This window comes from Coregonus lavaretus, assembly GCF_964263955.1.
Source record: "Coregonus lavaretus genome assembly, chromosome: 15".
NCBI classification, from domain to species: domain Eukaryota; kingdom Metazoa; phylum Chordata; class Actinopteri; order Salmoniformes; family Salmonidae; genus Coregonus; species Coregonus lavaretus.
In genome coordinates, this window is record NC_140002.1 from 45,127,207 (window position 1) to 45,377,498 (window position 250,292).

The 250,292-nt window shown below is 43.9% G+C and overlaps 6 protein-coding genes across 8 annotated transcripts; 3 read left to right on the forward strand and 3 right to left on the reverse strand.

Moving 5' to 3' along the window:
• Nucleotides 1-13,644: 13,644 nt before the first annotated feature.
• LOC311142160 (calcium-binding protein 8-like) lies at nt 13,645-103,457 on the forward strand (the record flags this gene model as incomplete). The annotated part of the gene is made up of 6 exons (XM_084177751.1): nt 13,645-13,826; nt 24,239-24,363; nt 60,630-60,773; nt 66,954-67,066; nt 81,128-81,278; nt 103,330-103,457. The coding sequence occupies 6 exons, from the start codon at nt 13,645-13,647 to the stop codon at nt 103,455-103,457; spliced, it is 843 nt and encodes a 280-aa protein (XP_084033877.1).
• Nucleotides 103,458-121,063: 17,606 nt separating this feature from the next.
• LOC311142546 (stromal cell-derived factor 2-like) lies at nt 121,064-126,589 on the reverse strand. Its single transcript, XM_084178220.1, has 3 exons — nt 126,384-126,589; nt 125,901-126,097; nt 121,064-121,462 (listed from the first exon to the last, which is right to left on the reverse strand). Exons 1-3 carry the CDS (start codon nt 126,556-126,558, stop codon nt 121,160-121,162), a joined length of 675 nt encoding a protein of 224 aa, XP_084034346.1. The 5' UTR covers nt 126,559-126,589; the 3' UTR covers nt 121,064-121,159.
• A 345-nt stretch (nt 126,590-126,934) lies between these two features.
• LOC311143067 (transcription elongation factor SPT6) lies at nt 126,935-187,261 on the forward strand. The gene is made up of 38 exons (XM_084178878.1): nt 126,935-127,036; nt 127,783-127,890; nt 128,083-128,250; nt 129,545-129,618; nt 129,913-130,111; nt 131,470-131,551; nt 131,865-132,123; nt 132,273-132,374; nt 133,751-133,864; nt 134,136-134,225; nt 134,471-134,613; nt 138,046-138,197; nt 138,474-138,581; nt 141,053-141,182; nt 141,304-141,454; nt 150,367-150,521; nt 150,798-150,993; nt 152,360-152,502; nt 152,616-152,733; nt 153,067-153,143; nt 153,302-153,437; nt 153,577-153,714; nt 154,009-154,176; nt 154,434-154,561; nt 154,728-154,935; nt 158,845-158,992; nt 159,127-159,269; nt 159,492-159,632; nt 159,867-160,062; nt 160,654-160,799; nt 160,948-161,040; nt 163,682-163,795; nt 164,071-164,195; nt 173,111-173,223; nt 173,980-174,057; nt 174,206-174,393; nt 174,708-174,982; nt 185,111-187,261. The coding sequence occupies exons 2-38, from the start codon at nt 127,794-127,796 to the stop codon at nt 185,298-185,300; spliced, it is 5,286 nt and encodes a 1,761-aa protein (XP_084035004.1). The 5' UTR covers nt 126,935-127,036; nt 127,783-127,793; the 3' UTR covers nt 185,301-187,261.
• A 27,618-nt stretch (nt 187,262-214,879) lies between these two features.
• LOC311142306 (uncharacterized protein) lies at nt 214,880-219,659 on the reverse strand. The gene is made up of 9 exons (XM_084177933.1): nt 219,428-219,659; nt 219,167-219,327; nt 218,746-218,847; nt 218,394-218,471; nt 217,588-217,704; nt 217,376-217,474; nt 217,058-217,203; nt 216,675-216,878; nt 214,880-215,038 (listed from the first exon to the last, which is right to left on the reverse strand). Exons 1-9 carry the CDS (start codon nt 219,545-219,547, stop codon nt 214,998-215,000), a joined length of 1,068 nt encoding a protein of 355 aa, XP_084034059.1. The 5' UTR covers nt 219,548-219,659; the 3' UTR covers nt 214,880-214,997.
• A 531-nt stretch (nt 219,660-220,190) lies between these two features.
• On the forward strand, nt 220,191-224,890 carry rangrf (RAN guanine nucleotide release factor). 3 transcript variants are annotated; one of them, XM_084178477.1, is made up of 7 exons: nt 220,191-220,271; nt 222,033-222,105; nt 222,648-222,737; nt 222,847-222,963; nt 223,367-223,529; nt 223,952-224,046; nt 224,466-224,890. In XM_084178477.1, the coding sequence occupies exons 3-7, from the start codon at nt 222,658-222,660 to the stop codon at nt 224,590-224,592; spliced, it is 582 nt and encodes a 193-aa protein (XP_084034603.1). In that variant the 5' UTR covers nt 220,191-220,271; nt 222,033-222,105; nt 222,648-222,657; the 3' UTR covers nt 224,593-224,890. The 3 variants fall into 3 exon arrangements, with proteins under 3 accessions (XP_084034603.1, XP_084034602.1, XP_084034604.1); XM_084178478.1 differs by having other exon boundaries at nt 220,198-220,271; nt 222,033-222,350; XM_084178476.1 differs by lacking the exon at nt 222,033-222,105 and having other exon boundaries at nt 220,193-220,271.
• Nucleotides 224,891-226,528: 1,638 nt separating this feature from the next.
• Nucleotides 226,529-237,203, reverse strand: slc25a35 (solute carrier family 25 member 35). Its single transcript, XM_084178475.1, has 5 exons — nt 234,486-237,203; nt 233,862-233,927; nt 233,515-233,667; nt 230,362-230,496; nt 226,529-230,026 (listed from the first exon to the last, which is right to left on the reverse strand). The coding sequence occupies exons 1-5, from the start codon at nt 234,855-234,857 to the stop codon at nt 229,856-229,858; spliced, it is 897 nt and encodes a 298-aa protein (XP_084034601.1). The 5' UTR covers nt 234,858-237,203; the 3' UTR covers nt 226,529-229,855.
• Between the last annotated feature and the right edge of the window lie 13,089 nt (nt 237,204-250,292).

A 250,292-nucleotide genomic window follows, 5' to 3' on the forward strand; every position in this document is an offset into this window, starting at 1 on the left:
CCAGAGGCTGCCTGAGACCTGGAACTCCAGGTGTGGGGTGCGTGCAGGGACCACCAGGTTAGAGAGGCAGCAGCCACGCGGTGTGGGGCGTTTGTGTAGCCTGTGCAGAGAGGAGAGAACAGGGATAGGCAGAGGCATAGTTGACAGGCTGTAGCAAATGGCTACAATAATGCAGAGGAGATCGGAATGAAATGAACTAAACATCTGGGACAGTAGAGAGCAGGGCCTCCCTCACCAAAAACTTCTACTTCTAACAACTATAATTGTTTCACTGAACCACCCGAACAAAAACTCTACCAACTTCCACCTTTAGAAATCAGAATTGTTGTGAACCACAGCGGTTCAATGTTTAAAGGAATAGACTCAACCCACTTTATTCAGCTAGCTAACTATGACACCATAGCTAACTAGCATGCTAGCATGCTAGCATCCAAAAACACGCAGGATTTTATCTGGAGAGAGAGGGGAGAAAGAAGTCAAAGCATAGGGTAGGGCAGTGTGAGTAGGACCAGCAGTGTCATTAGACTTAACAAACGAGGATCGGATGTCGTCATATATAATTCACAAGTGATAGGCTGATATTGTCACCCATCAGACTATTCTTGATTTAATCTTGTCTTTACATATACTAATATGTGTGACATTTGTTTTGATTTATAATGGACCATTATCATGCATCTGTCATACTTGTCATCTATGCACTTAAATAGCGAATGGAGGACACTTTTTCTGTGGTTCATTTTCTTGCCAGCCAGGTAGGCTATAGGCTGTAAAGAGAAGCAATGTGCTTAATATTAGGAAAGTTGAGAAATAAATATAGTAGGCCTAGCCTATAGAAAGCTGATGGGATCCTCCTCTTTTTAATAGAGGCCCATCACTCTGTTTTCTCACGCAATTTCATAGCCTATAGAAATGTTGTGCAACATGAGCTCATGGGCTTTCATGAAGTGTTTGATTAGATTCTCGATACATTTGAATTGATGTCAGAGTGATTAGAGGGACAATAGAGTGCTGAGTACCAGGCAGTTAGCAAGTTTGGTAGGCTACTAATGACCATCAGCAGCATCAGAGCTTGCAACATTAATTAACCCTAATTACTTGGACTAAACGGTCACGTGGAATTTGACTGCCTTTATGACTCGTGACCACCGGTGTGGCGGTAATACAGTCACCACAACAGCCCTAGCTCTACCCTTAGATTTGGCGGTGACATAGTGTCCCCATGAGTGACAGAACACTGAGCCAATCACGTCGCAACTAGTGAACATTACCAACCCCTACGCTCCGTATTTTCCGCTGGCTGCCCCACCAGCACAGAAAGCACTGAGCTAGGCTGAAACACCTGCATTTTGGAGCTGCCTTACTCAAGAAAGCAAAAAAGAGACCATTTTTGTATGCCGCTTTATTAACTCAATTTTTTTTTTTACATTGTTTGCTAACTGATATGTGACACGTATTAATGCCAAAATAACATGCAACATTTTTTATTTTTTTCTAGCTAAACAGGTGGGGCTCTACTTTCTCACTCATCATTATTCACGATTCATTCAGGACTATCCATAATCATGGTAGCATCCACATTAATTTGGAAGTGTTTAGAAACATATTCTATTATTATTTACAATAAAAGGACTCCAAAATGACACAATATACACTGCTCAAAAAAATAAAGGGAACACTTAAACAACACATCCTAGATCTGAATGAATGAAATAATCTTATTAAATACTTTTTTCTATACGTAGTTGAATGTGCTGACAACAAAATCACACAAAAATGATCAATGGAAATCAAATTTATCAACCCATTGAGGTCTGGATTTGGAGTCACCCTCAAAATTAAAGTGGAAAACCACACTACAGGCTGATCCAACTTTGATGTAATGTCCTTAAAACAAGTCAAAATGAGGCTCAGTAGTGTGTGTGGCCTCCACGTGCCTGTATGACCTCCCTACAGCGCCTGGGCATGCTCCTGATGAGGTGGCGGATGGTCTCCTGAGGGATCTCCTCCCAGACCTGGACTAAAGCATCCGCCAACTCCTGGACAGTCTGTGGTGCAACGTGGCGTTGCAGGATGGAGCGAGACATGATGTCCCAGATGTGCTCAATTGGATTCAGGTCTGGGGAACGGGCGGGCCAGTCCATAGCATCAATGCCTTCCTCTTGCAGGAACTGCTGACACACTCCAGCCACATGAGGTCTAGCATTGTCTTGCATTAGGAGGAACCCAGGGCCAACCGCACCAGCATATGGTCTCACAAGGGGTCTGAGGATCTCATCTCGGTACCTAATGGCAGTCAGGCTACCTCTGGCGAGCACATGGAGGGCTGTGCGGCCCCCCAAAGAAATGCCACCCCACACCATGACTGACCCACCGCCAAACCGGTCATGCTGGAGGATGTTGCAGGCAGCAGAACGTTCTCCACGGCGTCTCCAGTCTCTGTCACGTCTGTCACGTGCTCAGTGTGAACCTGCTTTCATCTGTGAAGAGCACAGGGGGCCAGTGGCGAATTTGCCAATCTTGGTGTTCTCTGGCAAATGCCAAACGTCCTGCACGGTGTTGGGCTGTAAGCACAACCCCCACCTGTGGATGTTGGGCCCTCATACCACCCTCGTGGAGTCTGTTTCTGACCGTTTGAGCAGACACATGCACATTTGTGGCCTGCTGGAGGTCATTTTGCAGGGCTCTGGCAGTGCTCCTCCTGCTCCTCCTTGCACAAAGGCGGAGGTAGCGGTCCTGCTGCTGGGTTGTTGCCCTCCTATGGCCTCCTCCACGTCTCCTGATGTACTGGCCTGTCTCCTGGTAGCGCCTCCATGCTCTGGACACTACGCTGACAGGAAACCTTCTTGCCACAGCTCGCATTGATGTGCCATCCTGGATGAGCTGCACTACCTGAGCCACTTGTGTGGGTTGTAGACTCCGTCTCATGCTACCACTAGAGTGAAAGCACCGCCAGCATTCAAAAGTGACCAAAACCTCAGCCAGGAAGCATAGGAACTGAGAAGTGGTCTGTGGTCACCACCTGCAGAACCACTTCTTTATTGGGGGTGTCTTGCTAATTGCCTATAATTTCCACCTGTTGTCTATTCCATTTGCAAAACAGCATGTGAAATGTATTGTCAATCAGTGTTGCTTCCTAAGTGGACAGTTTTGATTTCACAGAAGTGTGATTGACTTGGAGTTACATTGTGTTGTTTAAGTGTTCCCTTTATTTTTTTGAGCAGTGTATTATTTACCATTCATTTCAATTGGCCACAAAATAATCTGAAACACAACCAAAACAAACAGCCCATGCATCCAACAAGTTTGTAGAGTCACAAGCTTGATGTACCGTAATCTTTGCGTGCTAGGAATATGGGACCAAATACTAAGCTTTTGACTACTTTATTACACATATACAGTGAGGGAAAAAAAGTATTTGATCCCCTGCTGATTTTGTACATTTGCCTACTGACAAAGACATGATCAGTCTATCATTTTAATGGTAGGTTTATTTTAACAGTGAGAGACAGAATTTTTAAAAAAATCCAGAAAAAGTAATGTAAAAAATGTAATAAATTGATTTGCATTTTAATGAGGGAAATAAGTATTTGACCCCTCCGCAAAACATGACTTAGTACTTGGTGGCAAAATCCTTGTTGGCAATCACAGAGGTCAGACGTTTCTTGTAGTTGGCCACCAGGTTTGCACACATCTCAGGAGGGATTTTGTTCCACTCCTCTTTGCAGATCTTCTCCAAGTCATTAAGGTTTCGAGGCTGACTTTTGGCAACTCGAACCTTCAGCTCCCTCCACAGATTTTCTACGGGATTAAGGTCTGGAGACTGGCTAGGCCACTCCAGGACCTTAATGTGCTTCTTCTTGAGCCACTCCTTTGTTGCCTTGGCCGTGTGTTTTGGGTCATTGTCATGCTGGAATACCCATCCACGACCCATTTTCAATGCCCTAGCTGAGGGAAGGAGGTTCTCATCCAAGATTTGACGGTACATGGCCCCGTCCATCGTCCCTTTGATGCGGTGAAGTTGTCCGGTCCCCTTAGCAGAAAAACACCCCCAAAGCATAATGTTTCCACCTCCATGTTTGACGGTGGGGATGGTGTTCTTGGGGTCATAGGCAGCATTCCTCCTCCTCCAAACACGGCGAGTTGAGTTGATGCCAAAGAGCTCCATTTTGGTCTCATCTGACCACAACACTTTCACCCAGTTCTCCTCTGAATCGTTCAGATGTTCATTGGCAAACTTCAGACGGGCCTGTATATGTGCTTTCTTGAGCAGGGGGACCTTGCGGGCGCTGCAGGATTTCAGTCCTTCACGGCGTAGTGTGTTACCAATTGTTTTCTTGGTGACTATGGTCCCAGCTGCCTTGAGATCATTGACAAGATCCTCCCGTGTAGTTCTGGGCTGATTCCTCACCGTTCTCATGATCATTGCAACTCCACGAGGTGAGATCTTGCATGGAGCCCCAGGCCGAGGGAGATTGACAGTTCTTTTGTGTTTCTAACTGTTGTCACCTTCTTACCAAGCTGCTTGGCGATGGTCTTGTAGCCCATTACAGCCTTGTGTAGGTCTACAATCTTGTCCCTGACATCCTTGGAAAGCTCTTTGGTCTTGGCCATGGTGGAGAGTTTGGAATCTGATTGATTGATTGCTTCTGTGGACAGGTGTCTTTTATACAGGTAACAAACTGAGATTAGGAGCACTCCCTTTAAGAGTGTGCTCCTAATCTCAGCTTGTTACCTGTATAAAAGACACCTGGGAGCCAGAAATCTTTCTGATCTTTATTTCCCTCATGAAAATGCAAATCAATTTATAACATTTTTGACATGCGTTTTTCTGGATTTTTTTGTTGTTATTCTGTCTCTCACTGTTCAAATAGACCTACCATTAAAATTAATGACTGATCATTTCTTTGTCAGTGGGCAAATGTACAAAATCAGCAGGGGATCAAATACTTTTTTCCCTCACTGTAAGTGAATTTGTCCCAATACTTTTAGTCCCCTAAAATGAGTGGACTATGTACAAAAAGTGCTGTAATTTCTAAACGGTTCACCCGATATGGCGAAATACCCTCAAATGAATGCTAATAGTCTGCACTTTAACATCATAGTCATTGTATCATTTCAAATCCAAAGTGCTGGAGTACAGAGCCAAAACAACAAAAGATGTGTCACTGTGCCAATACTTTTGGAGCTCACTGTATATGAATTATGATCACATGTGAGCGTTTTGGACTGTGTATTGGGTTTAGCCCCTGTTAAGTTGCATGCTTTCAGTGTTATATATTCAGTTTCCCTTGTAACCATGTTTCACCTTTATGTGCCTTGTGTCACATTCCAGAGAGTTTTCTCCTTCCTGCTCGTGCTCCATTTGAGTGACATAGCTTGCCTAAACTATGTAGGGCGCTTATCTTGTGTCCACGTTGTCCTATGAAATTCTATGTCTCTAATAAAGATAATTGTTTGCTATATCTGTGTTGAGTTCTGGTATGTCCAAGCCTCTGATGCCGGACCATACCGGTTAAAACAAAGGTGGTGGCAGCTACATATGTAACAAAGTGTAAATTGACTGGTCTGGCTAGGTTCACCAAGTAGAGAGCGCAGCTAATCCAGGAATCCACTGACGTGAAGCCTAGTCTCCTCCTGGCTTCACAATTTATGAAGCCAATGCAGTGAAAGACACTAAATCTGGTCGTGATTTCCTGTCAATTCTGTAACACATGCTATTGACTGACTGGCCTGGCCTATATAAACATTCAGATCAACAATAGAACAATCTTCATTGTCATGGACGTGTTATTAGCTTGGCTAGCGTATATCAACATCTTTTTTGGACACGATAGCTTAATGTCGGTTTAACTACAGGATCAATGTCCCGAAATCAGGACAGTTGCTCCTCAATATGCGGTATGTGACTAGAATAACTTTCCGAGACATAGACACGTCTTGTATCGCCAGAAAGCTTAAATGATTGTTAATCTAACTGCAGTGTTCAATTTACAGTAGCTATTACAGCGGAAAAAATACCATGCTATTGTTTGAGGATAGTGCACAACAGCAAAACACTTTTATCAAGGCAACTTGTTTGATACATTCACTTCTGACAGTAAATAATCTACTTACATTCAGTAATCTTGCTCTGATTTGCCATCCTAAGGGTCCCAGAGATAAAATGTAGCATCGTTTTGTTTGATAAAATCAATTTTTTTATCCTAACACGATTTATGTTGTATACAGCGTTTTGCATGACTTCCGACTCTTTCAATTTGCAACAAAACAATTTATGAAATGTATTTGGAAAAACTTTGTTTAACCCGGTCAAGTTCAGTTTCTGTGTAATCCTCAGACACTCTAGAAGGCAAACAAACTTGTTTCATCATTCTACATTACGTATTGGCTACACAACATGTCAATTAGCCCATGAAGGTCAGCCATCATTACGCCTTGATGACAGCTTTGCACACCCTTGGCATTCTCTCAACCAGCTTCACGTGGAACGCTTTTCCAACAGTCTTGAAGGAGTTCCCACATATGCTGAGAACTTATTGGCTGCTTTTCCTTCACTCTGCGGTCCAACTCATCCCAAACCATCTCAATTGGGTTGAGGTCAGGGGATTGTGGATGCCAGGTCATCTGATGCAGCACTCCATCACTCTCCTTCTTGGTCAAATAGCCCTTACACAGCCTGGAGGTGTGTTGGGTTATTGTCCTGTTGAAAAACAAATGATTGTCCCACTAAGCGCAAACCAGATGGGATGGTGTATCGCTGCAGAATGCTGTGGTAGCCATAATGGTTAAGTGTGCCTTGAATTCTAAATAAATCACAGCGTCACCAGCAAAGCACCCCCACAACTTCACACCTCCTCCTCCATGCTTCACGGTGGGAACCACACATGCGGTGATCATCTGTCCACCTACTCTGCTTCTCACAAAGACAAGGCGGTTGGAACCGAAAATCTCAAATTTGGACTCATCAGACCAACGGACAGATTTCCACCGGTCTAATGTCCATTGCTCGTGTTTCTTGGCCCAAGCAAGTCTGTTCTTCTTATTGATGTCCTTTAGTAGTGGTTTCTTTGCAGCAATTCGACCATGAAGGCCTGATTCACGCAGTCTTCTCTGAACAGTTGATGTTGAGATGTGTCTGTTAGCATTTATTTGGGCTGCAATTTCTGAGGCTGGTAACTCTAATGAATTTGTCCTCTGCATCAGAGGTAACTCTGGGTCTTCCTTTCCTGTGGCGGTCCTCATGAGAGCCAGTTTCATCATAGTGCTTCGTGGTTTTTTGTGACTGCACTTGAAGAAACTAGAAATGTTCCGTATTGACAGACCTTCATGTCTTAAAGTAATGATGGACTGTGGTTTCTCTTTGTTATTTGAGCTGTTCTTGCCATAATATGGACTTGGTATTTTACCAAATAGGGCTATCTTCTATATACACCAACCCTACCTTGTCACAACATAACTGATTGGCTCAAAGAAGGAAAGACATTCCACAAATTAACGTTTAACAAGGCACACCTGTTAATTGAAAAGCATTCCAGGTGACTACCTCATGAGAGAATGCCAAGAGTGTGCAAAGCTGTCATCAAGACAAAGGGTGGTGTCACGTTCGTTCAATGACGGGTCAGACCAAGGCGCAGCGTGATATGCGTACATGTTTATTCAACTTAATAAACACACGACAAAACAATGAACGAAACGAAACGTGAAGTCCTAAGATAGACACACAACAAACCTTAACCGGAACAAGATCCCACAACACACTAGTGCCAATAGGTTGCCTAAGTATGATCCCCAATCAGAGACAACGAGCGACAGCTGCCTCCGATTGGGAACCACACCGGCCAACATAGATATACACATACTAGAATAACACCATATAGAATATACACACCAAAGAATATACACACCCTGACTCAACATATACGAGTCCCCTGAGTCAGGGCGTGACAGTAACCCCCACCCCCAAAGGTGCGGACTCCGACCGCACAACCTTCACTTAACAGGGTAGGGGCCGGGTGGGCATTCCGCCTCGGAGGCGGATCCGGCTCCAGGCGTAACGACCACTTACTCTCCGACTCCCTGTTGCGCCCCTGGTCTGGTCTGGACCTCGGTGAAGCGGACTGCTCTGGCTCCGGAGTGGAGCAGCTGACCGGATCTGGATCAGGCACCAGTGGAACGGGCACGGCCCGTGCCAGACTGGACAAACGCACCACTGGTCTGGTGCGAGGCGCAGGCACGGGCCGGACCGGACTAGGAACACGCACCACTGGCTTGGTGCGAGGGGCAGGAACGGGCCGGGCCGGACTGGCGACGCGCACCACTGGCTTGGTGCGAGGAGCGGGAACAGGCCGGGCCGGACTGGCGACGCGCACCACTGGCTTGGTGCGAGGAGCGGGAACAGGCCGGACTGGCGACGCGCACCACTGGCTTGGTGCGAGGAGCGGGAACAGGCCGTGCCAGACTGGCGACGCGCACCACTGGCTTGGTGCGGGGAGCGGGAACAGGCCGGGCCGGACTGGCGATGTGCACCACTGGCTTGGTGCGTGGAGCGGATCAGGCCGGGCCGGACTGGCGACGCGCACCACTGGCTTGGTGCGAGGAGCGGGAACAGGCCGGGCCGGACTGGCGACGCGCACCACTGGCTTGGTGCGAGGAGCGGGAACAGGCCGGGCCGGACTGGCGACACGCACCACTGGCTTGGTGCGAGGAGCGGGAACAGGCCGTGCCGGACTGGCGACGCGCACCACTGGCTTGGTGCGAGGAGCAGGAACAGGTCGGGCCGGACTGTGGACACGCACCACTGGCTTGGTGCGAGGAGCAGGAACAGGCCGGGCCGGACTGGCGACGCGCACCACTGGCTTGGTGCGAGGAGTGGGAACAGGCCGGGCCGGACTGGCGACGCGCACCACTGGCTTGGTGCGAGGAGCGGGAACAGGCCGGGCCGGACTGGCGACGCGCACCACTGGCTTGGTGCGAGGAGCGGGAACAGGCCGGACTGGCGACGCGCACCACTGGCTTGGTGCGAGGAGCAGGAACAGGCCGTGCCGGACTGGCGACGCGCACCACTGGCTTGGTGCGAGGAGCGGGAACAGGCCAGGCCGGACTGGCGATGCGCACCACTGGCTTGGTGCGTGGAGCGGATCAGGCCGGGCCGGACTGGCGACGCGCACCACTGGCTTGGTGCGAGGAGCGGGAACAGGCCGGGCCGGACTGGCGACGCGCACCACTGGCTTGGTGCGAGGAGCGGGAACAGGCCGGGCCGGACTGGCGACGCGCACCACTGGCTTGGTGCGAGGAGCGGGAACAGGCCGTGCCGGACTGGCGACGCGCACCACTGGCTTGGTGCGAGGAGCAGGAACAGGCCGGGCCGGACTGTGGACACGCACCACTGGCTTGGTGCGAGGAACAGGCCGGGCCGGACTGGCGACGCGCACCACTGGCTTGGTGCGAGGAGCAGGAACAGGCCGGACTGGCAACACGCACCACTGGCGTGGTGCGAGGAGCAGGACTGGGTTCCTTTATTAACCCCCGCTCCTTCTGCTGCCTAACCAGCTTCTCTCGCCGTGCCTCTACTTTTTCCTTCTCCCTTTTAGCCTCCTGTAGGGCCTCCCTCTGACCGAATACCTCCTGCTCCCTCTGATCCAACAGCCCCCGTAACATGGTGGCCTCCTCTCCTAACCTGCAGATCCGCCCTTTCACGGCCTCCTGCTGCCTCGTCGTCCACACCGTGTGCCCCCCCAAAAAAAATTATCTCGGGTCTCCGTTGTCGGCACTGTTGGTGCCGTTTCTCCTCTCCTACCCGGGCATCCTCCTTCATCGCCTTCCGATAACGGACGGCCTCCTCCTCTGTTATTCTCCCCCAACCGAGGAGGACATCTATTAATGTTACCTGCTGTTGAGTCCCAGGCGTTTGCTCCTTCTCGCCACGCTGCTTGGTCCTTGTTTGGTGGGATCTTCTGTCACGTTCGTTTAATGACGGGTCAGACCAAGGCGCAGCGTGATATGCGTACATGTTTATTCAACTTAATAAACACACGACAAAACAATAAACGAAACGAAACGTGAAGTCCTAAGGTAGACACACAACAAACCTTAACCGGAACAAGATCCCACAACACACTAGTGCCAATAGGTTGCCTAAGTATGATCCCCAATCAGAGACAACGAGCGACAGCTGCCTCTGATTGGGAACCACACCGGCCAACATAGATATACACATACTAGAATAACACCATATAGAATATACACACCAAAGAATATACACACCCTGACTCAACATATACGAGTCCCCTGAGTCAGGGCGTGACAGGGGGCTACTTTGAAGAATCGCAAATATAAAATATATTTAGATTTGTTTAACACTTTTTTGGTTACTAAATGATTCCATATGTGTTATTTCATAGTTTTGATGTCTTCACTATTATTCTACAATGTAGAAAATAGTTAAAAATAAAGAAAAATCCTTGAATGAGTAGGTGTTCTAAAACTTTTGACTGGTAGTGTAAGGAAATCAGTTAATTGAAATAAATTCATTAGCCCCCAATCTATGAATTTCACAGATACCTTAAAAAGAAAGGTAGGGGTGTGGATCAGAAAACCAGTCATTATCTGGTGTGACCACCATTTGCTCATGCAGTGTGACACATCTCCAGCTCATAGAGTTGATCAGGCTGTTAATTGTGGCCTGTGGAATGTTGTCCCACTCCTCTTCAGTAGCTGAGCGAAGTTGCTGGATATTGGCGGGAACTGGAACACACTGTTGTACACGTCAATCCAGAGCATCCCAAACATGTCTGGTGAGTATGCAGGCCATGGAAGAACTGAGACATTGTCAGCTTCCAGGAATTGTGCACAGATCCTTGTGACATGGGGCCATGCATTATCATGCTGAAACCTGAGGGGATGGTGGCGGATGAATGGCACGACAATGAGCCTCAGGATCTCATCACAGTATCTCTGTGCATTCATATTGCCATCGATAAAATGCATCTGGCACCATGGAATGATCATTGTCCATAGCTTATGCCTGCCCATATACATAACCCCACTGCCACCCTGGGGCACTCTGTTCACAACGTTGACATCAACGGTTGTGAGGCCGGTTGGACGTGCTGCCAATTTCTCTAAAACGACGTTGGAGGCAGTTTATGGTAGAGAAATTAACAATAAATTATCTGGCAACAGCTCTGGTGGACATTCCTGCAGTCAGCATGCCAATTGCACGCTCCCTCAAAACTTGAGACATCTGTGGCATTGTGTTGTGTGACAAAACTGCATGTTTTAGAGTGGCCTGTTATTATCCTCAGCACAAGGTGCACCTGTGTAATGATCATGCTGTTTAATCAGCTTCTTGATATGCCACACATTACATTTACATTTTAGTGATTTAGCAGACGCTCTTATCCAGAGCAACTTACAGTTAGTGAATACATTTTTTTGTTTGTATTTTTTTTTTTTCATACTGGTCCCCCGTGGGAATCGAACCCACAACCCTGGCGTTGCAAACGCCATGCTCTATCAACTGAGCTACATCCCTGCCGGCCATTCCCTCCCCTACCCTGGACAACGCTAGGCCAATTGTGCGCTGCCCATGAGTCTCCAGGTCGCGGCCGGCTGCGACAGAGCCTGGATTCGAACCAGGATCTCTAGTGGCACAGCTAGCACTGCAATACAGTGCCTTAGACCACTTACCACTGTCAGGTGGATGCTCACAAACATGGATGTAAACAAATTAGTGCACAAAATTAGAGAGAAATTAGCTTTTTGTTTTGAATGGAAAATTTCTGGGATCTTTTATTTCAGCTCATGAAACATGGGACTAACACTTTACATGTTGCGTTTATACAGAGTACCGGACTGGTATCACTGGCACTCCAGACCCGTGGGCTGATGGGCAGGGAGGGGTCTGTCCGTCTGCCGCGGGAGTGAATCTTTGGGTGGGGGCTCGGAAGACCCCTCTTATCACCACTCCAACTCCCTGAGATCTCTGATGGTATTTGAAGATAGAGACGGATAAGTGAGCCATTTCAAATAAGCTACAGTTGTGCTGATGGAAGAATAACGTCTGTGCACCTGTCGAGTAGCCTGCCCTATAGGATTTGAAATGGGTTTTTAAAAAAGGCATTAAACTCTCACGGGAAATTGGGATCAGTGATGTTTGCCATGGCTGGGGATCTTGAAAAGTGAAAAGAACATCCTTTTTGGCCAATCACTTTTGCCTGCCCCCTGTTTTTGTAATGATCTTTTGTTACTTCGACACTGTCTTCATCTGGGTCTTCTCCTGAAATCTGATATGAGTGTGTACACAGATTCTTCATTGTGTCAGTGTGATAGCCCCCCTCCAAGCCCAATAAGGACCGATTTGAATCTTAATTGACTGGATCCCCATTTAAACAGGTAGGCACTTAACCAACCATTCAATTTGGTTGTGTGTTTGTTCCGTGATATGGGCTCTGGACAGCAGCCCCCTTTAAACATGTTTGGGTTATGGGTGTGAATGTGTGCTGCAGTTGGGTGAGTGAATGCTGTCATCATGTTCCCCATGGCCGGGGACCAGCCGCCAGCCCGCTACATGTAATTGGTGCAAGTGGCATAGGGATCGGATGTGTGGCTTTCACCTGCAGGGGACATACCTATCCAAATGATAGACTGTGTGTGTTTCATTGGTAGGCTACAATATGGACTGCATACCTCTGTTATCCCATTTTTCAATGGAACTTTTTTTGAAATTCCATTCCGAATAAGTCTTCTTCATTAAGATTGTATTTAGCTGTGGGGGGAATTTAATTGTGCATGTATAATTCAATTTCATTTGTTTTAAGCCTGCAGCAACATTTCACAGAATGATTCCAATTAATTCAAGTGTGTGTGTGACCATTGCTTTGATTTATAGCAGTATGTGTTGAGTGGTATTCAGTAGGGAGCACCTGAATTGTTCAGGTAAACACAAGCTACAACTCTTTATTTGTTGTTTAAGGTTCTCTTCTCACCACTCTTCAGTCCATGTTTCTGTCTGTCTCTCTCTAAGAAATGGCACGTAATCTTGTGTACTCCTATTTGGCAGACAGACAGGGGCCTATTGAAGTCTCTGGTCATAAACCATCATGGCCAACTCTGTCACCTGTCACGCACACATTCATCATCACTCCCCGGGGATGCACCGGCTGGGGCCGGGTCGAGGGCGCTGGGACAAATTAAATGCTGACCGCGTGTGAGTATGATCATTGATGGAGAGCATGTATGTGTGTGACAGAACGATTGTGACGGATAGAGCGAGTTCCTTATTTTACTGTCACACTTCCGTCCCCTGGGGCGTCTTGGCGGGATGGTGCACCGTAGCGAAGCAAAGCGCGAGGAGGATATTCGCGCGCCTACTTTCTCCCTCCTACAGTTGGTGTGTTTGGTTGCTTGGACAATACTGTATTAATGTAGTGTAGGACAAACACACATCTCTGTCTCTCTCTGTCACTGACTGTCCTTAGAGTTTCAGGGCCCTCTGCGCGTGTCTTTTCAAACCACACTGTCAGAAGACCAACGACACTCACACCTGCCCATGCTTGAAGCCTGCTGTGTGTAACGGAGACTGTAACGGACATTTTTCCCGCACGGTCGCATGCCCGCCCGGTGGCACACATCAGGCTGATGATGATAGGACCAGAGAGATTTGGGCTCGTGGAGTTACCGCTGCGCCCAGTGGACGTCGACGGTTCACCACTCCTGGAGTTGGCGGGAGAGGAGCCGTGCGCAACGAGTGATCATCACGAGATTGAGAGCCTGGTGATAGCGTCGGTTGAGGTGCCGGTGACTGTAGAATGCAGTCCGTTGGGGTAAGCGACATTAACAAGCAGACGATACTGACGGGTGGTGTGTGAAGCTAGACTACTCTACCAGTACTGTCACTGCAATGTGGTCTCAGAGCATTTCCTATGATTCTGTACATAAATCCGAGAAACACGATTTAGGATGATACAGTATGTTACCTTTCATATGGTATGTATTAATTTGTGGATGTCCATCATCCCTTTCGTATGATATGTTGCGAATTGGAATTCGTACAACATTTAAATAATTTTCTAAATGTACAATATGTTATGAATTTTCAAAACATATGATATGTTACGAATTCCAATTTGTTGTGGCTAACGTTAGTTAAGTGTCTAAAACTAATGTTAGCTACAGCAAGCTCCAAACGTATTGGGATAGTGACACATGATTACGGAAAATCCTGAATGAATTTTGAATAATGATAAGTGAGAAAGTTACAGAGGCATAAATATCATACCCCCCAAAAATACTAACCTCCCCTGTTATTGTGATGGTGAGAGGTTAGCATGTCTTGGGGGTATGATATTCGTACGTCTGTTTCTAACTCATCATTAGTCACGATTCATTCAGGATTATCCGTAATCATGGTAGCATCCACATTAATGTAGAAGTGTTTAGAAACATATTCTATTCTTATTTACAACAAAAGTGACTCCAAAATGACACAATACATTATTTACCATTCATTTCTATCGGGCACAAACTAATCTGAAACTCAACCAAAACAAACAGCAAATCCATCCAACCAATGTGTAGACTGACAAGCTTGATGTAGTCATTGCGTGCTATGAATGTGGAACGAAATACTAACTTTGTACTACTTTAATACACATATAAGTGAATTTGTCCCAATAATTATGGTCCCCTAAAATGAGGGGACTATGTACAAAAAGTGCTGTAATTTCACCTGATATGTTTAACGCGGACAGTCTGCCCTTTAACCTCATAGTCATTTTATCATTTCAAGTCCAAAGTGCTGGAGTACAGAGCCAAAACAACAACAAATGTGTCATTGTCCCAATACCTTTGGAGCTCACTGTAGCTCAAGGGGTTAGGGTTAGGGGTTAAGGTTAGGAGTTAGGTTAAAGGGTTAATGTTAGGGTTACAGGAAGGGTTAGCTAAGTAGTTTGAAAATAGTAAGTAGTTGCTAATTAAGTGTTAGCTTCAGTTGTCCGTGATGAGATTCAAACACTCAACCTTTGGGTTGCTAGACATTCGCGTTATACCCTGACCATACCACCCTCCTTTTTGTTTTTGCATTAAGTAATCTTCTATCTTATGTATCCATACCAAACGTAACGTGTCATACTAATTTGAGTGTCCCGAATGTATGTTTAATACATTATGTCTAGTCTATGGGACCAGTCTGGTCACTGCCGCAAGGTGACTTTGGTCTTTGGCTACTTGGCTTCATCATGACAGCTGGTTTGGTGTAATGTGAAAGCCTACAGTGGATGTCAGGATAGTGACAATATAGAGGGATATCACAATTTGCAATAGCCTATTATTCTTAATAAAGTTTTTTTCAGAAGAATAAAATTGCTGGCTTTGCCCCTGTTTTTATTTCAGGTGAAAGTCCCTGTTCAGTATGTGCTGATGTGTTCTTTATTGAAAACTCATCCAGGTCTTCTGCATCTTTACCTTACTGTAGCTGACAGGTTCTTACTGTATGGGTCAGGTCTAGATGGTTGCTGGCTGTATTCACCACTGTTATGTCTGAGGAGAACATGAATGTTGTCTAAAGCCTAGAGATCTATATGGCTCCGGTTGAGCCTTACGGAGTCCATGTCCACAGGCTGATTTGTGTTGGGTCATAAAAACATAGGCTACATGGTATTTTGGAACTTTGTTGGAAAACAGGGGTATCCTGATAAAGGAAATAGAAGGTTATTTGTCAGTCCAGCTGTAGCCCTCCCTGTCCAGGTGACCTGTTCAGGTAGAGTGACCAGGGAAATATTGCAATATATTTGTAAGTATTTTTCCAGTGATATAAAGAAGGGAGACAGACAGAAGACCAGCGAGGTTGGGATTTGATCCCACACAGGTAAGGGACTGCATGTGCCGAGGGTGGCAGTCTTAACCACTTAACTAATATCAGGCACAGGAAAATACATCGGTATGATCATATTTACAGGAAATGTTTGGATATGGATTATAGTCAAATTGTGTTAGATGTCAAGCAAGAGACTTGACCAACCTGCAGGTTGCGTGTCTGGTTATGTCACAGTGTGTAGGATCAAAGAGACGTGAACAACCTGCAGGTTGCGTGTCTGGTTATGTCACAGTGTGTAGGATCAAAGAGACGTGAACAACCTGCAGGTTGCGTGTCTGGTTATGTCACAGTGTGTAGGATCAAAGAGACGTGAACAACCTGCAGGTTGCGTGTCTGGTTATGTCACAGTGTGTAGGATCAAAGAGACTTGACCAACCTGCAGGTTGCGTGTCTGGTTATGTCACAGTGTGTAGGATCAAAGAGACGTGAACAACCTGCAGGTTGCGTGTCTGGTTATGTCACAGTGTGTAGGATCGAAGACGTGTATGTAATAGATATTGTGCTGACCCTGACCTCTCCCCCACCACTAATGCATCTTTGTCCACGGGGAACGACTGAGGTGTGAGCAACACATCTCTCCCTCACGTTCTCTCCCTCTCCCCTCACTTCTCTCTGCTCCTCCCTCTCTTCTCTATCCAACTTATCCACTCTTTCTTTTTCTCCATCCTGTTGGAACTCTCTCTTTCTCACACACACACACACACACACACACACACACACACACACACACACACACACACACACACACACACACACACACACACACACACACACACACACACTCACACACACACAGAGGGAGAGACACTCACCCTGGCTGTCATTCTCTGCCCCTGTTCTAAATCCGTGTTGACAGTTTGTACCCTGACAGACAACAATCCTATAATACATGACACAGAGGTTTCCTGCCACAGTCTCAACTTGTCACCTCACAGCTATGAGTCTGTGCATGGTAATCCCAAGCAACAGGTTTTGTGTTTCCTTATTTTCTTCCCCCAGCCAGACTCATTCCAATCCAGATCTGCCAGTATTTTTATTTAGAGATTCCAGTAAATTCTTTGATGTTTCCTTTCATGTGTCCTACCAATTATTATTATTAGATTATTCACCATGGCAACCAGTTCTTAGTATAAAAACGAAACTTATATCTCAGTTTGTTTGGCTTTCATGGAGATCGGACCGTTTTCATTTGCAGGGATATTTGTGCTTTTTTAACCAAATGTAAGTCAGAACAAATACTTATTTCACTTGTATAAGAACAAATACTTATTTCACTTGTATAATATTCCTGTTGCTATTGTTCTATGTAAATACAATACATTTGTATGTAGAGGGGTAACTTCCTTCACCAGTTCTCTTACCATTTTGTATAATTATGTGATTAGCCTACCAGTTGGTGTAACTGCAATGTTAATTCTCTTGAGAGGAATTATTTTTCTCTTATTGTAAATTGTGTATAGAGATTGCTGACATTACTGTTTAATGTAATATTGTTTATTGGATTTACATTGTAGTAATTTTCTATTTCTTTTATCCTGTTTCCCTCTGTACACAGAACACATGTATACACTGTTTCATCATTCAACTCCTAGACTGGGCTCTTTGACCAGAGTGCAGTCCGTTATCCGTTTACTCCTAGTGGCCTATCCACACATTAGAGTACCAGACTCCGTTTTATGGTCCTTCGAACTGGGATGATGGACATCGAGACTGAGGACAACCAGATCTCCCAAGGGTCCAAGCCCAGAGGAGATGACCGTCCACAACGGCAGATACACCAGCCTAAACGAATGGAAGACTACATAGTCAACCACCCACGCACTCTAACAACCGTTCCAAGTGGGCATGCCCACCGACGTGAGGGTATTCTAACTGGTGAGCCCTCCCCGACATGTCAGCTCCAGGCAAGCAACGCTGCTGAAGAAGAAGACCTTGAGGAGGATTCTGATGCAGATGAAGAGGATCAACACCATCCTCAACAAAGCGAACTGTTGAGCCCAGGCCAGCCACAACAAAAGGCGTTAAAAGCCCCTCTAAGGAAGGGAGTCATCAGCCCGCAGTCAACAAAGCAGTAATGCGACAACAGTGATGACTCATATATTCAAGTTCATCTGAAGAAGATAGAACATGAATAACTGGGACACCAGTTAGCTGAAGCGAGAGAGGCAGCACGGTTCAATTCCGAAATAGAGATGGAGAGACTCCAACTCACCATGGAGAGAAGATACCAGGAGATGCAGCTGGAGAGTAGAGAAAGACAAAGGAGAGAGCAGCAATGCCTTCACCAGGCCCAGAACGAGCTGACGAAGGCACAGCGGTGCCACTCCCTCCTAGAAAAGGGTGAAGGTTACTCTACCCCTCTATGCACCCCCAGCCGTAGCTTGCCCAGTCAGCCGACAAAGCATAGCACCAAGCAGGAGCCAACAACTCAAGACTTAATCAACCACCAGGCAGGATCATGTGAAGGGCACTCCGGCTGGCCCCAGACCAGCCACCCGCCCATTCTAGAGCAACCTCCAGCAGCTTCCCATGTCTCCTGGCATGACACCAACCAAGGACTTACCTCAGGTCCAGGTGTTCACAACCATGGTCTAGTCAACCAGAGTCATGCCTCCTCCTTGCTGCTAGTCCCACGCCGTTGGACTGATCCACCTCCATTGTTAAATCAGTCAGCCCAGCTCTCAGCATCAACTGCTGGGCCACCTTTGAGCATGCCAGCATCACGCCCGCTCTTATCCTACAAAGGTCACAGGGCGGCGTCACCACACCGGCCCAATCCACGCCAGCAACAACACCTGGGGTGCCTCTAGCACCTGTGACTCCAGGCCCAAACCCAATGGACCTAGTTGTAGCCCCCTCCTTTGGGATTCCAAAGCCAAAACTCCCACACTTCAGCAGGGGTCGCGAGAGTGACTTCGCCCTACTGAGGAGGGCCCTGGATAGCCTGCTTGGCCCCCATCCTCATCTGACAGAGCATTACAAGTACCAAGTTCTGCTAGAGAACCTCAAGCTTGCAAGTGCTTACAAACTGGCCCAGTCATGTATGCATGATCCAAATCCCTACTCCACTGCCCTGCACGCACTCCAAGAAAAGTATGGACAGCCAAGGCAGTTGGTGCAGAGCGAGCTTGGAGCCATCCTGAATGTGGCACCTATCAAGATGGGAGATGCTGCAACATTCGACGAGTTCGCTCTTTCAGTCCATTCTCTCGTAAGTATGCAACGGACACGTGGATCACCTTCTCAGCAAGCTGCCAGGAGCCTACAGAGACGGTTTTGTGGAGTATTGGCTTACCAAAGGCATTCTACAAACAGGGGTCAATAGAACCTCTACACCCTACCTGACCTGACTGCATTGTTACAAGTCAAGTCTCGGGCCAAGCGGATTGCCAGTCGGGCCGTCGAGTTGTACCAGAAAGAGGACAAGGGAGCTAAACAAGAACAAGTCTGCCACCATCCTCTACGACACAGACCAGACTACTTAGCATTCAGAGTCTTCACCAAAGTCCAAGAAGACGTCCTCAGCTCCACAGGAAGGGAAGGCATCCAAGGGCAAAGAGAAGCCTAAACCGTACTGCCCTTTCTGCAAGAATCAAGAACACTACCTCAGTTCTTGTGAGGAGTTTACGAAGCTCTCCATAGACCAAATAGCTCAGTGGGTCAAGGTTAAAGACCGGTGCTGGCGGTGTGGGTGAGGACACCAGCCAGATTCCTGCACTCTAAAGAAGTGGTGCAACATCTGCAAAGGGCAACACCTGACTGTCCTTCATGACCTCGCTGGATAAGAGTGTCCTGATGGTCAGCACACCTCCGACTACAGTCTACCTGGACCGACCAAATCACTCTGGCTGTGTGATGCTAAAGTTGGTGAAAGTCCAGCTCCACAATGGTAACCGTTCACTCGAAACGTATGAAGTCCTAGGTGACGGCTCAGAGCGTACCATTGTCCTTCCCTCTGCTGTTCAGCAGCTGGCATTGCCGAAGAAAGCAGAGTCCCTGATGCTTAGGACCGTACATCAAGAGGTGGTGCAGTTAAAAGGCCACTCAGTCACTTTTAAGCTCTCACCAGTGTGCAACCCATCCAATTATTTTTATTTCGAGATTCCAGTTTATTCTTTGATGTTTCCTTTCATGTGTCCTACCTATTATTATTATTATTATTGGATTATTCACCATGGCAACCACTTCTTAGTATAAAAATGAAACTTATCTCTCAGTTCGGTTGGCTTTCGTGGAGATCAGACCGTTTTCATTTGCAGGGATATTTGTGCTTTTATGACCAAATGTAAATCCGAACAAATCCTTATTTCACTTGTATAATATTCCTGTTGCTGTTGTTATATGTAAATACAATACTGTCACGATCGTTGAACAGAGTGGACCAAGGCGCAGCGTGATATACGTACATCTTATTTTATTAAGTGCACAACACAACAACAAAACAACAAACGATAACGTGACGTCCTTAGACAAACACAACCTACTTGGAACAAACCAAAAGGAACAAGATCCCACAACTACTGTGGGAAAACAGCCTGTTTAAATGTGGTTCCCAATCAGAGACAACCAGCCACAGCTGACACTCGTTGCCTCTGATTGAGAACCACTCTGGCTAACATAGAAACAGAACAACTAGAATATTAACATAGAACACAAACACATAGAATATACACACCCTGGCTCAACATATAGAGTCCCCAGAGCCAGGGTGTGACAGTACCCCCCCCCCCCAAAGGCGCGGACCGTGACCGCGCCTAAACATAAACAAACCAGGGGAGGGCTGGGTGGTCATTCCTCCTCGGAGGCGGTTCCGGCTCCGGGCTTGACCACCACCCTTCAACCATTCCCCCGTGGCGCCCCTGGTCCGGTCTGGCCCCGCTGGCTGGAGCTGGACTGGACATCGTAGAAGCGGATTGCTTAGGCTCCGGTGTGGAGCAGCTGACCGGTACCTGACCAGGCACCGGTGACCCAGGCACGGGTTGTGCCGGACTGACGACGCGCACCCCTGGCTTGGTGCGTGGAGCAGGAACGGGCCGGACCGGGCTGACGATGCGCACCCCTGGCTTGGTGCGTGGAGCAGGAACGGGCCGGACCGGGCTGACGATGCGCACCCCTGGCTTGGTGCGTGGAGCAGGAAAGGGCCGGACCGGGCTGACGACGCGCACCGTAGGCTTGGTGCGAGGGGCAGGAATGGGCCGGACCGGGCTGACGATGCGCACCCCTGGCTTGGTGCGTGGAGCTGGAACGGGCCGTACCGGGCTGACGACTCGCACCCCTGGCTTAGTGCGAGTGGCAGGAACAGGCCGGACCGGGCTGGCGACGCGCACCATTAGCTTGGTGCGGGGAGCAGGAACAGGCCGGGCCGGGCTGGCGACGCGCACCGTAGGCTTGGTGCGAGTGGCAGGAACAGGCCGGGCCGGGCTGGCGACGCGCACCGTAGGCTTGGTGCGAGTGGCAGGAACAGGCCGGGCCAGGCTGGCGACGCGCACCATTAGCTTGGTGCGGGGAGCAGGAACAGGCCGGGCCGGGCTGGCGACGCGCACCGTAGGCTTGGTGCGAGTGGCAGGAACAGGCCGGGCCGGGCTGGCGACGCACACCGTAGGCTTGGTGCGAGTGGCAGGAACAGGCCGGGCCGGCGACGCGCACCATTAGCTTGGTGCGGGGAGCAGGAACAGGCCGGGCCGGGCTGGCGACGCGCACCATTAGCTTGGTGCGGGGAGCAGGAACAGGCCGGGCCGGGCTAGCGACGCGCACTATTAGCTTGGTGCGGGGAGCAGGAACAGGCCGGGCCGGGCTGGCGACGCGCACCATTAGCTTGGTGCGGGGAGCAGGAACAGGCCGGGCCGGGCTGGCGACGCGCACCATTAGCTTGGTGCGGGGAGCAGGAACAGGCCGGGCCGGGCTGGCGACGCGCACCATTAGCTTGGTGCGAGGGGCAGGAACAGGCACTGGGCTGGCGAAGCGCACCGTCAACTTAGTGCGGGGAGCAGGAACGGGCCGGACCGGACTGGTGACGCACACCACTTGCTTGGTGTGAGGAGCGGGACTGGGTTTCTTCATAACCCTTCATAACTCCGCTCCCTCAGCTGCCTACACAGTTCCTCTCGCCGTGCCTCTACTCTCACCTTCTCCCTTATCGCCTCCAGTAGCTCCACCCTCTGAACCACTAACTCCTGCTCCCTCTGGACCAATAGCCCCCTTAACCTGGTGGCTTCCTCACCCAACCTCCCAATACGCCCTGTAGCTGCCTCCTGCTGCCCCGTCGCCCATGCCGTGTGCCCCCCCCTAAAACATTTTTGGGGTTGCCTCTCGTCCGTCCGACGACGACACTGTTGACGCCGTTGCTCCTCTCTCCGTCGCGCCTCCACCGTCTCCTTCCACGGACGGCGATCCATCCCGGCCTGGATTTCCTCCCAGGTCCAGGATCCCTGCCCGTCCAATATCTGCTCCCACGTCCAGGCTGCCTGCTCCTGGACACGCTGCTTGGTCCTGGTATGGTGGGATCTTCTGTCGCGATCGTTGAACGGAGTGGACCAAGGCGCAGCGTGATATACGTACATCTTATTTTATTAAGTGCACAACACAACAACAAAACAACAAACGATAACGTGACGTCCTTAGACAAACACAACCTACTTGGAACAAACCAAAAGGAACAAGATCCCACAACTACTGTGGGAAAACAGCCTGTTTAAATGTGGATCCCAATCAGAGACAACCAGCCACAGCTGACACTCGTTGCCTCTGATTGAGAACCACTCTGGCTAACATAGAAACAGAACAACTAGAATATTAACATAGAACACAAACACATAGAATATACACACCCTGGCTCAACATATAGAGTCCCCAGAGCCAGGGTGTGACAAATACATTTGTATGTAGAGGGGTAACTTTCTTCACCTGTACTTTTTTTAGGGGGTATATCAGCTTTAATATTGCAGATAGATTGTAACTTCCATCAATGTAATTGTCTGCATCACTTCCAATCCCCCATATGTTTTTTTTTCTCGCAAACATATATGTGTATATACATACATTGAGGGAAAAAAGTATTTGATCCCCTGCTGATTTTGTACGTTTGCCCACTGACAAAGAAATTATCAAGCTATAATTTTAATTGTAGGTTTATTTGAACAGTGAGAGACAGAATAACAACAACAAAAAATTACTTTTTTCCCTCACTATATATATATATATATATATATATATATATATATATATATATATATATATATATATCCTTTTTTAAAATAAATTTCCCTTTATTACCCTCTAACCCCTCCACCCCCTTCCCCAATTGGTCAATTTCCATTTCCTTACTGAACTTTGCATCTGCACTGTTCTTCAAGTAAATGTGTTTTTGTAAAATGTTCAATGGACATTGTTAAAAGTAGTCCTTGTGCATAAAGTTGTATGGTTTGTTTAACATTGCAATCATTGTTTTTGTTTGACATACATTTTAAAGTTTAAAACGGAGTCTCAGCATCACTCATGGAATCATCATTCACGTTACCATGGAATCATCATTCACGTTACCATGGAATCATCATTCACGTTACCATGGAATCATCATTCACGTTACCATGGAATCATCATTCATGTTACCATGGAATTGCCCAACACTAATAGCGGCACTTATAGAAACACTGTCTTTTATCTCTTATAGCGCCTTCTCTACCTCTTAGAGCTCTTTGTTGACTCTGGTGGTCTCTCTCTCTACACTGTAGATATGTCTCTTTCTACAGTCAGGGAGGAGGCGGGGGGGGGGGGGGGGGGGGGGTGGGGGTGGGGGGGGGTGATGGGGAGCAAGGTCGAAGGCAAGGAGAGAGAAAGAAGGAGGGAGTGACATCAGAGTTAGATGAAGTGATGAAGAGTGACAGGGCTTTAGTCAGGTTTTTATCTCTCTGGGCCAGGTGCCGGGGCTACATGGGAACGAGGAGGAGATGGGTGCTTATATTTGTCCTATTTCACAAGTGTGTATAAATTCACATGTGAATTGGAAATGTGTTTTTTTGCATATCCAACTCTCCCTGAAACTCAGAGAGTGAGGTCACAGCCAAGGTCTGCCATTGTTAACAGCAACCCTGGAGCAATTAGCATTAAGTCCCTTGCTCAAGGGTATATAATCAGATTTTTCACCTTGTCAATTTGGGGATTCGAACTAGCAACCTTTCCGGTATTGGCCCAATGCTCTAACTGCTAGGCTACCTGCCACCCTTAAGGGAGAGGGAGAGGAGGGAGGAGAAGGGGAGTAGTAGAGGGAAAGAGAGGAGGAAGATGGAGGGGTTCACTCTCTTTCACACACCTATATGGGCACACAGACCCTCAGCATTCAAACTGTATATGTGTGTTCTGCAGAGAGAAGATGCCGTTCCACCACGTCAGGTCTACACTGCTCTACACTGGAGGTCTCCTGAGCCGGACTCTGTCTGAGGGGAGCGAAGCCTTCCAACTCAACAGTATATCCACTGAAGAGCTAGGAGGTCAGTGTGTGTGTGTGTAAGCGTGCGCACGTGTGCAACATTTTGGGATAAAGGTATAAAGTGGTCTGTCCTCCAAAATCTCTTAATTCTTCGCCCCGATGTAAACAACCATTTATCGGTTCAATAAAGAAGAAACACCGACTTGCAAAGCTACACTGGCTCAATAACAAAGCGTTTGATTGGCTGTAGCAGACAGATACAACCTTTTCCTGCACTGAGCAATCTGATTGGTCAAAGCATGTCTTGTGGACGGTCAAAGGCCAAGTGTTTAGAAACAAATTAGTGGAATTCTGACCTCTTAGTGTTGGGTTATCACCACGTCCTGTCAATCACACATGTAAACCAATGGGAGCCTTTGATGTGGAGAACAAAGCGATCCTGTTGGGTGTTGGAGATTAATGGATGCTGATAATACCGCCCATCAAGAGATTCAGAAGGCTATTTTACCATCGCCTACCTGGGAAGGGTAGTACAAAGGTTCCCACACTAGGGGTCGGTTTTGCCTGATTTGAAAATGGGGTTGCGGGACAATTTCCAAAATACAGAGAAAAAAATATATACAAAAAATATATATATATTATAATATTGTATTTTTATGTCAAAATCATTGTAATGTGGTTAACCTTAAAAATCTAAATGAAAATTATTAAAATCTAAAAGACAAAATTCAACCAGAGAGCACCTTTAGATCATGGAAAAAGGCAGCACTATTTTACATTTACATTTAAGTCATTTAGCAGACGCTCTTATCCAGAGCGACTTACAAATTGGTGCATTCAACTTAGGATAGCCAGTGGGATAACCACATCTTGATCACAGTAAGTACACTTCTTCAAACAAGCAGCTGTGAGCAAAGTCAGTGCAATCAGGGACAACTACATCTCGATCACAATAAGTACATTTCTTTAAACAAGTCAGTGCAAGCAGGTGAAATAAGTCAGGTGTTAGTTTAGACAAAAGACAGTGGTAGTAGAGGTAGGGTTTCAAGTGTATCCGGAAGGTGGTCAGTGACTCCGCTGTCCTGGCGTCGTGGGGGAGCTTGTTCCACAATTGGGGTGCCAGAGCAGCGAATAGCTTTGACTGGGCTGAGCGGGAACTGTGCTTCCGTAGAGGTAGGGGGTCTAGCAGGCCAGAGGTGGATGAACGTAGTGCCCTCATTTGGGTGTAGGGTCTGATCAGAGCCTGAAGGTAAGGAGGTGCCGTTCCCCTCACAGCTCCGTAGGCAAGCAACATGGTCTTGTAGCAGATGCGAGCCTCAACTGGAAGGCAGTGGAGTGTGCGGAGGAGCAGGGTGACGTGAAAGAACTTGGGAAGGTTGAACACCAGACGGGCTGCAGCATTCTGGATAAGTTGCAGGGGTTTAATGGCACAGGCAGGGAGCCCAGCCAACAGCGAGTTGCAGTAATCCAGACAGGAGATGACAAGTGCCTGGATTAGGACCTGTGCCGCTTTCTGTGTAAGGTAGGGTCGTACTCTGAGAATGTTGTAGAGCATGAACCTGCAGGATCGGGTCACCGCTTTGATGTTAGCAGAGAACGACAGGGTGCGAGATCATGGAGCGGGCAGTCCTTCCCCGGGAGGAAGAGCAGCTCCGTCTTGCCGAGGTTCAGCTTGAGGTGGTGATCCAACATCCACACTGATATGTCTGCCAGACATGCAGAGATGCGATTCTCCAGCTGGTTATCAGAAGGGGGAAAGGAGAAATTAATTGTGTGTCGTCTGCGTAGCAATGACAGGAGAGACCATGTGAGGATACGACAGAGCCAAGTGACTTGGTGTATAGAGAGAATAGGAGAGGGCCTAGAACTGAGCCCTGGGGGACACCAGTGGTGAGAGCACGTGGTGCGGAGACAGATTCTCGCCATGCCTCCTGGTAGGAGCGACCTGTCAGGTAGGACGCAATCCAAGAGTGAGCAGCGCCGGAGATGCCCAACTCGGATAGAGTGGAGAGGAGGATCTGATGGTTCACAGTATCAAAGGCAGCAGGTAGGTCTAGAAGGATAAGAGCAGAGGAGAGAGAGTTAGCTCTGGCAGTGCGGAGAGCCTCCGTGACACAGAGAAGAGCAGTCTCAGTTGAATGACCAGTCTTGAAACCTGACTGGTTAGGATCAAGAAGGTAATTCTGAGAGAGATAGCAGGAGAGTTGGCTGGAGACGGCACGCTCAAGAGTTTTGGAGAGAAAAGAAAGAAGGGATACTGGTCTGTAGTTGTTGACATCGGAGGGATCGAGTGTAGGTTTTTTGAGGAGGGGTGCAACTCTCGCCCACTTGAAGACGGAAGGGACATAGCCAGCGGTCAAGGATGAGTTGATGAGCGAGGTGAAGTAAGGGAGAAGGTCTCCGGAAATGGTCTGGAGAAGAGAGGAGGGGATAGGGTCAAGCGGGCAGGTTGTTGGGCGGCCGGCCATCACAAGTCGCAAGATTTCATCTGGAGAGAGAGGGGAGAAAGAAGTCAAAGCATAGGGTAGGGCAGTGTGAGCAGGACCAGCGGTGTCATTTGACTTAATAAATGAGGATCGGATGTCGTCAACCTTCTTTTCAAAATGGTTGACGAAGTCATCCACAGAGAGGGAGGAGGGAGGGGGAGGAGGAGGAGGATTCAGCAGGGAGGAGAAGGTGGCAAAGAGCTTCCTAGGGTTAGAGGCAGAGGCTTGAAATTTAGAGTGGTAGAAAGTGGCTTTAGCAGCAGAAACAGAGGAAGAAAAAGTAGAGAGGAGGGAGTGAAAAGATGACAGGTCCGCAGGGAGTCTAGTTTTCCTCCATTTCCGCTCAGCTGCCCGGAGCCCTGTTCTGTGAGCTCGCAATGAGTTGTCAAGCCACGGAGCAGGAGGGGAGGACCGAGCCGGCCGGGAGGATGGGGACATAGAGAGTTAAAAGATGCAGAAAGGGAGGAGAGGAGGGTCGAGGAGGCAGAATCAGTAGACCGAAAGGAGAAGGATTTAGCAGAGGGAAGAGATGATAGGATGGAAGAGGAGAGAGTAGCGGGAGAGAGAGAGCGAAGGTTGCGACGGTGCATTACCATCTGAGTAGGGGCAGAGTGAGTAGTGTTGGAGGAGAGCGAGAGAGAAAATGATACAAAGTAGTGGTCGGAGACATGGAGGGGAGTTGCAGTGAGATTAGTAGAAGAACAGCATCTAGTAAAGATGAGGTCAAGCGTATTGCCTGCCTTGTGAGTAGGGGGGGATGGTGAGAGGGTGAGGTCAAAAGAGGAAAGGAGTGGAAAGAAGGAGGCAGAGAGAAATGAGTCGAAGGCAGACGTCGGCAGACGTCGGCAGGTTAAAGTCACCCAGAATTGTGAGGGGTGAGCCATCCTCAGGAAAGGAACTTATCAAGGTGTCAAGCTCATTGATGAACTCTCCAAGGGAACATGGAGGGTGATAAATGACAAGGATGTTAAGCTTGAATGGGCTAGTGACTGTGACAGCATGGAATTCAAATGAGGAGATAGACAGATGGGTCAGGGGGAAAAGAGAGAATGTCCACTTGGGAGAGATGAGGATTCCTGTGCCACCGCCGTGCTGACCAGATGCTCTCGGGGTATGCGAGAACACATGATCAGACGAGGAAAGAGCAGTAGGAGTAGCAGTGTTTTCTGTGGTAATCCATGTTTCCGTCAGCGCCAAGAAGTCGAGAGATTGGAGGGTAGCATATGCTGAGATGAACTCTGCCAGTTCCAGAGGCTGCCGGAGACCTGGAACTCCACGTGGGTCGTGCGCGCAGGGACCACCAGATTAGAGTGGTAGCAGCCACGCAGTGTGAAGCTTTTGTATGGCCTGTGCAGAGAGGAGAGAACAGGGATAGACAGACACATAGTTGACAGGCTACAGAAAAGGCTACAATAATGCAAAAGAGATCGGAATGAAATTAACTAAACATCTGGGGAAGCGAGAGAGCGGGGCCTCCCTCGACTAACTCCCGCAGACCGTTGCACTTGAATCATTCCCACTGTGAATGGCTAGGCCCGCTACGCTATGAAACCACACACTATTGCACAGACTTTGATATTAAGGCCGCAATTGATATGGTGAAAACAATATGTCCCCACACAGGCAGAGGCACAGAAACTCACATCAATAGGCCTACCTTTGTTAGATAACACTGTTAAACAAATAATTTATGCTGCTAGCAGTCAAGAGAGAACTCTGACTGAACAACTCAAAATCTCCCCAGCTTATGCTCTCCAAATGGACGTTAGCTGTGAGGGCCGAAATGCCCATGGATTGACTTTGTTTGCTATACATGTCGGGGGATGCTATTCAGGATGACTTATTGTTCTGTCTCATGATTCCCTGAGCATGAAACGGCAGAGGGGATGTTCCATGGGATCGAATGGTGGGCTTTGCACAATATGGGTTGCCATCTATGGTGGGACGGCAGGCAGGCGTCTGCACTCTAGTTATGAATGTGTCTCCCTCTGCAATATGGACGCATTTTATGATACACTGAAAGCAACTGGCGGCAAAAGAGCTGAGCACAGAACTCGGAGATATGCTGCAGCAGTTAATTTTGATTGTAAACTTCATTAAAACACATACACTGTGTATATATATATATATATATGCCATTTAGCAGACGCTTTTATCCAAAGCGACTTACAGTCATGCGTGCATACATTTTTTTTGTGTATGGGTGGTCCCGGGGATCGAACCCACTACCTTGGCGTTACAAGCGCCGTGCTCTACCAGCTGAGCTACAGAGGACCACTGTGCACATGCCTGTTAGCAAAACTATGTGGAGATATGGGATCAGAGCATGACAATGTTCTATTTCACACTGAGGCTTGGTGGTTATCGAGGGGGAGTGTTGGAAAGATTTTTCGCATTGAGAGAGGAACTATAGTCATTCACAATGCATGTAAAAAAAAAACGGACTTGGTTGACTTTCTGTGTAATGAAAATAAAATGTGTCTCCTTGCCTATGTAACAGACATATTTGTGAAGCTGAATGAACTGAGTACAAGAATGCAGGGGAAATACAAAAACATTCTACAGATGAGTGACTGAATCAGTGGATTCATGATTTTTTTCACATAGTTGGGGTCGCAAGAATTTTCAGATATCAAAATGGGGTTGTGGGACAAAAAAGTTTGGGAACCCCTACTTCATCACTTTAAGGCCAGATTCAATATGTAGCGCTGAAGATCCGCATTGTAGCGTGGTTAAAATGTAAAAGTAATTTCCGATTGTGCAACATTTACCGTGAATACAGTCTCCGCGAACGCGGGAACATTGCCTTTAAAGCTGCTATATTAAATTCACATAGAAATCTGAGTTATGGATCCGTCATTCTCATTGAAAGCAAGTCTAAGAAGCAGTAGATCTGTTCAATATGCGCTATTTCTATGCTTCCCGTTCTTAAGTTTTGTTTTTGTGTCTTTAAATTTCGGTTTTGTACACCATCTTCAAACTGCTGAAAATACAATATTATTGGTTATTGAAAATATATTTCACAGCGGTTTAGATTGTACATTGATTCTCTACACTCTACAGTACATTGCTTGTTTTGTCACAAACTGAAATTAGGTGAACTATTAGAATTATAGCAAACAGGATATGGCAGAGAAATTTCTGCATATTGCACCTTTAAATGTAAATCGTGCTACAACGCAGCTACGGATTGAATCGAGCCCTTAGTGTTGAAAGTATATCAGTTATAATACAGTGGATGTACTTTAGTCTGGATTTGTTGTTTCTCAGTGAGGGATGATGGCTGTCCAGATTGAAGGGTGTATCACAGCGCGAGACGCACAACACAGTCACACACACTCATGCACTTGCGTGCATACATGTACAGTGCATTCAGAAAGTATTCAGACCCTTTGACTTTTTCCACATTTTGTTACGTTACAGTCTTATTCTGAAATTGATTAAATACATAAAATCCTCATCAATCTACAGACAATACCCCATAATGACAAAGCGAAAACAGGTTTTTAGAAAACAGAAATACCTTATTTACATACAGTGAGGGAAAAAAGTATTTGATCCCCTGCTGATTTTGTAAGTTTGCCCACTGACAAAGAAATTATCAGTCTATAATTTTAATGGTAGGTTTATTTGAACAGTGAGAGACAGAATAACAACAAAAAAATCCAGAAAACGCATGTTAAAAATGTTATAAATTCATTTGCATTTTAAAGAGGGAAATAAGTATTTGACCCCTCTGCAAAACATGACTTAGTACTTGATGGCAAAACCCTTGTTGACAATCACAAAGGTCAGACGTTTCTTGTAGTTGGCCACCAGGTTTGCACACATCTCAGGAGGGATTTTGTCCCACTCCTCTTTGCAGATCTTCTCCAAGTCATTAAGGTTTTGAGGCTGACGTTTGGCATCTTGAACCTTCAGCTCCCTCCACAGATTTTCTATGGGATTAAGGTCTGGAGACTGGCTAGGCCACTCCAGGACCTTAATGTGCTTCTTCTTGAGCCACTCCTTTGTTGCCTTGGCCGTGTGTTTTGGGTCATTGTCATGCTGGAATACCCATCCACGACCCATTTTCAATGCCCTGGCTGATGGAAGGAGGTTCTCACCCAAGATTTGACAGTACATGGCCCCGTCCATCGTCCCTTTGATGCGGTGAAGTTGTCCTGTCCCCTTATCAGAAAAACACCCCCAAAGTATAATGTTTCCACCTCCATGTTTGACGGTGGGGATGGTGTTCTTGGGGTCATAGGCAGCATTCCTCCTCCTCCAAACACGGCGAGTTGAGTTGATGCCAAAGAGCTCGATTTTGGTCTCATCTGACCACAACACTTTCACCCAGTTCTCCTCTGAATCATTCAGATGTTCATTGGCAAACTTCAGATGGGCCTGTATATGTGCTTTCTTGAGCAGGGGGACCTTGCGGGCACTGCAGGATTTCAGTCCTTCACGGCGTAGTGTGTTACCAATTGTTTTCTTGGTGATTATGGTCCCAGCTGCCTTGAGATCATTGACAAGATCCTCCCATGTAGTTCTGGGCTGATTCCTCACCGTTCTCATGATCATTGCAAATCCACGAGGTGAGATCTTGCATGGAGCCCCAGGCCGAGGGAGATTGACAAGTCTTTTGTGTTTCTTCCATTTGCGAATAATCGCACCAACTGTTGTAACCTTCTCACCAAGCTGCTTGGCGATGGTCTTGTAGGCCATTCCAGCCTTGTGTAGGTCTACAATCTTGTCCCTGACATCCTTGGAGAGCTCTTTGGTCTTGGCCATGGTGGAGAGTTTGGAATCTGATTGATTGATTGCTTCTGTGGACAGGTGTCTTTTATACAGGTAACAAGCTGAGATTAGGAGCACTCCCTTTAAGAGTGTGCTCTAATCTCAGCTCATTACCTGTATAAAAGACACCTGGGAGCCAGAAATCTTTCTGATTGAGAGGGGGTCAAATACTTATTTCCCTCATTAAAATGCAAATCAATTTATAACATTTTTGACATGCGTTTTTCTGGATTTATTTGTTGTTATTCTGTCTCTCACTGTTCAAATAAACCTACCATTAAAATTATAGACTGATCATTTCTTTGTCAGTGGGCAAACGTACAAAATCAGCAGGGGATCAAATACTTTTTTCCCTCACTGTAAGTATTCAAACCCTTTCCTATGAGACTCAGTTGAGCTCAGGTGCATCCTGTTTCCATTGATCATCCTTGAAATGTTTCTACAACTTGATTGGAGTCCACCTGTGGTACATTCAATTGATTGGACATGATTTGGAAAGGCACACACCTGTCTATATAAGGCCCCACAGTTGACAGTGCATGTCAGAGCAAAAACCAAGCCATTAGGTCGAAGGAATTGTCCGTAGAGCTCCGAGACAGGATTGTGTCGAGGCACAGATCTGGGGAAGGGTACCAAAAAATGTCTGCAGCATTGAAGGTCCCCAAGAAGACAGTGGCCTCGATCATTCTTAAATGGAAGATGTTTGGAACCACCAAGACTCTTCCTAGAGCTGGCCGCCAGGCCAAACTGAGCAATCGGGGGAGAAGGGCCTTGGTCAGGGAGGTGACCAAGAAGCCGATGGTCACTCTGACAGAGCTCCAGAGTTCCTCTGTGGAGATCGGAGAACCTTCCAGAAGGACAACCATCTCTGCAGCAGTCCACCAATCAGGCCTTTATGGTAGAGTGGCCAGACGGAAGCCGCTCCTCAGTAAAAGGCAAATGACAGCTCGCTTGCAGTTTGCCAAAAGGCACCTAAAGGACTCTCAGACCATGAGAAACAAGATTCTCTGGTCTGATGAAACCAATATTGAACTCTTTGGCCTGAATGCCAAGCATCACATCTGGAGGAAACTTGGCACCATCCCTACGGTGAAGCATGGTGGGGGCAGCATCATGATGTGGGGATGTTTTTCAGCAGCAGGAAGACTAGTCAGGTTCGAGGGAAAGATGAACGGAACAAAGTACTGAGAGATCCTTGATGAAAACCTGTTCCACAGCACTTGTGACCTCAGACTGGGGCAAAGGTTCACCTTCCAACAGGACAACGACCCTAAGCACGCAGCCAAGACAACGCAGGAGTTGCTTCGGGACAAGTCTCTGAATGTCCTCGAGTGGCCCAGCCAGAGCCCGGATTTGAACCCGATCTAACATCTCTGGAGAGACCTGAAAAAAACTGTGCAGCGACACTCCCCATCGAACCTGACAGAGCTTGAGATGATCTGCAGAGAAGAATGGGAGAAACTCCCCAAATACAGGTGGGCCAAGCTTGTAGAGTCATACCCAAGAAGACTCGAGGCTGTAATCGCTGCCAAAGGTGCTTCAACAAAGTACTGAGTAAAGGGTCTGGAAACTTATGTAAATGTGATATTTCCGTTCTTTATTTTTACAAATTTGCAAAAATATCTAAAAAGGTGTTTTTTGCTTTGTCATTATGGGGTATTGTGTGTAGATTGATGAGAGGGAAAAAACAATTTAATCCACAAAATGTGGAAAAAGTAAAGGGGTCTGAATACTTTCCGAATGCACTGTGTACACACACTCAGGCAGCAGCAGTAATTCAATCGTGTACATGCTTAACTGAATGGCAGAAGCGTAATACCATATGGAATGTTATTGAATAGGTCGGGGTAGGCCTAGTCTCAGAGGAATGCTCCTCAGAGCCAGATGCTGATGACAGGTTGCCCTATGCTGGGCAGCTGGCATCTAAACCCCCCCCAGCCGAGAGAACAGGGATCCGATGGCGGGCCTTCAAGTTATGTGCTGGTGGGGAGGTGGACGGTCGTTGGAAGACTGTTTCTGCAAAACATCAAGTGAGAGACAAGGGGTGAGTTGACATAAATACTCCCCTAGATATATACCCATTGGTTGACAGAAAGGGAAGTGATTATTGCACAAGTGAGCCCATAGGTTAATCAGCATGCGTGGTGGAAATTCGTTAATCTGCCATGGTCATTGGCTGGAGTTAATGATAAAGAGGAGGAGAGACGTGATGCTATCCTGACATGGTAACATTATTAACACTACTATATATTTTTTTATTTTATTTATTTCACTTTTATTTAACCAGGTAAGCCAGTTGAGAACAAGTTCTCATTTACAACTGCGACCTGGCCAAGATAAAGCAAAGCAGTGCGATAAAAACAACAACACAGAGTTACATATGGGGTAAAACAAAACAAAGTCAAAAATACAACATAAATAAGTATATATACAGTGTGTGCAAATGTAGCAAGTTATGGAGGTAAGGCAATAAATAGGCTATAGTGCAAAATAATTACAATTAGTATTAACACTGGAATGATAGATGTGCAAGAGATGATGTGCAAATAGAGATACTGGGGTACAAATGAGCAAAATAAATAACAATATAGGGATGAGGTAGTTGGGAGGGCTAATTTCAGATGGGCTGTGTACAGGTGCAGTGATCGGTAAGGTGCTCTGACAACTGATGCTTAAAGTTAGTGAGGGAGATAAGTGTCTCCAGCTTCAGAGATTTTTGCAATTTGTTCCAGTCATTGGCAGCAGAGAACTGGAAGGAATGGCGGCCAAAGGAGGTGTTGGCTTTGGGGATGACCAGTGAGATATACCTGCTGGAGCGCATACTACGGGTGGGTGTTGCTATGGTGACCAATGAGCTAAGATAAGGCGGGGATTTGCCTAGCAGTGATTTATAGATGGCCTGGAGCCAGTGGGTTTGGCGACGAATATGTAGTGAGGACCAGCCAACAAGAGCGTACAGGTCACAGTGGTGGGTAGTATATGGGGCTTTGGAGACAAAACGGATGGCACTGTGATAGACTATATCCAATTTGCTGAGTAGAGTGTTGGAGGCTATTTTGTAAATGACATCGCCGAAGTCAAGGATCGGTAGGATAGTCAGTTTTACGAGGGCATGTTTGGCAGCATGAGTGAAGGAGGCTTTGTTGCGAAATAGGAAACCGATTCTAGATTTAACTTTGGATTGGAGATTCTTAATGTGAGTCTGGAAGGAGAGTTTACAGTCTAACCAGACACCTAGGTATTTGTAGTTGTCCACATACTCTAGGTCAGACCCGTCGAGAGTAGTGATTCTAGTCGGGTGGGCGGGTGCAAGCAGCGTTCGGTTGAAGAGCATGCATTTAGTTTTACTAGTGTTTAAGAGCAGTTGGAGGCTACTGAAGGAGTGTTGTATGGCATTGAAGCTCGTTTGGAGGTTTGTTAACACAGTGTCCAATGAAGGGCCAGATGTATACAAAATGGTGTCGTCTGCGTAGAGGTGGATCTGAGAGTCACCAGCAGCAAGAGCGACGTCATTGATATACACAGAGAAAAGAGTCGGCCCAAGAATTGAACCCTGTGGCACCCCCATAGAGACTGCCATAGGTCCAGACAACAGGCCCTCCGATTTGACACATTGAACTCTATCAGAGAAGTAGTTGGTGAACCAGGCGAGGCAGTCATTTGAGAAACCAAGGCTATTTAGTCTGCCAAAAAGAATGCGGTGGTTGACAGAGTCGAAAGCCTTGGCCAGGTCAATGAAAACGGCTGCACAGTACTGTCTATTATCGATCCCGGTTATTTTACATTTACATTTTACATTTTAGTCATTTAGCAGACGCTCTTATCCAGAGCGACTTACAGTTAGTGAGTGCATACATTTTTTTTATTTTTCATACTGGCCCCCCGTGGGAATCAAACCCACAACCCTGGCGTTGCAAACGCCATGCTCTACCAACTGAGCTACATCCCTGCTGGCCATTCCCTCCCCTACCCTGGACGACGCTGGGCCAATTGTGCGCCGCCCTATGGGTCTCCCGGTCACGGCCAGCTACGACAGAGCCTGGATTCGAACCAGGATCTCTAGTGGCACAGCTAGCACTGCGATGCAGTGCCTTAGACCACTGCGCCACTCGGGAGTAGGCGTTTAGGACCTTGAGCGTTATAATATCGTTTAGGACCTTGAGCGTGGCTGAAGTGCACCCATGACCAGCTCGGAAACCGGATTGCATAGCGGAGAAGGTACGGTGGGATTCGAAATGGTCGGTGATCTGTTTGTTAACTTGGCTTTCAAAAACTTTTGAAAGGCAGGGCAGGATGGATATGGGTCTGTAACAGTTTGGATCTAGAGTGTCACCCCCTTTGAAGATAAATACCTGCTTTGCTGATGGGGTAACATGGACACTTCCATATCAGTACCTGCTATGCTTATGAGGTACCATTATAAACACTACTATTAATACCTGCTACACTGATGCTGTAGCATACATACTACCCTATAAATACTAGCTAAACTGATGAGATGACATTATAGACACTACCTTATAAATACCTGCTATGCTGATGAGTGAGATAGTAAGCGATGTGAATTTGTCACGTCCAATCCCGCTCCCCCTCTCCAGCGATCGACGTCGCCGGTCTACTAACTACCGGTCCTGGAAACCCATCCTTACGCACACCTGGCAACCTTCATTACACACACCTGGACTTCATCACCTCCCTGATTACTTCCCCTTTATATAGCACTCCATTGTTATCACCCACCAGGCAATATTGTTTGTTTCCATGTTTAGACGCTTTTCTTGTTTTGTATCGTTCAATGTTCTTCGTCATTACACTCACTAACTGCACTTGCTTCCTGACTCCCTGGGTCTACGTTACATAATTGTAGAGTCTACTAGATTAATGAAATGACGATCCATTCAGACCAGCCTTACTGATTGAACTTTCATAACTACATTACATGTGGGGCAACTCATTCAGAACCAGCAGATAATGTCACTTCTCTCTTGTGCGGCATACGGATAAATCCCTTTGCTACGAGAAGAGAAAGCCGCTCTGTCAATCCCACTCATTTTGTTTGGAGAGAGAGAGAGAGAGAGTGAAGGAGAAGGAGGGAGAGGGAGAGAGAGAGAGGATGGAGAGAGGGGGGAGAAGAGAGACAAGGAAAAAGAGAGAACGAGAGAGAGATACAGAGAGAGAAGGAGAGGGGAGCTCTGCGGTTATCTGTTGAAATGGGGAGGTTTACAGGCTTAGATGGGTGTTGTGACTTAACTCAAACATTCAGAAAACTGACAGAGCAAAGACAGGCGGAAGAGACATCTGAGACTGGATTAGTACACACAGAGGAGAGAGAGGAAGGAGGGAGAAGGGAGGGGAGAGAGAGGAGATAATGGAGAGAGAGAGTGAATAAAGGGTTTGTCAGTCAGAGAATATCAAACAGAGAAAAATAAACAGAAGTGGGACTCTGTGAGTCTAAACCATGGCTCTGAAGATTAATTGATACAGATGGGAAATATGCTGGGGAGAGATAAAGAGGGAGTCTTTAAGCTTACCATAATGAAAACCCAGAACAGTTTCCAGCACTCAACAATCAGACAGTGGCATGTTTTCATGGATGCCAAGGGAAGCCAGGCTTCCCCAAAATATTGACTAATATTTTTATTAAAAAATGTATATTTTGTCTCTCTCTGTTTCATAATTTTCCTTCAATTCGCAAGAGGCTGAATGTGTCTCACAGGAGAAAGCATCCGAACGAGCGAAACAGCGTCCCTCTGTCTCTCTACTTGTAGGCCATCTATTTGATGCTGTCTTGTCCAAACGAGTATGACATTGTTGCCACACGTAGCATTGAAGGCAAGGGAAGCCAGCAAGCATCTGGCCTCCCTTGACAAAAAAAGTATAAAAAATGTGCCAATTGAGCTCAACTGTGAATGGTCCTGGCGCACCAAAAAAAAGTGTCAAGGAAAGCCAACTAAGATTTGGCATCACTCCTATCAAATCCAATTGAGAGCATACGTAATTAACAGAAAAACTTGAATTGTTGTATCTCATTGTGTTGTTCTCTAGCTAAAATTGGCCCTTTCCTAAATTAGCCATGGATGGAGATAGGAATTTGGACTTGTGGTTTTACTTAATTTTCCATACTAGCCAATGATTATAACGGTGATTCTGATCCAACCATTAATTAATATGTTGTTGTGCCCCTGACCTGAGAGGATGGATGTTCAATATGTAGCTAGATGTAGAAGGCTAATGTTAACTAGCTAACGTTGCCCATGAAGGAAGTTAGGCTAGCGAGCAAGCATTTTAGCCAGGTAGCCTAGAACAATAAAAAATAAGTGTGTACTGTATGACAGAGTCATAGTCTGTTTCATCAACATGAAATAGAAGAGGATGGCATTGGTGTTTCTCTACTAGTAGGGTGAGTCAACATGTTTTTCTACTTGCACGAACACACGCGCACACACGCACACACACACAGAAATCAGAACCATGGACAGCCACATCATATTTAGCTTACGTTGATTGGACTAAATTGTGTATCTAAATGTTGGTATCTTTTAGTTGTCACTGTATTAGCCTAAGCAGAGGATTTGATGATGTTGAAATGTTGAAGTTGAAATGGTGCTGGAATAGTGGAGGCAGCTCCTGTTTTCTTTGCGACTTGCAGTAACTCTCTCTGGTTCTAAATCAATAGTTGTTTAGTGGTCCGAAAATGTCGGAAACATTAACTTGCTTGACCATGCTGTAGGTAATGTAACTGTCTGTTACTGTACATGCAATATGCTTTGTGGACTTCACTGGACAGAGGTTGCTATCCAGTTTTGTGATAAAACAAAGGTGTGGTTTAATTTATTCTTCCACTGTGTCTTGTTATTGTCTTGGCCCTTAGGCCTATATATCACGGTCGCAAGGCATATGAACTAACAGGTTATAGAGCAAACAACGCAAGTATCACAACACATAGGTTGTAATATGGCTTTTGGGGGGGGGGGGGCTTCCACAGTGAAATTACCCACTCACCACTACTGCAATCAGATCATATTCAGTACAATCACAGGCTGCTTGTAGGTCAACTTTAGCTGGACAGATATCACTGTGAATATTCCATTGTGATATAACACTGGCCGTTGTCCTTTATTTAAGTGAAAATGCCAGAGAAGCCGGGGTTTGGAGGATATATTGGCACGGGTGTTGTTAGGCCCAAGCCGGCTGGTCGTTCGTTCTATCGGTTCGGTTGGCAGCAACGCGACCCAGTCGTTAAGTATTTTTGTTCTGTACGCGACCCAGTCGTTTGTTCAAAACGTTCCATTGCCATACTGGCTGGCAACGTTCTTATCCCTTGTTTGCTAGCTAGTCAACTACAGCTAACTTACAGTCAGGGGCTGCAGGTAGCTTAGTGGGTAAGAGCGTTGTGCCAGTAACTGAAAGGTCGCTGGTTCTAATCCCCGAGCCGACTAGGTGAAGAATCTGTCGATGTGCCCTTAAGCAAGGCACTTAACCCTAATTGCGCCTGTAAGTCGCTCTGGATAAGAGCGTCTGCTAAATGACTAAAATGTAAATGTCAAACAGCCAGAATAACAGCAAAGTAGCTGCATTTGCGATTGTTTAAGCTGTTTTCTAGTGACATTTATTTGGATACATCCATAATAATGAGCTAATGATGCACGATTTCGCCTGGAATAGAATATTTGCTCTCTTGTCAGGACACTGTTGTTCAGAGGAGCTAGCCAACAACACAGCTGACACAATCACTTCAAACTAAAGCTGGAAAGACAGTGGATTGTGCAGTGAGATGGAACAGAGTAAATAACAAAGGAGGCATGGTGCAGGTGGCATTAGATCCTGGGTAACCTAACAGCTTTGGCTCAAGATGTTGATGAGATCCCACTAACCACGGACCGACGGCGACGTCTTTTGGATGTCTTTTTTTTGTCTTTTTTTGGTGCGGTCTGGACCGGCATTGATTTCAACGTCCACGGATATCTACATTTAGATTTTGGTCGTTCAGCAGACGCTATTATCCAAAGTCACTTACAGTCAGTGCATTCGACAAAGGTAGATACAGTGCCTTGCAAAATTATTCATCCCCCTTGCCGTTTTTCCTATTTTGTTGCATTACAACCTGTAATTTAAATTGATTTTCATTTGGATTTCATGTAATGGACACACACACACAAACACACACACACACACACAAACACACACACACACACACACACACACAGGAGATGGCACAGAATGGCGCCGGAGGGGAAGGCTGCCGTTTTACGGGCTCCTAACCAACTGTGCTATTTTGTGTGTTTTTTCGTATTGTTTGTAACTTATTTTGTACATAATGTTGCTGCTACCATCTCTTATGACCGAAAAGAGCTTCTGGATATCAGAACAGCGACTACTCACCTCAAACTGGACGAAGATTATTTATTTAATGAGTCAGACGCGAAGGATATACTGCTTCTCCAAGACCAGGCCCAAATCCCCGTCATTCGAGTGAAGAAAAGACGGAAATACAGGGGGCGCCTTCTGAGACCACCACAAATCGAAGCTGGCACTAAGACCACACTCAACGAGCTGTATAAGGCCATAAGCAAACAAGAAAATGCTCATCCCGAAGATGCGCTCCTAGTGGCCGGGGACTTTAATACAGGCAAACTTAAATCAGTTTTACCTCATTTCCACCAGCCACATGTGCAACCAGAGGGGATAAAAACTCTAGACCACCTTTACTCCACACACAGAAATGCATACAAAGCTCTCCCTCGCCCTCCAAATCTGACCATAATTCTATCCTCCTGATTCCTGCTTAAAAGCAAAAACTAAAGCAGAAAGTACCAGTGACTCGCTCAACACGGAAGTGGTCAGATGAAGCGAATGCTACACTATAGAACTGTTTTGCTAGCACAGACTGGAATATGTTCCGGGATTCATCCAATGGCATTGAAGAGTATACCACATCAGTCACCGGCTTCATCAATAAGTGCATCGACGACGTCGTACCCACAGTGACCGTACATACATATCCCAACCAGAAGCCATGGATTACAGGCAACATCCGCACCGAGATAAAGGCTAGAGCTGCCGCTTTCAAGGAGTGGGAAAATAATCTGGACACTTATAAGAAATCCTGCTATGCCACCAGATGAACCATCAAACAGGCAAAGCGACAATACAGGACTAAGATTGAATCCTACTACACCGGCTCTGACGCTCGTCGGATGTGGCAGGGCTTGCAAACTATTACGGACTACAAAGGGAAACCCATCCGCGAGCTGCCCAGTGACATGAGCCTACCAGATGAGCTAAATGCCTTTTATGCTCGCTTCAAGGCAAGCAACACTGAAGCATGCATGGGAGCACCAGCTGTTCCGGATGACTGTGTGATCACGCTCTCCGTAGCCGATGTGAGCAAGACCTTTAAACAGGTCAACACAACATGCCTACCACTTTGAAGATGCAAAATATGTTTTATTGTGAAACAAACAAGAAATAAGACTAAAAAAACAGAAAACTTGAGCGTGCATAACTATTCACCCCCCCCCAAAGTCAATACTTTGTAGAGCCACCTTTTGCAGCAATTACAGCTGCAAGTCTCTTGGGGTATGTCTTTATAAGCTTGGCACATCTAGCCACTGGGATTTTTGCCCATTCTTCAAGGCAAAACTGCTCCAGCTCCTTCAAGTTGGATGGGTTCCGCGCAATCTTTAAGTCATACAACAGATTCTCAATTGGATTGATGTCTGGGCTTTGACTAAGCCATTCCAAGACATTTACAGTTGAAGTCGGAAGTTTACATACACCTTAGCCAAATACATTTAAACTCAGTTTTTCACAATTCCTGACATTTAATCCTAGTAAGAATTCCCTGTTTTAGGTCAGTTAGGATCACCACTTTATTTTAAGAATGTGAAATGTCAGAATAATAGTAGAGAGAATGATTTATTTCAGCTTTTATTTCTTTCATCACATTCAGTATTCGGTAGCATTGCCTTTTAATTGTTTAACTTGGGTCACGCTTTTTCAGTTCTGCCCACAAATGTTCTATAGGATTGAGGTCAGGGCTTTGTGATGGCCACTCCAATACCTTGACTTTGTTGTCCTTAAGCCATTTTGCCACAACTTTGGAAGTATGCTTGGGGTCATTGTCCATTTGGAAGACCCATTTGCGACCAAGCTTTACTTCCTGACTGATGTCTTGAGATGTTGCTTCAATATATCCACATAATTTTCCTTCTTCATGATGCCATCTATTTTGTGAAGTGCACCAGTCCCTCCTGCAGCAAAGCATCCCCACAGCATGATGCTGCCACCCCCGTGCTTCACGGTTGGGATGGTGTTCTTCGGCTTGCAAGCAACCTCATTTTTCCTCCAAACATAACGATGGTCATTATGGCCAAACAGTTCTATTTTTGTTTCATCAGACCAGAGGACATTTCTCCAAAAAGTACGATCTTTGTCCCCATGTGCAGTTGCAAACCGTAGTCTGGCTTTTTTATGGCGGTTTTGGAGCAGTGGCTTCTTCCTTGCTGAGCGGCCATTCAGGTTATTTCGATATATGACTCATTTTACTGTGGATATAGATACTTTTGTACCTGTTTCCTCCAGCATCTTCACAAGGTCCTTTGCTGTTGTTCTGGGATTGATTTGCACTTTTCACACCAAAGTACGTTCATCTCTAGGAGACAGAACGCGTCTCCTTCCTGAGCGGTATGACGGCTGCGTGGTCCCATGGTGTTTATACTTGCGTACTATTGTTTGTACAGATGAACGTGGTACCTTCAGGCATTTGGAAATTGCTCCCAAGGATGAACCAGACTTGTGGAGGTCTACAATGTTTTTTCTGAGGTCTTGGCTGATTTCTTTTGATTTACCCATGTTGTCAAGCAAAGACGCACTGAGTTTGAAGGTAAGCCTGTCCTAACCGACTTGCCAAAACTATAGTTTGTTAACAAGAAATTTGTGGAGTGGTTGAAAAACGAGTGTATGTAAACTACCGACTTCAACTGTAAATTTTCCCCCTTAAACCACTCAAGTGTTGCTTTAGCAGTATGCTTAGGGTCATTGTCCTGCTTGAAGGTGAACCTCCATCCCAGTCTCAAATCTCTGGAAGACTGAAACAGGTTTCCCTCAAGAATTTCCCTGTATTTAGTGCCATCCATCATTCCTTCAATTCCCAGTCCCCGCCGATGAAAAACATCCCCACAGCATGATGCTGCCACCACCATGCTTCACTGTGGGGATTGTGTTCTCGGGGTGATGAGAGGTGTTGGGTTTGCGCCAGACTTAGCATTTTCCCATCTGACCAGAGTACCTTCTTCCACATGTTTGGGGAGTCTCCCACATGCCATTTGGCGAACACCAAACGTGTTTGCTTATTTTTTTCTTTAAGCAATGGCTATTTTCTGGCACTCTTCCGTAAAGCCCAGCTCTGTGGCGTGTTCAGCTTAAAGTGGTCCTATGGACAGATACTCCAATTTCTGCTGTGGAGCTTTGCAGGTCCTTCAGGGTTATCTTTGGTCTCTTTGTTGCCTCTCTGATTAATGCCCTCCTTGCCTGGTCCGTGAGTTTTGGTGGGCGGCCCTCTCTTGGCAGGTTTGTTGTGGTGCCATATTCTTTCAATCTTTTAATAATGGATTTAATGGTGCTCCATGGGTTGTTCAAAGTTTCTGATATTTTTTTATAATCCAACCCTGATCTGTACTTCTCCACAACTTTGTCCCTGACTTGTTTGGAGAGGTCCTTGGTCTTCATGGTGCCGCTTGCTTGGTGGTGCCCCTTGCTTAGTGGTGTTGCAGACTCTGGGGACTTTCAGAACAGGTGTATATATACTGAGATCATGTGACAGATCAAGTGACACTTAGATTGCACACATGTGACTTCTGAAGGTAATTTGTTGCACCAGATCTTATTTAGGGGCTTGATAGAAAGGGGGGTGAATACATTTGCACGCACCACTTCTCCGTTATTTATGTTTTAGAATTTTTTGAAACAAGTTAATTTTTTTCATTTCACTTCACCCAATGTCCATTACATGAAATCCAAATAAAAATCCATTTAAATTACAGGTTGTAATGCATCAAAATAGGAAAAACACCAAGGGGGATGAATACTTTTGCAATTCACTTTAGTCCCTGTGCCCAAGAAAGGTAACCTGCCTAAATGACTACCGTCCCGTAGCACTCACGTTGGTAGCCATGAAGTGCTTTGAAAGGCTGGTCATGGCTCACATCACCACATTATCCCGGAAACCCTAGAGCCACTCCAATTAGCATACCGCCGCAACAGATACACAGATGACGCAGTCTCAATTGCACTCCACACTGCCCTTTCCCACATGGACAAAAGGAACACGTGAGAATATTGTTAATTGACTACAGTTCAGCATTCAACACTATAGTGCACACAAAGGTCATCACTAAGCTAAGGATCCTGGGACTAAACACTTCCCTCTGCAACTGGATCCTGGACTTCCTAATGGGCTGCCCCCAGGTGGTAAGGGTAGGCAACAACACATCTACCACGCTGATCCTCAACACGGAGGCCCCTCAGGGGTGCGTGCTTAGTCCCCTCCTGTACACCCTGTTCACCAATGACTGCGTGGCAAAGCGCGACTCCAACACCATCATTAAGTTTGCTGACAACACAACAGTGGTAGGCCTGATCACCGACAATGATTAGACAGCCTATAGGGAGGAGGTCATAGACCTGGCAGTGTGGTGCCAGGACAACAACCTCTCCCTCAATGTGAGCTGATCGTGGACTACAGGAAAGGGAGGGCCGAACATGCCCCCATTCACATCGACGGGGCTGTAGTGGAGCGGGTCGAGAGTTTCAAGTTCCTTGGTGTCCACATCACCAACAAACTATCATGGTCCAAACACACCAAGACAGTCGTGAAGAGGGCACGACAACACCTTTTCCCCCTCAGGAGACTGAAACAATTTGGCATGGGTCCCCAGATCCTCAAAAAGTTATACAGCTGCACCATCGAGAGCATCCTGACCGGTTGCATCACCGCCTGGTATGGCAACTGCTCGGCATACGACTGTAAGGCGCTACAGAGGGTAGTGCATACGTCCCAGTACATCACTGGGGCTAAGCTTCCTGCCATCCAGGACCTATACACTAGGCGGTGTCAGAGGAAGGCCATAAAAAATTGTCACACTCCAGTCACCCAAGTCTTAGACTGTTCTCTCTGCTACCGCACGGCAAGCGGTACCGGAGCGCCAAGTCTAGGTCCAAAAGTCTCCTTAACAGCTTCTATCCCCCAAGCCATAAGACTGCTGAACAATTAATCAAATGGCCACCTGGACTATTAATCTATGCATAGTCACTTTACCCCTACCTACATGTACAAATTACCTTGACTAACCTGTACCTCCGCGCATTGACTCGGTACCGGTACCCCCTGTATACAGCCTTGGTATTGTTATTTTATTGTGTTACTTTTTATTTTATTTTTTACTTTAGTTTATTTAGTAAATATTTTCTTAACTCTATTTCTTGAACTGCATTGTTGGTTAAGGGCTTGTAAGTAAGCATTTCGGCGCATGTGACAAATAACATTTGATTTGATTTGAAATAGGCATTTCAACGTCATAGCTTTAGCCGGTGGTAACTTGTGGAATAGACACCGGCTGGAATGCGGTTTTAAGCAATCAGCCTCCAGGATTAGACCCAGCCGTTGTATAAGAAATGTATAGTGCATTCGTAAAGTATTCAGACCCCTTGACTTTTTCCACATTTTGTTACGTTAAGGTCTTTTTCTAAAATTGATTACATATTTTTTCCCCTCATCAATCTACACACAATACTCCATAATGACAAAGCGAAAACAGGGTTTTAAATTTTTTTGCAAATGTATTAAAAATGAAATTCAGAAATACCTTATTTACATACACTGTAGGTATTCACACCCTTTACTATGACACTTGAAAAAGAGCTCAGGTGCATCTTGTTTCCAGGGATCATCCTTGAGATGTTTCTACAACTTGATTGGAGTCCACCTGTGGTAAATTCAATTGATTTGACATCATTTGGAAAGGCACACACCTGTCTATATAAGGTACCACATTTGACAGTGCATGTCAGAGTAAATAACAAACCATGAGGTCGAAGGAGTTATCTGTTGAGCTCTGAGACAGGATTGTGTCGAGGCACAGATCTGGGGAAGGGTACCAACACATTTCTACAGCTTTGAAGGTCCCCAAAAACACAGTGGCCTCTTAAATGGAAGAAGTTTGGAACCATCAAAACTCTTCCTAGAGCTGACCGCCCGGCCAAACTGAGCAATCGGGGGAGAAAGGCCTTTGTCAGGGAGGTGACCAAGAACCCGATGGTCACTCTGACAGAGCTCCAGAGGTCCTCTGTGGAGATGGGAGAACCTTCCAGAAGGACAACCATCTCTGCAGCACTCCACCAATCAGGCCTTTATAGTAGGGTGGCCAACTTATTCCAGTTGTACGGAATGATTGTCAAATAGATAAATCACCCTTAGTTTGCTCAAGAAGCAAGATTAAAATGTTCCGATAATACCCACCAGAGGGCAAAATCGCCTTGATGGTTTAAAACCTCTTAGATGTAAAGTCCCCTATTTAGGGGATGAGCGGTTCTTTACCAGTTCCGATCAATATTTTTGTGTACAGGTGCTCTGTGAATGGCGCAACATCAATTTGCTGTGACTCTGTGAAAGCTCTGGTTGTCCAGCTTCACATGCCGCTCTCCGTTATCAAATGAGATGCAGTATGGGAAATCTGACACCTCATTTGCATAGGGAGCTACACATCACCTTTTCTGGCCTATCCAGACAAAGGATTGACTTCCTCTGGCTGTGAACCTTGCAGCTCTGCTTGCAATACTGCATATGAAATGGGAGATCCAAGCTATCTAGAGATTGCAGCATAAGTGGTCTCATCTCACTGTGATGTTCTCAGGTGGATTCATAGCTCTCAACATGAGAAAATACCAAATAATTTATTCGAATTGAAAAAATACCACTTTCTCTTGGTCAGAGAGGGACGAAGTCACTCTGTGCTTAAAGCTGAAGTTGTAACGAGTCAGCAGGCGTTTGAATGGCGTCGCTCAGAGGATGCTGGGCAGAAAATACTCTGTTATCAGTTATATGAAATGGTGCCAATTTTGTACTGTCACTAAGTATGATCATATTTATTTTACAGTTATAAAAAAGGTGAAATCATATATTAAGTTGTTTATAAATAGATTGATACTATATTTAGATTATATTATTATATATATTTACATTTTAATCATTTCAAACCCTATTCCCCCACTTTTCTTGAATAGGAAAAAAATCATACAGTATATGATCTATGGATTTCACATGACTGGGCAGGGGTGCAGCCATGGGTGGGCCAGGCCCATCCACTGGGGAGCCAGGCCCAGCCAATAAGAAATAGTTTTTCCCCACAAAATGGCTTTATTACAGACAGAAATACTCCTCAGTTTCATCAGCTGTCCGGGTGGCTGGTTTCTGACGATCCCGCAGGTGAAGAAGCCTGATGTGGAGGTCCTGGGCTGGCATGGTTACACGTGGTCTGCGGTTGTGAGGCCGGTTGGACATACTGCCAAATTCTCTGAAACGACGTTGGAGGCAGCTTATGGTAGAGAAATTAACATTAAATTATCTGGTAACAGCTCTGGTGGACATTCCTGCAGTCAGCATGCCAATTCCAAGCTCCCTCAAAACTTCAGACATTTGTTGCATTGTGCTGTGTGACAAATCTGCACATTTTAGAGTGGCCTTTAATTGTCCCCGGCACAAGGTGCACCTGTGTAATGATCATGCTGTTTAATCAGCTTTTTGATATGCCACACCTGTCAGGTGGATGGATTATCTTGGCAAAGGAGAAATGCTCACTAACAGGGATGTAAACAAATTTGTGGACAACATTTGAGAGAAATACGTTTTTTTTGCGGATGGAACATTTCTGGGATCTTTTATTTCAGCTCATGAAACATGGGACCAACACTTTACATGTTGCGTTTATATTTTTGTTCAGTATACATATTTGACACACTTTGACATACATGATTGCATTGTGCATGTTCATGTACTGTAACTCACAACCTCTTGGTTCAAGGCATTCTGATCTTCCTGCTATGCCACCACAACCGTGTCTGTGTCAATGCCTGATTTCAACCGCATTGCTACACTTTGCACTTTGAATGACATTTCAGATCTGTTAAAAAAATACTCAAGAATAACTATTTTACTTTTTTTTTATAGTGATTCAGGATTACTCCTGAATATAAAAACCACACTAGACAACAACCAAAAAAGCCTCAAATTGCTGAAATAAGTCAACCAAATCAATGAAGAGAGAATATTCATATGAACTGATAACTGAAATAGCAGTTTTCAAAATGTTTACATTAATTCTGATTATTTCCAGGGATACACAACATCCTGAAATATATGCAGATATATTTGTTAGAAAAACTATATTTCCCTTAATGTAGTGGTGCTGAATGTAAAAACAGCTCAACTTACCCCACTCTCTCTGTCACGATCGTTATAAGATGAAGCGGACCAAGGCACAGCGTGATATGCGTACATTCTTTTATTTCAGTACACAACACGAACCAAAACAACAAAACAAACGATACGTGAAGTCCTGGGTTGAACACAAACCTTCCGGAACAAGATCCCACAAAACATACAAGCCAAAAGGCTGCCTAAGTATGGTCCCCAATCAGAGACAACGAGCTACAGCTGTCTCTGATTGGGAACCACCCTGGCCAACATAGAAATAAACGATCTAGAATGAAACACATAGAAAACTAAACAATAAACCTACACACCCTGGCTCAACATTAAAGAGTCCCCAGAGCCAGGGCGTGACAGTACCCCCCCCCCCCCCCCCCCCCCAAAGGCGCGGACTGCGACCGCGCCAACCAAACACAACAGGGGAGGGGCCGGGTGGGCATTCCGCCTCGGCGGCGGATCCGGCTCCGGGCGTGACCACCACTCTCTTTCTACCCCCCCGTAGCGCCCCTGGTCTGGTCTGGCCCCGCTGGCCGGAGCTGGACTGGACACCGGTGGAGCGGAATGCTCTGGCTCCGGAGTGGAGCAGCTGACCGGTGCCGGAGGTGACCAAGAACCCGATGGTCACTCGGGCCGGACCGGGCTGACGACGCGCACCATTGGCTTGGTGCGGGGAGCAGGAACAGGCCGGGCTGGACTGGGAACACGCACCATTGGCTTGGTGCGGGGAGCAGGAACGGGTCAGGCCGTACTGGGAACACGCACCACTAACTTAGTGCGGGGAGCAGGAACGGGCCGGACCGTACTGGGAACACACACCACTGGCCTTGGGCGGGAAGCAGGAATGGGTCGGGCCGGACTGGGAACACGCACCACTGGCTTAGTGCGAGGAGCAGGAACGGGTCGGGCCGTACTGGGAACACGCACCACTAACTTAGTGCGGGGAGCAGGAACGGGCCGGACCGTACTGGGAACACACACCACTGGCCTTGTGCGGGAAGCAGGAATGGGTCGAGCCGTACTGGGAACACGCACCACTGGCTTAGTGCGGGGATCAGGAACGGGCCGTACCGGACTGGTGACACACACCACTTGCTTGGTGCGAGGAGCGGGACTGGGTTTCCTCATAAACCTCCGCTCCCTCTGCTGCCTAACCAGTTCCTCTCGCCGTGCCTCTACACTCTCCTTCTCCCTTAATGCCTCCTGTAGCTCCTCCCTCTGACCAATTAACGCCTACTCCCTCTGTACCAATAGCCCCCGTAACCTGGTGGCCTCCTCTCCTAGTCTGCAGATACGCCCTGTCGCTGCCTCCTGCTGCCCCGTCGTCCACGCCGTGTGCCCCCCCAAAAAAATGTCTTGGGGTTGCCTCTCGGGTGTCCGTCGTCGGCACGGTTGCCGCCGTTTCTCCTCTCCTGCCTGGGCATTTTCATTCATCGCCCTCTGGTAACGGACGGCCTCCTCCTCCGTGATTCTCCCCCAACCGAGGAGGACATCTACTAACGTAACCTCCGGCGTTTGCTCCTGGACACACTGCTTGGTCCTCTTTTGGTGGGATCTTCTGTCACGATCGTTGTAAGATGAAGCGGACCAAGGCGCAGCGTGATATGTGTACATTCTTTTATTTCAGTACACAACACAAACCAAAACAACAAAACAAACGATACCTGAAGTCCTGGGTTGAACACAAACCTTCCGGAACAAGATCCCACAAAACATACAAGCCAAAAGGCTGCCTAAGTATGGTCCCCAATCAGAGACAACGAGCTACAGCTGTCTCTGATTGGGAACCACCCTGGCCAACATAGAAATAAACGATCTAGAATGAAACACATAGAAAACTAAACAATAAACCTACACACCCTGGCTCAACATTAAAGAGTCCCCAGAGCCAGGGCGTGACACTCTCCTACTGTGGAAATTGTTAAAACATTCATCAAAAGAACATGACTGTCTGCAAAAATAATTTTTTTAAACATACATTTCTCTTCAGAATAAGCTGACAAACCAGAAAGTTAGTCTGTCCTTAAAAAAATTCCAGTAGATCAATAGATTGTCTTTGCAGTTAATAAATGGTTTTTGCGACTGAACTTGAAGAAACTTTCAAAGTTCTTGAAATGTTCCATATTGACTGACCTTCATGTCTTAAAGTAATGGTGGACTGTTGTTTCTCTGCTTATTTGAGCTGTTCTTGCCATAATATGGACTTGGTCTTTTACCAAAGGGCTATCTTCTGTATACCGCAGACAACAACAGATGATCAACATTAATTCACTAGATATTAGATCCAAGGTGGATCCAGGCACAACTGTCTTTACCAGCATAATGAATGAGACACCAAAATATTCTGGACATTCCTCATGAACACCTTTCTTTCCAACTCTGGGCTGTTGTTGAGTCACATGTGCTATCACAACAGCTGTTAGTCACTTGACTGTCATTCAGAAAATTCCTTCCTGGATCAGATGATGATGTGTGAAAATATAATGGCGTAATTAAACAGCTCAACACCATATGCACATCCAACAAGTATTATGCATAATTATTGAAGAACCACATTAATGACAGTATCGATTTAAGTTTTAAGTATCAAGGTAAGGTGACTCTTTCGGTAAGAAGCATTTGATTTTACAATTGCATACATTTTGGGGGATTTGTGTGCCCATGAAAACTGTTTTCACCCCGTAACATAAGGAGACACGAAATGTTATGTTGTTACATTGCATTTCTGAACTCTCTAAACAAAAACCTGTCCGACAGCTAGATCCAGGATTCTTACAGGGTTCAAGTTCAATGTCTAATTTAACTGATTACTGTAAATATATGATACACTACATAGCCAAAAGTATGTGGACACCCCTTCAAATTAGTGGATTCGGCTATTTCAGCCACACCCGTTGTTGACAGGTGTATACAATCACAGGATGATACTCCCAAGAACAGGAGATGATAATCGGATAGTTTCACACGGTTTCACAAGGTTAGTCACATACTCCGTTATGTGGACACATACAATTAAAATTCCCCATTACACGCCTCCCTTTTGTTAATCCCTTAACAATTATTTAATCAATTTGAAATGTAGCAAGCTTCTAAAGGCATCATATCCTGTAGTCCACCAATTCTTCCTTGTAAGTGTAATCCGTTGTGAGAATGAGTTTAAAACCTTCAACTCTTTACACATCATATACAGTTCTAACTTGCCAGTTTCTGCTGATGATTAGGTACAATGTTAATATAAACATTCAAAGAATAGGTTATTCTTCAAGAGCTGAAGGGTGATGGGTTGGAGCCCAATTGGGCACTGGGTAAAGGTCAGGCCAGACATCACTGTCTTCAGCAGTAAAGGGTAGCTCAGCTAATCCTTCACAACCTGCATTCTGGCCCTGGTCATGGCAACAGTTAACATTACATATGGCCTTGAATTTGTTACCAGTTTAAACACATATTACAGCAAAACCTCAACATGAGGATGAGCAGAAAAATCAATGCAATGGCTAAGACAACTGCTACAGACACAGTTGCATTATCCATCCTCCAAACCCAGTGTACAGTTGCATTATCCATCCTCCAAACCCAGTGTACAGTTGCATTATCCATCCTCCAAACCCAGTGTACAGTTGCATTATCCATCCTCCAAACCCAGTGTACAGTTGCATTATCCATCCTCCAAACCCAGTGTACAGTTGCAGGCTGTCTCTCCCACATTATTACTACCTTTCCCTTTAATACACCAGGGGGCCACCAGAGAACCCACAATAGGGATAGGGGGGTTATTACTATTATCAGGACGTGCATAAGCATCACAGAGTTTGGGGCTTTATACATCTGGTAAAAGGTAATGTCATCTGGTCTCTTTGGGGGATAGGTGTTAATAAAGGGCAGGAATGACATCACACTTAGTGTGTAATTCACTCCCAGGGGGACCCCCATATATGGTAGTCCCTTGTTTCGCCCTTGAGGAGCAAGCCCACAGACCCAACATGACCTCTCACCAACTGTTGCTTAAGCCACCAACTCATCTCTACTCAGAAATACATTTGGCTGTTCTTCGACAGGGGGGGTTCCTTCAATGCCCTCCCCTGTCTGCTGCTTCTAACTTCTGAGCGTATACTCCGGGTCGGCGTCAGTCCCTTTGGCTCGGGACCTTCTTCCAACACTAGGGTCTCTGGCCCAGGCAGAGTCTTTCTCAAAGGTGCAGCTCGCACCTGTGTATAGATATACTTCAGAGTTTTGCTTAGTTCATATACAGTTGAAGTCGGAAGTTTACATACACCTTAGCCAAATACATTTAAACTCAGTTTTTCACAATTCCTGACATTTAATCCTAGTAAAAATTCCCTGTCTTAGGTCAGTTAGGATCACCACTTTATTTTAAGAATGTGAAATGTCAGAATAATAGTAGAGAGAATGATTTATTTCAGCTTTTATTTCTTTCATCACATTCCCAGTGGGTCAGAAGTGTACATACACTCAATTAGTATTTGGTAGCATTGCCTTTAAATTGTTTAACTTGGGTCAAACGTTTCGGGTAGCCTTCCACAAGCTTCCCGCAATAAGTTGGGTGAATTTTGGCCCATTCCTCCTGACAGAGCTGGTGTAACTGAGTCAGGTTTGTAGGCCTCCTTGCTCGCACACGCTTTTTCAGTTCAAATTTTCTATAGGATTGAGGTCAGGGCTTTGTGATGGCCACTCCAATAGCCAACGACTTTGTTATCGTTAAGCCATTTTGCCACAACTTTGGAAGTATGCTTGGGGTCATTGTCCATTTGGAAGACCCCATTTGCGACCAAGCTTTAACTTCCTGACTGATGTCTTGAGATGTTGCTTCAATATATCCACGTAATTTTCCTTCCTCATGATGCCATCTATTTTGTGAAGTGCACCAGTCCCTCCTGCAGCAAAGCACCCCCACAGCATGATGCTGGGATGGTGTTCTTCGGCTTGCAAGCGTCCCCCTTTTTCCTCCAAACATAACGATGGTCATTGTTTCATCAGACCAGAGGACATTTCTCCAAAAAGTATGATCTTTGTCCCCATGTGCAGTTGCAAACCGTAGTCTGGCTTTTTTATGGTGGTTTTGGAGCAGTGGCTTCTTCCTTGCTGAGCGGCCTTTCAGGTTACGTCGATATAGGACTCGTTTTACTGTGGATATAGATACTTTTGTACCTGTTTCCTCCAGCATCTTCACAAGGTCCTTTGCTGTTGTTCTGGGATTGATTTGCACTTTTCACACCAAAGTATGTTCATCTCTAGGAGACAGAACGCGTCTCCTTCCTGAGCGGTATGACGGCTGCGTGGTCCCATGGTGTTTATACTTGCGTACTATTGTTTGTACAGATGAACGTGGTACCTTCAGGCGTTTGGAAATTGCTCCCAAGGATGATCCAGACTTGTGGAGGTCTACAATTATTCATTTCTGAGGTCTTGGCTGTTTTCCTTTGATTTTCCCATGATGTCAAGCAAAGAGGCACTGAGTTTGAAGGTAGGCCTTGAAATACATCCACAGGTACACCTCCAATTGACTCAAATTATGTCAATTAGCCTATCAGAAGCTTCTAAAGCCATGACATCATTTTCTGGAATTTTCCAAGGCGTTTAAAGGCACAGTCAACTTAGTGTATGTAAACTTCTGACCCACTGGAATTTTGATACAGTGAATTATAAGTGAAATAATCTGTCTGTAAACAATTGTTGGAAAACTTACTTGTGTCATGCACAAAATAGATGTCCAAACCGACTTGCCAAAACTATAGTTTGTTAATAAGTCATTTGTGGAGTGGTTGAAAAACGAGTTTTAATGACTCCAACCTAAGTGTATGTAAACTTCCGACTTCAACTGTACTTTACCATCTGGTCGTCCACACCCGTCAAGGTAAACTGGGCCTGTTTCACCACCACGTTGTCCATCTTCATCGGCCTTCCTGTAAGTATTTCATGGGGCGACAAACCAGTAGAGCAATGGGCTCTACCTCTCATATACATCAAAACCAGTGGGAAGACGGTAACCCATGGGAGAGAAGTCTCCTCCACTATTTTCCTCAGCCATTGCTCAGCCATAACTTTGCATAGCTTTATTTTCACGGTCTGATTGGCACGTTCTACCGCACCCCCACTGACCGGATGATATGAACAATGAGTTTGTAGGTCAATGCCTAGACACTCAGATAAACTATTTTATTATATTATTTACAAAATGTGAGCCATTGTCGCTTGAGAGTTTTGTCGGAATCCCCCAGCTGGGAACAATTTCTCTCATTAGTGCTTTAGCTACTGCAAATGATGATGCATGCCTGCATGAAAAGCACTCTATCCATTTAGAAAACATGTCCACTATCACTAGACAGTACTTGACAAGGAAAGAGTTCGACAAAATCCTATCATCAAGTGACTGAAAGGCATCTCAGGTGTGGGGTGAGCTGAAACAGGCATGGGTACAGGTCTTCCAACATTATGGGCTGCACAAATAGAACATAGTTTACAAAAAAAGCAGAAAAAGTAGTAAACCCAAATGTGTTCCCCCTTTTGACACATGGTCCAAACCATGTGACAATTTGCCCTTCCAGACACCATCAGAGGGGTCACGCGTGCATGTTTGCTGCCAATCTTTATTTTTCACTGCATCCACCCCCTGTTGTAGCAGAGAGACATAATTCAAGGAAAGAGAGAGACAGGGTCAATGCATGCCATCACAAGGAGAGGGGAGGTAGGGGAATCGGCAGCCGCTTTTGCTGCACAGTCTGCAGCAGCATTTCCTAGGGAAACATGGTCAGTGTGTTTAGTATGAGCTGCACATTTACAAATTGCAAGTGTGGAGGGCAGGAGTACTGCCTCAAGCAGTTCTTTAACCATGTTATGGTGTGCTATCGGTTTACCAGCTGAGGTGAGGAAACCACAATGTTGCCACAGGGTTCCAAAATTGTGACAGACACCAAAGCATACTGAGAGTCAGAATACACTGTGAGGGACTTTCCCTTTCCAAACACACAGGCACGTGTGAGAGCAAACAGTTCAGCTGCCTGTACAGACTAGTGGGAGGGCAGTCTGGCTGCCTCCTCAGTACTGTGGGGTGTACACACAGCATAAGATGCAACTGGATCACCTGAAGAAGAACGTTTAGCAAAACCATCAATGAAATAGATTAAATCACTGTTAGGAATTGGCACATCTTGGAGATCAGGGCGTGGTTTACACGAGGTCAACAACCTCACTGCAGTCATGTGCATCACCGTCAGACTGTGTGGGGAGTAAGGTTGCAGGGTTTAAGACAGTGCAGCGTTTCAGAGTAACATGAGACATGGTTAATAACACATTCTGCCAATGTAACAGTTTTGCGGGGGTGAGATGTGCTGTCCTTGTCTGTGAGATAAGGGAGAAGACAGAATGAGGCACATGAACAGTCAAGGGCCGCATAGCTACAATGTCAGCACAGGCCAACACTGCCTCCGTTGCTGCCGCCACAGCGCGGAGGCAAGGGAGCAGTCCACGCGCAACCGTAGAGGCGTTAAGAGTAGAAACCAACAGGTCTCATCTTACCACCCACATGAATAATACCAATCGTGGCCTAGCACTTCGGGGCGGTATAAATACTGATGCTTGGAGCAGTTACTTCCAGGCCCTCCTGTCACGCTCTGGCTCCGGGACTTTGTATTTTGAGCCAGGGTGTGTTCGTTTTGGTTGTGTTTTGTTTGGTTGGGTTGTCATTGGTTGTGTTTTCCTTGTTTGGTCAAATGACTCCCAATCGGAGGTAACGAGTGTCAGCTGTCGGCTCGTTATCTCTGATTGGGAGCCATATTTAAACTGTCTGTGTTCACCTTGTGTTTGTGGGTTTTTGTTCCATGTTCTGTCAGTGTTACAGAGGACTTCACGTATCGTTCTTTATTTGTTGTTTTGTTCCAGGCTTTAATTAAATAAAGTCATGTTCGCTCAACGCGCTGCGCTTTGGTCTACTCATTCGTCAGACGATCGTGACAGAAAAACCCACCATACAACGACCAAGCAGCGTGTCCAGACGGAGGCAGACTGGACATGGGAGGAAGCGCCGGGAAAGGAGATAGAGAGGCTGGCGATGGCCCAGGTGGGCAAAGTGTGGTCCTGGGAGGACATGCTCGGGGGCAAGGGACCTTGGGGTAGGATCAAGGCCCTGGCGAGAGAGGAGCAGCGGCGTCAGCAGTGCCATCGTCGGACGGAGGAGAGGCACCCCCAATAATTTTTTAGGGGGGGGCACACGGCATGGGCGACTGGGCAGCAGGAGGCTGCCACAGCGCGAAATAGGAGAAGAGGAGAGAAGGCCACCGGGTTACGGGAGCCATTGGCGAGAGGAGGGAAGGAAGTCTTAGAGGCACGGCGAGAGGGACTGAGGTGGATTGCCAGTCCGGTCCGGCCCGTTCCTGATCCCCGTTTAAAGCCAGTGGTGTGTGTTCCCAGTACGGTCCGGCCTGTCCCTGCTCCACGCACCAAACCTACGGTGTGCGTCGCCAGCCCAGCCCGGCCTGTCCCTGCTCCACGCATCAAACCTACGGTGTGCGTCGACAGCCCTGCCCGGCCCGTTCCTGCTCCTCGCACCAAGTCTACGGTGTGCGTCGACAGCCCTGCCCGGCCTGTTCCTGCTCCACGCATCAAACCTACGGTGTGCGTCGACAGCCCTGCCCGGCCCGTTCCTGCTCCTCGCACCAAGTCTACGGTGTGCGTCGACAGCCCTGCCCGGCCTGTTCCTGCTCCACGCACCAAGTCTACGGTGTGCGTCGCCAGCCCAGCCCGGCCTGTTCCTGCTCCACGCACAAAGCCTACGGTGTGCGTCGCCAGCCCAGCCCGGCCTGTTCCTGCTCCGCGCACAAAGCCTACGGTGTGCGTCGCCAGCCCAGCCCGGCCTGTTCCTGCTCCACGCACAAAGCCTACGGGGTGCGTCGCCAGCCCGACCCGGCCTGTTCCTGCCACTCGCACCAAACCAGGGGTGCGAGTCGCCAGCCTGGTCCAACCCGTTCCTGCTACTCGCACCAAGCCAGGGGTGCGAGTCGTCAGCCTGGTCCAGCCCGTTCCTGCTACTCGCACCAAACCAGGGATGCGAGTCGTCGGCCTGGTCCAGCCCGTTCCTGCTACTCGCACCAAGCCAAGGGTGCGAGTCGTCAGCCTGGTCCAGCCTGTTCCTGCTACTCGCACCAAGCCAAGGGTGCGAGTCGTCAGCCTGGTCCAGCCCATTCCTGCTACTCGCACCAAGCCAGGGATGCGAGTCGTCAGCCTGGTGAGGTCCGTTCCGGCTCCACGCACCAAGCCTAGGGTGCGTATCGTCAGCCAGGTCCGGTCCGTTCCTGCCTCACGCGCTAAGCCAGGGGTGCGCGTCGTCAGTCCTGATCCAGCCAGCTGGGTCAGATCGGATCGGGGCCATTACGGGGGGATTGAAGTAGGGTGGTGGTCAAGCCCGGAGCCGGAGCCGCCTCCGAGAAGCAACACCCACCCAGCCCTCCCCTATTTGGGGTTTTGAGGCGCGGTCGCAGTCCGCGCCTTTAGGGGGGGGTACTGTCACGCTCTGGCTCCGGGACTTTGTATTTTGAGCCAGGGTGTGTTCGTTTTGGTTGTGTTTTGTTTGGTTGGGTTGTCATTGGTTGTGTTTTCCTTGTTTGGTCAAATGACTCCCAATCGGAGGTAACGAGTGTCAGCTGTCGGCTCGTTATCTCTGATTGGGAGCCATATTTAAACTGTCTGTGTTCACCTTGTGTTTGTGGGTTTTTGTTCCATGTTCTGTCAGTGTTACAGAGGACTTCACGTATCGTTCTTTATTTGTTGTTTTGTTCCAGGCTTTAATTAAATAAAGTCATGTTCGCTCAACGCGCTGCGCTTTGGTCTACTCATTCGTCAGACGATCGTGACACCTCCTCACTGCAAGAAATGTTAACTCCTAATTTACACAATAGGTCTCTTCCCATTACATTTACAGGGCAGTTAGGAGAATAAATAAAATGATGATTCAAAGTTTTATCACCAAGTTTGACCAACAGAGGTTTAGTAAGGTTCTCTACCATTGGAATGCCAGAAGCCCCAACGGTCTTTATTACATCTTTTGACAACGGAACTTTTAAAAATTGTTACATTTAGATAAAATAGAAATGGTTGCCCCTGAATCGACCAAGAAGGAAATATTCACACCGCCCACACACACATTCATATTAGGTGAATCTGCACTGTTAGAAGATACGATTGGGTACTCACCAAAGTGGCATTGTTGGCTGTTTTTTCCTTCTACCTCCTCCTCATCCTATCTTGAGTTTCCTCCCCTACCCTGCAGGTTAGATGCTGTCACATGTGGTGGTGGTGGATAGTAGGTATCACTGTCCTCAGCTTAATCATAGCCACCCACAGCACCCCTGTTCTGCGGGCAATTTGATCTATCACTTAGCGCAAAGTTATCTAGGAATGCCCAATTCCTCTTATTTTAATGATCATTTTCTCTGTCACTTAGCGCAAAGTGATTTAATTCATAAAGAATCTTCGAATGATAACTCACCAGCTTAGTAAAACATCGACTGAGTGATCGCTGACCCTCAACTCCCGTGGACGTCAGGCGGGGGTCTCCGTTCCCTCGTTTGATGAGGAGGAACTTACCCTATACTCACAGCGCAGTGAGCCTCTGCCGGCAGTTTACCCTCAGAGCCGCTGGTCAACGATACGTCAGTCCCGTCTGGGGTGCCAAATTGTGGTGGATATTATAAAGTAAGGATCTGCTGGAGTCCAAGTCAAACCAAGATTCTTTACTTCTGAGCTCAGAGAGAATAATGGAGTTACACAGCGCAGTGTAGACAGTCTGAATTCCATAGCATTGGGTGATAAGCACATATCTTTATAGTTTCCCGTTCTTGGGCGGGAATTTATCTATACAAGGACGCAGGTGCTAGCTGGTTTGCAACACACAAAATCTTAGAGAAGATGAGTTCATCCTCCATGTGGATTTCGGCGAGAACTACCTATGCAAGTATGCCTCTGAAATACAGGCAGTGCATTTTGGTGACGTTCACCAGCAGACAACAATTCACACTGGGGTTGCATACACTAAAGAAGGTGTTGTGTCAGTGTGCTCAGTCAGCTCATCAATGCATGATGACCCCTCAGCAATCTCTCCAAAGTCCTCTCCCACCTCCATGAGTTGAATCCATCTGCCACTGTCCTCCATGTTGTTTGTGATGGACCAACCACACAGTACAGATTCAATAATAATTTATTCTACCTGAGCACAATTCCATTTCAACTGGGGTTTCAGAAGATCACCTGGAATTTTTGGGAGGCTGGACATGGGAAAGGTCCTGCGGATGTAATCGGTGCAGCTGTGAAGAGAAAAGCTGATTCCATGGTGGCAAAAGGAAAGTACCTTCAGAACGGAAAAGTGTTCTACGAGGAACTTTCAAAAGAGCAGTCAAATGTGTAGCTCTTTTACGTCACAGAGCAAGAGATTGAGAAAATGGATCATCAGTTGTTTTATATGAAATGTCATTTCCACCACACTCTGTCATTACCACCACGGTACATATTTTTTAGAAAAAGGTGTATTCAATTACAATTGACATTGATGATTTTTTCCATATGTGAATCTTATATGCTTGTTCTTAAGATTTTAATGTGGTAAATACATGTTTCTGAGTATCATCAAGGCATATATGGACATTTAGACATGACAATGATGAATACATATAATCAAGAAAACTTCAAAATAGTAAAAAAAAGCATGGTATTTGTTTTTATCATGTGAAATGTTATGTAAAATACCTTAGGCACAATTTCTGTAATTTCATTTTAAACTAAAATAGCACATTTTATGCCGTGGTGGTAATCTCCCCTCTGGTATTTGGGGAAACCGATATTTTTTTTTATATGTTCTTAAATAGTATGGTCTCAGCCTCTATTAGATTTGTTTCCAGACAGTGAAGAAAATATTCTGATAGATAAAAAGCAGTTTCAAGTGTATTTGCAAAATCAACCACATACTGTACGTGCATGTGTGTGTGCCTGTGTCTGTGTTCATGCCTGTGTACACTGATTGTACAAAACATTAAGGACACCTTCCTAATATTGAGTTGCACCCCACCCCTTTTGCCCTCAGAACAGCCTCAATTCGTCAGGGCATGGATTCTACAAGGTGTTGAAAGTGTTCCACAGGGATTCTGGCCCATGTTGACTCCAATGCTTCCCACAGTTGTGTCAAGTTGGCTGGATGTCCTTTGGGTGGTGGACCATTCTTGATACACACGGGAAACTGTTGAGCGTGAAAAACCCGGCAGCGTTGCAGTTCTTGACACAAACCGGTGCGCCTGGCTCCTACTGCCATACCCTGTTCAAAGGCACTGAAATATTTTGTCTTGCCCATTCACCCTCGGAATGGCACACATACACAATCCATGTCTGAATTGTCTCAAGGGTTAAAAATCTTTTTTTTTAACCTGTCTCCTCACCTTCACACTGATTGAAGTGGATTTAACAAGTGACATCAATAAGGGATCATAGCTTTCACCTGGATTCACCTGGTCAGTCTATGTCATGGAAATGACCGGTGTCCTTAATGTTTTGTACACTCAGTGTATGTGTGTCCCTGTGCAGAGATCCGGGAGGCGTTCCGGGTGCTGGACCGGGATGGGAACGGGTTCATCTCTAAGCAGGAGCTGGGCATGGCTATGAGGTCTCTGGGATACATGCCCAGTGAGGTGGAGCTGGCCATCATCATGCAGAGACTGGACATGGACGGTGAGGCACACACAGAGACACACAGAATGAAAGACATACACATGGGCATGTACTGTACGTAGGCACACACACTGAAAGTCTTAGTATGTGATTTCCTAAACTGATTTTTCCAAGGTTAATGAATCAATTACACATCCAGGTCTCAGCAGTGTGGGAGAGTGGGTTCATGCTGGATGTACGCTGTGCCTGTGTTTGTATTCACCCTATATACCAGGTTCTCTGTGTAAACCACTCAGCATTAAACAGCTTTGACAAAATGCTTTGTGGGTGACCGTGCACACACACACACACACACTCACACACACACACAGGAAGGCTCCAGGCATAAGCGCTTATGGCCCCCGGCTGCTAGGGGGAGTTTAGGAACACAGTCGGGGTCTCAACTTACTGTTGAGAGTTATAATATTAGAATACACAAGGTGCCATTTAGAAATGTGGTTGTGCATCTGCAGTTTTTCTCTTGTTATGTCAGTCACTGACAGTCATTCAATTAGCATGTCAGCTTACAATTTTTCGATTGGTAAGTTAGTCTAGCCAGCTATCTAAACTTGTAGTAATCATAGCCGAATAGCGACCGGGCATTTTGTTAATCCCTCTCACTCAGATATCATTAACATGGAATAAGTATTGTCAAAATGTGTAGAATTGCAGGAAATTAGCTGTAAAACTGTAAATTATTCTCTCTGCTCTATGGTAAAATGCATGAAATGCAACTAAATCTCACTTACGGACCCCAAAAACCTAAGGCCGGCCCTGAACACACACAAACACATACACACACAGGTTGCTCTCTGTGTGTGTCAAATCAAATTTTATTTTTCACATGCACCGAATACAACCTTACCAATGCAGTTTTATGAAAAATAAGAGTTAAGAAGAATTTACTAAATAAACTGAAGTTAAAAAAACGTTACACAATAAAATAACAATAACGAGGATATATACAGGTGGTACCATTACCGAGTCAATATGCGGGGGTACAGGTTAGTCGAGGAAATTGAGGTAATATGTACATGTACGTAGGTGTAAAGTGACTATGCATAGATAATAAACAGCGAGTAGCAGTAGCGTAAAAAAACGGGGGGTCAATGCAAATAGTTTGGGTAGCCATTTAATTAACTGTTTAGCAGTCTTATGGCTTGGGGGTAGAGGCTGTTAAGGAGACTTTTGGACCCAGAAGTGCTCCGGTAACACTTGCCGTGCGGTAGCAGAGAGAACAGTCTATCACTAGGGTGGCTGGAGTCTTTGAAAAAAATGTGGGCCTTCCTCTGACACCGCCTGTTATAGAGGTCCTGGATGGTAGGACGCTTGGCCCCATTGATGTACTGGGCCGTACGCACTACACTCTGTAGCGCCTTGCGGCAGTTGCCATACCAGGTGTTGATGCAACCAGTCAGGATGCTCTCGATGGTGCAGCTGTATACAGTGGGGGAAAAAAGTATTTAGTCAGCCACCAATTGTGCAAGTTCTCCCACTTAAAAAGATGAGAGAGGCCTGTAATTTTCGTCATAGGTACACGTCAACTATGACAGACAAAATGAGAAAACATTCCAGAAAATCACATTGTAGGATTTTTTATGAATTTATTTGCAAATTATGGTGGAAAATAAGTATTTGGTCAATAACAAAAGTTTCTCAATACTTTGTTATATACCCTTTGTTGGCAATGACACTGGTCAAACGTTTTCTGTAAGTCTTCACAAGGTTTTCACACACTGTTGCTGGTATTTTGGCCCATTCCTCCATGCAGATCTCCTCTAGAGCAGTGATGTTTTGGGGCTGTCGCTGGGCAACACGGACTTTCAACTCCCTCCAAAGATTTTCTATGGGGTTGAGATCTGGAGACTGGCTAGGCCACTCCAGGACCTTGAAATGCTTCTTACGAAGTCACTCCTTCGTTGCCCGGGTGGTGTGTTTGGGATCATTGTCATGCTGAAAGACCCAGCCACGTTTCATCTTCAATGCCCTTGCTGATGGAAGGAGGTTTTCACTCAAAATCTCACGATACATGGCCCCATTCATTCTTTCCTTTACACGGATCAATCGTCCTGGTCCCTTTGCAGAAAAACAGCCCCAAAGCATGATGTTTCCACCCCCATGCTTCACAGTAGGTATGGTGTTCTTTGGATGCAACTCAGCATTCTTTGTCCTCCAAACACGACGAGTTGAGTTTTTACCAAAAAGTTCTATTTTGGTTTCATCTGACCATATGACATTCTCCCAATCCTCTTCTGGATCATCCAAATGCACTCTAGCAAACTTCAGACGGGTCTGGACATGTGCTGGCTTAAGCAGGGGGACACGTCTGGCACTGCAGGACTTGAGTCCCTGGCGGCGTAGTGTGTTACTGATGGTAGGCTTTGTTACTTTGGTCCCAGCTCTCTGCAGGTCATTCACTAGGTCCCCCCGTGTGGTTCTGGGATTTTTGCTCACCGTTCTTGTGATCAGTTTGACCCCACGGGGTGAGATCTTGCGTGGAGCCCCAGATCGAGGGAGACTATCAGTGGTCTTGTATGTCTTCCATTTCCTAATAATTGCTCCCACAGTTGATTTCTTCAAACCAAGCTGCTTACCTATTGCATATTCAGTCTTCCCAGCCTGGTGCAGGTCTACAATTTTGTTTCTGGTGTCCTTTGACAGCTCTTTGGTCTTGGCCATAGTGGAGTTTGGAGTGTGACTGTTTGAGGTTGTGGACAGGTGTCTTTTATACTGATATCAAGTTCAAACAGGTGCCATTAATACAGGTAACGAGTGGAGGACAGAGGAGCCTCTTAAAGAAGAAGTTACAGGTCTGTGAGAGCCAGAAATCTTGCTTGTTTGTAGGTGACCAAATACTTATTTTCCACCATAATTTGCAAATAAATTCATTAAAAATCCTACAACGTGATTTTTTGGAGAAAAAAAATCTCAATTTGTCTGTCATAGTTGACGTGTACCTATGATGAAAATTACAGGCCTCTCTCATCTTTTTAAGTGGGAGAACTTGCACAATTGGTGGCTGACTAAATACTTTTTTCCCCACTGTAACTTTTTGAGGATCTGTGGACCCATGCCAAATCTTTTCAGTCTCCTGAGGGGGAATAGGCATTGTCGTGCCCTCTTCACGAATGTCTTGGTGTGTTTGTACCATGATAGTTTGTTGGTGACGTGGACACCAAGGAACTTGAAGTTCTCGACCTGCTCCACTACAGCCCCGTCGATGAGAATGGGGGTGTGCTCGGCCCTCCTTTTCCTGTAGTCCACGATCATCTCCTTTGTCTTGATCACGTTGAGGAAGAGGTTGATGTCCCGGCACCACACTGCCAGGTCTCTGACCACCTCCCTATAGGCTGTCTCATCATTGTCGGTGATCAGGCCTACCACCGTTGTGTCGTCGGCAAACTTAATGATGGTGTTGGAGTTGTGCACGCATCCCTGAGGGGCCCCGTGTTGAGGATCAGCGTGCAGCGTGTTGCCTCCCCTTACCACCTGTAGGCGGCTCGTCAGGAAGTCCAGGATCCAGTTGCAGAGGGAGGTGTTTAGTCCCAGGGTTCTTAGCTTAGTGATGAGCTTTGAGGGTACTATGGTGTTGGACGCTGAGCTGTAGTCAATTAACAGCATTCTCACATACGTGTTCCTTTTGTCCAGGTGGGAAAGGGCATTGTGGAGTGCAAAAGAGATTGAGTCATCTGTGGATCTGTTGTGGTGGTATGCGAATTGGAGTGGGTCTAGGTTTTCTGGGATGATAGTGTTAATGTGAGCCATGACCAGCCTTTCAAAGCACTTCATGGCTACAGACGTGAGTGCTATGGGTCGGTAGTCATTTAGGCAGGTTACCTTGGTGTTCTTGGGCACAGGGACTATATTGGTCTTCTTGAAACATGTAGGTATTACAGACTCCGTCAGGGACAGGTTGAAAATGTCAGTGAAGACACTTGACAGTTGTTCAGCGCATGCTCTGAGTACACGTCCTGGTAATCTGTCTGGCCCTGCGGCCTTGTGAATGTTGACCTGTTTAAAGGTGTTACTCACATCGGCTACAGAGAGCATGATCATAAAGTCGTCTGGAACAGCTGGTGCTCTCTTGAATGCTTCAGTGTTGCTTGCCTTGAATCGCGCATAGAAGTAATTTAGCTAGTCTGGTAGGCTCATGTCACTGGGAAGCTCACGGCTGGGCTTCCATTTGTAGTCCGTAATAGTTTGCGAGCCCTGCCACATCCGACGAGCTTCAGGGCCAGTGTAGTAGGATTCAATCTTAGTCCTGTATTGACGTTTTGCCTGTTTGATGGTTCGTCAGAGGGCATAGTGGGATTTCCTATAAGCGTCCAGGTTAGAGTCCCGTTCCTTGAAAGCGGCAGCTCTACCCTTTAGCTCAGTGCGGATGTTGCCTGTAATCCATGGCTTCTGGTTGGGGTATGTACGTACGGTCACTGTGGGTACGACGTCATCGATGCACTTATTGATGAAGCCGGTGACTGATGTGGTATACTCTTCAATGCCATTAGATGAATCCCAGAACATATTCCAGTCTGTTCTAGCTAAAAAGTCCTGTAGCTTAGCATCTGCATCATCTGACCACTTCCGTATTGAGCGAGTGACTGGTACTTCCTGATATAGTTTTTGCTTGTAAGCAGGAATCAGGAAGATTGAATTATGGTCAGATTTGCCAAATGGAGGGTGAGGGAAAGCTTTTTCCGTGTCTCTGTGTGTGGAGTAAAGGTCGTCTAGTGTTTTTTTTTTCTCCTCTGGTTGCACATGTTACATGCTGGTAGAAATTAGGTAAAACAGATAAAAAATGTCCTGCATTAAAGTCCCCGGCCACTAGGAGCGCCGCCTCTGGATGAGCGTTTTCCTGTTTGATTATGCCTTATACAGCTCGTTGAGTGCGGTCTTAGTACCAACATTGGTTTGTGCTGTTAAATAGACAGCTACGTAAAATATAGATGAAAACTCTCTTGGAAAATAGTGTGGTCTACAACTTATCATGAGGAACTCTACCTCAGGCTAGCAAAACCTTGAGACTTCTTTAATATTAGATTTTGTGCACCAGCTGTTATATGACAAATAGACACAGACCACCACCTCTCGTCTTACCCGAGGTAGCTGTTCTGTCTTGCCTATGCACGGAAAACCCAGCCAATTGTATATTATCCATGTCGTCGTTCAGCCACGACTCTGTGAAACATAAGATATTACAGTTTTTAATGTCCCGTTTTTAGGATAGTCTCGAACGGAGCTCATCCAATTTATTCTCCAATGATTGCACTTTGACCAATAGGACGGATTGTAGAGGCGGGTTACCCACTCGCCGACAAATTCTCACAAAGCACCCGGATCTGCGTCCACTGTATTGGCGTCTCCTCTTCATGCGAATGACGGGGATTTGAGCCTGGCCTGCTAGTAGCAGTAAATCCTTCGAGTCCAACTCATTAAAGAAAAAATCCTTGTCCAATTCGAGATTATTGACAAATTGCTGTTCTGATATCCAGAAGCTCTTATTGGTCATAAGAGACGGTGGCAGAAACATAATGTACAAAATAAGTTACAAACAATACGAAAAAACACACAAAATAGCACAGTTGGTTAGGAGCCCGTAAAACGGCAGCCATCCCCTCCGGCGCCATTCTGTGCCATCTCCTGTGTGTGTGTGTGTGTGTGTGTGTGGAAAACTGCCATTGATTTTGGCATCTGTCTGGAGCTCAATCCAGACAATTATTTGTTTAACACACAAACCCTTCAACAATACAACAATAAACTCCTCACAATCTAAAACCAGAAAATGTGAAAAGCGACAGTCTAAAAGAGAAAAATAAGATTTCACTTTTTTGTCAAGTTTGAATTTTCTTTGGCTGTGGGGTCATGTGGTACAAGCACACTGAATGTTGTAATGCTGTGTGTGTGTGTGTCTGTGTGCGCGTGTGGACATGTTTAACTATACTTGTGGGGACCAGAGGTCCCCTCAACAATAGTAAACTAACAGAAATTTGACCAACTGGGGACATTTTGTTAGTCCCCACAAGGTCAAATTATATTTCTAGGGGGTTTAGGGTTAGGGTTAGAATTAGTGTTAGGGTTAGAATTAATTTAGGGTTAGGCGCTAGGGTTAGTGTTAGTGTTGTCCCCATAAGGTTAGTTATACAGGTGTGTGTGTGTGTGTGTGTGTGTGTGTGTGCGTGTGTGTGTGTGTGTGTGTGTGTGTAGGTGATGGCCAGGTGGACTTTGAAGAGTTTGTGACAATACTGGGACCCAAACTTCTGTCGTCTGAGACCAGAGAAGGTTTCCTAGGAAGCACCATCGATAACATCTTCTGGCAGGTAGGAACACATACTCCTCTCTTCTCTTCACTTCACTTCTCTTCTCTTTTCTTCTCTCCTCTTCTCTTCTGTTCTGGTCCCTTGGGCAACAACTGGTTGAATCAACATTGTTTCCACGCAATTTCAACCCAAAAAAGTATCTCCTCTATTCTCTTCTCTTTTCTCCTATCTCCTTTCATCCTCTTCTCTTCCTTTCACTTTTCTTCTCTAATCTATTTTCCTGTCCTCTCCTCTCTTCCTTCTTCTCCATCATCTCTACCCCTTTTCTCGCTTTTTGTATTTCTGTTTCTTCTCTTTTTGATCTCTCCTTTATCTCATTTCCCCAAATCCCCATATCATCCTCTTCTGTCCCCCTCTCCTCCTTCTTCCTCTACTCTCCTCTTCTCCCTCCCTCTGTGGAGGCTTCTGCAGTCAGGGCACGTGGAGATGCTTGCTCAAAAGCCTGTTTTTAGCTAGATATTGACACACACACACACACACACACACAGATAGAGATCCCCTACCTTTGCCTTTCGTCCCATGATGATGGGGAAAGGGATGTTTGGGCCCATGGCGCCAAAGAAAAATGTGTGTGTGCGTGTGTGTGTGCGTGCATCTGTGCGTGCATTTGTACGGGCTTCAAAGTAAGTCTAGGAGTCTAGGGGGGTCTATGCTTCAGAGGAAGGAGAGCTTTCACGAGAGAGCTCTGTTTAGGAGTAGAAAGTAGTGTGTTTTTTTTATGTACTTCTGTTCAGAGAAATATGTGTTTTTTTGCTGCATTTTAAAAAGGATGGAGCTAGAGAGAGAAAACAAGGCAAAAGGGAAGACAGAACAAGGAACTGAGTGACGGGCAGAGAGTTAGACACACAGAGAGAAGGGCGTAGAGAGAAAAAAATTGAATAAAAGAGAGAAAGGGAATTAGACAGAAACAGAATAAGAGACAGAAAGGGTAAAAGAAACAGAAAGGGAATGAGATACAGAAAGGGATTTGAGACAGAAAGGGAATGAGAGACAAAGGGAATAAGCGACAGAAAGGGAATAAGAGAGAAAGGTAATGAAGCATGAAATACACCGAGAATCTTACTGCCGATAGACTGCTGATAGGTACAGTGCCTTGCAGAAGTATTCATCCCCCTTGGCGTTTTTCCTATTTTGTTGCATTACAACCTGTAATTTAAATGGATTTTTATTTGGATTTCATGTAATGGACATACACAAAATAGTCCAAATTGGTGAAGTGAAATGAAAAAAATAACCCCCTTTGCTCTGAAGCCCCTAAATAAGATCTGGTGCAACCAATTTCCTTCAGAAGTCACATAATTAGTTAAATAAAGTCCACCTGTGTGCAATCTAAGTGTCACATGATCTCAGTATATATACACCTGTTCTGAAAGGCCCCAGAGTCTGCAACACCACTAAGCAAGGGGCACCACCAAGCAAGCGGCACCATGAAGACCAAGGAGCTCTCCAAACAGGTCAGGGACAAAGTTGTGGAGAAGTACAGATCAGGGTTGGGTTATAAAAAATATCAGAAACTTTGAACATCCCACGGAGCACCATTAAATCCATTATTAAAAAATGGAAAGAATATGGCACTACAACAAACCTGCCAAGAGAGGGCCGCCCACCAAAACTCACGGACCAGGCAAGGAGGGCATTAATCAGAGAGGCAACAAAGAGACCAAAGATAACCCTGAAGGAGCTGCAAAGCTCCACAGCAGAGATTGGAGTATCTGTCCATAGGACCACTTTAATCTGTACACTCCACAGAGCTGGGCTTTATGGAAGAGTGTCCAGAAAAAAGCAATTTGCTTAAAGAAAGAAATAAGCAAACACGTTTGGTGTTCGCCAAAAGCCATGTGGGAGACTCCCCAAACATATGGAAGAAGGTACTCTGGTCAGATGAGACTAAAATTGAGCTTTTTGGCCATCAAAGAAAACGCTATGTCTGGCGCAAACCTAACACCTCTCATCACCCCGAGAACACCATCCCCACAGTGAAGCATGATGGTGGCAGCATCATGCTGTGGGGATGTTTTTCCATCGGCAGGGACTGGGAAACTGGTCAGAATTGAAGGAATGATGGATGACGCTAAATACAGGGGAATTCTTGAGGGAAACCTGTTTCAGTCTTCCAGAGATTTGAGACTGGGACAGAGGTTCACCTTCCAGTAGGACAATGACCCTAAGCATACTGCTAAAGCAGGGGAAACATTTAAATGTCTTGGAATGGCCTAGTCAAAGTGCAGACCTCAATCCAATTGAGAATCTGTGGTATGACTTAAAGATTGCTGTACACCAGTAGAACCCATCCAGCTTGAAGGAGCTGGAGCAGTTTTGCCTTGAAGAATGGGCAAAAATCCCAGTGTCTAGATGTGCCAAGCTTATAGAGATACCCCAAGAGACTTACATTTACATTTTAGTCATTTAGCAGATGCTCTTATCCAGAGCGACTTACAGTTTTTTAGTGAGTGCATACATTTTCATACTTGGAGCTGTCATTGCTGCAAAAGGTGGCTCTACAAAGTATATAGTTATGCACGCTCAAGTTTTCTGTTTTTTTTTTCTTATTTCTTGTTTGTTTCACAAAATTTTTTATTTTGCATCTTCAAAGTGGTAGGCATGTTGTGTAAATCAAATGATACCAACCCCCCCAAAATCTATTTTAATTCCAGGTTGTAAAGCAACAAAATAGGAAAAATGCCAAGGGGGTGAATACTTTCGCAAGCCACTGTTCTTATCACAGTGGGAGACCGTTCCTTCTCTTGCTAGAACAAAAGCGGTACCTGCTGCGTGCCGACCCGGTAGTGACAAACCTACCGATTGTATTTGCAGAATCGCAATGCTGGTCAGTGGCCAACAACTTGACTTTGAGCAAATCAGTGCCCACGAACCCCCAGGTGAGGAGCCAACAAAATAAATGTGGGAAAAATAAGCAATTTTCTCCGTACATCCACGGATGGGCCCGTCACACAGTAGCTAGCTAAGCGCACAGACGCAATGCACACAACACTAAATACCTCCTCCAAGCTAGCTAACCACTTTAGCTAGTATTGACATAATTAAAGCACAATGGATTAGCTAGTTTCCATGAAACAGCTGCCTGTGTTAGCTGCTGAGTTAGGTAGCTAGGTAGCTATGTTGTGCTAGCTAGCGAAACATTTGGCTATGGGGCTGGCACTGGCAGTATGGTGTTATGGAGAGTAAATTAAATGGTTTCTTCATCATCTTGCTAGGTAGTTATCTAGCTGTGGCCATCTGGCTAGTATCAACAAGGGCTTTCTACAACATATCAACATTAGCGTAGATAGCTTGGAATCGAGACCATAAGCAATACACACGGATATGCATTGCCAAACAACGCTACTGCCACCTTCTCTTTTGGAGTATTTTAACAAGTAGTATTTACTAAAGTGTTTTTGTTTGACTTAGAAGTGTGTGTGCGTGTGGGGGGTGGGGGTTTCTCCTTGAGAAAACCTACTGGAGAAATACTAAAATAGCTAAATGTTCATAACCTGCAGGTAGCTAGGACTGGGTTCTGAACGGAGAGTTCAGCTGCTCTTTTTTATAACCTGTAAGGAACACAATATATGGTCTATAATTGGCATGTCGGTTTCTCACTTACGAGTGGTACAAATGTGGATATGGGGGATGGGAATGGGTCGGGTATATGCACATTTAATATTGTAGTATTTACTATAGTTATTATTTTTTATTTTTTTGCGACTGTAGTGTTTTTGTGGACATTTCTGCAGTATTTACTACACTGTTTTTGTGTGGATAATACTGTAATATTTACTATAGTATTCTACAGTATACTTCAAATTTCTATACTAAGTACTACACATGATCGAGGGATACTAGTGTGTAATACAGTAGTCTATAGTATACTACAGTTTACTACATAATTCTATAGTAAACTGTAGTATTTTGTTTTCATGTGAAAATACAAGGTGGGACCAAGTCACTATCATTGGACCTGGAATCGACCAAGTCACTATCATTGGACCTGGAATCCGAGGAAAGGGAACCTGGAAAAGAAAGACTTGGCGGACTGAAGATGGCGGTGCAGAATACCTAATGAGAAATTGCAATCTTCAATATCTCTAAAACTGACTAAATAGTAGCACTATACTGATCTATTTACTTATGGGCATTAACAGTTACGCTGAATATTGACCCCCAAAGAATTATAAGGCTAGAGAAGTTTATTAATAAATATTATGAACACAGTCAAGGCCAACACATATCAGAGAGGAACCAGGTAAAAAATGGAGAACCGAACTCCAAGAGAAAACTACGAGATTCCTCAACAGACACTGATGATTTATATTTTTCACCACCTGGAATGGTAAGAGCGGAAACCGAACTGCTAAAATCAATAAATTATAAATTGGGTGTACTTTAACTTGTCAGTAAAGAAATAAAGGACATGAAGGTGTCGTGACGTAACTTACTTTAATGTATTGACTGTTATTTATAAAATCATCTAACTGTTTAATTGTCACTCAATTAAATGAATAATGTAACATTTAACTCATTAGGAATTTGGGGCACCACGGAAGAAGTTGTTTAACGAGTTACCATCTCCCGAATTAAACTCTTAGACGATATATATGTTATATATCGATAACAGTCACTTATTCAATAATTACCTCTTATCAGTCTCATTCTGAACGTCGCATAATCCTTGAACCTGCAAGAACCCTAACCTTATTGATGAATCAGCAATACACAAATTTGCTTAATTATTTATTTACTAACTAACTAAACAATAACACAGAATACAAACAAACACACATAGGATATTGATTACTGATGTAATACAATGAAAACAGGTCCCTAGTGGACTGGACTAACAATAGCATGAATGCTTGGTTAGAAGGAGGGGTCAGAGTGGAAGGGAGAGACAGAGATTCAAACTATCATTGTTACTTTGGAAACTACGATCACAGAAATACAAATGCTTAGAACCTTAATAACCGCTAATTCGGATTAGAAATGCAACATGTACAGTGGGGAAAAAAAGTATTTAGTCAGCCACCAATTGTGCAAGTTCTCCCACTTAAAAAGATGAGACAAGCCTGTAATTTTCATCATAGGTACATGTCAACTATGACAGACAAATTGAGAAAAAAAAATCTAGAAAATCACATTGTAGGATTTTTAATGAATTTATTTGCAAATTATGGTGGAAAATAAGTATTTGGTCACCTACAAAGAAGCAAGATTTCTGGCTCTCACAGACCTGTAACTTCTTTAAGAGGCTCCTCTGTCCTCCACTCGTTACCTGTATTAATGGCACCTGTTTGAACTTGTTATCAGTATAAAAGACACCTGTCCACAACCTCAAACAGTCACACTCCAAACTCCACTATGGCCAAGACCAAAGAGCTGTCAAAGGACACCAGAAACAAAATTGTAGACCTGCACCAGGCTGGGAAGACTGAATCTGCAATAGGTAAGCAGCTTGGTTTGAAGAAATCAACTGTGGGAGCAATTATTAGGAAATGGAAGACATACAAGACCACTGATAATCTCCCTCGATCTGGGGCTCCATGCAAGATCTCACCCCGTGGGGTCAAAATGATCACAAGAACGGTGAGCAAAAATCCCAGAACCACACGGGGGGACCTAGTGAATGACCTGCAGAGAGCTGGGACCAAAGTAACAAAGCCTACCATCAGTAACACACTACGCCGCCAGGGACTCAAATCCTGCAGTGCTAGACGTGTCCCCCTGCTTAAGCCAGTACATGTCCAGGCCCGTCTGAAGTTTGCTAGAGTGCATCCAGAAGAGGATTGGGAAAATGTCATATGGTCAGATGAAACCAAAATATAACTTTTTGGTAAAAACTCAACTCGTCGTGTTTGGAGGACAAAAAATGCTGAGTTGCATCCAAAGAACACCAAACCTACTGTGAAGCATGGGGGTGAAAACATCATGCTTTGGGGCTGTTTTTCTGCAAAGGGACCAGGACGACTGATCCGTGTAAAGGAAAGAATGAATGGGGCCATGTATCGTGAGATTTTGAGTGAAAACCTCCTTCCATCAGCAAGGGCATAGAAGATGAAACGTGGCTGGGTCTTTCAGCATGACAATGATCCCAAACACGCCGCCCGGGCAACGAAGGAGTGGCTTCGTAAGAAGCATTTCAAGGTCCTGGAGTGGCCTAGCCAGTCATAGTTGACGTGTACCTATGATGGAAATTACAGGCCTCTCTCATCTTTTTAAGTGGGAGAACTTGCACAATTGGTGGCTGACTAAATACTTTTTTTCCCCACTGTATTTACGTGTAGCTGGCCTCGATAGTTGAGTTGATGATGTAGGACTCTGGTTTGCCCACCAGAGATCCCAATGTCCTTGGTAGAGTTTCTGGTCTTAGCGGTGGTTGGATGGATACTTCAGCGTACCCTATAGTTCGTAGAGTTGATCTGTTAGAATAGCTCTTCAGCTGTACCAACGGTTGTCTGAGAGGGATTGTCCTTCCCAACTCGTGTCTTTAGTGAAAGTTCTCTAGACGACTATACATGCCAGCTGCAGACTGAGATGATAAGGTCTAGTGCATTGTCTTCTTCTTCACCTCGTGTAGCGGTTGAGAGATTCAGAATTTCTCCATTTCAAATGTATGGACTACCGTCTCACGTTTTCTGGTCTTTCTGGTCAAACCATTTGGTAATGTTTAGCTCACGCTTCACGTCTGCTGGTCTAATGTTAATTTGTTTTTCAAGGCTTTTTATGCCTTCGGGATATAAGGGGTGTTCCATCATGTTTGTGCTCATCTGGGCGTGGCCACTGACTGAGAACAAATCAATATGGAAAACAATTATCTCATCTAGAATGCTAAAATCACATTGTTATCTTCACAAAAGTATTATTATACTTAATCATTCATTTATATACAACAATTAGATGCAAACCTTTTAACTGGGAAGTGTACACCCCCAGAGATACAGTTATGTTGTTCCACCGTCTTTAACGACATCACAACATAATAATGAATTTGACATGATTGTTCATTAAGTCCCCACCGACCATTTCCCAAATTCTTTGAAGTAGGAATATTGTTTCATTATCCACTTTTGGATGTTGGAGTCTTGGCGGGAAGACTTCCTTTGTTCCACAGGGAAATTCCCTCTCCCAATACTGCATGGCACGGAAAATACATAATTACTTCTTAAAGCGCTACAGATCCCAGGCGATACTGTTAACAAAATCAAACTCGAACATGTACACTGTTTCGGACACAGGACAGCAATACGAATGCCCACTCGTTGCCAAATTTGCATTCTTTAAAGATAAAATAATGTTTAAAAACCTGGGCAAAAGACTCGCTGGCACGAAAATAAGAATGAATTATCAGTTCCTGAAGAAAATTGCAGAACGGCGCAAAGTTCTGTACCCACTCTTCAAGGTGAATAGACTTAAAGGGAAACGTGCAGCTCTCGTAGTCGATAACAGTTCATAACCAAATGTTCCGAGACACCAAGACTACTCCATGGCTATTCTAAATAATACAAAGTTCCCATAGAGGAGTCGAATAATGGAACACCCAATACTATCCATGGTAGGGATTTTAATTTTAAAAAACAGGAAAACAATAAAATAAAACAATTGATAAAGAAATAAACTACAAATACACTATACCATTCAAGATAGGTAATGTTGTAAAATAATTAGTATTCAACTTTCTATTCATTGTATTTATAAATAGATAAAAGACAGCATTAGAAGAAAGGATAATTATTGAAATAATACATCTTCAAATATAAGGAACTGGAACACAAAAGTACTTAAAATTCCAAAATTACGTAGGAATCAACATGGTAGGGATAAAAACACAGCAAACAGAGGACATAGAAGGCACAGTATGTGGGTATGTGTGGGTGTATTGTGATGGAAGGTGGGGTGTGTGTTTTTGTGTTTGGAAAAGTGTGGAGTTAAGTGAGTGAAAAAGGAAAATGGTTGCAAATGCCAGAGCCCATGTGTGTCTGCGAGCAGGAGTTGTGACAGAGAGAGCTTTCCGTTTTGTGCAGATATGGGATATACATTTTAAAATAAATTATAACTATAGTTCATTTATTTATTGTCCTATCACGATGAAACGGTCCCCAATCCTATACCCTAGACACCCACCTGAGCAGCCCACACACTAAAGAGAAGTCTGTTTTATAGGCTTACTAAACAGCACTGCCCCCTCAGGAGTCTGAGCCTGCCTGGCAGGGTTGGTCCAACAAAGCCAAAGCCCCCGGATTTGGTGAGCATAATATACAAGGAATTTGTCAATGCTGCTAATGAGAACCTTGATGACCTTGTACCTAGCCGGTGGGAATTCCGGTGGGGTACCCCCACCTAGGTAGTGGCAGTGCTGGCAACACTAGCTGCAGTAACCCATAGGGAGGGGGTCACACTCTGACAATAATAGAGGGGGCAAATTATTGTGGTCCTAGTGCCAAAAAATATTCAAAAAGTTTGACTGCACAGAGAGGCTTGGTAAAATGGTCACAACGGCGGACCAGCATGTGTGTGTTTCAGGGGAAAGGGGTGTATCTGAGCTCCATCAGTTAGGACTTGACATTGGTTAATCAACTCTCTCCATTCTTGCTGAATTTAGAATGCCTTCTCAAACAGCTACAACTGTAAATGCATTCGCACATCAAGTCTTCTCTTGAGTTGGGCTCAGGGATGGAACAACTGTTGAACATCTGAGCTTGTGGTTGTTTGTGGGGGAAGGGTAGGGAGTGTGTCTGAGTGTGTGTGTGTGTGTGTGTGTGTGTGTGTGTGTGTGTGTGTGTGTGTGTGTGTGTGTGTGTGTGTGTGTGTGTGTGTATCCCACATCTGTTGCTTTGGGGTAATGATGTTAGGAACAATACAGGATGAATCACAATATTTTTTTAATGCCAATCTTGGTTATAGGTAACAATCCTTCGTATGAACTGCCTACGTTATTACGCATATTATTAGTTAATTGTGGAAATAAATTAATATACCATTTTTTATGTATAAAGTGCATTCAGAAAGTATTCAGACCCCTTCACTTTTTCCACATTTTGTTACGTTACAGCCTTATTCCTCATCAATCTACACACAATATCCCATAATGACAAAGCGAAAACAGGTTTTTAGAAATGTTTGCAAAAACTGAAATATGACATTTACATAGGTATTCAGACCCTTTGCTATGAGACTCGAAATTGAGCTCAGGTGCATCCTGTTTCCATTGATCCATCCTTGAGATGTTTATACAAATTGATTGGAGTCCACCTGTGGTAAATTCAATTGATTGGACATGATTTGGAAAGGCACACACCTGTCTATATAATGTCCCACAGTTGAAAGTGCATGTCAGAGCAAAAGCCAAGCCATGAGGTTGAAGGAATTGTCCGTAGAGCTCCGAGACAGGATTGTGTCGAGGCACAGTGTCACACCCTGGCTCTGGGACTCTATATGTTGAGCCAGGGTGTGTATATTCTATGTGTTGTGTTTCTATGTCGGGAGTTCTAGTTGTTGTATTTCTATGTTGGCCAGAGTGGCTCCCAATCAGAGGCAACGAGTGTCAGCTGTTGCTGGTTGTCTCTGATTGGGAGCCATATTTAAACAGTCTGTTTCCCTTAGTGTTTGTGGGATCTTGTTTCCGTTTGGTTTGTTTCCGTGTTAACCGTAGGACTGCACGTTTCGTTTATTGTTTTGTTGTTATATTATCACTAAAGATAATAAAGTTAAGTATGTTTGCAACTAACGCTGCGCATTGGTCTACTCTCTACGACGAACGTGACAGAAGATCCCACCATACCAGGACCAAGCAGCGTGTCCAGGAGCAGGCAGCCTGGACGTGGGAGCAAATATTGGACGGGCAGGGGTCCTGGACCTGGGAGGAAATCCAGGCCGGGATGGATCGCCGTCCATGGAGTGAGACGGTAGAGGCGCGATGGAGAGAGGAGCAACGGCGTCAACAGTGTCGTCGTCGGACGGACGAGAGGCAACCCCCAAAAAAATGTAGGGGGGGGCATACGGCATGGGCGACGGGGCAGCAGGAGGCAGCTACAGGGCGTAGTAGGAGGTTAGGTGAGGAGGCCACCAGGTTAAGGGGGCTATTGGCGCAGAGGGAGCAGGAGTTAGTGGTGCAGAGGGTGGAGCTATTGGAGGCGATAAGGGAGAAGGTGAGAATTGAGGCACGGCGAGAGGAACTCGGTAGGCAGCTGAGGGAGAGGAGGGTTATGACGAAACCCAGTCCCGCTCCTCACTTCAAGCAAGTGGTGTGCGTCACCAGTCCGGTCCGGCCCGTTCCTGCTCCCCGCACTAAGTGGATGGTGCGCGTCGCCAGCCCGGCCCGGCCTGTTCCTGCTCCTCGCACCAAGCCTACGGTGTGCGTCGCCAGCCCGGCCCGGCCTGTTCCTGCCCCTCGCACCAAGCCTACGGTGCGCGTCGCCAGCCCGGCCTGTTCCTGCTCCCCGCACCAAGCCTACGGTGTGCGTCGCCAGCCCGGCCCGGCCTGTTCCTGCTCCTCGCACCAAGCCTACGGTGCGCGTCGCCAGCCCGGCCCGGCCTGTTCCTGCTCCTCGCACCAAGCCTACGGTGCGTGTCGCCAGCCCGGCCCGGCCTGTTCCTGCCACTCGCACCAAGCCTACGGTGCGAGTCGCCAGCCCGGCCCGTTCCTGCCCCTCGCACCAAGCCTACGGTGCGCGTCGCCAGCCCGGCCCGGCCTGTTCCTGCTCCTCGCACCAAGCCTACGGTGCGCGTCGCCAGCCCGGCCCGGCCTGTTCCTGCTCCTCGCACCAAGCCTACGGTGCGCGTCGCCAGCCCGGCCCGGCCTGTTCCTGCCACTCGCACCAAGCCTACGGTGCGCGTCGCCAGCCCGGTCCGGCCTGTTCCTGCTCCCCGCACCAAGCTAACGGTGCGCGTCGCCAGCCCGGCCCGGCCTGTTCCTGCCACTCGCACCAAGCCAGGGGTGCGAGTCGTCAGCCCGGTCCAGCCCGTTCCTGCTCCACGCACCAAGCCAGGGGTGCGCATCGTCAGCCCGGTCCGGCCCGTTCCTGCTCCACGCACCAAGCCAGGGGTGCGCACCGTCAGCCCGGTCCGGCCCGTTCCTGCTCCACGCACCAAGCCAGGGGTGCGCATCGTCAGCCCGGTCCGGCCCGTTGCTGCTCCACACACCAAGCCAGGGGTGCGCATCGTCAGCCCGGTCCGGCCCGTTCCTGCTCCACGCACCAAGCCAGGGGTGCGCATCGTCAGCCCGGTCCGGCCCGTTGCTGCTCCACGCACCAAGCCAGGGGTGCGCATCGTCAGTCCGGTCTGGCCCGTTCCTGCTCCACGCACCAAGCCAGGGGTGTGCGTCGTCAGTCCGGCACAACCCGTGCCTGGGTCACCGGTGCCTGGTCAGGTACCGGTCAGCTGCTCCACACCGGAGCTGAAGCAATCCGCTCCTACGATGTCCAGTCCAGCTCCAGCCAGCGGGGCCAGACCGGACCAGGGGCGATACAGGGGGATTATTGGAGGGTGGTGGTCAAGCCCGGAGCCGGAACCGCCTCCGAGGAGGAATGCCCACCCAGCCCTCCCCTGGTTTGTCTATGTTGAGGCGCGGTCGCAGTCCGCGCCTTTAGGGGGGGGTACTGTCACACCCTGGCTCTGGGACTCTATATGTTGAGCCAGGGTGTGTATATTCTATGTGTTGTGTTTCTATGTCGGGAGTTCTAGTTGTTGTATTTCTATGTTGGCCAGAGTGGCTCCCAATCAGAGGCAACGAGTGTCAGCTGTTGCTGGTTGTCTCTGATTGGGAGCCATATTTAAACAGTCTGTTTCCCTTAGTGTTTGTGGGATCTTGTTTCCGTTTGGTTTGTTTCCGTGTTAACCGTAGGACTGCACGTGTCGTTTATTGTTTTGTTGTTATATTATCACTAAAGATAATAAAGTTAAGTATGTTTGCAACTAACGCTTCGCATTGGTCTACTCTCTACGACGAATGTGACACTCAGATTTGGGGAAGGGTACCAAAACAGCATTGAAGATTGGGGCGAAGGTTCACCTTCCAACAGGACAACGACCCTAAGCACACAGCCAAAACAACGCAGGAGTGGCTACAGGACAAGTCTCTGAATGTCCTTGAGTGGCCCAGCCAGAGCCCGGACTTGAACCTGATCGAACATCTTTGGAGAGACCTAAAAATAGCTGTGCAGCGACGCTCCCCATACAACCTGACAGAGCTTGAGAGGATCTGCCGAGAAGAATGGGATAAACTCCATAGTTGCTTCAACAAAGTACTGAGTATAGGGTCTGAATACTTACACTACCGATCATCAAGGCAAAGGGTGGCTATTTGAAAATATATTTTGATTTGTTTAACACTTCTTTGGTTACTACATGATTCCATATGTGTTATTTCATAGTTTTGATGTCCTCACTATTATTCTACAATGTAGAAAATAGTAAAAAAGAAAGAAAGACCCTTGAATGAGTAGGTGTTCAAAAACCTTTGACCGGTAGTGTATGTTCACTATGACGTGACAACGATGTCGGCTGTGTGTAGCGGTTAATGGTCATGATATGAAGGTTTGGCTTGGAAATGTTTTTTTCGCCTGGTCACAGACAGCTCATGTGTTGTGCACTGAAGTCCACAAGCGAAGGGAAAAGGTGAGAGGAGGAGAGCGCGTAGATAGATGTGAGAACAAATTATATATACAATGAGCTGTTTGTATATGGCTCTTATGAAAGTGAACTGTGTTTGCGTGTGATCAGGGGTGTTTTCATTGTGCCGATTCGGTTGAAAAACGTTTCTTAAACGGAAGCAACCAGAATGAAACGGGGATAAGCATACCTCAATTTATCCACTAGAAACTCTCGTTTGCAACTGTTGGACTAATGATTACACCCTAGATCAGTGGTGTAAAGTACTTAAGTAAAAATACTTTAAAGTACTACTTAAGTAGTTTTTTTTGGTATCTATACTTTACTATTTTTATTTTTGACAACTTTTACTTTTACTTCACTACATTCCTAAAGAAAATCATGTACTTTTTACTCCATACATTTTCCCTGACAATATAAGGAATTAGAAATGATTTATACTTTTACTTTTGATACTTAAGTACATTTTATCAATTACATTTACTTTTGCTACTTAAGTATATTTAAAACCAAATACTTTTAAACTTTTACTCAAGTAGTATCTTACTGGGTGACTTGAGTCATTTTCTATTACCGTATTTTTACTTTTACTCAAGTATGACAATTGGGTACTTTTTCCACCACTGCCCTAGATCAACTAGATGCAGGCAAGAGTATGCAACGCGGTATTGAATGTGTAACTGTCTGTCACCTTGATTACAAAAAAGTATCTCTACCTGTGCACCTACGTAAACTTTAATTCATAGGCTAGGTTGTAGCAACCTCATGATGGGTACAGGGAGTATCATGTATCATGTAGTAGCCTAAACTTATCGATGTTACATTGAGCTGTGGGAATGGAAAATGACACTCATCCAATACGCTGTAATAGAAATAAGGCCATGTTCATCAAAAAAAGTATTATCCTCCCTCATCTTAAACGGCAGCGACCGCCACGGCAGTACAGGTAAACCTCTAGGCCATCCGTCACTCCACCGGTATATCTGCTCCTCTCCTCTCTTTTCCTTCATGTCATTCTGACCACAGTGGCAGGGGAACAAAATAGTTATCCCTCTCCCTCTTAGTCTCTTTCTCACTCCCTCTTTCTTTCTTTTTTTCTCTCACTATCTCCTTTTTCTCTCTCTGTATTTGCTGTGTCAAACTTAGTGAATAGATTGTGTTTCACAAGGTAAACAGGCATGAGATTGTGAATTGGGGAGAGGGAGGCAAGGACAGCAGTGAAGTTTAATGCTCACAAAAGTTAAATGAATGAAAGAATGAAAACGTCTGAGACTCAGACTCTCTATTGATTGGAATAAGACTTCACTCATGCACACAAACACACACAAATTAAAGTTAACAGTTCTATGATATGACCTTGGAATGTATCTGCATAGTACTGCCATTTTGTGTGCATCTATGTACAACTCTTACAGTAAATGTGTGTGTTCCTGTGTGCGTGCGTGTGTCTTGCCCCTGCAGTTTGACATGCAGCAGATGTCTCTGGACGAGCTGAAGCAGGTTCTGTTCCATGCGTTCCAAGACCACCTGACGATGAAAGACATCGAGAACATCATCATCAACGAAGAGGAGAGCCTCAATGAGACAGGGAACTGCCTCGAGTACGAGGGAGGTGAGGAGGGGGGGGGGGGGGGGGGGGGGGGGGGGGGCAGAGAGAGAGAGATAGAGACAGATACTTCCCCTACCACATAGAAGAATGATTTCAGAATATCCAGTCTCTGAGCTCAGTGCTTCTATGAGGTGATCTCAACGCCAGAACTGAGATGAAGTGGACTAAATAGAAACAGAGGGAAACACCTATCTATTTGGAAAGGCATCTCTCTACAATTCAAAAATCCCCATTCACAGAAAGAGTTATGATAGTGTGGTTAACAAAAGTAGGAGAGAGGTACTTCAGCTCTGCAAAGGTCTCAGTATATTGTTAATGGCAGGACAAGGGGTGACTCATTGGGCAGATTCACTTACAGCTCTGTGCTAGGAGACAGTGTGGTGGACTACTCCATAAACGATATTCCACCTCAACATAATAATGCATTTACAGTCATGCCACAACTTGCCCTGTCAGATCACTTCCCAATCACATTTTACCTTAAAGATCTATGGAGTCAACCAACATCCCAAATCAGAAACCGTATCTATTCAATCTCCCTTCCATTTACAAATGGAAAAAGACCAGTGACACAGCGTATGAGACAGCATTAAACAGCAATGAAATTGTTAACTTGCTAAACCGCTTTCAGCACATCAAATGTAGTTGTAGTAAAGAAGACATTAATTTGGTAACATATGAATAAAACAAAATATTTGACAAACTTAAAAACACAATTATGTCAACAAAAAAAAAGACTAATGTGGGGAAAACATACACATGACGTCACTACTTCACAGAAGAGGCATTTGAACGTAAAAAAAACATTTTTTTCATCGAAATGCATTTGTTTACAGAAATGCCATTTTGAACATGTGAACTTTTATGTGCCGTAATAACAAACTTGTATGTAATCTGTAAATATAAATAAAATGTGAAACCACGAAGCTGTTTAGACACTGAGAAAATACAGAATCGTGCCTAGCCATTATTGTTTGAGATAATGAGGGGCCGGGACATTCACGAGAAAGAGAATCCATTCTGTCATGCAAGGCTTCGCTTTCAAATGGCACATCCTGCTCTCTGCTACCACAAATATTTGAAAGAGCCATTGGATTTACTAATATTTTCATCATGGACAACATGCAAAGTGTAGCTACAGCTTTCAATAACAGTGTTGTCCTGAATACAACTGCTGGTATCGACACAGCTCTGTCTTCTGTGGCAAAAGCAGTCTGGACTGGTTGAAGCCGAGTGGGAAGGATTATTTTGAAAGTGTTTCAGTCAGCTGTGAATCATCATAATCCATACACAGGTAAGCGTTTATAGTTAAAATGCCAAGATAGCTACATTTTGTCTCAACTGTATCAAAAAGTCATTTTCATTGCTGGCTATTGTTAGCTATATAGCTAGCTTTCTATCGAGACAGTTGCATACTGCTCTTAATGTTGATTGCGGATGTTCTAAGCCATGCCATGAAAATAGCTACCGATTAGCAAGCTAATCAAACTCCATGTTAAGATATAGGGATACATGCTAAATTGGCTAGCTAGCTAGCCACGATGAAGTGATAGCTAGCTAAATAGCTAGATATTGGATTATAGATGTTGAGGTTGATTTTTTGCATGTTCAACTAGCTGGATAGCTAGATAAATACCATTTACATATAGCCAGCTGGTAAATATGAAGTTAAATGTTTGCTAAATCTAGCTAGTTATCTTCAATCTTGTGGTTTGGCTGGAAGCAGGTTGAGTGTTTACAGGGCATTTTAGTACAGCTGCAGCAGTCAACAGGCAATAACAACCTACTCATAGGTTGCACCTCCGTCACTCGGTCGAGTCATGCCATTGTTATGAACGTTCTCAAGCCGCCCTCTATCGGTGGCGCCATAGTGGTGCCCTAAAGTGGTGATACAGTGGGGAAAAAAGTATTTAGTCAGCCACCAATTGTGCAAGTTCTCCCACTTAAAAAGATGAGAGAGGCCTGTAATTTTCATCATAGGTACACGTCAACTATGACAGACAAAATGAGGAAAAAAAATCCAGAAAATCACATTGTAGGATTTTTAATGAATTTATTTGCAAATTATGGTGGAAAATAAGTATTTGGTCAATAACAAAAGTTTCTCAATACTTTGTTATATACCCTTTGTTGGCAATGACACAGGTCAAACGTTTTCTGTAAGTCTTCACAAGGTTTCCACACACTGTTGCTGGTATTTTGGCCCATTCCTCCATGCAGATCTCCTCTAGAGCAGTGATGTTTTGGGGCTGTCGCTGGGCAACACGGACTTTCAACTCCCTCCAAAGATTTTCTATGGGGTTGAGATCTGGAGACTCAAGGACCTTGAAATGCTTCTTACGAAGCCACCCCTTCGTTGCCCGGGCGGTGTGTTTGGGATCATTGTCATGCTGAAAGACCCAGCCACGTTTCATCTTCAATGCCCTTGCTGACGGAAGGAGGTTTTCACTCAAAATCTCACGATACATGGCCCCATTCATTCTTTCCTTTACACGGATCAGTCGTCCTGGTCCCTTTGCAGAAAAACAGCCCCAAAGTATGATGTTTTCACTCCCATGCTTCACAGTAGGTATGGTGTTCTTTGGATGCAACTCAGCATTCTTTGTCCTCCAAACACGACGAGTTGAGTTTTTACCAAAAAGTTATATTTTAGTTTCATCTGACCATATGACATTCTCCCAATCCTCTTCTGGATGCACTCTAGCAAACTTCAGACGGGCCTGGACATGTACTGGCTTAAGCAGGGGGACACGTCTAGCACTGCAGGATTTGAGTCCCTGGCGGAGTAGTGTGTTACTGATGGTAGGCTTTGTTACTTTGGTCCCAGCTCTCTGCAGGTCATTCACTAGGTCCCCCCGTGTGGTTCTGGGATTTTTGCTCACCGTTCTTGTGATCATTTTGACCCCACGGGGTGAGATCTTGCGTGGAGCCCCAGATCGAGGGAGATTATCAGTGGACTTGTATGTCTTCCATTTCCTAATAATTGCTCCCACAGTTGATTTCTTTAAACCAAGCTGCTTACCTATTGCAGATTCAGTCTTCCCAGCCTGGTGCAGGTCTACAATTTTGTTTCTGGTGTCCTTTGACAGCTCTTTGGTCTTGGCCATAGTGGAGTTTGGAGTGTGACTGTTTGAGGTTGTGGACAGGTGTCTTTTATACTGATAACAAGTTCAAACAGGTGCCATTAATACAGGTAACGAGTGGAGGACAGAGGAGCCTCTTAAAGAAGAAGTTACAGGTCTGTGAGAGCCAGAAATCTTGCTTGTTTGTAGGTGACCAAATACTTATTTTCCACCATAATTTGCAAATAAATTCATTAAAAATCCTACAATGTGATTTTCTGGATTTTTTTTCCTCATTTTGTCTGTCATAGTTGACGTGTACCTATGATGAAAATTACAGGCCTCTCTCATCTTTTTAAGTGGGAGAACTTGCACAATTGGTGGCTGACTAAATACCTTTTTTCCCCACTGTAAGTCATTCTGGACGGAGGCTAACTACTGTTTTGTCTAAATTACACTATAGTGCCTGGAGATACGATGACATTGTTAAAGTAGTCAAATCTTTAGTAGGAAACAACTTTGCCAGCATTATCATGTCGTCAAATTTACTTTAGACAGATGGCAATGTTGTCATTAACTATCAAAGTTCGTCAAAAATAGCTAGCAATGCTAACATTAGCTAGCTAAAATCTGGTGGACTCCCCTCAGCTAGCTAGATAACGTTATACTGCATCTAAAGTCAATCTGGTGACATCAAAATGATGACAAAACGTTTTCTTACTAATTATTTGCCTCCTTTTGAATGTCATTGTATTTGCAAGCCACTGTAATGCAATGAGTAGAATGCTCAGTTGGGGATCAGTTCAAAACGAACGTTCGAAACATGCAACCCATGAATATGATATTAATTAATTCATGTTTTAACCTATTTTTCTGGAATTTGTCTTTCAGCATAAACCTGCCCTCCGCCACCAGTACAAGGAGATGATGTGGTGAACAAGCAATACTTCAGGTATTTTGCCTTGTACTTTTTTCAATAAATGTTATTGCTGGTATGCAAGGTTTTATGTCTTGTCTATTTTTGTCTACTTTCCTATTGTCTGGAGCCTGGTGTTGTTGTGCCAAGGAGCTTTCACTCAGATGGAACCAGGTTTCAGCTGCTGTGCAACATCCCAGAGATGTGAAAGCATCCCCAAGGACTGGACACAACCCAGCAAACATATATTTTGGAGAAAATCAGGACTTTTGCAATGAGAAGGCCATGGACATTACATGTCCTGCTCCAACGGGCAGGACAGAAATATGCTCTCAGGCTAGATTCCTTTGTTCAAATCATATCACTGAAAGGATCTTATGATATAGGCCTAGGTCTAGATAGTGTTTTTCCTAATTGTAGGCTACTGCCTTTAGCACTTGAAGTTAATAAAGTACTTTAATGTTGAAATCTTGTTTGTTTTTTAGGAACTACCTCACTGCTTTAGCACATGGCCACAGTCACGTTTCAATGTGAATCCTTTAAGAGATGGGTGGGTCTAAAAAATGTATGAAAAAATGTATACACTCACTAACTGTAAGTCGCTCTGGATAAGAGCGTCTGCTAAATGACTAAAATGTAAATGTTAAAAATGTCTAAGGCTTTAGAGGGTGTGAACGATGCTAAAAGGGCAGAAACAAAGAGCAGCATTGTAGCTGTTCAATGTGAAAGGTTAGCTTTATTATACAACAGGCTATTTAATACTGTAAATGGTTTGCTTAATGGGGAACTTGGTGATATAATGTTCTGAGAATCCATTTAGGCAATTTGGTGAAAGTATTCATTTTCTAAATATATGTTTCCCAAGGATTATTGTAGAGCAAGTCTGAAAATCGCAGCAAAATGTTTGAATGCCTTTTTCACCTAAATGGGATTATACTTTTATCAACTTTTGAAGCAGCACTACTTCCCCATGTTTCCTGCAACTACAGTGTATAATATGCCATTTTGAAGCTCTGGGTCTGTACTTTTATCCAATGTAAAAAACACAATTTTACATTTTGGAACATACTGTAAGACTGAAAAGAGGTGGTGGGCCACAAGTGTGTGTACAGGGAATATAACACTGCCAGGAAAAACCTGAGGTAACTGTTCAACCAAAAACACAGAAACCCCACAGACCAGAGGGCTATTCCAGAAAGATGGTTTAACAAATTCAGGATTTCCTGAACATATCCGGCTTGTCTTAACCAGTCGAGGGAGTCCAGGATTTCTTGTTTCCAGAACAGCTTCTTCTCGTTTAAGTGCAACTGGCGCATGCACACAACATTCAAAAAGGTCCTCATGTCGATGACAGAAAAAAACAATAGATATGGAGTCAAAAGACAGAGCCCAATATTTCACAAGTCTACACACAAGAAACAATTGTAACAATATAAAACGAATATGTTCACATATTTACCCCCAAAAATACATATATCCGCCGCCGCAAAAGCCAGAGAGGGAGCCTGGCAGAAAATTGAGTAAATCCTCAAGTGAAGTGGCACGATTCCAATATCTAATAGGCCTGGCTTACATATATGGGTGATTAGTAATAATGCTTTCGCTTTATAGAGAGAGCAATTTTATTGCAACGCTGGTGATATTAAGTGTCAAGGTTATGGCCTAATATGTAAGTTGTAGTAGCCTATGTCACAATTGCAATGGTAGGCCCATTCCATAGCCTATGTAGGATGAATAATAATTTATTGAATTAATAGAGTGCTTTTCATGACAACACAGGCAACAATGTGTTCTATGTTTAGTTGTAACCCCATGGGAGTCACAGATCATCTGACAAAAGAAGTAAGGAAGATCATTGAATTTAATGACTTCCTGAAAATGATTTGGTTTGTTGAAAGTGTAGCCTACAGTATTCAATAGCTGCCTGTTCGTTAATGCTGTGAAAATATTTTCAATTCACGTAGTCTCCTTCATTTGGTCCAGAGGGTCTTTGAATGGGGGATACAGTGGGAGAAAAAAGTATTTAGTCTGCCACCAATTGTGCAAGTTCTCCCACATAAAAAGATGAGAGAGGCCTGTAATTTTCATCATAGGTACACGTCAACTATGACAGACAAAATGAGGGAAAAAAATCCATAAAATCACATTGTAGGATTTTTAATGAATTTATTTGCAAATTATGGTGGAAAATAAGTATTTGGTCAATAACAAAACTTTCTCAAGACTTTGTTGTATACCCTTTGTTGGCAATGACACAGGTCAAACGTTTTCTGTAAGTCTTCACAAGGTTTTCACACACTGTTGCTGGTATTTTGGCCCATTCCTCCATACAGATCTCCTCTAGAGCAGTGATGTTTTGGGGCTGTCGCTGGGCAACACAGACTTTCAACTCCCTCCAAAGATTTTCTACGGGGTTGAGATCTGGAGACTGGCTAGGCCACTCCAGGACCTTGAAATGCTTCTTACGAAGCCACTCCTTCGTTGCCCGGGCGGTGTGTTTGGGATCATTGTCATGCTGAAAGACCCAGCCACGTTTCATCTTCAATGCCCTTGCTGATGGAAGGAGGTTTTCACTCAAAATCTCACGATACATGGCCCCATTCATTCTTTCCTTTACACGGATCAGTCGTCCTGGTCCCTTTGCAGAAAAACAGCCCCAAAGCATGATGTTTCCACCCCTATGCTTCACAGTAGGTATGGTGTCTTCTTGATCCAAACCAGTCAGGTTTCAGGACTGGTCATTCAACTGAGACTGCTCTTCTCTGTGTCACGGAGGCTCTCCGCACTGCTAAAGCTAACTCTCTCTCCTCTGCTCTTGTCCTTCTAGACCTGTCTGCTGCCTTTGATACTGTGAACCATCAGATCCTCCTCTCCACCCTCTCCGAGCTGGGCATCTCCGGCGCGGCTCACTCCTGGATTGCGTCCTACCTGACCGGTCGCTCCTACCAAGTGGCGTGGCGAGAAGCTGTCTCCGCACCACGTGCTCTCACCACTGGTGTCCCCCAGGGCTCAGTTCTAGGCCCTCTCCTTTTCTCCCTATACACCAAGTCACTTGGCTCTGTCATATCCTCACATGGCCTCTCCTATCATTGCTACGCTGACGATACACAACTAATCTTATCCTTTCCCCCTTCTGATAACCAGGTGGTGAATCGCATCTCTGCATGTCTGGCAGACATATCAGTATGGATGACGGATCACCACCTCAAGCTGAACCCTGGCAAGACGGAGCTGCTCTTCCTCCCAGGGGAAGGACTGCCCGTTCCATGATCTCGCCATCACGGTTGACAACTCCGTTGTGTCCTCCTCCCAGAGTGCGAAGAGCCTTGGCGTGACCCTGGACAACACCCTGTCGTTCTCCGCTAACATCAAGGCGGTGACCCGATTCTGCAGGTTCATGCTCTACAACATTCGGAGAGTACGACCCTGCCTTACACAGGAAGCGGCACAGGTCCTAATCCAGGCACTTGTCATCTCCTGTCTGGATTACTGCAACTCGCTGTTGGCTGGGCTTCCTGCCTGTGCCATTAAACCCCTACAACTCATCCAGAATGCCGCAGCCCGTCTGGTGTTCAACCTTCCCAAGTTCTCTCACGTCACCCCCCTCCTCCGCACACTCCACTGGCTTCCAGTTGAAGCTCGCATCCGTTACAAGACCATGGTGCTTGCCTATGGAGCAGTGAGGGGAACGGCACCTCCGTACCTTCAGGCTCTGATCAGTCCCTACACCCAAACGAGGGCATTGCGTTCATCCACCTCTGGCCTGCTGGCTCCCCTTCCTCTGCGGAAGCATAGTTCCCGCTCAGCCCAGTCAAAACTGTTCGCTGCTCTGGCACCCCAATGGTGGAACAAGCTCCCTCACGACGCCAGGACAGCGGAGTCACTCACCACCTTCCGGAGACATTTGAAACCCCACCTCTTTAAGGAATACCTGGGATAGGATAAAGTAATCCTTCTACCCCCCCCCCTCCCCCCCCAAAAAATAATTAAAAAATTAAATAAATAAAAAATATATAAAAACAAAATTAAAAAAAATAAAGTGGTTATCCCACTGGCTATAGGGTGAATGCACCAATTTGTAAGTCGCTCTGGATAAGAGCGTCTGCTAAATGACGTAAATGTGCCCTTGAGCAAGGCACTTAACCCTAATTGCTCCTGTAAGTCGCTCTGGATAAGAGCGTCTGCTAAATGACTAAAATGTAAATGTGTTCTTTGGATGCAACTCAGCATTCTTTGTCCTCCAAACACGACGAGTTGAGTTTTTACCAAAAAGTTATATTTTGGTTTCATCTGACATTCTCGCAATCGTCTTCTGGATCATCCAAATGCACTCTAGCAAACTTCAGACGGGCCTGGACATGTACTGGCTTAAGCAGGGGGACACGTCTGGCACTGCAGGATTTGAGTCCCTGGCGGCGTAGTGTGTTACTGATGGTAGGCTTTGTTACTTTGGTCCCAGCTCTCTGCAGGTCATTCACTAGGTCCCCCCGTGTGGTTCTGGGATTTTTGCTCACCGTTCTTGTGATCATTTTGCCCCCACGGGGTGTGATCTTGCGTGGAGCCCCAGATCGAGGGAGATTATCAGTGGTCTTGTATGTCTTCCATTTCCTAATAATTGCGCCCACTGTTGATTTCTTCAAACCAAGCTGCTTACCTATTGCAGATTCAGTCTTCCCAGCCTGGTGCAGGTCTACAATGTTGTTTCTGGTGTCCTTTGACAGCTCTTTGGTCTTGCCCATAGTGGAGTTTGGAGTGTGACTGTTTGAGATTGTGGACAGGTGTCTTTTATACTGATAACAAGTTCAAACAGGTGCCATTAATACAGGTAACGAGTGGAGGACAGAGGAGCCTCTTAAAGAAGAAGTTACAGGTCTGTGAGAGCCAGAAATCTTGCTTGTTTGTAGGTGACCAAATACTTATTTTCCACCATAATTTGCAAATACATTCATAAAAAATCCTACAATGTGATTTTCTGGATTTTTTTTCTCTCAATTTGTCTGTCATAGTTGACGTGTACCTATGATGAAAATTACAGGCCTCTCTCATCTTTTTAAGTGGGAGAACTTGCACAATTGGTGGCTGACTAAATACTTTTTTCCCCCACTGTATGTGTCCCATCTATAACACCAATGACGATTGGAAATTCTATGGGATGAATTAGGCTATTTATCATTTTTATCATGTTGCCTTGGCTTATTCATTTGAGATTAGAAAAGCATCACTGGCAGTCAGCTGACCGCAGCCTGCTGTACCTGCCATTCTGTAAAAGTCCTCCTTGATGGCCTGAGAATGCAACAAAGACATTAAAAAATATATTAAATGCAAGGCAGACTCTTCTTACGGCTCTACACACAGTTGCCTTGCCAAATAGTTCAGCATTGCCCACGTTGTAAAGGAAACTTCCAGTGACAAAACATCGGAAAGCCATACAGAGTTTGTATAGCAGTCAAAGCGAAAACGCGTTGGGTTACATTTGATATACAGTACCAGTCAAAAGTTTGGACACACCTACTCATTCAAGGGTTTTTCTTTATTTTTACTATTTTCTACATTGTAGAATAATAGTGAAGACATGGAAACTATGAAATAACACATATGGAATCATGTAGTAATTAAAAAAGTGTTAAACAAATCAAAATATATTATATTTGAGATTCTTCAAATAGGCACCCTTTGCCTTGATGACAGCTTTGCACACTCTTGGCATTCTCTCAACCAGCTTCACCTGGAATGCTTTTCCAACAGACTTGAAGGATTTCCCACATATGCTGAGCACTTGTTGGCTACTTTTCCTTCACTCTGCCGTCCGACTCATCTCAAACCATCTCAATTGGGTTGAGGTCGAGGGATTATGGAGGCCAGGTCATCTGATGCAGCACTCCATCACTCTCCTTCTTGGTGAAATAGCCCGTACACATCCTGGAGGTGTGTTGGGTCATTGTCCTTTTGAAAAACAAATGATAGTCCCACTAAGCCCAAACCAGATGGGATGGCGTATCGCTGCAGAATGCTGTGGTAGCCATGCTGGTTAAGTGTGCCTTGAATTCTAAATAAATCACAGACAGTGTCACCAGCAAAGCACCCCCACACCATAACACCTCCCCCTCCATGCTTTACGGTGGGAACTACACATGCGGAGATCATCTGTTCACCCACACGTTTGAACCAAAAATGTCCCATTTGGACTCCAGACCAAAGCACAAATTTCCACCGGTCTAATGTCCATTGCTCGTGTTTCTTGGCCCAAGCAGGTCTCTTCTTCTTATTGGTGTCCTTTAGTAGTGGTTTCTTTGCAGCAATTCGATCATGAAGGCCTGATTCACACAGTCCCCTCTGAACAGTTGGTGTTGAGATGTGTCTGTTACTTGAACTCTGTGAAGCATTTATTTGGCCTGCAATTTCTGAGGCTGATAACTCTAATAAATGTATCCTCTGCAGCAGACGTAACTCTGGGTCTTCCATTCCTGTGGCGGTCCTCATTAGAGCCAGTTTCATCATAGCGCTTGATGGTTTTTGCGACTTGAAGAAACTTTAAAAGTTCTTGAAATGTTCCGTATTGACTGACCTTCCTGTCTTAAAGTAATGATGGACTGTCATTTCCCTTTGCTTATTTGAGCTGTTCTTACCATAATATGGACTTGGTGTTTTACCAAATAGGGCTATATTCTGTATACCCCACCCCCCACCCCCCACCTTGTCACAACACAACTGATTGGCTCAAACACATTAAGACGGAAATACATTCCACAAATTAACTTTTAAGAAGGCACACCTGTTAATTTAAATGCATTCCAGGTGACTACCTCATGAAGCTGGTTGAGAGAATGCCAAGAGTGTGCGAAGCTGTCATCAAGGCAAAGGGTGGCTACTACTTTGAAGAATCTCAAATATAAAATATATTTTGATTTGTTTAACACTTTTTTGGCTACTACATAATTCCATATGTATTATTTCATAGTTTTGATGTCTTCACTATTATTCTACAATGTAGAAAATAGTTTTAAAAAATAAAGAAAAACCCTTGAATGAGTAGGTGTGTCCAAACTTTTGACTGGTAGTGTATATGGGTTGAGTAAATTGACCATATGAGTGATATTTGAGTGAATGTGCAGAAAAACAATAATGTTCAAAAATAAATTATTCTCAATGATCTAAAGGATGTATTCAAGGTCCAATAATTAGTTCGCTTTGTAAAGCATGGCGAACAATGCAGGCTCCGATGTCAAGTGGATTTTCCAAGAAGGATTACTTTTATACTATCCCAGGTATTCCTTAAAGAGGTAGTGTTTCAAGTGTCTCCGGAAGGTGGTCAGTGACTCCTCTGTCCTGGCGTCGTGAGGGAGCTTGTTCCACCATTGGCGAACAGTTTTGACTGGGCTGAGCGGGAACTGTGCTTCCGCAGAGGTAGGGGACCAATCTACTTTGAAAAACTGTATGAAAATCCAGAATACCAGAAATGAACTGAGACTCAGCGTAAATGAGTTTATAAATTACAAAACTTAGAAACAACAATTACAGACCAACAAAAAGCCTGTGGGCCAGACAGTATCTGCACTGAGATGCTGAATATATGCAGTCCTAAGCTGCAGGAAGCCATACTCAATCTCTTCAACCTAGCACTGAATGTTGGAAAGCTGAAAGTTTCTTTCCAGAAATATGGAATAAAGGCATAATAACACCCATATTCAAAAGTGGAGACAAATTCGACCCTAATAATTATTGTGGGATCTGCGTGACCAGTAATCTAGGGAAGGTTTTCTGTAGAATAATTAATACGAGGGATACACATCTTCCTTAACAAAAAGTGTTTTAAGTCCATGTCAAATTGGCTTTCTACCAAAACAAAGAACCTCTGATCGCATCTACACCCTCCACACCCTTATCAAAAAACATGTTTATCAATCCACAAAGGGTAAAATATTTGCCTGCTTTATTGACTTCGAAAAGGCATTCGATTTTATCTGGCATAAAGGACTCTTCCTCAAACTCGTCCAAAGTGCAATTGGAGGAAGAACCTACAACATTATTAAATCAATGTACAATAAAAATAAATAAAAATAACAGATTTATTCACACAGGTGTGTGGTGTCACCCAAGGCAGCAATTTGAGCCCAACATTTTTTAATATCTATATATATATGAGTTTGCGAAAAAGTTGGAAGAATCTACAGCTCCTGGGTTCCTCCTAGACAACAAAGAAATTAAGCTCCTTCTCTATTCAGATGACCTGGTCTTGTTGTCTCCAACAGAATATGGGTTACAGCATAGCCTGTGTTAGATGCCTACTGCCAAAACTGGGCACTGACAAAGAACATGAGCAAAACAAAAGAAAGCCATATCACATCTAGGTGAGGTCAAAATTGATACCTAACTCGGTCTTAATATCAGCGCATCAAGGCAGTTCGACATCACCATCAAAACACTAGTAGAGAAAGCAAGGAGAGCACACTACTCAATAAAGAAAACAATAAGCAAATTTAACATCCCTATTCAAATCTGTCTTAAAATATTTGACTCCATTATCCAACCAATCCTTGTGTATGGCAGTGAAATATGGGGCCCACTATTACAGTCAAAATATACATCATGGGACAGAACACCCACAGAAAAACACCCAGAATTTGGCAAAAACATCCTAAATGTACACAGAAATTCCACAAACCATGCATGCAGGGCAGAACTTGGAAGGCTTCCTCTTCTACCACCCCACTGAAAAAAGGGCATGGAAATTCTGGGTGCACCTAGCCCAATCACATGAAGGGTCATACAAGCACAGAGCATTTATGGTCAACAGTCTCTGCCCAGAGAGTGACCCCTTAACAAAACTGGCCCAAAAACACAAGATTGACATTAGCAACTCAAACAAAGAAAACCATTAACCAAATACAGAATTAGTGATCATAGCCTGGCAATTGAAACAGGACGCCATCAAAATGGCATCCTGGCTGGCCAGAGAGGACAGACTATGTCATAACTGTAGGTCAGGAGAGAGAAAGTAAAGAACAAATATAGATTACTTAGAGAGTCCTTCTTCCCCAAATTCACAATGAAAATGCCTAACATTTTTACAGAACAATCAAACTGAATTTGAATTTGAGAGAGAGAGAGAGAAGAGGAAATAAGAAGATGGGAGAGATGAGAGAATGGAGGACAGCAGGGAATGCAGGGAGGAGAGGAGAACTGTTAGTCATGTTCAGAGAGAGAGAGAGAGAGAGAGAGAGAGAGAGAGATAGAGAGAGAAGATTTTAAAGGGAAGAGGAATAGAGGAGGGTAGAGGAGACGAGGATGTGAGAAACATGGAAAGAGTGAAGAGGATAAGGGAGGGAGAGAAGAAACAAAAACTTGAATTGGAAGCTTAACCAGAGGTTACCATCTTCCTGCTCTCTCCCTCAACCCTTCCTCTCCTCCTGCTCTCTCCCTCAACCCTTCCTCTCCTCCTGCTCTCTCCCTCAACCCTTCCTATCATATCTCTCTCCTCCCTGCCCTCTCCCTCCCTAGCATTTAAATGACCAAATCATCACCCATAATATTTTGAAGAATTGAACTATCAGGAAGCCTGAAAGAACAGGCTGAGTGGACGGGGAGCTTATATTCTTGAGCTCACCTTGACTGACAGCTCTTTGAAACACCCTTGTCATCGTTGCCAAGTAACAAGGTAAACAATGGGCCACATGTCATTGATGACAAGGTAAACCAGCCTTTCTTTTTTAACAGGTCGCGGACCTGTTAATGGTGGGTCGCGAAGTGTCAGAGTAAATGTATAATTATTTCATTGATTACTGGAATTGATTTGGCCAAGTGCAACTGCGCTCACTGTTCAGTGTGCTCTCTGCTTAACAGCGGTCTCTGCTCACTTTAGCAGCTGCGTGAGTGGGAGAGGGAGATGCCACTGTGCTTCGAGGTTAACCTGATCATTTTCCAGAAGATCACTCCGCGACCCACACGCTGCAGCGCTGTCGTTCAGCAGCAGATGATGCGCTGTCAGCCACTGATTGTCATTCCCACAAGCCATCACTCACCACCAGTGGCGACCAGTCATTCATGGCAGGGGTTGCCTGTTTTTTTTTTTTTTTGTCATTTAGCAGACGCTCTTATCCAGAGCGACTTACAGGAGCAATTAGGGTTAAGTGCCTTGCTCAAGGGCACATCGACAGATTTTTTCACCTAGTCGGCTCGGGGATTAGAACCAGCAACCTTTCGGTTACTGTCACAACGCTCTTAACCACTAAGCTACCTGCCGCCCATTTTGGCATTAATACGTGTCACATATCAGTTTGCAAACAATGTAAAATTTTTTAATAAAAAATCATTGAGTTAATAAAGCCGCATACAAACATGGTCTCTTTTTTGCTTTCTTGAGTAAGGCAAAAATGCAGGCGTTTCAGCCTAGCTAAGTGCTTTCTGTGGTGGTGGTTGGGCAGCCAGCAGAAAATACGGTTCTGATGTTCTCGAGTTGCGCCGTGATTGGCTCAGTGTTCTGTCACTCATGGGGACACTACGTCACGGCCAAATCTAAGGGTAGAGCTTGGAAATTCAAGCCCCTTGGGTGCTGCCATAGAGTTACATTAGAAGTGCCCATCCAATAAGGATCAAGGTCATTGGCCACAGATAAAATGATGTCAAATCACATTATATCTACAGTAGCTTTGATTGGACTGATCATGTCAACATCATACTTTCAAAATCTTAGCTAGCAGTCATCATGAATTAAGTCGACAATCTACTGGCAAATCCTTTTTAATCCTTGTCATATGAAGATAAATAATGAAGAGAAATTATAGATAAAACGTATCGGTGCTCATCGGCTATTGGACATAAACATTACACAACAAGTTGGAAATCGCAAATTCAACAATGAGTTGTTTGGAAGGTATCAGTGGCTAACTGCAAGCATTGCAAAGCTGTCACTAGCCTGCTATTCAGTGGAGTGACTGTGTGGTCCCAAATCTGGGTTTAAGGGTCTCTTTTCCAAGCTTAAAATGATAAACATTCATTCATCCATGCTGTCAATCCAGCAAGATTTATGCCGCGCTCAAAACAACTTAACTCAGAACTGGGAAATCTGACTTCAGTGAGTTTAAAACAAGTAGGAACTCGGGGAAAAAATGAGCTCCGACTTGGAAAATATCCAACTCGAAATTGTAAGTCGGGAACTCGGGCCTCTTTCTAGAGCTACGACCTGAAGATCACTGTCGTCATCATGATTCGACCTTGTTTTTGCTGAGTTCCCAGTTGTCTTGAAAGCACCATAAATCCAGAGAATGACAGACATTGATGACAAAGTGCTGAATAAATAGTTATATTGCCTACTTCCGTCCTAGCTCGCTCATGTCTTAATAGAAATTACGTATTGCCTCTTATCCGCTTGTCTTCCCCTTATGCCTAGTTTGTACATCTCAATTTTCAGTCGAAACCACATTTGTTTAAGCAAGTCAGCCATATCAGCTATGTTTTTCTTAAAGGCAGTAAATTAGGCTGAATGAACTGTTTCGCTGCCAGACAAGGCTCCGCTGATAGCCAGGTGTAGCAGTGGTAAGGTGTTGGGACTGCTGTTGGGACTCTGCTGTTGGGACAGCTTTATGTAGGCCCTAACAGTTTGTGGGCACCGTTTGTCACTGTTATAGTGCAATTAATGTATTGTTTAGTGTTGTGTAGTGGCTTTGCTGGCATGCATCCCCCCCAACAACAACACAAATGTGTTTGCCCCACCATGATTTACATGCTAAAATCGCCACTGCTCACCACTGTCATCAAATGGACTCAAGCTAGCCACAAGTTCTGACTGAGCTCAATCGTCATGAAACGCAAATACAGCGATGAGTTTCTCTCTCTTGGTTTCATACAAATAACGAGGAGCGTCCACAATGTGTTTTGTGCGGGGAAGTGCTTAGTAATGAGTCTCTCAAAATGAACAAATTAATAAACGACATCTCCTGACCAAACATCCACAGCATGACGGTAAACCCATAGAGTTGTTTCAGAACAGGGCAGAATGCTTCAGGAAACAGTGCTTCAACAGTGGAAAAGGCATTGTTGTCATTTTATAACAGGTGATGATAGCTCTTACAATATTCAATGATTACATTTCTCTAAAACAGGTTATTGGCTACATGTGCACTACCAAGTGTATTTACAGATGGCATACAAGTTTGTTATTAAGGCACATTAAAGTTCACATGTTCCAGAAGGCATTTCTGCCCCAAAAGGTATTTTGATTTAAAAAATACAAAAAACATTAAAATGCCTCTTCTGTGAAGTAGTGACGTGCGACATACACCTAGTTTCTGTAAACGGGTCACATACAATAAAACAATTAATCTAAAAAAACAGATTTTCCCTCATTAAAAATACATCTACCCCCTACAAATAAGTACATTTATTGTAATCCACATAAGAATTCACACAAGAAGTGCTGTAGCCTGCACGTAGCCTACATAGGCTACTTGAACTTATGCCCATTGGACCTGCAGTCTAAGTTATTGTATAGCCTACAAACACGCTTCCAGCTGTCCCCGGGCGGTGATTCTAATATTCTATATTTATTCAAATCCTCTTGCTGCAGGATTGTTTTCCTCCTGTGATGAAATGGGTCATTATAAGATCCGACATCTGCACCCTCACCACCTGGGGACGGCCTGTCAGGAAGTCCAAGATCCAATTGCAGCGGGAGGTGTTCAGTCCCAGGGTCCTGAGCTTGGTGATGAGCTTGGAGGGGACTGTGGCGTTGAATAATGAGCTGTAGTCAATGAACAGCATTCTTACATAGGTATTCCCTTTGTCCAGGTGGGTGAGGGAAGTGTGGAATGCAATAGAGATTGTGTAATCTGTGGATCTGTTGGGTCAGTATGTGAATTGGAGTGGGTCCATGGTGTCTGGGATGATGGTGTTGATGTGAACCATTACCAGCCTTTCAAATAATTTCATGGCTATAGATGTGAGGGCTACGGGGTGATAGTCATTTAGGCAGGTTACCTTGGCGTTCTTGGGTACGGGGACTATGGTGGTCTGCTTGAAACCATGGTTGGTACTTCAGACCAGGTCAGGGATAGGTTGAAAATGTCAGTGAAGACACTTGCCAGCTGGTCAATGCATGCTCTGAGTATGCGTCCTGGTATTCCGTCTGTTAACCTGTTTAAAGGTCTTACTTACATTGGCTACAGAGAGCGAGATCACACAGCCGTCCGGAACAGCTGGTGCTCTCATGCATCGTTCAGTGTTGCTTGCCTCGAAGCGTGCATAGAAGGCATTTAGCTCATCTGGGGTTTCCCTTTGTAATCCGTGATACAGTGGGGGGGAAAAGTATTTAGTCAGCCACCAATTGTGCAAGTTCTCCCACTTAAAAAGATGAGAGAGGCCTGTAATTTTCATCATAGGTACACGTCAACTATGACAGACAAAATGAGAAAAAAAAATCCAGAAAATCACATTGTAGGATTTTTAATGAATTTATTTTCAAATTATGGTGGAAAATAAGTATTTGATCACCTACAAACAAGCAAGATTTCTGGCTCTCACAGATCTGTAACTTCTTCTTTAAGAGGCTCCTCTGTCCTCCACTCGTTACCTGTATTAATGGCACCTGTTTGAACTTGTTATCAGTATAAAAGACACCTGTCCACAACCTCAAACAGTCACACTCCAAACTCCACTATGGCCAAGACCAAAGAGCTGTCAAAGGACACCAGAAACAAAATTGTAGACCTGCACCAGGCTGGGAAGACTGAATCTGCAATAGGTAAGCAGCTTGGTTTGAAGAAATCAACTCTGGGAGCAATTATTAGGAAAAAATCCCAGAACCACACGCAAAATTATTAGCAAAAAATTATTAGCAAAAATCCCAGAACCACACGGGGGGACCTAGTGAATGACCTGCAGAGAGCTGGGACCAAAGTAACAAAGCCTACCATCAGTAACACACTACGCCGCCAGGGACTCAAATCCTGCAGTGCTAGACGTGTCCCCCTGCTTAAGCCAGTACATGTCCAGGCCCGTCTGACGTTTGCTAGAGTGCATTTGGATAATCCAGAAGAGGATTGGGAGAATGTCATATGGTCAGATGAAACCAAAATAGAACTTTTTGGTACAAACTCAACTCGTCGTGTTTGGAGGACAAAGAATGCTGAGTTGCATCCAAAGAACACCATACCTACTGTGAAGCATGGGGGTGGAAACATCATGCTTTGGGGCTGTTTTTCTGCAAAGGGACCAGGACGACTGATCCGTGTAAAGGAAAGAATGAATGGGGCCATGTATCGTGAGATTTTGAGTGAAAACCTCCTTCCATCAGCAAGGGCATTGAAGATGAAACGTGGCTGGGTCTTTCAGCATGACAATGATCCCAAACACACCGCCCGGGCAACGAAGGAGTGGCTTCGTAAGAAGCATTTCAAGGTCCTGGAGTGGCCTAGCCAGTCTCCAGATCTCAACCCCATAGAAAATATTTGGAGGGAGTTGAAAGTCCGTGTTGCCCAGCGACAGCCCCAAAACATCACTGCTCTAGAGCATGGAGGAATGGGCCAAAATACCAGCAACAGTGTGTGAAAACGTTGTGAAGACTTACAGAAAACGTTTGACCTGTGTCATTGCCAACAAAGGGTATATAACAAAGTATTGAGAAACTTTTGTTATTGACCAAATACTTATTTTCCACCATAATTTGCATCTAAATTCATTAAAAATCCTACAATGTGATTTTCTGGATTTTTTTTCCTCATTTTGTCTGTCATAGTTGACGTGTACCTATGATGAAAATTACAGGCCTCTCTCATCTTTTTAAGTGGGAGAACTTGCACAATTGGTGGCTGACTAAATACTTTTTTGCCCCACTGTAGTTTGGTAAACTCCTCAATGTTATCGGATGAATTCCAGAACATATTCCAGTCTGTGCTAGCGAAACAGTCCTGTAGCTTAGCATCTGCTTCATCGGACCACTTCTGTATTGAGCGTCTCACTGGTACTTCCTGTTTGAGTTTTTGCTTGTAAGCAGGAAGCAGGAGGATAAAATTATGGTCTGATTTGCCGAAGGGAGGGCGAGGGAGGTGTCACAATCGTTTATGGAAGATACGGACCAAGGCGCAGCGTGATAAGCATACATTTTATTAAGTACTTAACTCACGACAAAACAACAAACAAACGAAACGTGAAGTCCTAGGTTACACAAAACAAACCTTAATGGAACAAGATCCCACCCCGACTAGTGCCAAACAGGCTGCCTAAGTATGGTCCCCAATCAGAGACAACGAGAAACAGCTGCCTCTGATTGGGAACCACCCTGGCCAACATAGATCAACACGATCTAGAAACTCAACATAGAAAACTTAACATAGAAACTACACACCCTGGCTCAACATTTAAGAGTCCCCAAAGCCAGGGCGTGACAGTACCCCCCTCCCAAAGGCGCGGACTGCGACCGCGCCACACAAACACAACAGGGTAGGGGCCGGGTGGGCATTCCGCCTCGGAGGCGGATCCGGCTCCGGGCGTTACCACCACTTTCTCTCCACCTCCCCGTTGCACCCCTGATCTGGTCTGGCACTGCTGACTGGAGCTGGACCCGACGACGGTGGATCAAACCGTACAGGCTCCGGACTGGAGCCGCTGGCCGGAGCTGGACTGGACACCGGTGGAGCAGATTGCTCTGGCTCCGGAGTGGATCCGCTGACTGGAGTTGGACCGGACCCCGGTGGAGCGGATTGCTCTGGCTCCGGAGTGGAGCAGAACGGGCCATGCCGGACTGGACACAGGCACCACTGGCTTGATGCGGGGAGCAGGAACGGGCCGGACCGGGCTGAGGACGCGCACCACTGGCTTGGTGCGGGGAGCAGGAACAGGCCGGACCGGGCTGGCGACGCGCACCACTGGCTTGGTGCGAGGGGCAGGAACAGGCCGGACCGGGCTGGCGACACGCACCACTGTCTTGGTGCGAGGGGCAGGAACAGGCCGGACCGGGCTGGCGATGCGCACCACTGGCTTGGTGCGAGGGGCAGGAACAGGCCGGACCGGGCTGGCGACGCGCACCACTGGCTTGGTGCGAGGGGCAGGAACAGGCCGGACCGGGCTGGCGACGTGCACCACTGGCTTGGCGCGAGGGACAGGAACAGGCCGGACCGGGCTGGCGACGCGCACCACTGGCTTGGCGCGAGGGACAGGAACAGGCCGGACCGGACTGGGAACACGCACCACTGGCTTGGTGCGGGGAGCAGGAACAGGCCGGGCTGGACTGGGAACACGCACCACTGGCTTGGTGCGGGGAGCCGGAACGGGCCGGGCCGGACTGTGGAGGCGGACTGGAGGTCTGGAGCGGAGAGCTGACACAACCCGTCCTGGCTGAATGCCTACTTTCACACAATACGTGTGAGGCATCAGCACAGGACGTACGGGGCTGTGCGCTCGTACTGGCGCTACAGCACGTGGCACTGGCGCAGGATATACGGGACCGAGGAGGCGTACTGGAGACCACGAGCGTTGAGCCAGCACACCCCGTCCTGGCTGAATGCCCATCTTTGCACGACACGTGCGTGGTGCTAGCACAGGACGTACAGGACTGTGCCGGAACACTCGCGGCACAGTACGTGGCTCCGCATAACACGGAGCCTGCCCAGTCACACGCTTCCTAGCCTGAGTACGGGGAGTTGGCTCTGCTCTAACCCTAGGCTCCGCCAACCACCCTTTTAGCCCCCCCCAAAAAAAGTATTGGGGCTGTCTCTCGGGCTTCCTCCTCGGCCGGTACCCTCTGCGTTGCCGCTGCTCCTCTCTGTAGCGCGCCTCCACAGTCTCCTCCCAAGGACGGCGATCCATTCCGGCCTGAATCTCCTCCCAAGTCCAGGATCCCTTCCCGTCCAGGATCTCCTCCCAGGTCCAGGCTGTCTGTACCTGGACACGCTGCTTGGTCCTCTTTTGGTGGGATCTTCTGTCACGATCGTTTATGGAAGATACGGACCAAGGCGCAGCGTGATAAGCGTACATTTTATTAAGTACTTAACTCACGACAAAACAACAAACAAACGAAACGTGAAGTCCTAGGTTACACAAAACAAACCTTAACGGAACAAGATCCCACCCCGACTAGTGCCAAACAGGCTGCCTAAGTATGGTCCCCAATCAGAGACAACGAGAAACAGCTGCCTCTGATTGGGAACCACCCTGGCCAACATAGATCAACACGATCTAGAAACTCAACATAGAAAACTTAACATAGAAACTACACACCCTGGCTCAACATTTAAGAGTCCCCAGAGCCAGGGCGTGACAGGAGGGCCTTGTATACGTCTCTGTGCGTGGAGTAAAGGTGATCTAGAGTTTTGTTGCCTGTAGTTGCACAGGTGTCATGCTGGTAAAATTGAGGTAAAATGGATTTCCGTTTCCCTACATTTAAATCACCGGCCACGAGAAACACTGCCTCTGGTTGTACATTTTCGAAATATGGTAGTGCATCAGCAGTTTCCCTATTGTTATGTCAGTCACTGACAGTCACTCAATTAGCCAATGTCAGCTAATATTTTATAGATTGCTAGGTAAATTAGTTTAGCCAGCTATCTAAACCTTGTAGCAGTCATGGCCGAATTACTGGGCAAGGCACGTGCCCAGGGGCCCTGACCTCCAGGGGGCCCCCATTGATTTTGTTAGTCACTCTCACTCAGATATCATATGAACATGGCATAAGTCATGGCAAAATGTGTAGAACTGCAGGAATGTAGCTTGAAAACTGCAATCTTCTCTCCATCCCATGGTAAAATAGCAGAACAATTGCTTTAAACTGCAACATTTTATCTACGCCCCATGGAAACATATGTAGAATTGCAGGACATTAACTTGAATTAAAGCTGCACACTTTTCTCTCCACCGCCAAGAGATGGGCCACTAACATGTTTTGTCCATGAGGTGGGCAACCAAATCTTGCTTAGGGCCCCAAAAATGCTAGAAACTTTATTTGACGAGATTGTGATGTTAACATGATGGGGAAAGGGAGGGGAGGAAAATTATCCTCCGATGTAGTAAGTGACTTCTCTTATACTTATTTATTCTCTTTTCCTCTCCTCTTCTGTCCTCTCCTCCCCTCTTTTCTTCTCTCGTTCAGTCCATCCTAAGAAGAAGAACAGACAGACATGCGTGAGGAAGAGTCTGATCTGTGCCTTCGCCATGGCTTTCATTATCAGCGTCATGCTCATCGCGGCCAATCAGATGCTGCGGAACGGCATGGAGTAGCCAATCACACTGTGAACCTGGGGAGTGGGTGGAACAGTTATATAACCTCACTTCCTCTCTTTGCAGTATTTACAGGAAGGTAGGCCAGTCAAAACCCAAACACCTCTGTGAAGGACAACTATCTGTTCTTTTAAATAAAGTTTGTTTTGATTTATATCGTAAACCGTAAACAGACATGAGGGTGCAAGGACTGAAGGACAACGAAGGAAAACGAAAAGCCATTTTTTTCAGTAAAAATAAAATAAATCCAAACAAAGACAAAGCAAAGTCACTAGGAGGACTTGATTAACATAGATAGACTGGAAGGGATGCAAAGCAATCTTTTTATATTTTGTGGGGATTATTCCTTTCATTTCTGTATCAGAGAAGGCCAACCCTTTAAGATTGCTTTTCTAATCAACACCAATCTATTCAATATGCAGCAGGTGCTTTGAGCCATTCCTGAATTTTTGGTTCTGCAGTTGATATTACTTCAGGAAGGCAATATCCCTTGACTGAGGATACTGAACTACTGTTTAATGTTTTAAACTGTATCTAAACATGTTAATCTGTTTATTTATTTTATTCTTGTCTATCTTATATTTAGAGTGTATATTTACTCAGTCACTCACCTGTGGACGTTCTACCAATGTATGTTTACACTGTAACAGAGGTGGTTTGCAACTTAAGGACAGACTTGTGTTAGCTCCCAGAGCGAACACCTAGGCTTTAGCTCAGCTGACTAACATAGTCTTGAGTCACATAGTCAACCTTCTACACCTGACATTCACTCCCTCACAATGTTCTTACAGTATAGTCGACTGTCTGTCTGTCTGTCTGCACTGCATGTGACTCAGTGGAAATTTAAAGGCACTGTATGTATGTACAATATTTACCATATGTCGTATCACTCTACGTGTCCATAAGGTGGTGTGCTGTGTATGTGTGTGCTAGACTGTCTATGCTTGGACAAGGTTGCTGTCTGGTGACTAAGGAAAGAACTTCACCCAAATGCTTGGAACTTGAACCACGGATAATACAGTTGTGGTCTAAAATGTCGTTGACCAGGCCAATTAAGATTGCTTTTCATTTTTGTGTTTTTCCCTTTTGCCCTCGTTCACTCCCCTTCACAAATCTGATAGGACTAGATGGATGAAAGCATATGGTGGAAACTCCAACACCTATCCAACCTGAAGGCTTTGTGGAGCTTTTTCTTTACACCTACTGTACCTATCCAGGGCCCATATTCATGAAGCATCTCAGATTAGGAGTGCTGATCTCGGATCAGTTTTTTCTTTTAGATCACAATGAAAAAGAAGATTACATGGACAGGATGGCGCTAATCCTAGATCAGTACTCATACACTGAGACACTTGATACATACAGCCTCTGAAATCCACATACTGTACACACTGTAACGTATTCAAGAGTCAGAGTAGTTTACAGAGGTTGTTCATCAAATATTTTCACTTTCAATATCTCATGTGCAGGCTACTATAAAATATTTATGTTCTTGGCCATGCAGTGTAGTACATCACACACAGAAATCACCTCGCTCTCTCAAATATCTTAATATATTTATAAGTGATTGCAAAGGGCCATTGGTCCATTAGTTTATTATGAATCCATTATGGTCGCTGACACCCGCATCTAATCGTAATGTGTAGATTAGTCATAGTTTTACTATTGTAAATGTTTCTGTCATATCTTTTCCAACCTGGTAAAGTGGATGTAAGGAAAGTGGTCTATTGTTTGAGGAGATTTCTATCACCGAGTTTCTCTATCTAGATTCTATAGTTTCATGTCATCCATGTCCCTACTGGGACTGAGGGCAAGTTTATAACCAGCACTGGTGGTTTGGAGAGCTGTGGTTTTGAGATTATATAAATGTCTAAAAACATGTTTATAGACTGTACAGAAATCTAAACACAAATACATATATAACCTTGGCATGCTGCTTGGATGAAGAGAGGAAGAAAGAAAAATAGCAATATTATTGATGGTAACATGTAAATAAAGATATGTAGTCTGTAAAAACCTAATCAACCTGTGTTTATGCAATCAAATCCTTTGTTTATAGAAACAAAAATCAGTTCTGTTTTTCTAATGAACAACTTGGCCACTGTGTGGCAGCAGTGAGCTCTATAGGACATAGTCTAAAGATCTGATGCGAAAAGATCTGATTGGCCAAAGACCAATTAGTGGGAAAAAAAGATCAGAATTGGCCTGCCTGTGTAGACGCAGCCATACTGCATAAAACAGGTTTGGTCTCATTTGTTAACTACTGTACCTGTTTTATATCATCTTTACCTTGTCTATGTGTGTACGCTCCAGCAGCACAGGTGAGTCATGGAGCCCAGAGACTACACTAGGGGCTCAGACGTCCAGGTGACCATTCTGCAGAGACAAACTCAATCAGCAGCAAGCCCTGAGGAGAGGGAGGAGCTAAAGGTACTGGACTCCCATGACATTGAAACTAATCCCTGCCATCCAAGACCTCTATATCAGGTGGTGTGAAAGATATGCCCGGAAAATTGTTCAAGACCACAGCCACCCAAGCCATAGACTGTTCTCTCTGCTTCTGCATGGCAAGCGGTAACTGAGGAAGACTGACACCAACAGGCTCCTGAACAGCTTCTAACCCCAAGCGATAAGACTGCTAAATAGCTAATAAAACTGCTACACTGACTATTTGCATTTACCCTTTTATTTTAAAAAATTGCACTCACTCACAGACTTAATTTGCTCTCACACAGCTACTGTACCAGCAAGTTAGCTAGCTGAATAAACTAAGTTAGAGTCTATTCCTAGAAAACATTGAACCGCTGTAGTTTACAACAATTATAATTTGTAAAGTGGAAGTTGGGAGAGTTATATTTGAGTGTTTCAGTGAAACGTAAGTGAGGGAGGCCCCGCTCTCTCGCTTTCCCAGATCTTTAGTTCATTTCATTCCAATCTCCTTTGCATTATTGTAGCCTTTTTCTGTAGCCTGTCAACTATGTGTCTGTCTATCCCTGTTCTCTCCTCTCTGCACATGCTATACAAACGCTTCACACCGAGTGGCTGCTGCCACTCTAACCTGGTGGTCCCTGCGCGCACGACCCACGTGGAGTTCCAGGTCTCCAGCAGCCTCTGGAACTGCCGTTCTGCGGCCAACAAGGCAGAGTTCATCTCAGCCTATGCTACCCTCCAGTCCCTCGACTGCTTGGCGCTGATGGAAACATGGATTACCACAGAAAACACTGCTACTCCTACTGCTCTTTCCTCGTCTGACCCATCTGTCTATCTCCTCATTTGAATTCCATGCTGTCACAGTCACTAGCCCATTCAAGCTTAACATCCTTGTCATTTATCGCCCTCCAGGTTCCCTTGGAGAGTTCATCAATGAGCTTGACAAGTTCCTTTCCTGAGGATGGCTCACCCCTCACAGTTCTGGGTGACTTTAACCTCCCTACGTCTGCCTTTGACTCATTTCTCTCTGCCTCCTTCTTTCCACTCCTTTCCTCTTTTGACCTCACCCTCTCACCGTCCCCCCCTACTCACAAGGCAGGCAATACGCTTGACCTCATCTTTACTAGATGCTGTTCTTCTACTAATCTCACTGCAACTCCCCTCCAAGTCTCCGACCACTACTTTGTATCCTTTTCTCTCTCGCTCTCCTCCAACACTACTCACTCTGCCCCTACTCAGATGGTAATGTGCCGTCCCAACCTTCGCTCTCTCTCTCCCGCTACTCCCTCTTCCATCCTATCATCTCTTCCCTCTGCTAAATCCTTCTCCCTCCGATCTCCTGATTCTGCTTCCTCAACCCTCCTCTCCTCCCTTTCTGCATCTTTTGACTCTCTATGTCCCCTATCCTCCCGGCCGGCTCGGTCCTCCCCTCCTGCTCCGTGGCTTGACGACTCATTGCGAGCTCACAGAAGAGGGCTCCGGGAAGCCGAGCGGAAATGGAGGAAAACTAGACTCCTCCTCCTCCCCCTCCCTCCTCCCTCTCTGTGGATGACTTTGTCAACCATTTTGAAAAGAAGGTTGACGACATCCGATCCTCATTTATTAAGTCAAATGACACCGCTGGTCCTGCTCACACTGCCCTGGACCATGATAGTTTGTCGGTGATGTGGACACCAAGGAACTTGAAGCTCTCAACCTGTTCCACTACAGCCCCGGCGATGAAAATGGGGAAGTGCTCAGTCCTCTTTTTTTTCCTGTAGTCCACAATCATCTCCTTTGTCTTGATCACGTTGAGGTAGAGGTTGTTATCCTGGCACCACATGGCCAGGTCTCTGACCTCCTCCCTATAGGCTGTCTCATCGTTGTCGGTGATCAGGCCTACCACTGTTGTGTCATCGGAAAATGTAATGATCGTGCTGGAGGCGTGCCTGGCCATGCAGTCATGGGTGAACAGGGAGTACAGGAGGGGACTTAGCACGCACCCTGAGGGGCCCCGTGTTGAGGATCAGCGTGGCAGATGTGTTGTTACCTACCCTTACCACCTGGGGGCGGCCCGTCAGGAAGTCCAGGATCCAGTTGCAGAGGGAGGTGTTTAGTCCCAGGGTCATTAGCTTAGTGATCAGCTTCGAAGGCACTATGGTGTTGAACGCTGAGCTGTAGTCAATGAAAAGCATTCTCACGTAGGTGTTCCTCTTGTCCAGGTGGGAAAGGGCAGTGTGTGGTGCAATAGGTATTGCATCATATGTGGATCTGTTGGGGCGGTATGCAAATTGGAGTGGGTCTAGGGTTTCTGGGATAATGGTGTTGATGTGAGCCATGACCAGCCTTTCAAATCACTTCATGGCTACAGACATGAGTGCTACGGGTCGGTGGTCATTTAGGCAGGGACTATGGTGGTCTGCTTGAAACATTTTGGTATTACAGACTCAGTCAGGGACATGTTGAAAATGTCAGTGAAGACACTTGCCAGTTAGGCAGCGCATGCTTGGAGTACACGTCCTGGTAATTCGTCTGGCCCTGCGGCCTTGTGAATGTTGACCTGCTTAAAAGTCTTACTCACAACGGCTACGGAGAGCGTGATCACATAGTCTTCCGGAACAGCTGATGCTCTCGCATGCTTCAGTGTTGCTTGCCTCGAAGTGAGCATAGAAGTGATTTAGCTCGTCTGGTAGGCTGCCACATCCTACAAGCGTCAGAGCCGGTGTAGTACGATTCAATCTTAGTCATGTATTGACTCTGCCTGTTTGATGGTTTGTCGGAGGGCATAGCGGGATTTCTTATAAGCGTCCGGGTTAGAGTCCAACTCCTTGAAAGCGGAAGCTTTACTCTTTAGCTCAGTGCGTATGTTGCCTGTAATCCATGGTTTCTGGTTGGGGTATGTATGTACAGTCACTGTGGGGATGACGTCATCGATTAACTTATTGATGAAGCCAGTGACTGATGTGGTGTTCTCCGCAATGCTATCAGAAGAATCCCGGAACATATTCCAGTCTGTGCTAGCAAAACACTCCTGTAGCTTAGCATCTGCGTCATCTGACCACTTCCTTATTAACAAAGTCACTGGTGCTTCCTGCTTTAGTTTTTGCTTATAAGCAGGAATCAGGAGGATAGAGTTATGGTCAGATTTGCCAAAAGGGAGGGCGAAGGAATTGTCCGTAGAGCTCCGAGACAGGATTTTGTTGAGGCACAGATCAGGGTATCCCAGATCTTGGAAAGGGTACCAAAACATTTCTGCAGCATTGAAGGTCCCCAAGAACAGTGGCCTCCATCATTCTTAAATGGAATAAGTTTGGAAACACCAAGACTCTTCTTAGAGCTGGCGGTCTGGCCAAACTGAGCAATCAGGGGAGAAGGGCCTTGGTCAGGGAGGTGACCAAGAACCTGATGGTCACTCTGACAGAGCTCCAGAGTTCCTCTGTGGAGATGGGAAAACCTTCCAGAAGGACAACCATCTCTGCAGGAGTCCACCAATCAGGCCTTTATGGTAGAGTGGCCAGACGGAAGCCACTCCTCAGTAAATGACAGCCCGCTTGGAGTTTGCCAAAAGGCACCTAAAGGACACTCAGATAATGAGAAACAAGATTGTCTGGTCTGATGAAACCAAGATTGAACTCCTTGCCTGAATGCCAAGCGTCATGTCTGGAGGAAACCTGGCACCATCCCTACGGTGAAGCATGGAGGTGGCAGCATCATGCTGTGGGGAGGTTTTTCAGTGGCAGGGACTGGGAGAGTAGTCAGGATCGAGGGAAAGATGAACAGAGCAAAGTACAGAGAGATCCTTGATGAAAACCTGCTCCAGAGCGCTCAGGACCTCAGACTGGGACGAAGGGTCACCTTCCAACAGGACAACGACCCTAAGCCCACAGCCAAGACAACGCAGGAGTGGCTTCTGGACAAGTCTCCGAATGTCCTTGAGTGGCCCAGCCAGAGTCCGGACTTGAACCCGATCGCACATCTCTGGAGAGGCCTGAAAATAGTTGTGCAGCGACACTCCCCATCCAACCTGACAGAGCTTGAGAGGATCTGCAGAGAAGAATGGGAGAAACTCCCCAAATACAGGTGTGCCAAGCTTGTAGCGTCATACCCAAGAAGACTCTAGGCTCTAATCGCTGCCAAAGGTGCTTCAACAAAGTACTGAGTAAAGGGTCTGAATACTTATGTAAATGTGATATTTCAGTTTTATGTTTAATAAACTTACAAAAATGTCTAAAAACCAGTTTTTGCTTTGTCATTATGGGGTATTGTTTGTAGATTGATGAGTGAAAAAAAATGTGTTAATCAGTTTTAGAATAAGGCTGTAACGTAACAAAATGTGGAAAAAGTAAAGGGGTCTGAATACTTTCCGAGTGCAACTTCTGCCCCTACCACTGCACATTGTAACTATGGTATTGACCCTGATCCTGGAACTGACCGTGCATATCAACTCAGCAAAAAAAGTATGTCCTGTCACTGTCAACTGCTTTGATTTTCAGCAAACTTAACATGTGTAAATATTTGTATGAACATAACAAGATTAAACAACTGAGACATAAACTGAACAAGTTCCACAGACATGTGACTAACAGAAATGGAGTAATGTGTCCCTGAACAAAGGGGGGGGTCAAAATCTAACGTAAAAGTCAGTATCTGGTGTGGCCACCAGCTGCATTAAGTACTGCAGTGCATCTCCTCCTCATGGACTGCATCAGATTTGCCAGTTCTTGCTGTGAGATGTTACCCCACTCTTCCACCAAGTTCCCAGACATTTATGGGGGGAATGGCACTAGCCCTCACCCTCCGATCCAACAGGTCCCAGACGTGCTCAATGGGATTGAGGTCCGGGCTCTTCGCTGGCCATGGCAGAACACTGACATTTTTGTCTTGCAGGAAATCATGCACAGAACGAGCAGTATGGCTGGTGGCATTGTCATGCTGGAAGGGTACCACATAAGGGAGGAGGATGACTTCCCTGAAATGCACTACGTTGAGATTGCCTGCAATGACAACAAGCTCAGTCTGATGATGCTGTGACACACCGCCCCAGACCATGACGGACCCTCCACCTCCAAATCGATCTAGCTCCAGAGTACAGGCCTCGGTGTAACACTCATTCCTTCAACGATAAACGCGAATCCGACCATCACCCCTGGTGAGACAAAAACTGTGACTCGTCAGTGAAGAGCACTTTTTGCCAGTCCTGTCTGGTCCTGCGATGGTGGGTTTGTGCCCATAAGCGACGTTGTTGCCGGTGATGTCTGATGAGGATCTGCCTTACAACAGGCCTACAAGCTCTCAGTCCAGCCTCTCTCAGCCTATTGCGGACAGTCTGAGCACTGGTGGAGGGATTGTGCGTTCCTGGTGTAACTCGGGCAGTTGTTGTTGCCATCCTGTACCTGTCCCGCAGGTGTGATGTTCGGATGTACAGGTGTTGTTACACATGGTCTGCCACTGCGAGGACGATCAGCTGTCCGTCCTGTCTCCCTGTAGCGCTGTCTTAGGCGTCTCACAGTACGGACATTGCAATTTATTGCCCTGGCCACATCTGCAGTCCTCATGACTCCTTGCAGCATGCTTAAGGCACATTCACGCAGATGAGCAGGGACCCTGGGCATCTTTCTTTTGGTGTTTTTCAGAGTCAGTAGAAAGGCCTCTTTCGTATCCTACGTTTTCATAACTTTGACCTTAATTGCCTACCATCTGTAAGCTGTTAGTGTCTTAACGACCATTCCACAGGTGCATGTTCATTAATTGTTTATGGTTCATTGAACAAGCATGGGAAACAGTGTTTAAACCCTTTACAATGAAGATCTGTGAAGTTTTTAGATTTTTACGAATTATCTTTGAAAGACAGGGTCCTGAAAAAGGGAAGTTTCTTTTTTTAGCTGAGTTTACAGAAGCTTACTTACTTTCTTGTGTTCTTCTTATTTCTATTTCTCATGTGTTTTTGTTCTACTTTACTTTATAGTACTACTGATATTGATTACTGCACTGTTGGGAAAGCGCTTGCAAGTAAGGGATTTCACTGTACTTGTGCACATGACAAAACTATTTTTTTATTTTTTATTTTACCTTTATTTAACTAGGCAAGTCAGTTACAATGACGGCCTACACCGGCCAAACCCGGGGCCAATTGTGCGCCGCCCTATGGGACTCCCAATCACGGCCGGTTGTGATACAGCCTGGAATCGAACCAGGGGGTCTGTAGTGATGCCTCAAGCACTGAGATGCAGTGCCTTAGACCGCTGCGCCACTCGGGAGCCTATAAACTTTTTATAAAGGCTACTTAAAGACACATTTCTAAAATGTCATCTTCATCATCTCCAGCACCACCCCAACATCAACATATGCGAAAATGCCATGTTTCTATGTTTTGTAGTAAAAAAGAAAGATGGAGATACGTTTTTCCAATGACATCAACCAATTTGTAGGCAATGAATAGGCAATTAGTAAGCAATGCCTACTCATAATTGGTTAAAATTACATGATGCACACCGATGATGTCATTGGAAAAACGTATCTTCCTCTATCTTTTTTACTACAAAACATAGAAACACGCCATTTTCACATATGTTGATGTTGGGGTGGAGCTGGAGATGATGAATATAAGGTTGAAAAATGTAGACATTTCCCTTTAAGACTGTCATATGCATGATATAACACAATACCTTAGTTACAAGAGGGATTTATTGAACAATGCAATACAAATATAAAACTGTTAAAAATATTCAAGTCGGCCCATGTCATTCTTGAATGGAGTTTGGCTGTCTGTCTAATTTAGAAACACCTCGAGGTTAACCACCTTTAGGTATAAAAAACCCTGCATTGAAAACACATTAATAAATGGCAAAAAAGACAGTAAAAAAATAAAATGAATAAGGAATTAGGTTTTGCAGTGCGTGTCCCATATATTTGTCGATATAATAAAGCTCAGGATATATATATATATATTTTTAAACATATTAAACCCCTTATTTTTGTTGTCACAAAACTACCTCCATACTTCCATTCATTTGTATGGGTTACATTTAGACGAGTCCCGTGACTCTTGTGGAGGTCGTAGAGCAAAACGGAGAACACCATTGTGTTCGTGAGAGTCTCATCTTTCCATAGTGGTCATGTTCGTTTGTGGGCCGTTCAGACGTTCTAGTGAGAAGACCGATTTTCGGGATTTCTCATGGTCTGACAAACACCGCTGTAGCTCGGCCACCTACCACCGCAGTTGCGGAAGGCCAATATAGGTGTATGCCCATGCAAAAAACCATATCTCTAGCTTTTTTTACCCCTTTTTCTCCCCAATTGGTAGTTGCAGTCTTGTCCCATCGCTGCAACTCCCCTATGGACTTGGGAGAAGTGAAGGCCGATAGCCATGTGTCCTCCGAAACACAACTCTGCCAAGCCGCACTGCTTCTTGACACACTGCTCGCTTAACCCGGAAGCCAGCCGCACAAATGTGTCGGAGGAAACACCGTCCAGCTGGCAATCGAAGTCAGCTTGCAGGCGCCCGGCCCAACACAAGGAATCGCTAGAGCGCGATGGGACAAAGAAATCCTGGCCGACCAAACCCTCCCCTAACCCGGACGGCGCTGGGCCTATTGTGCGCCGCCTCATGGGTTTCCCGGTCACGGCCAGCTGTGACACAGCCTGGGATCGAACCCGGGTCCGCTGCGCCACTCGGGAGGCCTAAACTGACATATTTTGATGGGTATGTTTTCATTATGTTACTCTTAAGGATTAATGTGTCTAAAACAATGTAAAACATATTATTGTTGGACCTTCCCACCATTCCCAAGGCAATCCCAATAATTCATATTTAAGTTGAACCCTGCCAGTGTTTCTCTGGCCTGCCAGGTGCAAGAGCATATCCTACATTTACATTTACATTTTAGTCATTTAGCAGACGCTCTTATCCAGAGCGACTTACATGAGCAATTAGGGTTAAGTGCCTTGCTCAAGGGCACATCGACAGATTTTTCACCTAGTCGGCTCGGGGATTAGAACCAGCGACCTTTCGGTTACTGGCACAACGCTCTTAACCACTAAGCTACCTGCCGCCCATAAGCTACCTGCCGCCTAGCATCTGTGGTGGAGGTTATAGAGAGGAACTGAGTCTGAGGAACAGTGTCTACGGGTTCAGTCAGCCCACTGCTCACACATCTCCTCCTTCACCCTTGACACACAGGTCCTAGAACATTACAGACACACCTGCTACGACTGGACACACCCAAAGGTGGGGAACACACACAAAAAGACGAGATCATGTTCTTGAGTTCTGTTCTTGAACTGTATGTCATGTTCTTGAATCCTTTATGTTATTGAGTTCTACATTACATGACAAAAAGTATGTGGACACCTGCTCGTCGAACGTCTCATCCCAAAATCATGGACATTAATATGGAGTTGGTCCCCCCTTTGCTGCTATAACAGCCTCCACTCTACTGGGAAGGCTTTCCACTAGATGTTGGAACATTGCTGCGGGGACTTGCTTCCATTCAGCAACAAGAGCATTAGTGAAGTTGGGCACTTACAGTGGCTTGCGAAAGTATTCACCCCCCTTGGCATTTATCCTATTTTGTTGCCTTACAACCTGGAATTAAAATGGATTTTTGAGGGGTTTGTATCATTTGATTTACACAACATGCCTACCACTTTGAAGATGCAAAATATGTTTTATTGTGAAACAAACAAGAAATAAGACAAAAAAACGGAAGACTTGAGCGTGCATAACTATTCATCACCCCAAAGTCAATACTTTGTAGAGCCACCTTTTGCAGCAATTACAGCTAGAAGTCTCTTGGTGTATGTCTATGAGCTTGGCACATCTAGCCACTGGAATTTTTGCCCATTCTTCAACGCAAAACTGCTCCAGCTCCTTCAAGTTGGATGGGTTCTGATGGTGTACAGCAATCTTTAAGGTCATACCACAGATTCTCAATTGGATTGAGGTCTGGGCTTTGACTAGGCCATTCCAAGACATTTAAATGTTTCCCCTTAAACCACTCAAGTGTTGCTTTAGCAGTATGCTTAGGGTCATTGTCCTGCTAGAAGGTGAACCTCCGTCCCAGTCTCAAATCTCTGGAAGACTGAAACAGGTTTCCCTCAAGAATTTCCCTGTATTTAGCACCATCCATCATTCCTTCAATTCTGACCAGTTTCCCAGTCCCTGCCGATGAAAAACATCCCCACAGCATGATGCTGCCACCACCATGCTTCACTGTGGGGATGGTGTTGTCGGGATGATGAGAGGTGTTGGGTTTGCGCCAGACATTTTCCTTGATGGCCAAAAAGCTCAATTTTAGTCTCATCTAACCAGAGCACTTTCTTCCATATGTTTGGGGAGTCTCCCACATGCGAACACACTTTTGGCGAACACCAAACGTGTTTGCTTAATTTCTTCTTTAAGCAATGGCTTTTTTTTCTGGCCACTCTTCCGTAAAGCCCAGGTCTGTGGAGAATACGGCCTAAAGTGGTCCTATGGACAGATACTCCAATCTCCACTGTGGAGCTTTGCAGCTCCTTCGGGGTTATCTTTGGTCTCTTTGTTGCCTCCCTGATTAATGCCCTCCTTGCCTGGTCTGTGAGTTTTGGTGGGCGGCCCTCTCTTGGCAGGTTTGTTGTGGTGCCATATTCTTTAAATTTTTTAATAATGGATTTAATGGTGCTCCGTGGGATGTTCAAAGTTTCTGATATTTTTTTATAACCCAACCCTGATCTGTACTTCTCCACAACTTTGTCCCTGACCTGTTTGGAGAGCTCCTTGGTCTTCATGGTGCCGCTTGCTTGGTGGTGCCTCTTGCTTAGTGGTGTTGCAGACTCTGGAGCCTTTCAGAACAGGTGTATATATACTGAGATCATGTGACACTTAAATAAAGTCCACCTGTGTGCAATCTAAGTAATTATGTGACTTCTGAAGGTAATTGGTTGCACCAGATCTTATTTAGGGGCTTCAGAGCAAAGGGGGTGAATACATATGCACACACCATTTTTCCGTTATTTATTTTTTGGAATTTTTGGAAACAAGTAATTTTTTTCATTTCACTTCACCAATTTGGACTATTTTGTGTCTGTCCATTACATGAAATCCAAATAAAAATCCATTTAAATTACAGGTTGTAATGCGACAAAATAGGAAAAACGCCAAGGGGGATGAATACTTTTGCAAGGCACTGCATGTTGGGCGATTAGGCCTGGCTCGCAGTCGGCGTTGCAATTAATCTCAAAGGTGTTCAGGTCAGGGCTCTGTGCAGGCCAGTCAAGTTCTTCCACACCAATCTTCGACAAACCATTTCTGTATGGACCTCGCTTTGTGCATGGGGGCATTGTCATGCTGAAACAGTAAAGGGCCTTCCCCAAACTGTTGCTGCAAAGTTGGAAGCACAGAATCGTCTAAAATGTAATTGTATGCTGTAGCGTTAAGATTTCCCTTCACTGGAACTAAGGGACCTAGCTCGAACCATGAAATACAGCCCCAGACCATTATTCCTACTCCACCAAACTTTACAGTTGTCACTATGCATTCGGGCAGATAGCGTTCTCTTGGCATCCGCTAAACCCAGTTTCGGCCATCGGACTGCCAGATGGTGAAGCGTGATTCATCACTCCAGAGAACACGTTTCCACTGCAGAGTCCAATGGCGCTCGGCATTCCACATGCTGATCTTAGGCTTGTGTGCGGCTGCTCATCCATGGAAACCCATTTCATGAAGCTCCTGACGAACAATTATTGTGCCAACATTGCTTACAGAGGCAGTTTGGAACTCTGTATTGAGTGTTGCAACCGAGGACAGACAATTTTTATATATACACACAAAAGTATGTGGACAAAATGGGGGAGGGAGGCACGGGGAGGTTTGTCAATAACACTGGCACAGAATTGGCAATTGCGGTGGTGGAAAGGGGTGTGCACTCGGCGGTCCCATTCTGTGAGCTTGTGTGGCCTACCACTTCGCGGCTGAGCCGTTGTTGCTCCTAGACGTTTCCACTTCACAGTAACAGCACTTACAGTTGACCGGGGAAGCTCTAGCGGGGCAGAAATTTTACAAACTGACTTGTTGGTAAGGTGGCATCCTATGACGGTGCCATGTTGAAAGTCACTGAGTTCTTCAGTAAGGCCATTCTACTGCCAATGTTTGTCTATGGAGATTGCATGGCTGTGTGCTCAATTTTATACACCTGTCAGCAATGGGTGTGGCTGAAATAACCAAATCCACTAATTTGAAGGGGTGTCCACATACACTATATATACAAAAGTATTTCAAATTCGAGTTCTATGTGCCCTCTGTGCAGTATTAGTGGGCTAAGGAGCACCTCTACCCGTTAGCCAGCCTGTGTGAAGAGAAGATTCCACTGGAACGATGAGGACTAGTAGCACTGTCAGTCTGGGGCAATCAGTTCTATAGTATTTCACTCAAACTTGTATGCATATTGAATAGTCAGTCACTCTTTATGTCAAGTTGCTCCAATACTGTGATGTTAAACAGTTGAGTAATTATCTGTAGCTACACAGTTACAACTCTCACAATCTCAATGGAATAGTAGTGTTGTTTATTTTCCATGTCTCTATGCAGAGCCATTGATAAAGTGGGTAGAAATCTGAACAGAGACCTTTAAGACCTTTCCTGACTTTACAAACGAGTCAGATCATCAACCAGAGGCAAGACAGAGGACATAAATGGTTTGCACAAAACATCCATTTAAATCTGAGGTATCTATTGTTTCATCATGTACAAATCTCCTGAAAACAAAGCTGTTGGGATGCACACTCACAGACAGACAGCTGATGGTTCCTACAAAGTTATCTATGTCAGACAAGACAGGATGTTGCTGTCAACTCCTTGGACACAGGCTGGGGTCAATTCCAATACAATTCTGTTAGTTCTAGAATTGAGAAATTAGCTGAATTGAGAAATTCCATTCTAGAATAGAAAAGTGCCTTTCGTTTTCAATGGGGATATTCCAATTCTTTAATTCAGAATTCCAGTTCACATACTGAACTGACACAATGCAATTGACCCCTATGGCGGACTGTGAGAGAATGTGTGTAGTGGACACAGAAAGCTGATACACTTTATGTTTCAGCTTAGTCAATGGAAGAGATATGTAATACTGTACTGAATTAAACTGGAATCGAAAGTCAAACAAAACACTGCTTGTTTGTCGTAAAGAAGAGAAGGGGTGTTGTAACCGTGGGGATAGGCAGTCTGCTATTAAAATGTTTATTTAAAACAGAAACTTCCCTCTTTAATGATACTTATATGAATAGTAGAGGAGAAACTATTTCATGTAATAAAGGCACTGTAACAATCCTGTTTTTCATCTACAATCAGACTAAAAACAAGGTGTGTTTCTTGAAATAAACGTGGGCTTTACTTAGAACTCTTCCATTGCCCTCAATTTTGTACACAAATAGTTTGACTTGTGATCAACACAAACCTGCAAATTTGATATGGACCGCATTGTCTGTACAGTGTCCATTGTTGATCATATGATATTCATTTATGTCAGATGACCAATAAAGTAATATTTCTACTCTATTCCTTTCTATTCTTTAACACATCATGGGCAGCACACTGTCTTCGAGACAGTAGGGTGCTTCCACGCGTGAAATATTTTAAATGCTTTTAACATTTGTTTCACAAACCATTTTTTAGAAAATCATGATGAAAGGGGCCATTTTATGCCCTTTTAAAAGACCCCTCCTGTAAGACCCTATGACCGTGAACCGTACGGACAACATCTTGGTGTCATACTCCTTATAGTGTACTCTAAAATATGGAGTAGGTCTCTATTCTGAACAATAAAAGCACTCGTTTTTGTTCTGGTGGCTTTAGGCAGTAGTTCTGAAGTCTGACATTAATTCTGCAGTCTATGTTGAAGTGACATGTTGGGAGGTGTGGGAAGAGGGCCTTCACTACATACTGTAGCAGCCTTTTGGTTGGTTTAGTGCACATGTCAAACTCATTCCACGGAGGGCCAAGTGTCTGCAGGTTTTTGCTCCTCCCTTGTACTTGTACTACCTCCCGAGTGGCGCAGTGCTAGCTGTGCCACTAGAGATCCTGGTTCGAATCCAGGCGCTGTCGTAGCCGGCCGCGACCGGGAGACCCATGGGGCAGCGCACAATTGGCGCACAGTTGTGGGTTCGATTCCCATGGGGGGCCAGTATGAAAAAAATATATATATAAAAAACATTTATGCACTCACTAACTGTAAGTCGCTCTGGATAAGAGCATCTGCTAAATGACAAAAATTTAAAAAAATGTTGATTGATGAATTAAGGTCACTAATTTGTAAATAACTCCCCTCCCCTGGTTGTCGGGGTCTTAATTGAAAGGAAAAAACAAAAACCCGCAGACACTAGGCCCTCCATAGAATGAGTTTGACACCCCTGGTTTAGTGTATCAAAATAGTCTGTTTCCAGCTGTTGGATCTGTGACCGGCAGGTCAAAGAGCAGGTGAAGTCATGTGACTGAGAGATTGGTTTTGATTGACAGGAACAGTTCTGATGTTGTCCTGGCAACCTCTAAATCAGATAACATCCACTATGGCACTTATGCATGACTGTATCCTCAAAACAGAGGGAGGTAGGCAGACAAGAATAGAGGTGGGTAAAATAGATGCTGGGTGAAGTAGACACTGGTCCTGGGTCAGTTTAGCATTTCCTCAACTAATGGTGAAGGTCATGATTTAAGGAGGGCAAGCTGATCTTAGATCTACACCTAGGGGCAACTTCACCCCAGAGCGGGAAAATAGAGAGGGGGGAAAGAAGGCAGGTAGTGAAAAAATTCAAGTGGCCAGAGTAGTGTAGATCAGAACTCTTGGTGGGAAGGAGGGGGAGGGGGCGTGAGAGAGAGAGAAGGAAGAAAACGGTATAGAACAGTGTTTCTTAATCCTGGTCCTGGGGACTCTAAGGGGTGCACATTTTTGTTTTGCCCTAGCACTACCAGCACTCTAGACTAACTTTTTCAGTTGATGGCACCAGCACATGATTTGGTCGAACCAATTTTTCAAAAAATAATTGGTAGTGACCTGACCTGTTTTCCATAATGTACCTGCATTCCATACAGAACCAGGCTAATAACGACTAGTCATCTTTTAAATTAGCATTCCCTTGCATGGCTTGACATTCAGATAAATTTGACAGTGGCACACCAGGCCAGTGCCAACTGAAAGCTACTGACCTGAATGGAAAAGCAATAGCATATTTCCATTGATTGTTTGGAGAGAGAAAAAATCTAACCTTTGCGCAATCTCAGAAAATGTGTTATTGTTAACTATTTTAAACAGTCACACTACAGTTGTAGGCCCTATTAAATCAGTTTTATGTTTTGGTAAATTCTGTTTTCCCAATTTCATTTTCCAGGTTTCGAGTTCACACTTTTTTATAGAAATACTACACAATGGGATGTTCCAAGTCCACAACAGTGCTTAAACCACATCAGGAGACCACTTTTGGTGGTCTGGGTGTAGTTGCCATTAAATGAAATTGCATGCCTAGCAAGAGACCCTTGTGTTTGGCTAGCAGTGTTTTTGTACTGTACAATGTACAGTGTAGGCTACATGTGATGGCAGAGTATTAAAATTTACATTTTAGTCATTTAGCAGACGCTCTTATCCAGAGCAACTTACAGGAGCAATTAGGGTTAAGTGCCTTGCTCAAGGGCACATCGACAGATTTTTCACCTAGTCGGCTCAGGGATTAGAACCAGCGACCTTTCGGTTACTGCCACAACGCTCTTAACCACTAAGCTACCTGCCGCCCATTAGCAAAACAAATGCCCCGTGATTGATACAAATCATAATGATATCATTCTGCCAGGTAGGCTTAATTTGCAGTAATTTAATTGGGAAAGTTATTTGGGAATGTTAATTCAAACTGCGCATGATGACTGAATTGCGCATCCCAAAGATTCAATCAAGACTTCGGACTAAACTTTTTGAATACCTGGTCTGCCTACCCATTGTTGTATACCCATTGCGGTTTGAATAAATCTTCATAATAATAAAAAAGCTAAATGTGAACCAAAACCTACAGTGACCAGAAAAAAAAGAAAATTTACTGGCACCCTAACGACCAATTAAAATTGGTGTCGCAAACGCGAGTGTCACGTTTGGAGCCCTGACTACATAGCTGACTCAAATGATCAAGTCATCATCAAGCTTTGATTTTAAAATCAGGTGTGTAGTGCTAAGGCAAAAACTAAAACATACAGCCTTTGGGTCCCCAGAACCAGGATTAAGAAACACTGAGTAGTTAGTTAACTAAGCGCTAGCTGGGTCAGGTAACAGGTTGATTTAGAATTAGAACTCTGTGTGTAGAGGATGGCTGTAGTCCATGTTCCCTAGTGGGCTTTCACTGGGCTTCATATACACCCCCTCCATGGCCCTCCACAGGCTGTGCTGGCTGGAGCCCGTCATAGCGTGAACCTCCCTCTGCCCGTGGATGGGCCGGCCGTACTGCTCCCCCGTAACAGATAGCAATGTATCAGTGGAGGCATGCTGGAAGCGGACGGCCTCCTCACGCTCCCACACTGACCCTCCGCACTGCACAGTCCACTCATCCAGGTGGTCCCCCTCTCCCTCCTCACCAAACGCACTCACCTCCTGAGGAGGGGGGGGGAGAGAAAGAGAGGGTCAGAGAAAGCATTATCAACAACAATCATACAATGTTATCTTCTTGGTAGTTAGTGAATGAGGGGGGGAAGACAGAGCAGGGGCTCGAACCAGGCACCTTCTTAACTGAAGTGATGAATCAACTGATGGGGTTGCCATGTTTATGAACGTTGAAAATGTACGCTATTCCATGGATTTTCCCCTTCACTTCAAAGAGGAAGGCATCCGATCAGCCAACATCAGCGCAGCAGAAAAGAGGACAAGCTAAGGTAAGGTAGCTAACGTTACCTAGCTAACTACATTTGTTTATCCAAACCAAAAACTAGCTAGCTAGCTTTCTTAATACGCTGGCTAGACATTCCAAAACATATAAATGTAATTAGCTAGCTACTATCTATCTAACTCTGGCGATGTGATTTGTAACTTTGCAAGCTAACATTAGCTAGCTAGCTAACGTAACCTAAAGAAGCTAACTGTTAGATAGCTAACTAACTACTGCAGAGGCTAACATGACAAAGTGTTCTCTTTAGAGTCCTATCCCATCAACATCTGCAGAGGCATCATCAAACTCAGCACCAGGCACTAGTGTAAGTCACCTTCTAAAATCTACAAAATCTTTCTATGACGAGCAAATAAATATACTGGAGCTAGGCATGTATTTTTATTTTACCTTTATTTAACCAGGTAAGCCAGTTGAGAACAATTTCTCATTTATAACTGCGACCTGGCCAAGATAAAGCAAAGCAGTGCGCTAAAAACAACAGAGTTACACATGGGATAAACAAAACAAACAGTCAATATACAGTGTGTGCAAATGTAGTAAGTTATGGAGGTAAGGCAATAAATAGGCCATAGTGCAAAATAATGACAATTTTGTATTAAACAGAAGATGTGCAAATAGAGATACTGGGGTGCAAATGAGCAAAATAAATAACAATATGGGGATGAGGTATTTGGGTGGGCTAATTACAGAATGGGCTGTACAGGTGCAGTGATCAGTAAGCTGCTCTGACAACTGATGCATAAGTTAGTGAGGGAGATAAGAGTCTCCAGCTTCAGAGATTTTTGCAGTTCGTTCCAGTCATTAGCAGCAGAGAACTGGAAGGAATGGCGGCCAAAGGAGGTGTTGGCTTTGGGGATGACCAGTGAGATATACCTGCTGGAGCGCAGACTACGGGTGGGTGTTGCTATGGTGACCAGTGAGCTAAGATAAGGCGGGGATTTGCCTAGCAGAGATTTATAGATGACCTGGAGCCAGTGGGATTGGCGACAAATATGTAGTGAGGGCCAGCCAACGAGAGCGTACAGGTCATAATGGTGGGTAGTATATGGGGCTTTGGTGACAAAAAGGATGGCACTGTGATAGACTACATCCAATTTGCTGAGTAGAGTGTTGGAGGCTATTTTGTAAATGACATTGCCGAAGTTAAGGATCGGTAGGATAGTCAGTTTTACGAGGGCATGTTTGGCAGCATGAGTGAGGGAGGCTTTGTTGCAAAATAGGAAGCTCTAGGTAGTCTTGGTGGTTCCAAACGGCCTCCATTTAAGAATGATGGAGGCAACTGTGTTTTTGGGGACCTTCAATGCTGCAGAAATTCTTTGGTACCCTTCCCCAGATCTGTGCCTTGACAATCCTGTTTCTGAGCTCTACAGACAATTCCTTCGACCTCATGGCTTGGTTTTTGCTCTGACATGCACTGTCAACTGTGGAACCTTATATAGACAGGTGTGTGCCTTTCCAAATCATGTCCAATCAATTGAATTTACCACAGGTGGACTCCAATCAAGTTGTAGAAATAGCAAGGATGATCAATGGAAACAGGATGCACCGTAGCTCAATTTCGAGTCTCATAGCGAACTCCCTGTTCACCCACGACTGCGTGGCCACGCACAACTCTAACACCATCAAGTTTGCTGACGACACAACGGTGGTTGGCCTGATCACCGGCGACAATGATTGCCAGGCTTTTTTGCGCTATACTCGACTTGAGTGGGTTGAGTCACTGACGTGATCTTCTTGTCCGGTCTTGCCTGACCCTGTATATAGTATGCTTGCTTACTTATTGTGTTCTTCATATTCTTCTTATTTCTCTAGTATTACATTGTTGGGTTTTGAGTTTGCAATAAAGGTTCAAACTTGAACTGAACACTGTAGCCTCAATTAGACTAGCTAGCTAACGTTAGCTAGCTTAACTAGTTTGATGCAGTCAAGACAGGTACTACGTAATCATATTTGATGATAAATAACCTAGCAATGGCAGCTATTAGTCTACTATAGCGTGGGTCGGCTTGGTTGTTTGCGGTCTCTCCCTCCCTGTATCACTCGGTCACAGTACGGCCCCTCCCTCGCCTGCTAGAGCGGCACCTCTCTCTCCCTCCTCTCACGCTTTATCAGCTCTGGTTAATAAAGTAGCTTACAAAATTACTTTTCTGCTGCTTTCCTCACTCGGATCAGAACGAGTCTGGATCCGACAAGGTCTATACGGAACGGGTCAAGTTGGCCTCGGGTCCGTTCGGAACTGGTCTCTATATTTTGAAAATAAATGTATGCATATCGGGTGGGAAAGCCCCAGGTCCATTTCAGAACGGGTCCAACTTCGCGGACCCGTGAAGACCTCTAATCTGGACCACGGCAGTGAGCAAGAGGATGTCAGTGTTGTCATCCAGCTCAAACTCATGACTGTAGTTCTTCACTGGCAGGACACACACTCACCTCGCGAGCAAGCGAGACAGACACAGACACCTCAACCAATGCCCGAGCACCTGTCCTTTTACCTCTGGACTCACCATTACCAGCTGGAGTAAACCTAGAGCACTGGTCACCAACCGGTCGATCTTCAAGGGATTCCTAGTCGATCACCAAACAGTTCTGAAAAGCCAATGATAAAGGCTTGCGCTCCTTTTGTTATTTATTCATGTGGCGCTGTTGGCAGTAGGTGCACTTGATTCAGAAGCCCTGTGTACCGGGTAGGCAATTTTTTCCCATTTTGAAGCATTTAAATTTGTCTGAAAAGACCGGGAGATCTGTGGCTAAATCGAGTGCCCCTACTGCGCTGGCCAATCGGATAGCTCAAATCACCGTGGCTACAGCTTCCACGACCCCGGCCACTACAAAGTTTGATACTAGCCTACGTGAGATTTCATAACTTGTAAAACCATGACCTGAGAGAGACTGTCAAAGAATACAGCAAAGAGCTGCTGTTTGAGTGAGTTCATGTCTAAGTTTTTATTCACCACTTCCAACACTGTTTTATTCAACACTATTACAAAACATAAAACACGCTTCTCCCTACTTCCACTCGCGCTGCAATGAATGAGTAGCCAAGTGTATAGATAGCCCTGCGTTTGTATTATTATTAGCAGCTCGTCGTGTCTATTTTAATATGGAGGAATATTTCACTTATTCTGGTCATAGGAACAACATTAATTCGTGCATGATGCAGATGCGGTGCGACTCGTGTTTTGCCATTAGGTGAAAGACACTGTCCCCTCTCTCTGGTCAGTCTCAAACCCTCCCTCCGCAGAGACTAATGCCGTGTTCAAAACATCTGGAATTCTAACTCGGACCTGAAGATCACTGACATCATGATTTGACCTAGTTTCTTTTCAGAGTTCCCCGTTGTCTTGAAAGTGCCATGACCATCAGATGCAGGTACCATCAGTCCAGTAAAATAAAAAAACAAATGATTTGCAAATTATGATCAGCTGTGCCTCGCAAGTGCTACACCAACTGATCTATTTTGTTATCAAAGCTTTTGAAATATAATATGGTCTGCTGTGATAATGTATTAGGCAAATATGCTGTGATAATGTATTACGCCTACTGCACAAACCTCATTCCTTCAGAACAGTTTATTAGGTTAATAAGACATTTTTTAAATCATGACTACAAAAGTGATCTTGACTCAGCAAAGGTTGGTGACCACTGACCTATAGACAACACACATATGCACAAATACACCCACGTCTCTGTGCGAGCTTAACGCTAGTAGCAATGAACCCCCCACTCCAGGAGAAACACTGGTGATCAATTTTGCAATTTATTTTAGAAACTGTCATGGTCCAGTTCCAATATCTCCAGGCGAGGTTATAATGCTCATTCACGAGCATACAAATACAGTGTAGGATGGCGCTGATTTATCAATGAAAATATGCCAATATGTTGCATGGGACAGTTTGATAAATCCCAATACTTTGTTGCGCAAGCAAATCCTATAATCTCCACGTACGCCAGAATTTAGTGAGAACGTTTGAACGGTTGATAAATGAGGCCCCTGACAGGGAACCAGGGTACAGTGTGTTTCAGAACAAAATAAACATGTATTGACATAGGTTTTGTCCCAAATGACAACCTATTCCCTGGGCCCTGGTAAAAGTAGTGCACTAAATCGGGAGCCATTTGGGACGCAACCATGATGTTTCCCCTGACCTGGTTGGAGGACAGCGGAGAGGTGAAATAGTGGCTGTGCAGGTTGCGTCCGGTGTTGAGGTGGGTGAGGCGGATGGTCTGACCACACTTAACAGGAGTCCCCCTATGACATAGGGCCCCGCTGGTGCCCCGTACATTCCAGTAACTGTTACTGTCCTCCACTGTAGTCACCCCTGTCACTGACTGCTGTCCGCTACCTGCAAGGGGTCACACATATACAGAGATGAATACACACATAGACTGCTGCCCGCTACCAGGCAGGCGACACACAGAGATCAATAGACAGACAGAAATCAATACAGTCAGGTAAACAGACACATCATTACATTTAAGAACACCAGTCAATAACGTTAAGTGAACACACTGGAAAAGCGAGGAGGGACGGAGAGAGAGAGAGACAGAATCTAATCAAGCCATCCTGATGTTTCCATTTCCTCTGGTCAAGCTAGCTAGCAGTTAGCTAGCTAGAATGTATTGACTCACCAGAGCCGTAGCGCACGTCGTGAGAGTGCAGTCTGACATTGTGCTTTACATTTAACAGCTTCACAACCGAGCCGCAAGTCACAAAGCTCAGTTCCGTTCCGAGCGATAGCCCAAATAAACATGATAATAAGAAAGAGCTCAATAAAAAGTGTGCGGTCCCAGTACATTTATCCATTACCGCTCTCCGCTGCCAATAAAATCAGCGATTTAAATTAGTTTATGCTACGTCATCGAAATGGCACAGTGGGAAAGGAGAGAGAATCTGCCTTTGCGCCGGCTGGTGGCGCGGAGTAGTTATTGCAGATTCGAAACATTACAGAGAAGTGATGGGACTTTTCAAGGTTTTGTTAGAATTTAGTATTTCTGAGTCTTTTTCGTTTCTTAACGTTGGAAACAATACTTATTAGTTCGTTATTTTACTTCAATCGCTGCAGAACGTAGTCGTAGGACTTGACGTTCCACCATTGTCCACCAGAGGGAGTTGGTGAGATCCACAAGCAAAAACCGCTTCCGTGACACAGCAGCGGGGCGTCGGAAGTTTCCTCAACACCGGAACTCATCAGCCATTTGTATAGAAGCTGCATGAAAGTATAGCATACCAACACATCCTTCTACATTTCAAGGATTTAAGTTAAATCTCGTCGCAGGGAGAAGTAAGTTATTTTAAGAATAGCCGTGACTCGACTGATTCTTCTTGTCCCCCTGGCTAGCTAGCTAACTGCGAAGTGCAGCTAGCCTAGGAGCCTTGTTGTTGTCTCCCAGTACCGTGATTTAGCAACAAAACAGATTGCTAACTGAAGTCAAGGGTACATAATTCACAATTCATTATCAACGTGCACTCACTAACTAAGTCGCTCTGGATAAGAGCGTCTGCTAAATGACTAAAATGTAAATGTAAGTGTGCTGTTTGTCTTTTGTGCGCGAAACGTCAATCATCTCTAGGTGAACATTATGTTCCAGAATCGCCCAACTCATTCTGTTCAGCAATCCATCCACGATGCTCTCTTCTGAACGTTGTTGCGTGGGATTCAGTGCCATGCTAGTGACGTCTTTGCATCCCCATCAACCCTGTATTCTCGAGTTTTCCTGGTTTGGTGCATCTTTGCAATTAGTGACAGCAAGACTGTTAAAAGCAACTCCGAGACCAATATTCTCTGATACAAATTCTCTCTAGCGCAGTGGCTCCCACCCTGGGATGTTAGGATCCCTGGGGCTACTTGGCCTATCCACAGGGAGGTACTTGAGAAGACTCATGAGACCATAGGCCTACTGGTAAAATGCACAGGAGGGGGTACTCCTGGCAGAGCAAAATTCAGTTGGTGGTACAGCAACCAAAAAAGGTTGGGAACCACTGCACTGCCGCATGTCTTGTGTTAACCTGTAGTGTGTGTCTGTCCAGGCCTTGCAGACATGTCTGACTTCATCGACAGCGAGGCTGAGGAGTCAGAGGAGGAGTTTGAGGAGAAAGACCTGAAGCCCAAAAAGACCCAGGCGTTTATGGATGATGGTGAGCTTGAGCAGATTTTTACAATTTACTGATTTCTTATGTAATCATCAGATGAGTATGATGAATTAATGTCTGTCCGCCCGTGCAATTCTTCTGTCAAGTCTTCATCAGTCCGTGAGTGTGTGTGTGTGTGTGTTTATAAGCAAATGTGTTTGCCTGTGTGTTTAACGTTTCCTCCTCCTCCCCAAACAGAGGAAGAGGAGGAAGAGTTAAACACAGAGGACCAGGATGAGCACGGGAACCTGAGGGGGCTCATCGATGATGATGTGGATGATGATGATGAGGAAGAAAAGAAGAGTGGAGGAGCGGGCAGCGGCAGCGACTCAGAGGATGAAGTCAGACACAGACGCAAGAAACGCAGTGAGTTTGGGCTTCAGGGACCTCATTTATAACCAATGTGTACATTTCACACTAAATATCTGCGTGCGCCATTTCTGAAAAGACTGCGCACGTACAAAAAGTTTGAGATTTATAAACTTCTGCAATGGTTATGAAAATAAAATTAATAGGGAAAAGATTCCTACGTCTATTTTAGATTCAAAAAATAAAACACATAGATTTTCGCTCCTCACCAAAGGCAAATGGCTGCATTCTTGTTAATGTTTTTTTGTTTTGTGTGTTTTTATGAGTAATCTTTTCATCATATCCCTCATTTGCACAACATACTTACATGCCAGTTTACAATACAATATTTCAATCACTAGCAGATGTGCGTACGCATGGTCTAAAGTTTACGGAGTGGTAAGCACATTCTCACGTCAAGGATTTTTTTTATAAATGCCAACTTTTGTGTGAAAACTGGCGCAAGCACAGTTTGGGGTATATTTTGTACGTACACACAGCTTATAAATAAGGCCACTGGGCTGTTTAAGAGGTTCATTCGAAAAGGTTATTCACTCCCTTCCACTTTGTGGATCTGATAGTCTTGTCTAGTAGATAAATTCAAGCAATTTTATGGAAACTAATTTCCGCTTTCTTGCCTTCCCTCTATCTGTCTCATTCTCTCCTTTTTTCCCTTTCTTTCCCTCCCCAACCTTTTTCTACCCCCCCCCCCCTCTCTCCTCCCTCCCTCCCTCTCCCTCCCCCCTCTCTCCTCCCTCCCTCCCTCCTCCCTCCCCCCTCTCTCCTCCCTCTCCCTCCCCCCTCTCTCCTCCCTCCCTCCCTCTCCCTCCCCCCTCTCTCCTCCCTCCCTCCCTCCTCCCTCCCCCCTCTCTCCTCCCTCTCCCTCCCCCCTCTCTCCTCCCTCCCTCCCTCTCCCTCCCCCCTCTCTCCTCCCTCCCTCCCTCCCTCTCCCTCCCCCCCTCTCTCCTCCCTCCCTCCCTCTCCCTCCCCCCCTCTCTCCTCCCTCCCTCCCTCTCCCTCCCCCCTCTCTCCTCCCTCCCTCCCTCCCTCTCCCTCCCCCCTCTCTCCTCCCTCCCTCCCTCCTCCCTCCCCCCTCTCTCCTAACCCTCTCTCCTCCCTCCCTCCCTCTCCCTCCCCCCTCTCTCCTCCCTCCCTCCCTCTCCCTCCCCCCCTCTCTCCTCCCTCCCTCCCTCTCCCTCCCCCCCTCTCTCCTCCCTCCCTCCCTCTCCCTCCCCCCTCTCTCCTCCCTCCCTCCCTCCCTCTCCCTCCCCCCCTCTCTCCTCCCTCCCTCCCTCTCCCTCCCTCCCTCCAGACTATGATGACTACCTGGATGATGATGATCTGGACCTCATTGAGGAGAACTTGGGCGTCAAAGTCAAGAGGAGGGTAAGCAGACACATCCTCTCTGGGGTGCTTTCAATCGGGAATCTAAGCCTATATTAATAAAGTTGCTGAGTAGACGTGCTGATCTAGGATCATATCCACCCTGTCTATATAATCATATCATTAGATCATATTCATTATTATCTAGAAGGTCAAACTGATCCTTTAGCAGCACTCCTACTCTGAGATGCTTTGTTATTAAAATGACTCACGACGACACATTAGTAACACATTCAATTGTCATATGACCGCATGGACCCCAGTTAAAAGCTCTCTCTCCCTCTGTGGCCCTGACAGAAGAAGAAGTATGACCGCGTGAAGACGATGGACGATGATGAAGATGAGGAAAAGGACCAGATCGCAGACGAGATCTTCCACAGAGGAGACGACGACGGAGAGGGGGAGCTGGAGGAGGGAGAGACCATCGACCCGCCCCTCCATCGCCATGGTGAACGCCACGACGAAGAAGAGGAAGAGGAAGGAGAGGAGGAGTCAGGTACTTCTGATAATGATAATAATGTTACAGATGTAAGTCTTTTTGAGACACTAAAAGCTCTATATACAGCACACACCTGTCTATGTAAGGTCCCACAGTTGACAGTGCACGTCAGAGCAAAAACCAAGCCGTGAGGTCGAAGGAATTGTCCGTAGAGCTCCGAGACAGGATTGTTCCGAGGCACAGATCTGGGGAAGGGTACCAAAACATTTCTGCAGCATTGAAGGTCCCCAAGAACACAGCGGCCTCCATCATTCTTAAATGGAAGAAGTTTGGAACCACCAAGACTCTTCCTAGAGCTGGCCGCCCGGCCAAACTGATCAATCGGAGGAGAAGGGCCTTGGTCAGGGAGGTGACCAAGAACCCGATGGTCACTCAGACAGAGCTCCAGAGTTCCTCTGTGGAGATGGGAGAACCTTCCAGAAGGACAACCATCTCTGCAGCACTCCACCAAATCAGGCCTTTATGGTACAGTGGCCAGACGGAAGCCACTCCTCAGTAAAAGGCACATGGCAACCCGATTGGAGTTAAAGCACCTAAAGGACTCTCATACCATGAGAAACAAGATTCTCTGGTCTGATGAAACCAAGATTGAACTCTTTGGCCTGAATGCCAATCGTCACATCTGGAGGCAGCATCATGCTGTGGGGATGTTTTTCAGCGGCAGGGACTGGGAGACTAGTCAGGATCGATGGAAAGTTGAACGGAGCAAAGTACAGAGAGATCCTTGATGAAAACCTGCTCCAGAGCGCTCAGGACCTCAGACAGGACAATGACCCAAAGCACACAGCCAAGACAACGCAGGAGTGGCTTCGGGACAAGTCTCTGAATGTCTTTGAGTGGCCCAGAAAGAGCCCGGACTTGAACCTGATCTAACATTTCTGGACAGACCTGAAAATAGCTGTGCAGCAATGCTCCCCATCCAATCTGACAGAGCTTGAGAGGATCTGCAGAGAAGAATGGGAGAAACTCCCCAAATACAGGTGTGCCAAGCTTGTAGCGTCATACCCAAGAAGACTCGAGGCTGTAATCACTGACAAAGTTCCATCAACAAAGTACTGAGTAAAGGGTCTGAATACTTATGTAAATGTGATATTTCAGTTTTTTTATTTTTAATACATTTCCAAAAAAATACTTGTTTTTGCTTTGTCGTTATGGGGTATTGTGTGTAGATTGATCAGGGATAAAAACAATGTTATCCATTTTAGAATACGGCTGTAACGTAACAAATTGTGGGAAAAGTCATGAGGTCTGAATACTTTCTGAATGCAGTGTATTACAGGAAAGGGCATTAAACATCATTTTGGCTGAATACTTCCTGGTTCTGTAACTCATACTGATTTTACAAATGTCCTCAGATATTGACGACTTTATCGTGGACGACGATGGCCAGCCCATCACAAAGAAGAGAGGCAAAAAGTTCTCAGGATACACGGACGCGTGAGTCACACACATCTCCTCAGTCAACTAGACAGAACGGTATGATGCCTTTAGTCCTAGTTCTTTCCTTCCTACGTACATAGAAAGTGCAGAACGAACATCGACAGCAGAATCTATTGAATACTTACCCGTTGAAAGCAGCTATGATCTATTTATTTGTAATGGTGTACATTGGTTTAAGAAACAGCTCTTCAACGTATGTACCTAATGTATGAACTTAGTTATGAAGGGATCAAGTAAAACAATTATATAAACATTACATCTCTCCCTCTCTCCTCCACACCCCATCCCTCTCTCTTCTCCCCGTCTACAGAGCCCTCCAGGAGGCCCAGGAGATCTTCGGCGGTGACTTTGACTTTGCAGAGTTCGATGCTGACGGTGCGTATGAACAGGGTGAGGAAGAGGAGGAGGACCAGGATGAAGGGGGCTGGGACCGGCCCAAGAAGCAGACGAAGAGGAGAGTGGGGAGGAAGAGCATCTTCGAGATCTATGAGCCCAGCGAGCTGGAGAGTAGTCACATGACAGACCAGGACAACGAGATCCGCTCCACAGACATGCCAGAGAGGTTCCAGGTAGGGGGGTGTGTGTGAGTGAGGGTAAGTGTGTGAGTATGTGCTTTATTTGTCTGTTTCACCCTCCTGTGTCCTTGAACATAGTTGTGTGCCATCTCAATGAAGCCCTGTGTGTGTGTCTCACCCTCTCTCTGTGCTCTGTCCTGTAGCTGCGCTCCATCCCAGTGAAGCCTGCTGAGGATAATGAGTTGGAGGAAGAGGCAGAGTGGATCTACAGAAACGCCTTCTCAACCCCCACCATCTCCATGCAGGTAGGAGCCTCTGACCATACCACACATTCACTTCATACACACTGACTACATACTCACACACTACCTTAGCCCCACCCCCACCGTCTCCATACCGGTAGGAACCTCTGACCTATTGTATAGCCCTAACATACAATATGATATATCCAGGGCTCCAGAATAACATTTAGTCTTGGTGGCACTGGTGCCACTAAGTTTTTCAGTTGGTGGCACCAGCCCATGATTTGGTCGCGCCAATTTCTTTCTGCGGTGTCACGCAAAAGATACAATTTGTAATCTTTCTAAAGTATTTCACAATGCTTTATTAAGTGTAAGTGATAGACTACTGAGATGGCATTCAATAAAAAAGTTGTTTCATATAATATGTTATGATTCAAAATATTTTCATGTGCAACATAATCCATTGATTGTCATGAATTTTGGGTTGACAGTTAGGCTATTGTTGTATTTTACTATTAAAATAGGGTTCTAGAATTATATATTTTTTGGTTCAATAGAGATGAATTGGCCTGCATCTTTATGTGCACTAATATCGTAGGCTAATTTATTTGGGACTAATTCACCACCTGAGTAACTCAAAACACATTAGCTAGATCTAAATATAAAATTATACTCTAAATATAATACCCACTGCTAGTAGCCATGTATTAATTTAGCAGTAAATGTAATGTCCAAAAGAACGTGCGCTCCGCTCCTTATCTCAAAGCCATATCAAATATCTCAGTTGTAGGCTATAATAGTTGCTATTGAGCTCAAAGTTGAGAAATTATACATAAAGAAAGCTGAGAACCTCTTCAACTGTGACAACAGGATAGTAGTGTTTTCCCCGCAATTGGATTTGAAAGTGTTATACAATCAGAATGCATGTTTTCTCCTGGAGCTTTTTTTTTGGGACACAGCAGCAGGCCCCAGTGAAACAGGTACAGAGGACGGCAGACACTTTCATCACAGGAATCGTGAGGATAATGTACTTGACTGTTTGACCAAATCATGGGTTTAGCCTCCTAAAAAAGAGGACATTTTGAGTGAGGTGACCATGTAGAATGTGCAGCTCGCACCGATGCAACTAATCAAAAATGTAACTCGCGCAGCCAAGTTAAAGGGTCGCAAAATGCGACCAAATGGTCGCAGTCTGGAGCCCTGCATATATCCATATCCACCATCCTCAATGCTGGTATTACTTACAACCACCACATACCTTACAGACAACACACAGACAACCAACAGCCCAATACCTCCCTAAATATCCCACTTCATACTCCTCACCCAACCTCACTATCTTCATACACGTGAACAGCCCATACATTACTGTCTCGGCCGACTCTATACTCTTCTTTTTTTGTTTAAAAAAAACAATCAACTGTTTTCTGGGTGTTCAGGAGAGTACAGACTACCTGGACAGAGGGACCACCACAAACTTCAGCAGGAAGGGCCCCAGCACGATCGCTAAGATCAAGGAGGCCCTCAACTTCATGAGGAACCAGCACTTTGAGGTACACCTCCCGGTGACGAGTGTGTAATGACCATGGCATCCGCATACAAAGGTTCGCTTTGCTCCTAGCAGAACTCGACTTGGCGACGCGAACGTCTGTGCTCGCATACTCCCTTAAGACCTTCGCTTGAAAAACAAGCAATATTACTGTTTGTCCCTCTTGAGACGCCGTAGCAACAACATAGCCAATAGTCCAAATTAATCTGTAAATCAAGCTTTACAGTGTGTCTGTCTCATGTTCTCACCCACTCTACATTCTTTGTTTCCTCCAGGTTCCGTTCATCGCGTTCTACAGGAAGGAGTACGTGGAACCGGAGCTCAACATCAACGACCTGTGGAAGGTCTGGCAATGGGACGAGAAGGTAAAGGATGACCTCATCACAACCTTTGACATCTGACATAACTTTCAGGTCCACCCCCCAGCCCCACACACTTCTGCATATACCAGCAGTTGGTCACCTTAGCTTAGATTATGTTACAACTGTAATCCAATAGAAAGAATGTTGTTGCTAGCCTAGGTCCATTGTTGTTTCTCCTCCTGGCTCTTATTGACCCACTTCCTGTCTCTTGACCCCTGACCTGTAACCCCTGTCCTCTGGGACCCCAGTGGTGCCAGCTGAAGAGTAGGAAGCAGAACCTGACGCGTCTATTCCGGAGGATGCAGGGGTACCAGTATGAACAGATCTCTGCCGACCCTGACAAACCCCTGGCTGACGGCGTCAGACCCCTGGACACGGCTGATATGGAGAGGTACGTACAGCCAACCATAGGGTCAGAGGAGGTATGGACTGCGTCCGAAATGGCATCCTATTACCTGTATCAGGGGTTGGCAACAGGTGGGCCGCAGGCCATTACCCCCGCCCCCCCCCCCACAAAGTATTTATAAAACAAAATAAAAAAACTTTGGGGGGGGGGGGGGGTGTTTAGTTTTCGGTCAAAAAGATTAGAAAATCACCAGGAATTCAGCAAAAATGTGTTTAATTCAGGAAGTCTCCAGAAGTGCCCCCCTCAAAAAAAGATGTGTGATTAATATGGGATTTTTCTATCCAATTCCTATTTTAGAGTGGAAATATTCACTGATAACCGATATATGTGCCGATCTTTGTATTATTATTATATCTCGAATGAAAAATTAACATTTTTCTGTATGGATTGTGCGTTAGAACAGCCCTACAAAGATACTCAGAAAGCTGATTTCTTAAATTTTAGGAAAGAAAATGCATTTATGATAAATGTTTATTATTAACTTACATTTTTTACAAACGAGGGCATTGCTGTTTGCTTATGGTCATTCAGTGTATCCCAAAAGTAGATAAAAAATATATCTGCACATTATGAATGAAAACGTATGATTTATGGAAGTCGATAATTAAATAATAACAGTAGGCAAAAACAACATACATTTACATTTACGTCATTTAGCAGACGCTCTTATCCAGAAAGACTTACAAACTGATTTACAGCCAGTGGGACAACCACTTTACAATTTATTTATTTATATATATTTTTTAATTTGTAGAGCATATTTTTTATTTTCATTTGTTTTATATATATATATATATATATATATATATATATATATATATATATATATATATATATATATAAAATATATATATTTTTTTATTTTTGTAGGGGGGGGGGGGTGTAACATAAATACAAATAGATTGCAGAATAATTCAAAACTATTAGGCAAGCTTTGAATTTGTGTCCTGTTCCTGGAGTGAAAGGAGGATAATTCCAGACAAAAAAATTGCCTATGCTTGAGCTGCTTCATGCCAGCTAGCTGGACAACAACGATACATTTTCAATGTATTGGTATTTAGTTATGTTTTCATCGATTGTAGGGCTGTATATAGCAACTGCATTCTGGTAGTTGTCATTTGAAAGGAAAAACAAGCGTTGCCTCAAAGAACGGTCCATGCTATCCGGGATTCCTTGGGACGTCCCTACCCCCATTGAAGTTGAAATGTTAAATGGTTACGTTAAGGTTCGGGTTAGGTAAGGGTTATGGTAGAGGTTAGGGTTTAGGGACGTCCCAAGGGTCCCGGATAGTACTAACCCTCAAGTACTCCCACACAGCTAGTTAGTTGAGTACTCGTAATGGAAATGGGGGTGGTGAAACATGATTTTGGACCAGTCCTTGACAAGTGACAACCCGTACATCAAAACGTAACTACGAAGCGCTACTTTTTTTTTTTTTTTGTGCGTTTTCTCAGTCTTTTATTTCGGCCCATTTCGGTGGATTAAACGCTGATACAAATACATCTGTAAAAGGCCAATATCGTCCGATTTTAATATCGGTCAACCGATAAATCAGTCGGGCTCTATTCTCAACGTAATCAAGGTATGATATTATTGTTATTTTCAAATGAAATCAACCTTTGGGCATAGTTGCGGTCAATTTGCAGTGTAGAAATTATGAGACTGTTTTTCCGGACCCCCGACCATTCACTCGGACCCGCAGCTGAATCTAGTTGCCTACCCCTGCCTTATATTGTGCACTAGCTTTGACTAGAATAAGTAGCCATGGAGAGGTACGTTTGTTTTAACACATGGCCATAGGAGAACACTGTGGTATGAAGGGGTCAGTGTGACCTGTGTCAATAACACAAGCTCTGTCCTGCACATTGTGTAAACTTGAAGCGACAGGTGTAAAAGGACAGATAAGGGATATTGTAGAAATAGAAGTTCAGGAATCAATGCATTTTTTTATGAGGTGGTGTTCTCTAGTGTTGTAATGCACTAGGGGCCAGTTTCCCAGACACAGATAAAGCCTAGAGAATCCCGCCAAGACTGTCTGTGCCTGATATTCAGACTTTACATATTAATAACCAGATATTGAAACGGTTTATGAAAATGCACAATCATTTATTGAATATGTTATGTGGATAATGCCATGTCCTTTGGTGCTGCCGATGTAGCCTGTAAAGCGAGAAAGATGCATGTTAGAGTTTGGTTGGCTGTTATTTACTCTTTCCATTCATGTATTTTTGTGCATTCAATTTGCCTTACAAAGTACACATTGTAATGGTATTGAGAGAACTATTTCTACAGGAATGTAAGTTACAAACCTCCCTATTAGTCCTGGTTATTGAAGAGGTGAAATGTTTCTTCCTGCTGCGTCAGGAGGTTTGGCAAACCAGGTCTGCAGTCTGATGCTCGATATATCCTGTGTGGTGGGTAGTGCCAAGCTGGCCAAATCCCAGGGGGAGATAAATGTTACCCCAATCTATAATATGCTTTTGGCATAGGCTACGCTCTTATTGGAGGTGTGTATATTTATGATGATGTATTATTTATTACCTAAATATGTTATGGTGCATTTAATGCCTGTATTTCAACCTGTTAATTGTTGATACAGTCCGAGGTGAGGCCTATGGAATTATATTGAAGCCAAGTCATTCCTTTCTTGACCAGGCTGGGGACAGGTATTATTAAGGCCTGGTGTTTATTGGGTTCAACCTTTTTATTTGATTTATTTTCAGTTTACCCCAAGTTTGTTTAGTGTTCTGGCCATCGTCATGTTTATTTTGTTTTCACATAGCTGTACATAGTATACAATAGTTTTGGTGCCTCTTCTCCACTAATAAAAAGCGCCCCTGGTCACTGCACTGGGTCTATCTTCCGAGTGGCGCAGTTGTCTAAGGCACTGCATCGCAGTGCTAGCTGTGCCACTAGAGATCCTGGTTCGAATCCAGGCTCTGTCGTTGCCGGCCGCAACCGGGAGACCCATGGGGCGGCGCACAATTGGCCAAGCGTCGTCCAGGGTAGGGGAGGGAATGGCTGGCAGGGATGTAGCTCAGTTGGTAGAGCATGGCGTTTGCAACGCCAGGGTTGTGGGTTCAATTCCCACGGGGGGGCAGTATGAAAACTAAAAATAATGTGTGCACTCACTAACTGTAAGTCTCTCTGGATAAGAGCGTCTGCTAAATGACTAAAATGTAAATGTAAATGTCTACTTGTCTGCCTCCTCACTGAAACCTCCACAACTAGGGCAGCCTCCCATACACGTAGTTTGTGTCCAGGAAGCTGGACCCAGATTTCCCATTACATGATTGTCAAAGTTCAGAAGTCTCATATACCCATGTCTTCATAAAAGACATAGGAGCAATTTAGTAAAGTCCAGCTAGTGTAACTGTTTCCCTTTCTCCTCTCTTCACCTCTCCTCCCCTCCTGCAGACTGAAAGACGTCCAGTCCATAGACGAGCTGAGTGATGTGTACAGCCACTTCCTGCTGTACTATGGCCGAGACATCCCCAAGATGCAGAACACAGCCAAGGCCGCCAGTAAGAAGAAGAAGCTGAAGAAGATCAAGGAGGTTAACGAGGACGGTAGGACAACGTACATTTTGGGGCTAAATGGCATATTATTATTATTATTATTATTATTATTATAATTGTTAAAATGTTTAACTGAAAACTGTTATGGTAAATAACTATATTGTTACCCAGAAATTATTTGATAAGGAGATCAAAACGGGTGGCATTGTGGGTGGCATTATTGCATACAAAGTAAAATAACGGCACCCTTCGAACAACCATGCTTTGTCCTTTTTTAAATGTGATTTCCACACTGTGTGACGACATGTCACTTCCCTGTCCTTTCAGGTGAGGAGGAAGAGGTGGAGGTGGAAGTGGAGGAAGAGCAGAAGGGGCCAGACCTGAAGCTGGCATCTCGTAGAGACATGTACAGCATCTGTCAGAGCGCAGGGCTCGGTAAGTCACCTTTGACCTCTAACATGGTGTCTATTTATCCCTACTTTATTGGACATAAGCTTGACTTCGTTGTGCGTGTGATGGACGTGATGGATGTGATGGATGTGAAATGTAAAGCAGGTAGGTGCACATGCAGTACCCTGCTCTGCCTCAAGAAATTACTTCTGGCAATATGTCCTTTTCATATTCAGCAGAGACTGATGTTTTAAAATTAGGGCTGTCAAAGTTAACGTGTAAAACGCGTTAATGCGTTACATTTCTTATGCCGTTAATTTTTTGGACGCCATTAAATCATTTTCTTAGTTTGACCCCCTGAACCATCCATAGTTAAAATGCAAGCCCCGGCAGTCAATGCACTAGTTTGACAACCACATCACTAGCTAGCTACTTGTATGACTGTATGATGGAGAATGCTAGTAAGGGGCTTTTAAATGGCAAATTCAATTTTACATCTCTCCCAGATGGATATCTAGATAAAACTAAAGTAATTTGCGTCTACCGCAAGGCTGAATTTGTTTATCACCAAAGTACATTGAGTCTTCGTTATCATTTCCTAGCGAAACACGCCGTTGACGCCGGCAATACAAGTAACGTTACTAGTAGCAGTGGAGGACATCTTCGGCAGGCTAAGCTAGAAGAGTGTGCGCGCGGGAGGCCTATGGACAAGTGGACGAGCAGCAAGCTAACACAAGCAATAGCCAAGGGGATAGCTACAGCTTGCAGGCCAGTCCACATTGTGGAGGACGAAGGCTTGAGGGATATCATTCGGATCGCATCGAACGACTCAATGTATGAGTTACACTCGAGAGCCACCGTCGTTACAAGAATACACGAGCTGTATGAAAGCGAGAGGGCTACGAATGCGGAGGAGTTGAAACATGCAACGGCTGTTGCTCTCACGGGAGACCCCTGGACTTTGGTGAGTAACCACAACTACTGTACTTTGGGGTTACTGTGCACCAGAACATGATTGCAGCTGTGAGACATCTGCCTTTTGAACACCTGCCCTGCACAGCACACAGTCTCCAAAGGTCAATCACAGTGTCCCTACAGAACAGCGGGTTCGACAATGACTAGCCAAATGCCGGAAAATAGTTAAGCCTTTCACAAACAGCCCACCGAAACAACAACCACTGAGAGATGCTCTGGCCCAGCAGAAAACGAACATTACCATAACATCCGCAGCTGAACTGGAGAAACTGCAGAAGCTGAAGGCACTACTGGAGCCCTCACGATTAGTGAGTGAGAGGGTGTGAGATAGTACACCCCCCCCCCCCCCCCCCCACTGCAGGTACTTGACTGAGCTTCTGGGAGGAGAGAAGTACATTTCCTGCTCAGTGGTGTTGCCTGCTTTGTGTCATCTCCTTCGGGGGATGGAGAGCTCTGATGATGACCCTGCCTATGTGGTAAGATTCAAGCTGATATTCACAACAGACCTGGAGAAATGCAAGGAAAACACCAACCTCACATGGCTGAAGATCGCCACAGCACTCGACCCAAGGTTTAAGGACCTGAAGTGCCTTCCCAGACCTGAGAGGGGTGAGGTGTGGGCTTTGGTCAGCAACTTGCTAAAGGAAGAGAGGCCTGCACATCAACCTGATAAAGCAACAGCCACCAAAGAAGAAAGCTGCCCTCTTGTTTAGTTCTTCTGAGTCTGTGCCTGATGAAGAGGAGGAGTCCATTGAGAAATGTGTGGAGCGTTACAAAGCAGAGCCCTGCATCAACATGGAGGACTACAGTGGTGGTCACATCATGCAGGGGCACACACCGGGCTGGCGTGCATTGCACGAAGGTACCTGGCAACGCCTGCCACATCAGTACCTTGTGAGAGGTTGTTTTCACTCTCTGGCCATATCGTACAGAAGAAGAGAGCAGCTTTATCGTCTGAAAATGTCAACAGGCTTGTTTGTCTTAGCAACTGACTCATTGAAAATAAATGTGAGGATGACTGAAGTGTAGGGTCACAGGTTTATGTTCTGTGGAATTCATGACATTGTTGGACAGGTTTATGCTATTTGTTAATTGTATACATAGAGCCAGTTATTTTTTCTAATAGCCAACCCTCCAATCAGTAACTGGGAGAACGCTCATTTGGATGGCTGTGTGTGAACTTCAAGAACATTTGTGAGGGAGTAGGCCTACTGGGAGCATTAGTAAATTACAGGACTTTTGTATTGCTTAACTTGTTTATGGTGAATATGGCATTTAAAAACATTCTGATGCATAATATTTTTTGTGTTTCAGTCCCTACATTCCTATAACTCAATACGCTGCTTTTTATTTATTTATGGCAAATATTTATTTAGCACCAAATGTGAGCAAATAGAACATTTGCGATGAACTACAGAATTTAATGCGATTAATCGTGATTAATTATTTTAATAATTTGACAGCCCTAGTTAAAATATGAGTGCACTGGGACATGTATAAAGATGGAAGATCCTGTCTTCCTTCCCCTCTCTCTGTCTCAGACGGCCTGGCAAAGAAGTTTGGTCTGACTCCAGAGCAGTTTGGGGAGAATCTGAGAGACAGCTACCAGCGCCACGAGACAGAGCAGTTCCCTGCCGAGCCTGTAGAGCTGGCCAAAGACTATGTGTGCAGGTAACCACACCACACACACAGCAGGTAATAACAAGTAACTCTATAGAGCTTGCCAAAGACTATATCTGCACATAACAACACACACACTGACCCCCTACCTCTTTTTGCTCTCTCTCTGTAGCCAGTTTAACAGTCCTGAGGCGGTGTTGGAGGGGACTCGTTACATGGTGGCCATGCAGATTTCCAGGGAGCCTCTGGTCAGACACGTCCTCAGACAGACCTTCCAGGAGAGAGCCAAGATCAACATCAATCCCACCAAGAAAGGAAAGAAGGTAGGGGAACCAAGACAATGCACTAACGCTAATGATGTAGAGTTATTTAGGTTCTCTGGACTAAATGCCATGATAACTTCCTTAGGTATCACCACTCTGCTTTACTATTGTTTAACAAACTGAGAAGGTACAAACCTGTGCTACAGTGCTGTGCCAACATATACCAAAGTATGAGTGAGACCTGTCTCCAGACGACAGCAAACATGCAGACAATAAAACTAGGGCTGACCCCAATTAGTCGTCTGGTCGATTGTTTGGTTGTTAGGCTGTTGGTCGACCAAGATTGTTTTAATCAAGCAGTAACAAATATACACTACTGTTCAAAAGTTTGGGGTCACTTAGAAATGTCCTTGTTTTCGAAAGAAAAGCGTTTTTTTTGTCCATTAAAATAACATCAAATTGATCAGAAATACAGTGTAGACATTGTTAATGTTGTAAATGGCTATTGTAGCTGAAAACGGCTGATTTTTAATGGAATATCTACATAGGCGTACAGAGGCCCATTATCAGCAACCATCAGTCCTGTGTTCCAATGGCACGTTGTGTTTGCTAATCCAAGTTTATCATTTTAAAAGGCTAATTGATCATTAGAAAACCCTTTTGCAATTATGTTAGCACAGCTGAAAACTGTTTAAAGAAGCAATAAAACCTGGCCTTCTTGAGACTAGTTGAGTATCTGTTGAGGGAGAGGTTGTTTACCTGGCACCACGCTATCAGAGGGCCTACCTCCTCCCTGTAGGCTGTCTCATCGTTGTTGGTAATCAGGCCTACTACTGTCGTGTAACCAGCGAAGTTGATGATGGAGTTGGAACTGTGTAAGGACATGCAGTCGTGGGTATACAGGGAATACAGGAGGGGACTGAGGACGCAACCTTGTGGACCCCCGTGTTGAGAATCAGTGTCGATGAGGTAATGTTGCCTATCTTGACCACTTGGGGGCGGCCCGTCAGGAAGTCCAGGACCAAGTTGCAATGGGAGGAGTTCAGACCCAGGGCCGTGCTTTGTAATGAGCTTATAGGGCACTATGGTATTGAAGGCTGAGCTGTAGTCGATGAACAGCATCTTCACACATGCATTCCTTTTGTCCAGGTTGGTAAAGCCTTGATCACATCGACAGCGTCATTGCATTTTGGTACACCAGAAGTACATTCATTTACAAAGGAAAGCTGTGTGACTTGCAGCATTGCGTTGCAGAGGCAGGTGCAGTGTGTTCTGTGTGGTGCGTACGTTGGATTTATCGAACGTATGCGTCAAACTATGTGTAATCAGCTTGACAGAAATGGTTAGCAGAAGGTTGAACTTTTGTTGCTCACATACTGTATCCAGATGATGCTGCGTACCATTTTGCGCAATGACGCTATCGGTGTAATCGAGGCGTAAGGGCAGTGTGCAGTGCAATGGCGATTGCGTCGTCCATAGATCTGTCAGGGTGGTAGGTGAATTGGAGAGGGTTGAGTGTGTCGGGGAAGGAGGAGGTGATATGGTCTTTGACTAGCCTCTCGAAGCACTTCATGATGACGGAAGTGAGTGCCACTGGTCGGTTAGTCACTCAGTTCAGTTACTTTCCTTTTCTTGGGCACAGGGATGATAGTGGACATCTTGAAGCGGCCAAAATGTTTTAGATTATTGTCCTGCTGAAAGGGGAATTCATTTTATTTGTATTACCTTTATTTAACTAGGCAAGTCAGTTAAGAACAAATTCTTATTTACAATGACGGCCTACACCGGCCAAACCCGGACGACGCTGGGCCAATTGTGCGCCGCCCTATGGGACTCCCAATCACGGCCAGTTGTGATACAGCCTTGAATCGAACCAGGGAGTCTGTAGTGACGCCTCAAGCACTGAGATGCAGTGCCTTAGACCGCAGCGCCACTCGGGAGGCCACGTCTGGTGGAAAGCGGAATGAACCAGGTTTTCCTCTAGGATTTTGCCTGTGCTTAGCTATATTCCATTAATTTTTTTATCCTGAAAAATTCCCTAGTCCTTAACGATTACACGCACACCAATAACATAATGCAGCCACCACTATGCTTGAAAATATGGAGAGTGGTACTCAGTAATGTCTTGTATTGGATTTGCCCCAAACATAACACTTTGTATTCAGGACAAAAAGTGAATTGCTTTGCAAGTTTTTTTCGCAGTATTACTTTAGCGCCTTGTTGCAAACAGGATGCATGTTTTGGAATATTTGTATTCTTTACAGACATCCTTCTTTTCACTCTGTCAATTACGTTGGTATTGTGGAGTACCGTAACTACAATATTGTTGATCCATCCTCAGTTTTCTCATATCACTGCCATTAAAGGGATACTTTGGGATTGTTGGCAATGATTTTAGCGTTAGTTATCATTGGCTCGCGAAACGACCTCTAACTTCCTTCATACTGGACACAGAGACATAGAAATGGTATCCACAAGTATCCCTTTAAACTATGTAACTGTTTTAAAGTCACCATTGACCTCATGGTGAAATCCCTGAGTGGTTTCCTTCTCCGGCAACTGAGTTAGGAAGGAAGCCTGTATCTTTGTAGTGACTGGGTGTATTAATACACCATCCAAAGTGTAATTAATAACTTCACTATGCTCACAGGGAATATTAAATGTCAGCTTTTTTGTTTGTTTTTACCCATCTACCAATAGGTGCCCTTCTTTGCGAGGCATTGGAAAACCTCCCTCGTCTTTGTGGTTGAATTTGTGTTAGAAATTCACTGCTCGACTGAGGGACCTTACAATTATCTGTGTGTGCGGTACAGAGATGAGGTAGTCATTCAAAAATCATGTTAAACACTATTATTGCACACAGCGAGTCCATGCAACTTATGTGACTTGTTAAGCACATTTTTACTCCTGAACTTATTTAGGCTTACCATAACAAAGGGGTTGAAAACTTATTGACTCAAGACATTTCAGCTTTTCATTGTTCATTTGTAAAAGTTTCGAAATACATAATTCCACTTTGACATTATGGGGTATTGTGTGTAGGCCAGTGACCAACAAATATCAGTGTAATCCATTTTAAATTCAGGCTGTAACACAACAAAATGTGGGAAAGTCAAGGGGTGTGAATACTTTTTGAAGGCACCGTAAAATCAACAGTTGTAATGTTTGGATTCAGTCTTGTGTCAGGTGAACTGTTGTCCTTCACCTTTAGTCTAATAATTTTCCTATAATCTCCAAACGGTTCCCTTTTAATTGCTACCATGGTTATTAGGGATGTGCACTTTCCCTTTCAATAAGATTCGATACATATCTAGATACAAGGGCTCCGATATGATACAGGAACGCAACATTTTCGTTTTAAACGATTCGGTGCGATTCGGTTTGATTAGAGAACAAATTGATATGATTCGATGCACTTCATTTTCCATTCTAAATGAATGAGCTGGGCCTGTCTGAGCTGAAGTGGTTGTGTGTGTGTGTGTGTGTGTGTGTATGGTGTATGTACTATAAAGGCACCTTGCCTAGTCTCATAGATGGCTCAGTTATCTACCACCCCACTCATATTGGGAGGTGGGGGGGCAATGTAGCCTATTTCTTTGATTCTAAAATCACCATCACCCACTAATTAACTTATTTTTGCAGATTAAGTGTTTGAGCAAGGAATGTATCAATATTTATTGTTTACAAATTAGTTATGACATAGGCAATGAATATACACTGAGTGTACAAAACATTAGGAACACCTTCCTAATATTGAGTTGCACCCCTTTTTGCCCTCAGAATAGTCTCAATTTGTCGGGGCATGGACTCTACAAGTTGTCGAAAGCGTTCCACAGGGATGCTGGCCCATGTTAACTCCAATGCTTCCAACAGTTGTGTCAAATTGGCTGGATGTCCTTTGGGGGGTGGACCATTCTTGGTACACACAGGAAACTGTTGAGCGTGAAAAATCCAGCATGTTGTAGTTCTTGACACAAACCGGTGCGCCTGGCACCTACTACCATACCCCATTCAAAGGCACTTAAATATTTTGTCTTAACCCATTCACCCTCTGAATGGCACACATACACAATCCATGTCTCTAGGCATAAAAATCCTTCTTTAACCTGTCTCCTCCCCTTCATCTACACTGATTTAAGTGGATTTAACAAGTGACATCAATAAGGAATCATAGCTTTCACCTGGATTCACCTGGTCAGTCTATGCCATGGAAAGAGCATGTTTTGTACACTCAGTGTATTTCTCATGCGATTTACTATCTAAATGACTGGCAATTAGTCATAACCTAAGGGAAGTTGCTTTGCATGGGTATCAACTAACTAACAGTATTTCCCTAGCTTTCACCTGGATTCACCTGGTCAGTCTATGTCATGGAAAGAGCAGGTGTTCTTTATGTTTTGTACACTCAGTGTATAACACAACTTTGAATTACACCCCATCTCAAAATGTAATGGTTTTGTCCATTAAGTTTTTACGGAGTTATCTTCTCTTCTACTCTCACTTCAGCCACGCAGTGCGCCTCGCAAAAGTGATTGCTGTTCTCGTTATAAAATTATCAGAAATGATCAAAAATGTATATCTGAAAATGATCATATACGCTGGATGTTTAAAGCAAAACTACCAAAACTATTGCTGATGGTGAACCTGAACCATCTACACTGAACAAAAATATAAACGCAACATGTAAAGTGTTGGTTCTATGTTTAATGAGCTGAAATAAAATATCCCAGAAATGTAACATACGAAGAAAAAGCTTATTTCTCTCAATTTTGTGCACAAATTTGTTTAAATCCCTGTTAGTGAGCATTTCTCCTTTCCAAAGATAATCCATCCACCTGACAGGTGTTGCATATCAAGAAACTAATTAAACAGCATGATCATTACACAGGTGCACTTTGTGCTGGGGACAATAAAAGGCCACTCTAAAATGTGCAATTTTGTCACACAACACAATGCCACAGATGTCTAAAGTTTTGAGGGAGCGTGCAATTGGTATGCTGATTGCAGGAATTTCCACCAGAGCTGTTGCCAGATAATTAAATGTTCCATTTCTCTACCATAAGCCACCTCCAATGTCGTTTTCGGGAATTTGGAAGCAGGTCCAACCTGCCTCGCAACTGCAGAGACCACGAGTATGGCGTTGTGTGGGCGAGCGGTTTGCTGATGCCAACGTTGTGAACAGAGTGCCCCATCGTGGCGTTGGGGTTATGGTATGGGCAGGCATAAGCTATGGACAACGAACACAATTGCATTTTATCATTGTTAATTTGAATGAACAGATACTGTGACGAGATCCTGTGGCACATTGTCGTACCATTCATCTGCCGCCATCACCTCATGTTTCAGCATGATAATGCATGTTGTAGTTCTTGACACAAACCGGTGCGCCTGGCACCTACTACCATACCCCATTCAAAGGCACTTAAATATTTTGTCTTAACCCATTCACCCTCTGAATGGCACACATACACAATCCATGTCTCTAGGCATAAAAATCCTTCTTTAACCTGTCTCCTCCCCTTCATCTACACTGATTTAAGTGGATTTAACAAGTGACATCAATAAGGAATCATAGCTTTCACCTGGATTCACCTGGTCAGTCTATGCCATGGAAAGAGCATGTTTTGTACACTCAGTGTATTTCTCATGCGATTTACTATCTAAATGACTGGCAATTAGTCATAACCTAAGGGAAGTTGCTTTGCATGGGTATCAACTAACTAACAGTATTTCCCTAGCTTTCACCTGGATTCACCTGGTCAGTCTATGTCATGGAAAGAGCAGGTGTTCTTTATGTTTTGTACACTCAGTGTATAACACAACTTTGAATTACACCCCATCTCAAAATGTAATGGTTTTGTCCATTAAGTTTTTACGGAGTTATCTTCTCTTCTACTCTCACTTCAGCCACGCAGTGCGCCTCGCAAAAGTGATTGCTGTTCTCGTTATAAAATTATCAGAAATGATCAAAAATGTATATCTGAAAATGATCATATACGCTGGATGTTTAAAGCAAAACTACCAAAACTATTGCTGATGGTGAACCTGAACCATCTACACTGAACAAAAATATAAACGCAACATGTAAAGTGTTGGTTCTATGTTTAATGAGCTGAAATAAAATATCCCAGAAATGTAACATACGAACAAAAAGCTTATTTCTCTCAATTTTGTGCACAAATTTGTTTAAATCCCTGTTAGTGAGCATTTCTCCTTTCCAAAGATAATCCATCCACCTGACAGGTGTTGCATATCAAGAAACTAATTAAACAGCATGATCATTACACAGGTGCACTTTGTGCTGGGGACAATAAAAGGCCACTCTAAAATGTGCAATTTTGTCACACAACACAATGCCACAGATGTCTAAAGTTTTGAGGGAGCGTGCAATTGGTATGCTGATTGCAGGAATTTCCACCAGAGCTGTTGCCAGATAATTTAATGTTCCATTTCTCTACCATAAGCCACCTCCAATGTCGTTTTCGGGAATTTGGAAGCAGGTCCAACCTGCCTCGCAACTGCAGACCACGAGTATGGCGTCGTGTGGGCGAGCGGTTTGCTGATGCCAACGTTGTGAACAGAGTGCCCCATCGTGGCGGTGGGGTTATGGTATGGGCAGGCATAAGCTATGGACAACGAACACAATTGCATTTTATCATTGTTAATTTGAATGAACAGATACTGTGACGAGATCCTGTGGCACATTGTCGTACCATTCATCTGCCGCCATCACCTCATGTTTCAGCATGATAATGCACGGCCCCATGTCGCAAGGATCTGTACACAATTCCTTGAAGCTGAAAATGTCTCAGTTCTTCCATGGCCTGCATACTCACCAGACATGTCACCCATTGAGCATGTTTGGGATGCTCTGGATCGACATGTACGACAGCGTGTTCCAGTTATCACCAATATCCAGCAACTTCGCACAGCCATTGAAGAGGAGTCGGACAACATTCCACAGGCCACAATCAACAGCCTGATCAACTCTATGCGAAGGAGATGTCGCGCTGCATGAGGCAAATGGTAGTCACTCTAGATACTGACTGGTTTCCTGATCCACGCCCCTAACTTTTTATAAAGGTGTCTGTGACCAACAGATGCATATCTGTATTCCCAGTTGTGAAATCCATAGATTAGGGCCTACTTTATTTATTTTAATTGACTGATTTCCTTATATGAGCTGTAACTCAGTAAAACCGTTGAAATTGTTGCATGTTGCGTGTATATTTTTGTATAATAAAATCTATTGTAAGCCCCGTTCAGCAGGTATAGCCAGATGAGTTGTCTCGGGTAGCTTACTTTTATTCCAGTAAATTTTCAACAGCGCATAGATAACAACTGAGCAAGTTGCATTGGTTGTCACTCAACTAATAAAGCCTAATATCACGCAAGCCATTTTAGCATTTGAATGCTGAAGGTACCGCCCAGATGTGCAAGATCAGGAACAGGGCGGCTACCTCTCTTTGGAATAACTGTGTGTTACTCTAGTGAAAGGATGATAAACTGCATTGATTCCAGCAGAAACTTAGCCTCTGAAGACAGAGCTGCCTCATGCTGGCCAGCTGGAAAATAACAACAGGACACATTTTCAATGTATTTGTATTTAGCTATGTTTTCATCGATTGTAGGGCTGTAGCCATTGAATCCTGGTAGTTGTCACCTTGAAGGAAAAACATCAATCACAAAATTGGCCGCTGGCAGAGCGCGGCCTCTCGCCCCAAGCGTTGCCTCAGTGAACGGTTCTTGCTATCCGGAATCTTTGGGACGTCCCTACCCCATTGAAGTTTAAAATTGTAAATGGTAAGGGTTACGGTACAGGTTAGGTAAGGGTTATGGTTAGGGTGTAGTTTAGGGATGTTCCAAGGATCCCAGATAGAACTAACCCTCCATGAAAGGCGTCAAGTACTCCCACACAGCTAGTTAGTTGAGTACTCGTAATGGAAATGGGGGTGGTGAAACATGATTTTGGACCAGTCCTTGACAAGTGACAACCCGTACATCAAAACGTACAGGGCATTCGGAAAGTATTCAGATCCCTTGACTTTTTCCACATTTTGTTACGTTACAGCCTTTTCCCCTCATCAATCTACACACAATACTCCATAATGACTAAGCAAAAACAGGTTTTTAGAAATGTGCACATTTATTAAAAATAGAAAACTGATATGACATTTACGTAAGTATTCAGACCCTTTACTCTGTACTTTGTTGAAGCACCTTTGTCAGCGATTACAGCGTCGAGTCTTGGGTATGACGCTACAAGCTTGGCACACCTGTATTTGGGGAGTTTCTCCTATTCTTCTCTACAGATCCTCTCAAGCTCTGTCAGGTTGGATGGGGAGCGTCGCTGCACAGCTATTTTCAGGTCTCTCCAGAGATGTTCAAATCGGGTTCAAGTCCGGGATCTGGCTGGGCCACTCAAAGACATTCAGAGACTTGTCCCGAAGCCACTCCCGCGAGGATGGAATTATGGTCAGATTTGTCAAATGGAGCGCGAGGGAGAGCTTTGTATGCATCTCTGTGTGTGGAGTAAAGTGGTCTATAGTATGTATGTAGATCAATGACTGTCAACACAGTTACATGCGGTTCGACACTGAAAGAGAGGACGCATCAGTTATCACAAAATAGGTATTTTCGGAAGGTAGAAAGAATTTAATATAAGGAAAATAAACATTTAAACCGGCGATTTGTAACATTTCAATTGATATTCTAACAGATGCCTGCTACATTTGGATCGGTTTGGGGTCCGCGTACCGATGCACTTGTATCTTAAACATTTGAATCGGGGACCGATGCGTATTGGTGAATCGTTACATCCCTAATGGTTATGCATATGCTTTTCATATTTCTTCTTTAAGAAACATTTAAATGTAGCCCTATCTATCTAGGCCAATTCCCACGAGTGTAAAGGGTTAAGACATTATCCTCGTTGTACCATGCCATGTTAATTGGACTCCTGTTTGTTATAGGACATGGATGAGGCCCATTTTGGCTACTCCTTCAAGTACCTGAAGAACAAGCCAGTGAAGGAGCTGAACGGAGATCAGTTTTTAAAGATGTGCCAGGCCGAGGAGGAGGGACTTCTCACCATTGACATTTGCATCGACCTCATAGGGGTCAAAGGGTAAGCGGATGGGTTTCTCATTATAGACATTTGCATTGACATCATAAGAGTCAAAGGGTAAGGTGAGGGCATCAACCTCATAGGGGTCAAAGGGTATTGGGAAAACAACCTTTGAGTTAACCTTTGTCTCCTAGAATGTTTCTTTGGTTTGTTCAGGACAAAGCTAAAGGCTTCGGCTCAACTATATCCTTCTGCTCAAACCTTCTCCAGGGATTCTTTATTTTTGGTTCAGATTTTGGTTCATAATAATGTTTCTCTCTTCCTATCCCCCCCCAGGTTTGCAGGTGACCAGATGTACTTTGATGAGATCAAGCAGTTCTATTACAGAGATGAGTTCAGCCACCAGGTGCAGGAGTGGAACCGACAGAGGACCCTGGCCATCGAACGCTCCCTCACACAGTTCCTCTACCCTCAGATGGCCAAGGAACTCAAGAACAAACTCATCGCAGAGTCCAAGGACAACATCATCAAGGTATATATACTTGATAGCATTACAGCACACCTAGCTACAATCCAGGACTCCATATCATGTGTTCCATATAATGGTGAATACCTCAAGAGTTGGCATAACTTGATCATTGGAGATTTTTTGACTTTTCATGTAATTGTGAATTTCAATTTAGAAGAGCCGATGATACAGCGCGTGTTGTGAATAAACATCCATTTCAAGCTTTAGTGTACATTTGGTCACAGTGGTGTATAATTCCTCTTCCGGTTCACCTTTGACCCTAGTCATGTTGCAGGAGGCTGTATAACTGGCTGAAGGTGTAGTGTAGGTTGGTTGACCCTGTGATATTGTGTGTCCGTCCAGTCGTGTTGCAGGAGGCTGTATAACTGGCTGAAGGTGTAGTGTAGGTTGGTTGACACTGTGATATTGTGTGTCTGTCCAGTCGTGTTGCAGGAGGCTGTATAACTTGCTGAAGGTGTAGTGTAGGTTGGTTGACACTGTGATATTGTGTGTCTGTCCAGTCGTGCTGCAGGAGGCTGTATAACTGGCTGAAGGTGTAGTGTAGGTTGGTTGACCCTGTGATATTGTGTGTCCGTCCAGTCGTGTTGCAGGAGGCTGTATAACTGGCTGAAGGTGTAGTGTAGGTTGGTTGACCCTGTGATATTGTGTGTCCGTCCAGTCGTGTTGCAGGAGGCTGTATAACTGGCTTAAGGTGTAGTGTAGGTTGGTTGACACTGTGATATTGTGTGTCCGTCCAGTCGTGTTGCAGGAGGCTGTATAACTGGCTGAAGGTGTAGTGTAGGTTGGTTGACACTGTGATATTGTGTGTCTGTCCAGTCGTGTTGCAGGAGGCTGTATAACTGGCTGAAGGTGTAGTGTAGGTTGGTTGACACTGTGATATTGTGTGTCTGTCCAGTCGTGTTGCAGGAGGCTGTATAACTGGCTGAAGGTGTAGTGTAGGTTGGTTGACCCTGTGATATTGTGTGTCTGTCCAGTCGTGTTGCAGGAGGCTGTATAACTGGCTGAAGGTGTAGTGTAGGTTGGTTGACACTGTGATATTGTGTGTCCGTCCAGTCGTGTTGCAGGAGGCTGTATAACTGGCTGAAGGTGTAGTGTAGGTTGGTTGACCCTGTGATATTGTGTGTCTGTCCAGTCGTGTTGCAGGAGGCTGTATAACTGGCTGAAGGTGTAGTGTAGGTTGGTTGACCCTGTGATATTGTGTGTCTGTCCAGTCATGTTGCAGGAGGCTGTATAACTGGCTGAAGGTGTAGTGTAGGTTGGTTGACACTGTGATATTGTGTGTCTGTCCAGTCGTGTTGCAGGAGGCTGTATAACTGGCTGAAGGTGTAGTGTAGGTTGGTTGACACTGTGATATTGTGTGTCCGTCCAGTCGTGTTGCAGGAGGCTGTATAACTGGCTGAAGGTGGCTCCCTACAGACCAGACCAGCAGGCGGAGGAGGAGGAGGATGATCTGATGGACGAGAGTCAAGGAAAAGGCATCAGAGTCCTGGGAGTGGCCTTCGCAGACAGCAGGTGTGTGTGTGCGCGAAGGGGAAGGTGGTGTGTGGTCGTGTTATGTTTTTGTCAAACTTATTGTATACCATATATATTAATAATAACTGAAAGTTGTAATTCTGTTACCATAGAGACACGCCAGTGTTCTGTTCTCTGATCAACGGAGAGGGAGAGGTGGTAGACTTTCTCCGTCTGCCTTACTTCCTGAAGAGGAGGAACGCATGGAGGGAGGACGAGAGGGACAAAAAGGTACTGGACGGACGGACGGCAACATTCAACAACCTCTCCTCTGCCCTCCTCTCATGCCAGCTTATCATTTAGCCATACATTCATCGGAAACATCACTTTGTCAGTGTAGTTGTATCAAAAGCTATACAAGTCTTCTCACTTTGGAAGTATCATGTATTCCAGGAGATATTGCAGGCTACACTTTGGGTTTGTTTATTCAGCTGCTGTCACCAACCTGTTAATCCTTAGATGTTGTCTCGTTTTATTTTGTTCATCTCATAGTCTTGTATTTCATACTTCCATTCGTATGATTATTATGATGGAGCCTATTATTGTAATGTTTTGTCTCCTCAGCTCCAGGACATTGAGAACCTAAAGAAGTTCCTGATCAGTAAGAAACCTCACGTGGTGGCTGTTGCCGGGGAGAATAGGTGAGCCTTCTCCAACTACTGACCACATTTGAGAAACAAAGCCTTTCTCTGTATGTGCAGAGAGCGCTTAAGAGTTGGTTCTCGTTGGTTTATTTTTGGATACCTACGGTAAAGGGCTTTTTTGCGTGTGCGTGTGTGTTACATGTGCGTGTGTGTAGGGACGCCCACATGATAATGGAGGACATTAAGAGGACAGTGAGTGAGTTGGAGCAGGAGTCTTCTCTGCCTGCTGTGGGAGTGGAGCTGGTGGACAACGAACTGGCCATGCTTTACATGAACAGCATAAAGTCTCAGGTACACACACACACACACATATACACGCGCAGTCCACATGAACTGCAAGAATGCATAGCTACGTACACACACACATCTGATGACACATATCTAACCATACTCCTGACATTCTTCCCTCTCTCCTCCTCCCTCACTCCAGACTGACTTCAGAGACTACCCTCCCCTGCTGCGCCAGGCCGTGTCCGTAGCCAGGAAGATCCAGGATCCCTTGGTGGAGTACTCTCAGGTCTGCAGCACAGACGAAGACATCCTCTGCCTCAAACTACACCCTCTTCAGGTGAGACACTGAGTGTGTGATGTGTCATCAGGACCCATATTCATAAAGCCTCAGAGTGGAAGTGCTGAAATAGCAATCATGTATATTGTTTAATTTAGATCATAATGAATACGATTATATGGACATGGGGGACCTGATCCTAGATCAGCACTCCTACTATGAGATGCTTTTTGAATACGAGCACTGCTTGAAAATTGTCAGATACTGAGTGGCCTTCGCAGTAAATTGACTTTCTGGTCCCCTTTCTCTCTCCTCCCTCCCCACCTCTCCCTCTCTCCCACCTTACCCTCTCAGGAGCATGTAGTAAAGGAGGACCTGCTGAATGCTCTGTACTGTGAGTTTATAAACCGGGTCAACGAGGTGGGGGTGGATGTGAACAGGGCCATATCTCACCCCTACACACAGAGCCTGGTCCAGTTCGTCTGTGGCCTCGGACAAAGGAAGGGATCGCACCTGCTCAAGGTCTGTGTTTTGTCTCTTTGTCTCTGAGTGTGTCTGTCTCTCGCTCTCTTTGTCTGTCTGTCTGCAGGTTTTGAGTCAGAGCCGTGTTCAGTATGTCTGTGCTCGTTCCATGTCTGTACACGGTCTGTATTGTGTCTCGTCCTCTCCACGGCAGTCCTGTGTCATGCAAATGTGTATGTAGACCTTTGTCCTTTGTAAAGGAGCAACGTTAGACATTTGTACAGTATTAGTATACCAATGATGTCTCTCCTTCCCAGATCCTGAAGCAAAACAACACTCGTCTGGAGAACAGGACTCAGCTGGTCACCATGTGTCACATGGGCCCCAAGGTCTTCATCAACTGTGCCGGCTTCATCAGGATAGACACGGCCTCGCTCGGAGACAGGTACGTGTGTCTCTCTCTCTGTGTGTGTGAAGGGCAAATAATTATATTGGCTACCTAGAATGTTCTTCCCACACTGCGTATTCCTATGAAAAAAAATATAAAATTTTTGTTTTGTATTCTCTTGGTATTATGTTGGTTCTAACTCAGCCCCTTCCCCCCTCTGCAGTACGGACTCATACATCGAGGTTCTGGACGGGTCCAGAGTGCACCCGGAGACGTATGAGTGGGCCAGAAAGATGGCGGTGGACGCTCTGGAATACGATGAGTCAGCGGAGGACGCCAACCCGGCCGGTGCGCTGGAGGAAATCCTGGAAAACCCGGAGCGCCTCAAAGACCTGGATCTGGACGCCTTCGCTGAGGAGCTGGAGAGACAGGTACGGGGGGGGGGGGGGTGTTGGGGGGGGGGGTGCTCCTGTCTGTTATGTTGTTCTTACATCCCCTAAGAACCATGCTCTCTCCACATATACCTTTTGAATGACCTCTCACATGTCCTATCCTTGCATGATTACTTTAATAAGAACAATATGCCATACTCACCTTGTCCTCTCCCCTGTCCCTGTAGGGTTACAAACATATGTATGATATATTCACCTTGTTATCTCTCTTACTTCTGTTCTTTCCTGTAGGGTAATGGTAACAAGGACATCACTCTGTATGATATACACTCGCCTACATATTTACTTGGACAGTGAAGTTAAAACGTTTCATTTGGCTCTATACTCCAGCATTCTGGATTTGAGATGAAATGTTTCATATGAGGCGACAGTACAGAATGTCACTTTTTATTTGAGGGCATACATATCTGTTTTACCGTTTAGAAATGAAAGCGCTTGAGGTATCTAGTCCCCCCATTTGAAGGTGTCATAACTATTTGCACAAATTCACTTATGTGTATTAAAGTAGTCTAAAGTTTAGTATTTGGTCCCATATTCCTAGCCCGAAATGACTACTACATCAAGCTTGTGGCTAGAAACTTGTTGGATGCATTTGCAGTTTGTTTTGTTTGTGTTTCAAATGATGTTGTGCCCAATAGAAATGAATGGTAAATAATGCATTGTGTCATTTTGGAGTCATTTTTATTGTAGTTAAGAATAGAATATGTTTCTGAACACTTCTACATTCATGTGAATGCTACCATGATTACGGATAATCATGAATGAATGGTGAATCATGATGAGTGAGAAAGTTACTGAGGGTCAAAGATCATACCCCCAAGACATGCTCACCTCTCAACATTACCAATAACAGGGAGGAGGTTAGCATTTTGGGGGTATGATATTTATGCCTCTAACTTTCTCACTCATCATTATTCACGATTCATTCATGATTATCTGTAATCAATGTAGCATCCACATGAATGTAGAAGTGTTCAGAAACATATTATATTCTTAACTGCAATAAAAATGACTCCAAAATGACACAATGCATTATTTACCATTCATTTCTATTGGGCACAACATCATCTGAAACACAAACAAAACAAACTGCAAATGCATCCAACAAGTTTGTAGAGTCACACAAGCTTGATGTGGGGTGGTCATTGCGTACTAGGAATATGGGACCAAATTAGGGATGTGACAAATACACACATTTTCTTCATGTTTAAAAGGCCATTTATTTAACTTTTAAACGTTAATAAAAAACAAACATAAAATGACATGTGAATTCACAATGCAGATATGGTCCTGTGTATGAGCATGGCTACCAGACAGCACTCACCTTACTGTTGTTCCCCACCCCCACCCCCACCCAGCAGACCGAGGAGAAGAGAAAATAGTGTGCCTTCATTTTGCAAAATTTGAACGGTTATAGCGGTGATCGTTGACATTTGCTTGACAAATAACCTTAACCCAAAATTCCATGACCGTCACAGCCTTAGGTAGATGTGCAACTGCGGGAGTTAGAACTAAAGGCAAAATTGGAGCAACAGAAATTAGAGTTGGAGTACAGGAAAAGGGAACTCAAGTTAGAGCAGATAGAAAAATAAAAAGAACGTTCAGCCAGACTAGAACAAGAAGAACGTGTAGCCAAACAACAAGAACAGAAATGTGAGCATGCCATTCGATTTAAAAGCTATAGATCTGGAAGCACGCCGAAGAGAGATAGATCTGGAAGCACGCCGAAGAGAGATAGATCTGGAAGTACTCCGAAGAGAGATAGATCTGGAAGCACGCCGAAGAGAGATAGATCTGGAAGCACGCCGAAGAGAGATAGATCTGGAAGCACGCCGAAGAGAGATAGATCTGGAAGCACGCCGAAGAGAGATAGATCTGGAAGCACGCCGAAGAGAGATAGATCTGGAAGCACGCCGAAGAGAGATAGATCTGGAAGCACGCCGAAGAGAGATAGATCTGGAAGCACGCCGAAGAGAGATAGATCTGGAAGTACTCCGAATCCAGTCAGGCCATCCTGTACCCTCAACAGAGTTTGATCTTGGTCGGAACAGCCGGCTTGTACCGCCTTTCAACGAAAAGGTGGAAGTATGTTTTACTCTGTTTGAGTGGATTGCCACGTCCCCGAAATGGGCGTGAGAAATCTGGTCACTGTCGGAGTGACTTTGTTAGTTCCCTTTTCTGTGAGCGGCGACATTTTGAGTTTGTCTTTTGGAAACGTAACACTGTCCAAATTAATACATAGGGTAGTGTATGTTATTCTCTTCTGTAGTGTTATGGTAACAAGCTCTATATCACTGTATGAGATATATGTATTGGCTAGGAATTGCCAGGGACCTCACGATACAATATTATCACGATACTTAAGTGCCGATACGATATGTATTGTAGGGTGTCCATCCACTCTGCCCAGAGTGGGTGAAAACGCGCTTTGGTGATGACATTTCACTTCCTTATGTTATAAAATACATTTTACAAAGACAAATATGATTATTCATGTTCTGAATCGTTCAGTGGGGTCTTTCTCTAACATATCATTAGCTTTATATCCAAAACGTCGGATTTCGTAACCTAATACATCCGATAATAAGCACCGAGCTCTGTTGACATAGCGATGCAGGTTTCTTGTAACAACTCCTTTTACATTTTGTGGTGTCTTGAAAATTGTTTCCGCGAGTCGCAAAAAGCTAAATTGGCATGACAGGAGCTGAATTAAATGTAAAAGGTTTTGAAAATAAAAAGCTTGCGGTACGCTCAGTGCGCCGTTGACATTTCATAGATACGCTTGTTTTTGTGTGTAATCTTTGAAAAATAACAGTAATTTCAAATGAATATGAAAAGTCCAAACTCCTGAGTGGCGCAGTGGTCTAAGGCACTGCATCGCAGTGCTAACTGTGCCACTAGAGATCCTGGTTCAAATCCAGGCTCTGTCGCAGCCGGCCGCGACCGGGAGACTCATGGGCGGCGCACAATTGGCCCAGCGTCGTCCAGGGTAGAGGAGGGAATGGCCGGCAGGGATGTAGCTCAGTTGATAGAGCATGGCGTTTGCAACGCCAGGGTTGTGGGTTCGATTCCCACGGGGGGCCAGTATAAAAAAAAAAAAATGTATTCACTAACTGTAAGTCGCTCTGGATAAGAGCATCTGCTAAATGACTAAAATGTAAATGTAAAAGCGTATACTAAAATATAAAATACTACGTCATGTCTCAAAATCGATATTCATCTTACCTCTATATTTTTTTTATGTCCTGCAGATTTGAGAAGAAAGATGACGAGTTCAACGGGAAAGTGAGCCTGTCAGGTAGCCAGTAGCCTTAATTTTTGCACAGAATCCAGCCTAGCTGGCGCGATGCAATTTTCCTGTTTTTTTACCACTTTTCTTCTCTGGCCTCCATTAAGTTAGTCACCCTAATTCTGGCCATCCTAGTGTTTATGTACGTAAGAACTCCAATAAGTTTTGAACAGATTATGATAGAGACATGAGGTTTGGACCATTGGTTTTCTTAAAGGATTATCTAGACAATAAACATATTGGTCGAAATATTTGTTTTTGATTGGACACCCTATGTAGTATTGCGATTCGATACTGCGATTTTGTGATTCGATGTTCCAAACATATTGCTCACCAAATTTCTGCTGCAGAGGGACTAGAGCCATGAGAAAAGTTTTCATCAGTCATGGAAATAAAATAACTGGAAAAAATTGAGTTTGGTGCAGGTACAGCCGACTAGCGCAAAAATAATAGTGATATTATAAAAAATAATGTAATCAATTTTAGAATAAGGCTGTAACGTAACAAAATGTGGTAAAAGTCAAGGGTTCTGAATGCTTTCCGAATGCCCTGTATCTCGGTTTGATATATATTCACCTTTAGTCTCCCTGTCCCTGTAGGGTTATGGTAACAAGGGCATCACGCTGTATGATATCCGTGCTGAGTTGAGCTGCAGGTATAAGGACCTGAGAGTTCCTTACAGAGCTCCTAACACTGAGGAGGTGTTTAACCTGCTCACCAAGGAGACACCTGAGACCTTCTATATAGGTAACACACACACACACCTTCTACATAGGTAACACACACACACATACACCTTTACATTCTATGTAACTAACACAAATACTGCTCACATACTCACGACCTTGTCTCTCCTCCTCTCCCTCCCTGTTCGTCTCTAGGGAAGCTGATCACCAGTGTAGTGACAGGCATTGCTCACCGGCGCCCCCAAGGGGAGAGTTATGACCAGGCCATCAGGAACGACTCTACAGGACTGTGGCAGTGCCCTTTCTGTCAACAGGACAACTTCCCTGAACTCAGCGAGGTGAGATACCCTGACCTCTAACCCCTCAGCCCACGGCTTCTGACCTTTAGCCACTCACTCATTTCACTCATTACCCATTTATGACTTTAAATGGTGGTTTTGGAGAGTGTAAATAAAATACACTTTAGAGGAAAGCTGTTAAATATTTTGGTTGGTCTCCCTCTTCTTATCCTTCTTCCTTTCTCTCCCTTCCTCCCTCCTCTCCCCCTCTCTCTCTGCTAGGTGTGGAACCATTTTGACAGTGGATCGTGTCCGGGCCAGGCCATCGGTGTGAGGTCTCGAATGGACAACGGTGTCCAGGGCTTCATCCCCACCAAGTTCCTCAGTGACAAGGTGGTCAAGCACCCTGAGGAGAGGGTCAAGGTGAGACACAGACACACACTGTCACACAAACACACATTCACATGCTTTCTCTCTCTCTCTCACACACACACACACACCGTCCAGCACTAACACATCTGAATCAAGTAATCATGCAGGTCTTGTAGCTCTCCAGGACCAGGGTTAGAGAAATCTTCTGCAGTTGTTGCCTGGAGTTAGTTGAGTTCCTGTACAAGCGTTCACCCGTCTCCTCGTCTCCCCTCCTCCCTCTCCCAGGTGGGTATGACAGTACACTGTCGCATCATGAAGATTGACATTGAGAAGTTCAACGTGGACCTGACGTGTCGTACGTCTGACCTGATGGATAAGAACAATGAGTGGAAGCTTCCTAAAGACACCTACTACGACTTTGACGCAGAGACAGAAGACACTAAGACAGAGGAGGAACTCAAGAAGAAACAACAGAGAACCAGTCAGTATACACATCTAGTAAACAATAGTATAGTATACAGAGAATAAGCTGTCAGAGCCAGTTAGGGCTGGCATAATTACTGGATAACTGTGTAATTGACGGTTATGGATGAAGACTGTCATGAAAATAACATAATCAAATAACAAACTTTTTGTGGAAAGAACAGCTGACTGGTGCGGTTGAATCCGTTTCTGGTGTAACATGGACTCTACAGTAACATGGACATGAGACTTTGTTGCGCCGTGCTGAAACAAGCAAGGTTTTGTAGCAAACAAGTCTTTGGTTGCCTAGGCAATGACCCCCTCCTTGTAGCAGCAGCACATGCAGTCAGGAATGGAGAAGAGGAGAAAATGTGCATCTTTAAAAAAAACTTTACAAACAATTTTTTTTTGCTATTATGCCAGTTAATATACTGGGGCAGGCTTAGGGCTGAAACCAGCCAGCTTATGAATGTATTTTGTTCTTTGAACTTAGTAAACAAAAAAGACCACAATGTTCTTAACCTTACTCTTCCCTTTCCTACTTTCCTCTCCTTCCTCGGTCTATCTTTCCTCCCTCTATCCACCCTCTTTCCCTCTCTCTTCTCTCCAGCCTATATAAAGCGTGTGATCGCCCACCCGTCCTTTCACAACATCAACTTCAAGCAGGCTGAGAAGATGATGGAGTCCATGGACCAGGGAGATGTTGTAATCAGGCCCAGCAGCAAGGGAGAAAACCACCTCACTGTCACATGGAAGGTATGGAGGGAGGGGGGAATAAGGAAATGGAGAAGTGCTTTCAATGAATGGATTGACACGGGCTTGTAATGTATGTAATGTTATTTCATGGACAAACAGGTTGGTTGGTTGATTGATTATTGATTTGGGATGCTAATTCTTGTTGTAGGTGGCTGATGGTATCTACCAGCATGTGGATGTGAGAGAGGAGGGCAAGGAGAACGCCTTCAGCCTGGGACACACCCTCTGGATCAACACAGAGGTAGGGACTCTGTTTGTCGTTACCTCAGTGGCACACGCACAGAGTGTGTACGTGTGTGCATTATTCACACGCTTAAAGAGAGCTGACCAAATTCACATAGAAAAGTCAGTTAGAGATCTGTCATTGAAAGCAAGTTTGGTAAGCAGTAGATCCGTTCTATGTGCGGTATTTCTATGCTTCCTGTCCATAAGTTTTGTTTTTGGGTCTTTCGGTTTTGTACATCAGCTTCAAACTGCTGAAAATATGATATTTCTAGTTATTTAAAATATATTTCACATTGGATTATAGTAAGATGATTCTCTACTACACTATACATTGCTTTTTGTCACATAAACTGAAATTAGGTGAACATTTTAAAAGTTTAGCAACCAGGCAATAGAGGGGTAAGGAGGAGGAGTCTACCGTGTCCGGAAGCGAATTCACCATACATTTTCTGTATTCAGGGTTCACACAAACATCGTTTTAAGCTTTCTTTTACTATTGACAGTTACAGCTGATTTCGGGATTGTATATCAGTTTGCTCTCCTTAAATATAAGTCATCTGATTTATTCGTTTCAGTTTCTGAATTGTTTAATCAAACTTTTCGCTGCCAGCTCCTGATATCAGGGCATAAAAACTACAATCTGTCTCCTGAATTAGCCTAGTGGCAGGTGTGCTCAATTGGCGTACATAGACACTAGGCCCGAGCTGGCTTACCCCGGTTTTCCCAGGCTAAACTAGCTGAACTATGCCAGTTTTCGTCCTCATTGCCAGACTTCATATATACTGCACTTCAAAACTCCTTTGTTAGTTATACAATCATGTAACTACGGGCAGCCTCTCCCCGCTTGGCGCGATGGGATACAGTACCTTCAGAAAGTATTCATATCCCTTTACTTATTCCACATGTTGTGTTACAGCCTGAATTCAAAATGCATTAAATAAAACAACATCTCACTGATCTACACACAATACCCCATAATGACAAAGTAAAAACATGTTTTTTGACATTTTAGATTTTTCTTTGAAAATGAAATACAGAAATATCTAATTTATTTAAGTATTCACACTCCTAAGTCAATACTTTGTAGAAGCACCGTTGGCAGCGATTACAGCTGTGAGTCTTTCTGGGTAAGTCTCTAAGAGATTTCCACACCTGGATTGTGCAACATTTGCCCATTATTCTTTTCAAAATTCTTCAAGCTCTGTCAAATTGGTTGTTGATCATTACTAGACAGCCATTTTCAGGTTTTGCCTTAGATTTTCTAAACTGTAAATCGGCCACTCAGGAACATTCACTGTCTTCTTGGTAAGCAATTGTCCTGCTGAAAGGTGAACTAATCTCCCAGTGTCTGGTGGAATGCAGACTGAACCAGGTTTTCCTCTAGGATTTTGCCTGTGCTTAGCGCCATTCCGTTTCTTTTTTATCCTGAAAAACTCCACAGTCCTTAACGATTACAAGCATACCGATAAAATGATGCAGCCACCACTATGCTTGAAATTATGGAGAGTGGTATTTAGTAATGTATTGGATTTGCCCCAAACATAACACTTTCTACTCAGGACAAAAAGTGAATTGCTTTGCCACTTTTTTTGCAGTATTACTTTAGTGCCTTGTTTTGGAATATTGCATGTTTTGGAATATTTTTATTCTGTACAGGCTTCCTTCTTTTCACTTCGTCAATTAGGTTAGTATTGTGGAGTAACTACAATGTTGTTGATCCATCCTCAGTTTTCTCCTATCACAGCCAAAGGGGGTACCTAGTGAATTGCACAACTGAATTCATTCAACCGAAATGAATGCATTTCAAACTAAATGAATGCATCTCAAACTAAATGAATGCATCTCAAACTAAATGAATGCATTCAAAATAAATGTTCAACCGAAATGAATCAGAGAGGTGTGGGGGGCTGCCTTAATCGACATCCACAGACGTACGGGTAGCAGTTGTTTTTGGGGGTTAACTGCCTTGCTCTATCTTATTTGTTGATAAAATCTGACTTTATTAATATAATGAGTAATCCAGGAATTTCACGGGTTAATTGACTGGAGAAAACTAGTGAAAATAGCAACTCTACAGATCGCAATGGCTACAATTAATGGCTAAATTAATTCCAGACACTAAGAGTCCGCAGAGCTCCTCCTCACCACTCTATGGCGCAACGTTTTCTATATATTGCGCCTTTAAAGAGAGAGTTCACCCAAAATACAATATGACATATTGGTTTCCTTACCCTGTAAGCAGTCTATGGACAAGATATGACAGTAATCCATCAATGTTTCCACATGCTAACTTTAGCATTTGTGGCACAAATCACATTCAAGTCATGGGACCAATATTAGCATTTGTAGCGTATCATGTTCAAATAAGTGACTTTGCTTCACAATCAATTTTAGGCCATACAAAGTTGATTTACTGTTTAACGGATTAAAAAAAAAATGTAAGTGTGGTGATCGACCAAAGAAATACAAAAAATGTTATGAAAAAATGCAAAACTATTTTGACCTCTTGTAAAAATACTAAACAACCTTAGTACAACACCTAGTGACCTTAGCCTTTAGATATAATGGTGTTGGAATGACAGTCACAGGACCATTTGGGTGAGCTGTCAGTTTAATTCATCAGTCTCGCTCTTTCTTCTCTTTCTCTCTCTCTGTAGGAGTTTGAGGATCTTGATGAGATCACAGCTCGTTATATTCAGCCAATGGCAGCGTTTGCTCGTGACCTCCTGGGACATAAGTACTTCCAGGACTGTAACGGAGGGAACAGGAAGGTATGGGGGGGGGGTAAATATTGTCATAACCACAGGAAGTGGCACAGAGTATTAGTGTTTATTTTGATCAACCTCAAGTATCTCACAGAGTATTTGTTTTACAAACACTTACAAAGAAACTAACCTCCTTCCTGTCTATAAAACATGTTTGATCGCTCTAGTGACAATTGTTTATTTCTATTATTCTCTATTTATAGCGCTACATATCTCATTTTTATTCATCTACTCATCTTTTGTGACCCTCTTTCTGTCTCTCCCTCTGTCGGTCTGTGTAGAAAATGGAGGAATTGTTGATTAAGTCTAAAAAGGAGAAGCCTGCGTTCATCCCCTACTTTGTCTCAGCCTGTAAAGACCTGCCTGGGAAGTTCATTTTGGGGTACCAACCTCGCGGAAAACCACGGTGAGTTACCATGACTACAGCTAACTAACCCTAACCACGGTGAGTTACCATGACTACAGCTAACTAACCCAAACCATGGTGAGTAACCATGACTACAGCTAACCTAACCCAAACCACTGTGAGTAAACATGACTACAGCTAACTAACCCAAACCACAGTGAGTTACCATGACTATAGCTAACTAACCCTAACCATGGTGAGTTACCATGACTACAGCTAACCCTTTACCCAAACCACGATGAGTTGCCCTAACTACTGAACTTAGGTACAGTTAATTTACTGGGCTGGTCCAACTCAAGGTGTCATTAAAAGAAAAATGCGCCCCCCTCCCCAACATGACAATTATTTTCACATGACCCTCCCCTTGTATTGTAAAAAAAAAAAGCCCACCCTTCCCCCTCATATAATTAACTCAAAATAATGTTTACGACCACAAATAACAATACCAGCGACCCTGTGTTTATAAACATGGCTATCAACTTTGCCACTTCAGCATGCTTTTGTGGCAGAGTCGATGCCACGCAGGGCTACGGGCCAGAAGGTTAAGGGTCCGCCGACCACCACAGAAGAGCTCACTCTCACTGCCTGTTTCATTAGGCCTATACTAGAATCAGAGCTGGCTGCAGACCAATGATCAGCAAGGTGGAAATTAGATTTTCAACATTTTGATGCCATATTTATAATTATATAACATATATGCAACACATTTTTGACCAACAGGTTTCTGTGCCAATGCACCACACAACCAATAAACAAAGCATACCGACTTCTGGCGCTTCATGGTTTGATTTTTCAACACCACAATAAATAGTCTGTCAATGTCGACAAACAGTGAATGCATCCCTCCCTACCTTGTAGGCCGACCCAGTATCGAAGGCTTGACAATCTCTGAATGTCATTAAACTTTTTGGTGTTTTGTAACAGATGTCTCTTTCCATTCATCAAATGGCCACTGCACAGTCTGGATTGATTGATTGTATTTGTCAGTAAAAAAAAGTACATATACACACAGTATAAAGTGACTGTGACTGCACAATAAAGTCAGACTTATTTCCATTGTGGTCCCTATTTTTGACATAAATAAATATACAATTACATAGACACATTACAGCGATACAGACAAAAATAGGTTCTGCTGTTCACACATTAGCCAGCTTTTGATATTCTTTTAAAAAGTGGGTATGGCTTTGAGTTGCTGTGGTAGTTTGTTCCACTCAACAGCGCCGGTATATAAAAATGTGTTCTTACCAGATATATTCACTGTAAATATAAGAGTCTTAGAGTCACTTGCTCTGGTATTATGCTGGTGGACATCTGTAACAAATAAAAAATGGTTGGATAGGTACCTGGGGGCTAATTCTGTGGACCAGACCAAGTTGAATTAGTACTACTCTTTTTTCCTCCACAGATAGCCAGCCTAACTGCTTAAAATGCAGTACAATTCAAATAAGTACAATTCTTATAAGCTTGTTTTGGCTGGTCTGCAGCTTTTTCTTTAGATGTCTGGGGCTTCTGGTGAACCATGATGTGCAGGCACAATCAAAGTGACACTGGACAAGCGCACTTGCCAGTATTCAAAAATGTGCATGAAAACAGAGTTGTTTCCATCAAATTGACTTGTTGCGGATAAAAGTGCGTAAATATGTAGTCCACATAAAAATAACTTCTGCAGTTAAATTCCCATGTACCGGATAAAAATGGGTTTCCAAGTTATATGGGTTTTCATCACATTTTCAACTCTAGGCCTACTGATGGTTTTGTCACAAAAAGTGGTGCTTATGTATAGCAAATGTACCCACTCTGGTATTGGCACGTGCACTCTAGCCAACAGCTGGCAGAGACAGTGCGGGTATATCCTACATGATGAGATTATTATGGAGAAAAGTGTGAGATTATTTTATTTGTCAAACGGCAGCCAAGCATCAATCATGTCACCAGCATAAGACCCTCGACATGTACTCACATAAAAAGGTTGGGTGGAAACCTGGTTAATGTCAAGCCATTTTGAGGATGCTGGAATTATATTTTGGATGAACGCGCTTTTGAAGTAGCTTAATCAGATTAAAACATTGTGACTTGTTGGGTTTATAAAAGGTAATACTTTTTCAAAGTTAAATGACAAATATTTAGGCTATATTGAAGTGTTAGGTTCTAGGTACACGAGGAATAGCCGCTTGGATTGGAGAAGAGGCAGAGCGAGCGTTAAGCTTTCCTGAATAACTGGGCCTTCCAGGAGCATATGTGGTCACATTATTATAGGACGACTTTGGAGAATGATGATCTACAACAGACAGCGCATCTCAGTATCAGAAATAAAAATACAGCCAGACTGGCATGCCACTGTGCCTTTCTAGGCCTTATAAACTGTTGAGAGTAGACTCACAACTGATCCAAATGGAATGAAACATTCAAATCACAGGGCTTTTGCACCGTTATTCAAATTTCATTTTCACTGCAACCTAGAGTCGAATGTTGTACTCACTTGAAAACAATAATGCACTTATTCATTGCATTGTGGTGTTGTAGGCTTATTTAAGTAGGATGTAAAAAAAAAATAAAAAAAAACAGGGGGCTTTTTGAGCTGCATGTTTACATTTACATTTTAGTCATTTAGCAGACGCTCTTATCCAGAGCGACTTACAGGAGCAATTAGGGTTAAGTGCCTTGCTCAAGGGCACATCGACAGATTTTTCACCTAGTCGGCTTGGGGATTAGAACCAGCGACCTTTCGGTTACTGGCACAACGCTCTTACCCACTAAGCCACCTGCCGCCCCGGATGTCCCGCATGTCTCATGTCTTCACTGTTTTTTCATGCACAATGATGCACCTGGCCTCTCCACTGCCTACCAGCTATTCCTATTTGTTCTTGTGGATTAATATTGAAAATTTACGCATCTTTGAATGCTTTTATGTGTGGTATGATTGCTAGTGAGCCTATTTCAGATCTGGACAAACGATCCACCTACCACTATTGTCACTATGAATGGTGGATAGAGGGCAGAATATATAGTTGGACTGGAAGACTATACCCACTGGGCACAGACATCAATTAAACATCTATTCCACGTTCAACGTAATTTCATTAAAATGACGTGGAAACAACGTTGATTCATACTCTGTGCAACCCTGGGTTCATGATGGACAATCTTGATTCCCCCTAGATATTAGAGTTCCAGAGCTTAAGTCCCTAGGCTATCAGCTCAGTGAGAGATCTGCATAAAAACGACAGAGATATAGCTCTGGATAAGAGCGTCTGCTAAATGACAAAAAAAAAAAAAAAAAATCAGTGTGTGCCCAGTGGGTGCTGACCTGTGGTATAGTAAAGGTTAGCGCGCGGAAAAGCATAGTGCATAAGGGAAGTACCAAAACACCTTGATATAAGGGAGGAAGGGCCGCAACTTTCACTGGGGACGGGGAACATTCTAAAATTGCATTTTTGTCCCCCCCAGTTTTATCATTGCACTGTGATACTAAAAGTGGCATTCACTGTATTTTTATTAGTCATTTAGGCCTACAGTGGACATGTGTTTTGCAGAACTCACAACCTATGCTACACTTGTGAGAAACAAGTTTTTGTTTATTTCATTCCATTTGAGTTTTGTCAATCTATTTGTCTTTTGTTTAAAACGCTGCTGTCAATGTTGAGTAAGGACGCGCAACTGATTATGCATATAAGTAGGACTAGTCTACATCTGCGCGCAAATGTAGGCCTATAAATGTGCCCATTTGGGGATGTCTGATACTATTTCTGATTGTCTTAACTCGCCACCACTAATGAGCAGTGGAGCTTCTCAAAGTAATTTTTCTTCACCTCAATCAGCAAGTAAACTAAGTCTGTTTTTAGAATCAATTGAGAATGACAATAGTTCCTCAAAGTATTTGAACAATATTTCCAACTCTCACTTTCGATAACCACTCGATATGAAAGGGAAAAATGTAATGGTCTGATCCAGAGGAAACGTCATAAAATATGTGATTACTTCTTATCTCTTGTACAAATAGCCTACAGCTGTGTCTGGCCCGAGCTCATTGGCCCGGGAAACTCTGAGGGCCCAGAATGTTTTATACAATGTTTCAAGTTTGATAGCGCGAGTTTTGGGCGACACAGTTGATAGTTGATACAATATATCAAATTTGTTGCAGGCAGGCCATACGTAGCCAATGTGATTTATAGGATATTTATATTTATCAGGATATTTTCTACCTGCAGGCTGCAATGCTTTAATGTGTTGGCTTTATGTAGGATATTTTTACATAGTTCGCAATGGCATTAAGTTACTTTTAGATTTGTATAATTTTCATTTAGATTTAGATCGAATGTAGATTAACCACAGACAATGATGTTGAGATACAAAGACTATTAAAATGAAATTAAACTGTTCCACGAAAATGTGCATATGAAAATCCTAGCTGTCACTCAGATTGGTAGAAATGGTAAGATAAATTGGCACTCCAAATGGAAAAGGTTGCAGACCGCTGGTGTAGCCTATTACCGGCAACTTCAGGAGCATAATGGCAGAATCTGTGAAGGCCAGCAGCAGCAAGAGGAGGGTCGGGAACAGGTTTGTCTTCTTCTGGTTAGTCTATCTCGATCTCTGGCTCCCTCTTGAGTCATTTGTGTGTCTTAATTATTTTATCAAACAGCCTGCTTAAAGCGTCAGACAAGTTCAGTACATATAGCCTACCTAGTTGATTTTATTTAAACACAGTGAGAGACAGAATAACAACAAAAAAATCAAGAAAAACGCATGTCAAAAATGTTATAAATTGATTTGCATTTTAATTAGGGAAATAAGTATTTGACCCCCTCTCAATCAGAAAGATTTCTGGCTCCCAGGTGTCTTTTATACAGTTAACGAGCTGAAATTAGGAGCACACTCTTAAAGGGAATGCTCCTAATCTCAGTTTGTTACCTGTATAAAAGACACCTGTCCACAGAAGCGATCAATCAGATTCCAAACTCTCCACCATGGCCAAGACCAAAGAGCTCTCCAAGGATGTCAGGGACGAGATTGTAGACCTACACAAGGCTGGAATGGGCTACAAGACCATTGCCAAGCAGCTTGGTGAGAAGGTGACAACAGTTGGTGCGATTATTCGCAAATGGAAGAAACACAAAAGAACTGTCAATCTCCCTCGGCCTGGTGCTCCATGCATGATCTCACCTCGTGGAGTTGCAATGATCATGAGAACGGTGAGGAATCAGCCCAGAACTACACGGGAGGATCTTATCAATGATCTCAAGGCAGCTGGGACCATAGTCACCAAGAAAACAATTGGTAACACACTACACCGTGAAGGACTGAAATCCTGCAGTGCCCGCAAGGTCCCCCTGCTCAAGAAATCACATATACAGTGGGGGAAAAAAGTATTTAGTCAGCCACCAATTGTGCAAGTTCTCCCACTTAAAAAGATGAGAGAGGCCTGTAATTTTCATCATAGGTACACGTCAACTATGACAGACAAATTTAGATTTTTTTTTCCAGAAAATCACATTGTAGGATTTTTAATGAATTTATTTGCAAATTATGGTGGAAAATAAGTATTTGGTCACCTACAAACAAGCAAGATTTCTGGCTCTCACAGACCTGTAACTTCTTCTTTAAGAGGCTCCTCTGTCCTCCACTCGTTACCTGTATTAATGGCACCTGTTTGAACTTGTTATCAGTATAAAAGACACCTGTCCACAACTTCAAACAGTCACACTCCAAACTCCACTATGGCCAAGACCAAAGAGCTGTCGAAGGACACCAGAAACAAAATTGTAGACCTGCACCAGGCTGGGAAGACTGAATCTGCAATAGGTAAGCAGCTTGGTTTGAAGAAATCAACTGTGGGAGCAGTTATTAGGAAATGGAAGACATACAAGACCACTGATAATCTCCCTCGATCTGGGGCTCCACGCAATATCTCACCCCGTGGGGTCAAAATGATCACAAGAACGGTGAGCAAAAATCCCAGAACCACACGGGGGGACCTAGTGAATGACCTGCAGAGAGCTGGGACCAAAGTAACAAAGCCTACCATCAGTAACACACTACGCCGCCAGGGACTCAAATCCTGCAGTGCCAGACGTGTCCCCCTGCTTAAGCCAGTACATGTCCAGGCCCGTCTGAAGTTTGCTAGAGTGCATTTGGATGATCCAGAAGAGGATTGGGAGAATGTCATATGGTCAGATGAAACCAAAATAGAACTTTTTGGTAAAAACTCAACTCGTCGTGTTTGGAGGACAAAGAATGCTGAGTTGCATCCAAAGAACACCATACCTACTGTGAAGCATGGGGGTGGAAACATCATGCTTTGGGGCTGTTTTTCTGCAAAGGGACCAGGACGACTGATCTGTGTAAAGGAAAGAATGAATGGGGCCATGTATCGTGAGATTTTGAGTGAAAACCTCCTTCCATCAGCAAGGGCATTGAAGATGAAACGTGGCTGGGTCTTTCAGCATGACAATGATCCCAAACACACCGCCCGGGCAACGAAGGAGTGGCTTCGTAAGAAGCATTTCAAGGTCCTGGAGTGGCCTAGCCAGTCTCCAGATCTCAACCCCATAGAAAATCTTTGGAGGGAGTTGAAAGTCCGTGTTGCCCAGCGACAGCCCCAAAACATCACTGCTCTAGAGGAGATCTGCATGGAGGAATGGGCCAAAATACCAGCAACAGTGTGTGAAAACCTTGTGAAGACTTACAGAAAACGTTTGACCTGTGTCATTGCCAACAAAGGGTATATAACAAAGTATTGAGAAACTTTTGTTATTGACCAAATACTTATTTTCCACCATAATTTGCAAATAAATTCATTAAAAATCCTACAATGTGATTTTCTGGAATTTTTTTCTCATTTTGCCTGTCATAGTTGACGTGTACCTATGATGAAAATTACAGGCCTCTCTCATCTTTTTAAGTGGGAGAACTTGCACAATTGGTGGCTGACTAAATACATTTTTTCCCCACTGTACATGGCCGTCTGAAGTTTGCCAATGAACATCTGAATGATTCAGAGGAGAACTGGGTGAAAGTGTTGTGGTCAGATGAGACTAAAATGGAGCTCTTTGGCATCAACTCAACTCGCCGTGTTTGGAGGAGGAGGAATGCTGTCTATGACCCCAAGAACACCATCCCCACCGTCAAACATGGAGGTGGAAACATTATGCTTTGGGGGTGTTTTTCTGCTAAGGGGACAGGACAACTTCACCGCATCAAAGGGACGATGGACGGGCCAAGTTCCCTCAGCCAGGGCATTGAAAATGGGTCGTGGATGGGTATTCCAGCATGACAATGACCCAAAACACACGGCCAAGGCAACAAAGGAGTGGCTCAAGAAGAGGCACATTAAGGTCCTGGAGTGGCCTAGCCAGTCTCCAGACCTTAATCCCATAGAAAATCTGTGGAGGGAGCTGAAGGTTTGAGTTGCCAAACGTCAGCCTCGAAACCTTAAAGACTTGGAGAAGATCTGCAAAGAGGAGTGGGACAAAATCCCTCCTGAGATGTGTGCAAACCTGGTGGCCAACTACAAGAAATGTCTGACCTCTGTGATTGCCAACAAGGGTTTTGCCACCAAGTACTAAGTCATGTTTTGCAGAGGGGTCAAATACTTATTTCCCTCATTAAAATGCAAATCAATTTATAACATTTTTGACATGTGTTTTTTCTGGATTTTTTTGTTGTTATTCTATCTCTCACTGTTCAAATAAACCTACCATTAAAATTATAGACTGATCATTTCTTTGTCAGTGGGCAAACATACAAAATCAGCAGGGGATCAAATACTTTTTTCCCTCACTGTAGGGTCTGTCTATATATGGAAAAATAAACGTTAAAAAATGTAGACCAATCGATTGGTTGTTGTTGTCGGGGACAGCCCTAGTAGAAATGCAGGAAATGAGCTTTAGATGGCCAAAAAATTCAGAGGAAGGTCCTCCAGACCCACTGCCAGGTTATGTCCCTCTCACTTTTAAAACCAAAGTTGCGCCCCTGAGGAGAGGCGATTGAAAGCAGATGAGGAAATGTGGCTTGGATGGCAGAAATGATATAGTAAAACCTGCAAAAGAGTGAATGTAAACCAGGGGGAAAACGCACTACCTTCCCCTGTGCCCAATAAAAAAAACACACACAACCCTCCCCAAAAAGTCCGATTTTGCAACCTAATACATCCGATAATAAGCACTGAGCTTTGTTGACAGAGCGGTGTGCTTTCTCGCAACGACTTTTGAGGATTTTAGATGTTGTGGTGGTAATCTGCAAAGTTGTTTCTGTGGGTCGTAAAAAGCCAAATTAACATGACACAAACTGAATTAAATGTAAAAGGCTTTGAAAATAAAAAGCTTGTGGTACGGTCAGTGCTCCATTGACATTTCATAGAGATATGCTTGTTTTGTGAGAAATCTTGAAAAAATAACAGGAATTTTGCATTAATATGAAAAGCATATACTAAAATATAAAAATACTTCATGTCATGTCTTAAAATCTATCTTAACTCTGTATTGTTTTATGTCCTGCGGATTCGACAAGAAAGATGACAAGTTCAGGAGGAAAGTGGACCTGTCAGGTAGCCTTCATTCAGCCTGTCAAGTAGGCTTGATGCAGTGCAATTTTTCTTATGTTTATTCACTTTTTTTCTCTGGCCTCCGTTGATTTAGTCACCCTAATTTTGGGCGTCGTACAACGGTAAAACTCCAACTTTTGAACGGATTGTGATAGAGACATGAGGTTTGGACCATTGGTTTTCTTAGAGGATTATCTACACTTTTAACATTATTTTACCCATTGGTCAAAAAATATGCGTTTTTGATTGGACACCCTAAACTCTAAACCTTTTACCTTTAACCATTCCAGTTCGGAGCAGCTGACTGTTCTGAGTGAGGTGATGTGTTGTATCTGAATCTGTCCTGTTGTCCTCCTCTCCGTGTCTGCAGTGTTGAGTTTGTGACCATCAGTCCTGACGGGTTCCGCTACCGCTCCCAGATGTTCCCCACCGTTAACGGACTGTTCCGCTGGTTCAAAGACCACTTCCAGGAACCGGTACCAGGTATGAGGGTCGTTCCACGAATAGAGTACGTTTTGGGTAGTGTAACTTGATTTAAATAAATAAATAAAAATAATTTCACGGAATGTTAACATTCTGTCATGTTTTCCCATCTCAAGGGGTTTTAAACAAAATAAAATACCATTGTAAGTGCTAGGGTTGAGCGGAATCCAGATGTTCATATTGTCCTACCGTCCTTCTCTCATCATGGGATTTACGGTAGTACCGTTTTAGTACACAAGGGGCAGTAAAACGCAAAAAAGCCCATTAGGCATTCAGTTCACATAAGTTTCAGCACCACACAAATAATGGACAGTTCCCTGATCCACTGCGTGCGTGGCTGGTAGCCTATATGTCTGCCTCACCACTCACAGAATGGAATTCGCAACACAACAAGCTCCTGGGTTTGCAAAAAAATTATCTTGATTTCAAAGTTTTCTGACACGCAATATAATTGTTCTGAATCGTGAGCCGACCTGCGGGTTGAAGAATATTTTCATTCCACCCGCCAGCAGATTAATTTTTTTGAGGGTCAACCGTGGGTAACTTGTGGGTATCCGCCCAGATGCAAGATGCTCTCACACACAGTCTCTCCCTCGCACAGGTTAGGCTCAGGTTAAAAACAATTTCATGATACTATTCGAATAGTGACACTATTTCAAACGCCCATCCCTACTTTGTGCTATTTTGGATTGTATTGGTTGTATTTCTGTCTCTGTGTAACTGTGTTTTTTGTACCCCCCCCCCCCCCCCCCCCAGGCATCACCCCCAGCAGTAGTAGTCGAACACGGACACCTGCGTCTGTCAACGCTACACCAGCTAACATCAACATCGCAGGTCAGTCACACACACCAGCAATTTTGATTTTTTTTTGTGTTCTATCCAAACAGATACCCTATAGAGTTACAGTATTTCTGACTGTTGTCTTTCTCCCTCCTTCCTGCCCTCCCCCCTACGTATCTCTCTTTCTCTCTCTGTCTTTCAGACCTGACGCGAGCGGTCAACGCTCTCCCGCGCAACATGACCTCTCAGATGTTCAGTGCCATCGCCGCGGTGACAGGGCAGGGCCAGGGCCAGAACGCAAACACCACGCCCGCCCAGTGGGGCTCCAGCCAATACGGTTACACCGGGGGCAGCAGCGGGGGTGGGGGAGGCAGCTCCTCAGCCTATCACGTGAGTGCTTTTTATGTTTTGGGTTTATAGCACTAATCGCTTTCCCAATGGTCCAATCGCTTTTCTATTATATTGGGGTATAATTAAGGTAACTCACCTCAACCACTGCCAGTGTGTAGCACCCACCTGAGTGACGCTAAGGAAGCTTGCTGTGGCAGAAAGATCATCAAACATAGACCATAATCACATTGGAGAGATGAAAAGTGAATAGTGAAATATTAAAAATGGAATGTTCTCTTTCTTTTACTGATGTTTGCCACAAATCAGTTGATTGATTGACGGACTGACTGATTGAATTACCGATTGATTTGCAGGTATTTGCAACGCCCCAGCAGCCGATGGCGACGCCCATGATGACCCCCAGCTACTCGTACACCACCCCCAGCCAGCAGACCATGGGTACGCCCCAGTACCCCTCCTCCACCCCCTTGTCCTCCCACGGACACACCCACAGCAGCCATGGTCACACACAGAGCAGCCATGGGCATGGCCACAGCAGCAGCAGCAGCAGCAGTCAACATGGACACTCATCCAACACACCTTCCTCCTCCTCCACCTCTTCCAGAGGACGCACGCCGCAGAAGCCTAAGTAAGTAGAGATGGGGAGTGTGTGTGTGTGTGGTTTAGCTGGATGTGTGGACGTGTGTGTATAAGATGGAGTTTAAATAGTGTTCTAAGCCAAATTCCAAAGGATGTGCCCCCAGCCTCAATGTTTGGAGTTTTGCACCCCCTTCTTGTGACAAAGAGCTAGATAGCCCTGATAACACTGCACCATCGAAGCTGCCCTGTACCTAACCTAGCCATCTAAAAGACTACAACATCCAAACTGGAAAGCCTACAACATCCAGACTGCCCTGTACCTAACCCAGCCTTCTATAATACTTTTCCCCCCCCCTTTTTTTTTTTTTTTTCTTTATTTCAATATCTAATTGAGACCAAGGCCAAAGGGAGCCCTGCATGTACACAATCATACAAATTCACAATATTTACAATTCCAACACAATAAAAACATATAATATTTACAAGCAATTTCAGAAAAGTAACTTGCAAAACACAATCATGAAAAACAAACATTCCTCAGTAAAAAGGACATCTGAATTGCCCTAGCAGCACCAAAACATCCAACTTCAGAGAGTTTTGGAGATCATTCCACAAGTAAGGTGTAAAAAAAACTAAACGCAGATCTACCTAACTCAGTGGAGACCGAAGGGATCTCCAGAGTTAGCCATTATAATTGTTTTTAACAATTTTAGTCATTTAGCAGACGCTCGTTTGTCTGAGACCGGGTCTGGTAGCTCGCACGCCTGTAGGTTAACAATTAAATAAGGTATGGCAGAAGTTTGTGCAAGAGGTTCCCCCCAATTGTCCCCATGTTGGAGACTAAGAGATTTGAAAGTCTAGGTTTGAAATAAAATGTCACCAGTTACTGTTCCAAACAATCTGATCATTCACCGAATGGTGGCGTTCTAAACATGCGCAAATTCCTATAGGAACACAGCCATTTCAAAAGCGCAGGGCTTGTGCCAACATGCCATGCCTTCATTTTATGTCTTACAGGAATGATATACATATGAGGAGAAAACTGAAGTCTCTACCTATCCATTAATGTACATGCAGTGGAGACGTCAAGCGCTTTGGAGACGTTATGTGATGTTCTGCAATGTAGTGGAAGAACTGGGAATCAGACAGGAGATATACATTGCATTCGGAAAGTATTCTGACCCCTTGACCTTTTCCACGTTTTGTTACGTTACAGCCTTATTCTAAAATTGATTAAATTGTTGTTTTTTCCCTCATCAATCTACACAAAATACCTCATTGACAAAGAAAAAACTGTTTTTTTGAAAATGTTGCAAATGTATCAAAAAAAACAAACGGAAATATGACATTTACATAAGTATTCAGACTCAGTACTTTGTTTACGCACCTTTGGTAGCGATTACAGCCTCAAGTCTTCTTTGGTATGACGCTACAAGCTTGGCACACATTCTTCTCTGCAGATCCTCTCAAGCTCTGTCAGGTTGGATGGGGAGCGTTGCTGCACAGCTATTTTCAGGTCTCTCCAGAGATGTTCGATCGGGTTCAAGTCCGGGCTCTGGCTGGACCACTCAAGGACATTCAGAGACTTGTCCCGAAGCCACTCCTGCGTTGTCTTGGCTGTGTGCTTAGGGTCGTTGTCCTGTTGGAAGGTGAACCTTTGCCCCAGTTTGAGGTCCTGAGCGTTCTGGAGCAGGTTTTCATCAAGGATCTCTCTGTACTTTGCTCCGTTCATCTTTCCCTCGATCCCTACTAGTCTCCCAGTCCCTGCCGCTGAAAAACATCCCCACAGCATGATGCTGCCACTACCATGCTTCACCGTAGGGATGGTGCCAGGTTTCCTCCAGACTTGACGCTTGGCATTCAGGCCAAAGAGTTCAGTCTTGGTTTCATCACACCAGAGAATCTTGTTTCTCATGGTCTGAGAGTCCTTTAGGTGCCTTTTGGCAAACTCCAAGCGGGCTGTCATGTGCCTTTTACTGAGGAGTGGCTTCCGTCTGGCCACTTTACCATAAAAGCCTGATTGGTGGAGTGCTGCAGAGATGGTTGTCCTTCTGGAAGGTTTTCCCATCTCCACAGAGGAACTCTGTCAGAGTGACCATCGGGTTCTTGGTCACCTCCCTGACCAAGGCCCTTCTCCCCCGATTGCTCAGTTTGGCCGGGCGGCCAGCTCTAGAAAGAGTCTTGGTGGTTGCAAACTTCTTCCATTTAAGAATGATGGAGGCCACTGTGTTCTTGGGGACGTTCAATGCTGCAGACATTTTTTGGTACTCTTCCCCAGCTCTGTGCCTCGACACAATCCTGTCTCGGAGCTCTACGGACAATTCCTTCGTCCTCGAGACTTGGTTTTTGCTCTGACATGCACTGTCAACTGTGGGACCTTATATAGACAGGTGTGTGCCTTTCCAAATCATGTCCAATCAATTTAATATACCACAGGTGGACTCTAATCAAGATGTAGAAACATCTCAAGGATGATCAATGGAAACAGGGTGCACCTGCGCAAAATTTAGTCTCATAGCAATACTTTGCAAACATTTCAAAAAAACTGTTTTTTGAGTAGATTGATGAGGGAAAACATTTATTTAATCAATTTTAGAATAAGGCTGTAACGTAACAAAATGTGGAAAAAGGCAAGGGGTCTGAATACTTTCCGAATGCAATGTATATCTCCTGTCTGATTCCCAGTTCTTCCACTACATAGCAGTAGAAGATCACATGACGTCTCTTGGCCACTTGAAACCAGTTATGTCTGGTTTGGGTAGTGAATCACTGTGCCAAAATGTCTGAACGGATTTTCAAGCCTGACATCTTAAAATGACCTAAGCAATCAGGCTTTACATTAATAAGACACAAGATAGGAAACTTCAATCTTCTTTTCCTATTCACTTTTCCTATTGTAAACAATAAGCTAGATCAGTGTTTCCCAACGCTGGTCCTCGAGTACCCCCAACAGTAAACAGTTTTGTTGTAGTCCTTGACAAACACACCTCATTCAACTCATTGAGGGCTTGATGATTAGCTGACAAGTTGAATCAGGTGTGCTTGTCCAGGGTTACAATACAAATGTGTGCTGTTGGGGGCAATGTTCCCTCTAAGCTGCATGGCCATGGCCTGCATTCAGCTCCTCTCGGACTGCCACAGAATTAATATCAGCCCACGCAGAGAAGCACGAGATTGAACTTCACTCAACTTTCTAGAGTTTTCCCCTTTAGTTAACACTCAACGTTCCGCTCTACTGTGGGAATTGTGCTCAAATCATCGCAATATTAGCCACTTTCAATGTAACATACCGAAACAAAACTAACTATGCAATACTTAGAATGCAAAACTAACTGCAAGAGATTTTCTTGTAGGCAGAGCGCATTGGAGTAGGATTTTATTGCAATGACAGGCAGGACTCAGGCCCGTACTCTACACAGACCGGTGCGCCATAACCAATCAGAGCACATTTGTTCATATTCTTTGCTAGTTAGTAAGTTAGTAGCTCAGTTACAGTGGCTTGCGGAAGTATTCAACTGCTCCAGCTCCTTCAAGTTGGATGGGTTCCGCTGGTGTACAGCAGTCTTTAAGTCATACCACAGATTCTCAATTGGATTGAGGTCTGGGCTTTGACTAGGCCATTCCAAGACATTTAAATGTTTCCCCTTAAACCACTCGAGTGTTGCTTTAGCAGTATGCTTAGGGTCATTGTCCTGCTGGAAGGTGAACCTCCGTCCCAGTCTCAAATCTCTGGAAGAATGAAACCGGTTTCCCTCAAGAATTTCCCTGTATTTAGCGCCATCCATCATTCCTTAAATTCTGACCAGTTTCCCAGTCCCTGCCAATGAAAAACATCCCCACAGTATGATGTTGCCACCACCATGCTTCACTGTGGGGATGGTGTACTCGGGGTGATGAGAGGTGTTGGGTTTGCGCCAGACATAGCGTTTTCCTTGATGGCCAAAAAGCTCAATTTTAGTCTCATCTGACCAGAGTACCTTCTTCCATATGTTTGGGGAGTCTCCCACATGGCTTTTGGCGAACACCAAACGTTTCTGCTTATTTTTTTCTTTAAGCAATGGCTTTTTTCTGGCCACTCTTCCGTAAAGCCCAGCTCTGTGTAGTGTATGGCTTAAAGTGGTCGTAAGGACGAATACTTCAATCTCCGCTGTGGAGCTTTGCAGTTCCTTCAGGGTTATCTTTGGTCTCGTTGTTGCCTCTCTGATTAATGCTCTCCTTGCCTGGTCTGTGAGTTTTGGTGGGCGACCCTCTCTTGGCAGGTTTGTTGTGGTGCCATATTCTTTCCATTTTTTAATAATGGATTTAATGGTGCTCCATGGGATGTTCAAAGTTTTGAATATTTTTTTATAACCCAACCCAGATCTGTACTTCTCCACAACTTTGTCCCTGAGCTGTTTGGAGAGCTCCTTGGTCTTCATGGTTCCGCTTGCTTGGTGGTGCCCCTTGCTTAGTGGTGTTGCAGACTCTGGGGCCTTTCAGAACAGGTGTATATATACAGAGATCATGTGACAGATCATGTGACACTTAGATTGCACACAGGTGGACTTTATTTAACTAATTATGTGACTTCTAAAGGTAATTGGTTGCACCAGATCTTATTTAGGGGCTTCATAGCAAAGTGGGTGAATACATATGCACGCACTACTTTTCCGTTCTTTATTTTGTATAATTGTTTTGAAACAAGTAATTTTTTTTCATTTCACTTCACCAATTTGAACTATTTTGTGTATGTCCATTACATGAAATCCAAATAAAAATCCATTGAAATTACAGGTTGTAATGCAACAAAATAGGAAAAACGCCAATGGGGATGAATACTTTTGCAAGGCACTGTATAGCTAACTTCCAGCAAGAGCACAAAATGTTCAAGTTTGCGCTCCGCAGACCTGACATTTGCTCAGTGCCGGGAAACAATTTAAGGGAACATTGGTTGGGGGTACTCGAGGACCAGGGTTGGGAAACACTGAGCTAGATCAACGGCGCATGTGGAGGATGCATACAAGGTAATGTAGATAGAGAAAGAAATGCATTGCTTTACAATGACATTTTACATTTACATTTTAGTCATTTAGCAGACGCTCTTATCCAGAGCGACTTACAGTTAGTGAATACATATATATATATATTTTTTTTTATACTGGCCCCCCGTGGGAATCGAACCCACAACCCTGGCATTGCAAACGCCATGCTCTATCAACTGAGCTACATCCCTGCCGGCCATTCCCTCCCCTACCCTGGACGACGCTGGGCCAATTGTGCGCCGCCCATGAGTCTCCCGGTCACGGCCGGCTGCGACTTGACCTACATTGCATACTCTGAATATGACCGTAGCACATGATTTATGGCCTTTATGGAAGGGGGGAGAGATTTGTATGACATTGCCAGCAGCAAGATTTGAGTTTGATTTCCAAAAAGACAAGGACTGTAGCTTTTAAAAGATATGTCACATTCTATTTTTCTGATATGTCACATTCTATCCCCCAATGTCGATGGACCCGGTACTTGGTCGAGTTTAACAGGTTAACTAACTCATCAATATGCTTTTTGAAAGAGGGCTTTTCGTAAATCCAGATACCCAGATATATAAACTCAGCAAAAAAATAAACGTCCCTTTTTCAGGACCCTGTCTTTCAAAGATAATTCGTAAAAATCCAAAACACTGTTTCCCATGCTTGTTCAATGAACCATAAACAATTAATGAACATGCACCTGTGGAATGGTCGTTAAGATTAACAGCTTACAGACGGTAGGCAATTAAGGTCACAGTTATGAAAACTTAGGACACTAAAGAGGCCTTTCTACTGACTGAAAAACACCAAAAGAAAGATGCCCAGGGTCCCTGCTCATCTGTGTGAACGTGCCTTAGGCATGCTGCAAGGAGGCATGAGGAGTGCAGATGTGGCCAGGGCAATAAATTGCAATGTCTGTACTGTGAGACGCCAAAGACCGTGCTACAGTGAGACAGGACGGACAGCTGATCGTCCTCGCAGTGGCAGACCACGTGTAACAACACCTGCACAGGATCGGTACATCCGTACATCACACCTGCGGGACAGGTACAGGATGGCAACAACTGCCCGAGTTACACCAGGAACGCACAATCCCTCCATCAGTGCTCAGACTGTCCGCAATAGGCTGAGAGAGGCTGGACTGAGGGCTTGTAGGCCTGTTTTAAGGTAGGCCCTCACCAGACATCACCGGCAACAACGTCGCCTATGGGCACAAACCCACCGTCGCTGGACCAGACAGGACTGGCAAAAAGTGCTCTTCACTGACAAGTCGCGGTTTTGTCTCACCAGGGTTGATGGTCGGATTTGCGTTTATCGTCGAAGGAATGAGCATTACACCGAGGCCTGTACTCTGAAGCAGGATCGATTTGGAGGTGGAGGGTCCGTCATAGTCTGGGGCGGTGTGTCACAGCATCATCGGACTGAGCTTGTTGTCATTGCAGGCAATCTCAACGCTGTGCATTACAGGGAAGACATCCTCCTCCCTCATGTGGTACCCTTCCTGCAGGCTCATCCTGACATGACCCTCCAGCATGACAATGCCACCAGCCATACTGCTCGTTCTGTGCGTGATTTCCTGCAAGACAGGAATGTCAGTGTTCTGCCATGGCCAGCGAAGAGCCCGGATCTCAATCTCATTGATCACGTCTGGGACCTGTTGGATCGGAGGGTGAGGGAGAAATGTCTGGGAACTTGCAGGTGCCTTGGTGGAAGAGTGGGGTAACATCTCACAATAAGGACGGGCAAATCTGGTGCAGTCCATGAGGAGGAGATGCACTGCAGTACTTAATGCAGCTGGTGGCCACACCAGATACTGACTGTTACTTTTGATTTTGACCCCACCTTTGTTCAGGGACACATTATTCAATTTATGTTAGTCACATGTCTGTGGAACTTGTTCAGTTTATGTCTCAGTTGTTGAATTGTTGAAAAATAAACGCAGTTGACAGTGAGAGGACGTTTCTTTTTTTTGCTGAGTTTAGAAGCGGGGACACAGTCAATGTAGACACCATCCACCGTTTTTGGAAAATAACATATACAGTGGGGAAAAAAAAGTATTTAGTCAGCCACTATTTGTGCAAGTTCTCCCACTTAAAAAGATGAGAGAGGCCTGTAATTTTCATCATAGGCACACGTCAACTATGACAGACAAATTTAGGAAAAAAAATCCAGAAAATCACATTGTAGGATTTTTAATGAATTTATTTGCAAATTATGGTGGAAAATAAGTATTTGGTCACCTACAAACAAGCAAGATTTCTGGCTCTCACAGACCTGTAACTTCTTCTTTAAGAGGCTCCTCTGTCCTCCACTCGTTACCTGTATTAATGGCACCTGTTTGAACTTGTTATCAGTATAAAAGACACCTGTCCACAACCTCAAACAGTCACACTCCAAACTCCACTATGGCCAAGACCAAAGAGCTGTCAAAGGACACCAGAAACAAAATTGTAGACCTGCACCAGGCTGGGAAGACTGAATCTGCAATAGGTAAGCAGCTTGGTTTGAAGAAATCAACTGTGGGAGCAATTATTAGGAAATGGAAGACATACAAGACCACTGATAATCTCCCTCGATCTGGGGCTCCACGCAAGATCTCACCCCGTGGGGTCAAAATGATCACAAGAACGGTGAGCAGAAATCCCAGAACCACACGGGGGGACCTAGTGAATGACCTGCAGAGAGCTGGGACCAAAGTAACAAAGCCTACCATCAGTAACACACTACGCCGCCAGGGACTCAAATCCTGCAGTGCTAGACGTGTCCCCCTGCTTAAGCCAGTACATGTCCAGGCCCGTCTGAAGTTTGCTAGAGTGCATCCAGAAGAGGATTGGGAAAATGTCATATGGTCAGATGAAACCAAAATATAACTTTTTGGTAAAAACTCAACTCGTCGTGTTTGGAGGACAAAGAATGCTGAGTTGCATCCAAAGAACACCATACCTACTGTGAAGTATGGGGGTGGAAACATCATGCTTTGGGGCTGTTTTTCTGCAAAGGGACCAGGACGACTGATCCGTGTAAAGGAACGAATGAATGGGGCCATGTATCGTGAGATTATGAGTGAAAACCTCCTTCCATCAGCAAGGGCATTGAAGATGAAACGTGGCTGGGTCTTTCAGCATGACAATGATCCCAAACACACCGCCCGGGCAATGAAGGAGTGGCTTCGTAAGAAGCATTTCAAGGTCCTGGAGTGGCCTAGCCAGTCTCCTGATCTCAACCCCATAGAAAATCTTTGGAGGGAGTTGAAAGTCTGTGTTGCCCAGCGACAGCCCCAAAACATCACTGCTCTAGAGGAGATCTTTATGGAGGAATGGGCCAAAATACCAGCAACAGTGTGTGAAAACCTTGTGAAGACTTACAGAAAACGTTTGACCTGTGTCATTGCCAACAAAGGGTATATAACAAAGTATTGAGAAACTTTTGTTATTGACCAAATACTTATTTTCCACCATAATTTGCAAATAAATTCATAAAAAATCCTACAATGTGATTTTCTGGATTTTTTTTCTCATTTTGTCTGTCATAGTTGACGTGTACCTATGATGAAAATTACAGGCCTCTCTCATCTTTTTAAGTGGGAGAACTTGCACAATTGGTGGCTGACTAAATACTTTTTTTCCCCACTGTACTTAGTTTTACCTGCATTAAGTACCAATTTCAGTTCAAAGGCTTTTTGCAAAGCAAAAAAGCCAGATTGTAGTTCTGAAAGATCCTTGTCAACAGAAGGGGCAACAGAATACACAACAGTATCGTCCGCATACAATTTCTTACAAACTAATATTGTTTATATAGATAGTAAAAAGTACAGGGCCCAAATTCTACTCTTCGGGGACACCTTTAGTAATATCAAGGAAACCTGACAACACCATCAGAAGAAACACATTGTCCTGTCTGTCAGGTAGTTTTCAAACCAATTGCAGGCAGCCTGACCCAGGCCAATTGAAGATAGTCTACGAATTAATAAGGAATGGTCAACAGTGTCGAAAGCCATCAATAGGTCTATGAAAAGGGCAGCACAATGCTGCCTTTTGTCCATGCAATTTACAATGTAATTTATCACCAAAGAAGCAGCAGATATAGTGCTATGACCTGGCCTGAAACCATACCGATGGACACATTTGAAGCTAGAAAGGATGGACCCATTTGAAGCTAGAAAATATCTAATCTGAGTGTTGATGAAAGATTAAAAAATGTTCGATAGACAAGACAGTATAGAGATCAGGCTGTAATTATTCATGTCAGAGCGGTCACCACCTTTGTGGAGAGGGGGCACATGCCTCCAGACCCTAGGGATAGCACCCAAGATAATTTTCAGTTTAAAAATGTGTAAATGATTCCACAATTAGGGGAGCAGAAAGCAGCAGCAAGAAAGGATCAAGTAAATCATCCCCAGTGGGGTAAATCCCCACAACCGATAAATGCGTATTTTCGCTTATGGCGACATCTATAACCAAAAGCTAAAAACATTTGGGGATAGTGATATTTAGAGAACATGATGCCACAAGAGTTGATTTCAAATATATAGCCACCCCTCCCCCGTTTTTTGGTCTGTCACACCTGAAGATGTTGTAATTAGCCAATTATGTCAATGTCCTTATGCGGGATCGAAACATTTAGCCAAGTCTCTGTGAGAACCAAAATATCCCGGCTCATGTCATGCACCCAGATATCAAGAAGGTCCAAACTTTGCATGTTGAAATGTAACCAGGGCTCTAAAGTGCGACAAAATATTTAGATGTGCGACCAGGAGTTTTATTTTGGGAGCACTGTGCGACTATGAAAAAAAAATATCTCACACATCATGTTGTACTAATGATAAGGCTTTGCTGTACCATTGTTTACAAGTTCCCTAGAGAAACAAGCGATTGCAGATTCGTTAGAGTCATGGTTGCACCATTACTACAGCGAAACTGGCTTGTTTCTAGCTCAACCAGGTCAAAAGATCTGACCAATATTACCGGCACAACATTTTTATCTTCCTATAGCGCATCGCCAGGACCACATTTTACATTCGTATACCATGTCGTAAACCGTTCTAAAACTACTTGCACGTCGACGTCGTTAACCATCTGCCCTGTACCTAACCCAGCCCTCTAAAAGACTACAACATCCAAGCTGCCCTGTACCCAACCCCACCTTCTGCTCTCTGTCTCCCCCTGCAGGTCGAGCGGCAGCACGGCGGTGGACTGGGGCAAGATGGCGGAGCAGTGGCTCCAGGAGAAGGAGGCAGAGAGGAAGAAGCAGAAGACCCCCAGGATGACCCCACGGCCTTCCCCCAGCCCCATGATCGAGAGCACCCCCATGTCCATTGCTGGAGACGCCACACCCCTCCTGGACGAGAAGGACCGATAGGACAGGGCGGGGGCGGGGGCGGGGGGGGGGGGGGAGACTGTATCCCACCCTTCCGAATATACCAATCGCTCTCATCAACTCATCCATCCATCTGCACACCTGCTTGCCCCCTCAAACTGGAACCATGCCATTCAGATTCAGAGCCTCCTTACTTTCTTCTCCTCCTAGCCCACTAGCTAACCCTCCTTACCCACTTCTTGTGTCCCATTGGAATCTGTGTCTAGCTACTGTGTATCTAGTTTTTCTCCCGGCACATCTCTTCTCTTCTTCAGTCTATCCCTCTCTCTTTCCTCCCTCTTTTTTGCCAGCCACATCATCCAGTATTTTATTTAGTAAGGATATTAACACTGTCAGGCAGAGAGTCACATGGTTTACAAGTATATCTCTCTTTGGAGGACCAAAGAGAGAGCTAGTAGGCTTTGTTCCTGTGTTTCGTATTCTAACCAAGCTTAAACATGTCAATGATTCCACAATTAGGGGAGCAGAAAGCTGCAGCAAGAAAGGATCAAGCAAATCATCCCCAGTGGGGTAAATCCCCACAACAGATAAATGCGTATTTTTGCTTATGGCGACATCTATAACCAAAAGCTAAAAACATTTGGGGATAGTGATATTTAGAGAACATGATGCCACAAGAGTTGATTTGTTGTAAAGTACAACATCTTCAGGTGGAGGGGTGGCTACAGTTGAAGTCGGAAGTCTACATACACTTAGGTTGGAGTCATTAAAACTCGTTTTTCAACCACTCCACACATTTCTTGTTAACAAACTATAGTTTTGGCAAGTCGGTGCGCAAGTATAAACACCATGGGACCACGCAGCCGTCATACCGCTCAGGAAGGAGACGCGTTCTGTCTCCTAGAGATTAACGCACTTTGGTGCAAAAAGTGCAAATCAATCCCAGAACAACAGCAAAGGACCTTGTGACAATGCTGGAGGAAACGGGTACAAAAGTATCTATATCCACAGCAAAACGAGTCCTATATCAACATAACCTGAAAGGCTGCTCAGCAAGGAAGAAGCCACTGCTCCAAAACCACCATAAAAAAACCAGACTACGGTTTGCAACTGCACATGGGGACAAAGATCATACTTTTTGGAGAAATGTCCTCTGGTCTGATTAAACAAAAATAGAACTGTTTGGCCATAATGACCATCGTTATGTTTGGAGGAAAAAGGGGGATGCTTGCAAGCTAAAGAACACCATCCCAACCGTGAAGAACGGGGGTGGCAGCATCATGCTGTGGGGTGCTTTTCTGCAGGAGGGACTGGTGCACTTCACAAAATTGATGGCATCATGAGGAAGGAAAATGATGTGGATATATTGAAGCAACATCTCAAGACATCAGGAAGTTAAAGCTTGGTCGCAAATGGGTCTTCCAAATGGACAATGACCCCAAGCATACTTCCAAAGTTGTGGCAAAATGGCTTAAGGACAACAAAGTCAAGTTATTGGAGTGGCCATCACAAAGCCCTGACCTCAACCCTATAGAAGATGTGTGGGCAGAACTGAAAAAGTGTGTGCGAGCAAGGATGCCTACAAACCTGACTCAGTTACACCAGCTCTGTCAGGAGGAATGGGCCAAAATTCACCCAACTTATTGTGGGAAGCTTGTGGAAGGCTACCCGAAATGTTTGACCTAAGTTAAACAATTTAAAGGCAATACTACCAAATACTACTTGAGTGTATGTGAACTTCTGACCCACTGGGAATGTGATGAAATAAATAAAAGCTGAAATAAATCATTCTCTCTACTATTATTCTGACATTTCACATTCTTAAAATAAAGTGGTGATCCTAACTGACCTAAGACAGGGAATTTTTACTAGGATTAAATGTATTTGGCTAAGGTGTATGTAAACTTCCGACTTCAACTGTAGCCACCCCTCCACCTGAAGATGTTGTACTTTACAATGTCAATGTCCTTATGCGGGACATCACTACTGGTAAACATGGTAATGGATACTGTAGTGGCTTCCTTTCCTCTTTACCATAGCCACTGCCCTAGCCTGAAGCGGGGTTGTTTCGGACGCATACAGTCCACACTCAACGTTTCCAAACGGCCAAACATTCAATGAGATCCAGGGATATAGTGCAACAAAAATGTTTATTCTTCTTATCTAACAAAAAGGTATTCTCCAATCAACTTAAAGCAGAGATTACTTGAAATGCAAATACATCATATAATATGACCTGTCTGTCTGTATTTCTGTATGTCTATATGGTCAAAAAACTATACCGCTCCCGCATCTAGCAAGGACTCCTCCCCCTGAAGGCCCAACTTCCTGCCTTTATACTAACACAATTAACACAGTACAATGAATGGGCAAGAGGGGGGGCCAAAAACTGAGTTACACTAATAACAAATGAATATATCTCAATCCGGTAAATAAATCATAAAGGTACGTACCTAATATTTCATCATATACATTAATATTTAATATATTTACACAAATGTACATGGAGCTCAGTATGTTCAGTCTTTTATACAAAATATGCCCAAATCGGCTCTAACATACCGGCCCCTAATTGTTGACTGCACTGAATGCACAACAATTACTTAATATTCAAACGTAGAGCCAATACAAAAACATTCTATACCAGAGCACCATTACAGTTCATAGCTATATACAAATATACAAGGTGCCATATAGGAAAATAGTCCATAGATCTCAGTCTGAGTTGAAGTGTAAAGGTGTTCAACTTCCAAAAAATGTCAAGAGTTTGACGTCCACAAAATGTATGACATCAAAGAATGTAAGAGTACGACATCAACGAATCAGAGGTGCACGTGATTCAAAGATGGAGCACTGTGTGTGTGTGTGTGTGTGTCTCACTTCGTCGCCTCAAGGAGCAGACAGAGTTTATTGATAGGTCTCTGTAGGATATTGGTCTTAGTCTTAACCATGACGCTCCGGACAAGACCTTTGGCCCCTGGCAAAGCCTTCACCACACGCCCCATTAGCCAAGAGTTCCTTGGGGCGGTGTCATCGACGATGACCACAAGGTCACCAGGACTGAAGTTTCTCTTAGTTTTGTTCCACTTGTTCCGCTCCTGCATAAGTGGAAGATACTCCCTGATCCATCTCTTCCAGAAGAGGTCAGTGATATATTGTACTTGCTTCCATCTCCTTCTTGAGTATAGGTCACTTCTCTGGAATAGTCCTGGTGGCAGGACTGGCTTTGCTTTCAGATGAAGCAGATGGTTCGGAGTCAGGGGTTCTAGATCGTTAGGGTCATTTGTTACAGTAGTGATTGGTCTGTCGTTCATAATCGCCTCAACTTCACACAAGGCTGTCTGCAAAGCCTCATCATCCAGTACTTGCTCTTTAAGGACTGAATAGAGGATCTTTTTCACCAGTCGGATCAACCTCTCCCATACCCCCCCATGGTGGGCTCCAGAGGGAGGGTTGAATGACCATGTCACTCCTTCCTTCAGTAATTTATTTTGAATCTTGTTGTGATCCAGCTCTTTCAGAGCTTCTCCTAGCTCTCTGTGTGTTCCGACAAAGTTGGTGCCATTGTCTGTTCTGATACTTGTTACTGGGCCCCTTCGACAGATGAACCTGCGCAGGGCATTGATGCAGGAATCAGTATCCAGATAACTAGCAACTTCTAGATGGACAGCTCGACTCACAAGGCAAGTAAAGATCACACCATACCGCTTCACATGAACGCGGCCTCGCTTCACCTCTATGGGGCCAAAGTAATCTATGCCCACATGGGTGAAAGGCGGCAAATCAGGTGCTACCCGATCTTGTGGAAGGTCAGCCATCTTCTGTTCCCCAGCTCTAGTTTGCATCCGCCTGCAGAAGACACAGCTCTTAAGGATCTTCCTTGCTAAGGAGTTGGCACAGGGTATCCAATATCGCTGGCGAAGTCTAGAAAGCATGTGACCTCTCCCAGAGTGGCCAACCTGCTCATGGATGTGGAGTAAGATCAGTCTGGAGATGTAGGAGTCTTTGGGCAGGATCATAGGATTCTTTAGTTCCGTAGGCATAGCAGCTTTGCTTAACCTTCCTCCTACTCTCAGAATGCCATTGTCAACTACTGGATCAAGCTTACAGATTGAGCCGCTTCTCTTGGCACATTGTTTTCCTTTTACAACTAGTGCAATTTCTTGTTTAAAGTGCTGTCGTTGCTCAAATCGAATGATGACCTTTTCTGCTTCATCTAGGTCATCTACAGACAGACTTTCTTTTCCAAACGTCAGTTTGAACTAACCTTCAGTGAGTTTGTCAGACTCTGATCTGATCCTGGATCAGTTTGGGTGAGAACTTTCCTTTTCTGGCTTAACTGTAGTAGAAGTCTCTTCAGTTTCAGCATCCAGGCAACTGCTTTCTTCAAGCTGTTCCATGTTGAATAGTACTCAATCAGTTTGCTGGTCGGACTCTTTTCTTCCACACATGTACTGTTTACGATGACGTCTTTTCTCACCTCTGGATCATCTGGAGGGATGGAGCCAAGCTCCTCGGGGACTTTCGGCCATTGTGTTTCTGTTTTCTCCAGGAATTCTGGTCCTTTGCGCCATCTCTTTGAGTTCAGGAAAGTTTCAACATGTAATCCTCTTGAGGCATCATCGGCTGGGTTGTGTTTGGAGTTCAAATACCTCCACTGTTTTGCTTTCGATAGGTCACGGATCATAGCAACCCTATTAGCCACAAAAGTATGGAATCTCTTGGTATCGTTGCGGATGTATTTTAGCACCGACTGGCTGTCTGTCCAGAAAGTTGACTCCTCAAGTTCAATCTGGAGCTCCAACCTTAACATCCTGTCCACTCGCACTGCCAATGTTGCTGCAGCTAGTTCCAGTCTGGGGATCGTCATCTGCTTGAGTGGAGTCACCCTTGATTTCCCCAGTATGAATGCGATGTGGACCTTTTCCATAATGTTTGTGAACCTAAGGTAGCTTGCCGTGCCATAACCTTGTTCACTTGCATCACCGAAGTGATGCAGCTGTGCGGTCTTGATTTCACCAAAGTTCTCCGGCATCATACACCTGTTGATCTGGAATCTGGAGAGCTGGTCCAGCTCTGAGAGCCATCTCTTCCATGAAATAGAGTGTTCTTCAGGGATGACTTCGTCCCATCCACACTTTAGCTTGCAGAGCACTTGAAGAATTTGCTTTGCCTTTAATACGAATGGGGCGAGGAAACCTAATGGATCATAAATAGAGCTGACAGTTGAGAGAATACCTCTTCTTGTAAGGGGTCTGTTCTTGACAGTGACCTGGAAGGTAAACACATCCCTTTCAATGTTCCATCGGATTCCAAGTGCTCTTTCAACAGGCAGCTTTTCTCTGTCCAGGTCCAGTTCTTTTATCTGCTTGGCTTTGTGTTCATCAGGGATAGAAGCTAGTACAGTGCGGCTGTTGCTGACCCACTTGGTCAATTTGAACCCACCTTGAGAGCACACATCCCTGAGGTTTCTTGTGAGAGCTATGGCTTGTTCTTCTGTGGCCACTGACTTGAGGCAGTCATCAACATAGAAGTTGGACTTGACTGTTTGAATTACCTCTTCATCGTACCCCTCACAGTTGTCTTCTGCAGTCTTTCGCAGTGCAAAGTTTGCACAACTTGGAGAGGATATAGCACCGAAAAGATGTACTGTCATTCTGTACTCCTCCAATCTTTTGTTAGTATCACCATCCGGCCACCATAGGAATCGCAGGAAGTCTAAGTCATCTTCATGGACACGTACTTGATGGAACATTCCTTCGATGTCTGCCATCATGGCAATGTGCTCTTGCCGAAATCTTAGCAAGACTCCTATAAGCGTGTTTGCCAGGTCAGGGCCTTGAAGGAGTTCACTGTTAAGAGATGTACCTTTATAGGATGATGAACAGTCAAACACCACTCGTATCGTTCCTTTGCGCTTATGGTGAACGCCATGGTGTGGTATGTACCATACCTTGCCTTTCTCTCTGAGGAGCTGTTCTTGTGGTACCTTCTCGGCGTAACCTTTTGTTATCATCTCTTCCATGAAGCCTTTGTACTCTGCAGCGTAACCTTTGTCCTTCTTGAACTTCCTGATAATATTTAGAGCCCGCTGCTTTGCCATGTCACGGTTGTTTGGCAGGACTACATCTTTGTTGCGAAAGGGCAACGGTAAGTAGTAGTGATGGTCTTTGAGGGTTATGGAGCTTGATACTATCTCCATAAACCTACGATCCTCAGCTGACATCTCACTTTTCTCTTCATACTCTCTCTCAGGGAAGTCATGGTTGTACTGATTTACAAGAAGAACCCCCAGGTCGGCCATTGAGATACGATTGGCCATCACCGTAGGACGCCCGGATTCTTCTGCCATGGTACAACTGTTGAGAGGACCATTCATCACCCATCCAAAGAGGGTTTTCACTGCATACGGTCCGTTGCCTTGGCTATTTATGATTTGCCAGGGTTCCATTGCCTTTGGAGCATTTACGCCAATCAGAAGTTCGACGTCAGCATCAATCTCCTTCAACTGAACCTCTTTCAGGTATGGCCACCTTTTGAGCTCTTTCTGAGTGGGAATGTTCTCTCTTGTCACTGGGATCTTATGTTGGGTGTAGACCTTTGGTAATGCAAGAAATGTGTCGCCTTCCACATTGCCAATCTCTAATCCAGATATCTCAAAGCTCTTGGTAGGACTCTCCTGCCCCATTGTGCGTAGCAGAATTTCAGTCGCACTGCCTTTAGCTTGCAACTGCCTCATGAGTCTCTCCGTACAAAATGTTGCTGAGCTACCAGAATCGAGAAACGCATAGGTTAACACAGACTTGCTTCCATTTGCCACCTTTACTTGAACTGGCACAATTGCAAGTGCACAATCTGTACCGGCCCCGGTATCTTCACCAGCTTCCAGTGAAACAAGAGCACTGCTGACAGTCTCCTCCCGCTTTACTGCTACACCACTCATATCTGCCTTTTGAGATCTAAATCTCTCTCTTCCTTCAATGTGCAGGATAGTGGGGTGCTTTCTTTGACAGCTCTGACAGGTCATCCTTCTTTTACATTCTCTGCTTAAGTGTCCTCTCATCAAACAGCCAAAACAAAGGCCTTTTGATCTCAGAAACTCAACCTTGAATTCATGTGGCTGTGCCTTCACCTGTTGGCAGTCGACCAATAAATGCGCACCAGCACAAAATATACATGAGATACTGGGAGCATCAGAAGGGTAGGTGCCTGGTCTCTTTACTTTGAATGTTTGTTCTTTTAAAGGTTTTTCGTCACAATCTGCCACTACAGCTACTGTAGTGGCAAAGCTGCTTCCCCTACTCTTGGACTTGAACTGCTGTTTAAAGTCAGCTTCTGTTTTGGGTTTTAAAAACCTTTTGTTGTACAGGGGATCTTGAATATCTCCATACAACGGATCCTGCAGTATTTTGGCCTGTTTTTCCATGAACGTTACCAGGTCACTGAACTGGGCCCTCAGGTGACTTCTCTCTAAAATATCACATGCCATAGACCTCCATTTTTCCCTTAGTTTGTAGGGAAGTTTTGACATGATCAGCTTTATGTTGGAGGGAAGATTAAGCTCTTCCATGTTCTGTAGGTCTTGCATAGCGTTACAGCAACCTCTTAGATAGAGTGCATAACCACCCAGTCCCTTTCCATCATCGGGTTTGATGTTTGTCCAGTTCCAAGCCTTTTCCATGTAAGCAGTGGTGACTTTGATTTCATTGCCAAAGTGTTCCTTTAACAACCTCTTAGCTACTGCATAGCCTCTTCTGGCTTCCATATGCAGACAACTACGGACCAGATCCTTGGGCTGACCAGAGGTGTATTGTTCCAGGTAATAGAGCCTATCCTGGTGACTGCTTGTCTTATCTTCTATACCATGCTCAAATGCACGCATGAATGGCCTAAAGTTTAGAGGATCACCGTCAAACATAGGTATCTCCCTAACAGGGAGTGTGGCTTGTTTGTGCTGTAGTACAAGGAGGTCAGCAATTTCATTCTGCCTTTGCATGACAGTAGAGAGGTTATCATGGCTGGTATTATGGCTGATACCCGCAGTGTTGATTCTGTGTCGATTGCTAGACCTTGCTGTTGGCTGCTGAAGAGTGTGGTTTACGACTGTTTTCGGAATAGGGTTTGATGGCTTTGTGGTCGGTTGTTGTAAAACTCTTTGTAGTGGGGTCTTTGGAACTGCACCTAATGCAGCAAACTCAACAGGTGATGGTTCAGGTTCCACATAGACCTCTGGTTCCTGTTTCTCAAAATAAGAGTTCATTCCATCTTCTTGGCTTAGTAAATGGGCTGCCACAGAATGGGATTGAGAAGTTGACTCGGTACTCTCCAGGACCTTCAGTTTGGCATTATATGCTGCTATGTCCGTTTCCAGTGCCATTTTTTCCATCCTAACATTCAGTTGAGCTTTCTCCAGTTCCAATGCATGCTTGTCTTGTAATGATGCTTGGCGAGCTAGTAGAGCTGCTCGTTCTGCCTCGGCTTTAAGGCGTTCAGAGGACACTGAGGAAGCAGTCTTAGAATACTTAGTTTTACTTGATATTTTTGACACATTGGAAATGCTGTCATGTGGTTCAATGAGCGTTTGTGGCTCAACTTCAGCCTTTTTCCATATTTCCACCTCTTTCAGGAAATGTTCATAAGTTCTCATTCTTGGTTGATAATAGTTAATGCTCTCCTGTTCCTGTTCCTCCTCTGTGACCAGCTCTAGCACAGATTCATGAGCCTTCTTAAAGTCATTGAGCACAGCATCAAATGCTTCAAGACTCTCATTCACGGTTGCAATGTTTCCTCCATCAACAAGAAGGACTTTTATTTCATTCATTTTGCGTGTACACACTCCAAGTTTGCCTCTCCGGGCTGCATAGAGTGAATTTAGATGCTCCTCTGCCCTCTCCAGTGGAGTCTTATTTGGGATTTCCTCCTCCATCATTCACTTTTAGTTCACTCAATTTACAATGACACGGTTGTTGGTTTGATTGTTAAACGTAATGCCCCTTTAGACCTCCTTTAATCTTTAAAAACACAGTCATCCATTTCAGCATATTGACCCATTTTGAATTGCACATGTGCAAGTTTGGCATTTTAGATGCGTTTTAAACATTTCATCCCGTTGAGGTTTTGTCCCTTTAATGAAGTTTTAACACGCAGTATCTTTAGATCCTTAAGTTGCATTCGTTGCGTTGATGGATTGCATTTCCACGTTAGGCCAAATATTAGATATATGATTAGGCTACATTGTGCATAGGATCTGTGTTTCCCAAACTTAAACTTCTTAATTGTTTTCACAGCGCTGTATTTTGAATTCCATTCCCAAGTTTATCAAACATTCCAATTATAAGCACATTTGCGCTTCCATAATATGCATGATCAAACGATCGCCTTGAACAGGGCAGCTCATTCATTCGCAGTGGTTACTCACGGCTGGCGAAATCTAGGAGTTCAAATCCTTCCAAGCGAGCTGTCCTTATGGTCCGAATGCAATTACAAATAGAACAAAATCCAGCGTGTGTCCGAACCGGAGATTTCCTTCCGGTAGTAATCATTCACGGAGTTTTTTGACTTGAATGTAGTGGCTTCCTTTCCTCTTTACCATAGCCACTGCCCTAGCCTGAAGCGGGGTTGTTTCGGACGCATACAGTCCACACTCAACGTTTCCAAACGGCCAAACATTCAATGAGATCCAGGGATATAGTGCAACAAAAATGTTTATTCTTCTTATCTAACAAAAAGGTATTCTACAATCAACTTAAAGCAGAGATTACTTGAAATGCAAATACATCATATAATATGACCTGTCTGTCTGTATTTCTGTATGTCTATATGGTCAAAAAACTATACCGCTCCCGCATCTAGCAAGGACTCCTCCCCCTGAAGGCCCAACTTCCTGCCTTTATACTAACACAATTAACACAGTACAATGAATGGGCAAGAGGGGGGGCCAAAAACTGAGTTACACTAATAACAAATGAATATATCTCAATCCGGTAAATAAATCATAAAGGTACGTACCTAATATTTCATCATATACATTAATATTTAATATATTTACACAAATGTACATGGAGCTCAGTATGTTCAGTCTTTTATACAAAATATGCCCAAATCGGCTCTAACAGATACCATGACAACAGCACAAGTGAAAATAAGTAATGATGGACAGGAGCTGACAGACCGTAGGCTCTGTTAGGGAGGGACTAGGTTTTACCTTTGAACTTTTCATTTTGCTGTGAGCTTTTTTAGACTGTGGATTGCGTTGAATCCTTTATCGTTGAATTTCAATCATCAAATGAGCATTTAAGCCTCTTGAGTATTCAGGCATTTACATCAAGCCAGTTTTCATTTAGTCCCTAGCCACTTCCCCTAACTCCTGCACCCTTAAAGTCCACATACTTCAAAAGAGTGGATATCTGTGATCACTATGGTGATGGCTCCATCTTGCCCTCAAGACGGTATGTGGAGCTTGAATATGCCATATTGCTTTTACCTATTCAGACCTGTGCCGATCTGCAGGACACTGATGGGCTAGGAGCTAATGGAAGTGTACTGAACAAAATGGACTATAGGCAATGGGCATATTAACTCTTGGTCTCATCCACAGATAATTATCATAATAAGAAGTATTAATATCTGTAGTAAAAGAGCATTGGGTCCATTTATTTATCTGTAATGCTGGGCATACAATACATGCAATGGTGATTTTAGCATGTCAATCTTGGTGGGGCAAAAAAATTAAATACAGTGGGGAAAAAAAGTATTTAGTCAGCCACCAATTGTGCAAGTTCTCCCACTTAAAAAGATGAGAGAGGCCTGTAATTTTCATCATAGGTACACGTCAACTATGACAGACAAAATGAGAAAAAGAAATCCAGAAAATCACATTGTAGGATTTTTAATGAATTTATTTGCAAATTATGTTGGAAAATAAGTATTTGGTCAATAACAAAAGTTTCTCAATACTTTGTTATATACCCTTTGTTGGCAATGACACGGGTCAAACGTTTTCTGTAAGTCTTCACAAGGTTTTCACACACTGTTGGTGGTATTTTGGCCCATTCCTCCATGCAGATCTCCTCTAGAGCAGTGATGTTTTGGGGCTGTCGCTGGGCAACACAGACTTTCAACTCCCTCCAAAGATTTTCAATGGGGTTGAGATCTGGAGACTGGCTAGATCACTCCAGGACCTTGAAATGCTTCTTACGAAGCCACTACTTCGTTGCCCGGGCGGTGTGTTTGGGATCATTGTCATGCTGAAAGACCCAGCCACGTTTCATCTTCAATGCCCTTGCTGATGGAAGGAGGTTTTCACTCAAAATCTCACGATACATGGCCCCATTCATTCTTTCCTTTACACGGATCAGTCGTCCTGGTCCCTTTGAAGAAAAACAGCCCCAAAGCATGATGTTTCCACCCCCATGCTTCACAGTAGGTATGGTGTTCTTTGGATGCAACTCAGCATTCTTTGTCCTCCAAACACGACGAGTTGAGTTTTTACCAAAAAGTTCTATTTTGGTTTCATCTGACCATATGACATTCTCCCAATCCTCTTCTGGATCATCCAAATGCACTCTAGCAAACTTCAGACGGGCCTGGACATGTACTGGCTTAAGCAGGGGGACACGTCTGGCACTGCAGGATTTCAGTCCCTGGCGGCGTAGTGTGTTACTGATGGTAGGCTTTGTTACTTTGGTCCCAGCTCTCTGCAGGTCATTCACTAGGTCCCCCCGTGTGGTTCTGGGATTTTTGCTCACCGTTCTTGTGATCATTTTGACCCCACGGGGTGAGATCTTGCGTGGAGCCCCAGATCGAGGGAGATTATCAGTGGTCTTGTATGTCTTTCATTTCCTAATAATTGCTCCCACAGTTGATTTATTCAAGCCAAGCTGCTTACCTATTGCAGATTCAGTCTTCCCAGCCTGGTGCAGGTCTACAATTTTGTTTCTGGTATCCTTTGACAGCTCTTTGGTCTTGGCCATAGTGGAGTTTGGAGTGTGACTGTTTGAGGTTGTGGACAGGTGTCTTTTATACTGATAACAAGTTCATACAGGTGCCATTAATACAGGTAACGAGTGGAGGACAGAGGAGCCTCTTAAAGAAGAAGTTACAGGTCTGTGAGAGCCAGAAATCTTGCTTGTTTATAGGTGACCAAATACTTATTTTCCACCATAATTTGCAAATAAATTCATAAAAAATCCTACAATGTGATTTTCTGGATTTTTTTCCCTCAATTTGTCTGTCATAGTTGACATGTACCTATGATGAAAATTACAGGTCTCTCTCATCTTTTTAAGTGGGAGAACTTGCACAATTGGTGGCTGACTAAATACTTTTTTTCCCCACTGTATGTGGGATGCATGCCAGCAAAGCCACTAAACAATACATTAATTGCACTATAACAGTGACAAACGTTGCCCACCAACTGTTGGGGCCTACATATAGCTGTCCCAACAGCAGAGTCCCAACACCTTACCACTGCTACACCTGGCTATCAGCGGAGCCTTGTTTGGCAGCGAAACAATTCATTCAGCCTCATTTACTGCCTTAAAAAAAAAAAAGTATTAAGACAATGAGCGAGCTAGGACGGACGTAGTCAAAATAACTATTTGTTAAATAGGATAAATAAAGGGGGCATATAAGCAGACAATGAAACCTCTTACAATATTCGATGATTACATTTATCTAAAACAGGTTATAGGCTACATGTACACCACCAAGTCAGAACAGTAGGTGAAATTAAGAGGGGAAAATAGACCAAATTATTAGGGTGAGGCACATGGGCTACTAACAGCTTACTACACAACATACACTTAGTATTACTTTCTACATTTTTGGACTCACCTTGTTGTGCTGTACTCACTTGAACAGGAAGGTGGCGCGGCGGTCCTTCGTGGGCAAATTTTGTCATCAAAGTCTGGCATTCTCTGGATTTATGGTGCTTTCAAGACGACTGTGAACAAGGTCGAATCATGATGACGTCAGTGATCTTCAGGTCATAGCTCTAGAAAGAGGCCCGAGTTCCCGATTTACAATTCCGAGTTCGATGACCGTTCAAAACGTATTTTCTCAGTCGGAGCTCATTTTTTCCCCGAGTTCCCAGTTGTCTTGAACTCACTGAAGTCAGATTTCACAGTTCCGAGTTAACAGTTGTTTTGAGCGCAGCACAAATCATGCTTCATTGACAGCATGGCCAATGTTGAATGTTTATCATTTTAAGCTTGGAAAAGAGACCCTTAATCCCAGACTTTGGACCACACAGCCACTCCACTGAAAAGCAGGCTAGTGATTGCTTTGCAATGCTTGCAGTTAGTCACTGATTCCTTCCAAACCACTCATTGTTGAATTTGCGATTTCCAACTTGTTGTGTAATGTTTATGTCCAATGGCCGATGAGCACCGATATGTTTTATCTATCATTTCTCTTCATTATTTATCTTCATATGACAAGTATTAAAAAGGATTTGCCAGTAGATTGTCGACTTGATTCATGATGATGACTACTAGCTAAGATTTTGAAAGTATGATGTTGACATGATCAGTCCAATCAAAGCTACTGTAGATATTACGTGATTTGATGTCATTTTATCTGTGGCCAATGACCTTGAGCCTTCTTGGATGGACACTTCTAATGTAACTCTATGGCATCACCCAAGGGGCTTGAATTTTTTTGCTCTACCCTTAGATTTAGGGTGACATAGTGTCCCCATGAGTGACAGAACACTGAGCCAATCACAGCGCAACTAGAGAACATTACCAACCCACACGCTCTGTATTTTCCGCTGGCTGCCCCACCACCACAGAAAGCACTGAGCTAGGCTGAATCACCTGCATTTTGGAGCTGCCTTACTCAATAAAGCAAAAAAGAGACCATGTTTGTATGAAGCTTTATTAACTCAAATATATATATTTTTTTACATTGTTTGCAAACTGATATGTGACACATATTAATGCCAAAATAACATGCAAAACAGGCAAGCCAAAGAAATGGGCCCCACCTGCCCTAAATGACAGGTCGCCACTGACTGCATGACTTCTAAAATGTTAACTTGGAAGTGCTCACATTTCCCGTTTTCCTTGTCCCAAATCATTCATTCGGTCTATCCTCAAGCCCAGGATGTGGGTGCTCACATTACACGATGATTCACTAGTTGATCCTGCCATGCGTTTCTTGGTTGTCGTAGGAAAAAAATGGCCAAACACAAACAGCCAGCTGCTTCATAAATGTGCACATTATTATTTGCAGAAGCATCTAAAAATAGACGGCGGCGCAGAATATGGACCCACAAAATAGTTGGGCAGACGTAAACGATATGGATTTATATTCTACAGGGGGAATCGGAGGTGAACACTTTTAATATTGAAAAAGGCAGCTGCATTCTCTCTCCACAGCTCCAACAATCTGTCATATTTATGGCTAAACCCCACCTATTTCTACAATTTATCTTCTTAAAATAAGATCTTAGACCTAACCTTAACCACACTACTAACTTTATTACCAACCCTAACCTTAAATTAAGACCAAAACAATTATTTTTGTTTTCACACATTTTTACGATATAGCCAATGTTGACTTTGTAGCAGTGTTCACTAGTGACAACCTGCGTGTTGTTGCTTTCCTCTTCGCCGTCATTGTTTGGACTCATATGCTGAGTGCGATTGGCAGTAGTCGTTATCCAATCGCATCGTAGCACTGCTCATACTACAAGATGCACGACCAACGTTTCGCGCGTCATAAAATTATCGGGACATCCGACCGGGGTCTGGAGAACGGAACAGGAGTATAGCTTTTATCTATAGGGCTGGGAAACTGGCCCTAAGTTTCTATCTGCAGTATTAGGTGCTGTACCCTCAGTAAGCCTGTGGTTGTTGGCAGTGGAAGAAGAGGAAAGGGATAGAAGAGGAAGGGAGAGAAATTAGGGATTTTGGCTCTGGTATTACACTGCTGATAACCTTTGCTACATGTGATCCCTTTAATATAATATTCATATTATTAACACCTGAGTCCCCCCCACCCCCCACACACATATAAACACACATTTGCTTCTGTGTGTAGCCCACAGAAGCCAAATAAATGTTCTATTTCTCCTTTGAAGACTGAAATTAATCTTAGCAGTGAATGATAGTCACCTTCATTGATTTTATATTAAGATCACTTTCTGAGTCAAAATGCAAGCCAAGATCTACCCTCTGATTCTTAAAAATAAAAATAAAACGTAAGCCTATGCAACATTAACCAATTAAAAACAGCTCTGTAGCAAGGAGGTTTGTGCAGTAGGCTATAGGCCCAATACATTATCACTGCAAATTGGCTATGCTTGAATTGCCCTGCCAATGTTGTTATTCTCAGACCATTTTGAAATTATACTATTATATTAGGTATATGATCACACTGGTAATACATCATTTGTTCTGTTACTTGTGAGGCACAGCTGAGTTAGCATAATAATTTGCTTATTTCTTTACTGAACTGATTACCTGCAACTGATGGTCAGTCTGAGGGGAGGGAGGGAGCAGCGGTGAGGCTACCTCTCACCCGACTCACCATCCCTCCTCTCTCCATCCCTCCGCTGAGAAAAAGGGACAGTCTTCCAGCTGATGGCAAACTTAAGTCACGCTGCATTATTTCTGCCTCATGCACCAATTCATTGTTATTACTCCTATGACCAGAGAAAGTGAAATATTCCTCGATATTAAAAGACACAAGCCGCTAATAATAACAATGCAAGCTTATCGAAACACTTTGCTATACTCATACATTGCAGCTGCAGTGCTGGTTGTAGCGTGAGTAGAAGTAGGGAGAACGTGCATTTTATGGCTTATAAAAGTGTTGAACAAAGTGTTGACAGTGCTGAAGAACAATTTACAGGGCTGGATTAATGCAGGGGCTTACCAGGGCTGAAGCACACCACCGGTCAAAAGTTTTAGAACACCTACTCATTCAAGAGTTTTTCTTTATTTTTAGTATTTTCTACATTGTAGAGTAATAGTGAAGATATCTAAACTATGAAATAACACATATGGAATCATGTAGTAACCAAAAAAGTGTTAAAAAATCCAAAATATATTTTATATTTGAGATTCTTCAAATAGCCACCCTTTGCCTTGATGACAGTTTTGCACACTCTTGGCATTCTCTCAACCAGCTTCATGGGGATGCATTTCAATGGAATGCATTTCAATTAACAGGTGTGCCTTTTTAAAAGCTAATTTGTGAAATTTCTTTCCTTCTTAATGCGTTTGAGCCAATCAGTTGTGTTGTGACAAGGTAGGGGGGGTATACAGAAGATAGCCCTAATTGGTAAAAGACCAAGTCCATATTATGGCAAGAACTGCTCAAATAAGCAAAGCGAAACGACAGTCCATTATTACTTTAAGACATGAAGGTCAGTCAATATGGAACATTTCAAGAACTTTGAAAGTTGCAGATCTGATGCAGCACTCCATCACTCTCCTTCTTGGTCAAATAGCCCTTACACAGCCTGGAGGTGTGTTGGGTCATTGTCCTGTTGAAAAACAAATGATAGTCCCACTAAGGGTGGCTACTTTGAAGAATCTCAAATATAAAATATATTTTGATTTGTTTAACACTTTTTTGGTTACTACATGATTCCATATGTGTTATTTCAAAGTTGTGATGTCTTCACTATTATTCTACAATGTAGAAAATAGTAAAAAATAAAGAAAGACCCTTGAATGAGTAGGTGTGTCCAAACTTTTGACTGGTACTGTATATACTGTATATATAATGCCTCCTAATATTGTACAATATGTGTATCGCTTCATTGGCCTGGGCTATTGTTTGTTTGAATTCAAGAGCAGATTGATTTCTTAATCCGGCCCTGACAATTTAAACATTAATTTACTCATAAAAACAGCAGCTCATTGCTGTATTCATTGAGTCTCTCTCTAGTAATGGTTTTAAAAGTTTTGAAATCTCACATTATCAACATTGCTGTGCATTAGAGGCTTCTTTTTGCAGTCTATGGCGTGAGGAAACTGTGCAGACACATTGGCCAGCGGTAGGCCTATAAGTGCACTTGATTTGCTCTCTGGGCCTCCCGGGTAGGCGGAGTTCTACCTTCAGACACATGAAATGGTTCAAAATGGGAACACTTTGCGTTCCCGGCGCTAGGGCAGCTGAATCAAGTGCATCTACTGCCAACAGCGCAAAACAAATGTAAAAAATAGGAACGCAAGGCTTTATCGTTTTTTACATAAATGTTTGGTGATCGACTAGGAATGCCTTGGAGACTGGTTGGTGACCACTGTTGTAGAGCATGAACCTGCAGGAGCAAGTCACTGCTTTGATGTTTGCAGAGGACAACTGGGTGTTGTCCAGGGTGTCGTGGAAATTCTACTCATGGGACACTCGAAGTTAATCTTAAATGAATCATTGTTTATGAACAGTTAACTGGAGAGGTTCCAACAAACTTGATGCACCATAGTACACGTCTGTCAGGAGCTCTCTCGGGGCAGTCCCGTTAGATATTTTACAGTTGAAGTTGGAAGATTACATACACCTTAGCCAAATGCATTTAAACTCAGTTTTTCACAATTCCTGACATTTAATCCTAGTAAAAATTCCCTGTTGTTAGATTAATTTGTATTTTAAGAATAATGACTAAAGGATTTCACCCCAAATACAGTATAAATGTGTAAACTGTGTTATAATTAGAATGTAGTATCAACCCACTAACAGAGGGGGGCGATACTAAACATTCCAGGGTGAAGGAGAAAGGTGGAAACTGTTTAAGAAAGCCTCCTAAAGGTGGGCGGAGCAAAGTGCCTTTGTGTGTCAAGGGGTATAAAACGGGAGGGTATGGGTTTTGGCGCCAGAGCTCTCCATGAATAAAAATACAGATCATTCTTGCTGGTTGTGGACCTTGAATCATTTATGATTAAAACCAGAGCCTTAAAACCTCTGGTAATGATTCAAGGTTGGGTTGAATTAGAGATATAAATTCTCTTAACACCTGTCTTAGGTCAGTTAGGATCACCACTTTATTTTAAGAATGTGAAATGTCAGAATAATAATAGACAGAATGATTTATTTCAGCTTTTATTTCTTTCATCACATTCCCAGTGGGTCAGAGGTTTACATACACTCAATTAGTATTTGGTAGCATTGCCTTTAAATTGTTTAACTTGGGTCAAACGTTTTGTGTAGCCTTCCACAAGCTTCCCACAATAAGTTGGGTGAATTTTGGCCCATTCCTCCTGACAGAGCTGGTGTAACTGAGTCAGGTTTGTAGGCCTCCTTGCTCGCACATGCTTTTTCAGTTCTGCCCACACATTTTCTATAGGATTGAAGTCAGGACTTTGTGATGGCCACTCCAATACCTTGACTTTGTTGTCCTTAAGCCATTTTGCCACAACTTTGGAAGTATGCTTGGGGTCATTGTCCATTTGGAAGATCCATTCGCGACCAAGCTTTAACTTCCTGACTGATGTCTTGAGATGTTGCTTCAATATATCCACATCATTTTCCTTCCTCATGATGCCATCAATTTTGTGCAGCAAAGCACCCCCACAGCATGATGCTGCCACCCCCGTGCTTCACGGTTGGGGTGGTGTTCTTGGCTTGCAAGCTACACCCTTTTTCCTCCAAACATAACAATGGTCATTATGGCCAAACAGTTCTATTTTAGTTTCATCAGACCAGAGGACATTTCTCCAAAAAGTATGATCTTTGTCCCCATGTGCAGTTGCAAACTGTAGTCTGGCTTTTTTATGGCGGTTTTGGAGCAGTGGCTTCTTCCTTGCTGAGCGGCCTTTCAGGTTATGTCGATATAGGACTCGTTTTACTGTGGATATAGATACTTTTGTACCTGTTTCCTCCAGCATCTTCACAAGGTCCTTTGCTGTTGTTTGGGATTGATTTGTACTTTTCGCACCAAAGTACGTTCATCTCTAGGAGACAGAACGCGTCTCCTTCCTGAGCGGTATGACGGCTGCGTGGTCCCATGGTGTTTATACTTGCATACTATTGTTTGTACAGATGAACGTGGTACCTTCAGGCGTTTGGAAATTGCTCCCAAGGATGAATCAGACTTGTTTCTGAGGTCTTGGCTGATTTCTTTTGATTTTCCCATGATGTCAAGCAAAGATGCACTGACTTTGAAGGTAAGCCTTGAAATACATCCACAGGTACACCTCCAATTAACTAAAATGATGTCAATTAGCCTATCAGAAGCTTCTAAAGCCATGACGTCATTTTCTGGAATTTTCCAAGCTGTTTAAAGGCACAGTCAACTTAGTATATGTAAACTTCTGACCTACTGAAATTGTGATACAGTGAAATAATCTGTCTGTAAACAATTGTTGGAATTGTGTCATGCAGAAAGTAGATGTCCTAACCGACTTGCCAAAACTATAGTTTGTTAAAATAAATTTGTGGAGTGGTTGAAAAACAAGTTTTAATGACTCCAACCTAAGTGTATGTAAACTTCCGACTTCAACTGTAGATAGCTCTGAATCCATGATATGGCAGAGGTTGAAAAGCCATAACACATACGTTTTTTCAACAACAGGTTATGGTCAATAATATCAAAGGCTGCACTGAAATCTAACAGTACAGCTCCCACAATCTTCTTATTATCAATTTCTTTCAACCAATCAGTCATTTGTGTCAGTGCAGTACATGTTGAGTGCCCTTCCCTATAAGCATGCTGAAAGTCTGTTGTTAATTTGTTTACAGAGAAATAGCATTGTTTTTGGTCAAACACAATTTTTTCTAACAGTTTGCTAAGAGCTGGCAGCAAGCTTATAGGTAAAGCCCACAAATGCAGTGTTAACCGTGAATGCGGTCTCTGCGAACGTGGAAACATTGCCTTTAAAAGGTTAATTGCCGACAAAGCGCGATTGGATTGAATCCCCACCTTACACTGTATAAAAACAAAACAAACACAGTTGGATTGAATTGACCAAATATGTAGTCGTTTACTCAATATTCACTGCGTCACTTTGTGGATTTGGGTGTGTTTGTGCTGTAGTACTGTAGTCTCTTGTGACAGCCTTTATTTTATTTTTATTTATTTTTATTGTTATTTTTTAAATCTTTTTTTAAAATCTTTTTTTTAGGGGTTAGATCAGCTTTAATATTTCAGATAGATTGTAACTTCCATCAATGTAATTGTCTGCATCACTTCCAATCCCCCATATGTTTTCTTTCTCGCAAATAAATATATATACACACACACACATACAGTGGGGAAAAAAAGTATTTAGTCAGCCACCAATTGTGCATGTTCTCCCACTTAAAAATATGAGAGAGGCCTGTAATTTTCATCATAGGTACACGTCAACTATGACAGACAAAATGAGAAAAAAAAATCCAGAAAATCACATTGTAGGATTTTAAATGAATTTATTTGCAAATTATGGTGGAAAATAAGTATTTGGTCAATAACAAAAGTTTCTCAATACTTTGTTATATACCCTTTGTTGGCAATGACACAGGTCAAACGTTTTCTATAAGTCTTCACAAGGTTTTCACACACTGTTGCTGGTATTTTGGCCCATTCCTCCATGCAGATCTCCTCTAGAGCAGTGATGTTTTGGGGCTGTCGCTGGGCAACACAGACTTTCAACTCCCTCCAAAGATTTTCTATGGGGTTGAGATCTGGAGACTGGCTAGGCCACTCCAGGACCTTGAAATGCTTCTTACGAAGCCACTCCTTTGTTGCCCGGGCGGTGTGTTTGGGATCATTGTCATGCTGAAAGACCCAACCACGTTTAATCTTCAATGCCCTTGCTGATGGAAGGAGGTTTTCACTCAAAATCTCACGATACATGGCCGCATTCATTCTTTCCTTTACACGGATCAGTCGTGCTGGTCCCTTTGCAGAAAAACAGCCCCAATGCATGATGTTTCCACCCCCATGCTTCACAGTAGGTATGGTGTTCTTTGGATGCAACTCAGCATTCTTTGTCCTCCAAAAGTTCTATTTTTGGTTTCATCTGACCATATGACATACTCCCAATCCTCTTCTGGATCATCCAAATGCACTCTAGCAAACTTCAGACGGGCCTGGACATGTACTGGCTTAAGCAGGGGAACACGTCTGTTACTGCAGGATTTGAGTCTCTGGCGGCGTAGTGTGTTACTGATGGTAGGCTTTGTTACTTTGGTCCCAGCTCTCTGCAGGTCATTCACTAGGTCCCCCGTGTGGTTCTGGGATTTTTGCTCACCGTTGTTGTGATCATTTTGAACCCACGGGGTGAGATCTTGCATGGAGCCCCAGATAGAGGGAGATTATCAGTGGTCTTGTATGTCTTCCATTTCCTAATAATTGCTCCCACAGTTGATTTCTTCAAACCAAGCTGCTTACCTATTGCAGATTCAGTCTTCCCAGCCTGGTGCAGGTCTACAATTTTGTTTCTGGTGTCCTTTGACAGCTCTTTGGTCTTGGCCATAGTGGAGTTTGGAGTGTGACTGTTTGAGGTTGTGGACAGGTGTCTTTTATACTGATAACAAGTTCAAACAGGTGCCATTAATACAGGTAACGAGTGGAGGACAGAGGAGCCTCTTAAAGAAGAAGTTACAGGTCTGTGAGAGCCAGAAATCTTGCTTGTTTGGAGGTGACCAAATACTTATTTTCCAGCATAATTTGCAAATAAATTCATAAAAAATCCTACAATGTGATTTTCTGGATTTTTTTGTCTCAATTTGTCTGTCATAGTTGACGTGTACCTATGATGAAAATTACAGGCCTCTCTCATCTTTTTAAGTGGGAGAACTTGCACAATTGGTGGCTGACTAAATACTTTTTTTCCCCACTGTATACACATACAGTGGGGAGAACAAGTATTTGATACACTGCCGATTTTGCAGGTTTTCCTATTTGCCTTATGATCTCAGAGTCTATTCACATTGTATGATTTTTAAGTAATTAATTTGCATTTTATTGCATGACATAAGTATTTGATCACCTACCAACCAGTAAGAATTACGGCTCTCACAGACCTGTTAGTTTTTCTTTAACAAGCCCTCCTGTTTTCCACTCACTTCCTGTATTAACTGCACCTGTTTGAACTCGTTACCTGTATAAAAGACACCTGTCCACACACTCAATCAAACAGACTCCAACCTCTCCACAATGGCCAAGACCAGAAAGCTGTGTAAGGACATCAGGGATAAAATTGTAGACCTGCACAAGGCTGGGATGGGCTACAGGACAATATACAAGCAGCTTGGTGAGAAGGCAACAACTGTTGGCGCAATTATTAGAAAATGGAAGAAGTTCAAGATGACGGTCAATCACCCTCGGTCTGGGGCTCCATGCAAGATCTCACCTCGTGGGGCATCAATAATCATGAGGAAGGTGAGGGATCAGCCCAGAACTACACGGCAGGACCTGGTCAATGACCTGAAGAGAGCTGGGACCACAGTCTCAAAGAAAACCATTAGTATCACACTACGCCGTCATGGATTAAAATCCTGCAGCGCACGCAAGGTCCCCCTGCTCAAGCCAGCGCATGTCCAGGCCCGTCTGAAGTTTGCCAATGACCATCTGGATGATCCAGAGGAGGAATGGGAGAAGGTCATGTGGTCTGATGAGACAAAAATAGAGCTTTTTGGTCTAAACTCCACTCGCTGTGTTTGGAGGAAGAAGGATGAGTACAACCCCAAGAACACCATCCCAACCATGAAGCATGGAGGTGGAAACATCATTCTTTGGCAATGCTTTTCTGCAAAGGGGACAGGACGACTGCACCGTATTGAGGGGAGGATGGATGGGGCCATGTATCGCGAGATCTTGGCCAACAACCTCCTTCCCTCAGTAAGAGCATTGAAGATGGGTCATGGCTGGGTCTTCCAGCATGACAAATCCTGAAACACATAGCCAGGGCAACTAAGGAGTGGCTCTGTAAGAAGCATCTCAAGGTCCTGGAGTGGCCTAGCCAGTCTCCAGACCTGAACCCAATAGAAAATCTTTGGAGAGAGTGGGACAAAATCCCTGCTGCAGTGTGTACAAACCTGGTCAAGACCTACAGGAAACGTATGATCTCTGTAATTGCAAACAAAGGTTTCTGTACCAAATATTAAATTCTGCTTTTCTGATGTATCAAATACTTACAGTGAGGGAAAAAAGTATTTGATCCCCTGCTGATTTTGTACGTTTGCCCACTGACAAAGACATGATCAGTCTATAATTTTAATCTGTGTCTTTTATACAGGTAACAAACTGAGATTAGGAGCACTCCCTTTAAGTTTGTGCTCCTAATCTCAGATCGTTACCTGTATAAAAGACACCTGCTAGCCAGAAATCTTTCTGATTGAGAGGGGGTCAAATACTTATTTCCCTCATTAAAATGCAAATCAATTTATAACATTTGTGACATGCGTTTCTCTTGATTTTTTTGTTGGTATTCTGTCGCTCACTGTTCAAATAAACCTACCATTAAAATTATAGACTGATCATTTCTTTGTCAGTGGGCAAACGTACAAAATCAGCAGGGGTTCAAATACTTTTTTCCCTCACTGTATGTCATGCAATAAAATGCAAATGAATTACTTAAAAATCATACTGTGATTTTCTGGATTTTTGTTTTAGATTCCGTCTCTCACAGTTGAAGTGTACCTATGATAAAAATTACAGACCTCTACATGCTTTGTAAGTAGGAAAACCTGCAAAATCAGCAGTGTATCAAATACTTGTTTTCCCCAATGTAGCAAAAGAGAGAGAGGAGGAGAAGGAGGAAGAGAAAGAGAGAAAAAAAGAGGGGGGGTAAACATGTGATTAAACCTGTAATCCAGCTCAGTGACCCAGGACCAGCCACACCAGTAGTGATGGGCATTCCAAATGTTTTTGGTGAGCAGTTCATTTGGCTCTTCGTTCAGTCATGCTATATTTTTTTATGAAAAAGAGCCAAATAAAGTTGCCTACCATTATGTCAGATTGTGAAATGTGAGTTCAAAAAATATTTTTACCTGACGAAATTAGATTGCTTACAAATTAAAATACAACTTTTTTTTACACATTGCAAAAATGAGTGTGGACCAGAATGGCGCTTTCTGCCCTACAAAGGCAAAGTGCAGTAACTACGCCAACAGTGAAACTGAGAAAAATGGCTTTACATTTTTTTTTGCTAGCCAGTCAAATATGTTGTAGATAAGTGATAATGCACTGATGTATCATCTTATTATGAAGTAATTTTTGTGCATATCATCCATGACCACTGATTTAACCTATGACCCCTAACATGCAGGTACTGCACTCTGCCTTTGCATTACCCATATAGTTGTTCGTCATACAAAGGCAAGTGCAGTATCTAAAATCTAAATGTGTTTATCCGACTTTCTTGTTTTTCTGTTTGATGGAAACAGTTTGAGAGTTCTAACTACATTCCAACTGTATTTAATGGTTTTATGTAGTTATGTTTTTTATGTTGTATTGTAGTAACCCTCAAGCATTTTTTCACCATAAGGTAAGGTCTATTTCATCACGCAGAATGTTTATACTTAAAAAAATGTTTTGACTTTGTGCAATATCTACAATCTAAATGTGTTTATCCAACTTTCTTGTTGTTTTTCTGTTTGACTTTGTATGGTCATTTATTTGACTTAGGGGTCATAGGTCAAATCAGTGGTCATGGTTGATATGCATAAGAAATTACTTCATAATAAGATGATAAATCAGTGCATTGTCACTTATCTACCTACAACATATTTGGCCGGACAGCAAATAAACTTTAAAGCCATCTTTCTCAGTTTCACTGTTTGTGTATGGCAGAGCGGGTAACTGCAGTCAAAACATGGTAGAACAAAGCCAAAGTGCAGTAGCTTCAGTTACTGCTGTTTGCCTTGGTTTTTACTTGGATTTTGTAGTTACTGCAAATTTCACACTCATCTTCTCTGAAATGGAACATAATTGAACCAGGACACTTTGTCACATGATGAAACAGATTCTACAAAGCCTGATTTCAGTCTTAACTCAAGTTTGACCAAAAGTGTAGTAACTGCATTTTGTCTTTGTAGAGCAGTATTGTTCCAGTGAGGAAATAACATCTTCAGAGAATGTTTTTATAACTTATCTACAGATAATCGTTGTGTGGAGCTATATTCAATCTGTATCGCCTGAAGCGTTACAGATTGTGTGAGAAATGTAAAGGTCATTTCCGATTGAGCCGACATATGCAGTGTCTACCGTGAATGCAGACTCCGCTAAGGCGGGAACATTGCCTTTACATTTCAATCATGCTGTAACACTGAACTTCTATGATACAGATTGAATAGAGCCCTTAGAGTGGACCTACAGTGCCTTTAGAAAGTATTCATACCCCTTGACTTATTCCACATTTTGTTGTATTACAGCCTGAATTCAAAATGTATTAAATATTTTTTTTTATCAACCATATACACACAATACCCCATAATGAAAAAGTGAAAACATGTTTTGAGAAAATGTTGCTAATTTATTGAAAATGAAATGCAGAAATAACTAATATACATAAGTATTCACAGCCCTTCGCTATGACCGTCTAAATTGAGCTCAGGGGCATCCAATTTCATTTGATCATCCGTGAAATGTCACTACAACTTGTTTGTTACGATATGATTTAGAAAAAAACACCCCTTGACTTAATCCACATTTTGTTGTGTTACAGACGGAATTCTAAATTGATCAAATCACATTTCAGCTTTTCATTTTTTATTAATTTGTACAAATTTCAAAAACATAATTCCACTTGGGGTATTGTGTGTAGGGCAGTGACAAAAAAATCTAAATGGAATCTTTTTTTAAATGTATTCAATTTTAAATTCACTGGTCCCACAGTTGACAGTGCATGTCTGAGCAGAAACTGTACCATGAAGTCCAAGGAACTGTTGTAGATCTCCGAGATAGAATTGTGATGAGGCATATATCTGGGGAAGGGTATAAAACAATTAGTGTTGAAAGTTTCCAAGAGCACAGTCGTCTCAATCATTGGGAAATTGAAAAAATATAGAACTACCCAGACTCTGCCTAGAGCTGGAAGGCAGTCCTGAGAAAAAGGCACATGACAGCACCCCTGGAGTTTGCAAAAAGGAATGTAAAAGACTTTGAGATCATAAGGCAAAAGATTCTGTGGTCTGATGAGACAAACATTTATCTCTTTGGCCTGAATGCAAAGCTCTATGTCTGGAGAAAACCAGGCACAGCTAATCACCCATCTAACACCATCCCTACCGTGAAGCATGGTGGTGTCAGCATCATGCTATGTGGATGCTTTTCAGCGGCAGGGACTGGGAGATTGGTAAGGATAGAGGGAACAATGAATGGAGCCAAATAGAGGCAAATCCTTGATGAGAACTTGCAAACGACCTTAGACTGGGGCAAAGATTTACATTCCAACAGGACAATGACCCCAAGCATACAGCCAAAGCAATGCTGGAATGTCTTCAGAACAATAATGTCAAAGTCCTTGAGTGGCCCAGCCAAAGCCCAGACTTGAATCCCATTGACAATCTGTGGAAAGACTTGAAGATTGCTGTTCACCGCCGCTCCCCATCTAATTTAACAGAGCTTGAGAAAATCTGCAAGGAAGAATGGTAGAAAATCCCCAAATCCAGATGTGCAGAGCTGATACAGACATATCCAAGACGACTCAAAGCTGTAATCACCATCAAAGGTGCTTCTACAATGTATTGACTCAGGGGTGTGAATACCTAGGTAAATGAGATATTTCTGCATTTCATTTTCAATAAATTTGCAAAAATCGCTAAAAACACTTTCACTTTTTCATTATGGGGTATTGTGTGTAGATGCGTGAGGAAAAAATATGTAATCAATTTGGAATTCAGGCTGGAACACAACACAATGTGGAATAAGTCAAGGGGTATGAATACTTTCTGAAGGTACTGTACTTTAGGCTACTCTGCTTTGTAATACTTTAATGAGATAGCTGACATGAGATACTCATTGGGTCAAGTTACCAATGCAGAAATGCCTGGTGCTTGTGGGCTATGCTGTTGGCACAGTGACACGTGACTAAGAGGAAGTGAGCTAGGTGTGAGCCTGGGTTCCTGTTTGTGCCAATGATCATGTGGCTACATAACAAAGGCCGGGATTCAATCAAAAGCACGTTGCGCATCGTATTTTACTTTTAAAGGTAATTTGCGCTTGAGCTGACATAACTGTTTACTGTGAAGCCGATCTCCATGAACGTCAGGAAAACTGACTTCGAAAGGCGCCTTGTCGACAGTTATTGTGAAAAATACAGTCAATCCCATATTGTATGGTCTAGCTTAAGACATCTGTGCATTGCTCAATTCTACCAGCAATAGACTTTACGGAACAGATTACTGTAAAGAACAAGCTAAAAGTAATCTGTTTGAATTGTAAGTAAACTATTGATAACACTACCCCCAAAAGTCAAATGCCTTTGGATTGTGTGGATAATCACTCTTTCATGTAAACAATACAATGTAATAATGCTGCCCCCTGACACACACACACACACTAAGTATTCAGACCTCTTGACTTTTTTCACATTTAGTTACGTTACAGCCTTTTTCTAAAATTTACTAAATAAATACAAATTCTCATCAATCTACACACAATACCCCATAATGTTTTTAGACCCTTTACTAGGAGACTCGAAATTGAGCTCAGGTGCATCCTGTTTCCATTGATCATCCTTGAAATGTTTCTACAACTTAGTCCCCTGTAGCTCAGTTGGTAGAGCATGGCGCTTGCAACGCCAGGGTTGTGGGTTCGTTTCCCACAGGGGGCCAGTATGAAAATGTATGCACTCACTAACTGTAAGTCGCTCTGGATAAGAGCGTCTGCTAAATGACTAAAATGTAAAAAATGTTGATTGGAGTCCATCTGTGGTAAATTCAATTGATTGGACATTATTTGGAAAGGCACACACCTGTCTATATAAGGTCCCACAGTTGACAGTGCATGTCAGAGCAAAAACCAAGCCATGTGGTCGAAGGAATTGTCCGTATAGCTCCGAGACAGGATTGTGTCGAGGCACATATCTGGGGAAGGGTACCAAAAAATTTCTGCAGCATTGAAGGTCCCCAAGAACACAGTGGCCTGCATCATTCTTAAATGGAAGAAGTTTAGAATCATCAAGACTCTTCCTAGAGCCAAACTGAGCAATCGGGGGAGAAGGGCCTTGGTCAGGGAGGTGACCAAGAACCCGATGGTCACTCTGACAGCGCTCCAGAGTTCCTCTGTGGAGATGGAAGAACCTTCCAGAAGGACAACCATCTCTGCAGCACTCCACCAATTAGGCCTTAATGGTAGAGTGGCCAGACGGAAGCCACTCCTCAGTAAAAGGCACATGACAGCCCGCTTGGAGTTTGCCCCTCAGACAATGAGAAACAAGATTCTCTGGTCTGATGAAACCAAGACTGAACTCTTTGGCCTAAATGCCAAGCGTCACATCTGGAGGAAACCTGGCACCATCCCTACGGTGAAGCATGGTGGTGGCAGCATCATGCTGTGGGGATGTTTTTCAGCGGTAGGGACTGGGAGACTAGTCAGGATCGAGGGAAAGATGAACGGAGCAATGTACAGAGAGATCCTTGATGAAAATCTGCTCCAGAGCGCTCAGGGCCTCAGACTGGGGCGAAGGTTCACCTTCCAACAGGACAACAACCCTAAGCACACAGCCAAGACAACGCAGGAGTGGCTTCGGGACAAGTCTCTGAATGTCCTTGAGTGGCCCAGCCAGAGCCCGGACATGAACCCAATCGAACATCTCTGGACAGACCTGAAAATGGCTGTGCAGCGACACTCCATATCCAACCTGACAGAGCTTGAGAGGATATGCAGAGAAGAATGGGAGAAACTCCCCAAATACAGGTGTGCCAAGCTTGTAGCGTCATACCCAAGACGACTCAAGGCTCTAATTGCTGCCAAAGGTCCTTCAACAAAGTACTGTGTAAAGTGTCTGAATACTTATATAAATGTGATATTTCTGTTTATTTCCGTAAACTGTTTTTGCTTTGTCATAATGGGGTATTGTGTGTAGATTGATGAGAAGAAACAAATAAAGTAATCAATTTTAGAATAAGGCTGTAACGTAACAAAATGTGGAAAAAGTCAAGGGGTCTGAATACTTTCCAAATGCATAAGGTGTTGAACAGTGATTCCTAATTTTTTGGAAGTTGTAATGACTAGCTACTCCTTTTAAAGGTGCAATATGCAGAAATCACTCCGCCATTTCCTGGTTGCTAAAATTCTAATAGTTTGCCTAATTTCAGTTTAGGTGAGAAAACAAGAGGTCATTGTGTAGAGAGAATCATTATCTAAACCGCTGGGGTACCTTCCCTGCCTGAACACACGTGTGCCTGAGCTAACCACAGCAGGTGTTCCATATACTGTCTATTGACATGCTCAGATATTTGGATGCAGAAGTGCAAGCTGTCTGAAACTCTGAGTCAGAAAAAACCACTTCAAAAGTAAAGAAGTGATAAAGACATCTTATCTCTATTTCCAACACCTATTTAGTCACATTAAGACTGACTACGCTAGGGTTAGGCCTTGGCGGTGTCTCCACAGTACCCTCTGGTGTTAACAGGAGGGATGATCAACTTTCAAGGAAGTCTTTGGTGAAAATGTAAATCCTGACTGGGATAGTAATAAAAAACGACAACAAGAGAATAACGTTTGAGGTTTTGGCATTTCTTAAAAGTCTATTGATGTGGTAACGCGTTGGTACTGTAGACCTTGACTCACGCAGGTGGGATGTAACATAAGCATGGTGATGGCGCAGAGACAGTAGCCGAGACACAGACACCCACTCATCACTTATCCGAGGGAGTTGTCTTCTCCTTCTCCGTATCCACTGAAGATAAAAGGAGAGCTTGTTATTCATTCAGTTCCTCATTTTAGTTACCTCTAAGAACAATCATAATCACTCATGATGACAGTTTGTGACAAACCATAATAAACTTTTTCAGGACCCTGTCTTTCAAAGATAATTTGTAAAAATCTAAATAACTTCACAGATCTTCATTGTAAAGGGTTTAAACACTGTTTCCCATGCTTGTTAAATGAACCATAAACAATTAATGAACATGCACCTGTGGAACGGTCGTTAAGACACTAACAGCTTACAGACGGTAGGCAATTAAGGTCACAGTTATGAAAACTTAGGACACTAAAGAGGCCTTTCTACTGACTCTGAAAAACACCAAAATAAAGATGCCCAGGGTCCCTGCTCATCTGCGTGAACGTGCCTTAGGCATGCTGCAGGAGGCATGAGGACTGCAGATGTGGCCAGGGCAATAAATTGCAATGTCCGTACTGTGAGACGCCTAAGACAGCGCTACAGGGAGACAGGATGAACAGCTGATCGTCCTCGCAGTGGCAGACCACGTGTAACAACACCTGCACAGGATCGGTACATCCGAACATCACACCTGCGGGACAGGTACAGGATGACAACAACAACTGCCCGAGTTACACCAGGAACGCACAATCCCTTCATCAGTGCTCAGACTGTTCGCAATAGGCTGAGAGAGGCTGGACTGAGGGCTTGTAGGCCTGTTGTAAGGCAGGTCCTCACCAGACATCACCGGCAACAACGTCGCCTATGGGCACAAACCCACCGTCGCTGGACCAGACAGGATTGGCAAAATGTGCTCTTCACTGACGAGTCGCGGTTTGGTCTCACCAGGGGTGATGGTCGGATTCGCGTTTATCGTCGAAGGAATGAGCGTTACACCGAGGCCTGTACTCTGGAGCGGGATCGATTTGGAGGTTGAGGGTCCGTCATGGTCTGGGGCGGTGTGTCACAGCATCATCGGACTGAGCTTGTTGTCATTGCAGGCAATCTCAACGCTGTGCGTTACAGGGAAGACATCCTCCTTCCTCATGTGGTACCCTTCCTGCAGGCTCATCCTGACATGACCCTCCAGCATGACAATGCCACCAGCCATACTGCTCGTTCTGTACATGATTTCCTGGAAGACAGGAATGTCAGTGTTCTGCCATGGTCAGCGAAGAGCCCGGATCTCAATCCCATTGAGCACGTCTGGGACCTGTTGGATCGGAGGGTGAGGGCTAGGGCCATTCCCCCCAGAAATGTCCAGGAACATGCAGGTGCCTTGGTGGAAGAGTGGGTTAACATCTCCCAGCAAGAACTGGCAAATCTGGTGCAGTCCATGATGCACTGCAGTACTTAATGCAGCTGGTGGCCACACCAGATACTAACTGTTACTTTTGATTTTGACCCCCCCTTTGTTCAGGGACACATTATTCAATTTCTGTTAGTCTGTGGAACTTGTTCAGTTTATGTCTCAGTTGTTGAATCGTGTTATGTTCATACAAATATTTACACATGTTAAGTTTGCTGAAAATAAACGCAGTTGACAGTGAGAGGACGTTTCTTTTTTTGCTGAGTTTAAATGAGTGCAGTGTAGATAATAGAAAGTCTCATATCATGTTCATAACAGTGTCATATCATGTTCGTAACTCACCGGTCTGTGTTCGCTTGCACATCGGTGCTGCGTATCCCCCGCCACTGGAGGTGCAGCTGCAATAGTTTAGCATGGGGACGGTGTAATCCGTACTCTCCGTATCTTCATCCTCATCATCATCTTTGACTATGGATCTCCGAGCCAGGAGCACCTCTCTGTCTTCTCTGAAGTGGGCTTTCCTCAGCTGCTCAAAGCTGGGGCTCACTGTGAGGATGAATGAATTCAACAAGGTGATTGTCAGGTGAGAAGGCAGCAGGTGAGATAAAATAGAACCACAATGCTCTTAGCTTTCAACATCTGCTCAATGCATAGACAAGATGCATTTGGGGGTGATTATTCAATACCGTAGAGTACTGTAATTGTGTGCTTTTTTATCTACTCACCATTGAGATCTATGTCTGCACTCTCCTCTGTGGCCATAGCCTTTGCCTCTATCGCCTGTTTTGACGAGCCCATCATCCCGTGTTGTGAGGTGTCCTTAGGTTGATCTAATTGGTTTCGGTTTGGATACTGATTTGAGGCTGATGAGCTAAAGGCAAAAATGTATTAAGTTTAAGCGTAGTTAGTCAGTAAGAAACTGAAAGACATGCTGAATAAGAGTTTCCCCTAAAATCATACATTCATCTTGGGCCTTGTAGCATAGGGTACTGATAACCTCTATATGTGTATGCGTCTGAATATATTTGTCTGTGTGTTCTCACTTCTTCCCAGGCTTCAGTGGAGAGCACGGAGGCTGGCTGTAAGAGGTGCTGGTACTGCTGTGGCTGGGACCTGCATCATCCCTGAGGGACAGGGACCGCCTAGAGGAGAGGACAGAAACACACAGGATAGGTAATTAGAGGGAGAGAGGGAGAGAGGAGAGATGGACACAGAATGGTGTATGCTAATGATACCCTTTCACTTGCATATGCACCTAGTAAATAGGCCAACAGAGGCAGTGAACCCATCGTCTGCCTTCATCCAGGGGTTGTCCGTGTAGGGAGGCTGAGTGGCCATAATACTCATCTCATTCCAGCTCTGGCTCTTCTTCCTGAGAAAGAATATCAGGTCAGATAAGGAATAATAAGCCACTCAGCCATGTGGACATTATCGGTTATTTGAGTTTTAGACAAAGCCTGATGCTGTCAGTGGAGGCATGGCATCTTAGGTGTTCTCCAATCAATGTCATTCCCAATTGCAATACAGGGACATTTTGCCTGACTTCTGTGTTTGACATGTCGTTTCTCTTTGCTTATTTGAGCTGTTCTTGCCATAATAAGGACTTGGTATTTTACCAAATAGGGCTATCTTCTGTATACCACCCCTACCTTGTCACAACACAACTGATTGGCTCAAATGCATTAAGAAGGAAAGAAATTCCACAAATTAACTTTTAACAAGGCACACCAGCTAATTGAAATGCATTCCAGGTGAAGCTGGTTGAGAGAATGCCAAGAGTGTGCAAAGCTGTCATCAAGGCAAAGGGTGGCTACTTTGAAGAATCTCAAATACAAAATATATTTTGATTTGTTTAACACTTCTTTGGTTACTGCATGATTCCATATGTGTTATTTCATAGTTTGGATGTCTTCACTATTATTCTACAGTGTAGAATATAGTAAAAAATAAAGAAAACCCCTTGAATGAGTAGGTGTGTCCAAACATTTGACTGGTCCTGTACATCAAGACAGACACAGCATATCTGATGCATAAAATCCAATGTTCTTTCTGTCCTCTTACCTCTTACTCATACACAGACATATCTGTTCTCCTGATGTACTGGTGCCTGCACCCCCATCCAACATGGTGACACTACACCTGAGAAGAAGAAGAAGAAGAAGAAGAAGAAGAAGAAGAAGAAGAAGAAGAAGAAGAAGAAGAAGAAGAAGAAGAAGAAGAAGAAGAAGAAGAAGAAGAAGAAGAAGAAGAAGAAGAAGAAGACGACGAATGTATATTGTCCACGGTAAACTGAGACTTGTCTTTTTACTTCATTCACTGAAGATGATTGATCAACGAATTGCAGGTGCAATGGCAGTATGTCCACTATGGATATCAATTTCCCTATATACCTCCATCATTCTGATCTACTCACAGATGAGGCCCAGGTTTGACTTCCTTACTCCCTGACACCGGCATCAGCCAGGAGTGACAGCTAGTGGCTAGGATGTTGCCCTCGTCCCATCTCTGTCTCTTCCTGAAACATAGGCAAGGACCACAAAGTTCTAAAGCCTAAATGGTGCATCTCCTCGTATCTTCTTGATTTTGTAACTCAGAACAGGGGAGACGGCTGAATGTTGAGCGGAATATAATTAGGCCTAGTAAGCATGGTGGAAATACAGTGCACAAGGTTCAATCAAACCTTTCAGGCATGAAACATAGGGATAACAAAAGCTTGTTGATATTGAATTTAGTAAATGTAAGTAAACCAATGTGCAATGCACCCCAAGCAATGTGCAATGCACCCATCCTCTTTCACTGAGGGAAAATAAGGGGGGAAATAAAAAGGACCTCACCGAAATTTAGAACTGTTACAATCTTTCTGTGTTTCCGTCGCCCCAGAGCTGATGCTGGTCCTGAGGATGCCTTTGAGGGGCATGCCTGTGTCGGATAGTGATGCTGAGTTGGAGCAAAGGCTGAGGTGGCACTGCAGCTGGGTCAGGGGCACTGGGGAGGACTGAAACAGAATACATACTTTATTTTAACCACTGAAATGTGTCTTCTGCCTGACTCACCCCCCCTGGAGGGGTTAAGGGCACAACGGCAGGAGATGGTACCTGGCAGCGCAGGGGGCAGTCGGGATTATGAACTAAAAGCTCTGGTTCATCAGATGAATGAGAATTCTTCAGAATGCCTCTCAGGGGCATCAATGATGATCCAGCGCCAGAGTCTGTCATTGCGTGTGACACCTATAGATGAGAGTCTGAGACTGAATTTCAGTGAGATATTGTATTGTGTAAAAAAGGAGCATTGTAAAGGGATGCATTGACGAAAAAGTATTTTAGACTCTTCCAAGTCTGTTAGACTCTTAGTCAAAAGTGGTGCCCCTATTTCATGCCATCTGCCCTGTAGGCCTATGCTGATATAGAACCTTTTTGAGGTACAAAAACATCTGACAAACTGAATTTGAGTTTTGTTGCCTAATCATCACTATTGATTCCAGAAGGTGTTTGCCATTCACTTACCTCATTCGGTTGATGGTCACTTCCCTCCACGTTAAAATTGATAATTGATTGATTTGATCTCAACAAAAAGCTTGTTCATTGTCACAATGTCTGATCCATGTAATTCTGTAGTGACGCAATAGAAGGGTTGTGATGTAATAAAGACAGTCCGAGGAAATTGAAGTTTCACAGCTTTTTTATGTACTTTACATGCTGTTTTTGATGGTTTTGGGGTACCGTGATTACTTCTGAAACAAGAACATTTATATTTTAGACCATTTAGCTGACATTCAGCCGATGTTCGCTAGATGGCAGTACCTTTCTAGCCATTACTTCGCGGAGTCAGATTATTCTCTGGTTTTACATGTCTGTTTTCACTGTTTACTTCCGGCAATAAAAATGGCAACTTTGTAGCCCTTCGTGTTGTGTTTTGTCTCAAGTGCTTACAAAAACTCAGGTAGGTTAATAAAATTGTTGATTAACTGTAAAAATGAATACCGTTTGCAATACCAGTGGTTTATTCGCTGATGTTGTGATTGAATAGCGGGTACCTAAATCATGGATTACTTGTTAGATATTACTGCACTGTCAGAGCTAGAAGCACAAGCATTTCGCTACACCCGCTAAACACGTGTATGTGACAAATAACAAGTAGCCTAATAAGAATGTAACCCATTCATAGACGCTAACTACCTTTAGCGCCTATGATGATAGTGGGTGTGTATGTAAATTCACTCTGAAGTGCCAGAGTGTTCGTAAATTCAGAGCGTTGTCAAATTGTCCGTTCGTAAATTCAGAGCGCACACTGGACGCTCTGGCGGAGGCGTAGGGTTGATCCGAGAGTTCTGACCTGACAATGGCATTCAAGCACCCAAGCTAACTGGCTAAAGTTAGCCAGCAACTTACATTTTAGTAATTTAGCAGACGCTCTTATCCAGAGCGACTTAGTGAGTGCATACATTATTTTATTTTTCATACTGGCCCCCTGTGGGAATCGAACCCACAACCCTGGCGTTGCAAACACCATGCTCTACCAACTGAGCTAATTCCAGACATAAATGAGAGAACACCTCACTCAGACCATTTTTCAAGCCCTAGCAGAGCTGGTTAGCCAGTTTTCATGTTATCTAGAGAGTTGGTGACTGTGCTGCTGGCAACAATTTAATTACGTTTTTTTGCCGACGTTTACTGACACCGGTCATATTCAACCGGTGTTGCGCGTTCGTAAATTCATCAATTAATCTGCACTCTGGCACACTCAGTCCTCTGAAATCGGAATAGATAGCCAGAGTGAATTTACGAACGCACCCAGTATCTTCTGGCATGTGTTGTTTTAAAACGTCTCGCTTGCGGTACGGTTTTGGAATTATAAGCAAGATATCTATAATATCACCATTTAAATCATTTTCAATTACTACACACCTTTTAGTTGTAGGGTTCCCACATGGCCATTTTTCTTTAAACGTTGGCGGAAATACATTACCAGCGTGTGAGGAACGTGTTTGCGTGCTTCATAAATGCTAGCCAGATTAGATTATAATTGTTTGGCCTCGAGATATGCTAACCTGTTTTCAATCCCTTTAATTTTGTTAGTTAATTTTCTGGCTATTTAGAGGTTAGATGGCGATTGCCATCAAATTGTTGTTGTGTTATTATATTTAGTATTTTCCACCATATGCATAATGTATACTTGCATTTGAATATAGCGCTTGAAAAGGGAATCAGGACGCAATGTGGACATGGTAGACACATTAAATGTAGGTGTAGAGGCATTACTTGTTCGGAATTCCATGATCAGAATACAAAAGCTGCATGAACTGTTTGTCAAGTCTAGACTGCCAGATGGACCACCTGTGCTAATTAGCTACCTAGCACGCTCCAAACACCTGTGTGTAATGGAAGAAAGCCTCCAGAAACACGTTGTTACTGAAAAATACTGTCTGCTACAATTGTGATAAAGCCGGTACAAAAAGTGTACAGTATGTGTATATTTTGCATTTGTGAAATTATTTTGATGTGATATGAAAGTAAATGGCTTTATGTTTCTAGAACTCTATCGCAATTGAGAATTATTCACGTTTAGATGGGAGTATTTGGCTGTTTTGGCTGCCAGAGCCAGTCTACCTCTGAAAATAACATATACGTTCTTTAAGAGTACATCTTGGGCTAACGCTGTGTGCTCCTCCAGTTGATGAACTACACTTCTTCCCCTTTTCAGGCATGCTAGATAGCTATTTAGGCCTCTGTCTTCCGTGGAGATATGGCCATGTGGGAACACTAACCCTATAAAGGTGTGTATCAATTTAACCTTTTGTTTTTTGAAAATGATTTCTCGCTGATATGGAAGATAAGTGCCTTATCCTTCCAAAACCATACCGCAAGGGATGCGTGTTAATGTTCAGACCGAGCGTTGGGGCTCTTAACAAAACGCCCCGGTACAGAAGACGCCTTTCTCCAATGACTTATGTGTAATGTAATGGAACTGAGTCATGATCAAGGGCTAAAGCAGCATATGGATCTGTGTAAAACTGCTACAGTAAGTGTATCTTATTTATTTGAAAGATTATTTCTCGCTGATATGAAAGATAAGGGGCATATCAGCATATGTTTTGAAAACCGTTTCGCAAGCAATGATTATTGACGTTTCAGCATCGGAATTGTAGTTCACAAGCAGGCAACCGTGGGCAGAACTAACCGCTGAAAACCCTACAGATAAGAAGGGTTTTCAAGAGCTAAATAAGAATGCTGATGATGTGTCAGCCCTCATAAGTCCCTAATGAGTCCGCCCCACAAGTCTCTAATTTAGCTCCCTGTCTTATTTTATTTCCCCTAGTTCCTCCAGAATGCAGATTGCCACAATGGTTCGTCCTCTATTTGGAGGAGCCCTGTCAGCCACCATCCCTCACAGTGCCAAAGACATCAGGTGAGACTAAATATCATGGTCAACACATTTCTATGGTCAACACCCCCCACCCCCCCCCACCCCCCTTTCTCTCCCTCTCTCTGATCCTCCCTCCCTTGTATATGAGCAGTGAGTTGAGGGAGATTCCAGACAACCAGGAGGTTTTTGCCCATGACCACACTGACCAGAGCATCATCGTGGAGCTACTGGAGTTACAGAGCCATGTCCAGAATGGAGACGCTGCCAGGTATGCACCAGAATTGTGGTGTGAGTTCATCCCAAATGGGACCCTATTCTCTTTATAGTGCACACTACTTTTGACCAAGGTTCATAGGGCTCTGGTCAAAAGTAGTGCACTATATGTAGAATAGAGTACCATTTGGGATGAATCCTGTGTGTTTTTGCAGTGATTGACTTGGGCAGGAGCTCACCGGAACTGAGTACTGGCACCTCCAAATGTTCTATGTTTTGAGTTCCTGCACCTCCTTATAGATTTGAACTCAAAAGTATTGTGGTGTTCCTGCACCTAAATATAAACAGTACCGGCACTCAAAATGAGGACCGGCACATATTTCAGTCCAAGTCAAGCATTGCATAGGAACTGCTCACTGCTCAGCCTCACCTTTCTTAACGTAACCATTGACCTTTAGGTACCACTTTGAGGATGTAGCAGGGAGCAACAAGGCGTCGGCCCCAGGGACATCAGAGGTCAGGGCTGTGGTGGCCCTTCCCAAGTCAGACCTTTCCCTGGAGGAGTGCAGCTCTGCCTTTCTACTCACTGGAACACAGTGTGTGGCCAAGTTCAATGAGGAAGTACGTCGGTCTGTTTCTTTCTTAGTTCTGAAAATGTATTTATTCTTAGTGAAATTGTAACCTTGTTTTTTGAAAGAGAAAGTAAGTGCACTGTGACCTCACTGACAATCTCACCTGTAGCCTCACAACGTACCAATGCCCAACCCTTTGCACAATCAGTATACGCCCATTATTCACCTTGGTAGTCATGTGTGCTATACTCAAGAGGATTTATAGCCTAGTCTTTTCAGGAAACGCACAAGTGCTAGTCCTTTCCTTGTCACAGTCAGAAGGGTCATGTCATTTGCAGTTATATAGTCTGAAACCATGTGGAGGTTTATATGACATTGGCATTCACCTCAACTGTTGGTAAACTGTATTTGAACTGTTCCAGCTCTGGTTATCAAGAATTGTATCTTATTTTGTTGCATTCCTTCCTCCAGGCCAAAAATACAGTGACCATTTACCTTGGCCTGTTCCGACTACCACAGTTCTCTACGGATGTTCTAGTGACCTTCAACGACCCCCTCAGCATAAGGTGAGGTTATACAGGGTGTTTGTCCCAAATGGCACCATATTCCCTATATAGTGGACTACTTTTGAACAGTGCCCATAGGGGACTCCTGTCTATCCCTGGTGTTCTAGTACTGGAGTTTTATGAAGTAGAAGACATGAAAAATCATTCCACAAAATCATTTATTTTTTTTGTAATATATGGATAAAGCATGGGTAGGACATAATTTATGCAAAATGTACTATGTGGCAAAATGTGTTATGTAATTTTATATTAATATAAATTAAACTGAAAACAGGGTATCAATGTTTTCATTAACTACTATAACTTGTTACCAATGCTATTACCCTGGTATTACCACTTTTTCCCAAGCTGCCTGTTATGTTAAGTGCTACTCCTTCTCCCTAACCTCTCCCGACCCCCTCGCCTCTCTGCCCTCCCAGCCCTAGCAGCAGCAGTGCAGTGGGGATAGGAGGAGAGCAGCAGGAGAACACAGAGCCATGGACGCTGCAGGACTTCCAGCATTTACTGCAGTCTCTCAGACTACACGACCCAGGCGTGTTTGGGTAGAAGAGGGCTCCAGGTCCAGCCCACCACATCGCTTCAACAGACATTCCCTTTACACTCATCTCCAATCTTTTTGTTCTCTCAAAGACAGACATAATGTAATATGCAAGTTACTGCTCAAAGTAAAAACCACTCAAGATTGCGCTTTGGCTTTGGTTGTCTTCTCGTGGTATAATTTGTTTACTTAAATTGTATGAACTTTGCTTATGCTGATATTAAACTGAACAAAAATATAAAACGCAACATGTAAAGTGTTGGTCCCATGTTTCATGAGCTGAAATAAAATATCCCAGAAATGTTCCATGTGCACAAAATTATTTCTCAAATTTGTTTACATCCCTGTTAGTGAGCATTTCTCCTTTGCCAAGATAATCTATCCACCTGACAGGTGTGGCATATCAAGAGGCTGATTAAATAGCATGATCACCTTGTGCTGGGGACAAAAGGACACTCTAAAATGTGCAGTTTTGTCACAACACAATGCCACAGATGTCTCAAGTTGAGGGAGTGTACAATTGGCATGCTGACTGCAGGAATGTCCACCAGAGCAGTTGCTAGATAATTGAATGTTAATTGCTCTACCATAAGCTGCCTCCAATGTCATTTTAGAGAATTTAGCAGTACATCCAACCGGCCTCACGTGTAACCACGCCAGCCAAGGACCTCCACATCCGGCTTCTTCACCTGCGGGATGGTCTGAGACGAGCCACCCGGACAGCTGATGAAACTGGGTTTACACAACCGAAGAATTTCTTGCCAAACTGTCAAAAACCGTCTCAGGGAAGCTCATCTGTGTGCTCGTCGTCCTCACCAGGGTCTTGACCTGACTGCAGTTCGGCGTTGTAACCGACTGCAGTGGGCAAATGCTCACCTTCGATGGCCGCTAGAGAAGTGTGCTCTTGACGGATGAATCCCGGTTTCAACTGTACCGGGCAGACAGTTTGTGGGCGAGCAGTTTGCTGATGTCAATGTTGTGAACAGTGTGCCCATGGTGGCGGTGGGGTTATGGTATGGGCAGGCATAAGCTACGAACATAATTGCATTTTATCGATGGCAATTTGAATTCAGATACCGTGACGAGATCATGAGGCCCATTGTCATGCCATTCATCCACCATCACCTCGTGTTTCAGCATGATAATGCACTGCCCCATGTCACAAGAATCTGTACACAATTCCTGGAAGCTGAAACTGTCCCAGTTCTTCCATTGCCTGCATACTCACCAAACATGTCACTCATTGAGCATGTTTGGGATGCTCTGGATCGATGTGTTCCAGTTGCCGCCAATATCCAGCAACTTCGCACAGCCATTGAAGAGGAGTGGGACAAAATTCCACAGGCCACAATCAACAGCCTGATCAACTCTATGCGAAGGAGATGTCGCGCTGCATGAGGGAAATGGTGGTTACACCAGATACTGACTGGTTTCCTGATCCACACCCCTACCTTTTTTTTATATACAGATGCATATCTGTATTCACAGTCGTGAAATCCATAGATTAGGGCCTAATGAATTTATTTCAATTGACTGATTTCCTTATATGAACTGTAACTCAGTAAAATCTTTGAAAATCTTGCATGTTGCGTTAATATTTTAGTTCAGCTTAAATTTTAAGTCGGAGCATTCACTATAACTTATGAGCTCACAATCAGTGAAGTTGCAACCTTTTTACTTTGTCAATTCCTTCACTCGTCATCTCCTTGGCAACAAGGGCTTTCTTTGTCTACTGAAATACAATGGAAAACAACCCATGTTTAACTGCTACCCTTGAAATGGAAATCATAATTTCCATTTGACAGCAATTACCTTTTTTTTTTGTCCTACAAGATTACATTACATGGCACTGCATATGGCTGTGTAGCAAACCAATATCAGAATCACGTTAGTAAATAAATATCCTTCAGAGATTTGATCTAGACAAGACAATGAATACATTCATTCGAGAGATCAAAATGCCTGTAATGGATGTACAGCAATTAAATAACCAAGCTGCGTCAAGTAAGCAGACCCATTGTACAATATTGGTCAACCTTAGAAGCAATAGAAGCAGTAAGCTATACATTCAGAGAGCAATTTTACAGTAAGGCAAGCGGTATGAACAAACCTCACTATACTTTATAAAAATAAGCTCATGTCTAATTTCTGCAGTAAGTTTATATTACATTTGTGAAAATAATTGTTGCAATGGGTTTGTAATCAAATCTACTCTGAAGGTCAATGCTTTCTCTATCAATACTGTGCTGAGATTGTTCATGTACGTTTGAAGAAGTCTTGCCTAATCTGTAGATGTCCAAATTCTCTGTAGATTCAATTGTGTAATAGATGTTTCCTAGTACTCAAGCTACATAAGTTCACAGCAGTCAGTAACTTGATAAATGAGGTATGGGCGTTATTAGTAAAAGTGGAGGAAGCTTGTGGTGAACATTCTGCAGAAGAATTATTCTGACTCAAACATCTTCCTATTCTTATTGGATGGATAAACTATCCTGCTGCACACAACGTGTCAGCAACCACAGCAGCCTATTGTTACCTTATTGTGCTTCAGAGATCAGAAACCAGTTTGAATTGGATTCTTATTGGAGCGTAAAACCAAGACCTTTGCTCTATTTTAAAAAAAGACCAAATGCATAAGCCTGGTCCCAGATCTGTTTACGTTGTATAGTCAATGACCATAGGTGTTGGCAAGACTGAACAAACAGATCTGGGATCAGGCTACAAACTCATTAAATGAGGGATCTTCACCCTGTGAACTGACCTGTGGCTTAATGAGTGACCTATCTTTATACCTGACTGCGTCCATGTTCAGGGCCACCTACATTGCAGTCACGCACCACATCCCAACTCCTGGATGTCAGTAATCGCATTAATATGATATTCAATTCTGATGCCTTGCACAAGATGGAGGGAGTGTTGGAACATAACTAACCAAATTACAGTTAACTAAAATGTATGCTTAATCCAGTATAAACTAATGTATAGAATTTATAATACAAGAGACAAAATTCACAAATTCTACAGCACAACGGTAGAGTCATGTCTTAAGTGTAAAACTAACAAGGACTTAATAATCCATGCCTTCTGGGAGTGCTATAAAGTCCAAAAGTTATGGGCGGCGTTAGAAAGTTGGCTGTCATAAGTTTTACAACGTACGTTTACTTTTAATCTGTCTATCTGCATACTTCAAGACATGGCATATGAGGGTGCGGTGAGATACCCAATCGGGTGGACCATACTCCTCTCGTTAATGATTTTGAAAAAACTTATACTCAACAACTGGGAATCAAATTATCCTCCATCAATATGACAGTGGATGAATCAAATGTATTATTATGTAAATATTTAAAAGGTGTGGGCTACGGACAAAAATAGAACAGTGCAATTTGAGGCCATTTGGCAGAGTGCTACAAGCACTGGAATGTTCCAGGCGATGAAGGGGAGTGTGGTTGAGACATACAGTACCAGTCAAAAGTTTGGACACACCTACTCATTCCAAGGTTTTTCTTTATTTTTACTATTTTCTACATTGTAGAATAATAGTGAAGACATCAAAACTATGAAATAACACATATGGAATCATGAAGTAACCATATTTGAGATTCTTCAAAGTAGCCACCCTTTGCCTTGATGACAGCTTTGCACACTCTTGGCATTCTCTCAACCAGCTTCATAAGGTAGTCACCTGAAATGCATTTCAATTAACAGGTGTGCCTTACTAAAAGTTAATTTGTGGAATTTCTTTCCTTCTTAATGCGTTTGAGCCAATCAGTTGTGTTGTAACAAGGTAGGGGTGGTATACAGAAGATCCCCCTATTTGGTAAAAGACCAAGTCCATATTATGGCAAGAACAGCTCAAATAAGCAAAGAGAAACGACAGTCTATCATTACTTTAAGACATGAAGGTCAGTCAATACGGAACATTTCAAGAACTTTGAAAGTTTCTTCAAGTGCAGTCGCAAAAACCATCAAGCACTATGATGAAATTGGCTCTCATGAGGAACGCCACAGGAAAGGAAGACCGAGAGTTACCTCTGCTGCAGAGGATAAGTTCATTAGAGTTAACTGCACCTCAGATTGCAGCCCAAATAAATGCTTAACAGAATTCAAGCATCAGACACATCCCAACATCAACTGTTCAGAGGAGACTGCGTGAATCAGGCCTTCATGGTCGAATTGCTGCAAAGAAACCACTACTAAAGGACACCAATAAGAAGAAGAGACCTGCTTGGGCCAAGAAACACGAGCAATCTGTCCTTTAGTCTGATGAGTCCAAATTTGAGATTTTTGGTTCCAACCGCCGTGTCTTTGTCTTTGTGTGAACGGATGATCTCTGCATGTGTGGTTCCCACCGTGAAGCATGGAGGAGGAGGTGTGATGGTGCTTTGCTGGTGACACTGTCTGTGATTTATTTAGAATTCAAGGCACACTTAACCAGCATGGCTACCACAGCATTCTGCAGCAATACGCCATCCCATCTGGTTTGCGCTTAGTGGGACTATAATTTGTTTTTCAACAGGACAATGACCCAAAACACACCTCCAGGCTGTGTAAGGGCTATTTGACCAAGGAGAGTGATGAGTGCTGCATCAGATAACCTGGCCTCCACAATCACCCAACCTCAACCCAATTGAGATGGTTTGGGATGTGTTGGACCGCAGAGTGAAGGAAAAGCAGCCAACAAGTGCTCAGCATATGTGGGAACTCCTTCAAGACTGTTGGAAAAGCATTCCTCGTGAAGCTGGTTGAGAGAATGCCAAGAGTGTGCAAAGCTGTCATCAAGGCAAAAGGTGGCTACTTTGAAGAATCTAAAATATATTTTGATTTGTTTAACACTGTTTTGGTTACTACATGATTCCATGTGTTATATAATAGTTTTGATGTCTTCACTATTATTCTACAATGTAGAAAATAGTAAAAATAAAGAAAAACCCTGGAATGAGTAGGTGTGTCCAAACTTTCGACTGGTACTGTACGTGATGTGTATGGCTGGGCCTGAGCAGGTGTGATGTAATTTATTTGATGAAAGTTGTGTCTGTCTGTCTTTTATTTATGTATGGTTGTTATTGTTTGAGAAAAAATATTAATAAAACCTATACAAAAAATATATAATTCTGATGCCGACTGCAGTATAGATGACGTGGTAATCATTGGTTAATTTATGCAGCGCAACTGCTTTGCAGATGGCCTGGAACACGGCCTGAGTCTCCCTTTCCTGATACTATCTGTGTTGCTGGCAGAGTAGAGCTTGCCCTGCCTGCCTGCCGGCTACTATCTGTGCTGCTGCCAGAGCTTCCGCAGTTCGTCCCAGAACAGTAGAGACAGGATGGTGTGTGGCCCCAGACGGAAGTAGGATGCACCCAGGCCTTTGTAGAGCCCTGTCACACCCTCCTTCTTCAGTGTCTTCGAGAAGCAGTCCCCAAAACCCTTATAGAGCTCTCCCTGGAAATGAGAGGATATCCAGTCAGTATTCAGAGCCATGTTAGAGTAGTACAATTACATTAAGACAATTCATGTGGTAAACAACAGTGGGTCACTTGGGTCCCTTTTATCAATACTGTAGACCTGCAGGAATGTTAATCTTTATATTTTGCTCAACACACCCTTTCCCTTGTGAGAGTTTTTTTCAGAGCCACTTGGCAGCACAGTGACAGCATACATATTTAGTATGTGCATGTGATCACTGCGGGAATAGAACCCACGACCTTGGTGTTGCTAGCGCCATGCTCTTACCAACTGAGCCACACAGGAAGGACCATGTAAAGTAAACCACTGACCTTGCCTGTATGATCCACAGGTTGGTTGTAGAGCCGTGTGCTGACCACGTCAAAGGGTGTCATGGCTGCCACCACCACCACACTGCTGATCATACCTGCACACAGAGCCACCAGCCAGCTGCCCTCTGGGAACACCTGGTAGGGGGAGAGAGAAAAGGGTAACTTAGTGAGGTATGCTTAGGGCTGGTTTCCCGAAAATAACTGTCCCAGACACTGGAAAATCTCTATTGAAAGTGCCTTTTAATCCAGGACTAGCATTAATCTGTGTCTGAGGAACCATCCCTTAGTGGTCAGACAGCCAGTATCCAGCTGTTAACATAGCAGATCTTATGATATGACTAAAATAATAAAAATAAGATCAATGCAGAGTTCTTCTGTAATATGAAACTTCTGTTATCTATTTAGTTTAGATTGAGCTGAATAATAACCTAGCTAGTAATTTTTTCCCCACCAAACAGAGTTATGTAAACACCACGTGGTATGAATGGTGTCAAACGTCCCAAAATGAACAGAGAACACCCTACCAGATACAGAGCACTGCTGTGGTAACCATAAGGTTGTAGTACATTATGTACAGTATTTACAAATGGGCATTTCCATCTAAACAAAAACATGAGCACCAACATGTGAAGTTCATAGGTTTCAAATGAAAGCTAAGAGTCAAATTTTACTGTAAAAACTTAAATCCCCATGGATTGATGAGGAATTGAAAAATGGTATGGTTAAGAGGGATGAGGCAAAAGGAATGGCAAATAAGTCTGGCTGCACAGCTAATCATCAAACGTCCTGTAAATCGAAAAATCATGTGACTAAACCAAAAAATTGGAAACTGTACTATGAAAAAGATAAATTATATAAAGAATGATAGTAAAAAGCTTTGGAGCACCTTAAATGAAATGTTGGGCAAAAAGGCAAACTCTCTCACCCATCCACACACAATACCCCATAATGACAAAGTGAAAACATGTTTTTAGACATTTTAGCAAATGTATTGAAAATGAAATACAGAAATCTCATTTACATAAGTATTCACACCCCTGAGTCAATACATGTTAGAATCACCTTTGGCAGTGATTACAGCTGTGAGTCTTTCTGGGTAAGTCTCTAAGAGCTTTACACACCTGGATTGTACAACATTTGCACATTATTCTTTTTAGAATTATTCAAGCTTGTAGCGTCATACCCAAGAAGACTAAGCTGTAATCGCTGCCAAAGGTGCTTCAACAAAGTACTGAATAAAGGGTCTGAATTCTTATTTAAATGTGATATTTCCATTTTTTTTATTTGTAATAAATTTGCAAAAATTTCTAAAAACCTGTTTTTGCGTTGTCATTATGGGGTATTGTGTGTAGATTGATGACCAGAAAAACAACAACAATTTAATCCATTTTAGAAGGCTGTAAAGTAACAAAATGTGGAAAAAGTCAAGGGGTCTGAAAACTTTCCATATGCACTGTAATTCTGAATCCAAACATTAAACTGTTGATTTTATGTGCATTTTAGATTTACTGTACTTTTCGCCACATGTTGATAATGAAATCAGAAAACACTCTGGATACATTCAGTAACATGATCAAAATAATCCTGGAAAATGTGGGGTGTGTGCAACATAAGACAAAAGCGTTTGAGTGAGAGGACTAACTGGTGTCTCCAGGTGGCCACACATCTCTCCAAAGTGTGCACAGTTAGTAAGTAATTACTATGCACTTTTATGACTCAAAGAAGAGAAATTAACTATAAGTTGCTATTATAATTTTTTTAGCTCTCCTAGCTGTGCCATTGAGGAACTAGAGCAAGCACACTTGTAGTTGTTTTGTTTGGAACACAACCCTGCAATCACACAATTACTGTTGTTGTTTACGCAATCCAAAAACAGCCCATTATAAATCGCAATCTGGGTCAGGTGGGCATCATTTGAAAGCTTGTTCTATTGCCAACATGACTAGCTAAGTTATAAAATATGATCTTACAGGGTTAGGCTTTCACAAGGCAATTCAGAGAAACTAATTGTAATTTTGATGTGCATAGAAAGGATTAATGCGTGTATTCATGTGCATGTTCCACAGCAAATTTTCTTCACAATAGACAAACAGGCTCATTCCATTCAGAACAACCCAGGGTATAACGCCATGTCATCTTGTAACTGTACATCAAACATAATGATCATAAACGTTGACATTGTATATGACGTGAGTTTTATGATATGGAAATGTGAAGTGCACATTTGGACTCACGGGTGTTTGGCTTGCTTGTATTACATCAAACTGGTATTTATTATAATCCTCAATGTCTCATCTTTCAAAATGCATACAGTCCTCTTTAGTTTCAGCATTTCGCTCACTCAGCCAACAAAAAAAGTTGCAAAAGTTGCCCAATTACCGGGAGGGATGGGGGCAACTTCTTGTTGCGTGCGGTGCTCAAGTTCAGAACATCTGTCATTCAAAACCCATACAGAGCTGTGAAGCGGAGACCTGAGCTCTGCCATAATTTATAGCATGTTACTGTACAGCCACTGTGTTCCAATTTAGGCTCTTATCAGCGCCCAAATCTGTCATTTTCAACTCGAATACCAGTATGAGTGTAAAGGGTTAACAGAGTTTTTGGAAAATGTGGTCAGATAAAAAACTAGAGATTTTACTGTAATTCTGTTACCAATCTTTGCATCTGCACAGTTCTTCCAGTAAATGTGTTTTACTAACATTTTGTGTGTACATTTTTCTAAGTAATCCTTGTATGGTTCGCTAAATTTTTAAATCAATGGTTTTTGTTTGGCATACATTTAAAGTGAAAATTCGGAGTCAAAGCATAATTCTGTTACTGTGGAATTGCCCAGAGACAAAGATATTGCTTGATTGATTGAATTGATGTATACCTACTTATCTCTCTGAAATTAGATTTAGCAGGCAATAATGAAATATTGGTCCTTTCACCCCTCCGGTTCCCTGATAGAGTCCCTCTTCATCCCTGACACAGACAGCTAGTTGTCTTGGCTCCTCTTTTGATCCTGTAGACTATGTGTGCCTCCATCTATCCTACTACCACACTAATCTTGGCATCACAGGACCAAATATTCCGTGCTCACTGGACAGTTACTCAATTTGGGATATGTTAACCGTCTGTCCCAAGATAATTGTTTTAACGACACGTCCTGACCTGTAGGTCGATGACAAGCTCCTTGGAGGCAGCGAAGGAATAGAGTTGAGCAGCTGACCCCACGCTGACCCTGGGTACAGCTGCACTGGAGCCCCTCCACAGGCCTAGGATACCATGCTGCTTGTGGATCGCTGCCAGAGCATGGACCATCCCCTGAGAGAGAGAGGGAAGGATGGAGGGGTAGAAGGAGAGATGGAAGTGTAGACAGAGAGATTAAGGGGTAGAGAGATGGAGGGGTAGGAGGAGTAAAATGTAGAAATGGATGGAAGGGTTGAGTACAGTAGTTACAATGTATATGAACATTTGACAAACGTGATTTATTTCATTGATTGAGGACTAGACCTTACCTGATGTTGATACTGATGTCCAACAGCTATAGAGGAAGTGGCCTGATTCTGAATGTGAGTCTTCACCTGAGTGATGTAAACAACAGGAACGTCAAGCCTTCACTCATCTCACCAACTGTCCTCTAGTCTAGAGCAGTGGTTTCAAGTGGTCCGCGATTATTTTATTTCATATTTTATTTCATTTTCTTCAAAAAATAATAATAGTTGGGAGTATTAATGGTATTATACGCAATTTTACATTACTTCACAATGCAAATTGTTTATAATAATAATAATAATAATAATAATAATAATAATAAGCCTTTAATCTGTTACATTTATGATAAAATTGAGCAGCAAGTTAAACGATTCTGCGACTCAGCGAATGGTGGTCCTCAAGAGCTTTTGACGGTGATTTGGTCGTCGTCATCGTCCCCCCCCCCCCCCTCCCCCCGGAAGGGAAAAGGTTGGGAACCGCTGGTCTAGAGACTACACCACTGACAATGTCATTCTGACATTGGGGATGTTTTCAGCATTAGAAAGTACAGGCCAGACATTTAAATACATCTGTATACGATCACGCACTAGCCATGAGTGTAAACACACAAACGATAACCCATGATGCCGGGCATGCGCAATACTCACCAAGTAGATGGGACTTCCCATCACTGCCCCAACTACTCCAGCCGCAGCCCCTGCAACTGTGGTCTTGGCTGCACTAACCCTCCCGTCCGTGTGGATGTATCCAGATGACTCAATGATTGAATACGACCCAAGCCTCACTCCATTCATAAAAAACTGATAGACAAGTCCCGGTACCAAACCTTTCTGTAAACCAGCGAGTCCATCTACTTTGCCGATAGTGTAAAAAGCGTGGAAAACGTTGCGGTAGTAAATCTGGTATGTCCCCCGGCTTTTGAGCTCTCCCTGTAATTGCATCCGAGTTTTGACAACCTCCAGTGGGTTTGTGAACAGGCAAGCCCCGCAGGCAGCTGCCCCGCTCAGGATAAAATCCATTGCTAAGTGGGCTCGACCTTAGCAAAGTGAATGCGGTATATGACGGATATGTAGGATTCCAAATCCCCCGTTCTAAACGAATCTGTCAAAATCCCAAGGTCACAGACTAAAGCGTGACGATAATAAACAATCGGTCGCGCCCTAAAAATAGTTTGTATGTTCCATTATGGTTATTTCTACGCGGTATTCATTGCCTTCGTCTGTCCTTTTAGCTGTCCTTGCCATGTTCATCAGCTATTCATGACCAGCGCGCACATATTACGTATGCAATGTGCTGATGAATCCATCCAAAGCCTTGGCTTGTCTTCTTGGCCAATGAAAACGCTGAGTTAAGCACATCCTTCATCCGGCTTATTTTGATTGGACGATCAAAGCACAATGCAGAGTACCGTTGGCCAACCTGGACTCAGGGGTAGACGTAACATAGGGAAAATTTGATTACAATGAGATGCGTGGCACCGGTCTATGGCCCGTGATGTGAACGGGCAAAAGCGGTGAGCGCCCTTCCCAAATCGAACAGTAATCTGCGCCTCTCGGTCATATCAACAAGGCAGCATGGTGTATCATCAACAAACATACAATATCTCTTTTCCATCAAATATGTTTGAGTTTTTAAACCAGTTTTCATTGGGATGGCAGATAGTGATTTTATCAAAAGCAATCACTTTTGCATGTGAAAACACAGATTCCTACTCATTACTCCATGTGTTTAATTATGTCACTTTTGTTTTAAGTCGATTTCGCAGTGGGTTTTGAGCAGAGCACCTGGCTCACGCCTGGGAGGCAGTCCGGTTCCAAAACGAATGCAATCAACTTTCACAGGGTACGAAACATGTCTACCCGGGCGCCCTAGCCAGATTAATTGAATCCCTCACTGTAAACGTGAATCCGGGACACTCCAATTTGTATGATACGTTACATTGCGTATGGTATGTATTAATATGTGGATGTCCATCATCCATTTTATATGATATGTTATAAATTACAATTTGTATATGTTACGGATTGCTATTTGTACAATATGTTACAAATTTGCTAAACATACACTACCAGTCAAAAGTTTGGACACACCTACTCATTCCAGGGTTTTTCTTTATTTTTACTATTTTTTACATTGTATAATAATAGTGAAGACATCAAAACTATTAAATAACACATATGAAATCATGTAGTAACCAAAACAGTGCTAAACAAATCAAAATATATTTTAGATTTTAGATTCTTCAAATAGCCACCCTTTGCCTTGATGACAGCTTTGCACACTCTTGGCATTCTCTCAACCAGCTTCATGAGGTAGCCACCTGGAATGAATTTTAATTAACAGGTGTGCTTTGTTAAAAGTTAATTTGTGGAATTGCTTTCCTTCTTAATGCGTTTGAGACAATCAGTTGTGTTGTGACAAGGTAGGGTTGGTATACAGAAGATAGCCCTATTTGGTAAAATACCAAGTCCATATTATGGCAAGAACAGCTCAAATAAGCAAAGAGAAACGACAGTCCATAATTACTTTAAGACATGAAGGTCAGTCAATACGGAACATTTCAATAACTTTTAAAGTTTGTTCAAGTGCAGTTGCAAAAACCATCAAGCGCTATGATGAAACTGGCTCTCATGAGGACCGCCACAGGAAAGGAAGACCCAGAGTTACCTCTGCTGCAGAGGATAAGTTCATTAGATCTACCAGCCTCAGAAATACAGCCCAAATAAATGCTTCACAGAGTTCAAGTCACAGACACATCTCAACATCAACTGTTCAGAGGGGACTGTGTGAATCAGGCCTTCATGGTTGAATTGCTGCAAAGAAACCACTACTAAAGTACACCAATAAGAAAAAGAGACCTGCTTGGGCCAATAAACACGAGCAATGGACATTAGACCGGTGGAAGTGTGTCCTTTGGTCTGGAGTCCAAATTTGAGATTTATGGTTCAAACCGCGACACGTGTGGGTGAACGGATGATCTCCGCATGTGTAGTTCCCACCGTAAAGCATGGAGGAGGAGGTGTTATGGTGTGGGGGTGCTTTGCTGGTGACACTGACTGTGATTTATTTAGAATTCAAAGCACACTTAACCAGCATGGCTACCACAGCATTCTGCAGCGATACGCCGTCCCATCTGGTTTGAGCTTAGTGGGACTATCATTTGTTTTTCAACAGGACAATGACCCAACACAAATTGAGATGGTTTGGGATGAGTTGGACCGCAGAGTGAAGGAAAAGCAGACAACAAGTGCTCAGCATATGTGGGAACTCCTTCAAGACTGTTGGAAAAGCATTCCACGTGAAGCTGGTTGAGAGAATGCCAATGGTGTGCAAAGCTGTCATCAAGGCAAAGGGTGGCTAATTGAAGAATCTCAAATATAAAATATAATTTCATTTGTTTAACACTTTTTTGCTTACTACATGATTCCATATGTGTTATTTGTTTTGATGTCTTCACTATTATTCTACAATGTAGAAAATAGTAAAAATAAAGAAAAACCCTTGAATGAGTAGGTGTCCAAACTTTTGACTGGTACTGTATATGTTACGAATTCCAATTTGTTGTGGCTAATGTTACCTAGGTGGTTAACATTAGCTAGGCTAGGGGTTAGGGCAAAGACATGGCGACATTGGGTAGCAAAGCTCATGCGTAGAAACACGTAATCAGGTCTAACGGTACTCGCGCCGAACTGCGCATGTGCAGGCCATCAAATCAAAGGCACTCCTTCGATATAAAGTTATTTTTGATGAAAATGAAAACGTGTCAGTTTGTCACTTTCACAAGGATGGAGTAATAACATGTTCATTGGCTCGAATCTAGGTTGTGCCTTTAGATTTTAAAAAATGTACACCTAAGGAAGAATTTTTCACTTCGCTCATTGACTTCCCAAACCCAACTGCAAACCCCGGCCTGGTCTGTGTGTAAGCGTTCCAGGAAGTCTCACAATGTTTCCCCTCTGGGTTTAGAAACTCTGAGGTTAGGTGTTAAGGGTTAAGGTTAGGTTAAAGCGTTAAGGTTAGGGTTAGGGAAGGTTTAGCAAACATGCACTTGAATGCGGCATATGACATGCTGACCAAACCGGTTCTGCACGTGCGTCTGCGTCATCATGTGGGTGTTGATTTTGTATATCCCCACCAGATGTTTTCATGACAGCAGGTTAAAATACCAAAACCAACTATATTAATTTGGGGACAGGTTGAAACATTTATGAACATTTAGCTTGCTGTTTCAAGCTAATTTGTCCTGGGAGATCAACATTGAGTTGTTATCTTACCCTGAAATGCATATGGTCCTTTTTTTAGCTGGATCCTTGAAGAATTTTGACCCATACAAAATCATGTGTTCTCTACTCCGACAATTAATCCACATATAAAATGGGAAAACCTAGTTAGTTTCATTTGATTAACTGCTCCTCGTTCTTCTTCTGTGGATTGTGTATGGCTGTTGGCCACCAACTTGACTGGAGTGTGGACCTCAATCATCTTTCAATCACTCACATTGGTATATGCTCATAAAAAACAAATGAGTAGATGGGAGAGGCAGGACTTGCAGTGTCAAGCATCTAAAATAGAACCAAGTTCTATTTGAATAACGTATGTTTAAATTTATTTAGCAATACTCGCTCACGCAACCTGGCCGGTTTGGTCAGCATGTGATACTGAAAGGGGAAAGGCTACACCAAAGACAGTGAGCTATACAGACACGACTGGTGGCCAAATTGATTACGTATGTCGCGCAGCTGTGAGTCGAGTAGAGACAATGGATTCGGTTCAGTCGTCCTTATGTCATAAGCCCTTCCCAGCAAACTAGTTTATGCTGGCAACAACAGCAGCAGAATGGCGCTAGTTAAGAGAAAGTGATGTTTATTTCCATGGGCGAGGGAGAAATAACTTGTAGTATTGGTCACCATGTCATGCTAATATACCTAACATAAAGATAAGCCGTTGCGAATGACCAGTGCAACAGTGTTGCGCTTGCTAGCAATGGCCGGGCGAAGAGGCTAATGATGGCTGACGTGAGTTGCTACCCAGCTGGAAGCTGTATCACAATCATACATTTTACATTTACATTTTAGTCATTTAGCAGACGCTCTTATCCAGAGCGACTTACAGTTAGCGCATACATTATTTTATCGAACCCTGCGTTGCAACATGTCGCCGGCGGTAGCTAAAGTGGACAATTTGTTCCATCCCACTTGATTTTATCTCGAGTAGGATAACCGCCTACACGAGGAATAACTTGTAATATTGGTATTTGGTACTATAACCATCTGGATGTCACCGTGATACATGGGGAGAGTTTGCGCTGCAAGCCGGTAACACAACATGGGGCAGTGTCCTTCGCTCCGGCTTGCCGCAGTTGGAGAGGGAAGTAGCTAGATAGTGTAGCTATTATCAGGCCTGGATGACAGCTAAAGCTAATTTATTGTAGTGATTTACACCGAAAATGTACAACTACAGCATTATTATAACATCTAACATTTTTGTAAAAAGTGGACCTAATGTCGGGGCTGGTGTTTCTGCTGGTCCTGGCATTGTTTCGAGGCCTGTACAGAAATATTGCGCTCATGAATGTGCGGTGTCAAAGGACACTTTGATAATGAATAAAGTTGACTTCATAGCTTTTATTGGTAAGGTTACCAATACGACTCGGGTTGTGGAAAGCAGAAATGCCAGGTTGAAGATTATTGTGGAGACGGCAAAAGAGATTGGGTGTAACAGATGTTACTGTTGAAATGGTTGTTGACATGCTGAACAATCCTAAGGGTGGAGTGTTTCAGCATGATATGAATAAAGTTGAATGGGGGAGAGTGTGGTAGAAGTTAGTAGGGATTTATTCGTTTTTTTTATTTTTTATTGGCGAAATAATTTGGCTCTTCCTACCTGCGAACACACAAGAAACACTCACATCAAACCACACCCGACACAAACTCACGTTTGAATTCAGTCATGGCCGGTAGCATTTCTTAATGAACCAAATCTAAAACGAGAACAAATCAGGAAGTGCAGTCGCCCTTTAACACAGCCTTATACCGTTTGTTCTATGATATCAGTCAGTTAACATGACCTTTATGGATTATGAAGCCTTTATGTGCGTCATGTACATTTTCTATTACATAAATGCTTCAAAATTCCCAAAAAGTGACGTTAGCTGATTAAGATTATCTCATAGGCTTTGTCCAAAGAACCATGGCGGCGTTAGTGGCTACAAAAAGACCATGTCGGAGTTGGTGCCTACAAAAATGACTATTTATCTCTATTTCATAAAGGTATATAGAACGGTGCCGATGCCCGGCTAATAAAAGGGACAGGCGGCTATTTGTGACAGCTTTTAAATTACGTTTCATGATATTTTCTTCCAGGGCCGGCGTTGCCCGTCTAAATAAAATATTGAAATATTGATCATTTATTTGACCGAGACGCGCGCTGACAGAAAGACGCATCAATCTCAGTTAAAGCATCCGAGCGAGCGAAACAGCGCTCCTCTGTCTCGGTATGTGTAGACCATGTATCTGATGCTGTCTGGACCAAAAGAGTATGTATGGCATGTCATACTATTTCTGTCCCGACCGCATCAGATAAATGGGCTAGATATAGAGAGGGGCGCTGTTTCGCTCGTATGTTTTCTCCGGTGATATAGTTTCAGCAGAGAGGAAGAGGTGAAGCGAGAGGGCTCACTCTAGCCAAAATCTGTCTAGTATAAACCCAAGTCTAGTATAAACCCAATGCGTTTCTATATGAATAATATGCAGACCTAACTTGTCGCATGCCTTCCTGCCTTTGAGACAAAGACTCCATTGTTAGGGCGGAGACATGAGCATCTCCTCATTATATACGGATTTCTGGTTTCAGCATCTTGCAAATTGGAAAGGAAGTTGGCGGGTGTACATTGCACTGTTAGGATGTTAAAGGAAATTGATGTTTCGCCAAAATTATATAACTCCTGTCTAAATAAAATAATTCAAAATACTTGGCGAAGATATGGTGCGTCTCCACAATTCATGCATGTAGGAAAGTGCCCATTTGGCAATGCCTTATTTCTGATTGTCTTAACGCACCACGTAACGTTACACCACTCATTATTTCTGCACCTCACACAAGTCAACAAAGTCTGTTTTTTAAACATCCATTGCGAATGATTGTTCCTCAGTATTTTAAAAATCTTTCCAACACTCCCGGCCTCGATAATCACCAAGCCTTGGTGTGAAAGAGCCTTTCCACTATCAAAGTCAAAATAATTGCACAGTTGGGATACTAAGCTTTTGTCATCCTATATGTAAATGAGTTCTGATGAAGCCTGCTTTTGTGTTGGTCTACGTGCTGTGTCAGTCTGGTCCTATTGTCATGAAAGGTTATGGGGGTTCAGTTGTGGGAACATGACTCACAAGTTTGGCTCTGTGCTTGGGTTGGGTGAGGGAAATGTTGTGACAGCGCTCTGCACTTTCTGCCTGAGTGAGATTGTTCTAGTTATTCATAGAATGGACAAAAATCACACGAGGTGATAGCCACCTACAGAGTGGGCCAGGGTTTCATGTGTTCTTGTGTTGGTCTGGTCACTCTTACTACTCTGTAGAACAGGGTTTGGTGTCAATTCCTTGTCAATTCAGGAAGTAAACTGGAATTCCAATTTCAATTCCAATCTTCCATAATGCTTCTCTGAGACATTTTTTTATTATAATTGGATTTTCCCTTTACTTCCTGAATTTACCCCAACCCTGCTGCGAACATTGTTATCCATATATGTGGTCCTCTGTAGCTCAGCTGGTAGAGCACGGCGCTTGTAACGCCAAGGTAGTGGGTTCGATCCCCGGGACCACCCATACACAAAAATGTATGCACGCATGACTGTAAGTCGCTTTGGATAAAAGCGTCTGCTAAATGGCATATTATTATTATATTATTATATTATTATATCAAGAGCACGCCATCCCAAATGATTAGGTGTGGATGAAGGAGTGGGGCCTGGCTTAGAGGAGGGGGCCTCATGTCAGAGTGCTGTCATTGCACAGACGTGTGAGGTTCATCCTGGATTCCAGGATTCCCCTTGGGTAACCAATAGCTCCCTTCCTCCACATCCATCAACCAATTTAGCCACTTTCAATCAAAAATATTTCAAATGTATTCAATATGGCAAATACACTTGAAACTTGTGATCGCAGAAAGGATGTTGAATGACATTGGACTTGCCCTCGGATGACTTTCATTTCAAAAGTCCAGTTTCCATAAAGTATCTGTTCTGCCTAGTCCCTAACTACACACACAGGAGATTCTCAGTTCTGCTTAGGATAGATACTGATGGCATACGGGGAAAGCTGATTGCTCAATGGCTCTGTGCTCAAGTTTGAGACATGAGTTTATGAAACAGGTACAAATTCTTATCTACAAGACCAGTGACTCCAGTGAGCATCTACAACTTAGACAAGATAACCACAGAACTAGAAGGAGACATTCTATGTTGATGACATTCAGTTGCACACTCTGTATTTACAGAAGACAGCTTTGTAATAATACATTGTCTCTTGTAGAAATCTGTCTAATTGTTTTTTTATTAAGTATGTTTCAATAATGCACTAAAGAACATGTTTATGCCTGTGTGAATGGAGATGGGGGTTTCAACATCTACTACCTACCTACCTACCAAATGTTTTAGTAGGCTACTGTTTTTATTTACTTTTATTGGGAAATAAATCAAGTGTTGAAAGGACACAATATAGATATTCATTAATTGAATTACACTCATGCACTGCAATATCCTAAGGGGATCACATTTGTTGTTTGATGAAGAAGATGTCATTTCACTTATTCATTAACTAAAAGGTATTTGGCTTCATCCACTCATCTGTTGAACCACCTGTAATATGATACAGCTGACAGCATAGCTCATATCAAATCCACCCTCCTCTGCAGTAATGGTGCTCTCACACTTCCTAAAGGGCAGATTCTGTTGTGATCATTTTAGGAGTATGATATTTAAAAATGGTTGGAAATACCTACATGTACAAACAACATTCCTTCACAATTTAAACACAAATGTTAATTGAAGAAACAAGCAGACAGTAATTTCCCTGCTGAATGTCTTGACTAAGGTCAATACATAGTCAATCAGTCAATCAATCAAAATTATCACATGGTTACACTATCAGGGCAGATTTTAGGGAGACACATTGCATACATTTGGGTCTGTCTGCAGACCAGGAGTCCAACTAAAATAACGTATGCCTGTCCACAGAATAACTTTTCCTTTGTACAGTATGCCACTCACTACTTTCATATGTAAAGGCTAACACTGCGCTCTAGTGGCCAGAGATGCACATTGCGGTTTTAAACCCATGTCCTTGCATGGCCTGTCAACCTGGCACTCCTCCAGTAAGTCTAATATCAGCAGTGTGGCCTTGGTATAGTACCCTGCCCTACCTGGCTGCAGTCATTAGTGCCCCAGTGCACGTATCCTATCCTCAACAGACTATATAGTCTGGGAAGCTTGATACATAACTGTCAGTAGGCTATGTCAGGCTGACTGAGACAGTCACCGGCTGTGTCCTTTTGCCCAGGGCTTTATAGTTTTTACAGTGTATAGTAGTAAATACAAAACAAATCGAGGGGGTCAAAGAAAATAGAGCTAATTGCAATCCACAATCAGTAGAGAACTACTTTGATTGTATCTGGTTACTGGTGATTCTCATCTAATAATAATGAACAACCATCATCTGAGGTGTTAGGGTATTTAGTTTATGTATGTACAGGCAACTGCCAAAATAAAGGAAACGCCAACAAGTGTCTTAATAGGGTGTTGGGCCATCACAAGCAAGCCGCCAGAACGCTGTCTCAGGTGCCGCTCCAGAATCCCCCAAAGTGTTCAATTGGGTTGAGATCTGGTGACTGAGACACACACACACACACACACACACACACTTTAAACCCCATATGCACCTTTGAGACCCCTCTTTCAGTCATTGAGATCTCTTCTTCTAGCCATGGTAGCCAAAATAATGGGCAACTGGGCATTTGTATACATGACCCTAAGCATGATGGGATGTAAATTGCTTAATTAACTCAGGAACCACACCTATGTGGAAGCACCTGCTTTCAATATACTTTGTATCCCTCAGTTACCTGTAGCTACAACAGAAAACCAAATCAAATAAAAGTTTATTGGTCGTGTGCACAGATATGTAGATGTTATCGCAGGTGCCACAAAATTATTGTGTTTCTAGCTCCAACAGTGCAGTAATAATACCTAGCAATACTAAACAATACTCACATAATCCCAAATGTAAACATTTTATAGAAATTAAGAAATATCATAACGAGCAATGTCAGAATCCGGAATGTTACAAAGTGAGATTAAAATAGATTTAATTGTTATTTTTTGTCAACGATCTATACAAAATACTCTAAAGTGGAAGAAAAATTCAAACATTTTAAAAACATTTATGAAAAATGAAACACTAATATATCTTGATTAAAATAAGTATTCAACCACCTGAGTCAATACATGTTAAAATCATATTTGGCGATTTCAGCTGTGAGTCTTCCTGGGTATGTCTCTAAGAGCTTTCCACACCTTGGTTGTTGATCATTGCTAGACAACCATTTTCAGGTCTTTCCATAGATTTTCAAGCAGATTTAAATCAAAACTGTAACTTGGCCACTCACTGACTTGGTAAGAAACTCCAGTGTAGATTTGGCCTCGTGTTTTAGGTTATCGTCGTGCTGAAAGGTTAATTTATTTCCCAGTGTCTGGTGGAAGGCAGACTGAACCAGGTTTTCCTCAAGGATTTTGCCTGTGCTTAGCTCCATTCCGTTTCTTTTTTATCCTAAAAAACTCCCCAGTACTTAACGATTACAAGCATACCAATAACATGATGCAGCCACCGCTATGCTTGAAAATATGGAGTGGTACATAACACTTTGTATTCAGGACAAAAAAAGTGAATTGCTTTGCCACATTTTTTGCAGTATTACTTTAGTGCCTTGTTGCAAACAGGATACCTGTTTAGGACTTTTCTTTTTCTGTACAGGCTTCTTTCTATTTTAGTATTTTTATTTTCATAGTATCTTTTTTTAATGACTATTAAAAAATATATATATTTTGATTTTGATTATTAACCCGTCCTCTTCGGAGGACAAATATATTTTTTGTTTTGTTTTTACATATTTTCTGCTACATATACAGTACCAGTCAAAAGTTTGGACACCTACTCATTCAAGGGTTTTTCTTTATTTTTACTATTTTCTACATTGTAGAATAATAGGAAGACATCAAAACTATGAAATAACACATATGGAATCATGTAGTAACCAAAAAAGTGTTAAACAAATCAAAACATATTTTATATTTGAGATTCTTCAAATAGCCACCCTTTGCCTTGATGACAGCTTTGCATCAAGGCAAAAATTCCATGTGCCATGGAATCGGTATATTGAAAATCTCTTCCCATTTATTTTGCAACCTGTATGGTGCAGCTGTCAACATTTTCGTCCTCAAATGAAACTGATATATTTTGTTATTCTATTTATGCCAATTATTTTCAGTCAATTTGTATCTTTAATATATGGCAGGCAAACAAGTTCCCTACCTTCTCCCTTTTCCACTTGCCTCCTCCATTTTTGTGGTAATGCTGCAATCAGTTGGTTCTAAGTTTGGATTGAGCAGACATTCCCATATATTTTCAATAGCTGCATATGTGACATAACTCCACCGTTTCTATTCATTATATCATTAATAAATATAATACACATTTTAAACATTTTTTCCATAAATAACATTTTTTTAAATTAATCAGTATATTTGATATTGAGAACAGTTGCAAGGACATGGGTCTTTTCCCGAGGATAAAACTGAAATTGTAACCAGCTTTGTATGGCTTGTTTAAGAAAAGGCGATACTTTAAACAACATTTCAGAGAAGAAGATATAATCTGTATATAGGCAAAAAGGCCATTTTTGAACAAAGGATGAACCTTTCTTAATAATCTACTGGAGAACCATTTTGGGTTGAAGTATAACTTACAGTGCCTTGCAAAAATCCGGAGTAGGCAGTGCCATTAGTAAGTAAGTAAACGTTCATTTATATTTTTTGAGATGTGAATACCAAGTATTCCTACTTCACCATCCGCCCATTTTATTGGTAAACTACAAGGTAGTGTAAACATTGTGTCTTTTAACGATCCAATACGTAATATGGTACACTTGTCATAATTAGGTTTTAGTCCAGAGAGGCTAGAAAAGGGATCAAGATCTTCAATGAGACTGTGCAGGGATCCAGATTTTGGAAGAAAAAACTTGAGTTATCGGCATACATTGACACTTGTTTTTATCCTCTGGATTTCTAACCCCTTGATGTTCTTGTTGGATCTAATTTTAATAGCTAGCATTTCAATGGCCATAATAAATAGATATGGAGACAACGGAAAGCCTTGTTTCACTCCTCTTAAAAGCTCAATACTTTCTGAGAAGTAACCATTATTTACTATTTTACACCTGGGGTTGCTGTACATAACTTTAACCCATTGTATAAGAGATTCACCGAAATTAAAGTAGTCCAGGCATTTATATATAAATTCTAGTTGTACTTTATCAAACGCCTTTTGAAAATCTGCTATGAAGACCAGGCCTGGTATCTTTGATGTTTCATAATGTTCAATTGTTTCAAGTAATTGTTGTCTATTATCTCCAATATATAATCCATGTAAAAAACCTGTCTGATGAACAATATATGGTAAAACCTTTTTTATTCTATGTGCTATGCATTTCACCAGGATTTTCACATCACAACATTGAAGTGTAAGAGGCCTCCAGTTTTTTAAATGGACTGGATCTTTATACTTACCACCTGGGTCCTGTTTTAGTAGTAATGAAATCAGACCTTCTTGTTGAGTACCTGAAAGTCTACTATTTTTATAGGAGTAATTAAAACATGCTAATAATGGTTATATGTGTACATCAAAAAAAGGTCTGATATACATCTACTGGTATACCATCAAGCCCTGTTGTTTTCCAGACTAAAAATATTGAATTGCCTCAAAAAGTTCCTCCTCTGTAAGTTGGCCTTCACACAGGTCTTTCTGTTAATTTTACATTATTATTATTAGGAAAGAAATACGTACAGTTAACATCATTCTAAAAAGAAAACATATGATTAAAATATTTTGCTTCCTCTTTCAAAATATAATTTGATGAGTCATGGATGACTCCATCATTTGTAACAAGTTTCTGTCAATTATTTTTGGTAGCATTTCTATGTTGAAGATTCAAGGCAAATATTGTGTATTTTTCACAATTTTCCATCCAATTAGCTTTATTTTTGTAATACATTACACTTGATCGTTCTTGAATAAGTACCTCCAATTATTTTTGTTTTTCCTCTAACCTATTTTGTGCCTCTATAGTCCAGTTTCCATTACCATCTACCTGCACTGTTATTTCCTCTATTTCCTTTATTAGTCTAATCTCTTTTGACCTAAACTGCTTTTGTTTTAATGATGAATATTGTATTGAATGACCTCTAAAAGTACATTTAAAAGTGTCCCATACATTAAGGGGGATCTGCTGTACCTATGTTGTGCAGAAAAAAGTTGATAATGAATTATTTTGTCTTAGTTAAGAATAAATTGTCATCCAATAGGCTTTGATTACATTTCAAATATCCCTGTCCACGTGGAAATTATGTAAGAGTTATTTGGAGGCCAATTAGATGGTGGTCCGATCGCATTCGGTCTCCTATTAATACTTATTTTTACTTTTGATGCCAGCAAGAATGAGACCAGGAAGTAATCAAGACGGCTAGCTTGATTAAGCCTCCTCCATGTACAGTGGGGGAAAAAAGTATTTAGTCAGCCACCAATTGTGCATGTTCTCCCACTAAAAAGATGAGAGAGGCCTGTAATTTTCATCATAGGTACACGTCAACTATGACAGACAAAATGAGAGAAAAAAATCCAGAAAATCACATTGTAGGATTTTTAATGAATTTATTTGCTAATTATGGTGGAAAATAAGTATTTGGTCAATAACAAAAGTTTCTCAATACATTGTTATATACCCTTTGTTGGCAATGACACAGGTCAAACCTTTTCTGTAAGTCTTCACAAGGTTTTCACACACTGTTGCTGGTATTTTGGCCCATTCCTCCATGCAGATCTCCTCTAGAGCAGTGATGTTTTGGGGCTGTCGCTGGGCAACACGGACTTTCAACTCCCTCCAAAGATTTTCTATGGGGTTGAGATCTGGAGACTGGCTAGGCCACTCCAGGACCTTGAAATGCTTCTTACGAAGCCACTCCTTCGTTGCCCGGGCGGTGTGTTTGGGATCATTGTCATGCTGAAAGACCCAGCCACGTTTCATCTTCAATGCCCTTGCTGATGGAAGGAGGTTTTCACTCAAAATCTCACGATACATGGCCCCATTCATTCTTTCCTTTACACGGATCAGTCGTCCTGGTCCCTTTGCAGAAAAACAGCCCCAAAGCATGATGTTTCCACCCCCATGCTTCACAGTAGGTATGGTGTTCTTTGGATGCAACTCAGCATTCTTTGTCCTCCAAACACGACGAGTTGAGTTTTTACCAAAAAGTTATATTTTGGTTTCATCTGACCATATGACATTCTCCCAATCCTCTTCTGGATCATCCAAATGCACTCTAGCAAACTTCAGACGGGCCTGGACATGTACTGTCTTAAGCAGGGGGACACGTCTGGCACTGCAGGATTTGAGTCCCTGGCGGCGTAGTGTGTTACTGATGGTAGGCTTTGTTACTTTGGTCCCAGCTCTCTGCAGGTCATTCACTAGGTCCCCCCGTGTGGTTCTGGGATTTTTGCTCACCGTTCTTGTGATCATTTTGACCCCACGGGGTGAGATCTTGCGTGGAGCCCCAGATCGAGGGAGATTATCAGTGGTCTTGTATGTCTTCCATTTCCTAATAATTGCTCCCACAGTTGATTTCTTCAAACCAAGCTGCTTACCTATTGCAGATTCAGTCTTCCCAGCCTGGTGCAGGTCTACAATTTTGTTTCTGGTGTCCTTTGACAGCTCTTTGGTCTTGGCCATAGTGGAGTTTGGAATGTGACTGTTTGAGGTTGTGGACAGGTGTCTTTTATACTGATAACAAGTTCAAACAGGTGCCATTAATACAGGTAACGAGTGGAGGACAGAGGAGCCTCTTAAAGAAGAAGTTACAGGTCTGTGAGAGCCAGAAATCTTGCTTGTTTGTAGGTGACCAAATACTTATTTTCCACCATAATTTGCAAATAAATTCATTAAAAATCCTACAATGTGATTTTCTTTTTTCTCAATTTGTCATAGTTGACGTGTACCTATGATGAAAATTACAGGCCTCTCTCATCTTTTTAAGTGGGAGAACTTGCACAATTGGTGGCTGACTAAATACTTTTTTCCCCCACTGTATATCTCACTAGGTCTGGGTTTTTCAGCCTCCATATATCCACTAGTTCTAATGTATCTATGATATTCGTGATCTCCTTAAGTGCTTGAGGGTGATAGTTTGTAGTGTGATTTCCTTTACGATCTATTGAGGTACTTAAAACCGTGTTATAATCTCCCACCATAATAATAGATTCATTTGTTGCTTGTGAACTCAATAGATTATTATATATATTTTCGAAGAAGTTTGAATCATCATTATTTGGCCCATATAGATTAATTAGCCAGATCTGTTTTTGGTCCAATAGCATATTTAAAAGATTCCATCTTCCTTGAGGATCTGTTTGCACAATCAGATCAAAAGTTGTATTATTTAGTATAATCACCCCTTTTGAGTTTCTTTGCCCATGACAAAAATATATTTCTCCCTCCCAGTCCTTTTTCCACCCAACCTCATCTATATTTGTAGAGTGAGTTTCCTGTAAACAATATATATATATATATATTTTTTTTTAATGATCTGCTAAGCCATTACAATTGTAACTGGCTATACTTATTTCCCCACTTAACATAATGATACCCACATTTCAATTATACTTACCACAACCAATGTTTGTAAACTTACCATTAAAAAGCACCATGATGATTAAGTGTCCATATAGCTGTACCATAATATTTGCACTGTTAAGCATACTGCAACCTTGTAAACCTCCAATTGTCCTAATATTCCACCCACTAAAACCTCCCACCATATCTAGGTCTGTTGTCACTAAGACCCATCAGACCATCTCCCTGACTCATGACGCACCTTTGCGTCCTAAGGCAAACCCTTGGCGGCCAATTGGCGTAGGCCAGAGGGAAATATGGGCAGTCCCATGATAACATAATTCAATACTGTCACCCATCACTAACACATTCAAAGCCCCGTAGGTCTATTGCATATCTATGCGGGTGCTTTTTAAGAGAACTAACTAAATAACATGGAAAACTGTCAGAAGAAAATAAATAACAATAATAGATCATATTAATAGAAACAATAACAGCACAATATTATAAATGCATGCTCATATTTA

Bases quoted from the DNA above. Each gene is read 5' to 3' on its own strand.
- LOC311142546 (XM_084178220.1), bottom strand. From the start codon at position 126,558: ATGGATAAATGTACTGGGACCGCACACTTTTTATTGAGCTCTTTCTTA. The intron at 126,098-126,383 runs GTGAGTCAATAC...GACCCCTTGCAG, and splicing joins CGACGTGCGCTACGGCTCTG to GTAGCGGACAGCAGTCAGTG. The intron at 121,463-125,900 runs GTCAGGGGAAAC...CCCCCTCCTCAG, and splicing joins CTCCGCTGTCCTCCAACCAG to GAGGTGAGTGCGTTTGGTGA.
- LOC311143067 (XM_084178878.1), top strand. From the start codon at position 127,794: ATGTCTGACTTCATCGACAGCGAGGCTGAGGAGTCAGAGGAGGAGTTT. The intron at 132,375-133,750 runs GTAGGAGCCTCT...CTGGGTGTTCAG, and splicing joins CCCCCACCATCTCCATGCAG to GAGAGTACAGACTACCTGGA. The intron at 163,796-164,070 runs GTATGGGGGGGG...CGGTCTGTGTAG, and splicing joins GTAACGGAGGGAACAGGAAG to AAAATGGAGGAATTGTTGAT.
- LOC311142306 (XM_084177933.1), bottom strand. From the start codon at position 219,547: ATGACAGACTCTGGCGCTGGATCATCATTGATGCCCCTGAGAGGCATT. The intron at 219,328-219,427 runs GTACCATCTCCT...ATTCTGTTTCAG, and splicing joins ACTGCCCCCTGCGCTGCCAG to TCCTCCCCAGTGCCCCTGAC. The intron at 215,039-216,674 runs GTGAGTTACGAA...TTTTATCTTCAG, and splicing joins GTGCAAGCGAACACAGACCG to TGGATACGGAGAAGGAGAAG.
- rangrf (XM_084178477.1), top strand. From the start codon at position 222,658: ATGCAGATTGCCACAATGGTTCGTCCTCTATTTGGAGGAGCCCTGTCA. The intron at 222,738-222,846 runs GTGAGACTAAAT...GTATATGAGCAG, and splicing joins CACAGTGCCAAAGACATCAG to TGAGTTGAGGGAGATTCCAG. The intron at 224,047-224,465 runs GTGAGGTTATAC...CTGCCCTCCCAG, and splicing joins AACGACCCCCTCAGCATAAG to CCCTAGCAGCAGCAGTGCAG.
- slc25a35 (XM_084178475.1), bottom strand. From the start codon at position 234,857: ATGGATTTTATCCTGAGCGGGGCAGCTGCCTGCGGGGCTTGCCTGTTC. The intron at 233,928-234,485 runs GTGAGTATTGCG...TACATCACTCAG, and splicing joins TGGGAAGTCCCATCTACTTG to GTGAAGACTCACATTCAGAA. The intron at 230,027-230,361 runs GTCAGTGGTTTA...TCTCATTTCCAG, and splicing joins CTGTGGATCATACAGGCAAG to GGAGAGCTCTATAAGGGTTT.